Source organism: Pithys albifrons, chromosome 8 (assembly GCF_047495875.1).
Source record: "Pithys albifrons albifrons isolate INPA30051 chromosome 8, PitAlb_v1, whole genome shotgun sequence".
In the NCBI taxonomy this organism is placed as follows: domain Eukaryota; kingdom Metazoa; phylum Chordata; class Aves; order Passeriformes; family Thamnophilidae; genus Pithys; species Pithys albifrons.
The window spans coordinates 22,318,353-22,605,337 of record NC_092465.1 but is presented as its reverse complement, the minus strand read 5'-3'; the positions used below and the strand labels follow the sequence as shown (position 1 = coordinate 22,605,337).

At 41.0% G+C, this 286,985-nt stretch overlaps 7 protein-coding genes and 1 long non-coding RNA gene across 23 annotated transcripts; 5 read left to right on the top strand and 3 right to left on the bottom strand.

Moving 5' to 3' along the window:
• Positions 1–560: 560 nt before the first annotated feature.
• On the top strand, positions 561–97,624 carry CHN1 (chimerin 1). 3 transcript variants are annotated; one of them, XM_071561985.1, is made up of 14 exons: positions 561–603; positions 806–933; positions 22,417–22,455; positions 25,861–25,920; positions 33,099–33,126; positions 33,985–34,098; positions 47,645–47,933; positions 67,984–68,061; positions 80,725–80,809; positions 91,647–91,820; positions 92,526–92,603; positions 93,768–93,905; positions 95,029–95,134; positions 96,701–97,624. In XM_071561985.1, the coding sequence occupies exons 2-14, from the start codon at positions 822–824 to the stop codon at positions 96,870–96,872; spliced, it is 1,473 nt and encodes a 490-aa protein (XP_071418086.1). In that variant the 5' UTR covers positions 561–603; positions 806–821; the 3' UTR covers positions 96,873–97,624. The 3 variants fall into 3 exon arrangements, with proteins under 3 accessions (XP_071418086.1, XP_071418088.1, XP_071418089.1); XM_071561987.1 differs by lacking the exon at positions 561–603 and having other exon boundaries at positions 727–933; XM_071561988.1 differs by lacking the exons at positions 561–603; positions 806–933; positions 22,417–22,455; positions 33,099–33,126 and having other exon boundaries at positions 25,895–25,916.
• A 9,190-nt stretch (positions 97,625–106,814) lies between these two features.
• On the bottom strand, positions 106,815–125,016 carry LOC139674839 (uncharacterized). Of its 2 annotated transcripts, none has more exons than XR_011698364.1 (3): positions 124,807–125,016; positions 123,640–123,740; positions 106,815–106,942 (listed from the first exon to the last, which is right to left on the bottom strand). It is a non-coding gene; the product is annotated as an uncharacterized lncRNA (long non-coding RNA). The 2 variants fall into 2 exon arrangements; XR_011698363.1 differs by lacking the exon at positions 106,815–106,942 and adding an exon at positions 122,096–122,399.
• On the top strand, positions 109,998–118,914 carry CHRNA1 (cholinergic receptor nicotinic alpha 1 subunit). Its single transcript, XM_071561671.1, has 9 exons — positions 109,998–110,037; positions 111,924–112,069; positions 112,217–112,261; positions 112,702–112,811; positions 113,054–113,249; positions 113,852–114,089; positions 115,161–115,384; positions 116,690–116,929; positions 118,759–118,914. The coding sequence occupies exons 1-9, from the start codon at positions 109,998–110,000 to the stop codon at positions 118,888–118,890; spliced, it is 1,371 nt and encodes a 456-aa protein (XP_071417772.1). The 3' UTR covers positions 118,891–118,914.
• WIPF1 (WAS/WASL interacting protein family member 1) lies at positions 125,005–180,851 on the top strand. 6 transcript variants are annotated; one of them, XM_071561668.1, is made up of 11 exons: positions 141,964–142,155; positions 145,486–145,599; positions 146,522–146,827; positions 162,550–162,666; positions 164,172–164,260; positions 165,745–165,874; positions 168,061–168,237; positions 169,465–170,226; positions 172,719–172,931; positions 174,591–174,704; positions 176,013–180,851. In XM_071561668.1, exons 5-11 carry the CDS (start codon positions 164,210–164,212, stop codon positions 176,066–176,068), a joined length of 1,503 nt encoding a protein of 500 aa, XP_071417769.1. In that variant the 5' UTR covers positions 141,964–142,155; positions 145,486–145,599; positions 146,522–146,827; positions 162,550–162,666; positions 164,172–164,209; the 3' UTR covers positions 176,069–180,851. The 6 variants fall into 6 exon arrangements, with proteins under 6 accessions (XP_071417771.1, XP_071417770.1, XP_071417767.1 ...); XM_071561669.1 differs by lacking the exons at positions 141,964–142,155; positions 146,522–146,827; positions 162,550–162,666 and adding exons at positions 125,006–125,184; positions 127,571–127,706; XM_071561667.1 differs by lacking the exon at positions 146,522–146,827.
• A 2,170-nt stretch (positions 180,852–183,021) lies between these two features.
• GPR155 (G protein-coupled receptor 155) lies at positions 183,022–218,967 on the top strand. 8 transcript variants are annotated; one of them, XM_071561889.1, is made up of 16 exons: positions 183,022–183,296; positions 196,320–196,825; positions 200,431–200,830; positions 202,124–202,289; positions 203,513–203,668; positions 204,714–204,797; positions 205,950–206,070; positions 207,241–207,325; positions 207,407–207,497; positions 208,562–208,835; positions 209,471–209,575; positions 211,254–211,387; positions 212,960–213,055; positions 214,018–214,082; positions 214,755–214,892; positions 216,947–218,967. In XM_071561889.1, exons 2-16 carry the CDS (start codon positions 196,366–196,368, stop codon positions 217,167–217,169), a joined length of 2,598 nt encoding a protein of 865 aa, XP_071417990.1. In that variant the 5' UTR covers positions 183,022–183,296; positions 196,320–196,365; the 3' UTR covers positions 217,170–218,967. The 8 variants fall into 8 exon arrangements, with proteins under 8 accessions (XP_071417990.1, XP_071417988.1, XP_071417987.1 ...); XM_071561887.1 differs by lacking the exon at positions 183,022–183,296 and adding an exon at positions 184,213–184,375; XM_071561886.1 differs by lacking the exon at positions 183,022–183,296 and adding an exon at positions 184,545–184,642.
• A 1,655-nt stretch (positions 218,968–220,622) lies between these two features.
• Positions 220,623–229,017, bottom strand: SCRN3 (secernin 3). The gene is made up of 7 exons (XM_071561894.1): positions 228,727–229,017; positions 228,446–228,627; positions 227,505–227,704; positions 226,619–226,831; positions 223,822–223,984; positions 223,297–223,477; positions 220,623–222,527 (listed from the first exon to the last, which is right to left on the bottom strand). Exons 1-7 carry the CDS (start codon positions 228,892–228,894, stop codon positions 222,372–222,374), a joined length of 1,263 nt encoding a protein of 420 aa, XP_071417995.1. The 5' UTR covers positions 228,895–229,017; the 3' UTR covers positions 220,623–222,371.
• An 18-nt stretch (positions 229,018–229,035) lies between these two features.
• CIR1 (corepressor interacting with RBPJ, CIR1) lies at positions 229,036–251,973 on the top strand. The gene is made up of 10 exons (XM_071561892.1): positions 229,036–229,218; positions 230,500–230,594; positions 231,126–231,199; positions 232,372–232,385; positions 232,480–232,535; positions 232,884–232,932; positions 233,141–233,258; positions 246,429–246,535; positions 247,977–248,059; positions 249,678–251,973. Exons 1-10 carry the CDS (start codon positions 229,147–229,149, stop codon positions 250,402–250,404), a joined length of 1,395 nt encoding a protein of 464 aa, XP_071417993.1. The 5' UTR covers positions 229,036–229,146; the 3' UTR covers positions 250,405–251,973.
• A 4,764-nt stretch (positions 251,974–256,737) lies between these two features.
• SP9 (Sp9 transcription factor) lies at positions 256,738–259,546 on the bottom strand. The gene is made up of 2 exons (XM_071562268.1): positions 259,437–259,546; positions 256,738–258,686 (listed from the first exon to the last, which is right to left on the bottom strand). Exons 1-2 carry the CDS (start codon positions 259,455–259,457, stop codon positions 257,334–257,336), a joined length of 1,374 nt encoding a protein of 457 aa, XP_071418369.1. The 5' UTR covers positions 259,458–259,546; the 3' UTR covers positions 256,738–257,333.
• Between the last annotated feature and the right edge of the window lie 27,439 nt (positions 259,547–286,985).

Below are 286,985 nucleotides of genomic sequence, written 5' to 3'. Positions count from 1 at the left end.
CCAAGTTAGAAACGGAAACTGCGCAAGTGAGTCAGCCAGGCACGATGCTGTCTTTTCAGTTAAATGCTTTTAGCTGTAAAATTTACAGTCCTAGGCAGAGAAAAATGATGGCACAGCTCGGCGGGCTGAAATTTCTCGCGCCAAGTATTTTGAGACGAAATCTATGGTTTGGCTCCATGCGAGCTGGTATTTCGGTGGAAATTTTCACCTCGCTTTCAAATGAGTCATGTTTTTCTGCTGCCGGACCAGGCTGGCAAAGCCCTCCCAGGGCTGGGGAGGCACCGGCCGCGGGCAGCGCCCCTTCCACGGGGCATCTCCTCACAGCAGCAGAGGCGTGGGGGGCGGCTCCGGCGGTGCCCAGGGAAGGAGCCGGGGCCCCGGTGGTGTGTGGAGCAGTGCCCCGGGGGACAAGCCGGCGCCCCGGCGGTGTGCGGGGCGGTCCCCGCAGTGCCCGGGGGAGGAGCCGGGCCCCGCCGGTGTGAGGTGCGGGTCGGGACGCGCCTCCCTTTGTGCCCCGGCGGCGGGGGTTGCCATGGGAACGGCGCCGGCGGGCGGGGCGGGCCGTGCGGCGCAAGATGGCTCCCCGAGGCGGCGGGACGCAGCGTGAGCAGCGGGCGGGGGGCGGGCGCGGGCTGTCCCCGGTGCCGCCCCCGGTGCCGCGTCCCCGGCCGCCCTCCCGCGGCACCCCCGGCCCTGCCCTTCCGTCCCGTTCCCTGCGGGCCGCACCTGCCCCGCCGCAGCAAGTGGCAGCGGCCGCTGGTGCCGCGGGGCGCCCTGACAGCCCCGCGCCCAACTTGTGTTGCAGGCGCGCCCCGCCGCTGATGCGAGAGCTGCCGCCGCGCCAATGCCCGCGCCGCGCCGCCCGGCCAGCCCCCACCGCCCCCCGGGCCCGCCCCGCCGCCGCCGCCGCCGCGATGGCTCTGACCTTGTTCGGTGAGTGAAGCGCCGCCGCCTCGGCCCGGCGGGCGCGGGGCTGCCGCCCCCATTGTCTCGGCGCGGCAGCGACTGGGCGTGGGCGCCGCCCCGCAGGGCCGGGCCGGGGCCGCGGGGAGCGCGCCCCGAGGGGCAGCCCCGCTGTCCGCCCGGCGGGGGCTCGGCTGCCGCAGCAGGGTGAAAGTTGCAGTGCCTCAAAAGCGAGGGAGGCTGTGGGCTCGGGAGGGACTCCGGGAGTGCTCCGGCCGAGGGGTTCAGGAGCAGAGGTCCGGGAAAAGAGGTTTGGGGAGGCTGGGAGCGCTGCTGTGGATGTGCTTTACAGCCCGGGACGGCGTGGTGGGAACCGGCGTGTGAGAACTGTAGTGTAAACTGTTGAACATGTGGATGCTCCTAAAGTAAGGTTATTAAATTAAGCTTGCTTATGTTTAACGTGCTTAATTTTACAGAGAGAGGAAATAGAGCTACAAACTGTGTCTAGCAACATTAGGTAAATGCAGCAATGCGAAGGAAAGCAGAAATGAGTATCATTAACGTTAATAGAGAGTTAAAAGGATAATCGGGATGGTTTCTCCTAAGAAACTCGTGCACCAGAAGTGATTTCCAGTTAACAGATTTAAGTGAGGATATGAAGTCTATTTGTAACGTTTAAACTGTGGTTTTTATTTCATGTGTAAACAAAAGGATTACTTTCATTCATCTACTGATTCTTGAGCTGATACAATTTCTTAAAAGAATAAAAACGGTTTCATGGATTTTCTTAAAATTTGACACCTCTTATGTTATTGTGGCGTGTTGAGCCCCATCTAAAAAGAAGTTTAGCACATGTTGCAAGAGAGCTTTCTGTAGCTAAAATCTCTGCAAGCATTGGACTTAGCTACAGTGCTTACATTTTTATTTCCTGCTGGAGTTTTTCAGGATGCAAAAGGTCATAGATCATAGGTCACAGTAGAGTAAAATTGTCATTATAGGCCTCATCTTGTCACTTGAGTTCAGGTGAGCCCCACATTTCAGGAGATGCAGGTACGGGGGCCCTTCACTTTGTCAGGTGCAGGGTGAGTGAGCATCGAGCTCTTCAGCTTAGGAGCGAAAGTGAACACAGGGATCAAGTGGCTGATCGGCTCCTGTAAACAACCGCTGCACTTGTTACATTGCATCGTTGTAAATTATATTGCTAAGAAAATACGTGGGTTTGTAGGCATCAGAAGTAAATATTGTAGTTGTCCTTAACAGAAAAAATAAAAGTGAAGCTTTTGAAAATACATGTTTTCTATACTGAGTGTCATTATAATCTTTTCCTAGAAAAATTAAGCATATTTTAATTTTAGCTTTTAAAGAACATGGCATTCCTACATCAGTTACCTTTATTTTTCAAACTCATGTGATTCGTTTCTAATTCTCATGTGTTTGGTCTACTGAATGACATTTTCTATTAGTATACATTTGCATTACAAAGTAAATTGATGTTTTTGTGTTAACACATCTGTTGTTACAGTAAATGACATTGATACACATAAAAGACGGTGAGTCAAGAGAAGATAGAGTGGGGTACTCTGCTATGTCTGGGTTTTGAACATTATCTAGGGTAAAACCTCAGGATTAGGAAAACACAAAGTGACAATAAAACAGTGCAACAAATATGGTTAATGTGTGTCAACAAATGAATGTGTTGTCTTTCACAAATGTAAAAGCTTCAGAGTATGTCTTAAACTATGAATGCAAGAGTGTGAGTTGTGTAAATGCAGAAATGTGTGTAAGTGCAGTATGTTTGCAGGTGCAGTTGTGATTAACTTGTGATTGAGCTGGTACAGCTTACTGAGTTGCCATGTATTCTCTGAGCTGAGGTAGTTGCCACACTTTGTCTCTTAGTATATAACAAAGATGGACCACAACATGCTTGCTTTGAGCTTCAGGAACAGCATTCAGCCTTTATTTCAAATTTTGGCTGCCTGTGGATAGTTACATTTTCAGTTACTGCACTACAGCTGACCCACAGCAACTCGTTAAAAATATAACCCACAAAAGGTTTAGTTTGTTTCAAAAGCAACATCAGCAAATCTGAGGATAAGCAAAATAAATGTGTCTGAATTAATGTATATATTTTGAGGGACTAAGCATCTCTAATTGTACGATTTTCAAGTCACACCTATCTTATACCAGTAAAATTGTCCTGAGCAAAACAGGTCCCAAAGGAATTGTTTCTTTGGTTCTGCTCTTTCACATAAATTCTAGGCTCAATATTGCATTTTTATTTCCCCTAGCCCATAATGATATATCACATTGTTATTGATTTGCTTCTAGTAAGTTGTGCTCCAAAAGCATATAAAATTTGAGATAAATTGCCATGTCAGCTTGGGTGGGGGAGAAAACTCACCAAGTTTTCTGGGTCCCTTTCAATTAGTGTGTATATGTGTGAGCACAGCAAGGGAGAGGAGAGGAAAGGATGGGAAATGTCATGATGTGCTTTCTTCGTGTTAGAATCATAGAATCATAGAATCGATTGTGTTGGAAAAGACCTCCGAGATCATCGAGTACAACCCTTGGTCCAACTCTAGTCCATTTACTAGATCATGGCACTCAGCGCCACGTCCAATCTGCGTTTAAAAATCTCTAGGGATGGTGAATCCACCACCTCTCTGGGCAGCCCATTCCAATGCCTGATTACTCTCTCTGTGTTCTTGACACTCTTTCATGACTATCTCAGTGCATAGTCCAAAGACTGCACTAAAAGGGGATAGTCTAGAGATCAGGGTGACATTGCAGATTCTGGATTAAAAAGGACATGCAATTATCAGGCAGTTGAAAGGTCAGGTGTACCTTATTTTGTACCTTACTGTACCTGTGTAGCCACAGGAGCACTAACTGTGGTTCAAACCTTTGAGGTGGCACCTTGAAACTGTTTGGAAAGCTGTTTGGAGAAAAAAGCTCCTAGTGCATCAACAGCATTTTTCTGTGACATAAAAGGGCTGTTACCCTTGGGCTGTACGTGTCTCCTGGCTTATCCCTTTTTGTTTACTGCTTATTGGCGAGATTATGATGCAACATTAAAGTACTAAGGAAGAAAACGCTAAGACCCTTCATTTTATCAGTTTTAGTTATTTTAAAATTCTTTTCTTCATTTTGTCATGTCCTCTCAGTCATGACCTTTCAAGATATCCTGTGCTGACAGTTGACTGTATGGAAGATCAGTTAGGAGTTGCCCATGTTCCCATGGTGCAGTGGCACAGATGATGGATCTGTTTGAGTGGGGGTTATGGGGATGAGGAGTTCAGCTATTCCATAGACATGGAGAGGAAAAGCAGCCCCTGTTGGAAGCAATCACTGATGGGAGACCACAGAAGGTGCTAGCTGAAAACATACCTCAGTTACCTATCAATGACACTGGCTACTTCAGGCAAAAGTGTCACCCCAGCAGGGCTTCTAGTTACAGGAAGTTAATACTCAAAGGCATATGGTGTAATTTTGGGTATTGTCCTATGCAGGGCCAGGAGCTGGACTCTGATTCTTTAAGGTCCCTCCTTCCAGCTCAGGATATTCAGTGATTCTGTGATAAAATTATGGTGGTAGAAATGGCCTGTTGTCACCATAAGTGGTCACCCATATGTGACATGGGTTTGTGTGGTACTAGCAGAGGTAGGGCGTTAGCACTACATTCAGTTTGTGTTCTAATGGCCAAGCACTTGGTATGCAGGTTTGACAGGGGAAAGCAGGTCCTGTACAAGGACCACATCAGCAAAAGACTGGCAGAAAGTCAATTTCCTGGAAAAGTGGGGAAAAAAATGCTGTCTGATCCTTTTGGGTTTTGTAAACAACAGACATAATGGATTTCATATCCATGTGCATTGCTTATTAAGAGTTGGTGGGGACACGCAGTGTGTGTGTAAATGTCTGGAACCGGAGCAGATGTCCAGTTCTAGTGCTGGTTTTCATCCTAAAGCAGATTCATGTTCCCTTATAGAAGGCTGTTGTGATTACAGCCTTTTTGTTGCTGACCATTTCCTCCTGCCTGCTGCAGCAGCTGGAATGGCATATATGCTGGTGTCCTCTGCTGTTTCAGCATGAAGTCCAGTGGCTTCATGCCCAGCCTTCATGGAGCTGGGCTGAGGCACTTTCCTGGTTTACCAGGGAAGTGTCTGAAGAATACCTGCGGGTTCTGCTCCGATGAATCCCTGCAAGGGGTAGCAGCTCCCTAGAGACAGGAAGAGCAATCAGTCACGTTTCTATGGCTGAACTTCCTAAAGCCCATCTGTTAATAGCCTAAGCTGTGAGATCGCACAGTGACAGGGCTGAGGTGTGTGCTGTCATTCTACTTGGATGACTCATGTATGGGAAAGATAACAAACAATGTAGAGGGGAAAGGAGGCAACTATTAAGTTATCCCATTGCTACCGCTGTTTGCTTGTCTTTGAGTGTCCTGAGAAGTGTTTAACGAAAGTCAACATTGTACTTTGCAAGAAAAACAGTTTTGTTATGTTTTAGTGCCTACAAGTTGCCCTTGTGTTTTATGAGTTTCCTTACTGTTCATTTGTTTGCTCATCAACTCTCTTGTGTGAACAAAGGAACACATTTCAAAACAACCAGGAGAGCTCTTCATGGACATATTTGTCATTAGTTATTCATGCTCTGCCTTCTTGCTCAGAGACTGCCAATGGATGAAAACTCATCCCTGAATATTGGTGGTTAAGAAATGAAAAGTGAAGCAATTCTCTTTTAATCTTTGAAGTGCTTGTACTCTGATGAATGGGATTGGAGACAGAGCTGTAGTCAGCGTGACAGCTATAGTTATATAAGGAGATGATGAACAAGGGCAGTTCTTAGAAAAATCTATAGGGAAAATACCAGATTAAAAGGAACAAGCAACACACTTCTACAGGCAGGAAAGGCAGGGACAAAAAAGCCAATTATACCTCCATTTCAGGTGTCCATACATTTCTGAAAGATCACGTAAATATTAATTTGCTCACTAATAGAATTGCTTCCACAGCTGTGAGCTCTGGTATCACACTGCACAGAATTAATTTTCTATGAATCTTTTTACTACTATAGGTATGAAGTGAACCTTTTGAAGTAATTTCTTCCATACTTGAAATACTAATTAACAAATTACCATTTTAAGTTCTATGCATCTGTGATTACTGTTCTCCATGCAAACTGTGCTTACTGACTCATGGCTGCTTCAAAAGGTAGGGTGTGCTTATGTTAGTACAAGCACATATTTTCTAATGTATCAGTCTTAAAGAGAGAAATTGCTCTCTAAAGAAATGTTTTGCTTGCTTGGGAAAGGATGTTAAGAGTGTTTAGTTAGCACGGGTACATAGAAACTAAATGTTCCTCTAAAAAATGGCTCACAACAGGTAATGCCTGTAGATTTTCTGTAGGGTAAGAAACCCTAAAAAATTAATCTGCTTATTTCTTGTCTTGTCTGCAGAGCCTTCTAAGAACAGAAAATAACCAGACCACCTACAATTCAAGTTCTCTGTATTTGTACTTGTGGCTCTGAACTATGCTTAAAACTTTTGGCTACTTGTGATGGTAAAGTTTACTGACAGAGCCCCTTAATAAAGAGTCAGGTTGTACCAGAAAAGTGTTCTTTCAATATATTCCTTAACTAAAGTAGGTGATGGAAGCTTGTTCGTGGAATTGGGGCATTTATAGTAGGGCTTTTGTCACTACAGAAAATGTACATATGGGATGCTGTAGGAATGGTACCTATCAGGGACACTTCTAGGCTAAAAAAAATGTGTAAAGAACTTTGAGAACCGTTTCAAGAGCATAAGATAAGCAACAAAGTGAATACACATCACATGTGGCGCTGCCTATGCTAGATCTTTTTAACCAGAAAAACAGTGAATTCAAACTGATCTTTATAACCTGGTTGCAGTAGATACTTTTGAAGTGTTTAACCCTTGCTTAAAAATATCTGTGCTTCATTTAATACTAACTGACAGGCTAATTTTAGAGAAGATTTAAGCAGTTCAACATCTAATCACAATGGGAACTACAAATAGTCTAATTAGACAAAACAATTTAGGGACATCAGTACAATGTTTGGGTGGAGTGACGTGTTTGGTTTTTTAACAGCATATAAAAAGTAATTTGTTAAAAATTGAAATTATTGTAGAGAGAAACTAGACCTTCCAACTCCTGCTAGTGTGTCTGGGAGGGTAAGTGTCCAAGTGCTGAGAATCATAAGAATATCTTTTCCTAGGTGCTGTGCTACTCTTTCTTGATTTATAGAACCTAGTGAAGCAAATAAGGAGAGCAGCCTTGAAAAGGTTTTGCTGGCAATGCAATCGAAAGGAAAACCTGCATAGGATCTGGGAAAAAAAGATTGATCTATTAACTAGTACATTGGTATCAATTGGTAAATATCAGAGAAGTGACACTAACACTTGTAAACAAGAATGAAAAAAATTTCAGTCATGGCTTCTCAGCTTAGTGCCTAGAAGTGTCTTCATGCAGTGGCTGGTGTCAAATTGCATTCCTATTAATTGTGAATATTGTATAAGAGTCTTAAGAAATCAGAAGTTTGAAGATTGTTGCTGAAACTGGAAAGGGTAGGTCCAGTTGTGTGCTCAAGTAATGAATTAAGATGAGATTTTGGAATTTTCCTCAAGGAGATTCTCTTGTACTATCATCAGCTCAGGCACATTGAACAATTGCATCCCTTTCCTCCTTGGCATCTAGTGATCCACTAAGAAGTGGAGATAGTCTGCGTTACACAGAATCTCATCTGATGATGTTGAAGTGAATTACACTCTGGATTTGAGAATTCAGGAAGAGTTCCCAAGCTTTGCTGTTGTATACTTCATGTCAGTGAAGGACTGATGTTTCAGGTGTAAATCTAGGTTTCTTCTATTTGTTTTCGGCTCGGCTGATTCTTTCTTCCTTGTGGGCTTTGGGGACTTTGTTCTCTTACTAATTCTTTTCAAGAGTTCTTAGCTGGTTTTTTAGGTGTATGAAAAGATTTCCATTGATAGTCTGAGCTGACTATGCATTGTTAGGCGATTCTTATTTTTTCCTGTGTGGGGCTCGGCATCAGCAGCTCAGGCTGTTGCGCTGCTCCACCCTGTGGACAGAGATCGTACAGCTCTGCACAAACATGTCTTCATAATGAAACAAAACAGTTCCAAGACCTGGCCCAAGGGCACTTTTGTAGTTATTAAAAGGATATGGGATGCTTCCTTCTCTCTCGTAAAATCATAAACTGGCTTGGTTGTTCTTTCAGTGGAGTGTATTGTGTCTGGCTTGTCCCTCTTCACAAATGACAAAAAATTAAAAACCCTCTAGATGTTGCTTTTTTGAGTCTGTATTGAAACAAGGAAAAATATCATTTAAAGTCTCAGAAATATTCTAAACCATTCAACAGTACATCTAGGACTTTGTAATTGCATGACATCTGGGCCTCCAGCATCCTCACTTGCCATGCCTGAAAGATGCTGAGAAGAGTTCCTGCACTTCTCCACACTGTTCCTGAGAGTTTGGCGGTGGTGGAGTGAGTGGTTGGTCAGTGTCCTGATACTAGTCAGGGGGAGGGAGGAGGTTGGTCACACCCAGCTGGGAAGCCAGTGCTATTCACTGTGTGTGTAGCAGCCTCTGTGAATGTGTAAGAATTGACTGACATTTGGCAGTTCTAGCATTCTATCAGAATGAATGAGATGATGTACCTGAAGTGATTTCATAGTTACTAGAAATTGTGCTCATAAAATCATAATTATTCCTCTGGAAGTCTAATTTCCATGATATATTTTGATATATTCATCCTCAAATTTATTTTTGTGACTTTATTAGCAGTTCTGTGATAAGCTGAAGTTGGAAGACTGATCATGTCAACACTGGTTAGCTTTGGGTTAAAATTTTGTTTAATTCTAATAGGATGTGATAAAGTCTGTTTTTCATGTGACCAAATCTTCCTTCCTTGGGAAAACAGTAGAAAAACTGCATCCTCTGGTTGTGGACCACTGAAGAAGTTGCAAGCAAGACTTTCCTGCTCACAGTGAGCAGGTAACTCGTTTTGGTCTCTGTCAGCTCTGTGAGGAAGTCCACTGTCACATCCATCTTTGGTGCGGGTGGTGGGATCTGGCTCTGTTGAAAACATCAGCAGCTGGATATTCCTGGTGCTGGTGGGAGGTGGTGACTTCCTTTCTGCTACAGTCCTCCTCCCCATCTCCACCTCCTTCCTGCTTCCTTTGTTCTGAGAGCAGCTGCTTAGAGGTAGCCTTGCCATTCGAGAAGCTGAAATTAAAATATATTCTCTGATCTTGATCAGAAGCTGAATGTCCCAAGATAGTTTGCTTGTGGGAAATTTCATTCTAAAAGTAAGGGTAAAGCTCTGCTGCCTAAATACTGGAATTGTTTTGTTGCCCACTGCGTTGTGGTGTGATACTGCAGCTACAGAGCCACAACAGCAACCATTTAAATTATGCAGCAAGTACAACAAGAGCATCACCCAGAGATTTTGGTTAGAAGGGACCTTGAAGATCATCCCATTCCAACCTCTCTGCTATGGGCAAGGACACGTTCCATGAGATCACGTTGCTCAAAGCCCTTTCCAACCTGGCCTTGAACACTCCCGGGGATGGGGCCTCCACAATTTCTTTGGGCAACCTGTTCCAGTGCCTCTCCGCCCTCAGAGCGAAGAGTTTCATGTAGCAAAGTCTTAGAGTACTGCTGCAGTAATGGGTAGGGAGGTCAGAAATTATTTCTTGTGCAGTGTAAATAGGGGACTGTGAAAAAGGGAGTAATAGTACAGTTCTGGAAAGCAAACCCAGTGCACTAGTGCAGTACCTGACCATTCCTTGCTCTCACACTGGCAAGATACAAGTCAGGCTTCTCAGTGCCGAATTAGTATCTGATACATATACAATCCAATAATTATTTGATAGTGCCAGTCTTCCAGAGTTTTTCAGCTGCACTTTGCAGTTTCCATATGAATCTAGACTCCATGTTTCAGTGCAACCCTGGGTCACTTTTCATTCAGAAACAACAACAAAACCCAAACAGCCCACAAAAAAAACCCCAAACAAACAGGATGTACTTCTTCCTCACCTCTGCCTTACAGGCTGAATGTGCACAAATTGCTATATCCTTCCCATAAAGGAAGCATGATTTTACACAGCAATTCATTTTACCGGTTTCCTTTTCATTATTTTTTTCTTAGGTGTATATTTATAAATGGAACTTGCAAGTGTTGAAAACAATCTTCACTGGTTTAATAGAAGCAGAGAAGTATTTAAAATGAAATAGTGATTCTTCTTCCCGGTGAGAAAACATTCAGAAACTTTTGTTGAATATTGTTTCAATGCCAAAATTTACATGGTAAAGGATTTATGTCAGTTACTTCATTGTTGAGAAATAACATTTTTAGTATAGCAAGGTAAATATTTACAAGTATGTGAGAGAAAATTACCAACCTGAAAAAAGCACAAGAGGAGAGGAGACCTAATCCCAGCATTCATTTCCCATGGTGAGCTCTTGTGGGTAAAGCTGTGGTGTTGCTTTAGTGTGGTTCTCGGGGAACTCCTGGCTGACCTGTGTATCTGCCCAATTCCACATCATGTCAAAGCAAGCTGTGGTCACAGCCCCCTCCCAGCACCCTTGTGTGCCCCGCCTTGATGGCAGAGCTGCGAGCTCATCAGTAACTGGATGGAGCATCTCTTATTCCTGAGCTTTTATTGAAACCCCAATCCACCTCCATCTGCATCAGACCAAAGGTGATCATTTTGTCCTGGCTTGCTCTTTTGCAGGCTCAGAATTAACAGGAGCTGAAATGTAGCCCCTGTCACTGCTGTCCCAAAGCAGGGTGAGCTCCAGAGCAGGACAGAGCATGACACACTCCTGGGATGGTAATTTGGGGGATTCCTCCAGAGCAGCCTCTGAGATGGGAGAGTTGCAGACTGCTCTGTCAGAGGGAGAGCTCTGCTGCCCTACTCAGCTTGTTGGCTTTTTTGCCTGCTTACTAGAAAGATCTGGGAGAAGCAGAAGGAACTTCTTTTTTCTGCTTTGTTGGTGGGGTGGTGTTGATGCCTCCATTAGTCACGACTCTTAATGTAAAATACTGGCATCTTCCTTCTCCCATTGCTGTGCAAGAGCAGCTGTGTAAGACACAGGCAGGGCTTGCTGTGTCTCAGTGCTGCATCTGCCCTTATTTCTGAAAGAAAATCCTGTGTATCACAGTCTGACAATTGCTTGCAACATTCTGCCTCCAGCAGTTCCCACCAAGCCATGTAGTCAGGCCAGGACCAATTTTAAACTATAAAGTGGATTTTTGATCTGTCACATCCTATCGCTATCCCTGTGTTTGTCTGTATGTGTTTTCCTGTGCTGTCAATTGCCAGGATAAGCTTCTTTTTGTAAAGTCAAAGTGGAGCTGCAGACACCAAAAGAGCTGTTATCCAGAGAGACAATGCTGGCTGGGGGAATATTGGCTTAGCAAGACTTGGGAATAGAGATACTGATCTTTCTTTGATCTATAGGATGATCTCATCTACAAGGGCCTCTGCTTCTCTCACCAGCTGCTGTTCCTATTTTCTGTTTAGATGTCTTGTTCTGTAGGACAAAGTATGCTTTTCACTTGTGGACTTTTCCATGGGATCTCAGTTCCAATAAGGATACATCGGTATCCCAGGAATGCAGCTAATAGTTGTTGAAAACCTGTTTAACACAGTGCCATGATAGCATGAGAGCCTAATAGCCCAAGTGTCTGTTATTTGTGGACCAAATTGTCTTTCTTCTAATTAGCAGAATAAAGGAGAAAGAACATCAAAACAGAGACAAGAAAACCATCTGAATTAATTTCCTGTAGATGGAAAGAAATATATGGAGTTACCTGGAAAAGGACTTGGAGGTTATCTACGAGCATCGATCATATCAAGCTTTCTAGCCAGTTCTCCCATTCCCCCAAGGCAATGACAAACCTTTGTGTTCAGCTCTCCTTCCAGCAGCCTGTTCCCAGCTCCCCTCATCTACTTTTTTCTCCTCCTAAACACCGAAGGAACTGAGGACAAATGGGGAGCCCATGCAGGAAACCTCTCAGTGCTTGCAGAATTACTAAGGCACCTCCAAGACAGTTGTTTGGCTCTTGCTCCAGCCCCAGAATGTGCTGGGAGGTGCAGGAGTCGACCCAGAGTGCAGCTTCTTTGTGGACTGGCCCTCACACCTGCTCTTTCTCCTTTCTCTGTTTCCTGTCTGGTACAGCAGCTGAGCCTGCTGAGGGACAGAATAGTTATGAAAAAGATGAATGTAGTGCTATAAATGTTGGGTAAATATCTTTTGCCATAGTTCTTTGACTGCAATTGTAACAGTGAACTATGGAATTGCCAAAAAGGAATGTGAGGTTTTCAGCTTTTCTACCTGGAACATCCTACTTTGTGCCATTGGAAGCCTCTTGAATGTTTTATATGAGAACCGAAAGAGGTGAGGAGTGGCACAGCTTTCAGACTGGAGAGAAGCTCACAGCAATTGGAGAATGCCTTTTGGAATAAAAACTTAAATTCCAATTCAGGTAAAGGTATCCCACCACATTGTGTCCATTTCCCTTTCTCAGACCCTGCCAATAATGTGTTTTAGGACTTTCCTTCATTACATTAAAAAAACAATCATGATCCCAGGCAAGGGTGCTTGGTAGTTGCATCTGCTCTGGTAATAAGAACATAAATACAAGCCATATTTTTGCCTGAGCAATGATGTGTGTTATTGACGACTGTTTTAGAAAATGAAAAATCTGTTTGTAATAAGAATCAGAATAGATTTGTTATAACCTGATGGTCTAGGAGTTGAAATAGGTCAAGTTTGGGAAAGCAGAGGCAACAGAATCTATTAGACCATCTGACACAGAGAGATGTGCTTTGGAACACGTGGGTCTGTCTTGGGCCAGTTATAACAGCAGTCAGAAATCAGATCTGCTCTTAATTTTCTCTGGATGATGCTGATTTTTGCCTGGGCTGTTAATGGATGGTTTGATTTCGGTTGGGGTTATTTTTTCCCCCAGGAGGCCAATGAATGCACAGCAGCTCTCTGGGTCTAAAGTGCAAGGGCAGACAAGTTCTCAGCAGTTATTTAACAATGGATAGGGAGGCAGAGTCAGTGTTGTGCTCTTGTTGTGCTTCAGCTTTTGGTAAAGCCACAACACTCTACCTAAAAGTGGATTTTAGAGCAGGAAAGTGAACTTAGGTTCATTATCTCTATGTTATGTGTAGGAAAAAAATTCAAAGGAACCAAGCAAACAGTGATAAAGCATATCTCCCCATTCAGAAAATTAGGGCATTATGCAGTGGATGGAGGGGTTGTATTAATTTAGGATTAATTTAGAGCTAGAAGACACTGTATACTGTATCATATTGTTCTTTTTCACTATTAGGGCAGCTATTCAGAATATTTTTGTAATCAAGCTCCAATCAATATTCCCTGTTAGATGTGTTAGAGAATTGAAGACAGAAATATTTTGGTGAAAGTCTTGAGGCTGTGGCTGTAACAGTTGTCACTGGCTTGAAGTTATAGTAAAATTGATGTGCCCTGTTAGTATTACTAATGTTTGGAAGAAGTGAAGCAAAGTGATGGAAAATGAGCTCAGTCTCTGTGCAGGTAGGCTTTTAAAATAGGAGACAAAGAAGGATTTGTGGAAGAAAAAAAGAGAAAAGGAAATGTCGAAGGTTAAATGTTTTTTCCTGCGTTATCCATTGCCATGGTTGGAATGAGGGAGTGTAAGAGCAACAGCCTCAGCAGGTATTTCTCCAGCCTTCCAAGCAAACTCCATTGGCCACGGTCAAAACAGTCTCTCTGAAAAGTAGTCTGGATTTAAAACAGAAATTTTGATTACAGTGTTCAAGCTTGTGTTTTCTGACATTACTCTGTATTTACAAGAGTAAACAAGAGTATTTACAGTAAACAAGAGTTTGATGTACTGATCTAAAAGATATTTGAACAAACTTCTAGTTAAATCTAAAAGATGAGATTTGCCCAGTAAAGGCATATCTCTGTCAATCTTGAACTTGCAAAATTAGTTTGCAACAGACCTTTCAAATATCCCTTAGGGAGGACGGGAAACTGCCTAACTCATTGATCCTGCACTTCAGGGCTGCAGCCAGACAGAGTCAGTTTTGTCACAATGAGTTTAAAAGGAAATAAGTTGACAGGTTGTTTTTCTTTGAAATAGATACATTAGAGGCATGTTTGATTTTGACATCCTCAGTTGGAAGTTGTTTACTGTGTAAACTAGACATTTCAGGATACCTGTGAGTCTGTAGAGCTATTTTAACTCCTGTGGTGCTGTAAAGCAGAGGGTTACAGGTAGCTGGTGGACTCACTCCGTTGTTGCACCTGCTGCAGAGCCATGTCAGGTGACAGTTCCCATCGTGTCTGTCTTTCCTTAGGGAGCAAAGGTGGTGTTCCCAGGAATACTGAAAATCAGCTGCAGCCTCTTTGGAGACTGAGATACCCCACTGGAAACAGAAAGCAACATGAAATTCTGTCGTTGTTATATGCCCACAAGGTGGCACTTGTCATCTTTTTACCTCTCTGAGATCTAAATTTTTATACTTTCAACAACACTAGGAAGTAATACTTGAGGTTTTGAAACTTACCTTACAGTAAGCTACCTATGCTTTCATGGGAGGGATATTTCTCTGCCCATCCATTAAACTACAATCAAGACAAAGAGAACAACAGCCGTGTTTTGCTTCTTATTGTTGCATATATGAAAATTCCAGGTTAAAAATTTAAAATTAATTTTTTTATTGTAAAGGATTTAAAAAAAATTTATTTCTCATCATTCATGCAGTCATATGCCAATATTTATCTGACAAAGAGGAGGAAAAATGAATACTCACTTCCCTTCCTTAGGGAATGAAAATCTAGAAACAGATAATTTGAAGCCTGGTCTAATCACTTAGACGATGAGTTCGTTTAACAGCAGCAGTGCTTCTGATGGGCAGAGTATTACTTATTAAATTTCCCATAATTCATAAAGAGGCAATAATACTAGATCTGCTAATAAAAGGCATTGAACTTTGGCTGTTTTCAGTGGGCCTCTCATTCAAACCCATTAGAACCACAGAATTTATTGTTGCCATATCAGATGTTTGTAGAAACCAGGATGGCAGTGTGATCTGTTTTCTCTTTCCCCCTCAAGACTGATGCAAATATATTCAGAGCATGCCTTTTAAGCCCCTTCACTTTTGCTGAGCATGCTTTCTTGTCTCCCACTTGGTCTCATCAGAGAAATGGCATTAGCCCTTGTAGCTTTCTGGGGCATTGTTCACAATGGCTTTCACTTAATCATTTTTACTCCAGTAATAATTAGAAACCTAATTGTACTTGCTTGGAGTGGTAAAAGCAAAAACATATGAGGATGAAAGAGCAAATAAAAATCAGTTTAGTCCTGTTAAAAATTCCTGGGGCACAGTGTGTGTTATGTAGTGCCATCATCTTGTAGCTGATGGGAATCTTTTGTTATCTGTGCCTATTTTCACTGGTTTATATCTTTCACTTTGATTGTATTGTACTCTTGTTCTCCTCCCAGATGGGAATGCCTTTGAGAAAGAGAAGAAAATACATTCAAACTATTTTCTTGCTTAGATAACTCAAGCATCATTTAATTTTAAAAGCCCAGAGCTGAATGCATGCATGGGAATTTATGAACATTAAGGAGTGTAGCTGCCTGTGCCAAAGGACAGGGCAAAGAAGTAGAACTTTGTGTAAGGAGAGTTGTTCCTAGTGACTGTCCCTGCTACCCACAGACTTGGACACATCCCTTTGAGTGAATGGCTTTAGTGGTGGAGAGCCTTTCTTGTGTGCCAGCTTTCCCAGGAAAGAGGTGTTTGAACCGGCTACCTGTGACATCTGCCTGCAAGTTGCCATCTCCTGGCAAAAGGTGAGCCATGTAGGCTTGTCATAGCTCCTTTTTGGACCTTGGAGGCAGTTTGTGATCAGACTGGGGTTTAAGTTTAACACTTAACAGTTACCCCACTGCAGCTCCCCACCAGAGTGGGCTGTGTCGGCAGCACGGTGGGATTAGAGCAGGGGATCCTCCACTGGGAGGGTTACCTGTCTGCACATTGCCAGGGTGCGTGCCAGGCTCTCACATCTGCCCACGTGTTAAAGTGGATACCTGTCTGATGTCTCTTCTCTGCCTGGAGAAGGTGGAGAAAATAGATAGTGGTTTATTTGGAAGCTTTTGCACTGAAGCTCCTGGTGTCTGACTGCCTTAGGAAGAGCCTTGATGTGTCTAAAAGTTTTCAAAGCTTTTTTTCTTAATTCAAAGGAAATTGTGTGCCAAGGATAACATTAAAGTAACATCGAAGACTCAGTAAGAGTCTAGAAGTATCAATCATCATTGCCGAGTATTATACAGTATATTGTATATTTGGAAATCGATAGAAAATGTGGCTCTTAACTGCCTGGGGTGTTCTCGGCCCTGTGGGGATCTTCCCAGAAACAAAGGAAATTCTGTGATATCCTAGTTGTGAAACCCTAAGTGCTTTCCACATGGCTCCAGGCCCTGTGTGCCACTAGGTTCTTGTCATTAATGTCTTTGTTTTAAGGGAGTAATAGAGCAGCATTACCTTTGGATTGACATTATTTATTCAGGGACTTTTAAACCTCACCTATTTTTGGAAATTAACAACATAAAGGCTTTTGTTTAAGAGAAAGGGAATATTCCAAAAAGTTGCCTGACCTCTCTCAAAAAGCATGCTGTAAGCCTCTGCAAGGTATTTTTGGTCAGAAATGGTTTGTTATCCCTGTGCTATGGAAAGGTGAAGACAAGATGAGAGTGAGGCAGAGGATCATTTCTCTTTTTGTATTCATGTAATGGACTTGAATGCTGCAAAAGTACTTGTTTGTAAGAAAACATTTCATGCCAGGCAAGAAACCCTGATCACAGCTTTCTCTATTGATCACTGATTGAAATGAACTTCTCTGCAGCCTTTGGTAGCCGTGTGTGTGGCATCCTGAAGCCAGGCCAGGGGTGGGTTGGTTTCTGCAGGACCTCATTGATGTGTGTGTAGCCACACGTGGCAGTTGCTCTTTGCACCGGGTCGCTGCTCCTGCCACCACCCCATTACAGACTGTCCTTTAACTGGCTGGCCCTGGTAGCAGAGGCGTGGGAAGAGGCTTTGTGGAAAGAGATGCACATCCTAAGGTCTCGTCTAGGAGTGACAGAGGGCGTTTCATGTGTGCCTCTTCCTTCTTCAGTACACATGCAATAGACAGGGATATTTTGGCCATTCTCTGCACCCTCCATGGACCCTGTTGCCCCCTCCCAGAATCTCCTGCCATCACCTTCCCCTCCTCCTGCTGCCGGCTGCACAGGGACTTGGGCAGAGCACTGCCAGTGCTGCTGCAGCCAACGATCAGCTTCTCATATTTACCCTGAAACCACGGAGCTGAAGCCCATCTGTTTTAGTGCCGCTGCCTGGGGCAGTGGCTGTATTCATCCTTTAATTACCTCAATGCTGTTTGCGTTTTATTTTGGTTGGAGTGTGTAAAAGCTCCAACTGCTAGGACCTGCTTGGCTGCTGCTGAAAACATTTTGTGATGGCTTCAGCTTAGTTTCTAAAATGCTGTTGGCATTTGTACTCTGAAAAACAGAGATGGAATGACATTTTCTGTTCAACTGTGCTGTTTTTTGTGGCTTGAGAATCTCAGCAGCCAATAAATTACGGCTTTGTTTGTCTAGGTCAAGTGGGGGTTTTTAATGTGCTTCCTTTGGGTGTAGAGAAGGTGCTAATAAGGAAGATTTTGGGGTGGAGGAGGAACTTTCTAGAAGTTGTTTTTCAGGCACAAAAAGGAGTCTGTTGTATGGGTCAGCAAATGGCCATGTCTGCTGGTGGTGCATCTCTCCAGGAGTTAATTTTTGACAGATGCTGCTGCCAAACAAAGCAAGATTAGCATTTTACAGCACATGCTAATGCTTTCTGGTTAGTGCCTAGGCTGTAGCTTACAGAAGAATGTTTATACTTTCTTTTATCTTTTCATATTTGTGACTTGCACCATTCTTTGGCCCTAGTTCAGTTCAGAACATGAAATCAGCCATTTTTCACTCCTGATCATACTGGTGTTTGGTCTACATGGCTGAGAACTGGCCTCTTACACAAGGTTCACCACTTGAGGCCTGACCTGTGTTCAATAAGGATATTATCAAAGAAAATCAAAGTTTGGAGCAAGAGCTTCTGTGTTAGCCGATAGCTGATTGTTTTCTCCCAACCAGCATTACTCTGTGATGTTAGAGATGACCATGCTGCAGGGAATGACACCCTGTAAAAGAAGAATAAAACTGAATTCTCTACAGGAGATCTCTCTCTGAGTCCTGCATTGCCTTATTGGGGTTACCATGCAGAGTTAAACTGTTACTGCTCCTCTAGAGCTGGCTGATCTTTGGTGGGTTGAAAGAACCATTTCAAGCAGAGGTAAACATTTTTGTTCTTTCTATAAAAGGCATACACAAAGACAAGGACTCTAAACAGTTTGAGGCAATACTAACAGTTTTCATATTTGCAGTTAAAATGTACGCTCTGAAGTACTGCAGTTGTCCAGATTTATATAGTGGATAAAATAGGAGTGGGTAAGAAAGAAGGAAAATAAGGAAGCAAAATGCTACATTGTAATGTCACAATTAGCCACACTGCGTTTATGGAAAATCTGAGATGCTCTCCTAGTGTTTGCTTCTGTGTGTGACCTTCTAAATGGCTGTATGATTGTGTATTGGCCGAAGCCCTGTTCTGTGGAAGTATTTGATGGTCACTCTGTGCTTTTCCATTCTTAATTGCAGGTAGTTCATGTCCAAGATGCAGTTTCCTTTTTTATTTAATGAATTGATGTGTTCAAAGAAGGGCATGCTGGGCCTAGAAAGCAGTGCTCCTGCCCAGTGTGATGTTTCTGGCTCTTGCCAGAAGCTGCCTGTTGTACTATTCTGGGCTTTCAGTCTCTATTTTCTCTGCATTTAAGCAAATGTCAAGGAACCTTTGAGTAGAGATGAGATGAGAAAAAAGATGACTTGAGAATGAGAGGTTGAGCAGATAGAGTGGGCTGGGCAGGGGAGTCCTAAGAGGACAACAGGGCGAAGCAAACCAAAGCACTGCTCATGGATGAGGGGAGAGGTCTTTTGTGCAGATAAAGAGTGCTAAGGCTGGGGGAAGGCAAAGCCCTGGAAAAGAGGAGGGGAGAGTGTGTTTGTGAGGCAGAACAATGATTGCAACAAAGTGCTGAGTATCCAGAACTTCTCCTGTGGCTAAAATACAGGAAAACCAAAGGCAGGCCTTCACTGCACTGCTGAATGGCTTGAAATGGAGTGAGAAAGGATGAGCCACTTGTCATGCTCAGGACTCTGCATATACACCCTGATGGCATTAAATATTGCTTGTATAAGCTGCCAACATAAGAACAAAAGCTATGTCCAAGTTTCTGGGAGAACAGTTGGTGCAACAATGCTTGTCGGAAGCTTTATAGAAAGCTGGAGAACATGTTTACTGTCCTACATGGTAAATTTGGCTTACAGAGAATCTGTGTGGGTTTTTAAGCGCACACAAACTGTACTGTGTATGTAGCCCAGCTAATTCTGAGTGAAAGTACCTGTCACCTTGAAACTGGTCTCAGTTTGAAATTGCAATTTATGTATGTGAACAGTATCCCTGATCTAAAATGGCCTTGCTTATGAGAGTGCCTTTCATACTGGCAAAAATCTCACTAATGCTGGTAGGATCACATCTGGACAGAGCTGGCAGCATCAGTTTATGTATTTATTTTCTGTAGTGCTCTAGGCCTTTGGAGAAGAGTAACTTTAAGCTGAATTGCATCTCACTTAAGGCAGAAAATGCAGTTAAGATAAAACATGATGCACGGCTTGTAGAAAATTATTTTATCATGGAAATACTTAGCAGAGCTGAGCTACTGTGAAAAAATCTAAGCACTGACAGCACAGAGTTGATCGTGTTAATTAGAAAGTGGTGCAGCATCAGTGAGAAAATATATTTTAGGTTCCACATTTTCTGTGCGTTTTTCATCATGCCTTATCGGTTGCCTAATTAGAGAGGCTAAACATGGAAGCCTGCACTACTGAAAATCAAACCCTTTTCCTGACAGCACATTTCAAAATACTGAAGATGTGTTTAATGGGTCCACATCAGTTAATCTTTTAAAAGGGCTAACTAATAGACTGGGCTGGTGTTCACACATAACCTGTTTCATCTTTGTGTAGTGGGAAAGGTTTAGTAACAGAAACATTCTTGCACAGAAACAGGCACTACAAACCTTTTAGCTCCCTGTTGTTGCTGTGCTGTACTTGCTACTATAGTATTTTATATTAGATAGCTTTACATTTTAAATCACAATAGAAATGACCTTTTGTTTTTTCATTGCCTCGTGTGGGATGGCCAGAGGGTATTCTCAGACTGTAAAGGCAATAAAGCTCACCGTCAGATTCATTTCTAACAAAATCCTTGTGCACAGCTGCATAACATAAATCATTCCTTCCCATTTCTGAATGTGAAATGTTTGTTGTATTAAAGTTACTGCCATTCTTGCCTGACTTTAACAAGATTTGGGTTTTTTTGTTTGGCACAAATATTGTTGCTTTTTAGTTTTATAACCATGCTGCCCGTAGTTGTAACAATTATGTGGCTTGAGTGTGAGCAAGTACAGGTTAGACTGCCAAGATATTTTCATAACAGTCAGCTCCTATTTTACAAATATAGTGTGTGTTGTCCTTTACTTAAATTATCTATTTGTAAATTCAGTGGGTGCATATATTGCCAAAAAACAGAGTACAACAGAAGCAAATTCAGCTAGCTGGGTAAGAGTTTTGTCTTCTGGGACTAAAGCCATTATTTTTACTTACAAATTTTGCTCCTTTTCCATGTGACATTGCATTGCTGAGGAATCACATTACAATGCTTCTGGAATGAATCGACTTGCACTGCCTTAATTAAAGGTATCAAAATAGGAATGAATAACCATGGCTGCATCTGTTGCTGCTGATTTGCTTTTACTGCCATAGTGCAGTGCAAGCTGCTTAAGGTCTCTCTGCAGATTTAAGGTGTTCTGGCCAATCTGCAGGACATGGTAGAGCATCTGCAGGAGCTTCCAAAGGTGGAAACCCATCATATTCTGGGGGATGGCTGTTTAACTGAGTGCTGCCTTAATAATAAAGTCATAATGTGTTTCTAAAACCCACTGCCACCAAGGTAGTCTGCAAGGACTGCATCTTCTTCATGTGTAGAGCTAAAATACAAGATAAAAGATTGAAAAAATTATAGTGCAGGGAAGGCAGAGAGTGTACTGAGAGGGTTTGAGCAAGTCTTTGTCAACTAAACTGGAAAATATCTTGTTCCACTAAGCCTTAGTTTAGAGATTTTTGGCATGACTGTGTGGGGGAGAAATAGACTACAGCACGTATCTGAAGAAGACAGATTGCTTGTCCTAAGGGGACGCAAAGCAAAATCCTTTCCCAGCTTCGTGCTGAGTTTTGCAGGCCTTAAGGACTCTCAAGTGTAGATGCCACTCAGGCTAAAATTCAGGCAACAGGTTCCCAGATTGCTTGATCTTTACATAACCTTATAATAAAAACTAGAAATTTGTGGTTTGTTGGATGCAGCAGGTACTTGTGGTGAGCAGAGCATTGCAAACAGACATGAATGCTACGTTCAGAAGAGGTTTCAGACAGCAAGACTGGCTGCACGGTTGGCTCAGCTTGTGGTCCTGTGGTGTGGAGTAACTCTCACCAGCTCCAGGGCAGAGAAACACAGAAAGCCTCACTGACCTGTAGCATCAGAACTGGAGCTGGTCAGAGCAGTAAAACAGTGGCTCAAGGTTTGCATCATAGCCCTGAACTCAAAATATCAGACTCGTTGTCAGCAAGTCATAAGGGTGGCAAAAGCTTAGAATATACTGGGATTTTTTTCTTTTTAATATGGTTTTAGAATTAAAATTTGGGATCAGAATTATGTTGGTACTTTTAAAACATACTCATTAGTTCCAAATAGAGCTTGTATTCAGTATGAAAAAACCCCTGCTTTTTTATCAAAATATTTCACAGTACTTTCATACTCTAATTTTATTTTAAGTGTTCATAATTGCTGTCCAGAAGAGGAAAAAGCTAATGTCAGAAATAAGTTACATGGAAACCCATTTATTTGAATATAAATTAAGATTAAAAAAATCTTTCTGGTGTAGTTTAAAATGGAATTTATAGATATATACATAGTAAAATAATATGCATTCCCCTTCCCCCTCACAGTATGTTGGCTTCTAATCTGCATGTTTGCCATTTTGCAAATGTATTTCTATGACTTTTCTAGCTGGATAAAGAAAATACCTTTTCATGGTTTTAGTTTAAGTGAGGAGGGTAAACTTTTAACAGGTTGTTCTGTACTTTAATAGTAAAAAAAACTTTAGTGCAATATTCATCTTAATAATTCTGCAGGTGCTTCTGCAGGGTTATTTCTGTTTAAAATGTTTCCAACACAACACTAAGATTTTTTTGTTTTCTTTCAGATACTGATGAATACAGACCACCTGTTTGGAAATCTTACTGTAAGTATCTCAATGGAGTTTTTTTCCAAGTCAGAGCTGAAAATGTTTCGCTTGGATGCTTTAAAAGACTTACTTTTCTCTTCATCAGAATGTGAGTTTAAGAAGCACCAGGGGGTTCATTGCTGTTGCAGTGAGGTGCAGTTGTGTCTTCCCATGGGCAAGTGAGCATAGATTATTTGGAGGAGTAGATTCTCTGCACCTTATTAACATAACTTGTCCCACTCCTGGTTGGTCTGGCTTGTATTGGTTTGGCTGCTTAGACCAGGGCTTACATAAACTCTACTCATGTCTTAAAATTGGTATCCTTACGAGCTTTTAAGGGCTCCTGTAATCTAGTACATTGCCTCACTAGAGCTGAGACTTGAGCTGGTTAGAAAAAAAATCAAAATAAATTGTTTTTCTCCAGAATTTGCTGATGTAATATTGTTGCTTTTTAGTGTTATAACCATGCTGCCCTTAGCTGTAACAATTATATGGCTTGAGTGTGAGCAAGTATAATGCTGCTCACTCTGTGCATAAAGTGGTGGAGTAAAACAAGAGTGTTTGTTTGGCCTGGCGTGACAAATCACAAACAGGTTTTTTGAAGCCCTGACTAGAAGGGCCTGGTTTGCTCCCAGACTGCTAGTCTGGGCTGTGCAGCTCTTCAGTGTGTGTGCCCACGCCCCAGCCCAGGGGATGTGGCCTTGCAGCTGCCTCAGTCAGGTTGGCAGGGCAGCAGCTACAGGTGCATTGCCCTGAGATCAGAGTGCCACTATCTTGGGAACTTCACAGCTTGCTGGGGTTTATTTCAAATTGAAAAAACAAACAAACAAATAAACAAAAACATTAACCAAAACAAAAACCAAATCAAATAAACAACAACAACGACACCAAAAAAGCCAAGCCACCCCCACAAACCAAAAAAGCAAAACCCATAACAAAGCAAACAGCCAACATTCTATTTTTAATGCAGAAGAATTCCATGTAAAGGAATGACCTGTTGTTTGGCCAGGCTAATGGAGGTTCAGGGACATGGAAGAGAACATGAGACAAGTGGCACTGTAAAAGAGCATCATAGCTTCCCATGGTGTCTCGCCTATAAATTCTAGTTCTTCGTACATAGAAAAGCCAAGATGCAAGACATTTTGAGACTCAAGGAACCACAGCAAGAAATAATAGTCTTCTGTGAGAAGCAGATTTTGAAAGCAGAATGTTTGTGTGTATAACACACTTAACAGTTTAGGGATGTCAGACTTACATTTGCATTACTTGGTATATATTTGGCTTGGTGTCTTCAGGCTGGATAAAGGGTTTTGCTCAAGCAGCATTTCACACCATGAAAATGTTTGCTTTCTAAAGGTGGGGGAGATTCAGCACCTGAGAAAATGTAGTTATTTTAAAAGACTCCCATCCTGCTGTGGGAGACTGTTTTCAGTCAGATATGTGGGAGTGGTCTTAAAGGTTTGATGAGAACCATGGTTAGAAAAAGAGTAAGTGTAAGAGAGCAATTTAAAGTATTCTTTTCAGGTTTGTACCTGCTGTGAACTCAGGGAACACTGCATTCTGTAACAGGGAGATTCAAACTCTCTGGTACCAAATCTTCATTAGCAGCTTGCCAGGAGCTGAAGGTGTGGGCACGTGCAAATGTGTGTGCACCCACTCTCCTACAACACTGTCGTTTGCCTGCCATGGTGAACCCTTCATGTGGTTCAGAAGTGAGCTCAGAACCATCGGGTTTGATTGTATTTCTGTCTCCAGACAGATGAAGAGGAATGTCTTGTTCAACTTCCCTGGCAATAATTACAGCAAGGAAACTGGTATTGAACAGTTTGAATTACATACATCAATGAGAGGAAGAAGGATAGGCAACTTAGTCAACCTGCTGTACTTACTTACGGAAAGAGAAGAAAGGTGGAAAAGAATTTCCTTTCAGATCATTTTTTCTGCCTGGATTTTGAAGTAAGGTGGAAAACAGTCTCAGTTTTCAGCCAGTTTCTGTAGAGCATGCCCATTGTGAGTCTCCACTGCTCTTCTGTGAAATTCAGAAAAATCCATACGTGATCTGTGATTTTTTTTCTTTTAACTTGGCTCTGCAGTTCTCAGAATTAGGTATGGGCAAGGCCTGGTGCCATCAAATACAACTTTTACAACAGAAGCTAGGGGGAATTTGTGCTGGCAAAATAAATGGTCATGCAATGTTTAAAATGCTACTTGCAGTTTTATATACCAGTGTGCTGTTCTTCTTCATTGCTTGCAAAAATCATTTTTGTATTACCAATACAGAATGGTAAAGATAGATTTTAGTAACAGCAGGAAAAACATTAGCTTTTTTTGTTTGGAACAAAGAGAATAGTTTTTTTCCAGTTTATCTTACGATTCTGTGATCATTGGGCATCTTGCCATTTTCTCCATCCCCATGTAACTTAGCACATATAAATACAGCATTTGCCAGTGGAAAAAACTTGTTATCAAATGAGAAGTGTAATGAAGTCAAATCGTATTTGTTAAATTAATGTATGGCCTTATTACCTGAAGAAGGTGATAGCACTTGTTATTAGACTTTCATATTAGTACTAGTGACTGAAACATAATTTAATTTTAAAAGAATACAATTTCAAATGTCAATTCTTCCAGTTCTAGAGTACTCTTTAAATGCTAACTTAGTATTGACAGCCTCATTTTGAAGGTGACTTGCCAAACCAGACTCAGTTGGGATAGAAGTTGAAAGTTGCTCCTTTGGTATTATATTGTACTAGTACCACTAAATTCACATGTGGTTCCTAAGTTCTGTTCTGGCTTGATAAGGCTTATTTTAGAAACAGAGAAAAAGGAGGAGGGAAGATGTAAATGTAAGTAAGTGTGTATCATAATTTGGGCCTTAACTGTTCTACTCTGCTACTCAACTAATGTCTTCTGATCTGCAAATGCAAAGGCCATCTGTCTCTTTCTTCAGAAGGGTCATCTCTGAGCAGTGGCAAAAGCAGAGGGTTTGATACTGCACAGTTCTGTGTGATTCTTGTAAAGTCTTGACATATGAATGAGTGTGTTCCCAGCATAATAAGATGGGGCTCCACCTGCTTACTGAAGAAAGTCTGACAGCAGCCTGATTCGACATATAGTAAACTTTATTTGTTTTTATTGTGGTTCTTTTTCTGATCTGCTTGTTGGAAACTTCACTGGTCTCACCTAGGTGTTCTGTATTACTTGATCCATTAATTGTAAAGAAAATGAATACCTTGTTTTGGCTAGCAACATTCTTTTTTCTGACCACTTGTTGGTAAGTTTTGAAATTTTGATATCCTTAGTATCCTTGCATTAAACTTTGCAGAAAGTCTCCTTTACTTAAGCAGCAATATTTAATGTTAAAATGCCTAACTTATACAATGATCCTGTATTAATTAGAATTTAACTTCTGCCTCCTCCCAGTGTATCAGTTGCAACAGGAAGCTCCTCATCCTAGAAGAATAACATGCACTCGTGAGGTAGGTATTATGGCATTGTTTATTACAGAGTCCAGTAATTCCATATCAATACTTGATTGTGTCCAACCCAAACAGTTGTTCCTTGGGACACTTTGTGCTGTGATTAGAGTGAATAGCCTTGGGGCACTGGTACTTGAAAATCCATTTGGTCTAAACTTGGAATTGAAAGCATTTTGAATATGATGTGTATACCTGAGAATCATTTACTACTTTTTGATTCTTAGATACATGGAAACACACCTTTTCTCCTCCTTTATGGGTCAGAAATTCACAGAAGCAAGAGCAGAGCTGTAGAGGGAAACTATGCACCTGTTTGTATGGACATCACTGCTACTTGTGCAAAATAAATCAGCAGAGGAAAGGCTGAACCTGGTGCTGCTATTCAAGTCCTAGTATTTAAGGCTCATTAATAGCAGGAGCTAAGCCATGCAGAGCCACAGGTTCTGAGGACTGAGCTGGTAACAATGGGATCTGGTTGACAGACAGTGATACAGAAGCACCTGCTCATGGGGTCAGCTGTTGAGGCAGACCCTGAATTGCTGGTGTGCTCTGAGCTGCCATTCAGCAGAGCAGCACCTCTCCAGAGCTGTGGTGCTGAGGGTTCAAGTGGCACCAAACATTGGTGACAGCAAGAGTTACTCATAGTTACATCTGTGTTGGAGCTCCAGCTGGGAACCTGGGAAACACTCATTTCAGTTTCAAAAATTCTGAAATGTTAGGCAGTATTACAAAGCACAGCACTTACTGAATAACTGGAAGTTATTAAATTGAGTAATTTAATAATTACTCAAAAGAAAAAAATTAATCTTGGAGATATGCTAGTTGCTTCAACCTAGTATTAAATACAGAGAGATCGAGCACTGTCCGGAACATTAACAGCTTATAGTTTAGATCACAAGGAGGATTACTTGACAGAATTAAATAGGCATTTCTCTGTAATCTTTTCAAATGTACAGTTGTGATTTTATGAAGTAGTTTGTCCATTTTTAAAATAAAACAGAGATTTAACAGAAGTGAAATACTGCATTTAGTGGAAGCACTCTTGTTTTCTTTTGTTAATTTGATAGATTTGTATTTTTTAAAAAGGTACAGCTATAACTTATTGCACTTACGGATAATAATAACTATGCTACTAACTATTAATAACTAGCTATTAACTACAGATATAGCTGTAGAAAAGAACAACACATGACTTTTACAAGAATTGTAGCAAAAAATATTGTTTTGTCAAGGGTTTCTACTGTTCATGAGCTTCCAAGCAGAGGTCTTCTTGTTAAAATTGTTGTGCTGTTATCTTATGTGTGTCAAAGAAGTTTGTGTGGAGGTTTGAAGGAAAGATAACTGCAGAAGATCAGATCTAAGCTGTGGAAAAAATGGAAGATTTTTCCAGTTTTTATTCACATTGCAACATTACTAAAAAGGTTCTCATCTATTTTGTGTGTTCTTTATGATACATGTTTTTCATTATGCTAATATACAGAGTATCTGAAGTCTCATAAAACCTTAGTCTTTCTGTGCAGGTTTATGATTGTTCAGAGGGTGCACCTGGATAGAATAAAGCATTTTAATCCTTGCCTCCAGTGGATTTTGTTTACTGTTGTAAAATGCTGTTGGACAGTTGCTTTTTCCTTCCTTTCCTCAGCAGGAGGGAGTGGAAGGAGTGATAGTATGTGTGTAGGTATATGTATATCTGCATATTGTAAAACATTTCAGGGGTTTTTGGTAGCCTGACGCTGTTCATTGAGGTGACATTACAACCGTACAACAATCACTGTAGTCTTTTATTTTTTGAGTCTTACCTTAGAGTCCTGCTGTTGTTTACCGCCACAGTGACAGACTTACAGTGAAATGATCATAAAGTTGCCTGATTCTTGTGGTGATGTGTGACAATGTTCATTTTCTTCACTTAGATGCTTTGAGAACCTCATTTGTTAATGTTGTGACTTATACCAAATCAGAACCTTATTTTTCTGTATCTTTTGATTTCTTTAAAAGAAAAAAAAAAGAAAAACAAAAACCCCCAGCAATCAAATATTCCAACACTCAAAGAAATATAAAAAACATAATAGAGAATATCAGCACAACTAAGGAAATCTTACAGCACTTAACATTACAATTGTAATTATTTGTACTGATAAAGGAGTCAGGTATGTTAAATAAGATCTATTGTCGTTATATCCCATGGTAGTTTGACTGCACAGAAGCACTTGGGGGTCTTTTTGCCCTAGGCAATAAGAAGTCACAAGCAAATTTTATACTAAGTTCTCCTTCACAGTATTTCTTAGAATACTATTAGCCTATCCAATCAAATAAGCAGAGACATAAAAGTGTATTCAGTATCCGAAAATTAAAAATGTCTCCTGCCTCTAGAGTGCTGGAAATCTTTCACCTATTGATCAGATACAGATTCTCTCCTTTTTGGAACCAAACAAGAGTCTTACTCTTACCGGCCAAATATAGAAGCATCTGTGTAAAACTCGTTAAATACAAATCACACAAACTACTACAACTTTGTCATCCTCATTATCACTTAATTTATTAAATTCTGTTAATTAGAAATTTTTATTAGCTATACTACAGGTAGCAAGTTGAGAAGTTGGATTGGTTTACTAAGGAAAATTTGCCATGGGTGAGTGGTGTCCTGCATGAACTAAGCACTCAAGCTCTTTTGAGGGTGCCTGAGCTTACTGGATCCCTACACAGAGAGGTCCTCCTGGTCTAATTCTTTGAACTGGTAGCCTGTTAAAGTCAAGTGTGGGACTGGCAAAAGTACACAAACAGTCAAAACACTCTGCTAAGTCTTGTCATCACTGAAGAAAGAAATTCAACACTTTAGTGTCTATAATGTCATATTTCTGTGAATTTATTCTAAAACAAGATTATAACATATGACAAACTTTAAGTAAAACTATCCCTGTTTCTGAGTAAACAGAAGAATGAGACATTTTGTGTTTTAAAATAGTGTCTTGAACTCTGCAGAGTAAACCTGTGTCTGCACCAGGAACACTGTGAAAACTAAGAAATAAAAGCTGGAGATATAGAAACTAGTGAGAATTAATAAAACAGAACTATGAAAGAATCAGTCAGTTGCAGGTATTTAGCTGCAGAGCAGAGCATGTTAAATACACATTTTATCATTAAAGAATCAGTTTATTTTAAACAAACATTCTTTGAAGCTTTTTTTACGTAACAAAGGGAAAATTGAAGGAATATAGTATCAGTGTGTATTTTCCAACTTCTGCATTAATTCTTTATAATGCAGATAACTGTTTTTCATTATGAGTGTTGCACAATTTATGCAGCTGAGCTGATTTGAAGTGAAAATACATTCAGCGAGCAGTAACTTGTTTAACCTTTCTCTGCTCTCAGCCTCTCCTGCTTGTGTTGAGCTTTGTGATCTGTTCCTTCTCAGCTGGGTTTCTATTAGCAGCCATGCATGAGTCAGTGGGGAGCAGAATCTTTTCCTAAGTGGTTGAATTATTCAGCTGTATAAACAAATTCAGAAATACTAGGAAGAGGATCTTGGTCCTGAGAACATCAAAGAGGTCAGTGGGAGGGAACAATAAGTAATTTGGTGAGGTATTAGCACAAAAATTACTCTTCTTGCCTTACTGTAATCCACTTGTTGACATAAGCAAAAGTGATGTTTAAGGGAAAAAGCACTTGTTAAAGAATAATTGGAAATCACACCATGAAAAACTCCAACCTTTTTTTTAGTGTGCAAAGGCACATGTTGTGAAGGCGCTGATACTGAGAGGTGTATTCAACAGAATGACCTACTTAACATGAAATGCTTCTCAAATACAAAGATTTCAAGTTTCTGCTCTGCTACAGCAGTTTCATATCAGAGCTACACACAAGATCAGTGGAGGGACACAGAAGTAAAAAGAGTATTGCATTCATTTATGATTTCTTTTATTGTGAAGGTGCAGCAGAGCAAAGACTTTTAACATCCACTGAGCTTAAAGTTGATGATTCCATAACATTCTGAGGATATCTGATTTCTGTATGAGGCTTGCATCCAAATTACAATGTTGTTTGCCCATTTAATATTTTATTTCCTCCGTGAAATTTGTATTTGTTGTGGATATAATTCTTTATATATGCACGTGCAGGCATATTTAAGGCATCCTTGACTGCTATATGAAAGCATTCCATGCTAAATTTTAAATAACTATATGAAAAAATAGATATTATGGAGATAATTAAAAATAATGGCCTCCTATTGGGAGGCTTCATCCTAATTCAGTGCTAGTAGTTAACAAGCCTGTTAAAGAGCATCTCTGTGTAGTATCATGGAAATGGCCTTCCTTAGTAGTCAAGAAACATATAGATGGGCATATAGAATTCACATCCTTGTTAGAACTGTTTGTAAAGGTGGCTTTTTCTGTAGGATGTTCAGCCAGGATGACTTCCCAAATTTCATGGTAACTAAGCTCTTTTCCAAAGGAATATCTACTGTAAGATATTTGCCCAGTCTGCTCCCGTATCTGTTTATAAATTTGGTTTCATCTGCTTCACACCTTAGTTTGAAAAAATCAAAAATTAAACAATGGTGAATATCTCGTTGACCAAAGTTTGGAGAAGTCAAAAGAGGGCATTCAGCTGATCTTTGCTGGATACAGAGAAATTGAAGTACCTAAGGTTGTCTTTACTCATGCTCAATGATACTTTAGTCCAAAAATACTGCCAAATCAGAAAGAAACTGCAGAGGATAATTACATGGTATTTTCAGCTAACAGTTTTAGCTAAAATGACTGATTTCTTGCTGCTGCTTTGATCTTATTTTAAAATATATTTCCTTTCTTAGATGGGTTTTATTTCCAGTCCAGATGGATGTTATGGTTTTGTCTTCTTAACTTAAGGGTGGCTGACTGTGAAAGTGAGACTAATAAAGCTTCTGAACGAAACTTTTGGCTTCCAGTGCTCATGCGCAATGGGAGGATATATGGATGTCTGTGATAGTAATTTGTGGAATTAATTTTGTAGAATGCTACACAAAAGACCAAGAAAGGTGCATGTTGCTTCTTGTTCTGGTGCAGCTAAGGATACCTAAAGTAAGAACAAAAACTATGTTTAAGTTGCTGGGAGTATAGTTGGTGTAACAAAACTTGTCAGAAGCTTTATAGAAAGCTGGTGAACAGTGTGTGCTGTCTTACATGGTAAATTTGGCTTACAGGGAATCTGTGTGGTTTAAGTACACACAAACTGTACTGTCCGTGTAGTCCAGCTAATTCTGAGTGAATTAGAAGACTCCTGCTGAGTTCTGGTGGAATTTTCTTAAACTCTTGATATATGTATTCAATCTAGGTATCAAAAACCCTCTAATATTATAATAAATTTTAAAAGTTATGAAAAAAAACAAAACACAAACAGGCAATAAAACTCAGTGAATTGAGGTTCTAGCTGCACTGTTTTATATAAGCAAAAACTGCTGCACAACAACATTTATACTGAAGTTTTTGCAAGTTGGTCAAACTGATTAGTAGAGATTCAGTGTTAACAGAAGTGGTTATTTTTCTCTTTAACTCATCATCCACTGAGATGAACTGTAAGCCCAGCTACAATTGCCTTGAAGTTTGGTGGAGCTTTGTTTCTCATCCTTTGCTCCAATCTTTTGCCAGTTCACATTTTCAAATGTTTGCACACAGAGTATATTATAAATTATCTTAGGATTTGCAAGTACTCTGAATATGCCCTGTCACATTACTAATCCACTTCTGAAAAGGAATGGTTTTGCATATATAAATTTTCCAGTTCTGTCGTATAAATTCACTGAGATAAATATAAAATCTCAGTAGACAGACAATGAAATCTTATTCATGACAGGTTTCTTCTTTAAATAACTGTCTGAAACTAGTGTCTTGGCTTAAGGGTTTTAGTTAGGAATTGTTGCAAGTTTCTATAATATCAATAACAAAATGCTTTCACTTTTTTCTGTTCATGCTGCTATCTTCTTATTGAAGAAATAGCCTACTTCTAACAAAATATATCTAAGACCTTTTCTTCTTTTTTTCAATGATCCAGTCTCTTCAGGCCCTTTGAAGACAATTATCACACCAGTCAGCTCTTGTTTGCTGTTATAAAGGAAAAGGAAATCATTTAGAACAAGATAAATCTTTCCAGTGATGGATTGTTTTTTCAAAAGTGATGAACCGTCACAATAGTTTTTCATTTCTGGGAATGTGGAAGAATTACTATTAGACTGTACATCAGGATGTATAAAATCTTTATACTGCACTGAAATAACTGGAGAGAAGTGCTAATATTAATAGGGTTTTTGTTGAGAAGATGGAAAAAAGAAACTGAAATGGCAGTTTACTGTATTTTGTTTTTCCGTATAGCTGGATCATTTTATACTTCTGTAACTCAGACTGTATAACTGTTGAATTTTACTCCCCAAGGTGTTTACTCCTTTAAATTTACCAAGGAAGGATAATCTGGTCATTTAGATTATTGAGCTGATTTCTGGGAGATCTGCTGTTCCTCAGTTGGCTTTGAACTTCCTGGAAAAATGCAGGTGCATTACTTCATTTAAAATAATTATCAGGCAAATTGTATTCTGACACCTTTGCATGCTGTGTGCATTTACACGGTGTAGTCTCTAGAGCATGGACAAGATGGGACATAACACAGGCATACCTATTGTTGAGACCTTTTAGGTGATATTGCAGATCACACAGTTTAATGAAGTCAAGAAGTACAAGTCTTAGGCACTTGATCATTTCATTAACCATTCGCTCTCACTCTGAGAGGATATGGTAGTGGCTTTATTTCTCTGAGCAGTGGTATCAACAGCTCTATGATGGAAGGTAACGTGTAAATTTAAGCATTTTATAGATGTTTCACTGTATTAGTGCACTCAAGAATACAGTGCACTTACATGCATGAAATTCAAACTTTTGTTGCCCCTTTTTGGCAGTTTGTACAAGCAATGTTTAATGCCATCCATTTGTATATGCAGAGTCCCTGAGCATGACATGATCCAAGTGGCTCATCATTTCTCTACCTTTGGTTTCCTTGTATTCTAATCACAGGGGGAATTCTGGATGGTTGATGGGTTTTGTCTGTACTTTCACATTATACCCTTTCTTATTTTTAATACTATGTTGTAGACAATATGCCTTCTGTATAGGTTCTCTTATTATGAACATTACAATTTCTGTTGTTTCTTCTAGGTAGAGAACAGACCCAAATATTATGGAAGAGAGTAAGTAGCATACATCTCTGAAAGTAGTTTATCTGGTTCTAGTTACAGAGGCTGGCAGGTGTTTCCTGTGTGCCCTTTGTTTCTTCTGTGTGTTTTAGAGCAGTGTGTCCTTGCTCACCATCAGATTATTATTACAGTACCATCACTTCTTTCTGCCTAAAACTACAGCTGCAGTTTCTGATGGATATAGGTATCACTGAGTGCTATTTTAAAATAGAAAAACATACATATGTTTCTGTACTTTGAAAGGATTGTCTTTTTCTACCTCTCTCTCCAGCTGACTTTGCAAAAAGGTGTTTCTGTGTAGGAAGAAAAGATATTTGGATCACAAATGCAATATGTGTACAGTCTTTATGTGTTTTCTGTTTTAGTTTGCCAAGGCAAAGATGATTAGATTTAGTGTGGAGAAACAAAGCAGATCTTACTTATATTTATTTTGGTAAAAGATGTGTAGTGTTGCTAGATTATTACACCAGTAATTACTGAGATTATGGCAAGTTGCTAAGAACTTGGGGATTGCATGTAATATCCTTGAATGCTTCAAAATGTTTGATTGCATGCCACTGGCACAAAACATGTGAAGCCAGCAGGAGGAAAAGGATTTATTTCTACAAATTAAATTGATAGATGCAGATTTAAAAAGCAATATAGTTGTTTCATAGATATTGTTTCCTAGAAGCCGTTCTAAACCGTTTAAAGTGACTTCAAATACAGGCAGAAAGGGAGATTAATTTAAGCTGTAGATTTCTGCAAATCAGTTTCTTTTTTAATTACTGTGGCTGGTGCTTTTTAAAAGAAGAGTGAAAGGAAATTTAAAAGAGAAAAGGCCTAAGTTTCAAAAAAATTTTTGTTCCTTAGATTCCATGGGATGATCTCAAGGGAGGAAGCTGACCAATTATTAAGTGTTGCAGAGGGAAGTTATCTCATTCGTGAAAGCCAAAGGCAACCTGGAACCTACACTTTGGCATTAAGGTCAGTAATTAATATTTAATTTTTAAATTTATAAAATATTCAAAGGGTTTTACTGCGTTGTTGACCTCAGATCTAAAACTTCCTTGTGATTTTTTTTTTTAAATCATGGTACTTTTTTGCCCTAATTACAGATTCCGTTTCTTTGACCTTCCCTATCCCTTTCTAAAGTGCTGGCATTCCTGATTGTTTGTAGATCGGGATAACAGCAATTGTGGGTTTGCTGGTGATGCTTCACTTTGCCCTTTTCCCACTACATAATGATGTGACCCCATGCAGATGTTGTGAGAGCAGGTGGTCAAGAAATAAAAGGCATCTTATGAGTTCCCCCAACTAGTCTGCCATGTGGGTTGCTTTCTGGCTAGCAGTGGCTCAAGAGCACTTAGTTCTCCCTCTGTGGGATGGCAATAAATCAGCAGAGGTTTTTGTCTGAACACCTGCTGGCCAACAATGTCTGCAGATCTGCTTCCACACTCTGCAAAATCCTAGCAAGTGGATTAGATAAAAATATAAAACTGAAATAAACGCTCAAATAAATGTAAGTTTAAAATAGTTTAATTACTTACATGAAAATGAAGGTTATTCTGGCCTGTGCGATACACCTAAATACTCAGATGGAAAATGGTGATTATTAGCAATGTTTTAGATCTAAGTGGGGTAGAAGAATATTGAGGGAGAAGATGCACTTACTGAAAGTTTTTATGGATAAAATAAGAGTACAATTAAAATGTGATATCTTGAAATAATAGATTGTGATGAATTAATTTTCTTTTTCAGGGAAAAAAAGGAATATATTTTAATGAGATATTTGTTTCTGTAATAATAAGATTCCAAAGAGGAACATTATTGACACACTGATTTTCATTAACAGTGTAAATTTGGTGTTTCTTTAATACTCAATTTTATCTTCTGCTTTTGCAATATTCCTTTAAAGCTAGAAAGAAAACAGTTGTTGTAACACCTGGGTTGAAAACAGAGCTCCTGCCCCTTGCTTCTGATGGTGCAGAAGGCACGGACCTATAGACTGTCAAAGACAAAGCTGTTGAGCATCTTGTAGGATCTATTGCTACAGCTTGTTTTTCAAATGCACCTCCAGTTCAGCAGGTCAAAAGATGGGTTTTTTTCCAGGTTTGATGATATATCTTTCAAACTGGAAAACCTCTTTGAAAGCAATAAACTAAATTTTTATACCAAATAGAAAAAAGAATGGATAAATGTTAGTGATCAGTTTGGGAAAAGGTTTCAAATGGTAGGAAAGCTGTTATCATGGATTTAGTTTGAGGAAATTCAGAATTTGGGAAAACACATCAGAATCTGAATCACCTTGCAGCCATTTCATTATGTTTAAGTACTACCTGAATGCCTTGTGTATTAAGGTCAGTGGGTGTAGGTGGCTGCTTTCCGTCCCACAGCAGGTAATGGTTTGTTATCTTGCTGTTGGCCTTCAAAGTTATGAAAGAGGGTCTTTACTGTCATACCTTAGTTGGGGCTCTGTGAACTGCAGCCTTTCACATGTGGGAATTTTACCACTAGGATTTCTTTTTCATTCTAGTGGAAAGTGTAGCAGGAGTCTGCGTTTCCATTGACTGGAGGGAGAGTTTTGCTCAGTTTCTCTTTTTCCTCTCCTTGGAATTACATATGCAGAATATACCCATTATCCAGTGTGCTCATTGCCTGCATTGCTGGCACTGTAGCCTCTTTTAAAGACTAGGTCCTTTCTGCAATCTGTTCATCCTAACTGTGAGAAGTTTGCTGTGATTGCCATCATGAGTTTATATAATGTTACCTGTAATTTATAGCATTTTTTGAGACCATCATTTGTGTTTGTGTCAGTACACTGCCAGATGGCAAAAGTAGCCCTTTTTGCTGTAGAAATTTAAGAATATAATTTCCATGGCCACAAACGGATCTTGACAGCAGGGTGGTATGTATGAGCAAAACCTTTCCAAGTTCAACAGAAGACTTTGATTGAGTTCAAGGCCTCTGATTTCTCCCTTTCTCTTCTAGCTGTGTTAATCTATTTCATATTTTCATACTAGGTTTAAGTGCCACTCTGTCCTTCAAGCAGTCATGTTGATTTTCAGATCACTTCAGTATGTTTTTTGCTTTTCCTTCCTTCCCTTTTTTTACCCTTAAGAAGGTGTGGGAGGAAAGAAAACTTGGTCAGCTGTTAGTTTTATATAAAGAAACAGACACAGAAGAGGTTTCATGGAATTTTATGAAGTTAACCCAGTAATTCTCTAGAGGTGCTCTAATTCTGCAACAAATAACATAGTGACAAAACATAAAATAAAAATCCATATTTTCTGATTGTTTTTCAGCATGTTTTGGAAAAAATGGATAAAGGTAAAGAAAAATTTAGATTCTTGAGGGCACCCATTGATTCTGGACATAAATACTTGGTTCCTCTTGTATGTCTGTGTATCTGTTCAGTCTCTCACTGTGTTTGTTGCCTGATTTGTTGGTTTTTGACAGTCACTCAATTCTGATTAGGGCAAATTGGAAGCTGCCTATGAAGTGTGATTGCATCATGACATCCCAGTTCATCAGGAAATACAAGTGTTGTGGTAGCTTTGGGTAGGAGCAGCTGATGTTGAGACTGAGACAGGTTTGTCTCGGGGTTTGTAGTTACTAGTTCTTCTGCTGGGGAGGGAGGCAATTCCGTGAATACAGACAGCTCAGCACATCCAGCTCTGGCAGATTTCTTCCTGTGTTTGTGTCAGCATGCCTGGGAATCCTGAAAAACCCAGTGCATCCAGTCGTGAAGAGCAGTTTAGTGAAACAGGATCATATCCCTTCCTGTGGCAAGGTATGATGTCTTTGTAATGAAATATTTCCAGTTGTCTTTTCTTCAGTGGAAAGGGGTTTTTGTGCTTTGTCCTGAGGAGCAAAGCAAGACAACTCCTCAAATCATCGTGGAACACTTTGATTCCATCAGCTATTGTAGCTGATGTCTAAAGTCTCAACGTCGTGTTTGTACCAGCCAGGACAGCTCATCCTGTTCAAGATTAAATGGGCCACAGTGCTTTAGTTCTTTGTTCTCTAAACCTTTCTAAATGAATTTTGACCACCGTGAAGCATTGGGCTGTGCATTTTTATAGAACTAGCTTTAGTATATTTAAAGATCTTGTTCCTGAGCTGCAATAGCTACAGACATAGCCTAGCACTGCTTAAATGACCAAATATAGGACAGGAAAAAATAATATTTTTGCAGGCTTAAGCGAGGCAGTCAAGTATTCTTACTGCCATACTGTGGAATAGTTAACTGAGTTCAAAGGGAAGATTTTTAATGTTTCTTCTTTTTCAATAAGGTAGGGAAAATGACTCTTACCCAGAAAAACTTCTCAGTTTTTAAAGTTGCTGTTGAGTTACTGTAAAATCTGCTTTCCACTTATATAAGAAGCTGCATCTTGATCATCTTCTGATGAGCTATTTTTGTCTACTTTCATCCATTATTGTGCAGTGAATTTGCACCATGAACTTTTTTTAAGGCAGACTACTTTTTAAATTTAAATTTGAAACAAAAGAGGGTGGGTTTTTTCCAAAAAACAAATTTCTCAGAATTTGTAACAGAGGTAGAAGTATGTTGTTAAGGAAAAAGAAAATGATAATTTACATTTTGCTTTAAGTGTTTAACTTTGACTAAATATTCAGAGCTGTCCTTCAAATAAAATTGATGTCCAGAGCCTAAGGAGGCCTGTAAAATCGTATCAGCTCAGACACCAGATAAGAGACCGAAGCATAAACACAAACGAGAGCAGCAAATCAGCACCCTGCTATAATTAATGCTGGTACTTAATCATGGATTCATTCACCAATGTTTACTAATTACTTAAGCAGAGAATGCCACTGAAAATGTTTTGCAATCCTGAGGTTTAAAAAAAATTACTAACATGAGAAATTATTTTTTATATATATATATGTACGTGTGTGTGTGTCCATACGTATCAGCAACTTTATGTTACAATAAAAATATATAAAATATAAAATATAAAAATTGTAATGTTAATTCAGTGTTCCAAACAGATTAATAGAATGAAAATTCCTAATTGGCTTCTGGAGCTATTAGATCTGCTTTTAAATTTGGCAAAAGAGTAGTACATTGCTTAATGTTAGGACCTACAGCAAATGACAGTAACAGTAAGATAGGGGTTGCAGTGGAGCCTTTTGTGGTGGGGAGCTTGTTTAATAATTAAGAGGAGGATAAAGAGGAAATGGGTAGAGATTGTACTAGTGGGTAGGCGTTGAAGTGTGATGGTACTGCATGTTCTTTTGAGCAGATATCTGCTGTAGCACATTTAATTGGTTACCATGGTTTCCCTTCCTGCAAATTCTATTGTTGTGATACTGAGAATGAATCGAAATAAGGTTTTGCAGCATGATTTGAAAAAAAAAAGGTAATAATATGATCCGTGATTATGAGTCATGTTTTCTTTGTGTTTGGGGGTTAGGGCACATTCAAGACCATGTAGCACCAGGAAAGAATTCTTGAGTTGAAATAAATGTCAAAAATTAGTAATCTTTCTTTTAGCTGACCAACTACATGTGTTGTGCAAGAAATTCATACTCATGTTCTGTGTCCCTAAATTATGAAATTGTGTTAAGAAACTAACCACTGGCATTTTAAAAGGAGACCTAATTGGTATGCTATTAAAGCACAAAGCTGCAGATGAACCGTTTAAATTTCAGAGGACAACTGCCGTGGTAGCTAGATGCTGTTTATTTTCTATGGGCTCCTTAGGGACACGTGTGTAGTGCTGTTCCAGAACATGTGATAATTGCTGTGGGGTTACTTACACATGTAGAATTCAACATCTGCAAAAGGCTGCTTGAATTCAGAGGTTAGAACTGTGCATCTGCATTCTGCTGAAAAGCCTCGTTGTACAGACTGGGACATGGGAGAGCAATTGGGGAAAAAACAATTGTTTGCAACTACTTTCTATGTGATAAATAGCTGAACTATGTTTCTTGAATGATGGAGGTATCAAAATTTGGTCTAGTTTATCCTGAATCCACAGCTGATCTATAAGTAGTCAGAAGGTGCCCAGCAAAACAGTAGCTGACTGCATCCCTCCACTTTACCATGGTAACAGTATTCTGACATCATGCTAGTTGGTAGGAAAAAAATATAAAGACCATTTTAAAGACTAAACTTTGCATATCTTTCTGCGTATTTTTTTACCTGATTTGCAAATGCAGTGATTGGCAGTAGCAAGGGCTGAATTCAGTTTCTAGAAACCTTTCTAAAATATTCACGCAACATGCCTTGGTTGCTAGCTGAAAAACCCAGGGAAAAATGTGGTGATAAATTTTGGAGCTTGCTTTTCTCCTCTCAAGTAAACCAGTTGGCCCTATATATAAATGATCTTCCATGTAAAAAATTTCTTTCCCTTTATAAAATTTCACACTAAATAATATACTCTGTTAATTTATCAGTAACTTGGAAAGTTCAGCTACCAGTAAACAGCATAAATGTCCAGCATGTCATCTGCCTTATGTATGCACACCTGGACACTACCTGGATGGGTTCACTTAAGTATTTATAACAATAATAAATAGCTACTAACTTTAATGAGTAATTAACTGGCTACTTAGGTCCTCCCACAGATTAGAATGCTTTTTTCCTTATGGTTCATGTCTTCTTGCTGTGTTCCTGTTCTCCTCCTCTCCTCTTCCCATCTGTTGTTGTTGTCAGCTCTATTTTCTTTTGGCTAGAGTGTCTAATTTATCTTTGGCGGTTGTTTACTGCAGTCTTTCTCCTGCTTGTGTAAGTTCAGCACTTCTCAGAGGAATGTGCTTTGGTGGTGGCGTGAACTTTTTTGGTAGTACTTGTCCAGAAGTCTGTGCTCGGTGCAGATAGCTCATGTTCATTTTATGCCATGCCCTTCATCCTGACTGCAGCTCCTGCTGTGCCACAGAGATCTGCTGTGACCTGGTGCACAGTGGGGGCATTGGGCTTGTGGTGAGGTGCTGTGGTGGAGCTCAGAAGATCTGGGCTCACTTCTTGGCTTCATATGTGACTTGGCTTGAAGCTCTTAGGTTTTGCATGCCCCATTTCTCTGTCAGAGAGGATATTTTCTCTCCCCTATTGTCTGACCTGCCTGTTCAGTACAGAAGCCCAGGCTCTCTTAAAAATGGCCCAGGCAGACTGAAAGTCAGACCCCGTGTCTCAGACTACCCCCACTCAGTTCCTGAGCAGGACTCTGTGTTGTACTGTGCTATTTTTATGGTGTGTAATGTCTGCCAGGTTTGAAGCTTCTAGGCATTGTTGGAGTTGAAATAGTAAAAAGTCAAGCTGTAATGCAATCAGTTGATAATTAATTTGTGTACACAAGTACATGGCATACATTGCACTCTCCTCCCTGTCAGAAGTACACGTATCTCTTCTGTCTTCTGCGGGTTCTACTGGAATGCCTCTTCTTTTCTACTGCTTTTAGAAAGTGCTAGTTAGAAATATTCTTCAAGTTAGTAATTTTGATTGGTCTACTCTTTTGTATGTTTTTGGAATACATATTTAGAATTTTTTGTATTTGGAGAAACATCTTGATTCCTGTGGTTCATCAATAAGCAACAAAGTCCTTCAGCTCTAGATGCTATTGATGCTTTTAGAAACATGTTATCAAGGCAGCACACAATAGCCTTCTATTGTTGTTTAATCTCATAATTGTTTTCATCAAAACATTTATGAATTATTCAAACACTAAAACAACTGACAGCGATAAATGTTATCTGGCCCATTTTCCTCTTCCTTCTCCCTTCTTTATTCTTGATGTAGCTCAGCTGATGTAACTATGGTTCCTCTTGATCTGATAGGTGATAGGAAGAGAATCAAGCTATTTTTTTTCTTTTATGTCTTGAGATGAGTAGATGAATTCCAACAGTTTCAGTAATAAATCTGCCCCAGCTATTGTTGCACTTGTATGACAGAAGAAATGGTATTCTAGAAAAACAGAATATAATAATACAAAAGCTATTAATCTTCATTGATGAACTGTTAGTAACCCCAAAAATTCTAACAATGCCTGTCATACATGCAGGAACCATGTCATTTTACATTATTATGCTTATTTATTGTTAAGGAATGCAGCATTGAGGAAAAAAACATCTTAGAGAACTGGGTGAGTGTATTGGTGAATCTCACGGCTTGTGAAAATTGATGAATGAGTACCAGAAGATCAGAAGTAGAATACACTGAGAAAACAAGTTAAATGAGTAGCAAATGCTGTAATAGCTTTAAGTAAATTAAGTGAACCTGCACTGTAAGGTTGAAATTAACAGTGGGTTAAGGCAAGCCTGATTTGACAAAATCTCTGTGAAACAGAAATCTTACTGTAGTTATTTTTAATCTAAAGGGGGTTTTTTGAGACCTTAAACAACAACCTGCTGCATACATTAGGAAAAAAAAACCAAATCACAGAACAGAAACAATAAAAGCAATGTTTTTCCACTCTGCTCTCCAAAAACCCTTTTTGCACTTGCAAAGCTATTTTATGATAAGGACATTTATTTAGGTTTGGACTTGATATCTTCCACTCAGTTTTCCTTGATATGCTGAATTACAATATGCATATTGTTTTAGTAAATAAATTCAGAGCAAGCTCCTTTTAGTGTGAGAAAGTCTATAGAAACAAAACAGAAATACAACAGTCATGAATAACTTTTAAATTAGAAGAGGGAAGATTTAACATAGATACAGAAATTTTTTATGATGAAGGTGGTAATACACTGGAACAGATTGCCCAGATGAGGTGGTAGATGCCCATCCCTGGAAAAATTCATTGGACAGTGCTCTGAACATCCTGGTGTAGGTTAAGATATCTCTGCTTATTGTAGGGTGATTGGACTAGATGACCTTTGAGGGTCCCTTCCAACCCAAACCATTCTGTGCCTCTATGACCTTAAGCATTTGTAGGAAAAGCTGCTCTAAGTGAAATAAAAATGAACATTTGAGTGTCATGCTATGGCAGTTCTCTCTCCATAGTACACAGTTGCAGGAAAGTTTCCGTTACATTTCCGATGTTGTTCTACCTATAAATATACCAGAAAAACAATATCATAAATGACCTAAAAGGAAAACATTATATGTCAAGTAAAATTTGCAGGCACATTTTGAAGTTTGCTGAGCAGGCACTGGTGAGAGTTGGACTTGATGATCCTTATGGGTCCCTTCCAACTCAGAATAGTCTGTGATTCTGAAGTTGATACCTTAATTTAGAAGAACTGAAACACAGTTCTATTTTAAAGTAATAGGAAAGCTCTTAGTAGCATGAGGTCACACTGTAAAATTAACTCTTGAAGAACCTTTCTTAAAGAATTTTGGTAAAGAAATACAATTCTTTATTTAATATGAAACTGTGAAAGTTTACTAACTTTCCTGCTAGTAGCATTTTCAGAAGGTGTTTATTCCAAACAAGTTGGCATAGGTTTCCAAATATTTTCAAATAAAGAAAAGATATCAGGCTTTTACTACCTTCCCACGTGTTTACAGAATTCAAATGTGTCTCAACCTCTAACCACAGTGAGTCTTTTTGCAGGAAGCACAGAACTTCCATCAGGTAGAAAAGGCATTAAAACATTGTCCAAACATTGGTATTGATTCTAATGCAATCATCAATTCAATCCTAGCAATTGATATCAAGTTAAAATGGAATAGAGCATGTAAGCACAGTACTGAGGAGAGGTAATGCATCTGTTCGAACCAAACAGGTTATTTTCAAATGCTTATCATTGATCAAGAACAGTAAGAGGTAAGTGATCTTACTTCATATTAAGGAGTATACATACTCCTTGATCAGCTGACATTCAGAGTTTGAGATGGTGAAAATCAGCTATTAATAGTAAAATAAGAGATTGAGACAAAAGAATACATTTCTTATTTTGTTAGATTTATTAGTGAAACACTCCATTACAGGTACCAAGGGCTGATAACACTTTGTCTTCATTGTTTTCAGCAGCTGTTGCCTACTGCTGATGCCCTAGAGCAGTTGGTTTGTCCCTGACAGTGCTTATGATCCACAGGGAAGTGCCATTGCTCTGGTCTCCACTGCCTGCTGTTTGCAGCTCACTATTTGCACAGTATTGTTTTCCCTCATAGACAAGGAAGTGTTGGCAGTGATGCAGGTAAAAGTCTTCAGTCTCAACTGAGAGAAATTGCTGGGAAGCTGCTGTCAGTGATAGAGAACAAGCTCTGAATGTTTTTATTTGATCCTGATTAGATAGAGGGAATTGAGGGTTGTGTCTGCATTGGCATGGGATAGACATGTTGCAGTTCCAGCTCTGGGTTTTGTTTGCTGCTCTGAAGGATGCCATACATTTTCCATGCTGAACTGAAATATCAAGCATTGAGCCAGCGTGTGGATCTTACTGGGCTTTAGGTATAACTTTATACTTAACATTCATAACCAACAGTTGGACAGACAACCAGTGCTCCCCTTCCAAACGGCACTGGAAAGCTATCCATAGTAACTGTACTCTGCCACCCTTCCCAGCCATATCAGACAATGAGGATTTTTCGTCACCACTTGTATAAAATGCACCTTTACTTCCAATCCCTAATGCATTTTATTTCATTTATACGTATTGTGTTCTCGTAAAATACTGCTAAGATTTTGAAAACTATGTTATTTGTCAGGCAGGTACTCTGGAAATTTGGCAAGTTCCACAATTCCCTGGCCATCCTCAGAAATGTTGTTGCCAATAAATATTAAAAATTAGCTACTCTCAGAAGTTGGAGACCTTCAGGCATAACTATGTAAAAGAGGTATTGGCTGCATGCAAGGCTTGTGTTTGTTTGACAAGGAAATGGGCCAAAAGACGATCTGTGGAATAGTTTATTTTCACTTCCAAGAACACAGCATGATTAGGAGACATTCCTGATTGCAAAATTGCTTATGTTCCTGTGGCTTCTTACAGAGTGTCAAGACTCTAGTCATAAGTGTTGGTTGAGAGTTTTCAGAAGTTACAACTGAAATTCTGGCACCTAATTTTAGTTAAGACTTCTGAGTTCTGGCCACAAAGCACAGTAAGACACTCTTTCTCCAAGGGAAGATTTAAGTCCAAGTGACCTTTAGGCTTAGATTTATGATTTCCCAGTTCAGTGTATGAAGTTGCTGGAAAGTAAGGAGGACACAGGTAGTCCTGAAGGGCCTTAACTCTGTGGTCTGGTTACAGCTAAACATTTTAAATAATGCCTTGGTCTAAAAAGTCTTACCATAAAATAGTGAAAATGGTGAACAGCTACTGTATAATTCTGTATGTGGACTGTAAAATCCATCTTTTCAGATGGTAAGAAAGTGCGTATGGGCTCTCAGTCCTTTGCTTTTCCCTTTTGTTTCTTCGGTGAATGCTGCATAGAGGTGGGTGGCTGGTTCCACAGCCTGTCTCTCTCATGGTACGATACCTAATTCAGCTCCTCAGTCCTTTATTAATGGCCACATTTGCTCTACCGTTTAATACATTTTCCCACGTTGTTATCCGCTCTGCCCCACTGGCAACCAAAGGAACTAGACAAAGTCATTGCTTTTCAGACAACTTGGAATAAAAAAAGTCTTTTATCTGTAGTCCTGCTGCTTGCAAACTAATGCACAGTGGACACAATGAGTCTGTTTGACATGTCAGAAGCCTTTTTATTTTCTTGGAAAAGCATCTGATGTTCCCCTCTTTAAACCAAAAGAGAACATACTTTATCTGTGTCCTGCTTTCTACTTAAACAAAAACCAGCTGGTACTAGTGCTTGCCTTTAGGAAGAGACCATCAGGAAGTTGAAATATCAAATCTTGGCTCTACTTAGTTGCCACAGTGATACATAATTCCAACTTAAGGAATGCTATAAAAAGTAAACATAAGGAAATAGTCTTGTAAAATTAAACCATAGTTTTAAGTAATACTGAAGGGACTGAAGACTTTGTTTTGATTAATAATTTTCAATTGGACATGTCTATTTGTTTTATATTGCAATTTGATCAAAATCATTTCATTGTGTGGTCAGGAAAAATTTAAATGAGTTTGAAAGAAATTCTGAGGATTCTGAGACACACTGTTGATGACAGTTTTTGTAAGAGATTGTTGTTTCATTGATTGGTAGGGATTTTGGGGATTTATCTCTGTGTTACTAATAGGATACGATTTGAAAAACAGTACATTTCTTCACAATGTATCCAATAAGAAAGCAATGGAGAAAAAAGTTTGATTTGTAACAAATGGGAAATTAGATAAAGGCAAACCCTTCATCTCTTCGAAAACCTATTCCTTATAGTATCTCTCAAAGACACACTTTATGTGCAGCAGTCTGAACAGATGTACAGCATAGGGGTTGCTCAGTAAAACATACCTGGGGTAGGAGGGCGCACCTTCTGACACTGATGGAAAGAGGACTAATCCTCTAGGAACATCTGTTTCTGCTCTGTATTTGTCCATCTTGTTCTTCAGAACTGATTTTAGACTTTGAAGGGTGTTGCAAAATCAAGACACTGTGCATACTTAGTAATAGGCCTTTTCTGTGCCTTACATTCTCTTGATAAGATTAGCGTAATAGTTTTTCTTCTAGAAAGCTGAGAGCAGGAAGTGACTTTCAGCTTGTTTAAAACTCTGCTCTAAATACTGTCAGAGCAGATGTTACTGATTAGAGCAGCAGTTCACTTGTATCTCTCAAAGTAATTCTAATGTATGTTGTCATTTAAGGCCCCTTATTCTTCACCTTCAAACTTATTTGGTTCTCCTGATGAAGTTTAACATCAAGGTGCTTGTATGTGCTTAATGTGCATTATTCCCACTGACCTGAGCAGATGACAGTGAAGGTTGCTCATTTTAGCACTGCTAAGTGCTGAGCACTCTTGGCTCACATTGACTTCTCTGACAGTCAAGGGTATAGAAGGAGGATGTCTCATGGTCAGAGCTTGTTTGCCACACACCGTTTTGAGTAAAAAGAGGCGCTGAAGAGTGAGCCTGAACACATCTACCCCTTCTGCTGTAACTTAGAACATTATCTTTCTACTTTTTAAATTACTTGTATTCACTCAGAATTGCATCTTGTGATGAAATTAGCATTGGGTAAAAATGTGTTTCTGTCATTTTGTAATTTCTTGCATTTCAGTTTGATTCAATGAACTTCTAGTTTGTGTGGTATAAAATGTGTATGAAAGTACCAATTAATTTGCCCACATAGTTCTACACATCGTGTTCTCTTTCCTTACTGAGCAGGATGCAGATTCCTGAGAGCCCCCTCACACTTGAGTGTAATGTAGAAATAGCAGCTTCTGAAATTGCAGTCACTGTCAGACTATTGATAGGGGAATGGGAAGGTTTGGCATTTTGATTTAGAACACATTAAAAATACAGATCCCAGAAACATGTGGGTTTGCCCATATTTGCAAGAAGAGTACAATATTTTACCTGAGGCAAGGTCTAAAATTATGCTTTCCTGTTTGGCAAGGCCTCACTGAAAAGAGGAGCCACTTCAGCAAAGTACCAATGTTTACTGTGTTCCTTAACATCTCCTATGAAGTGTTTGATTGTAAAGTGAAAGCAATCCATCCTTTCAAAATTAGTTTTTAATACTTTATTGGTAGATCTGACCTAGTAAGGGGGCCCAGTACCCTTCCTGCTATCTGACTAAGGAACAACACTGGAGTGAGCTGTGAAAGCAGCTTCTTGCCTTCATCTTCTCCCCAGGAAATGCGTTGATTGTTGCTAAGTGCAAACGCTGGTGTGTTTTCACATGTTTAGACTGCTTAGAGGCAGCAAATGGCTGCAGATTCTATGTGCAGTTTGGGAAAATATGCCACTATTCCAGTAAAATTTGCATTCTTATGGTTGCTAAGAACCTGTGTCTAAATCCTGTTCCACTCTGCTGCAGAATGGCCAGTGTTGGATAAGCTTTCGTGTTATATATCCTGTATATTACAAAGATTTGCTTGAAGCTTGGGACTTAACAAGCATAACACAGAAGGCATTTTGTACAAAGCTTAAAGAGTTAGTCCTGGGCCTTTGGCCAGGAATAAAGAATGCTTGCCCTTGTGCCATTTTGTCCTGTGCTACTCCGGTTCTGGCAGCAGTTCTGCTTCAGTGTAATTGTTGGCACTGAGGCTGAGCTGAACCCTGAATGGCCTCTTCCTGCAAGCAAGCAGGGGCGCTGAGGTCCGAGACAGCATCAAAACTCCATATTGATCAACTCTAATACAGGACTCTATTATATCTTCATATCAGAGCCAAGCAAATTGGCTATGGTGATGTAGTAGTAAAGTACTAAAAAATGCCATAAAGAGTGTGAAGTAATTTTTCAGTTTTTCCATGGGATAATGGAGAGGTTAAAAGAATAAGAGAACAAACAGATCCTTCTTGGACAGTCACTGTTTTGGCTATCTATCTGCAGTTGTTGTTGATTTCTGCTTCCTATCTGTGCTAATTCTCCAGCTTGGCTGAGCCAGACACAGAGCATAGTCACAGTTTTAAGTGATAAAGTGTTTTTAATTGTTTGCAAAGGCTTGCTTACTCTTATTTATTCTGCTTACTTTTCTTTAAAAAACAAAACTTTCCCATTTCATTGAGGCAGATTTGGAAGTCAAACCAGAAACTTCAGACTCTACTACGATGGAAAACACTTTGTTGGGGAGAAACGTTTTGAGTCCATCCATGACCTGGTGACAGATGGATTGATTACTCTTTATATTGAAACGAAGGCAGCTGAATACATTTCCAAGATGACAATAAATCCAATTTATGAACACATAGGATATACAACTTTAAACAGAGAGCCAGCATACAAAAAGCATATGCCAGCCCTGAGAGATGAACATGATGGCAAAGAGTCTACAGGAGAGGATGAGGTAGCAGAAAAGAGGGTAAGCAATTGTTAACCCACCCTTTTTTTTTCTGTTAGATTTTTTATTTTCCACTTTTAACCTTCCCCTTCTACTATAAAGTACTAAAAGTACCTGCAGATATTTAGTCTACATATTTATTTCCATTGTTACATTAATAGTAATATTTAAACTGGTCATAGAATTTTGTAGTGGTACTTTTTGCATATAGCAAATTTTCATGATTTGGAAGTTAGTTATTTGTCCTTGTGAGATTCCTTTCTTCGGGTATTTTTACAATTGTAGATGTTACCACTAAGACACTTTATTTCAAATGGGCGAAGGATATTTAAATTGCTTAGTGTATAAGGCCACTTCATTTTGGTAAAAAATTTTATTTTCTATTCGGCATTTCCCAAACAAATGCATTCCATAATCTGTTCAGTAGTCTGCATACAATGACAGTGAAATTGTCCACATTATAAATACGCCTGTTCATTAAGTTGATAAAATGTTAAAACATTTCACTTGGCTAAGTTCAGCCTGTCAGAAGCTGACAGAGTTATTTTTGGCCTCAGCCAGACTTACGAAGAAGGATTGCTCTCTTCAGAGAGTTGCAGTATCAGCTGAGAAGTAATTGCAAGATTGGATTATAAAAGAAAAACGAACAAGAAAGAAATCTTAGAATCAGTGAACACAGAAATATTAAAGGAGGTTGGGAAGGTAATGGGCAAACAAAACAGCTGCCTGAATTTCAATTTGTTTGTCAGTGACTAAAGTTTAAAAGAAAACTTTATGTAAATTCCATTATGTTTAATTAAATACTTTGTTTATTGAAAGTCTGACATACGAAAGTCCTTTTTAAAGTTATTTTTACACATGTGTAGGAGTTAATGCATGTATAATAGTCTGACATGTTCCCCTATTTCATAAACTTCAGAATGACATTAGGAGTATCTAACATGCTCATAGCACTTAGAAAAAATTATAACCTTAATTGAGATCATTTGTCTTTCCAATCAGAAATATAGCTGTCATTTTAGTTTTTCCTGAGGTGGAGGAAAAGTCTGACTGACATTTTCCAACATACATGACTATTGCAGTGAATCTAAGCTCTGTACAGAGTCCACAGAGAGAAGAGGCTCATAGCTGTGGTCCTTCAAATCCTTCTTCAGCAAGATCTGTCATTCTGCACTGAATTTGCTGAGAGATGAAGCATCTAACTTAGCTCAAAGTATGAATCTTCACCGTTATCAGATCATTCTGACAAAAGAAATACTGGTAGGGATATTGAAGCTAGCTGGCCATGTTAAATATCCAATTTCTTGCCTGTTGGGTACGAGTAGTGGGGGGTGAGTTATCACTTACAGTTCCTGACAGCTGCTGCTTTCAGCGTACTGTTTCAAAAGGAACTTTTTTTGCATATTATCATAGACAGTTTATTGTAATGCAAAGCCTGGATAAAAATCTTCTGTAAGACTTCTGGAAGTCACTGCTTTGGGTTTCTTTGGTAAAATTAACTCTTCCTGCATTTAGAAATTTTCAAGTGACAACTGAACTGTCTTCTGTTACAACATGTTTGTAGATTGATGAAAAAATGTTCATAGTAAAGGGATTTCAGTGATTAGTATTGAAGAATTCTGTTTTTTTCATTGATTACATTGTGTTGTGTCACTCATCAACAAGGTATACATACTCTTTTGAAACAGTTTTTCATTAAATAGCTCAAGGACTATTGAATATTTCTCAAAGGTTGACATTTTAGGTGAAAAACCTTTAGACAGGTTAGTCATGTAATCACAACATCCCACCCTCTTTGCCACAAACTTATAAGCAACTTCATCCATAACATAGTTCAACAGCAGTGGGGTTTTCTGCCCTGAAGCCCAGCTCTTGAGCCTTTTCTCTTTGTCATGGAATCATGTTGATGTGAACACAATGAGGCAGACAGACATCACAGTATAGTTAAATGTAGAGATTTTTAGAGTCATTATCCAGTTGGAGTTGCTACCCATGGCTGCATGGGGAAGGTACAGTGTGATCTTTCTCACCATGAAGTGGTGCAGAGGTGACATCTTTGCTGCCTTTGCACCATTCAGGGTTTTGGTGGGAAGATGACACAGCTTGTCCCACATGTCACTGCACCCAGCACATATCCAAGGGGAGTAAGGCATTCAGCCCCATGACCAACACCCAATCCCACTAGCAACCTCAGCATTTGCAACAGGCAGACATTTATAAATAGGTCAAGTAGTTTTCCTTTCTTTTTGGTGGGAGGGATGGCAGAATGATTCCCAATGTCCAGTGTAAAGAGAATATGATTGAATTGCAGTGAATGCAAAGAAAATTGTTTGAAGTCCAACAAGAAAAAGCCATTGTCCTATGATCCAAACAGCAAGATCTGTGTGTCCATTAGTCCTGTAGTGAGGATGAAAATTTCTGCAAGGTGTACAGTATTTGGCAATTAATGCATCTTTGTCAGCTCTATACTGTAGCTGCACAGCTTCTCCCTGCACAGTGTGCATCCTTCTCTGGAAAGAGAGAAAGAAACCTGGGTCTTTAACACATCATCCTGAGCCAAAATACATTCCCAGATTTGCAGACTCTGTCTATTGAGATACAAATCTAAACTTTGTCCCTGTGTTTGTTGCCCAATCATATGTGGATGGTGTATGAAATATAAGTAAGCCCTTCAGAAGAAGGAAAGGAGAGACACAAAGACACAGTCAGAGCCTGGGGAACAGCTGGTGGGAATGGAGTTTCACTTTCTGCCACAGAAACTGAGCAGCTAGAGAACACACCCTGTGCTTGAGAATGAAATATTAAAGAGCACTCACCTAGTCTTCTGTTTGGTGTGGGGCAGTAGCAGGACATGCCTCATATTTGTGTTAGATGACTCCCAGCATGTACTAGTAATACTTTATTTGTTTCTCACTCTTTTCTGCGATTAACATTTAGCAGAAGAATTCAGCATGTGTTGGGTGACACTTCTCATGTGCAATACATGAGCCTTAGGAAAGGGGAAAGATTAAAGACCATGTGAGATGAAAAGACAACGAATATGTAATCATTAGATAAGGATGGTAGGATGCAAATCACAATACTCCTCAGTCCTCCAAGAGACCATATTGTGGTGTGATTTAAGATGCAGTTTTTAATATGGAAAGTATGAGAATATAATCCACAGCACAGCTTGTGCTTCACTGATTATGAGAAGGAATATGACTTCATACCATATACTAAAAATTAAAATTCCTTGTTAATGATTTAATGCTTTTCATAACCTATGAAGGAATTAATAAATAGTCAGAGATAACTGGAGGAGTGGCATTTGAAAACAGGAGAGTATTTATCATGCTCCAATGCCCTGAATAGATATTTTAGCTGCTGTGCTAAAAAAGTAATGCTGATTTCCAAAACAGTCTGCACATTATTCAGAACTCAATTGTGGAGCCATCATGGTCTGTGTATTAAGAAAGAGCTAAGATTAATTTGGAAGAGGACTTCCCATGTGGTTCAATCTGTATGGCCTAGTGTGGAAGTAGAAATAATACCCAGTATCATAAGATTTAGCATTCCTCCTGTGCCCTCAATACTGATGGATCTCTGAACATTCTCCACTCTCAAAAGTAATTATGGCCTTAGAGCAGATAACTTGATTCAGTTAAATAGCTTATAAGAATGGTAGCTCTCAGAAATTAGTAAATATCTAGATACATATATCAAAGTCTTTCTTTAAAGCTCTGCAAAACATGTGATTTTTTTATTTTGACATGCTTTTGATTTCTCTCTATAATGTAAGAAGTTATATGAGTGATTGATTCAAGATTTAATACTTGTTATGAGAAAATAAAATCATTAATTATGACTTATCCTGTCTTTCAGAAGGAAATGCTAAGGTTAATGTTAGGGCAGCAACTGAATCGCATTTATTCATGTTTACTTTGGTGATATCTGCTATTTCTTCAAGAAACTTCAGTGGCTGAAAATTAATTACAGACCCTTTCTAGACTGTACTAAACTCAGTTCAATTCCTATAGATGGAAAGACTGAGAGAAGGTTGTTGCACCAGTCACCCAACAAAAGCACTCTTTTTTCTGTTTTCAATTACCTTAGTGGTGGTGATGCCATTTATTCCTCCATAGTAATGAAGGCTAATTTTCTGCAGCCTTGTACAAGGAGATCTGGAAAAGTAAATATCATTATACCAGAAAACATGTTTTTACTCCTGCCTCCAAAAATAATCCAGATTACAAAGTTAAGTGCAATTTCTGCGTACATTTCTAGTGGATTCCTAGTAGATTCCACATACAAAATCCAGGGTCATACTTACGGCTGTTTGCAGAGGGATCAGTCTCACTTTCCAGCCTTGAAATGACACTGATATTTTCATTAATGACACTACTACTTTCTACTTTTGCTCTTAGTCAAATCTGTTGGTAAGGTCTGCTTAAACCCTTCCTTCTCCAAAGTTTTTTATTTTATCTTCAGTGAAAGGACCTGAGAAACTGTAGCTGAGCAAGTTACAACAGGCTGTCATAGAAGCATAGGCACCCTTGCAGAGTTCTGTGATGGAGGAAGACAGCTTTGAACAGCACTGTCTGGGGCCCAGCAATGCCAGTTCTGGAACTGATAGGAGCTAAAATAATACGGTCTTAATAATCAGGGAGGAGAGTGTGACTTGAGACTTGAAGCAACCTTCATGCTGGAAGTTGTTTGAAATATTTCCATTTATGTGAATTAAGTTATAAGATGGGTGTATAATGTATACAACATCTAAACAAGCCATAGCTATAACAAGCAACAATGTTTTAAAAAGCACAGCTAAGAAATGTTTAACTTAAAGTACATTTAAAGATGCGGGAGACTGAGCAGTGAAGAATCCTATGGGTTAACTTGGGGAGATTGTCAACTCTTTTCTCACAAATGTTCCTTTCCAGTCCCTGTGCGGGTGTCCATGACAATCACTCTCTAAGTTTAATGTAATTTATAAATAAAACATAACTCTGTGGAAGGCAGAAATTTCTATTTATTTCTTCTGGGTTTAGCCCATCTTTCAGCAGAGACTTCAAAGCACAGACAATTTTGTCAATACCAAGAAAGTTCTTTGCAGGATGAAAGACAAGCCTACTTTTTAGGTAGCTGCTCCTGCATATCAGCAACATTGCACTCAGAAGAGAATGCCCCAGCCTCGGTCTTCCTCATCTTTCTTTTCCATGCATTAGCATTTATGGCAGTGGGGAACTAGTGTCATATTTGTTATTATATATGGCACATGCAGTTCAAGCTAAGACTGCAAATGGTTACAATGCCTTTTTATAAGCCTATATGTCTTTAACTTAACCCTATGTTTATTGATACCCTAGAAACAAGAGTTAAGTGCACGTTGCCCAGTGTGCAGACATCAGCACAAAGAAAATTCTTCTCTCCAAAGTGCAGAGTGCTTTTTCTCCCCATAATCACCAAGAGTAACCTAAGCCATTATTCATGTTCATTATGGCAGTAAAATTGATTCACTAAAAAAGATTATATAAACTGATCTTGTTTTAAGATTCAGAGCTTCCAAATGAAGCATACACTTTGTTAATTTAAACCCCAGGTCACACAATATATCTAGTTTACTGTTATCAGTATCTTGTGCTTATAAAGGATAAATTAGCAAGCGAGACTTGTTTTTTAAGGGATTCTAACTGGACCTGTAGCTCAGCTCCAGTGCTCAACACTGTCCCAAAGCTCTCTTGTTTTTCTCAGGCCAAATTCTTTATTCTTCTAGTAGTGCCAGCTCTTCTCGGTGCTCAGCTATGCTCTATTAGTTCCTGCAGGTTACAAATGGCATCCTAGCTAATTCCAGTAAGCCTTGCAGGACCTTGTTTGCCTGTATGCTTCTGTGTGTCTGTGTGTGCATGCAACACGTCTGCATGCGTGTGTGTGTGCACACATCCACAGCACATTAATGTAATGCTTACACAATAATGTGTGGTATTAATGTGAGGTAAAAGTCACGTGCTTCTGTTGGTAGCCTGATTGTGTGTTGCTGATCTAGTATAGCAAGGTTCAAAACAAAGAAGGCTCTACAAACTTGGGACACTGAGGAGTACTTTAGGTCAGGTTGCATTTCAAGCACAGACTGCACCACTTGTAGCTATGTGACTCCTGTAGAGGTGTTTGCTGCACTCTGTAGGTAAGCACAGTTGAGGATGAGCATCTTTCTTCAGCCTTGTGTCATGAGTGCAAGTCACTTCACTGCTTGCTGGGATGACCTTTGAAGTTACTTTCTGTTTTTTCAGCTAAGTTTGGCTCTTTTCTGAGATATGTACACAAAGATACAGTCTTCAGAAAGTTTGATTTCTAATTATACTGGGGCAGTCAGCTGCCTTGTGAAATCAGAGAGGGGATGCTGGTTTCAGGCTCACACATCAGACCCTCAGCAAAACTGTGGTGAGTAATTACCCTCAGCACATGCCTTGTGCCTTACTGAGCCTTTGTAAGATGAATAGTGTACATAACTGTTAAAAAGGCTGTAAAGCAATACAATTGCTGTGCAATTAATTCTGAAGAATAATGCTTGTGTTGATACAGATAAAATGAAACCATTACCAGTGAATAAACTACTCTTTTCCATGTTGTAAGGTCAGTCAGTGTGAAGCCCTCACCACAGTTCTTTTCAAGGTTTCTTAATGCTTGGTGGTTTGGATCTGGTTACATTTTTAATGCCGTTCAAAAATGACTGTATAGCTCTAGCCTCTCTTCTCTTACATATACTGGCAGAAGTTTCATTCCTTTTTAACTGGGGTAGGCTAGTTCAAGTAGATGTACAGGGAGGGAGAAAGACTCTCCCTTTGCTCTTGAAGAGCCAAAGAAGATAACTTTCCTTGAGTGTTCTTTTGGGTGAGAAAGAGTTTTCCCATCCTGGTGGACCTCAGTAGATGGGACATAGAAATACAGAGGTGCAGCTCAACTCCAACAAGCAATGGAGAGCCATCGTGGCTTCGGTCTTAGCACACCGTAGGAGTCTGTGAGCCTTATACTTGAGGTTTCTGGAAAGGCTGCCTAGATATACAGTGGGGAAGCCACATGGATATCTATAAGGAAATTATAATTTTCTTTCCCACTTATTTTTTTAGCCCCTGTGTTTACCCTTGACTTTTTATGTTTTTTCACAACTGAATAATCCAAAGTGGCCAAAGAAGGGAGAAGGTGGGTCCCCTTCAGAGCAGCCTCTAAAGCAGGTGTGTGGTTCTCATTTATTGCTTATGCAAAGGGCTTTCTGGACGGTGAGGCACTGCAGTGGGTTGCTAGCTGGCAGCTCCCTCGTTTGTTGTTCTCATTCCTTAGCTGTATGAGTTTTGGGTCTTTTTTTTTTACCTCCTCCTCCCATCTGGCATCTCCTAATTATTTTCTATTACTAACCACTTCTACAGGAAACAGACTGCACTGTTGAATTAAGAGCCCTATAAAAGGATAATTTTGTTATTTACAAGTTTCTTACCTTGCTTAGACTTTATAACGTGACACTGTATAGCTGGTGATAATCACCTTGGACTATGAGTGTGTCCAATCTCATAAACTGGGCAGGGTCAGGTCTGGTCAGTAGTAGAATCTGAGAGGCCCAAGGAAAAGCTGGGGCTGTAGGAAGTGCAGTTGGTAACACCTTTGGCTGTGAACTAATATCTGACATGTCTTGTGTTTTATGCCTTCTGCAGCAATGTGTAGCTTGTTCAAACCTGTGATGAGTTTGACTACCAGGGATTTTCTCTGCTTGTATCTCTCTCTATTCAGATAAACTCCTTTCTTTCCTTACTGTTTGCTCTGTCTGTATGTGTGTGTGTTTCTAGATGGAAGCAGGGAAAGCGTTTTACACGGGTCACTGTTTACATGCTCACAAGTACAAATACACATCATTTGGCTTCTGTACAAAGATGGAAAGGTTGTGGAGCTGTGGCGGTCTGGTGTGTCGCCCCCCCATCCAGTTAGAGAATCCCCTGATTAGCAGGCACATCTGCTCTACTAATAATTGCCCATTCATAAGTGGTTACCAAATCCTTAAGACCCATGAAGAGTGAAATGTTTGTTTTAGAAGTGGTGGCAGAAAGAAAAGTAGTTAGAGGTGCCTAAATGAAGTATGTGAAAATAAAAAACAACCATTTATCTTGTGGTTAATGCCACAGAAGGAGATCTGTTCTAGCTCTTGGTTCTTTCCTTTTAATCTTCCACAAGAAAAAAAATATTTTCAGCTAAAACTTCTCATGCTTAATTTTAGTCTCCAGCTGAATGTTTTCTGACTTTGAACAAAGTAAGGAGAGCATTTTTGTTACTGAGCTCAATAAACTACTTACTCCTATTATTTCAAACCTGTCACACTTGTCATCAGCAAAGACAGCAACTCTTGACAGTTTTGCAAAGTCTTCCTTTGATCATTAACTTTTAGAACATGAAACTTTCCTGCATTTAGCCTTTCTTCTGCATGGCATCAGCAGTTAGAAACAGTGTTGCTTTTGGCATTTACTGTTCCTACAGTCCTCATGTTTAAGCAAGGTAAGAATCACCACAATGAAAAATCTGGTTCTCAGTTATGAACATTTGTTGCTCTAATCTTCATCATCTTAGTACTGATATTCCTCCCTTCCTTACGACTTCCAAGATAACTATAGGGTGATTTGTTTCTTACAGTGAAGTTGATATTATAATGCTCTTCGATTATATTGCTGTTCAGTGGGGATTATTATTGCATTTTCTTAGAGCTTAAGCAGTTTGTAAAAGATTGCCTAAGGAACATTAGAGGTAGTATCACAGAGTGTAATGTCCTCTATTAAGCCTTAGTCATATGTGTATGTGATTTAATAAATTTTTTTCATGTCTTCCAATTTGTGAATTAGATTAGTAGAACTTAGAGGGAAACAGCTTTTACCCTTTCTGAGAGAGGATTGGAGGAATTCTGTGAAAATGTGAAACACTGTGTTTCTAATTTCCATTTTGCATGTAATGATGAAATATTTTAAAAGCTCTGTGCTTTGTATCATGTATCAATTAGTTTATTGGTAGAAGATTTCTGATGATTTTACATTGCTGAAAAAGTCTTTAAGCCATTTCCCAGAGTTAATATGGTAGCGAATTACATTTGCATTAAGGCATTTCTGTGAATTGGCTGATGATTAGAGTAGCGATGTGTTTAATGCAAATGCACAAAAATTGCAAGAAGTATTCTGCGCTGTTATGTTTCACAGAATTTCAAGTGTTCGGTCTCCTACGTGACAGCTTCTCATTCCCTCCAGCCTCCATCCAAATCCTTGCTCGCGTTCGTCGCAGTGCTGCAGTCGGGCGCCTGGGAGCTTCCAGTCGCCTCTGTCACACTGAGGTTTGCAAGGCAGACTCACTGCTCAGCAAGCTGATCATGCTGAGAGCATACTGGATAATTATTCTTTTTTTATGGGCCTTATGGGTTAATTCTCTTGGGCTATTTTTATTGTTTTAAATTCAAACAACCTTAGTGTTAGGAATCTTTTAAGCAGTGTCATTTTAGTTGACAGTGGCAGTACAAGTGAAAAATTGCCCTATAAGATGAGATGAAAAGCATGAAAACCAGCAGATGTGCTGGTTTAACATTTTGTTCATTTCCAATGAATTTAAGTAATGGAAATATACCCCAAACTTAGTTTTTTAGCTTCGGTGTGACCTATACTCACAATAAAAGCTGCTGTTCAAAAATCACACACATCTGAAATTCTACGTGTACTGATTGGGACCTGGGACTAGGATATTTCAACTGAAAATAGACATCAACTAAACATTATGTTCTAAAAACCACAGACTTGCTGGAGGAGGCAGGGAAATAAAATCCCCCACAGTCTCTCCCGTGTGACAAAGGTTGCATAACCCGTTCACAAGCCAATGCTTCTCCCTCAAAAGGTAAATATTCTGCATAGCCCAAATTTATAATGGGGAGTTGCATTGTCAGCCCCATTTTGAATCATTAAAAACCATTCCATTTTCAAATCAAGTCATTGTTTAAATTTGTTTCAAAGGTACTGTGTTTGACCATTTAACATGATGGTGGTTTCTTGAGTGCCTGTCTCAAGGACCTTTTAACAGTCATAGTTTTCTATAGGGAAATGGGATGTTTCCTGCCCTTACATGAAATTTTTCATGACACAGGCATTTTAAAATGTCAATTAGCAAACAGAGGGAGTAAATAGGAAAGATGAACCATATGTGAAGAAGGAGACAGCAGAAAATTGGAACAATGGTTAAAAGAAGTAAAATGGGACTTTTCTAAGAATGTGATCAGGGATTAGAAGACTTTGTGCATGGAAATAAACTGATAATTTGTTAATATCTGGTAATTTGACTTTGGGAGCAAAGTATAATGCCACTGCCAGTGCCACTCTGGTTTTGTTCATTGCAGATTTCAAAGCAGTCTTGATTTAAATAGAGATTTATTCAAGGATAGTGGGAGCCCACATGAGACTCATCGGAAGGATGAGCCTACCTCATTCTCCAAGTCTGCCTAATTGCATTGTATAAAATGAGTAGACCCCGACCCACAGCACTGGGGCAGCTATGCCCATGGACTCACAGGGACCTAGAAAACTGGTGTTTAGGGTTCACGAGGAGTGCTGGTGAGCACTGGGGGTTACCCCATTTTTCAGTTGTTCTGCAGTGAGGTGGTCCATAACCAGCCATTATAAATTTTGCAAGAACGTTGCGTGTATCCATGTGACAACTCCAGTATTCCTCCAGGTTAAAAATTGTTTTTACCTTGACTCGTGGGTTTGAACCAAATGATAACTGAGGAAGGATTAGGAGCCTTTGCATTCATAGCCTTATTTATGCTAAATGAGTATGACTATGGACTGAAAGAATGTTTAAGAAAGAAACTGTGACAGCACATGTATCATAGCAACATGGCTTATTCAGGACAAAGCGGATGGATTCAAAATACAGGATATGCCAAAGGAGCAGGTGTAGTCTGAAATACAAAGAGTGTTTAGAAATTAATGAGCTGCAGTTTTCAATTATAACATACATTGAATTAGCCTAAATTGAATTACTGTGTAGAACAGAAAAGGCTAATATTAGATGCATTAGACTGCCAGACAAGACTAATGTGAGATGAGTATTATACATCAGGTAAGAAAATATTAATGAGACATAAAAAGAAATTTCCATGCCACTTGCCTACATTATACCAGTAGCCAAAGCTCCTATTCCATGAGGAATAAATTCAAAACCCCCTAACAAATACAATAATAGAAAGACTTCATGGATTACATGGTTGTCATTATCCCTAAGTGTATATGGTTTCAGTTACAAAAAGATACAGAGGTTGATTGTAAAATCTGCTTTTCTCAATATGATTCTTAAATGGATATCGTAAAGGAAGCATTGTAACTTACTTAGTCCTCATCAGAGGGTATGGTTAAACTTTTTGATGTGCCTTCTCCTTTATTTTTATTTTTCCTTTTATTTTAGGAAATCCTTATAACAGTATGGGTCAGATGGGGAATAAATTATCACCAGTCCCTTGTGGTTTCAGGAGATTAGTCTTAACAGCCTGTTTTCTCTTATGCTACTTTAATGTAGTATATCAGTAAATGAGAACATTTGCCAAAAGAATGGCATTCATGCAGCTGCCAATTTGCATTACATTTTGACTGTTATCACTACTACAGAGCACATGGCATTTATAAATTTCTTTTAAGATCTTTTAGGAATACAATCTGCCTTGACATGTCACGAGTCAAGAGGCTGTTGCTGGAGTGACCCCTCATTGCAATGAACATCAGTTGTGCCCTGGTCACAGCAGCACAGCTCTCTGCAGGCCACCCAGGAGACACACCACAAAGGGATGGGAAGGAAAGACTATGCTGTTAGCTGAAATAGAAAATGCTGACTCAGTGGGAGCAGGATGGAGAAGCTGCTGAGGAACAGGCTCTGTGTTGCTTGCTGACCAGTTTGAGGGTTCCTCCCTTAGGCAGAGTTCCTTGTTTCATCAACTTCTCTTCCCGAAGGTCTCATAGCTGCAAGACAGATCTCTCTAGCCCCAGTTTGGTGATGCATAATGGAGTAATAGCTTAAAAAGTGTGAGTAGTCCTCCCAGTCTCTCTGCTTCTGCCTTTCCTAGTACCTGGCACATGCATGTGCTTTAACTGTTTTAATTCACTGTTTAGCTCACCACCTCCATGGCCCAGGCTTCTGGCACAAGGGGAGGAAGACAGGATGGAACAAAAACCAAAACTAGGAAGGATGAAAGGGTGGATGGAAAGGATGGAAAGCAAAACTGTAAAGGACAGTCTTTGTCTGAAGGATTAACTGGAGACAAATTCTGGTGTTAAATGATGCTTCTCTTCTTGTTCACGAATCATCTTGAACATTTTGCCTGGGGAACAGTGATGCTGCCAGCCCCCTGAGGCAGAGAAGTGGTATCTTTTTTGCTTTACCACTTCTTGGTCATCTTCAGTACTTTCCAAGTTTGGCTGCAGTTGGCCCCTTTTATTGCAGTTTGTTTTCCCAGTGGAAGAATTGGATTGTGGTAACATGCTGCTACAAAGCAAGGAGACAATCGCTGAGGCTGATACCTCAGCTTGAACTTGTGGTCATGGGGAACTGCTTTCCTCATCACAGTCAGTTAAAAGTGAAAAGAGCTCGTGTCAGCTTTCTGTGTGGCTTTTATCACGGTGTTTGATTGGCATCTCCGGCCTCAGTGTCACACAACTTGGTAGCAGTTCTGCTTTTGTCAAGCAGTCACATCCTGTCTCTTGCAAGCAGGCTGGTAGTCTCTATCTTTAAGGAAAGGGCTAGAGCAGTTGCTTATTTTAACAGCTGGGGCCATGAGGGCATCTTGCATTGGTGTCCGCAGGGAAGAGCTTTATGGCTTCGGCTGGCTCAGGACAAGGCAGGAGCCCCAGGAAAAGGGCAGGACTGCACTTTCTCATTCAGAGCAAAACGCTGTTGGAGCAGGAGCATATTATTATTTATACGGCATAAAGGAAGTTGCAGCTATAGCTTATAAAACCCAGCTTAGCACTGTTATTGATTGCAACATCCACACCCCTACCTGTGCACAATCTCACATGCCCATGTACAGCCCTAAGTGGGATTTGTACCTGTGGACTGTGGAGGAAATCTCTGGAATTACCCACCTCTGTCAGTGTTATGCAGTGGGACAGTTGCTGACCTTCCTAAAAACTAAGTGGCTTGATATTAGCCAAGTCCCCAAGAAATAGACCAAAAGCAGAACTTCTTAGTGGGGGTACTGTGAAATTTTTATTTTATTTTTGCATGACTAGATCCATAGTTATGTACCAAAATAGCCCTCTCCCTAAGGAAAAAATGGATTATATTTCCCACTGAAAAGTGTCTTGCTTTTGTGCCACTATCCAGAACAGTAAGTGTTCATTGGTTTTGTCTTGCCAGTCACTGATGGAGAGGAATAGTCACATGGGTACTTTTTGCCAGTGCACCGTTTTGAAAGGTCCATATCAGTAACTGCTGGGAGCAAATCTACAACCCATCATGCCACTAGGAACAAAATAAACCAGCTGACCCAGATACCAGTCAACTGCAGTGACCAGTAGATTACAGGACTAAAGCTACAGGAAAACATTTCTGTTGGCTTCCCTTAAGATCTGCTTTTTTATGAGTATGCTCCCTTGTTATGAAAACATGGCAAGCACACAAGTGTGAACATACAATCTTCCCAAATAGTGCCAATACACTTATATTGTATTGCACAATACAGTACTGAATGAACTCACTGGCAGTGCAGTAATTTCTAGCAGCAATATTAGGCAACATGTTTTCCGTAATTTAAACTAAATTTAGATTAAACTAAATTTATTATTTTTAATTTGGCAGCCATACTTTAAATCAGGACAGCATTTTGGCTAAATTTGTTTAATTAAATTTTCAATTAAAACATTTTTAGTCTGATTTTAATGTTATATATGTAAAAATGCTCATTACTTGCTGTGGAAATCATATACACTTATACCAAAAATATAAATAGCCATTTCTTTGTATTTTGCAAGAAATATTTCACTGGAGGGGGTATAGGAAGGTCTGATTTCACTAGAAGTCAGTCCATTTGGAAAATTTTGTTATAAAACCCAGAACTTCGCTCAACATTAAGTTTTCATCATTTAACCATATCTTAAACCCCAACTCCCCTGTGTGTAACTGTGGACTGAAAGCAGTGTACTGTATTGCCTAAGGATTCCATTATACTTTGAGCACTGTGGGAGCCTGATGGTGTCCATGTGCCAGGTAAATGTGACTGTGTTGGAATGGCAGCAAGAGAAATTCAGTCCTGATGGTCCTTCACAGCTTCTGAGATGTCAGCTTTCAGGCTGAACTCTTCTTTAAATAGCATTCCTACCCTCTGCTCATGCCATGTGTCTGTGGGCAGAGGTTATGCCTGGCATTAGTATGTCTACAAGTGAAGAAAATTAATTGAAAGCAGCTTATCACCACTTTTATTTAAAAAGTAACATTTTAGGCTTCCCTTTCCTCCTTGGAACAATCCTATGAAAGATATTACTGGGAAAATTATATTTAGCATGGAACAAGCTTCCACTAAGAATAGCATTGAGGAAATTGGGCTCAGTTTCACAATCTGACTGATTAGCTTTTGAAAATCATGTACTAAGCGTATAAAATATGCTCATAAAGTGTTCAGGCAAGGAAGGATTTTCTGAGCATATGCATTTGACTAAGCTATACAATGAAACTGAATACTGCAAAATGCACAGTGGCTCACTGCATAGCAAGCCAAATGTCTTGTTTCTTGATATTTGTCCAATAGGGCATCATCTTGGATGTTTTTTAAAAATGCGTGCAATATAACTGCTGGCTAATATTATTATTAAAATACATTCCTTAGAGGGAAGGGATCATATTGTATATAAAGTCTGAAACAATAAAGGCATATTTAGTCATAACAACATGAAAATACCATATGAGAATGGAAAGCTTGCTGTGCACTGCACATACATTCCCAAGACTGAAGAAAACATGATAATGTGTTTGAGAGCAGAGCCAGGTGCTCATGAAACTAAACTCCATTGTATCGGAAAGGCACACGGACTTTAATCTGGTTATTTTAGGACTTGTGAGCTTAACCTTACTTGAATTTTTCTGTTTGGGTTTGCCTTGAGGTTGCTTTGGGTTTTTTTCCAGAGTAATTTTAGTTTATTACTCAACAAATGGTAACGCATCGATTTCCCTTTTTAGAAAGATAATTTGTACAATGTTGACTGAATTGTGTGACTGGATTAAGCTTCCATAATGTGTCTTTCAGAGAGTGACTAATTGGAATTTACTGCAAGTCGGGGATGACTTTTAAATCAATTCTGTGGAGGCTTTATAATAAGACTTACTGATTGGGAGATTAGTATCAGAACATACATTATCCAGCTAATACTGAGAGCAAATAGTGCTCAAGAAAACAGCTGTTTCTCCCGCACCCTGAAGGACTACTCCAGGGACAAGTAAGGAAAGTGGAGTCCCAACAGGATCTAGACTGAATCACTCTTACAAATGAGAATATTCGAAATAGCGGTTACAGTATTTTATTTCTTTTTTTTTTCCTTTCAGTTCAAATGTACAATGTAGAACCTCTAAGCTGATGTCTTGGTTTAAGGGCTGTTGTGTTGCTGGGTTTGGGGTTTTAGTACTTAAGTCACTGCAATGTATTGAACTGAGAGGTTGCTCTGGTTGTGTGTTCTGCTGACAGGTTGCTTGCCTATTGCTTCCAGTTGTTCCATTTTATTTCACCTCAATCCCATGAAATCACATCCTGAAATTAAATTTAAGAATGACAGCCCTGCAGTTTCCTTCCTCCTGGAGTCTGCACAGCATATTGCTCCCTACACATGTAATGATTGCAAATGTCTGTTTCAAACAATTAATAAAAAATGAAAATCAAGACTTAGAAAAGTGAAAGGGATATTACTTTCCTCCCTGGATTTCTACCTCATTTTCATCCAGTATGTAGCAGGCAGTATCTGTGCCTGTTAAGGTAGAATTCAGGCAGAGCAAGTTATAAAGATAACTTGTTGGAAAATGAAAGGGCTCTAGAGAGAGGTTTTTCTGGCAGGTGGGAGTGCAGGAGCCACTGGTGAAGAGCAGGCATTGAATCAAAAGCCAGCCAAGGGTGTAAGAAGAGCAGGACCTGCAGGCTGCAGGCAATAGAGACAGCCTGGAGCACCTGGAGCAGGAGAGTGTAGTGTCTTGGGAGGTGATAACTTCCTGCAGGATTTGAGTTGAAGCCTCAGGTCTGTAACTTTACTTGTTTGGTCTCAGGAATGATGACTCATATCTGCAGTGACTACGTGAGGACAGTAGCTTGTTCTGTCTTACTTTATTATCTCACATACTGGTAAGTTAAAGATCTAGGCCTGCCTGATGACCCAGACTATGGTCACGAAGGTGTGTACAACAGGAATTTCGTTCTTCATTTTGGTTTTTGAAAGAAAGGAACTGGTCTGTGTTAAGAAGAGCACTACCTTGCAAAGCCAAACTCCCAAAGTTAGATAATGGCAGAAGAATGAGTGTACAAATAAAAAAATTATGTCATCTGAAAGCTATTGTATAAATTTTAGTTATAACACTGCTTTATGTTGGGGGAAACTTCTGTAAGAAATAGATAGCAACTATGTATTCTTTCGTAATTTTTCAGTTGCTAGCTTTATGGCTTTAACTCACTGCAATATAAGAAAGATATTGAGCCATTAGAGAGTGTTCAAAGGAGGCCAATGAAGATGGTGAAGGGCCTTGAGGGGAAGCTGTGTGAGGAGTAACTGAGGGCACTGGGTCTGTTCAGCCTGGAGAAGAGGAGACTGAGGAGAGACCTCATTGCAGTTACAACTCCCTTGTGAGGCGAAGAGGAGGGGCAGGCACTGATCTCTTCTCTGCGGTGACCACTGACAGGACCCAAGGAAATGGCCTGAAGTTGTCTTGGGGGGGGTTAGGTTGGATATTAGAAAAAGGTTTTTCACACAGAGGGGTTGGGCTCTGAACAGGCTCCCCAGGGAAGTGGTCACAGCACCAAGCCTGACAGAGTTCAAGAGGCATTTGGATGATACTCAAAGACACATGGTGTGACTCTTGGGATGGCCCTCTGCAGGGGCATGAGTTAGACTCAATGATCCTTGTGGGTCCCATCCAACTCAGCATATTCTATGATTCTGTGAACTTTCTTTTAATCTAGGTTTCTGATGAACATGACTGTAATGCATAGAGCACAGGTGAATGTCTGTAAGTGCAGGTGAGCCCAGTATTCCTTTATTTGCAAACAGCAGAAAATGCTTTTCACTGAACAATGGGGAGCTGATTTCTGTAAAACCAATAAGCAGTCTGAGTTAGATTACTGTAACAAAAAAGCAGTGTTAAAATTCATAATCATATAACTACTTTCCAGATTATAATGCCTTTTCATAATTACAGCCATGAGATAGGACATTTCCCTGTTGGGTAGTCTCACTTACCTTTTTATTGGCATTCTTAAATTTAATTTTCCAGGATCCAGAGATCTGTTTCTACCAGCATGACTCTAAAGTGCAATTGAAAATAACTCACTTCTTCAGAATTAGGGAAAGGGATGCTGACAATTAAGGAGTAAGTATGTCAAAAAACAGATATGCGCTCTACCAATGACTGAAAGGAAAGTTGAGCATGCTTTATATTGCTTCTTAGGTGGAAGTACACCACATAATAAGGGCTGATTCTGATAGTAAATGTATTGTTGAAAATCGCTAGATTGGTTATTTCCAACTAATTCAACTTTCAAACAGTTTGTTTCCTAATATGAAGTTCAGTTGTTGTATTTTTTTCCCTTTAAAAAATAAGAGACATTTGGAGTTCCAAGGGAAATTGTAATGAAATGTTTCTAGAATTCATAATTTGCTTCCTGAGCCTGTTGTCACTCAAAACTGTTTGGAGAGGATGATGACTCTGGGGCAGGTGTAGGTCCACCTTGTTCTATAGGAACTTTCACTTGATGTAGTTCTTGGGAATGAAACTGAAGTGATTTTAGCTAGAAGGAAAGGAAAGAATAAGCTCAAAAGTCTGCCTGCTTCTTCCTCCCCTAAGTTCCTACTGTTCTCACACTTCATTTCAATGAAATGGCAGTTTTTGCTCTTTCTTACTGCTCTGCTTTTCCTGATCTCCTATAGCCATGGAGTGTTACATTTGCAAGGATGGTCAGAAAAAGGCCAGAGTAGCATTTATTCACCTGCAGCAGAAAGGAGTGGTTACAAGCAAGACAGGGACATTGGGGTAGTCTTTGGAAAAGTATTTCTCAACTAGATGGATCAACCAGCCCTGTGTATTGAATCTGGTCAATATGAAGTCAGGTGCTCCTAAGGCCACTAATGCCCAATTTTCATCCTGTATAATCTGTAGCCAGTGTTTCAATTATTAGTTATTAACTTGTATTGCAGATTAGTATTTGATGAAGCACCAGACTTGATCCTTAATCTCTGCCCCCTGACCTGATGCTGAAACCTAGCAGATTTTTAAAACCTGTTGAGAAGGTATAGGTGGCCATACAAGGGAACAGAAGAGGGGCTTCCAGGGAGCATTGCTCTCAGCTGTACTGGCAGGACTGAGCTAAACTGTAACACTGTGATCTAGCTGCAAAGCACATACCAATTCCATCCAGAAGCTTGTGACAAACTGTGCTTGTCTTTGGTTACTGAGTCAGGAGAGATAAAAATACCTTTGCTGCAGAAGGGAGAGTGGTTGCAGTGCTGCAGCCCGTGGCAGCGGGAGGGAGGGCTGTGTTGTGGCTGCACAGGCAGGCTGTGCACAGGGAGAGGTCCCCGGCCACCCTGAATGTCAGGGTGCTGGGCAGCCCCCAGGGTAGAGCCTGGCTGTAGCAGGTCAGATCAAGGGTCCATTTTTGCTGTTTCTGACAGAGACTGTTCGCACATGCTTGGAGAGCACTAGGAAAAAAAAGGGCAGGAGTCAAGTGGCCATCGTGGTGTCCCTTCCCGGCCGTCAGTGCTCACCTGCAGCGGGGCTCGCTGTGCTGGGCTGCCCTGCTCAGCAGCTCCGGCGGGGTATGACGTGAGCTGCCCTTGTCCTTTGGGAGCCCCGTTGATTTTTGCTCCTATGGCAACAAGTTCAAGGCTTTAATGGTTGTGTGAAATACTGTTTCATTTAGTTTGTGTGAGTGCTAGCCAGGACCCGACTGCTCTGGCCACGTTTCATCGTCAGTTGCACCCGTCAAAACTTCAGGTTTCAGTCCAGCTGGACACTGTGGTCATTCACCTTCTATTAGTGTCTGTAAATTCATAAAGAGAAGCACCCCCTGCAATTCGAGGTGCGGGTCATTGATGGATGGAGTTGTGCAATGAACTTTGGGTGGCGTGGCATTTGTGTTCACATCCCTACATAATGTAATTTTAGGGGAAGAGTGGTGAGAGTCAGCGGTCACATTATCCGCTCCCGGCCGTACCTCCTGGTGCACAGGCCGTGTCAGACGGGAGGGTCGGGGACAGCCGCTTCCAGCCGTGCCCCCTGGGGCTGCCGGTCGCTGCCTTGCCTCCCCCCGCACCCCCGACGGGCGCGACTCATCCCGCGGGTGACTCTCCCGCTCAGTTGGCTGCGGCCGCCCCGGGGCGGTGCCGCTGCCGCTCCCGCTGCGCGCGGAGCCGCGACGCTCCCGCGCCGGGAGCGGGGCGCGCGCAGGGAGCGAGGCGTGCGCGTTCCCGCGCCCCCGCACCGGCCGCCGCCGATGGAGGGAGCGGCCGCGGGTTGCGCGTCCCCGCCGCCGGCCGCCCGCGGGCCGCGCCGAGCCCCCCGCGCCGCGGAGCCCGTGCCCTCCATGGCCGCGCCGCCCGCCCCTGCAGCCTGAGCTCCACCATGGGCCGCGCCGCGCCAGCCCGAGTGTGACACAGCCGCGGCGCGGGCGGGCCCGGGTGCGCCGCCTCCCCACGCAGCGATGCCGGCCGGGGAGCCCTGGGCAGCGCACCGCGCCGGGCAGCACAGCCGGCAGCGCGATCTGCTGCTCGCAGCCTTGGGCATGAAACTGGGCGCTCGGAAGTCGTCTGTGACAATCTGGCAACCTCTTAAACTCTTTGCTTATTCACAGTTGACATCGCTTGTCCGAAGAGCAACTCTGAAAGAAAATGAACATGTTCCAAAATACGAGAAGGTTCATAATTTCAAGGTAAGACATTTTCCTTCATTTCTTTTTGAGGCACAGGAGCTATTACAGCTTGGGTGTTTTAAAATCGTCCAGTATTGCAAGGAAATGATATTGTATGCAGACTATTACTTTCTGGGAACTTAAAAGCTGTAATTAAACCTCATTGCCGGTTAAATCAATTAGGTATCTTTAGAACATATGAGCAGGAGAATGAGGACTTTGTTCTTGTCAGCTTATGTACATGTGTTTGTTTCATTAATATTTGCCTTGTCTAGGTTGCCTCTTTTATTTAGTATTGGTTTATACAGAGAGAGATACTAAAGCTGAGAGGAACTTGCTAAGTTTTCTTTCAATGCAAATGAACATTGTTAGTTTTACTTATGATGCTGAAAAATCTTAGATCTGTGGTTAGATGATTAAACTAATCTTATCTCACTTTGTCACCGGTAAATAGCTTTGGAGGTAAGAACTGTGTTCTACTGCATCTGGCTTGGGCAGGTGGTCTGCATTTCCCTTAGTTTCTGGCTTTTCTCCTATGTCAATGAATTGAGTGTATTGGTACCAGCATGGTTTATACCATAAGGCTATTGAAACTGCTAACATGAGCAACTACCTTGTGTTTTATTACTTAGTCTTCTATGTAGGTTCTAATTATTGTTTTAATTAAACAATGCTTTTTGGCAAGAGAGATACATGTCAGTGCACTACACACGTTTTGTGTCTGTATCTGTGATAAGTGTCCAGTAAGGATTTAGTAATTTAACCTTTTGGCAGTCGAATGCCTTTGATGATAGGCAGTTTTAATTGTAAGACAAAGGAAATTGATGCTGTACTGAATTCCTGTAGATGACATTCTAAACTTCATATATAGTATCTGAAGCCCAAATTTTATCTGTAATGTAAAAAAAAAAGCTTCAGGTTTTATTTCCTTTAAGAAAAGGGGAGATTTTTAATATGATACAGGCATCTGATGATATAAGGATCTGTTAAATGTCTCCTATTTGCAGTTTTGATTTCCATCACCTGCACAGACATATGTAAATGTCCACATGCATGTACATATGTAAATTTACCTGTCCTCCATTTGATTTTATTTAAATCACTTTTTGGCTTTTGAGTTCAGATACTAACTGAAAGTGGAGATTTTCTGTGATCAGGATGTTTTGTTTGATTGAGTTCTTCCATAAAACATGCATTTGAAACCCGTGTACAAAATGGTATGTGAGAAGTGTTTAATATGAACGCTTGGCATAAAATTATCCTGGCTGTCAGTTAAATGCAGAGCATTTCTTCACAGGCTCCTGAGGTGTCTTAAAAAGATATGCAATGTCTTGCAGCTCTTATTTGTTGCTTAGAGTTTGAACATAATTCTTGCAGATTGCAGCAGGTAGTGATTTTCCATCTACTACAGTGTATGTAGGATAACACGTATTTAATTTTGTGCACATCTGTATTCCCTTGTTGCTTTTCTTTAACAGCCTGAAACACATCTGTTTTGAAATTTATCCCATAACTTGATTCTCATTCATTTGAGTTTGTTTTTCTTCTAGAAATTGTTTATGGAAAGTTTGGAAGCTGTGAGTTTTCCAGTCTTTTTCAAAAACAGACTGTAGATCTGCTCAAACGTTATACCTACAACATAAACTTTCCACATATTTTTTTGTACTGTAGTTCCTCTATATGTATAGTTGCCAGAAAAATATACCTTGAGAAGTAACCCTTTTATCAAGTCAGTGGAATGGAGTCACACAGATATTTTTTTTTTTGTAAAAAAGTAGAAGGGTACACAAGCTCCTTACCACCCTAAGGGGTGTGCTGCAATGCACCTACCTGCTAAAGGAGTGCTGCTGGTGTTCGTGAACTCTAAATATGGCCACTCTCCCATTAAAAACAAAAAAATAAGCTCATAGTCATTACTGTGTTAAGGATCTAAAATGAATGGCCATCGTTAGCTCATGTCCTTCTCTCCTTCATCATTCCTTGAATCTGTCAAATTTTTCTTCTCACATGTATAGAGGTCATCATTTAAAATGTCTCCACACATCTCCTAGGTTACCTGCCAAGTAGCAAATGTGCCACCCATGTGAGAGGGTAGGAAATGTCAGGCCCAGAGTCATCAACCTAGACTTTTGAAACAAAACAAGGAAAAACAACCCAGAAACAAAATGAACTTATCTAGTTCAGCTAACCAACAGTGACTGCTGTCCCCTGAGGCCCCATGGCAAGCGGGAGGCCTCCCACTGCTTTGTACCTCTGCGGCTGATCTGCTTCTCATTTTGCAGGGACAAGGCAACAGACAGGGACCCCCCACCCTTTCCCAGCTGCTCCTTTGATCAGTCACAGAAATCCTTTTATACTGAAAATGTTGTAGCATCCTAGCGGGGGGGACAGGTGGAGAATCATTAATGCACAAGCACTGTTGTCTTGGAGAAGGGAAGATGACAACAAGCAGCCACTCCAGAGGCAGGCTGGGTTAGCAAACATCTGAGAGACTTGGCCACAGGCTGGGGGACCTCAGTTCCCCGTGCACCTCCTGTCTCTGGGGGCTGGGTAGGTGGGGTCACAGGTGGACTTTGAACCCTTAGACCCTGTTGCCTGCAGCAAAGCTCAGGTAGAGGAACACCTTGGCAAAGGAGCAGTGTAGTGATGGTCATCGCAGGAGTGCAGATGCCTGGGGGAGGGATGAACATGAAAGCTGCTTCTAAATCATCAAGAGATCTCCTGAATAAATCCATTAACCTATGCTTTGCTCCAAGGGTTGTTTGAAAGAAGAATGTAAAGACTATTTTGCTAGGAGTGCTGACACAGCTGGGGTTTTGAGAGGTTTTAATCTTATTTAAGTCTCCTGTAATGTGAGTTGTCTTCTGCCTGAAGGGAGCAGAATGACTCGCTGGGGTGACAGGGAGCTCTGTGGGCAGAGGTGGTCAGTAATGATCTCCAGCTCTGTAATATTCTCCTGACTGCAGAGGTCTGGTCTCTCATCAGCACATCTGAAATGCAAATATAGAGTGGTTGAATTCTCTTAAATTGATCATGGATGATGATTTATAAATGTCTGTTTTTAATGCCTGTCCCTCAGGATGAGAACTAGGTATTAAAAATATTTTAAGCATATTTGTGCCTTTTCTAATTTATAAAAAAGTTATACTATCATTTCTATGTTCTCCTCTGTAAATCTAATATGAAAGATTCCTTTTATGTTAATTTAAAACATGAGCTAAAAGAGATTTACAATGTTTGACACGGCATTTTGTTTAACTCTAATTGAATAATGGGATTTGAAGGTGAGCTAGAACTGAGTGTGACTTGATTGGGTCTGTCTATTTGCATATTTGATTACTTTTGCTTTCCTTCCATTTAATTTGCTCTTCTGAAATCCAGCACACCGAATGAGATCTCTGGTAAAATTAATCACTAGACCAAATCAGGACAGTCACTTCACCATCCTCGAAATTTCAGCCTCACCGTCTCTCACAGAAAGGCTTTTTCTTTCTTTCTGTCAGTTGCTTACCCATTGTTGGGAATAAATTTCCCCACACTCTGTCATACAAACGTATCTATATGGATATGTGTGTGCTCCTTCCACCCAATGTAGATGAACAAGCGCATCTTCTCTTTAGAAGCTCTGGGAGATCTGGGGTGTGCTCTCTGAGGTGCTGACGAGGAGCACAGATATAGCCAGTGGTGTTACTTTCTTACCAAAAGAAGTTCTATCACAGGGGAAAGTTCTGTAACAGAAGAGTTACTTCACAGAAGTGGACAGATTAGATTCCTACCTAATCATTCCCAAAAATTTATTCTACAGCTCAACCCAATAAGAATGCTTTTTACTGTTCCTTGTGAATCTCATATTTGTTTATCTTGTTCCCGAAAGACAGTAACTGTGATAGCTTGTAGATTTCTTAACCAAGCTGATATCTAGTCTATTCAATAACTGTAAGGGGAGGAAGCAGCTGGGCACCTCCTGGACAGGAAGGTGAAAGAGAAGCTTCAGGCAACAGCAGGAACCACAAATTTGAGGGTAAAAGGGGCCTATGGCAAGGTGCCATGTGGGATGAAATGTTCAAGATTAGTTACTGAGAGGACTCAGTGGAGCTTTGGGTTGGGATATGTGAGGTGGGCTCTAGACCAACGGACTTACACAGCAGGGTAATCCAAGTTTGGTTTAAGGTTTTCTTCGTCTTCTCTCTCTGGTGAAGCAGTTTATTAGGGCAGGGAACACATGGGATTCGTCTTGCTCAGTCCTCTGCACTTTCCCACTCTGCATCTCCTCCTCTCCATCTCCTCTCTACATCCCATAGTTTTTGGCTAATAAAGCAGAAGATACTCCTGATGAAATACCTTCTGCCCTGAGTCCATCCCTACCTGACATAGAATGTCTTCTTCACCTCCTTGCCACCTGTTGCTGTGCTTTGGGCTTGGACACTGACCTTGCTCCTTTGCCTGCTGTTTGTGTAGGATTAGAGAAAACAGTAAAACTATGCTAAAAAATGTTAATGATAAGAAGGGTAGTCATGGAAGAGGCACATTAGCTGGGAGTTATGGCATGATGGCTTAAAAGGAAGAGGAAAGTGAAAATTTGAGATCAACAGCAAGAAATTCCCTGGATAGTGAAACTTGTTAGTCAGTGCAATAACCTCCTCATCACCTGGCAAATATAAAATAAGCCTGGACCAAACACCTTAAAGGTCTTCACTCCATTCCAGTTTTTGTGACTCATGGAACCTGGGGAATTTTTAGCTCCCTTGGCTGGTTATAGGTATTCCTTCAGACATCTCTGGCTCCAGCAGAACACCCTTCAGGTGTTTTCTAACTGTCAGTGATGCAAAGCACAAACCCACTCTGACTAGATTATTGCTGTGGTGCTTCACTGAGCTAGAAGGTGACTGTGCCTGTCAGAGCTGGACTGAAATCTGTGTTTCCATGCATCATTTTTTGTAGGATATTGTTTCATTTCTCTCTTGCACTTCAGAAAACAGATATATCTCCAGAAGACTTTTTTGCTATGTTTTTGTGCAGTACTTGGTACAGTCATGGTGTTTCCTAGTCACCATCTTACTGACACCTGACTGCACAGTCAATTCATTGTAGTAAATAACAGTTTCAGGTTGCTGCTTGCTGAATTGGTGAGCATAATTCCCTTTCAAACCAACACTTCTTCCAGAGAGAAGAGATGTTTTTCCACGGTTGCTTAAACTAATTTAGCCAACATATTGATGAGCCTTGTTTATTGAGATTCCTTTTCTCCCTTCTCAACTGTAGCAACATCCTGGCTTTCTCTTTGAGACTGACCCACTGCAAAGGCCAAGTGGGAGCTCCAGAGCAGAAACAGTGTGCTTTTCCAGAAGTAACTGGAGAATATAGCCTTAAATAATATGCAGAAGAAGTGAAGGCTTGGGTGAAGACCAGTCCCTACTGCAATTACTTTGCTAGTATAGACAGACTCGAGCATCACTTTAATGGAGAGACTGCTAATTTTTGCAAGAGTTACTCTGTCAGTGAAACTTGTACTGCTTCCTCGAAACACATAAGCTGCCCTGGCCCAGATTTTACCAGTGCAATTGCATCTGTGCTAGGTGCTTTGCTAGCTAAAAAGTCATGGCAAATCACTTCCATGCCACATGTTATTCTAACAAGAGCTACTCAGCAGAGCCATGCCTAAGCACCTGAAAACTGGGAGATGGAAAATGCAGAAGTGCTGCAGGAAGATCAGAAACTATAACAAACTGTTACTATATTAAGAACAGCCATTTTTCTGCGACTTCTAACATGAACTCATTTCTATTTCTGATGTTCTGAAAACTGGGGCAGATGCCGATTTGGGGTAAATTGATCTAGTTCTGCTCAAAAAAGGATGCTGGGTTTTTTATTAGGAATGGACCTGGCACTGAACGTATTTTCAAAACATCTTTAATTGAGCCACTGCACTCTAAATATTCAGAGAGAGAGATGGGTGCCTCTAGCTCTGTCCCTGGGGAGAGTCGCTGTGCATTCTCACAGATGAGAAAACCTCAGGAAATTTGATGTTTCTATTGCATTTCTCGTACTTGAGGGGAGAAAATTGTTCAAAGGCAGTGGAAATATCTGGAGAACATAACTGGAGAAAAACTTCCACAAAACTCCTGAGAAGACCTCATCATCTGTGTGTTGTTGCTTCTGATAATGTATTATAAGACAGTTTAAGCCAGAAAAGCTTTTAAGTGTTGATGGATTTTGGTCTCCTAGGCTATTTATTTAATGTTATTTTTACTTTTTTTTACTTCTTTTTTTTTTTTTTTTGAAAAGCCAGACCTTTTCCAGAGCAGATTCCAAATAGCCCAATATTACTTAACACTTACTAGTTTCCTAGTGCTAGTTCCTGTATTCAGGCTTTGCCTCTGTTAAAAAAAAATGGGAGAAAGAGAGAGATAAAGCCTTTTTTCTAAATCTTTAATTTATTTAAGCTGTAATTTCTTCCCACCACACCAGTAGTTTTATTAGTCCCCACATGTGGATCCTGAGAGTCTTCCATGTGCACAGCCCAAAAACAGAGCAGCTCATTTCTGTGGTGAAGCTACAAAGTGCTCTACTGGGGAGAACTGGGACTTTGCCCCTAGACGCTCACAGTGGTTCTCTCCTCATGAACAGCTTTTCCTCCAAATAAGCCTTAGCATCATTGCAAAAGCATTTATTGAGGAATCTCAGGGATTTATAGTCAGTTTACATCATTGCGTATATGATATTCACATCAGTACATATCACATATATGGTAATATATACAATTTTAATTCAAAGGATTTTATTCAATTTTCACCTAGTTTCAGAATGTTTTGCATGAAGACATGTGTCATGTAACGTGGACCTGGAACAAAATGCAAAATGTTTCAGTTTCCGTATATCAATTTAAAGAAAATCTGCCATTCCATCCTGAAAGAAGGGTGGCCATTTTCATTCAATTTTCAAGCAAAAAAGACAACAACCTGCTATTCTTGTTTTCCACTTTGGCTCTTGTAGAGCACAATCTAACCTCAATTCCCAATTGTTCCCGTCTCTACTGACACAGTCAGTGCAAACCAGAAAGTAAACAAGACATGACAGCACTTCTGGCTCCAAGTGGGAGAGGACCTGGAGGGAGGTTGGCCTGCTCTACATCCGTGTCAGTGCCCACTGGCGATAATGATGCTATTTATACTCCATGCTCTGAACAAACCTTCTGACAGCATCTGTCCTCTCAAGAGCTGGTGGACAAAGTGACTGGGGTGGTCCCAAGCTGGCTCCCCATGGTTAGCACCGCAGCTGGGCCAGGCAAAGTCAGCTCTAGTTTTGAAGATGTGTTCCAGTGGTCTCAGTTCCATTCATTCCTGTTACACCTTCACATGAAAGCAATTATCTTGCAGATACAGCTCTGCCATGTGGGTTGTCATGGCTGTCTTTTCGCTTTTTAGATTACTCAGTAGCAGCAATATTTTTCTCACAGGATAAATACCTTATGCTGGAGTATTTGGAGTGCTTGAGACCTTTGTTTTAGAGGCACTGTCTAATCCTCATAATATATAAAAGGATTAAATTGAAGTATTACCCAAACTGATGGTTGAGTTGATTGACTTTCTCACTCATCTCCTCTGTGCCCTTCACACCCAGGCACTCTCTGTCTGGACCAGGGATGGATGAAAAGGACGTGCCTATTGAATGCCAGCATGGTTGTGCTCAGTGCCTGATAAAATCAGCTGTGACAGGGAAGACAGACGTTAATAATGCAGGCTGAGTTCATCGTTTTAATTGGGATTTACAATGTCTCCCATATCCAATTAAAAGCTTGGTAGAGTCACAACAGGCAGAATTCAGTTTGTGGAATTGCACGTCATCTGGGACCACTGAGGTGACAGCCTCCATAAGCAGTGTCCCGTCATCCTTGGGAATTTGTCTGAAGGACAGTACAGCCAGTAGAACTGTACCTTTGGAGCACCATGTGGTGCAAATGCTGGGTGTATGCCATGTATTCAGTCCCTGGTCTACTTGGTCTCCTCTTGAGCACTGACAATGCAGCAGTTCAGTGTGGAGGGCCATGGAAGAGGAGCTCTGCAAGGAGCAGGGTCCTGGTGGAGCCAGCATTCAGGGAGACCATGGCAGGAGCCTCTCAACAAAGGAAGGCTTTTTTGTATATTATCACAAACACTTCTGTTTTCTGTGCTCAGTTGATTTTCCATAACCACAGTTTTTCAAATCCAGCCCTGCTTTCTTCTCATCAGTGGCTTTGCTAAAGCTCTGCTGATTTACTGTCTTCTCTCATACTGCGCTTGCACAGCACTTGGCTGATATTTCCTCTTCTCTTTCTCCCTGCTTTGACAAGTGATATAATGTAAGTCTCTTAGTTAAGAGTACAGATTATTTGCTGGCTCATTCTTGGTGTTCAGATAGCAATCAAGAGTAGCTGAATAACTGCCTAGGAAAAACAAAAAAAATGAAAAATAAATGGAGTTAGGAGATACATGGGTAACTTCAGCAGTGACCCTTATAGAGCCTGAGAAATAATGGTGAGAGATCTGCTTGAGGAGTTCACAGCTTGTGTTGTAATCTGTTGTCAGAGCCACTGGGTCATTTTTTATTTGATTCTCCTAAAAAATTTGTCTTTTCTAAGAAATATTTTAATTAAATACTAAACAAAAATAAGTGAAATTCTATAATTCGTATTAATCACAGGGGTTAAGCTATTTCCCCCCTGTGTATAAGAAAATATCTTTCAAGTCTAAGCAAAAAAAATGTTCTTCTACATAGATCACAGTTAAATGTTTATTATACCTTGCTGATATTGCAGGAAAGTTCAAAATGGAAATGCCTGGGTGTAAACCCAATGTGAGGCTTTCCTCTTACCACAGACTTGCAGGACAGCTTAGTAATCATGCCTTAGTATTTTATCAAGTTTTAGAAGCAAGTATTTTCCTTTCTTTTAAATTTACCTTTTTTTGCCCCAGAATTTTACAAATTAAGATTAAAAGCAGTTTAACTTACTCTCCCACTCACTCATTTTCAAGATTCTTTAAAAAAATCCTTCCCATTTGAAGCCTTATGGAAAGAGAAGAAAATTTTAGGGTGGGAGTGAGAATGGTAGGATTGGGAGATATAAAGCCGCAGTTGGCAATCCTACTCTCTCACATTTCATAAGACAGTGAAATCTGCATATGGCAGATGCTCTTTTTATAAGGGGAAAGAAACCCCTTGTAATTTAAGTCAGGATCTCTGGGACTCTGCTGGGTGTGTTTTTAGAAAAATTTCTGGAAAGCATCCTTAATTTTTGAAAGCAAGTAAGTGGCTTGGCAGGTTTTTGAATGGGGAATTAAATATAAAAATCAGAATGCTGTAATAAACAGTGTCATGTAATAAATGTAGTATTGTTTGCAGGTGCTGGCTCTTGAACTAGCAAAGGGATGCTAAGGTGTTTCTTTTCTCCATGTTGCCAGGCCCCACCCTCCAGGATGAACTATGATTAGAGGCTGTTCTGACCTCAGAAGATCAATTTTTCAGTATTTTCTGGCATCACTTACTGTGCCTGATTTAATTCCCAGAGATGGTGTGTATTCAGACCAGGGCAGGATTAGCCATCCAGTTCCACTCCATGGTAGTGGGAAGATTAATGTTCCAGCACCGCTGAGCTCTGGGAAAAGACAGCACTGCTTAGAAACCCTTAAAGAGGCATCAGGGCTGATCTTGCAGGGTTGTGTACACCAGGGGTGGAAGGACATTATGACCTTTGGGCATCCTAATTAATACTGCCAGAGAACCCCCCCATTGCATGTCAGATAAAAGATGAAGAAAGGCAGAGCACTGTGGGACACAGAAAAAACTACCCTCACCTTTTAATCTGTTTTGAGTTTGCAATCAGAATACTGGATGAGAAAGAGTAATTTGGATGGGGCAGCATAAAGCAGAGCAGACTTTGGATAAGTCTTCTAACTGATGATACGGTAAGGCATTTTGGTATTTGGATGAAGCCTGGCTGCATGGGATGAGAGAACAGTGCTAATGATGCTGAAACAGTGGTCCTGAAGGGCAAAGTTAATGCTGGTCTTATGAAGGACAGCCAATACATACAGTGTAGGGAACAGGAAAGTCTGCTTTGTTCTTGTCGTTTTTACGTGGATGATGAGTCATGTAAAACTCTTCTGAGGGGTGATCTGAGAGCCAGAGCAATGTGAGGGAAACTGGCTGCCATAGAAAGGTAATTTTTTTTGTATCTAGGTGGATCATAGTTATTAGATACATTAGAGAAACCAAGCTCATAAAAAAAGTTCATAATAGTAAAAATGGAGGCAAAAGGTTGGAGTGGCAGATTTGGGATGTGACAGACCTTGCAGAAGAGTTCCAAAGAAGAGTCAGGGGGAAGTGGAGGCATGCAGACCATGGTGGGGAGCAAGATGCCAAGGAGGAAGGATGTTCACTGCTAAAACAACAGCCAGTTAGAGATTGGACATTTTAAGTTTAACATCAGTGCTGGAAACATCTCTGGAGAAGCCAGGTTCAGACCCCAGCACCAAAGGATAGCATTAGGAATGTTTCAGCAAATAGCACGTGCGGTGAATTTGATGAATTGAGATCAGCAACCAGAGAGGCACAGGGTAGGGATAGTGGCATTGTTTTTATTTAGAAAGAAATACTGATGTGTCAGAATTTGCTTTTATTCTGCCTAAAGAAAGAAGTTAAAATGCCATCATTTCAAGGAACAAGAGAAAATTTCCCCTCCTTTGCAATCAGAGATACTAAAAAAAAAACTTATAAAACCAAGAAGTGTTCTGAAAATAAATTATTTATTGTCCAGACTTTTGAAATGTCATTTTTGTTTCAGTTTTCCTCAACAGATTTATTGAGAAATATTTTAAATAAGTGGGTTTGGGGGGGGACATGTTCCTTTGATCCCTCCCCTAAAAAAAGATGGTGACTGAAATTAGGCTTTTTTTGTCCTGGAAAAGTTCTGTGAGTCCTGCAGGCATTAAAGCACAGTGTTTTGCTTGAGGATATTAAAATGTTCTTATTCGGAGAAGGGAACACTGCCAACAACCTGGAAAAAAACCACAAGGCTGAGGAAGAAAGCCAAGAGGATGTGGGTAGTGCAGGTGGGTAACTGAGAGAAAGGTGTGAAAAATCTCTTTGTGGTGAGAGGAAAAAAGAAAATGGAGATTACAGCTGCCGACAATCTTGTCATCCTTTGCGCTGTAAAAGTCAGCTGAAGCTGCAGGGAGCTGGTGGAGCACATGGCACCTTCCCAGGGCAGGTGGGAGCGGGTGTGGACGCGGCAGGCAGGGCTGGGGGGAGCAGTCTCTGCCTTTTACACCATCACACTCGCCTAGAGGCAATCGGAAGCGCAGCTTAGCACAGACGTGCATGTGCGTTACTGGTGAATTCACGAGCAACTTTCCAGCCTGTCACAGCAACCTGCCTTGGTGCCGGTCTGGGGGCAGCAAATGCGCAGGAGGCTGCAGCCCTTCCTTTAGTCAGAACTGAAATGTGGTCTGAATTGTCGCGAGGCTGCCCTGGGTTGTCACTTGGTAGGAGCAAGTGTCATCTGGGATCCAGCTGCCTCTTACATCAGTGGGGCAGGGCACCTTTGCCACCTCAGTCAGGCCACCTCACCTTTCAGCATGTATAACCAGAGCCCTGTGCAGATGTGAGAACACACATTTCCACCAGCTCCATCTCTCCTCTGCTCCACACTGATCCAAAAGGGCAGTGCATGTGCAGCCTGCTCCAATACCCGCTCAGTAACTCTGGAGAACCGAGTGACTTAAGCCTAAAGTGTTTTTACTACTTTTCACTGCAAAATTTGTGCTCTTATGATCATCAGTTGCTGATTCTTTTTGTCAGCCTGTCTATTCTAAATAGCAGCTCCAAGCCTTTTACACTAGCTAAGGAAGTAATGATTTTCTCTAAAGAATCCTGTGGTTTCCTACAGCAGGAACTTTATCAAAATAAAATCAGAAGCAGTTAATTGTGGCTGCAGGATTTGTAACAAGCATGTGAGCCAGGAAGGAAAGTAGCATAGGGTTTTCTTCCTTCTTTAGCTTTGAATTTTTTCCTTGTTCAGTGGATTCTTTTTTCAATTTTGGATTTTCAATATATGGCATTAGTCTGAAGAGAATTAATTGCCTTTTGGAGTTATTCTAAACTGGAAAATCTCTGAGTGAATTTGCAGTATTTCTGTGTAGCACTGGTATTTGTGCCTGGCAGGACTCCCTCTACCTGAGGTGAAATCTTGCAGCCCCCTACGCAGCTCACACAGTACCTTATGGAGGGGAGGGCATAGCAGAAGACATTTTAAATTGAAAGATGAACTCTTGCATGGTTGCTGCAAGAGCCTTGCCTTGTGGCCAAAATCTTGTCCAGACAGAGGGATGCTGAGAGGTGGGAGAAGGGCTGTGCCCTGCCATTGCTGCTCTGCCCCATGTGGTCTTGGAGCAAACCCCCACAGACACAGTTCTGCTGCTCTAGACAGCTTGAGATGGAGAATTTCTGCTTTCCACAGGTCTGCAAGAATCTTGGTTGTTAAATCTTTCTTAGTTTCTTTCTTCCTTTCATGCAGTGATAAAGGGAAACTTCCAGCAACTGCAGGTGGTGCCTTCAAAGAATTCTGCCCTGTTTAGACACATTGATACTGATGTCTGTGAAATAATTGGGTCATTTTCTGTAATTTTTCTTTCTTCTGCTGTCTTCCAGGTGCACACGTTCAGGGGCCCGCACTGGTGTGAATACTGTGCCAATTTCATGTGGGGCCTCATTGCTCAGGGAGTAAAATGTGCAGGTAACAGTCATTCAGTCTTCTTTTCCTAAGACAAACCTCATGCTGTAACTATGCCATGTGCTGTCTGCTCCACCATAACACCATGGGGCAATGGTCCAACCAGGCCCCCGTTAAACGGAAGAAGGAAGTGTATCCACTGCTGCTGATGGTTTCAGGTACCTGTTTCAGTAACTCGATGGAGTGATGCAAAGCACCTCTTGAGAGCTCATAGAGATAAAACAATAATCATCATTATAGGAATTTTTTTCCCCACCCTTTTAGAATAGAGGATGAAATAGGTAGATGCACAGTTAGTTTTTTTCTATACCATTCTATGTATTGGTAGGTATGAGAAAGTCACTGAGGGTCTTGATATTTCAGGTTGCTCCTGTGAAACAGACATTCAGGTTAATTTTATATATAAACCAGCAGACTCCCACCCTGCCATAGACCATAAGTCTTGTCTCCTACTGGCAAACTGAAAAGAAAGTAAGAAAAGATGATAAATAAGGGATGCTTACTGAAACGTTGCATAAACATTCAGGTGCTGGTAGAAGAGTATTACATGCATGGGTGTCACTGCAGGCATTTCTGGGATAAAACCTCTCTGAAGGAGAGCAGTTTACAGTTTTATTGATAAGATTCTTCTAAAAAGAAAAGACAGCTTTTTTCAAAGGCCAAAAAAGAGGGATGAAAGTGATCAAAATAGTTTACTGTATTTAAAAAATATTTTATGATATTCTAGCAAGCAACCGTATTTATAAAATGGTGCAAAGAGATGTTGATGTATGAAGACCTGCATACGTTGCCCTGGAAACTGAATTTTCAAGCTAATTTAAGAAAATCTGCTCTGTCTAAGGTTTTCTTAAGTCTTGTCTCAAGCAAATAAGAAGGCTTTTTATCACACAACCACAAAATAATGTCAAATTTAAAATTATTTCTAACCAAATAGGATTGAAATATTTTTAAATTCTTCACCTATAAGTGTTTGAATGCAATATTTTGTTACTATCAATAGACTCTGCACTGTCCAGGAAACAGTACAGCTCTGTTTTAAGAAATTATTATTTAAAAATGGCATTTCCTTTCTCAGTATTTTCCCTCTACTAAGAGTATAGGGTTGCAGCCACATCCTTCACTTGTGAATGAAGATTGTTAGTACTTCTTACTGCTGTTGATTTTAAACAGGGTATACAGTACTAGAAGAGAAAGAGGAAGCTTAATTTTGGTTTTGAACAGTTTTCTAATTAGTAATTTTTTGATGACACATGAGTCAATAAATGTACCATATTCCTTCCTTCCTTGCTTCAGATTTGTGAGTCTGGGCATCAAGGAGGGATATCAGGTATTTTTCAGATCAATATTAGGTAACTTTGATCCAGAAAAAACAAAAAAAAATCAAGAGAAGGCTATGAAGGCTTGCAGTGCTGCCTGGCACCGTGGAATTATTTCTATTGCTTTTGCAATGAAACCCAGAGTGCTTATGATTTTGTATTGCCTTTTTGGTTGGGTTTTTTTTAAACTAAAGTAGAGCTGATTTTCTGGATTCATACAGATTTTCTGAATTGTGGATTTCCAAAAGCTTCCAAAGTCTGATTTTCTTTCCTCCTTGTGAGGATGGTTATAAGTAGTGCATGTGTCCTTTTTCCTCCTTGCAGTGTAGAGGAACATGTGTATTAGATGACTTCATAGGTTCAGAAACTATAATTAGGGCTTTCTGTCTTGTGTGAGCTTTCATGTCACTGTTGGTAGCTTCGAGTAACTTCTATTACATTATTTATAGTTTAAAATCACGGGGCTGAGGTTTTTGAGACGTCGTGCACAGCTGGCACAGCTGGACGAGCTGCTGATGTGCAGCATCCTGAGCTTGGGGATGCGATGCGGAGCCACGCGGTGGCGAGGCTGGAGCGGCGCTGGCGCAGCCCGGCAGGTCCCGGTGCTGCCGCGTGTCCTGCTTGGCTCTCCTGTGGTTGAGGAGCGGGTCAGTCGGGCTTTCCCAAGGGCATGGGTTGCAGCCGACCCGCCTGGCTTGTACTCGCCTCACCGCAAGGCTGGCTTTGAGCCACTGGCCATCCTCAGCCATAGCTTCCCAGAGGATTTTGTTCTCATCAATGTCATAGAAGTCAGCGGCTGAGCAGATCAGAGGACTCCGGACAGAGCCCCACGGCGAAGAGGGCAGGACAGGTTCAGGAGTTCCCCACGGTGCCTTGTCTGTGCCTCACCCCCAGCAGTGTCTGCCCGTGCCTGCCCGCTGAGGCTGTGCCAGCCAGAGAGCCAGAAGCTGTATAGACCTGGGCGTTTTGGAGGAGCATTGGGGCTGCACAGACCAGCGTTAATGTGCTAGTGTGGAAGAGCTGAGGCTTGAGTGCTGTGAGTTTGGCTGAGTTTACGTGGTCTCACAGTGCTTTAAAAACAAAAAAAAGTAATCGTTTTGCTACTGAACTGAGCTATTTTAAGATGGAGACAATGAGACACAGTAAACAAGGAGCCATGTGAGGCTGTTGCTTTTCAGAGTGGGTCTGTACTCCAAAAAATTTACTGCCTTGAGCAGGGCACAGCCCACTTGTAATCAAATGGGGTTCAATGCCACTCCAGGGGAATCCACAAAATTTGTTTGGTGGTCTGTACAATGATTTTATTGAAAATACCTATGAGCAAAACTGTATGGATTATATGTACTTTTTAAAGTGTTTGCTTTTTATAGCAAACAGTTGCATATCTCTAAAGGACTCTATCTGCTGTACAGAAGAGATAAATTTAACAAGTAGAAATGGATTTTACTGCATGGGCTACTCTCAACCATTTTAAAACCTTTTCTCTCCAGAAGCACAAAAACATGCATGACAATGTGACACAGCCCAAGACTGGACAACAAAGGTACATATGACCCATTTGAGAAAGGAGGAAGAGCTGGAAGAAAAAAATTGAGCTTATTTCTAATGGCTGATAGTTTATGTTACACAAACTAAGCCAATTCTTTGAAAAATAATAAACCAGAACTAAACATTTGTAACAATACACATGCCATAGCAACCAGCAAGGATGCCTTAGCAACTTCAGCTTGATTCATGCTTTATTCCGGTCTAGCATGGCTGAATGTATCCCTCTCTGTCCTGGCAGACTGCATTCAGTATCTTGTCAGGTACAGTCCTGTAATAACTCCTGGAAGGTGGATTCTTTCTAGCTTATCCTTGTTCAAATTTTATGGCAGACAATGGAGGAGGACTGTGTCTTTTCCTTTCCATAAAGACATGGTGCAAACACAGGCACCCTGTTGGACAGCTGGTGGATCATGATTGGTTGAAGTAAGAAGTTGGCTGTTATTTGAACTACTATGGTTTGGGGATTAATACAAGCCATCAAACATGGCAAGAATTTCATTGTCTTCCAAAATTAGGACTTGGATGATGTCCAGGATTTGGATCATGTAGGAAATTAATTGGTGGACATAGTATGTGGTCTGACTTCTGCTGTAAGTATATCTAGCAGAACAGGAATAGTTTGTTTTTCCTTAAATGCTATTCTTTCAAATTTGATCTTTATTTCATCAACTTCTTTTAAAGATGGATTTGCTTCCTTACAGTGCATCCTTATAATAAGCCTCTGCCCTACTGCCACAAAGGGTCATATTTCCAACTTTTGCATCCAAGCCACAGGCCCTTAACTATTTTGTGAGATGAAGGCTCATCTGTATGCAAGGAACCTGCCTTTTCTGATGGGATGCTCAGTCTCTGGCGTGCTTTCCTGCAGGCTTCTGCTGTAAGCAGAAATTACTGAAGAAGTATTTGAAATTATAATGCCACCAGCTTGTTTAAATATTGAAGTTCAGTAGAAGCTAATGAAGACATAAGAGTTTACCCCAGCTCAAAATCCAATGCGTGAACTTAGGAAAATGTATTCCTAATGACAGTCCTCCTATGTAATGCCCTCCTGTGCTCACAGGGCTTATCCCATTGCCCAGAACATGTTCAGAAAAGAAACTATAAAAATATTCAAAGAAAATTTGCACCAGGGAGTTTTGCATTCAAAGATATGTACCAGGGAGTTCATTCCGTGAATGATACAATCACGTAACACCCAGTAGCATTAACCAAGAATAGTGTGTGTTCTCAGGGACTAGAGCATTAATGGTGCTGTGAGTTTACTGCCCAAGTGAACTGGTACACAAGCAGCATAATAGAATTATTAAGCTGCTGCATGTGTCCAGCCCATCAGAACTCTCTAAGTCCTTCCTCTGTACCCTTTTGCTTGTTGTTCTTAATGAATAAGCAATTTAAAAAGAAGGGCTTTTTTAAACAGGCTGATTACAAAGCCTTAGTTAGCTGATCTTAAAGACAATTGTTTTAAAATCTATTTCATTGGGTGCTTTTGGTGGTGTTTTGGGCTGCTCCCTATAACACCAGGCAGCACAACCCTCTAAGGCTGTACATGAAGCACCATTTCTGCTGCCTTCATAGATTTGCTCCACACCATCTCAGTCTGCCACCCACCCATGTAGCACTTGCCTGTCTTTTACTTTCCTCAAAGCTGGTAGCTTCTTTCTGAGGAACTGATAGAAATAAACTTGCAGCAGAACTATTAGTGGGTAGGCAACCAGCTGCCCGTGGCTGAACCCAAACAGTACTGCTGCCAGCCCTGACCACAGTGAGCCCTCTGAGTTGGTTCTCAAAAATGTTAAACTACAGTCTCAAAGCAGGATTGTTTTGTGAATAACTGCTTAAGTGTTTAATTTTCCCATTTCATGCATTTACTTCTCCAGCAATTGAAAGATGTACAACTGCCCCATTTCCTCTGCTATTTTGTTTTGCCTTGCCATGAAATCCTTTGTGTTGGACAGCCCTGTGTTGCTCTATTGATGTGTAAGAAAGAAGAAGAGCACAAAGGAGCCTGTCCATCTTCAGACACTGGTTGTGTAGGCAGAGTGCTCAGCTTTAAGTGCCTGGAAGCATGGCTGACGGTCTTGTGACTTCAGTTAGCAAAGGGAAAGGCAGGATGTGCTCATCACGTTGCCCACTCAAGGTATTTTGCATGCCTCGGTCATGAAAAGTTCCCATTCTGCCCACACTTGCATCTAACAAACACATCCACACTCCTGAGATGTGCACACAGGTTCTGCTGTTTGTAGAATGCAGGGCACACACAGCCCAATATAGGCCCAAAAAGCAAAGCAAAGCCACAGGGGTCAGGGCTGTGGGAAGGTTACTGCTGGGGAGCAGTCCCTGTCCAACCCCGGCAGGTGGTGATGCTGTTGGAAATGTGAGCTGCCTGACAGGCTGTTCCACCAGCTCAGGATCAGGTGGTGTTCCTGTGAGGAATGAGCTCCAGAATTTTAAAATGCTAATCAGACAGCAGAGCCTTGCTTCAGAGCTGTTCTCATGGGGAAGCTATTCTGGAGCTATATATTCTTGAAACTGTAACTACTAAGAGCAACTTTATCTTCAAGCCCACGCACACCTGGAAACTTCGAGCAAGTCAGTGGCCCATCAGAGCAGCTGTGGAGTTAGGCAGGTGTCGTGGCAGGAAGACTGATCTTTCAAGACTTCCATAAAATCAGACCATTGTCACCAAAGGTGTTCAGCTTTTGGAAGCATAGACATTATTTATTCTCTTTTTATTTCAGATAAGGGGGAAATGCCTGATTTGATGGGCTTTTTTTCTTTTTGTTTCATAAGCTCTGATTTTTCAGTAGTTTTAGGTTATTTTGTTGCCAAGTAACTAGCTGCCTTATAGAAATTCCTTTCTTAGAATAATGTACCCTGTAGTGCATGATACAGTGGTGTGGTTGAAGGCAGGTTTTAGGGAGCTGTTTGGAAGTAGCTTTTGCCATGGGGCTGCTTAATGAGGTGGCTTAAGACTCTGGTGGGACCAAGGTTGCTTCCTGATGTTCATCATACATTATCAAATAGCACATACTCGAGGCAATGTGGCAGCTCCAGTGTGGCCACCCAGGTTGCAACATCTCTGCCAAGGAGAAGGAAAAGGACAACCTTCACAGCACCCCCCTGCATTGTGCTTGGAAGCACAAAGTGCAGCACATGGGGCCCGTGGGGTTGCTACATTCACTTGCTTGTTCCCTGCATGCTGCGAGGAAATTGCTTCCTCCACTACAGAAAAGACCATTAAATTATTAAAGCAAAGCTACTAGCTCATGAGTGATGTGTGAGAGCAAATTCATTTCTAACCTGTGCACCCTTGCAAAAGTAATGATGCCAATACGTTGTGCTTGTGTTGAGCCTGTCACCTCTGTGTGTCAGCTCACTAAATGTGAGGGTGTCACCCTGTCTGGCAGGTCCTGCAGTGGACCAGCCCAAGGCAACTCATGGTGCCAGCACCCCAGCTCCTCGCCTCCCACCCTCCTACACTTACCATAAACCTCTGAAGAGTCTTTCAGAACTTTTTGCAGATAATGTAAATCTATCTTGTAGCTCTTAAAGCTGTCCTTCTGCTGTGATAGAATGCATCAATTTTCTTTGGAATAATTCAGAAATATAATTAGAGTGATGTATGTAGCATACAGTATCATTCCGATGGAGCGTGAGCAGCAGCCATGTTAGCTACTAAATCATAAACCGAAGGAAATAAAGAACTGACTGAAGTCAGATCAACAATACAACAAAACATGACAGCTGAGTATATTTTAGTCTCTGCAAATATTTATAATGTGTGCTCATGGGGTGGTATTAACATATATATATCTTTTGGCTCTGCTTATGCATTAATATGAACGTGTTACTTGTTCTGCCAGCCCAGTGGACTAACATCAGTGTTAGCTGTTTCTAAAACATTACCAAACCTTTTTCTAGGCATCATAGGAAACTATTGTTAGGGTGGTTGTAAATTTAATACCTCTCCTAGAAATAATGTCACAGCCCACCTGAACTCCTAGATCAATATGCTATTAAAGCTAGGGCAGCTTATTCCAGACTTTTAAACCTGTCATCTAAAATTACTTTCTCCCCACCCCTCTTAAATTTCCAAACTTCCTATAACTTCTTGAATTTATGAATGCCTTGGTTTTGGTCACATGTGGTGTACTTGAAAGTTGGCCACAGTTTGATAGCATTGTAAAAAGGAATAGTAAGAGTGACTTACAATTCTAGTTTTGAGAAATCATCTCTGTATGAGGTGAAATTCTGATTAACCAAAGTCATCAGAAGTTTTACTATTGACCTGCAAGGGCTCATGACTGCATCTTTTACATCTATCCTATGTTATTATAGGATTTATCAGCAGATACAATGCTTTAGGGGAATTTTTCTGTAGCTTCTCACCAAGTTACATACCCAGCCAGCTCATAAGCACTGATGAACTTCTCTAAGAAGTGAGAAAGGCTCCTGGTTACTTTAGGTCTGAGGTAAAACTGCTGACATCAGTTCAGCTATTCTAGATTTATTTTGACGAAAAGTAAAAAGACCCTCAGCTTGAAATTAAATTAATCCTTTTGGTCTTAATGAACCCAGACAAATCATGAAGCTCATGGAACAAGGGAAGCAGTCCTTAGACATCACCATATTTTAGCATGCAGAGAAATTCAGGGCTTGGCTTTCTTGTTCCTTCCGAGTTTATTCTAAAATAGTGGGTTTTGAAGCTTTCAAAACATCTGCAATGAGAACAGAGGACATTTTTTATTTAATGCTATTTAATTTGCAGCATAATTCCTGTCTTTTAGTACTAACAAGTAAACTGATTATAGTTAAGTACAAAACTGACAAATTTCCAGTGCTCTGTGAAGGGTAGGACTGACCTCCTGCCGTTGCTTTTGACCTTGGTGGAGTTAGCAAGACATCATCCTTAGTTACCACCTGAACCGGGGACTGGTGGCCAAGACATGGATGTTCTGCTTTTCATGCAGTATTGTTAGTTGGGGATAGAGGCCCACTTTGTCGGAAGCACAGCATTGGTGAGTTTCAGCTTCTTTATTGGAAAAGAATACAATTTTTCTGATGCAAATTCACTGAAACTTCCTAGAAGTATTTACTGATGTGAAGTTGCTTAAGTAAGATTGTTTCCTACACTTACATAAGAGGCAAAAAGCCTTGGTTATTAGAACACCACACAGCCCAGTAATATTGAATATAATGCTCACACATTTTCTAAACATTAAGTATCTGAAATGTTTCTCAGGAGTGTTCGTAAGCCCTTAAGGAATGGGCTGCTACATAAAATCTAATCAAATGCAGAGGAAGAACAAAAGAAAGAGGAGAAAAGTTGACTTCTGCATTTGTAATTATTATTCTGGTATTAATGAGGTCAGATCCAAAGCCCGTCTGAATCTGTGGGATTAACAATAATACAATTATTGTCAGAAGCAAGGTTTTCACACTGAAAACATCTCTTTAATTTAGAGATATTAATGAATTGAAACTTTCTTGTATATAAATATAATTAGGATCATCTCAGTCAAAGAGATAATTGGTTTAAGTCAAGTGTAAGATTCTTGGGCATATGGAGTTTTTTCTTTTTCTTTTTTTTTTTTTGTATATTTTATTCTTAATGATCCTTGGATTCCCAGAAACACAACCCTGAGCTATATTGCTGTCTGTGTGAAGCAGCTAATTTGCACTCACAGAATCACTCATGAGTCCTCATAAGTGTGGTCCTGCCATTCCAGTCTTGTAGACATCATTTTTGGCAGACATACTAGGGAAGTTCATGCAGGTTGGAAAATGTGCTTCTTGCACCAATTTTAGGAATTCTATGTACAATAATTATATTTGCATTTTTCAAATTTCAGGCAAAATGTATCACAGGGCATAGATATTTAAAGTACAGGTGGAGCTCCCCTTACCTGCTCTGGCTGTTGTGCTCAGAGTTTCTTCATTCCATGCCCAAGAACCACAGGTAGGGAGATGTGGTAACACACCTTCCAATCTGGGGTTTTTGAATGCTGCATTAAATGTGGGATTTAGAGAAGTGCTCAAGTGAAAGCAAGGCTGTTAGTGTTTCCTCTCTGTCATGAATTACTTGACTTAGCAAACACTGAAGGAACCCAAGTGTCCAAACTGCACTTCTGCACACTTGGAGGGGCAGCAGCAGAACCTGTCCCTGCCTGGGGCTGTGGGCAGCCCACTGTGACGTGCATCAGCTGGGGTGAACCCAGAATAGGGATGTGGGTCAAGGCAAGCCACCAAGGCTGCCCAGGGTAAGCCCCCTTGGTCCCCCTGGGAGTAGCAACATATTGCATTGCATGGCTTTGCCCACAGAAGGGTTCATAGCCCAAAATCACAACCAGGAGGTAGATTCAGCATTCGTAGCTCCCTGTGTGTCATTACCTGCTCCTCACAAGAAAGGGAGTCACTCCTGCACAGAAATCCCTAAAGAGAATTCTAATCAGCCATTTCATCTGGATCGGGATCTATGCAAGTTTGGACTGATTGAAGGTGACACGCTGAACTTTAATTGCAACCAGAGGTTCCTAAGTGACAAATCTGGTTGCTTTACAAAGCCTTTTAAGTAAACAAAGTGCTTTTAACAGCAGGCTGCAACTGACATAGTGGAAATTAAACTTAGCCATGAATTCTAGGGTTGACAGTATTGGAAAGAATGAAATCAAATAATCTGGAGCTATAATGAAAATACAAGTATTGGTAAAATCAACAGGAATGAAATACGAAGGGAATCTCTATAGATAGATACCCAGTACTGTAGTAGGAGAAGAAAGTAAAGGTTCTCATCAAGGCATTGATCCTTCAAGCTCCTACGTCACTTAATTCTGCGGAAATCCAGGTCTCTCAGGATGGCAGTGCAGGGAGGTGCAGAAGTGCCTGCAGCACTGGAGTCCCGGTGTGTGCTGAGGGCACAACAGAGCGTGGCCACCACATGACTGCCAAGTGCTGCCGTTCCTGTTGGGTGCTGCTTCCTCACAAGCACCTGTGAGTCTGCAGTGCAGAACAGGAGAGATGCCAGTGAAACTGGAGTCACACAGGCCAGTGCCGGAGTCAGCTGCCACACGGTGCTGATCGCAGTGTGGGCTTAGCCTCAAGGGCGCTGTATTGCTCTTCCCGTCTTCTCTGTGTAATTGGTGGTGTTTTCCAAGATCATTCTTTTCTAAACCATGAACATTATGTTCTTGGCAGTTTTTAGGCAGAAAAAGTAATTTTCTATAACCTGACCTCAACTGAGTTTCGCTTTAGCTAAATCTCATTCTCCATGTGCTTACAATAAAGCTGTGAAGTTGTTCAGTTTTGGTAAAAAAAAAAAAAAAGACAAAATTTTCCTAAGTAATTTTAAAGTAAAAAGAATAATTTTGGTGCCTTACAAGACTGTTTCCGAAACAGTCTGTGAAATGGCATCAAAATTCCAGCCACTGTGACTTAGCAAAGCCCAAGCAGGAGAACAGGCAAGGACTGCCACACCTGGCCAGAGTGTAGGGGTCCCTGAAGGAGTTCAGGTCTCAGCATTGCCTTGCCAGCACACACTGCAGAGGGGTTGTAGCCTGGTTGTAACCCAGTCCCTCCCTTCATCTTCCCCAGGAAATGTCTAAATTTCCAGAGTCCAGGACTACATTGAAGATAGAAGTGTTAGGAAATCCCCAACAACTTGGAAATATTGTGATAGCAATGTATATTATAGCTGTGGGGAACATTGTTGACCTCTACCTCCATTTGAAAAACCATATGGAAAGTTTGTCACTTTGTGTTAGACCTTCTAGGGGTAGAAGAAATGTCTTGAGTAGGAAATCCCTCTTACTTCAGGGCCGTCCCTACCTCATTCATTTGATGGTTAAGGGCCCTCAACAGAAGTAACAGTTGTGAGCTCAGGTCAGATGCTGCAGGAGCCATTCATACTCCGCGGTCCTGACCCCAGGATACTTTTTCACCAAACACCAGCCTAATCATATTTTCCTTTTTTCCCTTAGATTGTGGTTTAAATGTGCACAAGCAGTGTTCCAAGATGGTCCCAAATGACTGCAAGCCAGACCTGAAGCATGTCAAAAAAGTGTACAGCTGTGACCTTACCACACTAGTAAAAGCACACTTCACTAAGAGACCAATGGTAGTAGACATGTGCATTAGGGAAATTGAATCTAGAGGTAAGGCATCATTAATGGACTTTTGTTGCTTTACTGATAATCCATTTAGATTGATCTGGGTCATCTGGGTTTCTGCTGAATGTATGATTGTTCAAAACAGATTTGCACAAGACATTTTATGACTGCCAATTACCCTACACAGCTAGTATTATACTATGCATTATTTCATGGTTCATACCCATTTATAATTTTTATAGATTCTGCTAGAAATTGCTTAATAGACAGTTACTGCTTTATAGTTATATATTGGCACCCAACTTTCCAGTAATATATTTATTTTAAAATTGAATGTGGTAAAACAAAGGCAGTTAGTATTATTGTGTTCCCTCTTGCTAGTTTCCCATGCCCACACTGAGTATCCTTTTCTAGAATTAGCATATTTGTTTTCATTCTGAAATAACGACTGATCATCAAGTATGTTCATCTCAGTTATTTTTAAATCCATTGTAATTGGTTTAATATCTTTCTTCAGCTCTGAAATCATTTGCATAAACATAGTTTAGTGCTAATATAACAAGACAGCTACTGCAAGAGTCAAGGCTAAAACCCAGGATAAGGCTTCATTCTAGAAATAAAACCTGATAAGGCTTTTAAAACGTGCCTGCTTTTTCTGTCTTAAATGAAAAACCTGGTAAGGGAAGAACTGGGCAGAAGGAAACTGTAAAATTAAGACTAATTTTAATCTTGTTAAAATGTTCATTGCAGGTCTTAATTCCGAAGGACTATACAGAGTCTCAGGATTTAGTGATCTTATCGAAGATGTCAAAATGGCATTTGACAGAGGTACAGTCTTTCCTGCATGCTGGAACTTTGTGCTGATGTATTAAATATACACAGTTTTTCTGCACAGCCTGTCTCATGCTCCACTGCATCAGTGGTCCGAAGGAATCCGATGGCTGTGCTGGCAGGGGAGATTTCCCGTCAGAAAGACATATCAGCTTCACTTTGGCCTTTATTACAAAAATCTACTTTTCTCCTTCCATCAGTATCTGTGCTCCAGTAACCATGTGTGTAGGAAAGGACAAAGCTTTCTGAACTACTGCCCTAGTTTGCAAGTGAAACTACGCTCGGAGGGGTGGGGGAGGGATAGAGGGTAAGTGGTGAGGTACCTTAAGAGAGCTGTTCAACTTAAATCCATCTTTCTGGATGAAAGCTCCAAAATAATAAGATTAATGCAACAGTGCAAATAAAGTTTGAATTATTACACACTAAAAAGAGGTCAGTGAGAATAAACTCTTCTCTCTGAGAAAAGGCAGTGGGAACATGAAAAGCTTTCCAGCTGCAGTCCTTCTATCCCCTTAGAAATCAAAGCCAAAATCTGTGCTGGAAACTCTGTTTCCTGTTTCTCTGGAGGACTGGACATTTTCAGACATCTGCCTCCTCTGCAGTGTTAGCAGGGTGGGGATGTGCTGGAGAAGCCAAGTTCTAGGTCTGTGTCCACTGCAGTCCAGAGTAGGTAGTGTGCTGTAGCCAAATGGTGAACACATGTTTTTCCCATAAAACAGGGAGGCTGTGGACAAAGTTGGTTTTCTGCTTTTTGCTTTTTCTCCCAGGCTCCTCTGATTTCTTATTCAGTGCTGACAGATGTGATGTTTTGCAACACAATGTGTTCAGAAATGGCTAAAAGTCCATGCTTTAATACAAGACAGATACTGCTAGATCAGGCAGGCAGGTTTCAAAAAAGAATCCAAAAAAACCCAATAAACTGTATTTTTTAGTCATTATCTGAAACAAAGAAAGGATGTGTTTCTTTATAAAATGCTTGAAGTTTTCACCCTAAAACAAAGAAATTCAAAATCCAGTAACTGCCTTACTTATAAAAGCCAAAATCTGTAGTCATATCTGTTTCAATAATGTTTGCTCAACCAAGTTATTATTTTTGTTTTGAATGCTGTTTACGTCTATGTACATTTTCAAGGCTTTAATGTCAGTGCCTTCTCCACACAGATGGGGAAAAAGCTGATATTTCTGTGAATATGTATGAAGATATCAATATTATCACTGGTGCACTTAAACTGTACTTCAGGGATTTGCCAATTCCACTCATCACATATGATGCCTACCCAAAGTTTATAGAGTCTGCAAGTAAGTATAACACATTTTGCTCCTGCATTTACACAGACTATTCCGAGCTGGAAGGGACCCACAAGGATCATTGAGTCCAACTCTTAAGTCAATGGCCCACACAGGGGATTGAACACATGACCTTGGCATTATTACAACCAGGTTTTAACCAACTGAGCTAACCTTTTCATCTGCTTTTTGTGCTGTACTGTCCTATTCGTTTAATAGCTGTCCCATCTTTTTTTACCCTGTATGCCCTATTTAGTAAGGATTGCAGGAGTAAATATGCACAGCACATTATGACCTAACCATGTGATGCTGCAAGATGATGGTTACATTCTTCTTTGCCTTTGTCACCTGGAATGCTTCCTTTTCATCACACATGAATTACATTGCTTGTGTACCTTGCATGAATCCCTGGTACTTGACAGTGATATTTAAAGTCTGTTTGGTTTATGTTGCCAAAAAGAAGCTGATTTATGGAAATGTTTAGAAATAAGATGATGTCACTTGTTTCTGTAGTTGTCCATTCTGAGTGTTTTCATAAGCTGATAAGCACTCCTCCTAAGGTCACCTTTGGGGCTGACCTTGCAGAAAGTGGGTCTGCAGGCACAGCAGTAAGGCCAGCTGGAATATCTCTCCCAAATATCCTGGCAGCCTGAAGCATCTCTGCAATGTAGTAGTCACACCAGCCCCATCTGGAAAGGCGTGAGGTAGCCACAGGTAGGAAAGCAGGGCTGGATTCTGGCCTTACAGCTCCTCTGGAGGAGGTTCTTTCCAAGTAGAAGAGAGACAGCCAAAGGCATGGATGGCAAAGTTCCCAGTACCTTCTGCTCTCCCGGAGTTACACCTGTGAATTATTTGTGCAAAACTAGTCCAGTCAGCAAGGATTGCTGGAGAAATTTTTTAATAGGCTTCAAGGAATCTTTCAGTGGAGCATAGTTTGCTTTAGGGAGTTCTCTTTATCCAAAACCAGTCACATCCTGGTGGTGCTCTGAGCACCTCTTTGGGCAGGCAAATGCTCTGCTGTGAGTCATCCAACAGGGCTGTGAGGCCCTGTCTTCTGTGGAGGTGATAAGCTGCTGCCTTTCTGTGTGTGAATTCTGGCTGTACCTGTGGTGACAGTTGAGCATCTCTGTTTCAGAAACCACCAATCCAGATGAACAGCTGGAAATTCTCCATGAGGCGCTGAAGCTGCTGCCGCCTGCACACTGTGAAACATTACGGTATCTCATGGCACATCTGAAGAGGTAGGTGGAATAGCTGGAAAGAACTCTAAGCCAAACTCATTTTTAGCACAGTCCATGTTAGCACCTGCAGAAAAGCCTGGGCAAGGCCCACCAAATCCTGGAGAGGGACTGTGGCAAGGAGTAGTAGCATTCACAACAGCAAATACTCAAATACATGGGTTTATCTGTCTCAAAGCACTTGAAGGAAATAAGTAAAAGAAGCCCACAGTTTTGAAACACGGAAGTCATCTGCATAACAAATTTGCTCTATGTTTAAGGTTACAGTGAATATTTATGGTAAAAAAGACATTCATACCTCTGGGAGTGATAAGTCACTCACAGGTCAAGGGACTAATACAGCCTAATGGTTGTAGACTGGTGTTCTTTTCTGCTAAGTCTCACCTACTCTGGTCACTCCTGACACCCTAAAAAGGATGTCCTGCACTATGCTTGAGCTAATTAGGCACTGTGTTAATTGGCCCTCCAGTCCACTGAGCTCTGCCTCAGCACTGTGCAGCCTCTTGTTCCACCTGCCACCTTCTCAAAACTGTAGGAACATAAGTTCTGCCTGAGATTTCTTGTGCTCCCCAAGACATGATTGAAGTTGGTTAGTAGACTGAAAAATTGCTCAAGAGAGTCTGGCAGATGAAATACCCAGTACAACAGCACAGGTTCCATTTCATTTGGGAGAGCAAGGGGGGGAAAATCGATGTGGAGTGTATGAGTATCCATTTTAGTAACATAAACTTATTGTCATTATATAAGAATCATTCCCTTTCCTTAGAAAAATATTTTAAGCTCCTTCTACTTTTTTCATTTTGTAGTTCTTCTACAAGTAGGAATATGTTGACTCTGCTGAGTGCCTCAGGCAAAATTCAGCTACAGCCTTTCTGCCTGATTTGTCCATTTATTTCAATGACATTTCTAGTGGATGTCTTAGAATGGACACAGAGATGGGAGACATGGGAACAAAAAACACATTTTACAGCTTGTGAAGTGTGAAGTTAATTTTTCCCCACCTTGTTCAGGAGTATCTGTTGCTGCTCTACTTAGCATGGTGCTTTTGCACCTCATTTTTTATTTTTCTGGTATAGGTGAATGATATTGTAGAAGGGTGAGAAAATTCACTCTTTTTAGACTTCTTTTTTAATACTTTTGGTAGAATGAGCTGTGGTGCTCGACATGCTGTTACCTTGCTGCTGAATTCAGGTAATCACACAGCTCCTTTATTTGGAATATTTACAGACTGGAGACACAGCAGCTTGGTAACATCAGCTGACTTCTCCTTAAATAAAATTAAGGCAGAAAGGGAAGAATGGAAGAAAAATCTTGAGGTTTTGTTTTTTGTATACCCAATGATTTGTTCATGCAATGCAAGTAAGCACAGTCTCTCACTCCCTTCTGAGTATTCCACCTGACACTCCCATATGTGACCTCTGGAAATGGCAGCCTCTCCTTGGCGAAAGGCACACATTCCTTTCCTTGGGAAAAGGCACACATTTCTGCCCAGTTTCCTTGGTTTTCAAGCATATACACGCATACTTTGGCACAGAAGAAATGTGAAAATGACTGTCTTTTTTTTAACAGAGTAACGCTCCATGAAAAAGAAAATCTGATGAGTGCAGAGAACCTGGGCATAGTTTTTGGACCAACTCTTATGAGAGCGCCAGAGCTGGATGCGATGGCTGCGTTGAATGACATCCGTTATCAGAGACTTGTGGTGGAGAATCTTATAAAAAATGAAGACATTTTATTTTGAATATTTTTGGGGTTTTGTAATAAAAAAGGAAGCAACAGTGTTCTATGGATGAAGGAATATTTTAAAGTAATTTAATGGCTGTTGTCATTGAATTCCATATTTGCTAGTGCTTTTGATGTATTCAGGATAAAAATGAAGGAACTCTCTGTCGTTTCTGTAGTGCCATTCAGCTGATGTTGACAAACGTTAACACATACTTTCCAGTACTAGTAATCCTGGGTGTTTATCATGGTAAAATAAAAAATAAAAAACCTAAAGCTATTGCATGATTTGCTCCCTGTTCTCCCTGTTCTGGTGAGACTCATTCCATGAAGAAAACAACTGAACTGGTGCAGCATCTTTGTTCTGGATAGTTTGTGATTGTAATTCAGCATGTTTCTCCGTGTAAACCTGTTGTGAATTTGCTTTTTTGTTCTATGTAATTGGTTTCTGATACTAAAAAGAAGACCAACTTATGTGAAATGGAGCCTCTGGCTATTTATTGACATTTTCTATTATTCTCTTCCACTTTTGGGGCTGATTTCTTCTTGGATTTCTTTCCATTTTTCATCATATAGTAATTTGTTTTTAACAAAGAAAGCTGTACTTTAAATGTTACTTTAAGTAATTCTCCATTATGTTTATGGTGGTTGCAGTGAAACCTGCAATGCTGAACAGTGTTCCTTTATTATTATTGCTATTTCGATTGTAATTTTGTATTTTTATCTGGCATGCATATATTAATTTATTAAATTTTGCTTTTAGAACTCTAACATTAAGCTATTTATTTTTACTTAATGAACATATTTCAGAAATACTGTTTGTTTCATTTTTTACATTGGGACTTAACCCCAAACAACCTCTGACCTTAGAGAACTGAGTTAGTGTTTTAACAGTTTTGACAAGATCATTCTCATCTAAATACTTTGGAGCCTGACACTTAGTGCTAAGGTTCACACAAATTCCTTGCTACTATGAAAATTCCTTTATTCATTGTCCAAGACGCCTTTGAAGAATGCTTCAAAACTCTTAAATAAACCTAAAAGGTATTGTCAAACCATCTACAACTTCACATTTTATATATAGTGTTATGATTACCTATATATGAACCAGAATTACAGTTTCCAATACACATTTGTAGCTGCCCAGAGTAGATAGATATACCACTGAATTTCAAATGCAAGTACATCCCAGAACACTTGTTTTGCACTTCAAACACTCAGCTCTGGTGCAAGCACTTTAACCTTCCCTGCAAATACCATCTGGAGCTGGAGGAGAAGGATGAGGAATAATCCCCTAGAGATCACAACCAGCTGTGCTCCCTCCTGTCAGCAATAAGGTGTCTCCCTGCAGCCCACGCTTTCCTTACAGGTCTGGCTAGGAGACGAAGGAGAGAAGGTGGCTCTTCTGCAGCTCCCCTGGAGGTGGGGAATGAAGGATCTCAGGAAGGACAGTGTGAAGCTGGGGATGTACACTGGTAAGCATGTGGAGAATGCTCTGGGCTGGAGGCTGCTGGAGAGGCAGAGTGGAGGAGATTTTCAGAGAATCTAAAGTATCTTTTTTGGTTTTTTTCAATCCTCTGTAGTGCTGAAAGTGACTTGTAGTTATAACTCCTGTATTAATTAGTGCATGTTATCACTTTATTTATCCCAATCAACTGACACAGGTGGAAGGCTATATGTGTCCAACCATACCATTGCCTCCCCCACAGCCCAAAGGAGTGGCCCATGTGCTTCTCAGGCCATTTGCTTTGCACTCTACAGCAGCCACACGTGTCCACCAATACCTTGTTCCAAGCCAACTTGTAAATGTACTGTATCGCCTCCTGTTGCCTTGACACACACACTTGTGTGATGTGTTTCCTCACGCCCGTGTTGCCCTCTGCATACCCTGCTCCTCAGACCCTCCACCACTCCTGCCTTCCCTTCAGCATACACTGCTGTGGTTCTGGCTGACCCTTTGCAATGTCCTGTCACTGCAATCAACTCTCAGTTCCTTGCCGTGGCAGCACTCAAATGTCATCGCGTCTGTGATCAGGAGACAGGGGTTTTTTCTAAATAATGCCGTTGGGGGTTTGCATGCATGGGTTCCACTGCAGTGTTTGCATTACCCATTATGGGCTTGTCCTGATGCTCAATGCCATCACAGCCAGCTGTGGCAGAAGCATCCTTTTTCCAAAGCACCCATGTGGCTCTGCCATAGCAGCTCTGGCTGTGCTGGTGGCACTTTGTGCCCTCGGCTTACCTGAGCAAAAGGCATCTGCTGTTTGCCAGCACTGTGCAAGCAAACCTGAATTGGGTATCTGTAGTCCTACTTCTAAAGCATATAGCAAGAAGCATGTAGTAAATAACAGTAATTAGGATAATTACCTTTTCTTCTGATGTGAAATATCTGGCTGCTCTATCTCACTGCAACAGCAGGCAGGTGTTGATGGTAACAGCTGCTCTGCTTGCTTTGCCACAGGTGCTTCCAACTGCATTTAGAAATAGCGATGGCTACTGAGAGGTGCAAAGCTGGATCAGTCAGAGAAAAAACACCCAAAATAGTAAGCCTAGATTGGCTCTGGGGACAGTCAATGCACATGGAGCAAACAAGGTTTGTTAGCTACTACCATGCACCACTTGTCTCCTGCTGGAGGTTACTTTCAAACAAGAGTTTAACAAGTGATTATAATTATGGACATTCCTGCTGAAAAAGAGAAAACCTAAATGGGGACCTACTGCTGAGAGAAAAAAAAACCACCAAAGCAAGCAATGATCCACAAGTCCCCCACCCCAAAAAAAACCCAGCTTAAGAAACATAAATGTTCCTTGATGCCTGCACACCCTTGCCCTAATGAACTGTAGGCAGAGGAGCTCAGGGTCAGGTGGCCAGTCCCTCCTGTGATTAGCACACTTATTTCCCTGAGTTTCACCTTCTGATGGGCTATGAAGGAAACTGCATGCCAGGTGATAATAAGGCCTTGGAATGCACTTGACACCAATTAATCTCAATATTCAACTAGTGAAGGCTGACAGTGTTTGCTAACCACCCTGTTCACCCTACGTGGAACAGAGCTGCCCACACAGTGCACGTCTCTTGGGTTCAAGTACATAGGTCATATGTTGTGTTAAGGAAAGGAATGTGGAATGGAGGACCCTAACAGTCAATGAAGCACTTGCTTCACTTGGAATCACAGGAATCTGTATCCAGTGGCTACTTTTTTTTATTCCCTTTTCATTAGGTGTGTAGACAAAGCCTCCATTTTGGTCTTGTTTTTATTAATATTGTAATGCAACTGATCTTTCCTGAATGGTAATCATTAGAGCAGGTATCACAGGAATAAATGTTGTCTTTGCAGTGAATTTGATACTTCGTTTTGCTAATCAGTAAGATTCTTTGCATGAGCATATAAAGAGTTAAATGATTCCATTTATTTGATTCTTTTTGTTAAACAGAAATCTGTTATTTTTTAGTATTTGTATTAGTTAAGTGACAATACAATACATAATCTTAGGTCTATAAGAAGCAAAGGCTAAGTTGATTTGTTCTCTGAAGGAACTGATTTCCATGACATATACATGTTGTCTCCAGCTGACCTTGTCTCCAGCCGTGGGGTAGTGTGGGCAGCTCAGGGTGGGGTGGGCAGAGGCACTGGAACCAACTCGCTGACAACAGCTTACCATAGGGCAGTTGAGCACAGTGAAAAAGATGGGAGAGAAAGGATTAAAATGAGATAAGCTCCTTCCTTGGATTTCTAAGGAAGAAATGAAGGGCACTGGCAAAATGCATGATTTGGCAGCAGTCAAGGAATTTGCACAGAACATGAGGCAAAACAAGTTTTCAACAAGGATAAAGAAGGCAAAATTATTAAAAACTATGAGGCAGTGAATATGTTAAAATGTATGTCTACCAAAAATTAAATATCAGGAATACTGGAGGTGGGTAAAGCTCTGTTGGACAGTGTTTGGGGGCATAATGAGGAGCTTCGGATAAAAAGGGAAAAAGGGAAGGAATCTTGCAGCAATTTCAGGAAAATATCCCAGCAGTGAATTAGCCCAGTGGCTCAGCACAAGGTTGACTGGGCCAGGCCTCTGCAACACCATGCAAAAGATGTCCCAGCTGGTAGCAGGCTGGGCACAGAGTGCCGTGGTCCTGGCCTCCCTCTCCGTGGGTCCGCAGAGAGCTCTGTGATGAAGGAAGCAAGATGCCTTTTGAAACATGAACATGAACTTCTGGAAATGTCAGTTTAGCTGGCAGGATGGAAAAGCCTGTTATTTATGATTGTATGCAATACCAAACTTTTCCTGTCCTTCCCCCTCCAATGGCAGAGGAAGGAAAAAAAGGCATATATTATATACTTGCTCTGTTCCTGACCTAATTTTTGCATGCTGAAGAATGTTCTGCCATGTTTTTATTATAGATATAATTATATTGTAAGAAGGAGAAAGACCATTTAGTCGACCTAGCAATCATGAGTTTCTTTTTTAGTCATGCAAAATTACTGCTTAGCAACTACACCTAAGCCCTGGAAAGCTTATGTAATGCACGAGGAGGAGAGTCAGGACATATGTTGTGGATTAAAGCGATTGCTGAGCAAACCATGTAAGGCAAGAATGCCTTCTGCTTCAGCCACGTGCTGGCAGGAGTGTAAGTAAAGGGCAGAGGCTGTTTGTCTGACAGTGGGGCATGAGAAGCTGGGTATGGGGCTTGGTACTGTACCTCCAGCAAACCTCCCCACAGTCCTCCCTGCAGCACTAGGCTGGTTGGCACTGTGAGCTCTGCCTCCAGCTGAATCCAAGGATCCAAGAATCCAAGGCTGATGTGCTGAGAGGAGGAAGCCTTACGTACACATTGAGGGGTCCTGCTCTTCTTCAGTCTTCAGCACACTTCTTTATCTGCCTTGGTCATGGACATTTAGGGTTATACTGTTCCTCAGAGTCCTTGCATAAACTGATCATTTTCTCATGGTGGCCTGATTGTCTCTCTCCATGACGGCTGCACCAGAGAGATACTCCTTGATGCTGCCTTCTATATTTCAGTTTGGACAGCATGGTTCAAAGAAATTATCTAATGTCTGTTGCTGGTTTCAGGGTCAGAATACCATTTTTATTTCTTTGATCTCTCCTAAGAGTGATGTCAGTAAGCTGCTCAAGGAACTATTTTAAGAGCTTTTAGTCAGGTGTCCTTTCCTATTTCTCATGTATTCCGTCTCAAGGACATATGTAGCTCCTTACATTACTCAGGTCTTTATCAGTGCTCTGCCTTGGTGGATTAGAGCAAACAGTTTTTAGGCCTCTGGGAGCCTTTGATTAATGTATTTCCTGAGGCAATTAGGTATTGTTTTGAAAAATACATTTGGCAGCCAACCAGTATTTATTTTCAAGCACTATGTTGCCTGTAATTTTTGTTTCTTACTATCAAGCCTAGAGATTGAATGCTAAGCTTTTTATCTTTGCCTTTTTTTAAGGTCTTATTACTAACTGTCACTAATGCAAATAGGATTGTCTAAACTATTAAAATTACTCATTTTGTAGATTAATATTCATAAGGTGGTATATCCTAAGGCTTGTTTGAAGGATCACTCAACAAACTCCAAAGAACTTAGCACAATGCTGTTGCTCACTGCTCATCTCCAGTACCCACTCAGTTCTCAAAAAAGGGAATGGTCAAGATTCCTTTAATTGTTTTTCTTTTATCCCCTCTCATATTTTCCAGCATTAGGATGCTGGACATATGCTGTTTGTACCATGCAATAACTGTCATGTGACATCTTCAACTAAACTACTGGAATTCAGATTCACTGAGATTGCTGCAAGCTAAGTTAGACACCACCGAAGTGGTGCAGGACAAGATATCTCACAAAAAGGGAGGTCCAAAGCTCAGCTGAGCACTTTTATTAAAAGTAGGCCAAGGCAAATAATGAAATACACATGGAGGAGGTGTAACATCTGTCACAAGCTGTTGCAAGGTGAATTGCATTGACACTTGCAAACCACTTCCTTACAGAAAACTGTGAACTTCTCCTGGAAGTACTTCCCCAACTCATGCCTAATGTTGCCTCTTGGAGAAAAGGCATCATTTCCAACTGTGTTACAGTACAGCGGATACATTGGTTTTAAATTTTGTTCAAAAAAACCCCAAACCCCAACAGTCCATGTGCAGCAATCCATGTGCTCACTCTTCTTAATCATTTCAAATATGGTGCAATGCTGAGTCTCTACAGCTCTTTTGTGCCCCCTCACTGGGGGAAGAGTTGTGATCTGCCCATGGCTTACTTTGAAGTTCTCTTTCCATAACATAAATCAGAAGGGTTGATCTACAGTTACAGCAAAGAAATGCCTTGGCATTGCCTGGTGAGGATATTGGCAGTGGAGGAGGCTAAAGAAGGAGTTGGAGGTACTGCCGTGGAAAGTGTGGACTGGCTTGTTCCAGTGTCCATGTTGATCCTTGGTTTTGAAGTCTCTCCCAATATTAGGAGGGATCTGGCGTTCTCCTTCTCTTGCACTAGTGGGAGGAAAACCCTCTCTAACATTTGTTTTCATCTGCAGCTCTGATGTCAGGGATAGACTCATTCCTAAGCGATTGTGTCAGTTTGCTAATAGTGTTAGTTAAGAATGAGGCTCTTGCTGCTGTCAAAACCTTCCTGGAGAGCCAGCCCTTGGTGAGCAGCCTTCCCAGTACCCTTCCCAGTGCATCACCAGTGACCTGCAAGTGCAGGGGGCACAGAAAGAGAAGAAAGATATTGTAAAGTTTTCAGAATTGATTATCTAGAGTAGCCAGGAAAACTGGGCAAGAAAAATGGTCACATGGAATATTCTCTTCTTAGCAAAGGCCGTATGGTAGGGCTGGATGCTGTATGGAATAGCATGTATGACCTGCACACTGCTAAGCTGGTCACACCATGAAACTTCTGGCTGTGCTGCACTTCAGGGCTGTAAGCTTTTGTGTGTGAATGCAGGCTGTGTGCAAACTCCAGAGCTGTGTTACAAGTCAGCGTAGATGTGGCTTTTGTGTGCTAGAAGGATGAATTACACAATTAGGCTAATCTGGAAACTAGGCTTTGTTAAGAATCGCTAAACTGGAACTCTGTTTCAATGCCAGTTTCTCTTATGTAGCTGTTCTCTGGCTCCTGCGTGGCTTGGGTTACACTCAAATTGCTCCCCTTGCTGTGCTGTGTGTTTACCAAGGTATTTCCCCAACTGCCTTGAATGTGGTGTTTCAAACTGCTGTCAAATCCCAAATATTGGTGAACAGGGAAATCTGGAATTTGGCTTCATGTGCAATTCTGAGTACAAAGTCCTGGAGCTGTCAGAGGAGTGGGAACCAGCCCCCAACTCCTGCCTGGTGTGCAGTCCCACCCACATGTGCCTCACCACTGCCAGCCCCTACCCCTCCTGCAGGGCCCAGTTATCACTTCAAAGGTGTTTCTGGAGTTTAGGGTATATTTTCCCCCCTGTTTTACCACTTATAAACACAAGCTTTTAAGTTCCCTGTTGTCCAACACAAGAGGAACATGGCAAAGGTCTTTCAGGCTGCCAAGGTGGCAAAATAAACTTTGTGTGACAGGTGAGAGCTTCACACCAGAAGTCAGTATTTTCCACTAATTACCCAGAAAATGTTGTATGTGCTGGCAAATATCCCACCATAAGCAATAAAAGTGAGTATTTGGCATGAGGTCAGTCCTGGGTAAGGCACAAACCAACAAATCCAAGTGTGTCATGTGCAGGAGTAGAAATCTGTCCCTGGGAGCTTTTGGACAGCATGGCTAGAGGGTGGCATTTCCTGCTTTAAAATGCTGTGGTGGCTCAGGTAGCACAGTGATGTAGATGTTGACTTTTTAAAGGCAAACACTGCAGCCCCAGGTGAGAGGGAAGCTTTGCAGAGATCTGTGTTAAGTGTTTTCTGGGATCAGCAAGAGTTTATGGAGGGGAAGCACCAAGTGTGAAGGGAGAGTGCTCTGCCATTGACCTACTGGCAGAATTCAAAATAAAACAAACTTGTTTCTGTGTGTTTATCCAGATAATACTAGCAATGACAGAACCTGTACCTTAAAGCTAGATGCCCTGTGGTTCTCAAAGGGTTGCAGAGGTGTTTTCAGGATCACAAAAGTTTATCCTAGTTGCACTTACTGCAGGTGTCATGTGGGGTGGTTTAGCATGCCTGCCTTTCACCATGGCACAGGCGCCCCATGGGGAGCAGATGACATACAAATGAATATTTGTGCCCTCATCCTGTACATGGAGTTATGTGGGGAATGTGCCATGGGGTGCTCCATGTTCCAGGAGTTAATTGCCTTTGTATCGGAGTGATGCCATTGAAAAAAAGTTGTCATCAATTATATCTTTCATGGCTGGTGATTGCAGAGGAAGTTCAGATCAGGTAGCAGTAATAGTCTGTGCTAGGCTGAGTGCATTTTTCAGCTTGTGCTGCTGGGAAAGGGCAGAGCCTTTAATAAATACAGATGTCCTGTAGCTGCATCTGAGAACAAGTGAGATTTTTCTGACCACAGAAGCAGCGTATCTCAGGAGTCCTGCGTGCAGGAAAGTCTTCCCAAGGGGATGGACCAGCAAAGCTGTTCCTTGTGGTTCACACAAGCTGCTATGCTGATAGAGTGGCCCACAGGAGCAGGGCAAAGCAAACCTCACAGCTAATGGACTTGTTCTCTTTCGTTGTCCTGTTTGGCTCTCCAGCACGACTTACCTAGGTCCCAAAGACAAGCCTTGTACTCAGATAAGGGCCCTAGAAGCAACCATGTCAGGGATGATAGCTGGAGTTGAATATGCCACTGCTCTTTCCAGCAACTTTATTCAGCTCAGGGACTGGTTGCCTGGAGTGTCCATAACAGAAAGACAGCGTGAAGCTGCAGCTTCCTTACCAATTCCTGAGAAATTTCATTGCTGCTCGGCTTGTGTCTGTCACCTCTCCTGTCTACAGGCAGGAGTAACTGTAAATTTTAAACACATTCTTGCTGCTGCACTTGCCCTGCCCAAAATGGTTAAATGAGTCTCTGTTGTCAGTGTCATTTTTGCCTGAGAAGCATGATCATGAGGACTGGCATGGGGAGCAGTGTTTGTTCTCACCTGCAATAGATTAACACTTGTGCTACTGATCTAACTACATCTTCTGTGATTATGGTTTCTCTATTTGACTGTGGATCTTTTTCTTACTTTTTTCTTTCTTTTTGAACTCAAGTCCTTTTTTTTCAGAAGCATCCTTCAGATTAGATGTGTGCACGATGTCTATGCTGTAATTTGCAAGGTCTGTAAGCACACAGGTTAAGATAACCATTTCTGAGCAAGTTTTTAGTATTTTCAATTCCTTGGGTGCTGTAACAGAAAACAAAGAAAATGCTTCCTGAAATGAAATTCTCTACAAACATCCATGGGGATAAAATATATTTGTGGGGTGGTGGGTTGTCTTAGTACAGAGAACTGCAACTTTGAAGTTCTTGATTTGAGGAATTTAATCCTATTTATGAATACGTACTGATATTAATGCTCAACATATTCTTATGGGCACTGGAATAAACGGGGAAAGTGCAGTCCTTCAGCATCTCAAGACTGTGGTTAATTTCTTGAATGAATTTCTTCTAGAAAATATTTACTCCTGCGATGGCGCTCCCAAGGCCGCCGTGTGCTCTCCCGTGCCCTCAGCCAGCTGTTGCCCCCTGGCGGCCACCGAGCCGAGCCGCAGGGCTCCTGCGAGGGCTTCCAGCCGGGAAGGTGTGCCCTGATGGCTGCCACCTGCGGCAGTCTGGGAACAAACACAAGGCAAACCCTCAGCTCCTTATCCAACCACCTGCCTTCTCTTACCCAGTGCTGCCATGATCTACTGTGACCAAGTGTCATTTTTCTGATACCAAAATTCATTGAAAAAAGGTACATACTGCATTTGAAAGCTAAAACCAAACAAATGAACAGTGCTATTATTTTTCAGCTTTTTTCCTTTAATTTCCCTGATGTTCTGTTTAGTCTTCTCTGTTCATATTATTACTTTTGCTTCTGCTTCACACCACCTCCACCCTTCCACAGGCCATGTTGTCCGTGTATCTATTGGAGCCTTTGGCGCTGTCTCTCTTCCATTCGGCATTGCCTTTATGCGTGTGATTCCTTGAACAAAATTTCAGTTAAAATCTTGTTATTCCTCACTCTGTCAAAAGCATTAGGTGTCTGTATGATATCACCCTGCCAAAGAGACTTGGTGCAGGAGCACTTGTTCCCAGCTGCCTTGCTCTGGGCAGGAGCCCATGCAGCACTTGTCCCTCATATATGGAAGGAAGGAGCAATGCCTGAAATTCAGCAAACAGTGAATTCTGCTGCTTTCCAGTCGATCTGAATGAGGCTGTTCTGCCATTAGCACGATGGGAAGTGGGTTTGTCTGAGGGCTGGGGAGAGGGCTCAAAAAAACAACCCAGAAAGCTTGGAATCAAGATGGACATAAAAAGGGGATTTTGTGTGGGAATAAAACATTTATCAAAACATGCACTGAATACTCTGAAGGCAAAAAAACCCAAACCCATTCTAGCAATCAAATTCAGACACTCAGTGTAGCCCATCCCCTCCTCTTTTTCACCTTGGTCATGATGGGTCACATTCCCTCACTAACAACAAACAGCATTCACTTCTCTGTCCATATTTAACTGCAGGAGGTCAGGTTGGCTTGATTTTTTTGGGAGGGAAGAGGCCTTGTGCCTCTGCCAGGGAACATTCCTTGCAGCCAAACTGTTGCTCCCCAGAGGCCTTCTCCAAATACCTACTTCTTCCTCTTCCAGCATGAGCTCTGACTCACAGCCAGCGAGGGGTGCCTGGCTCCCAGGCTGGGAGGGCTCAGCTCAGCTGCAAGAGAAATAAGCCCTTGCTAAGGCTGCAGATTTTCTGGGGCCCCTACAGATTCTGCACCCTGCTGACTCCAAGAGCTAGATGTTTTCTGGGGGAGGGGGACAGAAACTTATGTAAACCAAGAGCTATAATTTGCCAGTGTGGTAACACTCTCCTCCCTCTGTTTCAGTGCAAACCTGCCAACCCTGCCTGGGGCGGACAGGAATGCTTTGACAGACCCTGAGAGGATCCGGTGGACTATGGTTGGCATTCCCACAATGCCTCCATGCAGTTGTATCTCCGCTGTTCACGCCAGCTGCCTGGCCCGGGATAAAGGCTGGAAGCAGTCAGACGCTGGTTTGAAACAAGATACCTGCAACAATGGGAGCTGCTGGCAGGGAACTGGTCAGGAACAAGGCCAGAGTTATGTAGATGAAGAGTGTTTACTGGAGGATAAATGTAAATGCAGAGGCTGAATGTTGACTTAGTGGAGGGGGGTGGGTGAGGGAAGCTGATTAAAAGAATAAAATTTAAAATAATAATAAAGGCATCCAACATGAAATACCAAACCAGCTGGCAGACAGTACAAAGGCCACCCAGCAGAGATAGAAAATGCATCTGGTGTCACCCAGAGGCAAAGCTAAGAAAGGTTTTTGCAGGCAGTGCTTTCTGGAGAAGGGAATTTGAAACAGTGCATAAGAATGGTGGTGGCAGGTCACCCAGTACCTCTACGTGGCAGGTGTTGGGAAAATACAAGAACAGCATAAGCATTAGGCAATATATCCCCAGGACACTACCCCAGCCTCCTGGGACTTGTGACTTTGGGACTTCTGTGACAGACTTCTTAGAGAGAGAGGGGGTGAGTGCATTTAATAGTAGGAAATTAATTTGTCAAACTATTTTTTTGATTACAGACAAACCTCTGACAACCAGACATTCCTGTGGCCCCAAGCTCCACTGATGCGTGAAGTAGGATTTGATTAAGCTTGAGATCTCTGAGTTTCCCTCAATGCCTTCTACTTTTTGCATGGGGACAGTAAGCAAATCCAAATCTGCCTTCTCCAGACCATCTGGGATTTTATAGACCTATTAAAGTTTTCTCTCTGACTTCTCCTTCAGACTGACAGTTCATACTATCAATCTGTTCCAGGTCCAGAAGTCAGTTTGTACTGTGGATGTTGTTGTCACTTTCTCCTGGGCCTTTTCCAAGTCTTTTGAAACCAGAGGACCAGAACTGCAAAGAACATTCACATCATCATGGATTTATAGTGGTATCTCTAATGTTTGCTTCATCTCCTTTCCTAGGCCTTGCTTTTCTTACACTGCCGAACACACACTTCACAGGACTGTCTCCCTCAAAATTTTGTTCCCGAGTGATACGGGTGAGCTCAGAGTTGATAATCATATATATATATATGAGTGTGTGTGTGTGTGTATATATATATATATCACATATATATAAATATAAAAAATTCTTCACAGTTTCTTGTTTTCTTTGCTAGCCTGAATAAGTGATTGTTATTACCAAGCACATCACTTTTCACCCCTTTTCCAGGTGATTTATGGCAATAAAGAACAAGAAATTGAATGTACTATAGGAATCCACTGGATCTGCCTGCTATCAAAGAAAGTTGTGTTCCTACAATTTGCCTTTCTGAGTTCAGTAAGTATATAGGTGACAGGGGTGGGTAGGGAGAGTGTCCCTTCTTACTTCACTTACTAAGGTTAGTTAACAGCTTTCAAGGCATGGACTCTACGAGGTACCTTCTGATAATGCCAGTGGATTCAAGGAGATGGATCTCTCTTGAATATATTTGTTCCCTTCTTCAAAGAGTTTCCATTCCTCTGTAAAGCCAAGGGAACAGCTTCACCCCAGCATGTGGTCTATACACTTGTGAGGGTGGATCAGAAATAAATGTGATCTCTTTTGTCTCAAACAAAATCCTAAATTTGGCAAGTTGCTCTGTTCACAAATGATAGCACACAACTTTGGGTCTTCAGCTCAGAAAGTTTCTGAGATCTCACCAAGATCTTCAGTTACTTACAGACAATTCTTTCATAGCTTTATTTGTTTATTAAGCTACAGATCATATTACCACTTAGAAAAAAATGACCTTCTGTAAACTGCAGAAGATATTTGACTAGTGAAACACACTGTGCTCCCATTTCCAACCCAGTGGTGCAATGGCCCTCAGCTGTCATTCCCAAAACAGGTGCTGTAAATCAATACCCTGGTGGTTATATTTTGGCAGCACCCTGGAGGGAAGCAGCACAGCCGTGCTCTGAACAGACCATAAAGGTGCTTTGTGTGTCTCCATCTGTATGTCTGCAGCAAGAGGGAGTCAGAATGATGAAGGTCCATTGCGTACTCCTCCTCATCTCCGCAGGTAAAGGTTCCAGCCTTGAATGGGAGTTGTCTCCTTCCTGAGTGTGTGGGACCAGGGCTTTGCATATACATTGGTATGAGCAAGAGTGTGTTCTTCAAGCAGCCTATCCTGCTGATAAGGGTTTATGAACACACCAAATAATTTAAAAGAGTCCATTAGCAGCAGCTAATAGGTATTTCTAATTATGGGCACCAGATATTTTGAATTGAGAAGTTTTTGTGTTTAGTTGTTTTTCCAGTTTTGTGTTAATTTGCTCCCATTTACCCTAGTGCTACATGTATTTCAAAATATGTGAAGGGATCTAGTAAGCATGGCTTGGAATGTAAAAAATCATTACAAGAAATTTCATTAAGTTGTAGGATGACTGAAAAAGAGATAGAATTGATTTGCAGCTGCATGTATTGCACCAAGATAATTCTTTTTAAATTGTCCCTCAAAAGAATAAGCATTGTGTGATCCTAAAAATTTTTCACCAAATTCGAACAATATGCTAAATTTCTACCAAGCCATGCCAGAAGGGAGCAATGTGAAGGATTTCAATTGGATTAATAAAGCATAGCGGAGAGTTTGATTTAGGCATGATGCTGTGATCATAACTTAAAAATTGAAAGATGACTCCTGCCACTGTAGTCCAGCCTCCTGGCAAGAGGAGCAAGCAGTGTTTGTCTGTTACAGCTTTTCTCATTGGCATCCAAGTATTTTAATATAATATCATGATAGGATAAGGCCAAGACAGAATCCTTGGCAATCTCAGCTATACAAAAGGAAGTGATGAAAAATCAGTTAAGAAACAAAGGGAAATCTTGGCTTAGGTTGGAGTCAGCAGCAAAATTCTTGTTGACTTCAATGGCCCGGGATTCAACAGAGTAGGGAAGGCCAGGGTGGGATCTGCCAAAAATGCTTGCAGCAAGGCTCTACTGTTCTGTTCCCTCTCACTATCTCTGAGAGGGGATACACAAAAAAACATTCCCAAGCTCCCCTTGCCTTTGCTTTACTCCTTTGTAACAGTGAAGCAGCTACAATCTGAGCACATCATGTGCCTGCTTGTTCTGCCACAAGCTCTGTGGAAATGTGGTCCACCTGTTTTTCTGTGCCCTTGCTCCTTGGGAGTGCAATGCCCTGCACAGGCACTGTGAAGGCTCCACAGGAACAGAACTGCTCCCTGCCATTTTCGCTTGTGACATGTTTCTTACAAGGGCTCTTTGGCACAGCACTGCCAAGTCATGCTGAGCAGCCTGTGGGCAGAGCTGTCCATAGATATGTTGAGACTTCCCTTGAGGAGAGAGCCAGCCCACATAGCGCATGGTTTCCTTCTCTCATCACCTGCACAACCTGAGCAACTCCCATTGCAGAAAGGAGCTCTTGCTCTGTTTAGATTGCGGATGCAAGGAGACTGAGTGGTGATTTCATCTCAGTAACCAGTGTGTTTGGCCCTCTCCGTTAATGTTACTGTCACAGGCAAGTCTGCGGAATTGAAAGTGGAGAAGTCAACATTAGAAATCCTTGATAGTTTGTATTCTCTGTCTTTAACCATCCACAAGTACTGTGTGCTAACACTGTTGCAGGCTGGAAAATCCTGGAGGAGATTCCTAATGCTCAGTCTGATGTCCGCAGTCCCAGCTATTTGGTTTTGTCCATCACCTGGTTGGAGGTTGTTGTTGCTTCACTCCTAAGCTGTCCCCAGATCAGATAGGCAGATACCCCACTGGTGGCATTTGCAAGGCACATAGGTCTCGTGTGAAGTGAGGAGTCACACGGAGGACTTGGATCACTCCTCCAACAGAAGCTTGCTGTTGGCAGTGTTTCCTTCATGCCCACCTCAGACTGACGGTGCTGTAGCCTGTTCCCTGTCCCATCTGACTGGTGCCACTCCTGCTGTTCTGCAGCTGGGCTGGCCCTGTGCTATGAACATGAGACTCGCCTTGTTGAGGACTTGTTCAAGAACTACAACAAGGTGGTGCGCCCTGTGGAGGACCATCGGGACGCCGTCGTTGTCACCGTTGGGCTGCAGCTCATCCAGCTCATTAGTGTGGTACGGTATGAACACGTGGTACATGTTGATCAGCTGGCTCTTGTGACAGTGCCAAATGGTGTTGCTTTTCTAAGGCAACTATTTTCTCCTTTAATTCTGTTTGCTGCTACTGCCTTCTTTTTTTTTCCTCCCTTTCTTTTTTTTAAGGATGAAGTAAATCAGATTGTGACAACCAACGTGCGCCTGAAACAGGTAACTCTAAATCTTCTTAATGATTTCATCCAATTCAAGTAAATACACAGCTGAGAATTAACTACTCTGTCATAGTTTCAGGGGCAATTTGAACAGGTGGGATCAGCTAGCAGAGCATTTCTTCTTTCTGGGGTCTCAAGACTAGAATGTTCTAGACACTAAGGATCTTAAGAAAAAAATGTTTTGCACTGCATTTCAAATATTACGCTTCTGATATGTTTATCTTTAGCATTATTTTCTTTTTGGGTTGGTTTTTCTTTTAATAAACTTCTTAAATCAAAATTAAAATTAATGAAAGAATGAGCTGAGGGTCCCACTCCCATGTTTGTGTTTACCTGCATGTCCTGCAACACCATGGAGATGTTGTTTCTAGCTAGTCCTAAAACTATCCCCAGAAGAGCTAGAAGAAGCCCTCAGGGGTTGAAATCTTCCCTCTTTAGCAATGGACGGACGTCAACCTCAAGTGGAATCCAGATGACTATGGTGGTGTGAAAAAAATCCGCATCCCCTCGGATGATATCTGGCGGCCAGACCTTGTTCTTTACAACAAGTAAGGGGTGCCAGCTGCCTGGGGAAGGAGAGTGGGAGGGGGACCTCTGCCTCATGACACCACTCTGCTGTGACAGTTTTCCCAGAACAGCTGGTCCAGTGAGCAGTATTCCTCAGAACAAGCTTTTTCAGGAGCAGGCACAATGGCACTGGGGGTCCAACTGACCCAAAGTCTGAAAAATCCTTTTGTGACTGTTATTTATGCTGTCCACACTGCTGTTAATGTCCTTGTTTCTTTTGCAGTGCAGATGGTGATTTTGCCATTGTAAAATACACCAAGGTCCTTTTGGAGCACACAGGTCTGATCACCTGGACACCACCAGCTATTTTTAAGAGTTACTGTGAAATTATAGTCACTCACTTCCCATTTGACCAGCAGAACTGCAGTATGAAGTTGGGAACCTGGACATATGATGGGACAGTGGTTGTTATTAATCCGGTAAGCAGGAGTTTGTAATTGGGAAAAGCAGTAAAGACCTGGGTGTGTTTCTAGGGAAATCTCTGATTCAGAATGGAATATCACCTAGTTTTGTCTGGAGAAACAAGCAGGCACTACCTGTAAAATAGAAAAGCCCTTTTTGCAGATCTAGCACAAAATTTCCTGGTTTGGCTTCTAAAACTCTGCATATGTATAATTTGTGTGCCCTAACAGTCTCCTACCTGTCTGTCCTCCTTCAGCTTCACACTGTTCCTTATGGTGCTGCCTGTTCTGCTTCTGTTTGTTTTTTTGGGTTTTTTGGAGGGCTTCATTTTCTCTGATCATGACTTTCCATTGCCAAGGACTCTTGTTCTGGCCCCTCAGGTATGCCTCCTATCTGTTATTCAGTCTACTGTCCCTGAATGTTTTCTGTAAAATATTTAGTTGAATGCTGCATAGAGGCTGATATTCTAAAGGAAAATAACACAGACAAGAGTCATTTGCTCACAAAAATCATGAAGTGCTTGAGTTATTTAGAATCTTCTTTCTGAGGCAAACAGGCCAAATTTTGATTTGATTCAGAACACCTGGCATTAAGAGTTTGTTTGGTATTTTGCTGCCAGGAGAGTGATCGTCCAGATCTGAGTAACTTCATGGAGAGTGGGGAGTGGGTGATGAAGGACTACCGTGGCTGGAAGCACTGGGTTTACTACGCTTGCTGCCCTGACACCCCTTACCTGGACATCACCTACCACTTCCTCATGCAGCGCCTGCCTCTCTACTTCATTGTGAATGTCATCATCCCATGCCTGCTCTTCTCCTTTTTAACAGGGTTAGTTTTTTACCTACCCACAGATTCAGGTATGTAAATTTACTCATTCTACTCTCATAGAAATTGTTCTTCTAACAAGTTCCCAAGAAATTCATAGTATTTGAAGTCACCAACCAACTTGAAGGCCAGTGCACACTAAAACTGGACATTTCCATGGAAAGTAATGGCTCTAAAGATTCTGCAAAGAAAGGATAAGTGCTGAAAGCTGAAACTATTAATATAAATAATTTGGGGTGCTTTCCCACTGAAATTTCTGATTAACTATCCAGTTAACTTCTGTAAACCAAAGATTTAGCTGGTTAATTTTAGGTTTTGCCATAGATAGATAGCTCCTGTGTTAGTACATCATGCAGGAAGTGAGAATATAAGGGTGATTGAGGTCCTTTTGCATCATGTTAGAGCAGAGATCTTGTTATCTTCACATGCACATTACCCCATGTGACACAGAGAGTAATCCTGGCCTAATCTAGCCTCCTTTGTCACTGCTGAGAACCTTGTGCTCCTTGCAACCATTTCCTCTGCTTTATTCATTTTGCCTTTTGTCAGATTTTCATAGTGCTTCATTTCAGTAAGACCCTTCTTATGAAATATTTGATGCATTTTTTTTCAGTGGAAAACTTTCTAGGAAGTTGAACTGGATAAAAAAAATGTGTGAATAATGTTTTGTGGTTCATTTTTGACACCCTGCATACTGAAAGATCTCAAATTGCAACTGACTTCTAGTGTCAGATGTGATTTTTTGTCAGCCCTCTTAGCACTAATCTTGTGGAGCAAGCACTAATCAGGTGCATGTACTTCATTGTTCAAAATATATAACCCATGAAATGCTCCTGGCGAGTAAGTTTTCTGTATCCATCACTCACACCTCAGCCCAACCATACCTGGTGATTTCCACCTTAGTGCTCAAGCTGATGCTCTGTTAGGCCCTCAGGTTTGCCCAGCCTAGTTACTGCTTCGGATGCTGAGGGAGACAATAGCACTCCAAATGCATGTTCAGGGTTTGTGTGAACAGTTACCATCTACATCCTCTCTGTACTGGATAATAGGAGCAGCAATGGTATCATACGTATCTTTTTTTTTTCCTATTTTTCTAATGGCAGGTGAGAAAATGACTCTCAGCATCTCTGTCCTGCTGTCTTTGACTGTGTTTCTTCTGGTCATTGTGGAGCTGATCCCCTCCACCTCCAGTGCAGTGCCTCTGATAGGCAAATACATGCTGTTTACTATGGTGTTTGTCATTGCTTCAATCATCATCACAGTCATCGTCATCAACACCCACCACCGCTCTCCCAGCACTCACACCATGCCACACTGGGTCAGGAAGGTGAGCTCTATGGCCTGACATGTTTGCTGGTTTCCACTGAACGCTCCATATTTTATTGGCAGGCTTTCTAATAAATGTGAACAAGAATTGGGAAATTAAATTCATCCTGTAAAATGTCTCTAGGCACAAGAGCCAATGTTTACTGCTTAGCTATGCATACAGTCAGCAAGACTGCTGAAGTGCTCCTGTAAGTAACAGAATTTCCCACTGTGGTAGAGTGTTGCAGGGAACAGATGAGGCAGAACATGGGCAGCTGAAGGTACAGGGAAAAGAAAATGTCCATGCGGACTCAAATTTCTTTTTCTGGTCTAATTCTCCCTCTGACTGCAAGGCACTGCTGCCTGCCAGTGGCCAAGTCCCCCAGCCCACATGAGTGCAGATCTCAAAGGCCATTGGGAATACCTGAGCTGAGCACCATATTTTGCGAAAGATGGTTTAGCAAAAGCTAAATAATCTTCTCTGTACTTTTCCAGTATACAGGTGCTCTGCAGCCCTTGGGAAGAGAGGAGATCCTTGCACATGAGTCTAAATTGTGACCACAAAACACAGAAAAAATTCTTTGTCATTACAAGTTCTTTGCCAGGGAGACAGTACCAAAAGAGAATCTGATCCATTCAGTAATTTTTGCCTTTCTGAAGCCTGCCTTAGTTTGTACTAACCCATGACATGAAAGGAAATTGCTCTGTGTAATTCTAATTATACTTTTAAGGCTACAGCTTTTATCACATCCTTCTGCAGAACAAACAATCCCTACAGAAGTGAAATTACAACAGGCAAACACTGCATGTGCCTAACATTGCTCTGTCAGCAAGTCTCTGCCACTCCAAAGGAATTTATTGTAAGGTTTATATGCATGTATAGCAAATATTCGTATTAGGAAAGTCAAATCTAAGTAGCCAGAAGAGGTTCTTTGCAGTCCATTCTTCAAGTCAGACTTGTAGGCAATATGTTTCAAATTAGATGAGATGGATGGAGTTCTGTTAGCACATGTTAGCTGAGGTTTTGCTCTGGAACATTGCTCCTCGCTTCATGTGTAGATGTTGAGTGTATGGCAGAGGGAAATGGTTTAAAGAAAACGTGTGGCAGGCCTGTGGGTGACTCCCTTTGCCCCAGGGCATGAGGCTGACAAAAGCCCCAATGTAACTGAAGCCTGGACTGTGACTTACTCCAAGAGGGAATCTGTAGCAGATCCAGCAGGGGAAGTGATCTGGGAGCAGAGAGACTTGTCTTTGTTCAGCACACAGCTGCATCTGTAACAGAGCCCCACAGACCCGCAACTGTCATCTTCTCCCCCTTTCTTTTCAGATCTTTATTGACACAATCCCAAACATCATGTTTTTCTCTACAATGAAACGACCATCCAGGGACAAACAAGACAAAAATATTTTTGGAGAAGATATTGATATTTCTGACATTTCTGGGAAGTCAGGCTCTGTGCCTGTCAACTTCTACTCCCCGCTTACCAAAAATCCAGATGTGAAAAATGCTATAGAGGGAATCAAATACATTGCAGAAACGATGAAATCGGACCAAGAAGCCAGTAATGTAAGGCATTTTTTGTGCATGATTCATTTCTAGCTTTCAAATTACTACATCTTATTTTTTGGCAAAATATCCTTGCCTTACAAAAAGACTCCAAGCCCTGTTTTGGCTTTAGTGGTGGACAGTCTTCTCCCCCTGATGTAGTCAACAGAGACAGATAATTGTCACAGATGGTAATTGAACACTGACACCCCAAAATAATAGGAAAGAAAAAAGTGTCAGTACTAAGGTTTTCTAAATGTGTTATGTGAAGCAGTAGAGATGTAGTGTCTGTGAGTAGGAAAGCAGTTTCAAGAACTGTAAGCAAGTTCCAAAACACATTTGTCCTGTCTCCCACTCAGATGTCTTGTCCCTGCAGTAAGCAAGATCCTATTGTTTTTGAAAAGCCAGGAAGCAAGACAAACTCCAAAAGACTAGTAGTTTTATCTGAGAAGTGTTAAACACAATGTACAAGTAGTAATCCCAATTTTATTCCTGTATCTTGCATAGTCCCTCCAAATTAAGTATGTCATGAGCTACTCTGATTACTGATTTTTTCCACATTGCAAGCCAAAGGAAGGATAAAAGCATAGAGTCACACATGGCAGTGTTCCCCAGGAAAATCTAGCTCTGCCTCCTTCTACCACATTCATCGCAACTACCAACTCTTTTATTTCAGTTTTTACTGCTGACACAGCTTTTGCAGGAGTAATTCAGCCTTGGTATTTCACTTTTCTAAATGCTCACAGTGCTTTCCTGTTGGGCTGTAGGCTAGCCTGAAGAGAGTTCTGTGAGAAAATAACTTGGCCTATGCTCTTGAAAAGAAGGCGCTTCCTTCCCACGGACAGGATTTACACCATGGTGTTTGTTCCTGTGACCAAATTCCTGGAGCATGTGGAATGTCTCTGGCTGTAGTCTCATGTTCCCCATGACTCCTATGCCCCTCTGCAGATAAAGTGTTACTCTCAACAGGGCTGGCTCATCATCTCTGGGTTTCACTTCCTCCTAGGCTTACAGGGAGGATCTTCAGGTTACCAGCAAGTGCTCTCTTTGGAACTGGAGCCTGGTGCTTGTGTCATCTGGGCACCATTGATATCGCTTTCAGGGGCTTTCAGAAGTCATGTTCCCCAAATAAACTGAAAGTTGTGGCTTCTGAAGACTTGCATTCATTGCCAGTGTTCCCTAGATAAATTACAACAGCCTCTTCTACTTCTGGGACAACCAAGGCAAAAGTAGAAGATGCTTTAGGCCAGCATGTGTCACTCCTTAAAGCACAGTTAGAGGGGGGAAATCCTGAGCACTGCTGTACTTGGTGCCTTTCACTCTGCTCAGTCTTACCATGCCGGGTTCCCACCAAATGCAGGCAGTGAAGAGGCAGTCACAGAGCCAGCGGTTCACAGTGTCCCACAACTGGAAAAAAGACTAAGGGAGTTACCAAGAAGATTTTACCTGATCTTAGCAAGTATATTAGGCATGGAAAGCAAGGATTAAAGTTAAATTAATGGAAATTGCCTAGATAATCCCTTGAGAAGGGAAAACACAATGGAAAAACCAAAGTCAGTTGGGTCAAAATAAATGTTTTGCTTTCAACATTTTAAACTCTCTTTCAAAAGCAACCACTGGCCTAAAAATTAAGCTTTTCAACATTTTTAAAATGAAATTGTTCAGAAAATTGCTGGGGTTTCTGATCAGTTTAGTGTTGAAACTTGTATTTCTAGGTTGCTTAGGCTTTCTTAACCACTGACCTGCTTTCAAGAAGAGCCTTCCCATTATTCAAGACAGTAGATTAAAAGAATGCTCATAAAAAACATGGCTCTGCAGAGATTTTACCATCTCCTTTGTTTCTTTCCCAGGCTGCGGAAGAATGGAAGTTTGTTGCGATGGTGCTTGATCATCTTCTCCTTGGCATATTTATGCTAGTTTGTTTTATAGGAACATTAGCTGTATTTGCCGGTCGCCTTATTGAATTAAATCAGCAAGGATGAATGTGAGCTGGAAACTATTTGCTACCCTGAACATCTGAAAACATCATAACCATCAAAATCTGGGCAGCCTCTGAAAGTTTTGCTGACAGGAATCAGTCCCTACTGGGAAAGAGCAGGGATAACAAAACGTAAGGCTGCTACTCAGTGGCATTTCATTGCTAAAAGAAACGCTGGCATTACTGGTAAACTTGAATGGCTGTCAGTCAGGTTTAGGTCCATATTACCATTTATTAAAAACGTATTAATAAGACTATCTGACTTTGTAAGCAACAGATACAATTCCAGTGAAGTCAATAGCAATGTAATAAGCTTCACCTGAGCTGTAAATCTGTTTCCAACTTTAGCATTCAAGCTGGTTTCAGTAGCTACTCTGTGGCTTTTGCAGTGGCAAGGTCACAAATAATGTGTCTCATAACACTAGATGTAACCATCAGAAATATCTCAAACTCCATGCTTAAACACCTGATTTTCATTCACAAATCTGAACTGAAAGTCCTATATGATTTTACATGTAGAAACTCTTGCCACAGCAAAGAGGAGAGACTTACTTGTTCCTTACTGTGGGAAGGATCCAACTTATTCCTAGGATAATCTATACATTTAACCTTTTCTGTTCTTGGAAGGCTGATTTCCACTCCTCATTTTGAGTGATGACTTATGTGGGGGCACCTTCAGACTTGGGTGTGTTTATCTTAAATTCAATTCTCTCTGTTCCTTGAAAACTGTCCCCTGCCGTGTTGAAATAGATTGTGAGCATTACAGCACCACAGGCCATAACTCGGGCAGGTGTAGATCTCAGCTCTGCTGACAGGACACCTCCTCTTCCGAGCAATACAAATATTTGCCCAAACTCTAATCAAAAGTTGAGCAACAGCTCACTCTGGTGGCTAAAGCAAAGTAGTGCTGCTTTTAGCAAAACACCGCTGGGGTTTAGTCGGTATTCGACGTAAGCAAGAAGCCTCTGTGTATTTCAATAATACAGTGTGGTAATACTAGCAGTGCTGCCTATTTTTCTCAAAAATAAAAAGGAGAGGTGGGACAACTGCGGCAAATTACTCATCATTCCCAGCTGCTTGTCCAAGCCAAGAGGACTACTTTGCTAACAGCTGTAAATAATTTGATGTGAGTTTAAGAAAATAATTTGTATTATGTTAATACTCTACAGGAATGTGTCATGCCTGCTGAGGACAGGCATTAGAAAGACTACAGGGAAAATTAGGCACTTGTGCAACACTCCCATCATTGCGTAGTGTTTGCTGGACAATGTTTTGGTGAGCTACAGTCCTAAGCAAACAATTTGTCTGGGGCAATCGATCACTCGTAGCACTCTGCTCAGCTCTTATGGTTTAAAGGATGGTAATCTTTGCCTCCCTGGATGATCATTAATGCTGTAAATGACTGCCGAAGATGTATGCTGGGCGAAACCTCTGCTGACAGAGAGAGTGTTTGCTGCACCTCAGTTTATCTTCAGTGTGACTTCCCAGCTCTCGGCTCTTGTGGGGAGTCATGCAGGTCCCTGCTCACGATGAGCTAAGCTGCAGCATAATGGTGCCTGAACTTAATTTGGGAGCCTGTGATGGGCACTAAAATTGACAGAACAATCCTCTTAGAGCAGCATGTGATTGAATCTTAGCACTAAAAGTAAACATAAAGTAATAAGATTCACGGTGAGCATCCACAGTATCTTTGCTCAGCTTCCCCAAGGCAGATCTGGGTCTCGGCCTCCCGATTTGTTTGTGTGCCAGGCTGTGTGTGTGCTCGCTTGAGCCTGCCTGCTTGCTTCTCCAGCTCTCTTCATACACAGCTAGCTACCAATGTTTTCCTTCCACTTCCTCAGAACACACTTTGAAATTATTTACTCAAAAAATTTTGTGATGGCTTGATTTGTCTTATAGGCACAACAAATCTTCTGCCTTCCTGTCACTCTGAGTCTTGATGAACTACTTGTGTCTCAAAAGACGTGACTCCAGGCAAAAATAAATGCTAATAACTTCCCTTCTTAGATTACACATTCTGGGCATTGTACTCTGACTCTCCAAACAGAGGGTTCTCCAAGCATCAGCAAGCACAGGGTTTGGGGGTTTTTTACTTTGCTTTGAATACTCAGACTGTACTAACTTCTATTTTCTGTTCCTAGATCACTTTTGTGATACATTATAAATACCACTAACTTCCCCTGTTACTAGTATCCATCTAATGAAAGAGTATCCATATTTACATGCAGTGTCCACATCTACATTCTTCTTGGCTACTACTGACCTTTTAACAGGTCAGTACCTGCTAAAATAATAGCGTTGGAGGTTTTAAATGTTCTGTCTCAGTCACAGATAATTTGCTGTCAATGTATAGGCATGTATTGTCTAATGGTTTCTCATTTACATCACTGTAGTCTCTCCCTGCGATCTTAATACTAAACTCTTCTCTCTCCTACATGGGCAGAACCGGCAGAACCCGGTAATACTTGTACAGATCACACATGCATCTCTGCTGCCTCATTGCCTTAAACAGGCACGTTTCAGCTCTAAACTTCAACTAACGAGTCTCATGATAAGCAAAAGAAGAAGCATGACTCACGCACTTACTGTTATATTTCTCTAATATGTGTAAAAAATAATGACATGCAAACACAATGGTGCTGAAGTAAGCAAACTTAATTTAAATGAAGGCAGACCAGGGGCCTCTGGGTGAGAAGGTGGTGCTTTTACAGTGATAGTACTCTAATCAGTTAACTCATCCTTCTTTTCACTGCCATCTTCTTGCTACTAAAGCTGCTTTTGTTCACTTTTTGTTCACTTTGAACTTGTTGATAACGCCCTATTTATGTCCTTACTAGAATATCTCCATCTTTTTCAGTCTGATTCTCTTTCCAATTTTTAAACCATTTTGCCATTAACTTTCCCCTTCCTGTGCCTTAATCCAACCTTCAGCTTCTCTTTACTGTTCCACGGATATGCTGCTCTCAGATATGCAGTCACCTTTAAATCTTTCCCCTTTAGTACCTGTGCTCTTCAAGAGACCTGGCCCTTCTGAGGAGGTTGAGTCATTAAAGTCCATTACCTTGTACCACCTCCAAGGGAGCAGTTTCACCTCTGTGTCAGTCTGTAATCAGAACAGGCTGCTGCTCTTCATTGTCACCAGACAGCTAAGTTGAACTTGATGTTCTTACTCTGTCTATTCAGCCAGTTGGATCTTGGCTTTGTAAAATGCGGTTGAGCCGATCAGGAGACAGAAGAGAGAAACTATACCCACTGAAGTTCAAATGCTTGTCTTTGAGCTTGTGTTTGCCAGATGTGATCATTCACTTGCCACTAGTGCTTGGGTCCTGTAGACTCCTTCAGTTTGAGCTTTTGAAAAGTCAGTTTATTTTATCAGGGAATTGTAAGACAATTTAAGTACTCATCTTTTTCTCCAGGATATAAGTTGCTGCCAACCTCCTTGCTGTGGCCATCTCTCCGGAGACGTGTGAAAGTGTGAGTTTCACGCAGACTCAGCAGTTCTTGTTTCCACAGCTGAAGCAAACCACAGTGGGGCAAGGAGAGTACGTGTAACACAGGACTTACAAAGTGCAAGAACACTGTGCTGCTAGTGGAGAAAGGGAGCACATTACCCCCCTGAAAGGTTTGGGGTTTGGTATGGTGACATGCAAGATGCCAACATTAAAGTCACTGATAGGCTAGCACATCAGAAATGCTTTTGACTTTGGGCACTTTTAGAAGTTTGCTGTCCTTGGATCCAGTCACAAGACCTCACATTTTCATATGTTGACTAGTGCTAGATAAAGTTTAGCACAGACTTCAGGCCGCCAGGCATGCTCCTGGGTAAAAATTTCCTGCCTTTCTCTTTCTCTTCTTAAAAACTGTGAAACCAATATGAAGTCTCCCAAGCTTCCCTCAGCTGAATATTGCACAGACTTTGACTTCTAACAAAGCTCTGGAATATTTTCTCTCTTCCTGGAAATCAAATCCCAATCACAGAAAGGGCAATTATGCACTACTTTGCAAAAGATTCTCTAAAATAATTGTACTTCAATCCCTGATAAAGTGTAAAAGACTGACATAGCTATGGTAAACAGTCAATCTGCAGGCAAGCAGTTCCCTGCTCACAGGGAGAGCCCTGCTGAGTCCCCCTGGCTCTAGATGGGTTATCTACAGCAAGGACAGAACAGTTTCCCTTGTTTCCATGCAACAGACCAGCTTGACCAGCATGCAAGAGTCCAAAGGAGTCCAAAGGAGGCTACTGTAGCACAGTCATGATGGGCCACTCGTAGATTGCCCATAAAGCGTCAACTGTTTCCTAGCAAGAGTTGTCACTATTTCCCATTAACACAGATTTCCCATTGCAGTACACCTTCCCAACTTCTAACAGCCGAGAGATCTCTATCAGTGTTTGCTTCTTATCCCATACAGAGCCTGGAATAAACACATCACATGGTATTTCCCCAGTATATAGACAAGAGGAAGCTGTTTGCCTCTACGTGACTTTTCAGCTAACCAATGACCTAAATGCAGCATGCCCTACTTAGGAACCTCATGTGGATTTGTGACCCTCTTTAGAAAGCATTGGGACTGTAAAGAGAGTAAACACACCTGCAGTTTTACTATTTGCGAGCACCATAATTTTTGCTTGCAAGCTAATCTACATTGTATGCGTGGGTCAGAAAAAGGTAGACATAAAAAATTGTACCAGTTTTTGTGTTCATCTTGTCATGCTCCAACCATGAAATGACACAGAAACAGAGAAATTACCTACCTAAAAGCCTGGTGAGGTTTCCAACCTTACACTGTAATGCCATTGCTCTTATGACAGCATGTCTCACGATAATGCTGTGCCTCTAGGCAACTGCTCATCTCCTGGTGAAAACATGAAAGTTGCAGCAGGTTAGCTTAGCACACAGGTTACTCAGTCTTTGACCTTGCTGGGACATGTTGCGACAAGTGAATCAAGCACATATTTAAGTTCTTCAGGACACCTGTCCCTAACATTCATTTATTTTAGATAACAGTGTTACACAGCTGCTGGACTGGACCAGCCCATGCATGAAGTATACAAAACACATTCAAACACCTTCAAAATGTGAAATCCTACAGAAACAAAAGATGCGAGATTAATGTATTGGCTAAAATAGACACTCAGGACACAGCTCTTGTTCTTCAACCCTTGCTCTTATCCGCGCAAATGTCTCCATTACATATACTTCAGGCATTTTTCCATTCAAAACTTCAGTGCTGAGCCTAAAAGCATTAATAGAATTTTGTTTCTAGAAAACTTAGTCAAGCTGAGAGGGAAAAGGGAGCAGACTAGTGCTTGTCTGGCAAAGCAATCTTTGCGTGAGTTAATTGAGGAATGAAGCACAAATACCTTCTGGGGCATCATGTAGAGAGGGGTAATTGATCTTCTCACACCTCGGTATACTGCAAACCTTAACAGGGAAAAAGCAAGTACCTCTTTCCCACTGTTTAATTACATTTCTACTCTACCGTGTGTGTCTCTGCCTGCTGCCTTGCCATTCCCCAGGCTCCGCTACCCCTTCCCTGCTGGCTGCCATCAAGGCCGTCGCAGACAGGTGGGGAAAACGAAGAGTTTTGAGAGCGCTGTGGCCGACTGGAGCAGGGGTGAGAGGAGTCCTGTGCCCAGCCTGCGGGCGGGCGGCTGTTCCACGGGGCAGGACAGCGCGGGGCAGTGCAGGGCAGTGCGGGGCAGTGCCAGGTAGCGTGGGACAGTGCGGGACAGAGCGGGACAGTGTCCCCAGCGTTTCCGGCCCGCGGGGCTGCGGCGGTCGAGGGGGCACGGAAAGCAGAGCTGCCCCAGCGGGTGAGGCCACGGCCGGGGCACCGGTGGAGGCTGAACTGGATGAATCCCCGGAAGAGTTACCGAAGTCCCGGTTCAGGCCGTTGGCACTTGGGGACCTGAACTCACCAGTACGGGAGCTACCTCTGTATCTCTGGCAGGTGTGATCTCCCCTGAGCACACGAGGACCGCGAGTGCGGGCACGGCTACCACCAGACCCCCGCGCTACCCGGGCAGGAGCACCCCAGGGGAGCATCTCTGGGCCGAGGGGTACAGCCCCGGTGCCGGGGGCAGGGGTCGGACCGCCCCGCAGCGGCCCGGCCGGGGGTGCGCCCGCCCCGCGGGGCCGGGGCATTGCGGCGGCGCGGGAGCAGCGCCCGGAGCCGCGCGGCGCCGCTTCCTGCCGCTATAAATAGAGCCCGGCCCAACATGTCCCGGCCGCCGCCGCAGCTGCAGCGCCCGGGGGATCCGCCGTGCCCTCCCGCCGTCTGGCCCGCACGGAGCGCGGTAAGGGGGTGCGGGGCGGGGAAAGCCCCGCGGGGCTCCGCTTCCCGCAGCCGCGGGCGGCGGGGTTCTGGGGCGGCTCGGCTGCCCCGGCCCCGCGGGACGAGCGCCCTCCGGGTACAAGGGTCGGGGGCTGAGTCTCGCTTCGTGCCTGTCTGCTCTTTCTCTCTTTTCTTCCAGACTGCTCTGTCTTGGGCTGGACGCGTTCTTTCTGCCCCCCGAAGCTGTGCTGGCAGGCGGGGATGCCGCCCCGGGCTTGGGCGCGTGCCCGGGGGGCGGGGGGGGCAGCCCCGGCCCCGCCGGGCAGCTCGTACCGTGTCCCTACCCGCGCCGGCGGGGAGGTGGCTCCTGGCACCCTCGTCCATTCCTGCAGTGGTACAGCCACGGCTGTGGAATCCCGGCCGACACGGCAGGGAGGGGAGAGCCACACAGGGACTGTGGCACACGCTGGAGCCGCGACACACACTGCTGCCCACAGTGTGTCACCCACGCAGGGCATCGTTGTGTTTGGTCACACACTCACACAGGTGTTTGTGTTGCAGCCTTCCTCGCTCAAGTGCTTGCATCTGCACCAAATGCTGAGGTGGACCTTGTATTTAGGCTTTTTGGTGTGGTAAACAAAGCAGGTCTCTGCCCTCTGAGCTGGGTCTTGGGGCCTTTTTGGAAAGAATCTATTTTGTGAACCTCAGGTAAACATTCCTCGAGTTTTAGCTTGTCTCCCTCTTTATTTGCTTCTGTTACTCAAAGGGCTGTGTTTCATCTTCTAATGAACACCTCCTGCAGAGCAGGACTATATGTTCTTGCAGAATAGGTGCTCCTCAGCAGCTACCATGAATCCTGTTTGAGCCCTTTCTTTAAAACAGAAGTGATACAGCACTTGTATCTGGCACTAAGGTGTGCTTGTCCAGGAACCCACCATGAGATCCTTCTAAATTGTTCTTTACTCTTGAAGTGCCTTCTCGAAGACACAGCTGTTATAAGCAGCTGTTCTGAGTTGTCTTGACCTCCAGAGAGTGGGCAGTGTGGCTTGCTCCTTGTTCACACCCTTTTTAACTCTGTGTTTCTACTTTTCCCTCTGTTTCATCTGTCTATTAGCTCTCCCAAGCCCAGTTTGGGAGGACAGTGCAGAGACCCAAGAGGCCATCTGGAAAAGAAGAGGTCCTCACAGATTCTATTTTGCCTCTGTATGTTACTCACAGTGTGCCCTGCTTTGGATCCTTGCCTTCAGTGAAGGCAAGAGGGATGGGAGTGCTGCCCTGGAGGGACCTGTTCTGGCAGTGTACCTTTTCAAGTGCTGTGAAGCACGAGGCAAGCTGAGCTGGCATGTACTTTCCCCCCTGCTGTGAGGGGAAGGAGCATACCAGGAGGAAATACAGCTGTTCCAGAGCACTTCTGCCCCATGTGCAGCAGGAGCACGTGAGAGGACGACAGACTCAGAAAGGGAGATTCAGCAAGAGAGTATGAGAGAGTCGGGAAGGAGGGCGGGGTGGGCGGGGAGTAGGGGAAAGCTAGAAACAGAAAGGAAAAGCTTTTTATATGTGCACAAATGTTATTTAAAGATCTGTTTAGCTAGGGCGAGAGCAAATAGCCTAAAACTGAGATTGTGCCCTGTTATTGTTCCTCCAGAAAGCACTGCATTTTGTTGCACAAGTATTATGTGTGTCTTTCTGCCTCACCCTTCTAGGCTCTTCAGCATCCTCTGACCTCAAGCTGAGCAGGATGTTGCCCTTAGCATCTGCCTGTCAAATGTGTAGTTCTCTGTGATGTACATGAAATGATTATTTCCATAGTTGGTTTTAAGGCAAGTTTCCAAGGAATGTGAGGCAAGAGGCATGCCAGTTCCTCTGACTGGCCTGCACTGGAGTGTGAGCTTTTTGGGGCAGAGGACTGTGCCCTGGAGGCTGTACTTACGCTGGGCAGCTTAGGGATTCCTGCCTCTGCTCCTGTCCCTCCCACCCTTCTCTTAGGTCTTACTGCTGCTGACCCCTTCCTTCCACTGTGCTGCAGCTGCTTCAGCCTCTCCCAGTTAGTTGTGGGGTTGTGCTGTAAACTGAATTGCTGAAAAGTTTAGAAATCTGGGTAAAAAGAGAGCAGCTACTGCTCTGCCTGTATAGAATTCCCCTCTCACCCCTGTGCTGACTCTTCCTTGCCTCCTGTTTTGAGATCCCTCACCCCAACTAATGGGAATTTAAACAGTTGAAGTTCTCTAGCTGAGTCCTAACTAGTGTTTCTGCCTTGTTATTTCTACTGAGATTACATGTTTAACTTTCTCCAGCATTAGTTTACTCCCTGAATGGCATCAGGTAGCAAGGGACTGTATTTGGGGACTACATTGCTACAAGACTACTAAACCTTTCTCTTTTTTTATTCTCTTTTTTTTTTTCTTAAGAAAACCCCAGAATTATCACAAAAAGCTGCAGCAAGGCTTCAGTGCTCTTACCTGTGTAGCACAGTCAGAACTGAAAGTGTGCATCTAAACCAATCTATTGGTTATAGAAGGAGCAATTTCCCACCTGTGACAACAGGTATGATTATTACATCTGATGACCTCCAGACCCTGAAAAGGCCCCTGAGGAGGACAAGCAATGCTAATGCACTTGTGAAGGGAGCATGCTGTAGTATTGCTCTCTATCACCTGCAGCACATAAAGTTCTAAAAGCTATTTAGCTTTCTGCCCTGTTTGTATAAGCACCAAGCTGCTTTGGAGGGAGAAAAGGGTGTATGTTGGTGTTGTCTGACAATTGTGACATGAGGACAGGAATACATAGGCTTCCTTTGGAGGCATGTATATTGGTTTTAGTGTACATGTACAATTTAGTAAAGCGACTTTGTGCAGCAGCCTTGAGGAATGTTCTGTGCTTCTAACTGCATTGAATCTCTATCTGGTTAATGGACTTATGTATAGAAAGTATAAGAAATATTGATGCAACAGAGGGGAGGATTTCTTTAAAGTTTATGCTTTTGTCAAGGTAAACATGTTAATTGTGGCTTCTTCACAACAATGAAGTATTATTAAATGCTCGTATGTTCTTTCTACTGATTTCTCTATTCTTGGCTCCAGTGTGAACATTTTCTCCTTTTCTTCTTGTGGTGTACTCTAACACTTGGTCTATGTGACCCCTTATAAAATGGGACTGTTGACTGTCTTGGTTCAAAATTGTTGGTGCTAGCTATATTTGAGTAGGGCTGGGGAGACCAGTCTTTATATGGGGAGATAGTTAAGGTCTGGGATAATAAAAGGGACTTTGGTAGTACCAAAGAGGATACTGGAAGTAGCCACAAATCATCAAAGCAGCTGCCTGTCCTGTGTGCAGTTAACACCTACTTGTTTAGCTCCTTACTTCAAAGATATATGTGAAAATCTGCTATTGAAAAATAACTGCTGAACTGCTAGTTGGCAAATAGCCCAGAAAAGGCATTATTAAAAACAAAATTTAATAAAGATGTCTAGAATCATGCTTTAGTAGAAGGCTTCATTTAAAGTGTTTTGTGTGCTTGTGGTGTCCACTATGATAGTGTAGTGCTGTCACATAGCACCAGCTACACGTGTGCATGTGTCTGGCTATCTGAAGAGCAGGAAGAAGAAAGTAATGAAGTGTTTACTATGTTAGTACTCTCTGTGAGGACTGTGTCACTGCTGCTGAGCCGAGAGTGAAATTTGAATAGTGAAAAGATTATTTTTTTTTCAGTGGAAGTAACCCTGAACATCAAGGCCCTGAAAGATACTGGAGTCACTCTTCAGCCTTGCAAGCAGGCAAGTCTGCAAGAGCAGCTGTCCTTGGGCCTCATCCAACACAGTTCACAAAGATCAGTCAAGAGCGTTTCTAAGGCTGGAGACACAAGTGGCGGGGGAGCAGTTTCGTCTAAATCTGAGAGATGAAAGGAGTTCAGAATAGAAAGTTTTTCCTAATTCCTGGAAGGAGATAGATGAGAAACACAAGGAGTAGTTGAAAGTCTGTTTTGTAACACTTAACTTGGCCGTAACCTCATTAGTGTTCTTTTCGATCTAATTGCACACAAGTACCCTGGAGTTAAAATGTATAGTTTTGTAACTCCTTAAACTACTAATGTAGCAGAAGCAAAAGTTTCTAAAATTTAATCTGTTTGTGTGGCACCCCTCATCTTTAATCTCCTCAGTGTGTATGTGTGTGAAGCTCCTGCTCTCCCACCCACCAGTGCATGCTTTGGTGAGAGAGCACTTTCTCACTTGAGCTAAACTGGAGTATATAACTCATGCTGAAGAAACTACAGGATATTCTTTAACGGGAAGTAATAGAGAGGTTAAATAAATGCTCTTGGCAGTTCGGTAAGCCTGAAACAGCTTGTGCATGTTTCTCTTGTGATAACTTCAGGAAGTGGGGTGATTCCCTCATCCTCCCTCTCTTTAATGTTTTGGGTGAGCGCTGTGCTTGAGTGCTGAAATCCTCTTACATGAAGAGCAGGTAATATGGAACAGGCTTCTCTGTATTTTCCTGGACCCTGACTTAACAGGACCAAAATTGAGCTCTAAGAAGAAATTGCATTCCTCAGCATATTGTCCTGCTTCCTACAAAAATTGCCAGTAAAGTCCTTGGTAGTGAGGGTGGCTAATGACTGCGACTTGTTGTCCAGAGAGATTGTGGAGTCTGTTGTTGGAGATGGTCTGAAAACTGGTCTGGATAAGGGTTGAGCAATCTACTTTAAGCCAGGTTAGCCTTGCTGTAAACTAGATGAGATCTAGCAGTTTGTTCCAGTTAGCTGTATGCTATGTTTTTGCATCACCAGAAAAGCATGGCTGCTTTTGTCTGTTCCCAGAACATGTGGGAATAAAAGTGGTCTCAAAACATCTGAAAATGGCCTTGAGAAGCCTGAATAAAGACTTCAAAAATTGGAGTACATAGAGAAGCATAGTATAAGAAAGTAGTTTTCCCTAAGTCTCATAGCAGCAGGTCAGTAATAGTGCTGGGAGAGGATCATAAATCTCCTGACTGGCAGACTAGTGGCTTAGAAGCTAAGAGATTTTGTCTTTAAACACAAAACTATCTCCTTTCCCTACTCAACGATTTTCAGATCACTTTGCCACAGAGACTACTCTTACCTGCTGATATATCATATTCTTTTTTTCTTTTCTTGCTTTTTCTGTCATATTCACAGGCAGCTTTACTAGAAAAGAACAATTTAGTGCATTGATTTTTTTTCTTATTTTTGGAAACCTAGAAATTCAGATCTGGAAAAGAATTTGGTGAAATAAAAACAAGAGCTGTAAAGGAAATTTTTAGAAAGTGATGTTATTCCCAGTTATTTGCAAAATTAATCTCTTATTTTTTAAGAGAGGAAAAGAGCAGAGAAAGTTGTACACTGAATCTAAGTTTGAATCTCTCTTGGTTTAAAAAAGAAAAAATCACTTGAAAACTTTTAAAAATCTGAAGCTGAGAACAACACAGATCAGCATTTTGTAGAGTATCACGGAAGGAGTTAAGCTGTTAGTTAACTGTGTCTGTGTTTCAAGTCCAAATGCTATGAACAAGGCACCATTCAGATCTTCAGTAATAAGTTATGCTGAATTTGTTATGCTGTGTTTGCTTGAATTCTGTTGAGAGAAGAAAAAGAAAATCCTGTCAGATGAAAAAAAATCATTGCTCTTGTGTTGGTAGCTTGTTTTTTAAGTGATAGAGTAGGATTCTCCTTTTTTTTTTATAATGCGGGGTCATCTGCTAATTATTAGCAGCTGTGGAACTATGGAGTTGCATAACATAACTAAAAGTCCGTGAAGCCTTGCATCACTCAGCAGAGCTATCCATTGCTTATTCTCCACAGTAACAGATCACTTTTGTAGCTCCCTTGACACAAGTCCCTAAATGCTAAGAGGGCATCAGCAGGCAAGGGAAGTTGGGAAATCCTTTAAGTCATAGCAACTAGATAAGATAATGTGTTATTTTATTGTTGCCACAGCCTGTTGTCCAATTATACACATGCATAGCTGCTCTGTGAAGAGAGCTGTGTGTCAGAATAATGCCCTGTAACAGCTGAGCATGCCAGCTACATAAAACTAATTTGTCTAGGCAGCTTTGCTTGGAAGACAGGTATGGGTGCTATGCCCAGCTGCAGTGGAAGCAAGACAAGTGTGAGTGCTAACAAATATATCCCAAATTAGCCATGCTCAGTGATATGGCTGAATATAACAGTCTCTTTTAAGCATTAGAAATGGCCTCTTTACATTGGGAACATGTGTAGAGCCAAGAACTTGGAATTTCTTGGGAAGGGAAACACCCACAGTGCACATGTGAGTGTGCTGACAGGGGCAGCCCAAGGCTGGCAGCTCCAGCCTCTGTCCCCAGGTTTATGGTGCTGGCTCAACATACCAGAAGATTTGGTTAGCAGTGTGAGTTTCTTCCTACTGAACCTGAGGGTATAGAGAACTTAATCTCCTGTGATTCTGACTTCTAAATTATAGACTATGTAATGAATTTTCTAATCCAGACCCTGCTTCTCTGGTTTTATTTTATGGCTATTTTTTTCATCCTGTCTCCTCATTTGCTGGTTTAAAGATCCCCATAGGCAAGAGAGACAATGAAAGGGTGAGTGCAGCGTTATCAAATGTGCAAAATATGATCCTTAAAGTACTTGTTCTTGAGAATTAAGAAAGTAAAATGAGTTTCAGCAGATAGTGTCCCTCTAGACCAGTCCATGCACCCAGTGGCTCTAAGCTGTGCTCCGACCTCTTTTGAACTGAAAGAGAAGTCTGCCTCAGCTTCCATTTTTTCCCCCAACATTTTTTTTTCTCTTTCTTCCTTTGTTTCTTTTCCCCTTTCCTCCCTGCCCTTTCTCCCTTCCACCCCTCCATTTTTAGAGCAATGATATAAACAGTTAAGTGGGAGCTGCTGTATTCAATTATGTTAGTGGTGTCTCTGCTATTTCTGCTGGGAACAAGAGACAGTACCTCATTAGCTCACCTCACTGTAAGGCTCTGAAAATGGTGGGGCTTTTAGCTGCCCTCAAATTGCCCTGGTCCCTGAGGAAAGCTCTAGGTGCTTGGAGGCAGCTTGCAGCTCCAGTTCAAGTAGCACTCTAGAGCTGTAAATGTGGGATTAATCAGAAACCTTCCTTTTTGAGTAGTTTAAACTTTTTGAGTAGTCTAAACTGTGTAAGTAGCATCAACCCGTTAGCTGTTCAACAGAAAGATATGGAGAACAAAAAGCATTTGGTGGGGAAGAAAAGGAAAGATTGCTTATTCTTCCGCTCACTTTCTACCCAAGGAAAGGTTCCTCAGCTATTAATTCAAAGGTACTTACTTTGGTAATGCTTTTTTGGATCACTTTGATTTGTAGTATGGCAAACCAGGACAGCATCAGCCATGCAGTACCAAGGTCTACTTTCCTCTCTTCAATTTACCCCAACTCATCAGTCCTCCTATGACCATCACATCAATCACTGCTCTCATGTCCTGATTTACGCAACATTGACTGACCTACTTTGTGTAACATATTTCCTGAAGTGTTTTTCTGGCATGGAAATGCAAAACAGAATTTTCACTCTTTCTTTCACATTTGAAGCTACTGAAAACAGTTTCTAAAGGAAATATTAAATGTAAACTATAAAAGGTGCTGTGTTGTATATATTGAAAGTAAAGAAACCACTTGCTCACCATTACTGAGTTTGCATGACTCAATGTAATGGTCTCTTTAATGTATTTCTGTTTGGTCAGGTGCTCCTTTGTGTTTTTCATATGGTCATATGTCTTGTCTTTGGTTTTAAGACCACTGAGAAAGGGAATGCATTTGAGCAATGCACAGTAGAATGCATTTTCTATTCCAGTGAGATGAAATGAAAAATCAAATTATAGCAATGTGGTGGTAAGGAAGGTATGCAAGTATGACCATTTCAGTTTTAGGGAGAATGCCATTCACCTGAGGCCACAAAGGCAACACCTACCAGTATATCATAATTTCTGTCTCCAAGCTGCAGTTTTAAACCACTCCAGGCTAATACTATTTTGAAACAGAGAAAAAGATAATCCTTAAAAGTACAGCTTTTCCTGTTAATAGTTCTGAAGGCATCTTGGAACCTGAAACTCTCAAATGGCAGCAGACTGCCCCCAAACTTTTTCTTAATAGTAGGCAGAAGCAAACAATAAAGAAATCCTTCTCCCTTGGAACTTCCTCCTATACTTTCAAATAGAAGTTCTGCATTTGATCTTAATATGTGGCTTAGGAAGAGACAGAAAAAAATATTTCATGGCCCAATTTACTTTCAATAGATTATTCTCAATTGAATTGATTAGTGTGCCTTGGGTGTAAATGCATAGTTCATATTCTTATCTCATTTGAAATTAAAACTAAAAACAATGATGCTTTTCAGAGTGAACCAGCTTACTCTGAGGAATTGCTGCATACTAATACTTACTTGTACCCTTAGGTGGAACTAGAGCAATATTTTATTTCCTCATTTATTGGTTATCTTTTTCATAGCAGCTCTCCACAGGATCAGTGTCTCTAAATTTTATTATAGCTTTTTCAGTTTTTATTTGTGCATCCTTAAAAAAGTGTGCATGCTGACTGGTGTCAAGATGAAGACAAATTAACTTGAGCTGCTATAGGGAACTAGAAAATGAAGTGTTCCATAACTGAAAAACAGCTTGAGATGACTGGACAGTTCACTCTTTATTCATCTAAAATGTGCCTGTTTTTCAGCAGAACATCCCTGATAATGTGAGTGAATTGCAGGGTAAAACCCAGTTGGATGTCAGCATATGCAGTACTTAAATGAGAACACTGAGGGATTTTGTGCTTCCAAGGGAAAGAATTGTCATTGTTGTCTTCTGGTTTGTGTTACTTTAGAAGTTCCCCAAGAAAGTTTCCTCTTAGGAAGAATAATTGTAAGGAAGAATAGTCGTTTATAGTAAAAGTGGTATATGACTTCTCTTTTTTGTTTAGACTGAAAGCTTTTTTTTTCTCAGAAATTTGTTCACTGTGCTCTCACTAATGGTGAAGACTGAGGAGGCATTAAGGAAACCATGGTAATTACCGCACATGATATAGAATACAACAGCATTTACACATTCCAAGGCCTTTGCTCCAGGCCATCCACTATGAGAGATGGATAGAATCAAATAAAAACAGAATCAAAAGACCTCCAAGAAGGGAAAGTATATTTAAAAAGTGTGTTTTCATTTTCTTCTCTTTATATAGAGATAAAGAGATGTCTCACTGCTATTTCACATTGAGGCTTTATGCCCTAGGAAGTGAGAACAGAGATAGACCAAAAGAAATCACTCTGGACTAGCAAAATGTCTGGTAGGTGCCACCCCAGCTCCAGTCCTGCCCTTGATGTAAGGCTGCTGAGATGAGACCAGTGGAGTAGGATTGCTCCAGATAAGGTCAGGACAGCATTTCCCAGGGCTTTCCCCTTGGCTATTTTCTGTTAGGCTTCTGGAGGCGATCCCTCTGTTCCCTGGTAGACCCTGCTGGTTATTTTTGGAAATCAGCATCCTGAAGGCAGGATCACTCATTTTTCTGCTCTAAAGCTCCAGTGCCCATGACATCTTTCTTTTAAAGATTTCCTGGGTCACTCTGATGTGATTGTGTTGGGAAGGAAAAGATGCAGATTGTCTGCAGGCATGTTTGATGTATAAACTTTCAGTTTTTTCCAGTGACATTGTTGCAAATTGCACTCTCAATTTCTGTATTTCACTCTGGCATGTCCAGGTTTCTTCATTTCTCAATGGAGCATGTGACCTCTGGTATCACTGTAATGTGCATTGGTTCAGGATCTCAGACTCTGTCACTAAGGAATACTGCCTGGTATAGGGCAAGTATAACATGAGGGAATTTTTAAATAGTTCTTCAGGGAAATAACCTCATGGACAATCAAGGGTCTTCAAAACCAAAATTTCCTAAAGTGATGTGAGGTGCTGGCTTTGGCATTAGCAGTTGAGAGAGCAGTCCTTGTCTTATTTAACACCAAAAAGCCCAAAGTTAAATGTCACAAAGTTTACTTAAATCCCATCTAGCAACATCGTGAAACTTCAGGTAGCCATTACAGCCTGTCTCACAGCTGGTGCAGCCAAGCCCCTGCTGGTACCATGTAGTGACAGGGAAGCAGGTGAAGAAACACCTTTAGACTCCTGCAGTGTGTGGGGATGCTTTGAGGCATTGCTGATGAGAGCTGGGGAGTATCAACTGCAATTCATCCTCTGTAAGGAACTGTGCTGGGTCTGCTGGGACTTGGCCCACAGACCAGCTGGAACTGTTGGGCTCTACCAAAATGCCTGTGACTAATCTGTCCTACCCCAAGGGGCCCATGCTTTTAGTCTCTCCCTCACTCTGGGGCAGCTGTAATTTATCAGGCCAAGCAGGAGAGTTTTCAGAGGTCCTTGCTGTTTCCTTCTGTGCTGTTCTCTTAGGTCACTGCTGTGGTACAGCCTCTCAAGAGAGCCAGCCAGTTTTGCTGAATAGTCTAGAAGTTGGACTGCAAGGTATTTCTGCTCTGTTAGCAGCACTTGCTTCAAACTACACAGTTGGGAGTTTCTGTTGTGCACAGGTAATGCACTCGGAGCCATTAGCCATATACTTTAATTTTTCTGTTCTCTGCTGGGTACTTGGCCTTTTGCTAGTGGGAGAGGAAAAAAGAAACAAAATACATGTAGAGTGGGATGCAGACAGATGATTCCAAGTTCAGTCATGTGACAAACTTTGCTAATGAGGGAGACCTGTTGCCAAGCTGTTTTGAGCTCCAGTATCATACCACTGCCTCGACTTTCAAACTCAACCTGTACCTTTGGGTTATCCTGATTGACAGTTCCCAAGCATGTTATGGGAACTTGCATACCCAAGGCATGAGAAGGCCAGGTCCTTTTGTTTTTCTAGCTGTGTGAACAGCCGGGTATTCCCATAGCCTTTTGAGATGGAGGTATTTCTTTGTCTTGAGTGCAGTCTCCTGATAACTGACTCAGTTTCAACAGTGGATGATACCAGGTTTTGATGAATGGTAATATAGGACATTTTATTTCCAAATCAGCAATTTGTCTAACCCAGGTGAGCTGTTACTAAACATTGCTTTCTGTCAAGCTTAGAATGGTCTAAGTGCAATGAATTGGTAATGCTAAGTCTGCAAGACAGAAGTTCCTTCTCAAAGTGACATTGAATGACTTTCATGCTGAAAGCCATCATGAAGTAGTCAGATTGTCAACAAGGTCGGAAACTGTTCCTGATGGCTAATGAGTGATCCTTTCAGACTAGGGCCAGCACTTGGCACAGTGCTGTTAGCAGTCTCACTGGGATGTGTCCCATGTAGCTACTCCTCATGTGCGAGTGAGATCTAGGATTTCACAACAGGGAAGAGGTTTTTTTTACTGTCTAAGGAAACAACAACATTAATTTCGAAGGCTGATCCAGGTGCTTTTCATGGTCTCTACAATTCTCTGTCACTTTTTTTAACTACTGGTTTCCTAAGTCATAGTAATTGCATAGATAATTGAGAATGTGGTATGCGGTCTATATACATATTCATATACTGAGCCTCCCTTTCTCCTGTATATTCTTGGGAGAATATGGTTGTCAGTAAGTATTAATGAAACAAAAGCACATGATCTGATCTTGCACTTGACCTGACCTTGCTCGCCTTACTTGGGCATAGTTCAAATCAGTATGGGATTGCTGACACTTGTACGTAAGCAAAGATTAAAAGGTCTCATCCATTATACAACAGAGAAGCTGATTCTGTTTTATAATCACCCAGTAAGTATACACAGACTCCCATCTGTGGCAATATTTGGCATCCAGTTATTCCTGATGTGAACTCTGCCACCCATGGGAAGAATGAAAGAAATGGACTAAAGTTCCCAAAGATTGGGACCTGCTTTCCCTTTGAAAAAAATTTAAAAGGACATGAACTTTGGATAGGAGATTGAGAATGTAAAGGGGAAATAAACTAGGCAGCAGTAACAGCTTGAAATTGTGTCGCCTATGACAGGTGAAAAATTGCCCTTGGCAATGAATATCTTTTAATTTTGCCGTCATAGCAGGCTCATGTATTGAAAAAAGGCACTTGAAGCCTAGGCATGACATTAGCAAAGTATAACAAACACTGGTCTAGAAAAACAGCTAGGCAGATTTTACTGGGCAAAGAATATTGAAAATACTTTTTGTAAAGATATCAAACGTTGTTTCTTGTGTTGGTGGACTTGCTGAGTAATCTCATATTCTTTGATGGGGTCAAAGACAAACTGTGTCTCAAGCTCATTGTATTAAAAAAAGCAACAAACTAAGAAATTAGGTTTTATGTGAAAATAAGTATTGGAAACAACAACCAGTGCTGTTCCTTTTATTAAAACTTCCTTTTTGGGGTTCTAAGAACATATTAAGGTTATTAGAAATATCTATAATGATGTGAAGGGACTTCCACAAAGATGGAATTCTCCTTTTAGAAATCTATTTTACTATATATATTATAATAATATGTATGCAGCACAGAACTCTTCTTCAGGAGTCTATTAATGTCTGTATTATAGGAGCAGGGAGGACAACTAACTTTGAGAGCAAGGTTTATCAGTTCAGTGGTTTTCACTCAAGTCATGAAATAGGCATTTCTAGGCATAGTGCATTGTCTTAGAAATGGCTTTTATTTATGTGGCTGTCTTCTTAAAGGATAATCTGTGGCCAAAACCAAGTGTGATAGCTGAAAATGTAATGTCCCATACACACGTAGCTGTATAAAGGGTTTTGTCTCAGAATTTTTGGGGGTTTGATTTTCTTTTTTTTTTCCACTGGTTTCAGACAGGACAGGAACAGTGTGAAAATTCTTCATTTTCCACATGTACATGACTACAGAGGGAAAATCTGCTAGAAAATTTTTATTCATCAGATTTTGTTCACCTCCTGGATGAAGGACAAAATAGATTCTCTGTTTTATCTGGTGTGATTCTCCCATCCCTGAGGAATGTGTTAATATTTCATCATTTTGAAGAAATGTAGTGGGCAACATTAAATATTTCCATCACTCCGAAGTCACACAGATGCCACCAGGATATCTAGCTCTACATCACACATGCTCTAATTCACCCCAAACACCCACTGTTTGCTAATCTTCAGCCCCCGTCTGTGCTGATAATGAGAAAGAGGAAATGGAAACAGCAGGGATTATATGCTATTGAGAAGTCCCAGTTTCCATGCCTGGTTGTAATTCTTTCAACAAACTTGCCGACTGTGCTCCTGCTTTGAAGTTTGAACACCTCTGTATTAATGCTTGGCTCTGGTGATTTGGCTAACAGATTTGGGGTTGGTTGGTTTATTTGTAGTTGCACATTAGCAGTTCAACATGATGGCTTACTCTTGCACTCACCTGTGTCTGCTCAAAGGCAGGAGCAGTACAGATTGTTTTTGCCTGAGCACTGACATATTAGTTTTTCATATTTGACGTTGACAGGTACCAGACAGAAAACAGTCCCCATCATATCCATTACTCTGTGTGTGCATGTGTGTATGGTCATAACCATATTGGTGAAGGGTGTGAGTTTCCATATAACAAATAAATAGGACCTATTTTTATAAGACAAGGGGTGTATTGAATGCTGGATTTTAGCTTCATCTGTTAGCCTGGATCACCATGTCTGGTATATTCAGATGTGTGAATGTAGGGTAGTGCAAGTTTCTAATCTAAACCAAAAACCTCAGAGCCCGTGATTGCCTTTTTATCCCTGTAGCACTGGACAAGCTTATCATTTGTGTAAATAGCTTTATAGCACTGGCTATTAACATCCTTGTGTAGCTTATCTGTTAGGCCACAGTGCAACTTCTTATTGCTGCTGGGGCGCTCCTTTATTCATAAATCAAACACTATTTGATCTCATGGCAAATGAGGGGAAGTCAATTTATGGTTTCTGAAACAACTTGTGCTTACTAGCGCATGCTTCCATTAAGTACCCAGATGTACATAAAGAGCAGCTTCAGTTATGCTTTCCACTTAGAAGCCAAAGAAAGGGTTTTGTCTTTTGTACGTATGAGGTGAGACAGCATTAGTTTCAAGTTGTTGGCTTACATAAGATTACTGCCAAAAGTCTCTGTTAAAACTTTGCTTCTCTGGAAGGTGCTGGCCAACAGATTCCTCATCTATGACAAGGATGGAGAAATAAGTCGTTTGTTCACAGAGGATAGAATTTATCAGGCTTCAGATGTTTCTCTTCATGTCTTAATGGTCCATAGTCAGAGTTGACAGATGACTCAGCAAACCCTGTTGTGAGACCTCTGTGGACACAGCGGGTCCCCTGGTGTCATACAGTTGCCTCTGCTGTCCCTGCAGTGTCTTCTCCATGGCTCCACTGACAGGCATGGTGCGGTGCTGCTGCACTCTGAACTTGGCTGAAGCAGTACCTTGGGAGGCTGTTTTCCTTGGGCACAGATTAAAAGTGACTGGGAAACTGCTACATGTTACCTGCTGGGCAAATGAATTCACCCCATCTTGAACAACCCTGAGTACCTGGGGAAGGATATAAAGGTACATTTGCCCTACCAGCAACTCCAAGTATCGCTCTGGCACAGTCCAGTATATATCACTGGATCCTCATACAGAGAGGTTGACACATTAGAATTGACTTTGTAAACGTAGCCCCTTCTTAAAACAGAGAGAAAAAACCCTTCTCTTGTGAGGGATCCTGGCTGTGTGAAGCTGCTGTGGAAGCAGCTGGGGGAGGACAAAGAGGCAGTGTGCTGAGAGCAAACATGGCCACTTCCTGAACTCTTCAACTTCCCCTCAGTGCCTCTGAAGCTCAGGGTCCGGCATATCGTGTCTCTGCACGCTTACTGAGGGGAAAATGCTTAAGCTGCATGAGCCTCACAGTCCTCTCAAGTGTCTTCCAGTGTAAATAATACCTTGGCAATTTGTCCCAAAACCTTCAGTGGGGGCAGAGCAGGTGCATCTGCAGACATGTGTTTGCACATGCACTCTTACTACAGCTGCAGGAGCTCAGATGTGTGTGCACAAGTAGGGGGTATGTGTGTGCTCTAAAAGTGTCTCATGCAAATCCATTTTGTGGATTAGTTTTTCTGAGTCATGCATGTATTTCTTTTTGTGTGGATAGATATCCTTTGCACGTTTACACATAAAATACATCTCTTACTAACTGGATGTGATTTGTTCAATACTTAACTGCTGCTCCTTGAAATCCTGTTGTTGCTGCCTCTTTGCTGAAGATCACTGCTGCCACATCTCTGTGGGATCCTCAAAACCATTGCCACACCATTTCCAGTGGGATTAGGCAGATTATTTTAACCCACTGATAAAAATTACTGTAGCTAGGTTGGTTTGTTTGGTAGTAGTAAATTAACAGGCAGTGGTAGGAAGCTGCCAGGTTGGCTTGTTTGGTAGTAGTCAATTATCAAGCAGTGGTAGGAAGCTCTGAGGCAGCAGATGGGAATGTAATCCCTGGCTATTGGTCACCGGGAGGCTGCTCACAACACCAATGTCTTCATCTGGCACAGTTTAATTTAAAAGATGACATTTTAGTGGAAACCTCTTAATTTATGTAAAATTACATAGAATGCATCAATTTGTGGGCAAAGAAGCAGCTTCCATTGACTTTCTCTGGATCTGTCGTTGTATCTGTGGTTTGGTGTTACAGCCTGGGTAGTGGCTTCCTGCTAACACTTGTGCCCTCTCACCTCAGAGTGAGAAAAAGAAAAAAAATCACCCTTTGACAACGAGATCAGTTCCTCAATGTGATCCATGGCACAGGCTGTGGAACCACTGTGCCAATACACCTGAGACAGCTGTGGAGTGCAGTGGGAGAACTGAATGGTGGTGGCAAGACAGCCATGAATAAGTGTTGTTGCCAAAAAATTTGTATCCCACTGTCTGTTTGTTCACTCTCCTCCTACCTTCGAGGTCTTCCTGTTCACACTTAGGTGCAGCTAAGACCAATCTGTGCCCCAGCATAGATATTTGCAGTCAGTCTGTAAGGAAACTCCTCTGGCTTTGTAACCCACGGCCTTCACACAGTTCTTGCCAGGCTGATCAGTGCCCCAGGCATTGGCTGTAGTTATTTCAGCTCTCACTAAATAAAGGGATGTTTATCTCCACCCCTTCCATTAGCCTAATTGAAGAGTGTTTACCATGTTCCACAAGGAGCATCTTCCAGCAGAGCTGTATGTCCTTACTGACCCTGGTCAGACCATTCTGCCTCTCCTCTGGTGTGGTAGTCTTCAAACTTTATCTCCAGGCTGTCAGTATTTTTGGTGTTGGCACTACTTAGGATTAGATTGCCTTTCCAAAATTGATGTGACTTTTAAAAAAATTGTGATGAAGCAACACCTATTGACTAGTCTTGTAAAGATACTACTCTAATCCAGGACTTCACTGTCCTTCCTTTTATGACATATATTCAGGCCTGTTAATCCCATCACTAGATAACAGTATATGGATGAACACTCCTTCAACTGAGAAAACCCCTACTCTTCTGAAGACATAAACTACTTTTCATGGGACTCAAACTTCTGTTTGCCATATTCAAAGGAAAATATTTCTGAAAATTACTGATAAATGCATCTGTTTCAATTCGTCAGTTCATTACACTGAAAATTTGATAAACAAATATCCCTTAACTGAAATTTCCCACGCCTGCAGTCTAATTACATTCTCCACTACTGCATTTGTTTCCTCTTTAAAAGAAGGAGGGGGACACTGAGCATACTGTAACAGAATCATATTCAGCATTTGGTATTAATGCAAAGAAATAGTACCATTGACTCATGGAATGATTCAGAAGGCAGTAGAGGAGGGCTCTCTGTGTAGGCAAAAATGTCAATGGTTCAGTATTAGATCAGAAATTTCTTAAACATGTTCAGGGAGACTTAGTTGTTTCATCTGATTTTAAAACATAAGCGAAATGAGTCTAGCAAGGTGCAGTGAGGAAGTGTGGTGTCACATGGCACTCTACAGGAAACGAGACCGAAGCTGCTGGGGAAGTTAGAACTGGGTGACCTCCAACGGATTCAAATAGCACAGGTTAGTTTTCTTAAAACATCTTTTTAACTGTCCTACAGGGGTTCTGCCTGTATATTTTCACTGATTTTTGGCAGCAGAGGATAAGGAGTGCCCGTATGGCAGTTGTGAGCAGGCAGTAAGCAACATGGGCTTTCAGAGCAGAACTGTACAGGGCAAAAATAGGAAGCTCATCTGTAAGTTAGCTTGGTTTGTGGGAAGCTTGGAGCCTGCCCTGCAGTACAATGGCAGTGTGGACCTGGCTAATGTTAGAAGTACAGATGAAATCCTCTCTATCTTGTTAAGAATTTTCGTACAATAAGTAGAAGATCTGTATTTTTAATGGAAGTGTTCAGTGTTAATAAATACCGGAAAGCACTTTTACAAGCACAAGTTAAAACCATTGAGTATAGTGAAAACCTCCCTTTGTTTGCTTTGGCTGTACTGAGTAGCTCTTCTTTTTGATTTTACTGGTGTAGCCTCTTGTTAAGGTTTTCTCTGGTTCCTAGTGATTTCTGTTGAGGAATTCCATCACAGCTTTTCCGTGCTGGAGGGTTTTGCCTTGGGAGCACACTGTATTGGGAATCAAATGGCACTAGGTTGGTTTTAGAGAACTTGGGAGCTCTCAGAGGCAGACAGTTTAACAGGATGTACCTTTGTACTCCTGTGCTAAAATGTAATTCTTACTTTTAAATTACTAGGTGATTTTGTTTAATTCAAAATCTTAAATGCAAAGTTGGAATGAAAGTTACAAAGAAAACAACCTTTGTGATGATAAAATATGGTAGTGACACTGCACAAAATCTGAACTAAAACTAAATCCCAGCATGGGCCCATGTGTGGTGGTGGTGGGAGAGCATGGGGGGAAGAGGAGGAGCCACACGGGGCTCGGGCAGTGGTGGCTGGAGGTGAAGGTTCTGAGGTCTCCCCGGCTCACCAGGCAAGGTCACATCCTATGGGGCAGCGGGGCTGGGACAGTGGTAGTAGCAACAATCTGGCATGTAGTGCAGGTGCTGGGGATGACAGCACCATAACAAGGGCATGACAGACATTAAAATCACAGTTCTGAGTGTCAGGAAAGCATTCCTAAAACTGCCCGTACTTCTTGCCAATAACGTAGAAATAATGTAGAAAAGCAGACTAAGCTGCACATCTCTCTCACCCTCCTCGTACCACCTAGCACGTTCATCCTGTTCTCGGCGTGGAAACATCTGTGTAAGATGGACGCAGTAGCTCAAGATGCACCACCCTGCATGAGCAGGGTATTACTCAGCTCCTCCTGCACGTGGAGGTGGATGCTCTGTCTGGCTTTGCTGCAGGGCACTGAGGGTCTTGGCGAGTTTGGAATGAATAGCAGAGCTCTGTTTCTGGGCAGTTAACAAGTCTGTGGCTCAGCCTTGCAGAGATTGCTCTCATGTTTCAAGCTTTGGGGTTTTACACATAGAGAAGTCTTAGCTGGGCTCCTCTGCTTCTGTAAAACCAGAAAGTTTCCAGAGGGCCAAGTTCTGCCCCACATCAGCCTTTCTGATGTATTAGGATTTATAGTACTGCTTAACTAGGAATGTGATTTTAAAACAATTTAGTGAAATCCCACTGCAGACATTTTCATTTCAGGCTAATCCTGTTTTATAGTGGTTCATCTCAAATAGATTAAGCGTTGTTTTAAGCTAAATATAATGGCTTGTAAATAATATATTTGAGCTTCTGCAGTGGATTCTGCCAGGCATTTGAAATTGAATTAAAAATAAACTAATACACTTTCCTAAATAAATAAACCCTATCACTTCTACTCTGCTACCAGGAATGAACACAGGCAACCAGGATTGAAAAAGCAGGAGTGGTTGGTGAAGAGGGGGGATTTCTGAGTGGGTCCTTTCCACCAACTTGTATTATGAAAACCAGGGAAAGAACGTTTCTTCCTCTAACAAATTAAAATGGAAATCTGCAAAATAAGGAAAGGGAATAAAGACTACAGACTAAACAAAATGAAATAAATATGCATTGGAATGAGAGAGAAGGAAACAAAAAAAGAAAATAGTAAAAAATAGAACCAGATGGGGACAAATTCTGTGCTCAGGAAAAAAAATTATACTCTTCCGTTGAATTTCAGAAGGAGGAAAGACTGTGTGCCTGTGTTTGTGTGTATTCATAGCATCTATGGAAGAAAAATACATTTTTCTGTATGACTTTTTTAAATTGTTTGTTTGTTTCTTTCCCTTGGGAAGTGTTGGTATAGAAGTTTGTAGGTTTTAGAGAAATTCAAAGTTAGATGAAAGCAACAATGAAGAATCCTTAATTCTGCAAATTAAGAGAATTAACCAGTCACTGCCACCTTAGTCAGTGGCCAGTTTTGCTCCTCAAAAACCACTTGGCTGCATTACTCTGTTGACCTTGTGTCCACTGTGCACTTAGATCCACATCCACAGCCTCTTACTGTCTGCAAGGGGAAAAAGTAGGAGTTAAGATGTGCCACAGCAACTACTGCAAGCCTGAACCACATAGGCCAGTGTCAAAGTGTTTACAGCAGGATCCCCTTGTGGATTTCATTTCATCACACAGTGTATTGCAAAGGTTTCATGGTAGTGAGGGACTGGGTGAAGTCTTGGGACAGATTTCTAAATAGAAGTAAATCTGGAAAATGCTGAATAGTTACTCTTCTTATACTTTATTTTAAAATTACTGGATTGTTAATGACATTTGGTTGTTCTAATACTAAATAGATCAAATGGACAAGTGTATCTTTTGCTGGAACATTACTTGCTGCACATCTGTCACATCTTTCTGGCTGTTCCCTCTGCCTTCCTTCCCCCAACACATGAAAGCAAGCTCTGTAATTAGCTGTTAAAAGCATCTGCACATTGAAGGAGGTTAATTTTACTTTTGTTTAATTTATTTGTTTCAGCTTTTGCATGCATTTTTCTCTAGCCTAAACTACAGAAACCTCCTTATTACAAAACTAGTCATTGAACCATTCTCTTATGAGGAGCAACTGTAGTAGTGGATAACTGTTCGGTTTTACCATCACATCCATCTACGGATTTTTTATGCTCTTCTGTTTTCCCTCCACCTTTTACACTGGCTTTTGCTATGCTATGCTGAAGTTAGGGGAATTATCTTAAATTTCTTTGAGAACAAATTGGGTCCTTTGACCTCAGGGACTGATAGGGAGAGCACAGCCAGTGTGTTTTCCTGTTCTGAATCGTCTTTAGAAGAAGGGAGAACTCTTCTTTACATGCTCCCAGTTTCTCATGCAGAACTTCAACTCATGCAAGGAAATACAGAGTAGATATGTACTCAGGCTCTGTGATCCCTAATGGTTCACAATTAATAATTCTTTTCTTTTCTTCCTTGCAGGAGTGTGCAACCTGGGAAATGTTATTGCAATATAATTAACTTCAAAAAGTGTATTCTGGACTGAATTGACCAGGCCTTCCCTTCTATGAAAGCATCTCTCCTGCTGGTGACCAGGTACAGAACCTGTGGGATTTGCACCAAGAGAGGAATGGAAGGGGGTAGAAGTCATGGTGTGAGCAGCAGCTTAGGGAAACATCTATGGTGTGTGTCATTCCTGGCCTGTAAGAGTTGGAAGGCATAGAGCCATCTCTGTGTCTTAGATTGCAGTGTGACAATTTAGGAGTCATTCTTCTCTGGGGCAGGATTAATGGCAGTACCAATTTACTGGCATGCTCTGATGTGGCACACCTTTCCTAATGACAAATTTTGGTGCTTTATGTTACATCAAATTTTATGCCAAACCCACAAGCTTTTAACATTTGCGGAGGGTTGTTTTTTTGGGTGTTTTTGGTTTTTGGTTTTTTTTAATTCCAGTAGCACAATGCTAACAGTGAAGAGATTTAACACATGGCAAGTAGGTCAGGAGACCCGAGGTATTTATTATATGACCAGGCACTGTTAATTTGTAGTTGTTCTGACTTAGAGCAGATGACATTACACTTGAAAACTGCACGGTGAAGCCTGCAATGTTTATGGTGTGATGCTAATGAACAGTAATAGTATGAAAAGGTTCCCTGAGACATACAGTTAGTAAGAAAGAAAGAACTTAATTTGTGGATCCACAACTCTCCTCAGGCCTGATGGACTGCTACCAGATAAGGATTGGTGAAAGACTATTATTTGGAGAGTTATTTCCACAGGACTGAAAAAGAGGGTACTACTGTGTGATCAGTAGTCAAACACACCTGTTTGGACATCACTGGTAGTAAAGGATGGCCTGTTTGGAGGAAGGACACATGCAGATAGGGAAAATATGAGTATTTTTAAATTGACATTTATATTTTATTTCAAATTAGTAAACTGTATGCTGCAAAAAAACCCTAAAATGCAATACTGAGATAAAGATGGTGAATTATGTCACCCTCACCTATTTTAGGTATGATATGGGCTTATGGGACGTCCCAGGAACAGCAGTAATGATGAAAGACAGCACAAATACAGCCTGTGAAGAAAGACTGGAGGAAATATGATGGCTTAGCCTAAAGAGGAGAAGATCAAAGAGACATGTAAACAATTTTCAGATAGCCATGAAGAGGAAAGGAATAAATTCTATGCACCAGTCATAAATAGGATGAGAAACTGTAAATGAAATCACAGTAAAGGAGGTCTAAATGAGATATGAGAAAGATGACTGAGGAATATTGAAGAATTTCCATAAGTGGAGATTTTCAGAGAAAAAGAGGTAAATACCTGCCAGGAATGATATAAGCCATAGTGACTCAGTGGAAGAGTAGATGCCTTCTTCCAGCCCTTCTGTCTTTTAGTCAGTATTTCAGTCTCCTTGTTGACAGCAATTCAGAATTTTTCTGGTTGTTGATGAGAGCTGATCAGTTACTTAAAATTAACATTTCCATATGTACAGTACAGTAAATCATATACTCCACTTTTCAGGGAGGGAAGGTAAAATTCTGTTCTGGAGTTTCCTGGGGAGATTTTGTTCTTGTAATTTGGGAGTGAACAGGTAATATACTCAGCACTGTGGGAAAGTATTGAGTTAGCAGCTGGCACATAACAGAGGTCTGCTCCTGCTGTAAGAGGGAGACCTGAAAAGGCAGGCCCTGCTGCTTTCTCAGGTGAACAGTTGCGTGAAACTGCTCATTTTTAGCACAGACCTCAGGGTACTAAAGGCAAACTTCAAACTCATGCTGTCTGCACAAAACCAGCTTGGTCTGCATTGAACAGCATGTCCTAATAGCAAGTGTTGATGGATCAGGGCTCACCTGGAGAAGCATTTGGCTGGAAAGTTCATGCTTTGTTCGCACAGCAGCGCTGGTGCCACCATACCCTTTCTGTCTAGAAGTGAGGCTTCCATGTGGTGGTACCTGGACTGGCACTTCCTGCAACCCAGTCTCCTGTGAGTCTGCCTGCTCACAGGGGTCTTGGCAGATACAGAAGAAAACAATGATCCTTTGCGAGTCATTAGAACTGCAGTTTAAGACAGGAAGTAGACTTCATGAGAGTAATAATGTCTTATGACCCAATAAATCAATCCAAAGCTTCCTTGCAGCTGTGGGTTTGATCCAGCTATTACAGTGCTCTGAGTTTGGAAAAAGTTTTCTTTTTATCTGGAAGCTTGTAGCCTCAGATTTGAAATGGCTCCTAACTCCATTTAATTACAAATTCTGGTTTTGAAAGCACAGAGTTTAGAGTCATATTTCAGTCTCCTAAATGCTAAGCTTAGCCTTCAGATTTTCTTAAAACAAACCCAGTCTGGTTTTGCCCATGCAAGCTAACCAAATCATTCAGCCAGTCTAACCAGGGGTTTGGCCATATTTACAGGATTTTGCAGATGTGATGCTAACTTTAGCTAGGGCTTAACAACTGTGACAGCCACTCCTATTACAAATAAATTAAAGGGGAAATTGCTTGCCACCCTTCAGTACCTGCTGTTTCAGGGCATCTGCACTGAGCACTTCAGCCTGCTGTGACCAATTTGTTTTCTCCTCTGAGCTTCTGGTAGACTGGCATTAGCAAGGACAAATTTGAGCAGTCCTATGGAGTAAGAACATTCTAAAGAAGAAATGCTAGTGTAGAATTATGGTACGTGGGTACTTTTGGTTTTGTGAGTATATGTTTTTGTGGCAGCAGTATGTCATACATACTTTTTTTTTAGCTTAAACTACACCAACTATAACTTTTTATGCCAAAGGCTGTATTTGGAATACCAGCAGAAGCTCAGCTAGTCCTTGCCTGGAGGCAAATAACCTCCAAACCCAGCTGCTTTCTGGGCACCCCCTGAGGTCCTGCACGGCCTGTGTGCCAGTCTGCCTCAGAGCAGCCAGATAACACAAAGGTGTGATGCTGGCTGGGCACGGCTTCCAAAAATCTGACAAGAACAGGAGGTGCTGCTGACCCCAGAGCAGCTGGCTGGGGCACCTTGTCTCTTCTCAAGCAATGGTTTGCAGCACCTGCCGAGTGGAGGCAAGATGTGGGTTTGTCCCTCTTGTCATATTCAGCTGCCTGGTACATCCTCCTGGCTCTGACCTGTGCAGTCAGCTGGATGTGACCTTATGGCATATGTCACTACAGTAGCCTGGACCCCCTTGTAAACCCAAGCTCTCCAGACCTGGCACCCACATGGCACACTGACTACATTTGCTGCATGGAAACCTTTGGTTGTTGAAAGTTGTAGGAAACAATTAGATATATAAATATTTAAAATACAATGCAAATAACAGAGTGGAACTGCTTGGTTTTCCCTTGGGCAAATGCTGTCTTTTAGTGTGTGTTGACTCAAACAGCTTCACCAGTAGAAAGTGGAGGGTGCTGTGTGTTTCCAGCTGCATTGTGATTGTGCTATTTTCCTTCTCGGGAAGGCAGCACAGGACACGCCTCCTCTTTGCTTAGGGGAAGATCGACACGCTCTTGCCCTAAGCTGTGAAAGACTTTGCTCTGCCTATTTTTTTGGCAGAATCCATTAATAATCATTCTTTCCATCTTCTCTTCTTTGCTCACTGGCTAAGTACTTGCCATGTGCAGCTGTAAAAAGTTGTTTCCAAAGAGAAATAAATTGGAGCAAAAACTTCTGTAATCGGAGATGTGGAGGAAAGCAGAAGGGCGTTTTCAGTTTGGTGTCCTTGATTGCTTTTTGTTTCACTTGTGCCATGCTTTAAACTAGAGCCCTTTACAAGATTGTGGGCCATCTTGCTTGTCTGCATCTGTGTCCTCCTAGTCTTAGCTCTATAGCACTGACTTGCCTCATGTTCCTCCTGGGACCAGGGATAATCAAGGCACCAGGAGTCAGTAAGGTAGCCCTGTGCTAGGATGGCAGTGGCATGTCAATGCATTAAGGAAGCTAAGAAAGTATAAACATCTAGCAATTGGATTTAGATGTCTAAGTTGTAAAATTTAGTTTGAATATCAAGGTTACTGATTGTAGTTATAGTTTTTTGGGATGTTTTTCCTAAAAATATTTTTTGATTAAAGCCATCAGTTTATCAAAACCTATCAAAACTTTTATTTTTCCCCTGAGATCTAGGTGAATTTGGCACTAAATTTAAATTTTACAAATTAGAAAATTCTAAAATGAGGTTCAAAAAGAAAATTTAGAACACCAGAAGTGAAATATAGGATATGCTGAAATTTGTGCTTCTAACAAAAAAAAAAATTGGTTGCTTTTTAATTCCTGATTACGACAGAAATTCCTTATGTCTCAAACTTTGACAGGACATAAAATTTATTTTCCACTCTATCTTTTTTTTTCCCCCTAAACTGCTCATTATTAAACCCACACAGACTTTACTGCTTCTCCAGGTAGATCAGGGAATCCAAATTCCTACACTGGGTTTCATGTAACATTAGAATTGCTCTGAGTTTGAAAGAACCACAGGCTGATGCAAAACAGAACTTGGACCTTGCCATCTATTAGATAACTGCCAAAAGAAGTAGATAAGCACATTTCTTAAATGGAACCTTCAAAAGCTATCTTTACCTATAGGGCTTCCAGCTGGACAATGAAGAACTCAGAATAGGTACGGACAACTTAACTATGTGCCCTTTCTGTAGGTGTTTCAACCAGCATCATCTGCAGCAGGTGTATGTGCAAATTTTATGGTCCCAGTATCAGTGCTTGAGTCTTCAGCTAAAGGCCCAGGTGTATAACTGAATCCTCTGATTCAATTTTACCTTACCTATATGTCTTAAATACCTGTATTAGATAAATATCAAGTCCTGCTGCAAAAGCAGATGAAATGGTTTATGTAAAAATGGCTTTATAAAGCTATTTTGAGTTGAATTTTTATTGTAGCTCTACTCTAGTAAGTGAAACAAAGTGTAATTGTGATTGGTCAATAGTCTGATCTCCACTTGGCTTCAAGTTGTACAAATATGAGGAATATTAGTATTGCCTGGATTTTGCTCTTTGCATTTTGGCAGCTTATTTATGAAATAATTGAAACCTCTCTTAGCTGTACCTTTCTTTTCCAAGTGCCTTTTGACATTTTTTTCTTGCCAAAAGGCAGTGTTGGAAATACTTAACAGAAAAACTCATCCTTGTATTACTCAGGATGTTTTCCAGATTGGACCAAATGGAAATTGCTGGTGATAGGAACAGCGCATGAGTATTGCCGTTGATTTGCACACATGCAAACTCTGATGCTGAAGGCCAAGGTCTCTCTTATTACATATGGAGAGGTATTCAATGCTCTGTGGGTTAGATTTTGACTGCTTTGCAAAGAGCCAAACTAAAGTCAAACAGAGGAAGAAGAATTTCAGGTTTGTCCTTCCACTGCTCCAGCTGTTAATGGGAGTCTGCAGCCACAAGGGTGTTAGGCTCCTTGCTTGGGGATCTCGAAACACCAGTCCACCCGTTCCACAAGCCCCTGGCTTGGAGGTGGCCTTCTGCAGGGCAGTCACCAAACCAGTAACTTGCTCTGAAGCTGCTCTTCCCAAGAACTGAGTCAAGAGCAAATCCTCTGTGCGTTTTCTGTACACATTTTCATTAAGTAGCAGTTTGTTTTGTCCAGTAACTGCTATTGGAGGCAGGGAAGTGCTGGTCAGCTCAGAATAAGGCATGGTATGGATTCAGTGGTTTGGTATTGCAAGAGGAAAAGACAACTCTTTTTCTTCCCTGCTAATAATCTGCTTTAGCCTTAGAGCTTCCACTGGCAGCCCTCATCATTTATCATACAGATTCACATTACTACTTTTGGATCATATCCTCCTCTGGTAGAAGACTTCTTAGGTCTGAAGTGAACCCAGAGCAGTTCCTATCAAGTAAGGATAGCTGATAGGGTTTTTTTGTTTTACCTTTATTAAAATTTAGACTTTTGAAATTAAGCTTTTTTTGCTGTAATAATAAAAGTGGTGGTGCCAACACAGTTAATATGGGTATGTTATAAAATCTATGCTTTTTAAAATAGAGGAAAAGATGGTCAGATTTTGTAGATTTTATATATCATACAAAGAACCAAACAATATAGAGATAATGGCAACCTTTACTCCACTTTACTCAGTGGTTGTTTAATGGTTATCTGGTGTGTTAGTTTTGTACAAGCCATCTAAAGATAGTTTTTGAGTTGTCTTATTGGATAATTTTTAATAGAAATAATGTATTGCTTCCTCTGTCTGTATCACTGAAGCAAGTTGCAGGAGAGCTTTACTGCTGGATTCCAACCAGGCAAATAATCTGGTGGTGCAGGAACAAAACATTTTGGATTTGTTTTTAATATGGATTAGAACAAGACATCATTTGCCAGTACAGGATATTAGGTGATCATGTAATTTCACATGTGCAATAATGTGTTTTCACTATTATTGCTTGTCTTTGTTGTTTTTAAATTAATACATTTCAAACCAAAGTATATATGGTAAAATATTTAAGATTAAAATTAATCCCTTATCCTTAACTTACCTTGGGGTTTGGTTGGGTTTTTTAATTGCTTTAGATGCCATTTCTGAAGTTTTGTAGACCCTTTAGAACAGATGATCAACTTTTGGCCAAGCTGTCTGAGTAATTCTGGGAGAGCTAAGGTTGACTCCAATGTGAAGAAGGGGAGATTGAAGTCCCAGAGTTTGGGGAGGGATTGTTTGCTCAAGCAAACCCTCTCCTTGTTTCAGATTACTTTTTGCTTCCTCTTTTCCCTCCCACTTATTATTTCCATCCTGAATTTCAAGACTCTTCCACGGATTTGTTTTTATATTGTTGAGAACCCTTAAAAATAATTACTGAAACCATGGCAGCCCATCTGAAAGCTTTCTGACACACAGTATGAACTACAGAGCAGGCCAAACCACAGAGGGCAGAGGCTCTCTTCCAAGCAAGCAAGAACGGATCCTGTGAGTTTCTTTGAATGCTTGTGCGAATGGTTGCTTTGTCATCCAGTTCTCAGTGAGTGCAGATGCCCAGCCTCACACACATCAGCATTTTGGGGGGTTGAAAGTGATACTAATTTTTAATTACTGTAAGCTAGTCATATAAAATTTGTAAAAGAGTTTTATTTTGTAGCTGCTCTCAGAGGATGGGATCTAGGATAAAATACCAATCATAGTAAATACTAAAAACTCCTAAGTATGCAAAGTAGTGGTATCTTGTGTATATTCACTTATACCTCAGTAAACTGAAAATTTTCAATTGCTTTATTTGCAAACTTGCATTAATTCCTTTGGGAATGTGAATCATAAAAAAGTAACTTTTTGTATCAGCCCAGCAGAGCCTACAAAGAACTTAACTTTTCCTGGCTGCGTTACTGAAATAAGTATTTAAATGGCAGATCAAATACTATTTTATAGCTTTTTGGGCTGTAGGTTAGAGATGCTTTGCGAGCACAGAGGATACAAGTCATATACAGAATAAGCCCTCATTTAGTATCTAGTCAGTTTGTAAGATGTGACACGAGTTTCTGTTCAGTTTGTGGCCTGTGAGCAGGGAACAGAGGGTAATTTATGGGGAGTTTTTCAATAGGTCATGGTCCTTTGGGACAGATGACAGTATACAGTGCTGGTTGCCCTCCCCAAGTTATGAGGCAAGATGCCAGCAGTGCTGAACACAAGTGATGGCACCTCTGCAGACTGTGGCTGCGTTCCCATCAGCCTCTGCATTCAAAGTAGGAGCCAATGTTGTAGGAGCCAAGGCCAGCCTTGTTGCTGACTATGGCACTTCTCAAATACATTACTTATGTGCAAATATGATTTGGTGCCTCAAAATTATCTGGTTTAATGACTAACCTCAGGGATGCACTCTCCTCTATCTCTGTCTGATCTCAAATAATTCAAATGCTTTCAGCAAAATCAGAAGGTACAGTGGGTCTCATCCAGCCTCCTGAAAACTGGCCTGAGCCTTTCCATGAACCCTAATGACAGTAAAATCAGACTCTCCAACTCCACCCTGTTTGGTGAAGGTTTGTGGTGTCTGCACTTTGCAGTCTCAAATCATTCAAAACTAACTTTCAGAATGGAAAATTAGATTTTTTTTTTTTAATTAAAATCTTTTTCAAATCTGGTTGCCTGTTTCTCACAAAACTTGTTTATGGGGCTTGCTGCACTGAACTGAGACTTTTATTGACAGTAACCTGGCTCTGAGGTGGTATTTGTTTTTCTCCACTGTCTGTGGCAGAGCAAGCTACCTTACATTATGCAGATCTGGGGCTGAGTTTTGTTTTGTTTTTCCCACACTCTGGGCAGATCAGTCTTTGATTGTTCTTCTAATGACAGGTATTCAAGTTACTCTAATTTATGTCAACACCTGGGCTGTAAAAACTAATGCACTCTTGCTTGTGTAATTGCTCTTTGCCTGCTGACTGCTCAGGTCATTTACCTTTTTGTTTGGGCTTTTAATGTGAGATCTGAACTAATCTCTGTACACTGTAGTTTTTCAACATTCTTATAGGAATATAACAATATTTATAAGAGCCAGGGATAGGAAAACAGTGCTTTAAATTCATTCCACATATCTGGCCCTTATATGGCTCAGATTTCCCCTTTAGAGGCAGTTGCTATTTCAATATTTTATAGATGCTGCCTTTAGTAGACCAGTCACAGTTCACTGCACATTTAGTAAGATATAGTTGATTGTGATGAAGAAAATGCTTTATGTTAAAAGAAGCCTGTTTGAATGCTGAAGTCAATTGAATCCTAAACCTATACCTACTGAGAAGTAAAATAATCTGACAGTGTGAGAGATCCTTGATCCTTTTCTGTAAGTATTCATTATAGTAAAATATTTTCAACTACAGCTTCCTATCATCCTATTGATAAGACAAAAGTGAACAAAGACACAGCTTCAGAAATGATGTTATGCCAGTCACAGCATTATTAATTTAGTACCCTGGGCATGGAGAGGATGTGGTGTGGGGTGTCCCAGAGCTCCCACAATGTAACCTATGGCTCCAAGCAGGCTCTTTTCATCCCAGCCTCAGGACTGTGAAGAGAAGGCCCTTTCCTTATAATTGCTGCTGCAAAGGGAACTGCAGTACACCTGCTATGGGCAGCAGAAGTCCACCAGTAAAATCCCAGGGCTCACTCTCCACATTTGATTGCTTTTTTGACTTCTTTCCCTGCTGACTGAAAGTTGCAACAGCTCAGGTGTCCAGAACAAAAAGAAAATCATGCTAATATCTGGTGCTTTTGGCCTGTTATGTCACAAAACAGTGGAGAGAAGGGAAAAAATCCTCCAGATTCCTGTCCATTTGATTCAAATAGAATTGCTTTTATGTTACACAAAGCAAACAAGTGTCAGAGCTGTAACATCCTAAAAGTAGAAGTGGTTTAATAGGTGGAAAGGCAAAAGGCTGGTATGCTAGTGTGAACAAAAGTTTTTTTCCCATGGTAACAAGCTGGGGATTCCAAGGGCCAGGTCATGCTTTTCCACCTCTGGGTCACCAGGTGTGGGCTGTGGAAGACATCCTTTCCTTCCTCTCTCTGCGGGCTGCCTGCCACCATCAGGTCATGAATAACCCTGTCCAGTCAGAGAGATAAGCAGTGCCATGTTGAAAGGATAAGCTGGTGGGAAAAGTCGTGTTCTTAAGGACTTTTTCTAACTTAATGTAATTATTTTTGTTCTGATTTAGGATTCAATAAGCTGGAGGCAATACTTGAAAATCTTTAATTTCTGAACTAGCCTGTTCACCCTACCAACAAGCTGCTACAGCATAAGCTCAGGTTTGGGGGAGAAAGCTGTGCAGTGCTGAACAGCCACATGACACTGAGTGATCACTACTACAGTAATGAGACACTGGAAAAAGAAGCCCCGTTGGAGAAAAGCTCTTGGGCTACGTGTTAGGAATAGTATTTTGTAAGCACAAAATGTTCAAAAGGAGGAACAGACAAAGAACTAAGCTGGAGAGAGACATGAGGTCCATATTGCCCAGGAGTCAAGTGTTCCTTTCCTTAGGTCTGTGTGCTGAGGTCACCTCCAGCCTGGGTGAATCCTTGTTGGCTGCCTTGGGATAACACAGTGTTGTGTGTTGTTTCAAACACTGAGCCTGACGAGAGGCTGCTGTGGATGGTGGAGTGTTGCAGGCAGCTCCACTATGGACAGCTGAAGAAGAGCTCAGGCCCAAACAGCTGAGTCCTTAACCATTCATCACTTCTGCCTGGGAGAGAAAGAAGGTGAAGCCTTTTGACGTAAGGGTTTTTAGCAGAGTGCTGGACATAGGGTTTTTACCCAGAGTGCTGGGTATATTTTGCTTTTGCAAGCAGGTGTTCTCCCCCAAAATGCCAAAGCAGTGGAAAGGATTCAAAAAGGTTTATTTCAGTGGTGAGGACACTAAAAACTCACAAATCCTCACAATGCTGTACAGCAGCACCAGGCCCCAGGGAAAAAGCAAACCTTTTGTGCATTTCCTGGTCCTTGTGATTGCTTCCCCCACCTCTGCTCCCCTGCTTGCTGCTGAGGCCTTGTGGCATGTCTGTGAGTGTTACCTCTCTTGTACCCACGGGGTCAACTTCTGTGGAATGCAGGCAGAGGAACAGCTAACACTGTCCCTGGGAAGGAGGGCTCATTCCAGGCAGGAAGCCTTCCTTGAGCGAAAATAACTGCCTCCTCGGTAGCGCTACCTTCCAGAAAAGAGTTATTTACCCCTGCAAAGGTTCTTCATTTTTTGACATGGAGGCAGGAGGAGCGGTGGAGATGTAGGAGGTCACAGTGTTGCAAGATGTGTCCTGTCCTGAGGACAGCAACTGTAGATTTTTCTGCTGGCTTTGGCCCTGGCCTCCTGCTGAGGAATGACACACATATGCCTGTTTTAAAAAGCTGTGGAGATTCCCTCCCATGGTGCCCAGTGCAGGGGCTTTGCTCCAAGCATCATATGTAGGGCTGAGGTGCTGCTCCCCAGTGCCAGGTCACTGTGGCAGGAGATGTGAACTGACTCTTGGAGTCTGAGCAGACAGGAATATTTTTGTACATCTCCTCTGAAAGCACTGGCTGAAAGAAATTACAGGAGTATGGATTGAATGGAAGCAATTTCTGTTTTCAGTGAGTCAGATGCTTTGTGCTATAGTGTATTTGCTCTTACATTATCAGCTTTTCTCAACTCACCATCCAAATACTTAAACTGACCAAAAGCTTTGCTGTATCTTCCAAATAGGGAATATACTGGTGACTAGGAGCAGTCCTCCAAAGCTAGCCACTGCCTATGATCCAGTGCATATCTGGAAAAATATGTCACTGAAAAGAAAAATATTTTTAAAATACTTGGATTAAACAACATTCTGACACCATAGCAGCCTGTTTCTTAGCTGTAATTTTCCATGGATGCAGCAACACTGGATTTTTGCCATAGAACTCTTGACTGCATTTGACAGATGAAGTTGCTGGATGCAGCTTGCCATGGGCCACAGGCACACCTGGCTATTACCACTTGGCACCCAGCAGTCATGTGTTTGCTCAGTGGTGTGTTGGCTCACTTGTCATTGACACCCCACAGTAACCTGTTTTGTTACTGTATTGCTGTGATGGTAAGAAGTAGATGGAACGTGTTTGGGGAGGTTTAGTTCTCTGAGGAATAGCCCAGTATGAGCTGCAGACAGTGCTGCCTGGAAGATCAGTGCACTTCCCTGGATGCTCTGAGAGGTAAGCATGAGGGATGTGGAGGAAGATGAAGATACTGTATGGTTGACAGAGCACAGGTGCCTGGGCTAAGATGCACAGAGATGTGAAAGCACCTCACAGCATTCTCTCTTTTTTCCCCCTAACTAGCCATGTCCTATGTTTGCTATTGCTGTTATTTATCTTTACTACTCATCACTGACTCCCCAGAACCTTCACAGAGCTCAGTCATGCTGTTGTACGCAGTAAAAGAACTCTGCAATTTATTAAGAAGGATATGTCCAAACCAAAACAAAAAATATATCATCTCTCTGCAGTCTCAGTAAGGCTGAAAAAATGCTCACTGTAACACTGACTTGACATCTGTTTCTCCCCAAGAACTATCCCATGCACTTCTGCCGAAGACCTCCAGGCTCTTGCTTTCCTCTTCTCTCCTTTTTGTTCCCTGCCTGCAGCAGGGTGGTATTGCATCCCCCCTGCTGATCACTGATAAGTTTGTAAAGGTGCAGTTCTCCATAGGAGATCCTCCTGTGTGTCCTTCAACTTGGATCAAATCCTATTTTGAGGCCACATAGACCTCATCCACTTTATACATGTGCCTGTGCATAAAGCCTATCATCCATCCGATGGCAGTTTATGGAAAGAGACAGGAAGCTCTGGCTCAGTGTTTAGGCAAGAGCTCTCCATCAATGGTATACCTACTGTGCCCTGGCATTTTGTGTAAGGGGTGGCAATTGCAGTCTAGTGGAAAGTCATACTTAAACCACTCATTTCAGGTACTGTGAAGAGTTTCTTTGAAATGCAAAAAGTCCCCCATAAAGTAGGCTTCCTCTCTGGCAGTGGCAACTCCCCAGAATTTCCTGGGTTCTCACACATCCAAAGTAACTTCTCCTCTGTTGGTCTCTCTTTTGGCTGTCCAGTTCCCTGCAAGTGGTGTTAAGGGTGAAAAGTTTCGCTACCACAGCTTCCTCCAGACAGCATAGGACAATCTGCATTCTCGCACCTTCGTAATGTCATTTCTCAGGCCACGGAGTCTTGTTATCCCTGCACAAGAAGGACTATTGTTTCATGCAGCAACTGTCCTCAAAAGATCAGTCACTGATGTTAAAGGACCCAAAAATACTGATAAGTAGCATGTTAGGTATTCCTTTAGACCTCCTTAGCTTCAAAAGGTTTATCCCAATTAGGAGAATGAAAATTCAGGCTCCACTGGTGAGTTCTACTGGTGAGTATAGGGTTGTTAACACAGCAGTTTCCTGTGTCTCAATTAAAACTTGTATCTGGTTACTTGAGTGCCTGACTCCTCTATTTGTGAGTGATTGAGGCCAGAGAGGCTCCTAAATATTCTTTCTTTCCACCTTGTAAGGGAATTCTTTATCAGAGTATTCCAGTAGCTTCAGGCTCTACTGAATTCATTTTAGAGCCCTTGTTGAACTCTTTAGGGGCTTAAAACCATCTATCTGTATATCTATCTATGGATTGCTGTATATTTAGAAACTTTAATAAAAAGAGAAGAAGAAAAGTATCTGTTTTTTTCAGGTGGGATTTATTGGCATGGTGTTCCATGGAAGGAACATCTTCAGCATCCTCTAAAGTTCTCATTCACACCATGCCACACGTCCGCACTGACTCTTAGTGCAGGGAGCCCCTCTGGCCTTGGGAGAATATGGTGGTGGAATGTTGGACATGTAAACTTACTAATGACTCAAGTCTGCCAAGAAAGGTGGGAGCAGGGGGTTTCTAGTTCTGTGACATCACTGTAACATTTTTTTATCAAAAAGATTTATAGCTCTGTACTCTGCTAAAAATTACTCATGAAAAAAAATGTGGTCTGTATAAAAACTGATTTTAAGTGGTTTTCCAGCTACTTTGTAATGTGTTTACAGTTAGTTGTCCTTTTTGTTTTGAGAGCTGTCTTATTAAAGTACTTGGTAACATAGCCCAATTTCCTTAAATTCAGATTTTATTTTTTTAAAGATTTTCCCTTCTTTCATTAGGAGAAAGTAATACATTTTCAAAGAATCAAATTAATGCTAGCTTGGAAGTTGGGCCCTTTTGCATAGGGGAGTAATCAGCATTTTAATTGGCAACTTTAGGGGGTTTTCCCCTTAAATTTATCAATGCTATTTTATTTCTACAGTTGTTTGTTCCTTCCTCTTTTTTGTGCTTGGAAACTAATCATGCAGGAAATGATTAACCACAGTGAGCTGTCTGTCTGACTCCATATATTTGAGAGGGAGGGCCTTCAAGCATCTCTGAATGACTGACCGGATGCAAACTGTGCACTTGCAGTCTGGTTGTTTGCACTGTCCATCCCACGTTAAAGGTCACATTTCTTTTTAGCATTTGTAATGCTTCTACAATGAATTCTGAAATACCAAATTAAATCTGAAATGCCTAGAATTGGTTTCACGAAGTTCAGTGTAGTGATAGTTTTGCTTTTCATGGATTACTCTGTGGAGCAAGGGGCTCTTTGCAGAATGCAACGTATGCTTTCTCTCTCTTCTGTTTTTGTTTTAAAATTAAATTAGTTCTATCATAATATTTTTATATCGTTCCTGATAGTGACTGACGGATTTGCCTGGTAGTTTGCAAAAATTTAGATCTTTCTTATGGCAGATATTTTTTCCTCAGGCAGCTTTGGAGCATCTCGATTGCTAGCGGCTGGGGTGGCTTTCTTCAAGGGCAGCAGGCGCGGGGTCTGTGCACAGCCCTCTCGAGAAGGCTGCCCGAGGTGAGCAGGGAGGCTGCTCCGGCCCCGGGGCTGTGCCGGGGGCGGTGGGTGCCTGCCCGCGGTGATGGCAGCCCAGGGCGATCTGGGCTGTCTCTCCCGAGGAGCCGGCGGTGTGCATGGCGCTGCTGCGCTGCAGGAGAGCAGCTGCTGTCACTGCTGCCAGCTGTGGAAATCCTTCGCTTCTTCTCTCTTACTGACAATACAGACCTTTGTGTTTGGGGCTCAGTGGCCGATGCTGCCGTGTACGTACGCAGGTTAAGTACCAAAATCCTTTCTGTTGCACCAACGATGCTCATATAGATACAACATCAACATTCATCTTCTTAAAAGCTGTGGTGGCCTACATCGCTGCCTGGAAAATAAGCTAGGACATGTGTGCTGGGTTTTCAAGTACCAACACACCTTCAGCCTTAGTCTTTTGAAACTGGTTCCTTTTTAACACCCTGCAACACTGAGTGTTACAATCAACTGGTTGCTAACACGTTTGGTGGGTAAATTTTTTACTGGGTTGGATGGGTTAGCATTTCAGGTATTTTACATAGTGTCAGCTGTTAACAACTGGACATCATGTCTGTTTCTTAAATTCAGCTCTTTCCCACTGACCTGAGTGGAAAATAGTGATCTGAGTCCATTGCTGAAATGTAGGACAGTAACCAAAGCTTTCCCCTAATTGCAGTTACGCTTAACATCTTAGGACATCTCTATGCTCCTATGAATTAGTGATGAACAAAGCAGCTGCAGAATTCGAGTTCAGCATTGTGCTGACTCAGCTGCTGTGGTTCTGCAGCCCAGGAGGTGCTGCTCATCCCTCTGTGCTGTGTGGGCAAGTCCCCAGGTTGCTGCATCTCTTCAGAACATTATTGTTCTTCCTACAGACTTATAGGGTTTGAATTTTAAAATCCAGAGAGTGCCCTTTTCTTTGCTTACAAGAAGTCAGACAAAGAAATAGATTGTACAAAATCTAACAACTGAACAGCAAGGGTGAGTTGGAGCTTCAAAGAGAGAGGTGCTGTTTCTTCCTGAGAAGTTTCAGCTTGATTTTCTGACATTCTCCTTTTCATCAGCAGAAGGGAAGTCAGAGTAACAAAAGGAAGAGTGAAGCAGGTTGTAACTTTGGTTTTAAACTAAAATTTGGCAATATAGGGTCTTTTACTGGCTGTGTAAGTGTATGCAGTATTCATTTTTGCATGGGCATGCAGGTTTCTGCATCACGCTGTGTTCTGTTTTCTGATGGCTCCTAAAGGAAGTGTGTGCTCTAAAACATCATGAACAAACAACCCCACAGGATGCTTGCATTAAACTGCGATCCAGTTCTGCCTGAGTTTGGCTTATTATAGGAGCTTGTTCTGTGCTTCCAAAGTGCCCTTTTCCATACTACCTCTGAGGGCTATCGGGCTTGTTCAGCAGTGGCTAAATGCTAAGCTCTCCATTGTGCAGCTGTGTGTACCTAATTTCCACTCCAGTCCTGTTGAGAAAGCCCTTCAGTATCAGAAATACTAGCTACTGTGCAGCTAGTGACTACAGGTACATGTAAGATAGGACAGGGAAAGAGGGAACACCTAGTGCCTTTCTCCCCACTACGTCTTTGCAAATGGTCTGTGAAGGGAGGGCTTTGGAGAAGCTGGATGCATTCATGGGTAGTGGCATCCGCTTAGAGAACTCAGGCTTTAAGGATCACCGTACTTCCTTTCTATCCCCACCAGTTCCTTAAGAAGCTCATCTAAAACAAGTTAAAAGGCAAAAGAAACAAAAGGTAGAGCAGAGCAGCACAAGCATGCAGGAAGCAATCTCTAAACTGACAGGGAGGTAGACAAGTTATGGTGTTTTACAGTAAGCACTTCATGGACCCCCTGGTTCACTCGCTGCATTCAGGTCTGACCTGCCTTAAGGGATTCATTTAAAAGTCTGATACCAAACTAGACCGCATTCTGCCTGTTCCAGAAACCTTCCTGTGACACATGGAGTGCCAAGGAGACTCACAGTACATTATCCAGACTGCTTTGGCCTCTTGGCAAAAAAGTGCAGAGAGCAGACTTTCTCTTTTTAATCAGCTGAAGCAGTTAAAAGCTTGGTGAAATACCCTCATGGCACAGTTAAGCTAGAGACAACTGCAGCTGTGAAAAGACTGTGTTAAGAAACAGGATGGTTGTGGTCTACTGTAAGAAATAATTTTCCTGTTGACTATTTTTTTAAACAGGAAGTTGAAGAACAAAGCAGCATTAGTCTTGGTGCTTTTAATAGGCTTCAGATTTCAAACATTGCATTTAGAATATGCAGATTGGGAAAGGATAGAGCTTTGTGCAGAGTTTTATGTAACAACTGAGAGACAGCGATACGGAAGACAGGAACATAACTGAATTCAAGCAGATCCTTGGAAAGTCAAACTGTTGTTTCTCTGGAAAAGCCCTAAGGTGCTCAGTAATGCATCAGAGGACTGATGAGAGCAGGCTGCTCTATTTGCAGGACTTTGTGAACACATACATTTGCACAGCAGTGCGTAGGCTTGGCTTCACAGAGTTTCCTCTTTGACAGTCAGGCTGTCCATCTGCCAGCTTCCTCTCTGCTCTGCTTGCTCTTTTGCAGTAACCGGAATGAGAAACAGTTTCTGCAGCATGGGAGAGAAACCTGCAAACACTAGAGACAGTAGAAGTGCCTCACGCCACTTTGAACTCCATGTTTTTTCTAGATATTCAGCCAGAGCCAGGGGTGATGTGTCTGACTCCTTTCCAAGGACCTTCCTCCCTAAAGATTTTACATGAAATCCATTAAAGTTTTATTTCAGAAAAGCTTTCTTCTGAGGAAGGTAGGTCAGCAATTATTTTTTAGTGAGGGGGTTATATCTGTGTTCTAATTATTTTGAAGCAAAAACATCTGATGAGATAAATCTGTACTTCTAAACACTTTTTTCTGTGACACACATCATGGATCATGTCAGAGCCATTACAGACATTTTAGATGGTGACTCACCTCAAGCTCTCCTGCAAATGCAATTTTGTTTCACTCAGAACTTTCTCCTAATGTTCATTTAAACTGTAAAGTGTACTGTACCTAGCATGATGTTGATTTGGCAGATACTATGCTATTACACTTCCCCTTGATTTCACAAAAAAATAAATAAGTTAATTTAAAAAGTAAAAGCTGTGCATTCTTGTAAATAACCGCCCTGGGGACCTCAGCCATCAGCCTGGGGTTGTCTGGAGAATAACCGTTATTCCTGTTCCCACTGTGTTTTACCTGCTTTGTGCAAACATTATATAAATGGTAGCAAATCATTGTTACTAAAGCTGGCTCAGATGAATGGGCCAGCAGAAGGTGAAAGCTCAGGTGAAAGAGCAAAGCACAAGCTGAAATGCCATAGCACCATCAGAAAAGCCCCGAAGTCCCCGAGAGGCACAGTTCCTGTGGGCTGTGTGCCAAAATGCCACAAAAAGCCCGTGTGACTTGAAAAAAAATGACACTTAGCCTTTCTTTTTTTGTTGATTCATATTTTTGTTACAAATCAGTTCTACATCTCAGGTGTGACTCTCCTAGGATTGTCTTAGGTTGAAAGTTCTGCTTAGGGTCTGGAAGAGCGGGAGCCTGGTCTCCAGCAGGGAATCCTGTGAAAGGCTCAGCTTCAGCAGCCAGGCTTTTCCCTCTGCAGCAGTCTGCAGCTGAGAGGCAGGGCTGCCTGCTTGCTCTTCCTCCTCAGGGAAAACACCCAGAGTGTGACTGTGTGTGTTGCTTCTGAGGAGGATGAAGGTACATTCAGACATGATGATGGAGCTTGGAATCTTCAGAGCAAGCAGGGAGAAAGGAGAAGCATGAGTCTGTCCCTGTTACACCCTACCCATAACAGTGTATGTGTGGAAATATTTTAGCAACTGAAGGGATTTAACAGGTCAGCTATCTCTTTCTGAATATGATCTTAAAGTATGATGCTTTCTTAAGCAAGGGTTGATGGTGTGGCTATAGAACTATCATGAAGCACTTCCACGAAAACAAGATCATTCAATTTGATGAAGTTCAATTCTATTATTACTGCATTCGTGCATTGCCATAGCAATGCATGGATTGCATAAGTGTGCAAAACTGGATGTGTATGTCTATAAATTTGTATGGCAATAGGAATTATGTAGAGAGCCCCTCTTTAAAGATGCAGCTGGTTTTCACACAATTAAATATGAATTGCTTTTTACAGATTATTTAAACTTAGAAAATGTAGAAGATAAATGTGTTAGCTGGAAAGATGTTTGCTAGCTGAGTAGGAATGTATTTACTAAGATGTATTAATCCCTGGGCCTTGTGTTTTTGTGTTTTGCTGTGCAGGTTTCTTAGTAAGAACAGACAGAGCTCAGCCTTCCACCATGCCCGTGCCTCCCCCTCCAGCTCCCCCTCCACCCCCAACACTGGCCTTGGTAAGTTTTACAGGAGGTGAATATACCATATGCACTGTTCTCTACTGCTGCTTGTCACATTGAATAGGATGTCCAGAGGTATTGAGGTGGGAAAGAGGGTATGCCCTGTTACTTGGAGAAAGCTCTCCAACATTTTCGTGTTGGTTGATCATTGATCCTACAAAAAGGACCATTACTTCCACTCCCTTCCAGTTCTCATATGGATGTCACAATCTACTCTGACTCTCCATCTTTCTCTAGCTCTCACACTGGTGGTTTGATCTGGTGGAGAGACAATAGCTTGTCTAAGTCAGCAGAAGTCTTGGTATTCTCTTGCCTTTCTCCAGACATGTACTCCCACCTTCTCCCTGGTTTTATTCTAGTAGTTATGTGACCTGAGCTGGAAAAAAATCAATCCTATTGTTTAAATTTGGTTAGCATAGCTCTTAGCTAGCACAGCTCCCTCAGCCTGGATCCACTGCTGACACAGTGGGTGAAAATACATTGGACTTGACTTATGTTTAAGCCTAAGCTGAAACAGATCTTGTGCTGTGTTTGCCCTGCCAACAGTCAGTCATCTCAGTGACAAGAGGAAAAAGGCTCCTTGAAATGCCATTTTCAAGTACTCAGATACTTTCAGAGCAAAACCCTAGCTAGTTACACAAATAGAATAGGCTGTGCCTCTGAAGAGTCTTTCCCTCATTTTCTATCACAAACAAGATATAGACTCTGTGCTTGGTCCCATACGGACTCTTCTTCATCCCAACTCTGTTCTTGGTCCCTCCATGGCAACTCTCTCTTTCTTTCTGGAAATCTCCATAACACTGATCTGATAAGTTAGAAAGTTTAGCAGGAACCACCATTTCCTGTAAGAAAGACGCATATATATATATATATATATATATATATATATATATATATATATATATATATATATATCTGTGTGTGTGTGTGTGTATGTGCATATATCCTGAAAAGAGAGGACCATGGAGACAAACCTCATGCATCTGAAGGTCTTACTTGATCTAGATTAAGAGGTCTGTATTGTTGAAGTGTCAGTTGCCATTTTGAAGTATTTCTATTGAAGATGAAATAGTATATAAAGGTCCATTTTTCTTCTGATTAGTCTAGAATTTGTATTTTGCTACAACATCTAAGAATACTCACCTTCTTGGGTAATCACATGTGTGTAGTCTGTTCTTGTTCAGTCTCCAAAAAGGCAATTTGCCTTGGCTTTAAAAAATTAGAGACTCTAAATCTTAAGTTTACAAAATGTGAATTCACATGTAAGTATTCAGTTTCCAGTGATTAGTGTGGGTTAGCATAGCAGCACTGAGTCCTTGAGTCAGTAACCTTTAACACCATTCACTAAAACAGGCATGCCATGCTGTTAAAGTGTTGTTAAAACAACAACTAAAGTCTCAAGTAACTGTCATAATTGAGCAGAACTTTTATCTAGAAGTTGAGGTTTATTTTGACTCCATATTTTTAATTTTATTTTGCAGGCAAATACTGAAAAGCCATCCCTAAGCAGGTCAGAACAAGCAGGGCGAAATGCTCTATTATCTGATATTACTAAAGGAAAAAAGCTTAAGAAGACTGTTACTAATGACAGAAGTGCCCCAATTCTAGACAGTAAGTATGATTTTACATGTTGGAGTTTCTGTAGGTGTGAATGGTTCTACATATCTGAATGCTGAAAGTTATTATCAGATGAACTGCCATGAGAGAAGTACACATAAAACATCGTGCCAGGAACTGGCATGCATAAAAATAAATTCTGTTCATCATGGGTGAACTGTCAGCTGAGAAATCAAGTACTACTTATGAAATGTGAATGTTAATTTGTTTGGTTATTCTTATAAAGCAGTTTATTTTCTCATTTGCTTATATGAGAAAACTATGTAAGCCCTACTAGGAATTCTGCTGAGGACCTGCAGGAGATGAGGCTAAAAAAAAAACATCCGGGCTGAGAAAAGCATGGAGAAAAAAGCAGAATTTCAGACTCTATTTTTGCATAAACAATATAAGAATAAGAGCATGTCTGGCATGACACCATTGGCTCATTAATGGCCCGAGTACCACTTAAAGCCAGAGCCAGAAGCCTCAGCTCTACCTGTGTGTCACTGCTGCACACCATTTCTGGAGTGACTCAGGGGTGTTCTTTTTGGCTGAGCCTTGTTGCCCAGCCTGCCCAGCAGTACTGTAGCACAAGGCAGTGGCTCCATTCAGCTGAATGGAAATCAGGTCTCCATCCAGCTGCGCTGCTGTGTCTCGCAGAACATCTTGGTGGGTGCTGAGAGGAGGCTGGAAAAGCACATGTAGCAAAAGTATTGAGAAGACAGAACAGAAACAGGAGAAGAGTGACAAACATAGTCCCAGTCTGACAAAGCAACAGGATTTATTGTCTAAGGAGAGAAGACACTTCTACAGACTGATAAGCAAATGTGGTACACCTCAGTCTGGGTCTGGCCATGCAATTAAAGGCTGGACTGTGTTAGGAAGATGATGAGGAAAGCAGGAAATGCCCAGAGGAGTGTGACCAAATAAAAATAATTTTAAAAAGTAGATACAGTCCTGCAATCAGCCAGGTACAGTTTTTAAACACTTATTATCTCTGAATGAGAAGTTACACATTCTAGTTATTGTAGTGAGCTGGAGGGGATTAAAGGAGGGGGTAAATAGTAAGATAAAAATGATGCAGCCTATTATCTTGTTTACATGAATTAACAAATCATGATGAAAGACTAAATCATAGTAGCAACATTTCTCCAGAGGTTGACACCCTGTATGAGTCAGAGCTGAACTGACATGAAAGAGGAGAATAGTGTGAAACATGCCCCCATGGACACACTCTTCCTACTTTTTTCTTGGGAGGATTTTTAGAAGTGGTTTTCTTCCACAAGTTTAATTAGTTTAAAGTCAGTGAAATTATTACCGACCCAGAGCTGGGGAAATCAAGATTCCAACAGATCAAACAGTTGATCCTCACCCATGTAGCCCATCATCTGAGAGCTGATCTCCACAGATATCCCAGCCTGTGGGCCTGCTCATTTGGTAGTGATGGTCTGAATAGAGCTCTTCTCTGTATTTGTAGTTGTGGAAATACTTTTATTTCTGGGAACTCAGAGTTGTCACAGCAGAAATACTGACACTAGAGAGAAACAGGAGAGAAAGGGGAGGAACTGAAAATAATTCCTATGTGTTGGAAACATTAACACCTGATGATCCTGTCACTGCATTTCTGAATCTACAGAAAAGTAATCAGAAATGGGATCTCTTTCCTTACTAGGCTTTGTTTAGATAAGTAGATATGTTGCAACATCATCAATAATGAGAGATGTGTTCCCAAAAGTGATCACCAGATACATCTTCAAGAGGAAGGGCCCTCTGTCTTTCTCCTTCCTTCCTTATTTCCCCTGAGATTGCCCTATCTCTGCTTATGGAGAAGTGGAGGGCAAGAATAAGAGAGCAAAGGTACAAAGAAACAGAAAGAAGCTACTAAGATGATAACAAAGACAACATATTCTCAGAGGTCCCATCCATGCTCAGTTCAAAATTCTGCACAGCAATTTTCTCTGCTTTCTAATACAGAGCAGACTAAAGGAAAGTGATGGTTTAATGAAACACACGGGCTGTAGTTATTGCACCACTTCTTCCATGGTGCAATAGTGGTGGTGATGGTAGCAGTGATGATCCAAACTCTGTGTTTTGAAAGCTCATCCATGTTTCCCCAGCTACAAGCACTGCTCGAATGAAAGAAATGACTTTCCAGTATCAGTCTTGCTTCACTAACATGGAGGATTTTTTTTTTCCAACAGAACCCAAAGGACCTGGTGGAGGTGGCGGCGGTGGTTTTGGAGGAGGTGGCGGTGGCAGCAGTGGGGGTTTTGGTGGTGGCAGCAGTGGCAGCTTTGGTGGCGGTGGACCTCCTGGCCTTGGAGGCCTTTTTCAAGCAGGAATGCCAAAGCTCAGATCTGCTGCAAGTCGAGATGCTGGTAAGAAAGACCTTGCAGTTCCCATGTGAAAAAATAAATGACATTGCTTAAAATCTCCATAGCACTGCAATATATTACCTGCTGGGATTGAAAAAGCCATGAAATATCTTAGGAAATGTAATTTTCAGCTTGAATCTTGTTTTATTCTTACTCTTAGGTTTTATGAGGTAGAAGTCAGACTCCCTTTCCACCCATCCTCCTAGTTATTGATGAAAACTAAAGATCTTGGCAGTGTTGAAATGCTACCTGCAACATACAGTCAGGCAGACCAGGTTTTTCCTTAGCTGTTGGGATGTACGACCAGAGGGGAACATAGGAGGATCCAGACTAATTCTTTCTTGCTCACCAGGAAAAATGATCTATTTTCCAAATGGAAAGTACATCTGTGCCAGCTCCGCAACAGTGTGATTGCTGCGTCGGGAGTGCACAAGGCATCCCAGCTGGCTGGTACACACTGCAGTTGGAGGCTTGGTTGGGGCAGGAACTGTACTTCTGGCTGACAAAACAGCTGCCCAGAGCCGCATGACCCTTGAAAAGAAGGACATCTGGGGCCAGTGAGTTTTGCAAGTTTAAGAACAGAGGAGTTCATACTTGCTAAAGGAGGACTGTGCAATGGGGGTTGCAGAGTGTTACAAACATTACATATTTTATAGCCTAGTATAATTTTTCAGCACATGTGAACAAAACAGTCTCTCAGAGCTGGTATTTTCTATTGTGTCACAGTCTATTTTGGGAACATGTATTAACACAAAAGTTCCTGGCATCATAGAACAGTACTTCTTCAACTGCAGGTCCTGCTGCCATCTTCCTGATGTGCATAACTACGTCCTTAGATAACAGCTACTAGAAAGGGCTACAAAGACCTTTTGCCAGGCTGTCGTTGTTAAATATCATTTAAAAGCTAACACTTCTTTGCTCTCAGGTTGATGGTATCCCATACTTGTTTTTCACCATTTCTTCCCTCCCTGTGTCATTGCTTGCTGTGTGATTGTTGCATCCCTTGCGTTACTTTGCAGACACTTAAGCCGTCCCTGCTAAGCAAGGTGGGGATGTCACCCTCTATTTGCAGTGGCTCTCCGATGCTCCCGGAGTTGGTGCTGAGCTGCCGGGCTGGTTGCCCCGTGCCGGGCTGCCCCCCGGCCGCTGCAGTGCCTGGGGACACACACGGCCCGCTCGGCACTGCAGCCCCGCTCCGGCGGTGCTCATGTCCCTGTCCTGTGCCCGCAGAGCCCGGGGGAAGCCGCCCGCCCGTCCTGCCGCCCGGAGGCCGCTCCGCCGCCAAGCCGTTCTCGCCACCGAGCGGCCCTCCGCGCTTCCCGGGGCCGCCGTCGGGGCCCAGGACAGCGGGCCCCGACCCGCAGCGGAGCCGCCTGCCGCCGCCGAGGCCCGATGCCGGCTCCAAGCCCGAGGCGGCGCCGCCGCCGGTGCCCAGCACGCCGCGGCCCATCGCCTCCAGCCTGCACAACCGGGGGTCGCCGCCGGCGCCGGCCGTGAGCCGCCAGCCCAGCCTGGGGCCCTCGCCCCCGCCGTTCCCGGGCAGCCGGGGCGGGGGGTCGGCCGGGCCCCTCCGGCATCCCGGCCCCGGCGCGACGCCCCCGTTCTCGGGCCGGCCGCCGCTGCCGCCCACCCCGGGCCGGCCGGCCGAGGACAAGCCGCCCCCGCCGCCGCCGCCCCCCGCGGGGCATCGCCCGCCCGCGGCCCGGGAGGGGCCGCTGCCGCCGCCGCCACCGCAGAACAGCAAGCCGCCCGTGCCCGCCGTCCCCCGGCCCGCCCTCGGTGCCCCAGCGCCCCCGCCGCCGCCCCCCAGCCGGCCGGGGCCGCCCCCCGTGCCGCCCGCCCCCGCCGGCGGCGACGAGATGCCACGACTGCCGCAGAGGAACATCTCGCTGGGGTCGTGCCCGGCGCCCGGCGGGGGCCGCTCCGGACCGCTGCCCCCGCCGCCCGGCGAGAGGCCGCCCCCGCCCGTCCGAGACCCGCCCGGCCGCGCAGGTAGGACAGGGACAGGGACCGGGGCAGGGACCGGCGCCGCCCCGCGGGAAGACAGCCGGGCGCGGCCGAGGGCGAGGGGTCTGGGGCCGTGCACACTCCAGCTTTACATGAGTGACAAACATCTCGGGATGACAGCGGGGTCAGGCACTAGGGATTCTGCAGCTGGAAGCAAGGGTTTATGGGCATCTCAATGGCTTAAGTCAAGAGTGCATCACCAGCATGCTCACAATTTACTTTTGCAGATCTTGGTAACTTTCGTTATAATTACTGTAATTGAGAAGGGTTGCCAATGGGGTTTCCCCATTAAGTTCTTTGATGCAAAGAAGCTGTTTTACTTGGCTTCTGGTAGGTGACAGCATTTGCCTTCCTGAGTCAACCAGCGTTAGTTAATGGTGGCATTCTCATGAGTGAAGGTTTGTTGAACCTGACCTTCTACGTGTTGGGAGGCACGAACACAGCCAAATACAAATTATGTTAATAAAAGACCCAGCCAACAGTTGTTAAATGTAATAGCAGTTGTTACAGTGTGAATAACTGTTGTTACTTACCATATGTAGATATCAAATTAGACTAAAAGTAGAGTTTGTTCTCTATGACAACTGTTGTTCATAACTTTTAAGACTTGCATCTCATTACTCAGCTAATACCTGATGGTTCTCCCTTTGGAGACAAGAGAATTTAGGCACAGCCAGGCCCTATAACATTGGGAGGAGAAAAGCATTGCATGGAAGATAATGCTGGGGAGCTCTGTAGAGTTGCCTTTCATTTCATCCTTTGAAGTAAAAGTCTGAAATAATCTCAAACCCACCAAGTCCTAGACAACAGAAGTGAATGTCATGGGACATGACACAGGAGATAGACATCTATGTTGCTTTCCATCTTCTTGAACCAGCCTGGATCTCCAGTAGCACAGTACCTGCAGCAGCTGTGAAGCTACAGAAAATACTGGCCCCGAAACCATGTTTTGTGGAACTGGTTGCCAACCCAAAGGATGGCACAATGTTAGTGAAGCCTGCAGTAAAAAATGAGAGAAATCCTGTCACAACTGACCAGGAGGATGGAAAGTTGCACAGAATGTCTGCAATTATTCCATTGCTTCCAAGAGCTTGTTCTGTGATACCTCAGCTTCCACTGGTGCTTTCCTGGTTGACTCTTTTCTGAGGCAAATGGTTTTAGCAAACCTGCCCTACCTTTCTGCTGCTTTAATAAGTAGAAGGAAGTTGTAGCGATAACTTATAAATACAGCTACTCTGCAGTGGTTCAATACAGATGATGGAATTTAGGTTTAGGGAGAGAGCAAGGAAAACTTTCTGAAAGTTGCTAACTGCTTCTCAGTCTCAGCAACCATTTCCTAAAGGAAAACTTGAGTAATTTGTAAAATAAAGGGGGGAAAAAAAATCCATGAAATGCAGCATGTTTATCGAAACATGTTTCAATGCTTGTTGCTGAGGCACAGAATCTGCTGCGCTCTTTCAAAATGTATGTCTGTAGATAGGTTTCATCAGGATAGGAAAGCTTTCCATAAAAAAGAACATAATTGTCAGTTGCCCAACTGTGCTAAACAGAGGTAGCAAGACCTTTGAACATGCATAGCCCTCCACACCCTCTGCTTCACCCCTTGTGTCCTAAGCATGGGTACCTCTCTTCCTGGCAGCAGCAGCTTTCTTGTCTTTATGTATTTTTCTCATAGAAGCACCCTTGCCCTGCCCTCAGGACAGCCCTGGTCCTGTGTTACCTGGGCTGTGCCTTCATATTTGGCCTGTCATATCGCTGTGCCAGTTACTCAGATACACAAACACTGGAAGTTCCAGTCTATGTGTGAGGTCTGTTTCCAGTCTAGAGGGAGATGGATATGCTCCAACTAATAAAAAACCTGTCATGCAGCTCATTTGTTTATAAATGAGTGCACTGATATTATGCAGTTTAATGCTGCCATTCCTGGACTGAAATTCCCTGTGTGCCACCACAGACCTTGGCTGTGACACTCAGAGGGGACCACCCCTATGGACAGAGCCTCCAAAGGTAGCAGATATCTTCTGCTACACCTGCTCTTGCCTTGCAATGGTACACAGAAAGGAAATGGGTTATGGTTTGGACCTCCACAGTACCCTGAATTACAGTCAGAATTTCTGTTTGTTGTGGCCGCCATTAAGTTAGAGTTGTTTAAAAGTAGCTTCAAGGATAAGCACCACTACAGAGGCCTCTGTAGCTGAAGGAGATGGGAATATGGACACTGCGGTGTATTTATGTTTGGATAGACCCTACTTCCCTAAGCTGTACTCTACAAATCAGCACTAACTCCCTAGGGAGCCCTGGAGTAGCAGGGAAGTGGGTGCTGAGGGCCATTATCTCTTGTGACCAAGGGTCCTAAGACAGCCCTCCCTCTCTGTTTTGTTAGCAGGAGGCCTTGGGATGCAGGCAGTGGCTTGCCAGGGGCAGAATAACCCCTGATGCTAACAGCATTTGTGTGCTTGCCTCTTGTCTTGCTCTAGGCCCCCTCCCACCACCTCCTCCCATAAGCAGGAATGGAAGCACTTCAAGGGCTTTGCCTGCTATTCCCCAGCTGCCTTCCCGGGCTGGGCTGGACAGCCAGCGAGGTGGACCACGACCGCCACTTCCGCCAGACCGGCCGGGCTCAGCCGCACCGCCGCCACCACCGCCACCATCATCAGCAGTTAGAAACGGCTTCCAGGATCCGGGTGATGGTGAGATACCCTCCCAGCTGTTTGCCTTTCATAGAGATGGTGTAGTATTTTTGCCTTAATATGTCAGAAGAGGTTTGGGATACAGACTTTGTTTCCAGTGGCAGTCTCTGATTTCTGACCAACAGAAGTATCATTGGGGTCTCAATCAACCCTGCCAAGTAAGAACCGAGTAAAGATGCCATACATAGAGCAGAACTGCAAAATCATCAATACAGTCTCCAAAATAAACCTTTGAAAAATACCCTGAAAAAAAGAAGGGGATTTTTTCAACTCTAGTATGAATTCAAAACGTAGCTACACTGAGACTTTGGAAGTCAGAATAAGTTAGATGACTCAAAGCTGAAAGCTGAAAAGCAGATGAGGGAAGAGATTGTCAAAATGTTGCTGAAAATGTCAAGTATCTATTTCTGCTAGTGCTTATTGAAAATATGATGTCCAAGACTGCTGTGTTTTCAAGATTCATCCTGCTTTTCTATTTGATTGTTTTCTATTTGCATAGAACAGATAAATCCTTCAGCTAATTACAGGATGCCAAAATTGGTATTTGACATTTATAAGGTTAGAAAAATCGAATAGAAAATAAAACTGTAACTCACACTTTTGAAACATCTTCCCACATCAGATAAGGCAGGTGGGTCACAGACATTTTTTCCTACACAAGTCATTTGCAGGGTTCAGAAACTGCAGCTCCTTTACACACTGGTTTATGACTGCAACCATTGGGAGTAGACATAGAAAAACTGGATCCCAGCAAATAATCACATGTACAAATGCCAGGTGAGACTTACTCAGCTGTTCATTACATTATGCAATAAAATATAACAATATTGCAAGAAAGTTATGGTTGCAAAGTCCTGAAGCAAGCAAGTGAAGAAATTTTGAAGTGTAAGATAGCCTACATTTTCTTCCTTAGATCTTCAAATTCAGATGCAGAACAGAGCTCTGTGAACATTTCCTATTATATCAATGAAAAAACTGGTCAGGTTGCTTTACTCTTTAGAGTCCTATAGACTCAGTAAGTACAGCAGCAGGGCCTCAGTAGTCTAAAGAGATATAGTTTCAGCTGATGTGTTTTTCCGGTTTTGACACTAGTTGCATACAGGATCTGTGTCATAAATTTTATCAAAATGGCCCCAGATTTTCTTTTTCCAGTATAAATATTAAGAAAGAAAAACCACTGCTTATAGGAATGTTTTTAGTGATGCTTTTGAGCTCTGTATATCAATGACATATGAATATCAGAAAATTCTATACCAGGAACAATGTACTGTTCTGAAGTAGAAGACTCTATGCAGTTCTGGTAGCGTGTGCGTGCATGCATGTGTGTGTGTGTGTGTGTGTGTGTTAAAAAAGCAGATCTATTACATATGGAAGGGAACATAGGACTTATTTCATTATAAGCAGAACCATGGCAATTTTTCTGATCTGTGATTTTGCGTTACACTGGCTACATGATCAGTTGCAGTTGATACAAATTTTCACTCTCAAACTAACCAAAAGCACCTTTTTCCGTGACTTTCTAACAAAATGTTGGTTTGATACTCAGTTGTGTAAGCATTTTGCAATATAAAACATGCATTAAACATGATATTAATGTCAATTTACTTTTCTAAGCTGTGTCAGAAAACTAATGAGTAAATTCCATGGGATTTTTTGCAGATGAATGGGAAAGCAGATTTTCTTTTCATCCTCTATCTGATTTGCCACCTCCAGAGCCATATGTACCCATGAACAGAAGTTACCCCAGTAAACTAGCAAGAAATGAAAGTAGAGGTAAGTGTATTTCATCTCTGCAATTGGAATTTCAGTGTATTGTCCTAAAAACAGTGTGGATGGAGAAGAGACTGAATGCTGAGGTTTCGGAACTTCTCAGACCAACAACCTTGTCCCCCTTCCTCATCATACAAGAAAAGCTAAATGCAGGTTCGCAGGCAAAAGCCCTCTTAAACTTGTATTTGAGTAGGGAATTGTCTTTTAAGTTGGAACATGTACTGTAAGCAACCAGCCTTGCCATTATTGTCAGCCCTTTTGCTAGAGGCAGCCAGAACCACAAAACTCCCTAAGACTTCCTTCTCATTTCCCATCTAAATTTATGCACATTCATTTATTCTTGTGCCAGCATCATCCCTGAGTTTAGTTTTTCTCCCTTCTTGTGTGTTAAACCCCTAGTATTTTTCAAGACAGAAGTCATATTCTCCTCTCAATTTTTGTTTTGCTGGTCTGATTAAATCTGGATGTACTACACGCTGCTTCCAAGTTCTCTGATCATCAGGGCTGCTTATGTATACATTTCAGTTTCATTTTTCTTTTCCAATCAGTATTACATGCTGTTCCAGTTCAGGCATCAAACATGTCCTCTACGGCAGCATGACTGTTTCCTGCCTTAATTAGTGGTATTTTGCCTGATACACCCAAGGATCAATTTACTTCTTTCACAACCAGTGACATTGGTGGCTCATAGTTATCCTGTAATCATCTGCACACTCAGATGTTTCTCTCCTGTTTCCAAATGATGAGGCTGTGGTTTGAAGCAGAAATTCCTCTTAGTCTCTGACCCTTCACAATGCCCTGTTAGCTTTCATCCTGTTTGTATTAGTCAACGAAGAAAGGCAGGGTAACATATGCATTTTTTTGTGATTCCTTTCATGAGTTTGCTATGAAAATCTTCATATAGGGAAAAACATTCAAAGCTTTGAAATGTTATGTGTTTAGAGCTTGCCACTTTTTGTTGAAATTTGCATGTGTTGCAAGTAGCACTGAGAAAGAATGTGCTTGCATAAATTAGTAAGGCTAACAAGAGTTATCTGGCTAAGGAAGGAGAAAAAGGACTGAAATACATGTGCTTTCCAGGAATTTGGGCTTAGCATTAGTTAAAAACTTCATTCTGGTTAAAAACTTCAAGTGTTGTTTAATAAACTAACCAGAAACTCTACAAAGAGTTGTTTGGGTTTTTTTAATGGCTAGGCAACTAAACTAGTAGATCATCACCAGTTACTGAATTAATTGCTTGGATGTAAACTCCCACTTCAAAAGGAGTATTCTAGGAGGAGTAACACAAAAAAACCCTTCTTTCTCTTGTAGGTGGCTCTGTCCGAAAAGAAAGAGGTGCCCCCCCACTCCCGCCTATACCAAGGTGAAATGGGTTCTGGCCCATCTTTGGGCAACATCTGTTCTCAAGTTTCCTTCAAGTCAGCTCTCCTGTCCACATCATTGGAAAGTTGTCTGTCTTGATTATTTCCACTTTTGGCTTGTCAGCTGGAACAGACTTCAGTCTCTATTACAGAAGTAATAGATGCAGCTTATGAACTATAGTTGCTCAAAGCTATGAATTTTATTTGCTTATACTGCAGGCATTTTGTGGACCATACACAACATATGTGCATCATGCTCACTGTGTCCAACCCAGTCCCCCTGAGAGCTCCACGGGAGGTCTGACTTTGAATTTCATAGAGCTTGAACAAAGCTGTTGCATTCCCTTTGGGTGCAGTGGCTGTATTATTTGAATCATAAAGTATTTTATGTTTAAAGAAACAGTTGCTGGGGAAAAATGTGTAGCCAACAGTCTCTTGGATCCTTCTTTGCATGCCTAACCTGGCCCATCTGCTTCTGCAAGCCATAGACCTATTGCAAGGTGACCCAGAGTTCATCCTTAACTTTTTCACTTCAGCTTAGCTGAGGAAGTCTTAAACAATGCTTAAACAACGAGGAGCACATGCTCCTCAAATGTGGAGTGTGTCTGGCCTTGTTTTTATCTGCAGAGACTCTTCCAAAGAAAAGCACAAGTGAAGCATTCATCAGCATAAAAATATATATTTTTTTATCCCTCTTTCCTAGTTTTTTAATAGTGTTATGCTTCCAGTGACTGAATTCTTTCCTACTCTGATGTGGACCAACCCAGAGTCATCCATGCCCTGGATTGCTGTAATGCCCTCTGCCTGATACTGCATGTGGAGAGTCCTCAGAAAGTAGTCTTGCTGCAAATGCAGCAATTATTGTCCTTGCAGGCTCCTCCTGTGAAGTATCATTAATGCCAGTGCTCCACAGACTGCTTTCCAGTTGTTTCTTTGGTACAATTAAATGATGGGGTTTGACTTAAAAAGCATCCTGGGACTTGGGTCACAAGTCTCAGAGAGATTGTATTTGACTTGCATTACGGCAGAGCAGCTGAGGTCAAAAAGGTGCCCTTTGATGTAGTGAGGGGGTTCTGAGATTTGTGCGTTCATGTGGGAGCATCCAAAATTTGCTGTCTGCACTGGTTCAACAGAAATGGGAAGATTTGGTCTTCTGAATTTGCCATGAAGCCTGTCCTTTCAACCTATGCTGAGAGGATTCTTCACAGAGAGCTGCAAGGCTTATATTATCAGCAAGAGAGAGTGAAGTATTCAAACATTGTGACAAGTGGTTAATGTGTTTAATGGCTTTTGAATTTTGTATATAAGAGAAGAGTTCATCGTATGAGTGAATTTTACAAGTGGATCTAAATGCATATAAAATGCCTTTGGAAATTAGAGGAAGATTATAATTCTGAATTTGATATATTGCTGAATGAAATATTGCTCTTTGTTAATTGGACCTCTGAAGGTTAGCTGTGAAAAAATTCTCCTCAGTCTCATCAACAGTATGTTTCTTTGAAGTGCTCCTCAGGATCCCTACCAAGCCTGTGTCAGCAGCCATGCTTCACAGGGTGTTGCTCCAAAAAAATCCCCAAACCATAAAACTACTCATGTAGGTTAAGAAAATGTTTCTCTAGAATAGGAGACACGATCCTTATTATGCTCTGGGGCTAGAATGAGGTCAGTCCTTGAAAACCTAAGAATTTAGCCAAAGAGAGTCTGGATCCCACTGAATTGTCAGTGCATAGGGCTTTTTGCTCTTTCTGTGATTGTGGAGGGGCAGATCCCCTTCTGCCTGACAGCCTGGACAGACACATTGAAGGGAATGAGACCAAGCTGCATTACACCAGATCAAAGTTAATTTGGTCTTTTCAGTGTTTACAAAATCTTGTTAGCTGTGATAGCGTTTGTACCTGTTTTTTACATTTTTATATCTGATGACCTATTTTAAGTTACTGTTTATGGTCTTGAACCAGCAATTAACTGCGCAGGCGCAGGGATGTGTCCACATCTAATTGCAGGATCGTGGCTGTAGGAGTTTCTTAAACAGGTACTAGTGGGACCTCCATGTGACAGGTGCACCTTGGGATCAAACCTAGCGCAATATTGAATTTGTATATGTATTTTATGGATGTCACTTAAACAAAGTGCCTGTCTCTTTGGGATACTATTATGTGAATAGAAGTCCAAATAAGATTTTTAGGATAATAACTTAAAGGATAAATTATTGTAGTCATGTTTTTAAACTGAAGCACTTAAAACTTTTTAAGGAACAACATTTTGAATTTAAGAATACAATATTTTCAGTGCCTTGACCTGCCAAATCTTTATTAATATCCAAATAGCTATGCAGCCAAAATAACCCCTCAACCCTCCAGAAACTATACCTTCTTTGTAAGTTACCTGCTTCCAACATGATTGTTTTACTTTGATAAGTAAATGAAAATGCTGCCCATTGTTCTGCCAGCTCTCTCTGTAATTCAAAATATATTATATTTGATCTTTTCAGAAAGGTTTTCTGACCAGAATTATGGATCACTACCAAACGCTTGGAAAACCAGCTTCAGTTTCACTTTAAAATGTGCTGTGTAAAAGGCCCTCAGTTAACAAGCAAGAAACCTGAGCTGCCTAGGTTTTAGCAATTCTTTTTACTCTAGAAACCTCTTCAGACTGAATGTTTGGCATACATGTAAAATAGCTTAACACTGCAGAAAGATACATTTTTGTTCACCTAACAACAACTTTTCCACTTATATCTTTTGCTATAAATGTCCCTAGTTATATTCCAGAACAATGCAGCATTTTATTATTCAATATATTGCTTCATATATCAGTAGCTATTTACAATATGATCAGTATTAAAGTATTTATTTCACTATGAAGTGTTAAAAAAGAATAATACAAAACAGATTGAATCAATGGTGCCTTATGACTTTTTTAGTTGACATTTCTGGTCTCACTAGAAAAATTAATAGATGTTGCTCTTCCTTCCAAGTCCTAACATGAATAGTGCCGACAGTAGTGTTACACAGTGTTTGAGCCAAGCACTGATATTGTTATGTGCCCAATGTGCTCACTTCAGGTGGAGCTCAGTGTGTGGAGAGACCACTGGATCGGTGTGTAGGTGAGGTGTGGGCACTGGTAAGCTTCACAATCACTTGTTGGTATTGCTCTGAAAACCTGACTCTTTCCCAAAACCAGCGTCTGAGGCTGCAGTCCACACAGCCCAACTGACTTCAGTGTGGTTGCATAGGTTATTACAGGACTAAATTTGATTCACTGCTTGCATATAAGATTTCCTGGATTTGTTTCAATGGCATTGCATTATAAACCTTCACATATCAAACTTACATTATCACGAAGGCTCACACTGTGTTACAATGGCCACAGATGTTCATTTTTGTTTAATTCAACTCAGTAAATAAAATAACTTTTGTACCATGTAAAAATAATTTCCCCTCTGTATTTTTGGAAGAAAAGCACATTATGTTTGTTACGACTTTCTGCACCAGCCACTGGAAGAAGAGGTCTCACACTGATTAATGTTCGGAGTTGGTAAAGAAAACTTATCTTGTGATTCAGGAAGCATGTATTTCTGTAGATGAAATAAATAAGGTTGAGAAGTTCTTGTTTAAAAGCCAGCATTTCCCAACACAAAAGAATCATAAAAATTACTTTTTTTTCCTGCAAGATGGAACTGTTAAAGAAGTTCCTTAAATTGTCATTTAAAAAAATGGACAGTAGTTTCTCCTAGCAGCAACAACTGTTTATATGACTCTTGTAGAAGTAGGTCTGCCTTGGATCACAGGATGAAGGAACTAAACTGTTTTACATATATTGTAACACAACAATTTTCTGTGCAGAAGTATGGAGATAGAAGGGGTACTTTTTGCCTTGGAAGCCAACAATGGAGCTGAATGATCAAACTGAGATTATTTTAAGCAGAATGTCAAACTTTGAGAAACCTAGAGAGAGCCCCTCAGCCACAGGGCACTTGAAAAGAGAAGATTGCTCAAAGAAACAAAAAACAATTGGCTGAATGTTGCTATCAATACTAGAGGGAAAATTACAATATAAAATGTGCATGTGTGTAGCACCATATCACCATAGTGTGAACATCCTTGTCTACCAGTCAGGTGCAAAAAACTCGTTATGGCGGTACGTTGAGTGTCTATAACATATATTGTATGATCTTTAGTCTTTCAAACAGTATTCACCAGAAAATAATGAGAATTTCTCACCTAAGATATCCAGGAGTACATTAAGTTAAGTTTATGGAGTGGTTATTCACATACATTGAGAGAAAATGGAAATCTCGTAGCCTGTAAGATGGATGTGTCTGGACCATTCGGTTAAAATGTAAACCTGGATCACTGGCAAAAAGAGGAATGTTGGAGTAACTCAGCCAGAAGCAGGGCACGTGTATGTGGGCTCAGTGAGTGAGTATGCAGCAGGTAGGTACGCAGACTAAAAGCAAAAAAGGGAAACCGCAAGTCTTAAAAAAGGGAGTAACCCTTCAGAGTATGCTGCTGTTTTGAAATACAGTTTGTCTGTGATAATGTTCCTTAGTGTAAACTAATGCATGCAGAGGAAAACATCTAAATTTGGACTTCCAATTCCACACAAGAGAAACATAAAACCTTGGCTGAGCAGAAAGTAACATGTTTTTATCAGATGCTTAAAGTTTGAGCTTTTTATAAATATTAATCTAGTTCGGTGAATTTTTTTGCTTAACATTTATTTTGTAAGTGATTTTCTTCTCCCAATTTTTCTGTTCTATACCAAATAAATTTTACTTTTATTTTAATTGGTGGTGCAGACTGTTACATTGAGAATGACCACAGTTGCTTCTTTGACAAAAGCACACATTGGCTTTAGCAGTGAGCCTGGCAGGAGCTGGGGTGAGCTGTTCTCCCCTCCTGCCTGCCATTGCACAGCAATAATGCTCAGAGGACTTTGGTCCTGCATACAGTGAAGCTTAGACAACTGCAGATAAGGAGAAATAATGAGTTTACTTTAGGATAAAGAGTGATTGAAAATCAGGGGTCAGTTATGCTGTACTGGTAGGTGGCTCTTGGGTGAGCTGTGGGCATTGGCTCTTGGCCAGGCAAGCCAGACACTTGCTGTGGGGAGATGACATGGAAAATCACTCTCGTTAGGCACAGATTTTTGTTTGTCGTGTCTCCACTCACTAGGCAGAAAGCTGCCAGAGAATGTCAAACAAATGGAACTGTCTCTTTAACTTTGGAGACCTGTACTTGATCGTGGGTGTTAACATTTTCATATAATTTGGACCATGTTCACCAGAGAAAGACCCTTTGATATAAAAGTCCAAAGGAGGCTCAAATTTAGTCTGCACTTCCAGCTTCTCCTTGGAAATGAGAAACATCATTTAAAATCCTGAGCTAAAAAGCTCTGTGCTGTAATGCATCTATCTTGCAAAGACTTAAGCATTAGATTTACTCTTACAGAGGTGGTGGATCCCTTGACATCTCTGGGTACTGCTTGTTGATACTTTCATTTTACAGACTGATTGGGACAGAGACAACTCATGTAGCCTAGAAGCCCAGCGGTCCCAGTGCCTGGGCTGTATAAACAGAGAAACTGTGATGGAGGGCAGAGGGTGGAAACTGGTGAGCTGTAAAGGAGCTGGCTCAGCAGGCTGAGACCTTTGTTTTCAGATCTCAGTGGCAGTAGCCTTGAACGAGAACATGGAGGTATGAACCTAATGAACAGTTCGTAGGACTGTCTATCTCATGTTTTACCAAAGGAAACATGATTCTTTCTTGTTTTCAAGAAATGAAATTATGTGCTTGACTTCAGGAAGAGGGAACTGAACTAAGCATGCTGTGACCTTGTCGTAACCACAATATAGTCCTTCCTCCATGTAACTCAAAAAACGCTGTTGATTTAAAAGAAACCCAGAGACTACACTGTAAAAGATTTGTTTCTGCTCCCTGCAGTTGCAGGAAGATTCATGTGTTGCGCACAGCACACATAGAAATATGCAACTTCTTTGATCATGGTTCAACAATTTCCAATGACTTTCCTGCCTTCTATGCACAGACTGTGCCCTTCTGCCCTCTCACCCAGTCTGACTCCATTTTTTTTAGGTTATTATTTAGGTTAACTAATGAAGCACATCAAGAGCTGCATCAGCAATTAGGCTCTTAACCTATCTGAAAATGTCAACAGCAGTCCAGGTACAGAAGCAATCCTGAAGAAAGGATGACTAACACAAAAATATTTGATTAAACACAGAGAATAAATTGTGTGGCTGCTGCTAACGCTAACTTGTGTCCAACATCTATCTGTCTCCTGAACAATAGCATCAGATAATCTCTTCTTTAATCCTAAAACACATTTATGACTTAAGATATATGACTTCTGCAAAAGCTACATTCAAAATATAAAATAAAAATCTATCATTAATGCAGTCTATATGATATTGCCAAGGTTTCTACTCCACTGCAATGGGGCTTTTCTCATTCCCATATTTTTCCTTCTGTTTTTACCACTCTTTTTTTCCCCTGCAAATAAATAAGTTATTTCTTCAAGAGTGCTGGGATTTAGCCTCCATAAACACCTTTCCCATTTTTACTCTCTTGGGGTTTTTTTGGTGTAGTTTTTTGGTTTGGTTGGTTGGTTGATTGTTGTGGTTTTTTTTTTTGTTTTGTTTTGGGTTTGTGGGGTTTTTTTTGTTATTGTTTTTTTTCCAGAATACAGGAGAAATCTCTGCCTAAGCACCTCTACCTTAAAGGTAGGCAGAAAGACTGAGGACAGAGAGGCTGTTGGCTGCTGTCCATCCTTTTTCTCTCCACAACAGGAACAAGTGATCTTTCCCTTCTTTATCACTGTCCAACTCCGTTTCCAAAGGGGACCACTTTGGCTACCTTTTGCATTTACCTGTGTGCAGAAATTGTTTGTCTCCAAACTTGTGTGCACACGGTGTGCAATAAGGCATGTAACCAGTTCCCTTCTGAAAATGTTTCTGTGTTCCCGTAAAGATGGGTGTTTAAGCTGTGCATGTTGGGTGTTACCCAACGTGAAGGAAGCATTCGTGTATAAAGGGCTGTGAAAATGAGTCATTCCTGTCCTTCTCCATTCCAGCAGAAATTTTAGTAAATTCAGGGTTCCTGGTAAGCCCTCGTGTGTCCTGTGGAGCAGCAGAGCCCCTGATGTGTTTCTGAAGGCTGAGCACTCTGAAAGCAAAACTCAGCTGAATGGTCAGCGCACCTGAGGAAAAAGGAAGGTAAAGGCTGTGAGTGAAAGTTCCACCTTAAACCCCAGGCTCTGTCGTATGTGTGTTGATACTGGAACTAGTGTACCTTGTAAATGTTTTCCCCCTTCCTACTTAAAACAGAAACTTTCACTTCTGCTATTTAACAAGGAGATTGGATTACTTATGAAATCTGGGAGCCTTTGTTTAAAAACATAATGATATCTGTTTCTTTCCTCTAAATGTATAGTTTCATCTCCTGAACTGTGCCTGCAGGACTGCTGCTGTGTCTTCATCCAGCTGTCGCACAACTGTGGGGCTGGTGTGGTCACTCCAGATTATCCCTGATTTGAAAGTAAACATCCTGCAGCATGCTTTAAGAGAATTACCACGTTCCTTCTTGTGCCAGAACCTTCATTCCTTCTCATACATAAGGCCACTTGGGAGCAAGGGGAGTAATTGAAATATATGTTTTAGCTGCAAACATGTGTAAGTGAAACCCTAGTACAAGCATGCATCAGAAAATGAGAAGCGTTGGCTGTTTGTGTTTGTTTGTAACCAAGGAGGAGGGAATCTGCATCCACAGCCTGGGAATTCTCTTTGGGCGGCAGGTGCTCATTCCCAAACGGTCTGTGCTGCTGCAGGTGCGGCGCGGAGGTGAGCCCCGGGCGTGGCCGCTCAGCCCCTGCTGCCCTGCCCGGCTGCTCCCTCCTGGGGGTACCCTCTCGGATGCTCCCTCCCCGGCGGGACCCTCCCAGCTGCTCCCTCCTGGGGGGCCCCTCCCGCATGGTCCCTCCCTGATGATCCCTCCCAGCTGGTCCCTCCCAGCTGCTCCCTGCGGCGCCCCCCAAGCCGTGTGCGGCTCCGGCCGCCAGGTGGCGCCCCGGCCGCGCTGCCACCCCCGCGCGGTCCCGCCGGGAGGGTCCCTGGGGACGGCGATTCCGTCGGGAATGTTCACCGCCGTTCCACAGCTCAGCAGCTCTGCCACTCGTGCTTAGCTACGCACAGCGGAGCAGCCTGGCCCAGTGGCACGTGTCCCTGCCCATGGCAGGGGCCTTGGAACAGATGGTGTTTAAGAAGCCTTCCAACCCAAAGCGTTCTGTGACCCCGAGGTAAGGCAACGCACAATGCGGCGTTTTAGGAACACTACACGCTGTTGCACTGCTGGCACAGTGGCGATTTCTCTCCAGATGCATCCGGCCCGACTCTCTGTGCAGTTACGCAGCTCTTAAGCAAGTCATACTCTAGTATTGGCATAAAAATGATGCAACAGGAAAGCACACCTGACTCTACGTTCAGTTCAGCTGAAACTGCGCGCTATTAGACCTCAACAAATAAAGTCTTTATCTAATTAAGTTTAACTGCAGTTGGAGAAGAAGGTAAGAATTAAAACAAAATACCTTTTTTTGTCTGAAAATGCCAAGATGAAGTAATGGCTGTAAGAAAGCTACTCTGACAATACTGCAGTCTTAAAAGCAGTACATATTCAAATATTTAACAGAAATTTCTTTGTATTGTGAGGGAAAGAAATAGAAAACAGTCTGAAGACACATAGGAGTTAAAATATTGGCCACGAATTTAAATGAAATGGTAAATTGCTGAGCACAATGAGGAAAGGGTACAGTAGCTTTCTGCATAAGAATTCAGGAAGAAAGGAGTTGGTTAACACAGTAGTGGGAAGGCTTGAGTCCTACAGCAGTGGTGAAATGACTGAGAAACAAATAAACAAAAAACTCTTGGATGTCTACCACAGGAGACAATACACTGCAATCAATATGTTTGTTGGATAACATTTTAACTAATTATGTGTAAGTTATAAATTGTGTCTTGAAAATGGTGGGATATGGTGTGATCACAAATGAAAACTTAGTAAGTGGAGAAAGTTTATGGAGATTTGGGTCATATCCTGAGAATATTTCTAAAGTTTTTGATTTTTGATACCAAAATTGGGTTCGTGGTTTGTTTGTTTGTTTGGTGGGGCAAGGGGGGTAGGATTCTTTGATGGGGTTTCTTTACTAATCAGTTGCTTGCTGAATAACCTTCTGCAGCTGTTGCACATCAGAAGCAGCTTATTTAAGCACTGCAGCTTGCTTTATCTTGGTTTTCCTGAGCAAAGCAGCATCTGCTAACTTGTGTATAACACTGATAGCTCTTCTAGGTCTGTTGTTTTTCGGAGGGTGGGGTGTGTGTGTGTGTGTATTTTGTTTTGTTGTTGTTATTGTTGCTTTGTTTGGGGGTTTGGTGGGATTCTTCTGAGGAATTAAACAAAATTTGACGAGTCTTAGTGACTGAGCACTAAGAGTGCTGAGAACATTTAAGTAATGAGCTGCCTATGTCAAAATGAATGAATAGGGGGTTTTAGGTCAAGCAAGTGCAGTAACTCTTATGCCCTGTTCTTAATAAATTCACCACATACTGGTAGCCATGTCAGTATGTGAAAATGCAAAAAAAACCCAAAACCATTTCAAGTGTCTACATTCAGTAGTTACAGCTCTAACCATAATATGAGACAAACAGACAAGACTTATAGTGATTTTCCAGATAAAGCAATGGTAGCTAAGCTAAAATACTGATTTTTTTATGCGACTTTTGCATACTTTTTTCCCCCCAGTCAGACTGGTTAACTACATAACTTATTTTTGAGTACTTGCATTTGACTTCAGCAGACTACCTTCTTGCTGAGCCAAGTAACAGCCTCGCACCAGTTATGGAATTTGTACATTTAGGAGATCTCTTCAACATCACTTTGTCTACCTTGAAAGCAATTTCAGAAAAATCTTCTGGTATTGAAATCACGTGAGGTTATTCTGAAATTTACTGATTTCAGTGGAATCTAATTTGAACTTCTTTCTTTACTTTTTGCTTTAGAGAGGTGAATTTCACCATGCCTATGGTTACTGTGCTTTATTACTAGAGCAATCTATTTCAACAGACCTGAATGTACATAATTATTGCTGAAGTCTGACTTTCTGTGAGCTGATTGCACCAGCTTCATGTATTTTCTTTTGGCAAATACAGTATTTTGAAGACTGTAATTGCACCTACAACTCTGTGACATACCAGTAATATGCCCTCATCTCAGCAACAAAACAAAGTGGAAGTGAGTACAGTAAACGTGGTTTCAAAACCAGCCTGAACGTACACATTGTATTACAAAAGATACTATATGGAAAAATACCAATTAAGTTCTTGCAACCAGCGTAGATAATGAGGCATACTACTGCGAAATTGTAGATAAGTAGATATATAGCTTTCCTGAGAAGGAAAAATGTTTTGCAAAAGTGTTCCAAGGTAACTGAGGTGAATGTAAACATCCAGTGCATCCCCCATAATTTCTGTGTTAATAAGCTTTGAGCTTATGGGTAACAGTATCTGGCTTGGCATATTCCTGGTCTCTGTATTAGATTGCTCTCAGGTGTTGAATATTTTTATGGTGTTTAAGCCTCAAAAGTTTGGGAAATTCTTTCATGGGACAAGTGCTTTGCATTTCACAAAATCCTCCAGAGACAAAATCCAAGGGCCTATTTCCTGTTTACAGGTTAATTTTCCTCAGGTTTCCCTTGTTGTTTAACTGCCTCACCAAACATATGTATATAGTAAGCTATAGTTTCTTTTCCAGTAACCATGTGAGTCAGTGTAAGTGACCAGACACATCTAGATATAGATAAGCACTTTGTGTTCTTCCTGAACATCTTACGCACAACTGCAAGAGAACAGATGTTACAAATGAACAAACTTTCTGAGACCTGAACTATATGTTTAGATAATCAAAGTTAGACATGGTGAACAAGTTTGTAGATGGAGGCAGCTAACAAAATTTAACAGAGGTTGAGCATGGGTCCCTGCCCTGTGCATTATATCATCCATTTACTTGTTAAGCAGTGAGCAATACAAGAACAGTACTTCTTCCAGAACTGGAGTTACAAGGCCATTCTTGTCTGTGGCTATAACTCTAATTTTCACATAAAATTTGGCTCATTGTCAATAACCCAAGAGCAGTGAGGAAGTGTTTTTCCTGTAATTGAATATAAGGAGATTACCTAAGAGGTGTTAGTCTCTCTTACCCATTGTTGTAATTACTGTGTTAGTAAAATACTTGGATTTTTCCATGCTGTTGAAAAGTAGGTACACGGCTGTTTGGAAATTGCACCCAGACTATACCTGTAAATTTCCAGACAGATTTCATCCTGATGCATTGGCTAACCTTCTTCTTGTCTGCTCATATTCTATATTCTGATTTTTGTCTATTCTTGGAAAAGTCTCTTTTTTGTAATATCCTACTGAGAGATTATTTAGTGAGATGTTCCACATTTTCAGTCAATAATGCTGCTTTGAAGCTCACCGCACTCTTCCTATTGTAAGGCAACCTTGCTTTTCAGTTATCACCATGCTCTAACAATTTGACTGCAACTTGCATGCTAGCTTTCTAGGGGAAAAAAAAACAAAAAACCAAAAAACAAAAAACATGCTTACTTTTAGTATTTTCAGAGACAAACTGGAGAAATGTACTTGCTTACAGTAAATTCTTAAGGCTTTTCCTCAAATACTGCAGCATTTCAGGTTTTGCAACAAGTGCTTGCAGTCTACCAGTAAAGTACTCTTTACACCTAGTGCAAAGATACATTTGTGATCCCCCCAAAAATCTGTCCAAACTGGCTCAGTATTATGCCTGTCATCACTGCCAGTTCTTAAAAGCCAAATTATGTGAAACCTGTTCTTATTGAGAGAGTAAGACTCTTGCAGTTCCTGTGTGGGACCAGCCTGTGTATGTAATGGTTGCAGGTAAATGAGTATGATGAAAGCCACAGGGAAGCAGGATGGCTCATGTAATGGTTGCTTCAGCTGCTTTTCATTGGTTGAGCTGCTGCCCAGATCAAAAAGCAGAAATTGTCTCCCATACATTCTGTAGATTACGTAGGTGACACATAAGTGGATGGAAACGTCCAATTTGAGTGAAAACAGAATAAAAATCAAGGGGGAGAGCAGCTCACGATTCTGAAGTATTATGTAGTGTTATGGGAATGCTCAAGAGGATTGAGTTAAGATTTTGGGGACAATTTTCCATTTTGTGTTTGTTTAGTAACTATTGGAAAGTTTGGCTTTGCAGTGCCAGTCAATGGTGTTTTCTGTGATCTGCAGTTAAACTGCCAAAGCTGAGTTGCCAGTGGTGGAGAACTGTGATTAAGAGCTGAAGGACTGTATAAACCTGTCCTCTCAGGAGTTCATAGACAAAACACTTCTATTGTTTGGGTGAAACTCCATAAGAACTTGTGGTCATGACTGTCGCTCTTAGTTTACAAGATCTCTATTATAAAGCCAGGGTGTTGGAACACAGAGGTTTCATGGAAAACAAGGGTACTTTCAAGGCCAGAGAACATGTGGCTCACAGAAAGAGTCCACAGAGCTTCGATTAAGTGATGAGGGAGTGGGGAGAAGGTGTCAAACAGTGAGAAAATATTATCCTTTGCTGTTTCAGGAAACAGGACTTTATACGGTCTTTGGGAAAATGCAGGAATATCCTGTGTATTCAGAACTGCATTAGAAAGGCTTCTTGGCTCCAACATTAAGTTATTGCTATTAGTTATCCAGGCTGAAAGATCCAGAAAACTGTGTTCCTAACATTTTCCAGCCAAGTGGAACACTGGTCCTGTAATCCACTGTTTCAGTTATTCACAGTGCAGTTTCGGTGGCACAGTCTGGTTAATAACGATTTCGTGGTTCTAAACAAGGTAAGAGGTCAGACTCCTTTGCTGTTCTCTGTTCATCTCAGATGAGGCTGCATGTGACTGACAGATAGTTGCAAGACTGCTGATAATATGTTTAAGAAGATTAAAATTTTGAAGAGGAAATATGCCATATTAAGTCCTCTTTATCTTCATGTATATAATTTCCCCTTAATTTATTTAGCTAGAATAATTTTATGGTATTTTTTGTTATATCATTCCATTCCTTTGGTACTACATTTCCATACTTTTGAGTATTTTACTTTTTTGAAGTTTGGAGTTTTTTACTATTTACCTTTTTTGAGTATTATACTTCTTAATCCTGGGTGTTCCCCATAAGAAAACACAGGACTTGGGTCAAGTGTACTTGCCTGATTTGCTACACTGTATATGTTACAGCTGAGATAGAAATCCATCCCTGACCTGTTAGTGCTGATTCCCTGGGAAATCACGCTGGCGGTTGGTGGTTCAATAGCAGTCAATGAGCAGCCTGTCCAGTCAAACTGATGCTATTTTAAAATAATGCACTGAAGGTTTCTTGTATTTTAAATACCTGAATTAATGTTGAATCACTAGTGATCTTTTCAAGAGGAAGAAATTAATTCAAGAGAAGGCAAGCCATACATTTTTACCAAGAATTCTTAGTACATCTGGTATGCGTCTTGCTACTCTCCAGAGCATGTCCCTCTAAGGTGTCATTTCTATAGGAAAGAATGAAAGGCAGAAAGCCAATAAAATCTGAAAGACTTCATTATACTGTATTTCCAAAAACTAATTCAAATCTGCCTCAAAGTGGTCTTTGTCAGGTGCCAAACAGAGAAACTTTAACAATGAATAAATTAACAAAAGAGTCTTCTTTATTCGTGTTTGTATCAAAACAAAGTCTCACCTTAACCTTACAGTGTTACCCAAGAGGCTACGCCACCTTCCAGCAATAAATGTCCATAATGAACATTGACAGAGCTTGGGAACAATCTCTTGCTGATCTTTTGGTTGGACTGTGTTGGCCCAAGGTAGGGACAGGATACAGCCAGGAATGAGAGGGAGCAAGGGGGCAGGCACTGACACTGCTGCTGCCTGTCAGCTGAGGTTCTATTAGGGTATACCCTCCTAGTGCAGCAACATAAAAGCTAAGCATCAGTACCTTTAAATTAAAAATAGACAGTACCTTCTAAAAGTTTCTGACAGTCATGTTTATCCCGACAAGTTTTTATCCCTGTCCACATTCTTTGTGGGATTTTCTTAACCCTTTTCTGGCCTCTCAATGAATTCCCTTAAGTGTTATTTTTGTTATATTGCTGGTCTTTATATATAATACCCGTTTTGTTTCTGGTAAGATTCCTGTAAGCAGACTTGCAAACTGAATGGACTGTGGGCAAAATTATTAGATCATACCTGACACAATGCTTTGTAAGTTGTCAATCACATACAGCTTTTTTGGTTGAGATAGTTCTCACTTCTGCTCTATTTTGGTCTTCTCTGGGTGTTACGTGAAAGGGGAAAAGTTCTTTCTTTGCCTGAAGGTTCCAGTTTGGAGGGAGAGACTACTGAGCACATGGACTTGGGATGACATCCCACCTGCCAGGGAAACAGCCCCAGTCCAACTGGGACATCTATTGCCATAGGTCTGCCAAACAACAAAGGCAAGTGGTTTGAGTCAAATCAGCTATGAAAGAAGAATACAGTACTCTGAATCCACACCTGCTCTCTCTGCAGCAGCAATATCTGTCTCGGTTCTTAGAAAAGGGCAGCTGGAACTGCTATGACCGCAATTGCTTTGCAAACGGGGAGCCTCAAGAAAGCTGTGCCCTCGTTTGCCGCAAGAAAATCTTTGGCCATTACCAGCTTTTAACTTTTACTGGGGAAATCACTGGCCGGCCAAGGTTGTGGCGCCGCTGCCATGAGTGAAACACAGCGGTGTGTTCCTAGGGGCCCTGAGAGCTGGAAGAGTAGGAATTGGCACAGGAGGCTGAGGATGGGCTGCTGCGGGCAGGGAGCCCCGCCATGGGCAGCGCCGGCTCGGGAGTGACTGCGGGCGGCCGGGCCGGCCTCCGCTCCCGCGGGGCGCTGCCGCAGGCGGCAGGAGCGGGTTCCGCTCGCTATTCCCGGGAAGGCGCCTCCGATTGCGGGGGAAGCCCTCGGGGCACAGGCGGCAGCAGAGACACACGGCCGGCGGAGCTGCCATCTTGCCCCTCGTCCCTCCCCGCCGCCCAGAGCCCGCCCTCCCTCCTTCTCGCAGCCCTGCCCGCCCGCTGCCCGCACAGAGCCCGCCCTCCCTCCTTCTCGCAGCCCTGCCCGCCCGCTGCCCGCACAGAGCGCTGTCCTCCCCCCCGCAGCCCTGCCCGCCCAGAGCCCGCCCAGGATCCGCCCGCCGCCGCGGCCCGCCCGAGGCCGGCCCGCCCGAGGCCTGCCCACCCTCCCGGGGCTCTGAGCCGCCTGCGAGTGCGGGGCTGTCGCTGCCGGGGCGGGTCAGCCCTTCCCTCCCCTCTCGTCCCCTCCCCTTCTTGGCCTCGGCACCGGCGGCCTCGGCCTTGGAGAGGTTCTCAATTTGGCAGAGCACAAACCCTCCCGCGCACTCCGTGCGGAGGCGCCTGCCGAAGGCCGCGTAGGTAGGTAAGCTGCCCGCTCGTCCTTGCCCCGGTGTGTGGCTGCACTTGCTGCTGAGGCAGCTGTCGGACAGGGCAGCGCTGCTGTGCCTCTGCCTGTGCGCGAAACGCGGTGTGCTCGGAGCAGGGTGACCGCGGCAAGGAGGGCAGGAAGGGGCAGGAGAGAGGCTTTCGTTTTGTTGTGGCTTTCTCGCTGCGAGTCAAAGGATTTTGCATCCCAATTTGGCAAGTGGTGCAAGTAAGGTGATTTTTAAGGGGTTCTGCAAGGAAATATAGTCTGCCTTTTGAAAAATATTTTGCTGTTTGCTTCAGAAGTATGAATGTATCTGTTGACAAACCCAAAGATGAGCCTAATTGAAACTTAAGGGGAGGTATGTTTCCCGCTTGTTTCCTGGGTTGATATTCTGTGCTGCTGGCAACTGTTGCTTCCTTTGGGCTTGTCTGAACTCCCGCACTGCCAAATTTGATGTAGCTGAAGCGTTGCCGTGGGAGCTGTGCCCGCGGGGCCGGGGCAGGCGCTGCTGTCGCGGTTTCCATCGCACGTGGCTCGCCCGCTCCGCGCAGGTGCCTTCCTGTCGCATCGCCGGAGAATGGAAAGGAAATGTGGTCTTGAATAGCAGCTGCTCAGAGACAACTAAGGTCTGACATTTCTTGTGGTATTGTCTAGATTTCCAGACAGGGGTTGCCCACTTCTTGGGTTAATTGGTGTTGTAATTCTTAGCCCAGTTAAGAGAAAAGTAAAAATCGTTGTTAACTTGCAAGAATAAGAACTGCAGTAATCACTTCTTGCCACAATTTTATCATTGTATCTCCCTGAAGTTGCTTCTTCTTTGACCCACTGTACAAATTTTTACACTAAAATGCATGCAGTAGATGCTTATCTGTGCTGAGGTGAGGTTCTAGAGCTGCCACGAATGGTAACTCTTCCTGCTCTGATTCTACTTTCAGCTTCCCGAGTAAAATAATGTGTCATCCTTGGGTTGTTTCCACATTGCATTAAAGTAGAAAAGTTTCTGCATTGTATTAAAGTAGGTCATGTTGTGGGATATAATTTATGAACAATGTGCACAGCCTTACCAGTGTCACCACATTATCCTAAGAGTGATTATTGGTTGAAAGTTTAAGAGTAAGTGGCCAAAGGGCAGGTGTACATTTATGTTATCTCTTTTATTCTCTCATACTGTCTTTGACTTTCATTAAAAAATAAGATTAAAGGGATTTTTCTAGTGGTAAAGAAGGCAACTTCTCTATTTCTGTACTCAGAGGAACCTGATGTTGCCTAACTCACAGCTGCTGGAAAATTGAGCTTCTAGTCTGGTGAATTTTAACACTTCACAAACATTGACAACCTACAAGAGAAATGGGCAAATGTCAGTACTCCAGTTTGTTTCATAGGAAGTGTAAACTGTTCTTACTCTTTGCTCTCTGTCTGTTGTTGGTCTTCATACAAGGCTTCCTCTCATGCTGGCTGTGCTGTCCTTCCTTAAAAGTGCAAGCTGACATCTGGCTGACAGCAGATAAGGCAGCATTATTCCTAAAAGCTTTGTCTGTATTGGCCTGCTGTTCCCAACAATGCAGCTGTGGCTGAGTTTTCAAGGATTCAAATCTCAATCTTCAATCCCTGAAGGGTAAACCACAACTCATGTCCTATGGAGTCAAAGCTAAGTGTTTTCCCTTGGAACTGTGTTATATTTCCTTATTTTAGTGTCGTTTGAGTCATTATTTTGTTACATCTACTATAAGGACAGATTCTTTTCTGTGTAGAATATGTCAGGTTTTGGTTTTGCATCAGATCATTAACTTTAATTTCATTAAGAACTGTGAATTGGAGATAATTTCACTCTTATGAGGTGCTAGTTTGAGTTAAGCTGGAGATGTAATAAGGCTGTATATTAAATCTGTGATTAGTCATTGCATAATCTCACAACAGTTATATAAATGCCTGTATCCTGTAGAGCAAAAGGCATTGAGACATGCATTGACTGTGTTAAGCAGCATGCTGTGCAAGAGCATTTCTGCAAAATACTGATCTGCAATAGATAATCTTTTAAATGTGAAGATTTTGGTATGTGCACTTCTCAGCAGCTGAAGAGATGGTTCACTCTCAAAGCCCTCTGAAGAGTGCCAGTAACAGCTTTTACTGTGATGCAGTTTCTCCCTTTGAAACTCATGTGGTTTACCAAAAATTGAACTTGTGTGACTTCACAGGGTCCCTTGTAATGAAGTTCAAGGTGAAGGTAGCCTGAAGGAAGGCTGCAGGAATGTTTGTGGAGCCTCACAAAAGATGGTTGTGGGTGTATAACCGTGTCAGTTTTGATCTAGGGAGGAAGATACAGGATTTAGTGTGTGCTATTGACCAATGCAGCATAAGTCAGTGCTATGAATAGTTGTTTAGGTCCTGAATTATGAGATAGGGATAAGGGCACTTCTATATTTTGTATCAAGTTTATGAGGAGAAGTAATGAGAGAAAAGATGTGATTAATTAATTTAGGCACAATTTTAGTTTAAAAATCTGGGCTTGTGTAGCAGTATTGACAGGCTCATTTTGTGCAAGCAAAAAGCCTGGATAGGTCAAACCACTTCTCAAGAGAGAAAAAGAGGAAGGAGATATTGTAGTGCTGATAGTCCTTCCACTATACAACTGTACGTAGTGTGTGCGCTTTTGTGAGTAAGCATAAATTTTATCATTAGCCTTGGATAGGAAGGCACAGCAGATGAGAAGGAATGCTAGAATTCATGGATAGATACAGCTGGAATACATTTCCACCACAGATCAAATGTTACATTTGTTTAAAAAAAGCTTCATCTTTACCTTATTGCTGAAAAACAGTACCTCAGGAGAGCAGCGAGTAGGTTGAACATGTTGCATTGCCAGAAGCTTTACCTTTATGCAGTGCTGTAAGCTTGAAGAATTTGACTTGGGGCTGTGCCAAAACCCTGCTTTTCAATTTACAGCTGGTGTGAAATGTGGCTGATTTCTTTCAAGAATTCAGTGCTGGAAACCTACTGATTCTCTTTTGGGCATTTTGTGAATTTCAACAACATCCTTAAGTTTTTCTAGTAGAAGAAATGGTTTGTCTGCTTCATTTATGATGAGTTTTTCCATTGTTCTATAGTACATAATGATTTGAGCTGTTGGTCCGAATACATCTAAGTGAACATATCATCTATAACATAAGAAAAAGCCTTTAAAATAAGCCCTACTTGGGTAAGATTCATTTTCCTTGGGAGAAGAGATAGCAAAGGCTACTGAACAGATTTGGATGATGCAGCTACTCAGTCCAGATGAACTCCAACAGCATTGTAGAAGTGCTTACTAAAAGCCTCAGGCATAAATAAAAGTCTTGAGTCCAAGAGTTTATGCTGCATGTGAATATGTATGTGCTGGATGCCAGGGTGTGAAACAGAGCATACAAGATCTTGCCTTTGTGCCAACTTGATTTACTTGCTTATTTACCTGGCTATTATGAGTTCTGCATTCCTTATGCATAGGATACAAAGAGACTGGAAAGACTCTTAAACCAGTTGATAATTTGTGCAGATTGTGCTGTACAAAACACTGTTTAGGAATTGGCAATCTCAGCTTTGCCACTGTTATGTTAAATGGCTTAGAGCAAATAATTTTGCAATTGCCTTACTTTCCTTCCCTACAAAGTGGGGTAAGTTATCTTGACTTCCTATACAGAGTACTTCAGGATTTAGTCATGTCAGAATTTTACATCTGGAGTTACAGCTGATGGAATGCACACTTTGCAGAGCTGGATCGGCAAAGGCGTGTCTCGTTCTCGGAAGGCCTTGATATTGAGCAATGAATATTTGGGTTTGATGTCCACTCTCTTCTTCTGGTTTGCAGACTGTACATGTCTGCTGGCATATAGAACCTGCAGTGCTCTAGGCAGCCCTTTCAAAGGGCATCGCTGCTAACAAGAGGGGAACAGGAGTAATGAGACATTTCTGTTGTACCTAAGTACTAATTTAACACATACTTCAATCTCACTGCTACAGGCCTGAATAATTGTATACAGAAATACAGGCAGGCACTAGTGTAGTGAATTAGATCATTGGCAGCTCTGTCATATGTGGATTCTTTGCTAACTGGAAAGTGTATCATTAGTACATGATACTGATATTTCGGGTAGTTGCATAAAGTAAGGTACAAACTTAAAGGATGATGGGATGTTTTGATTGCTGAGTCTTTCTGGAAGGTAGAGAGGACCTTGAAAAATGTTTTTGTGCCAGAGTGGAGAGGCTGTGATTCTTGGTCATATTTGTCTTCCATGCCTGGTGCTCAGTTCTTGTAAGGCTATTCCTATTGTCTATTCTGTAATAAGTTAAGAGGGCTTAAACTTGTACTTAATAAGAAAGCATAGGGAAGTGGGATGTTACAGGCTCCTAACAAGAAGGTAAAAAGACTTGTGCTTTAGCATTACAGACTTAACTAGGCTTGTAATGGTAGTCTGGAAATGAGAAATATACACTGAGAATGTAGCAATTCTTGTTTCCAGTTGTCTTGTTGAATTGTATGGAGTTGTGAGATGATGTCTGAAGGTCATGTGTGTATGAAAATTTTCTCAGAGTTGTTTCTCTTTAGCTATTTATCATTTGTCTCATTATTTGTTTGTAATGCACTTGTAAGTGTAAACTCTTCTGTTAACAAGCCTAGTACCATAAATATTCAAACCCACAGTCTTCAAAGTTAATAAATGTACTTTTGTTTCTTTTACAGATGAGATCATTTCATACTCCTCTTTTGGAAGAAGTGGTCAAAGGAAATGGATAGCTATTCAGACTTCACTGCAAAGAACCTCTCATCTTCAGGAAATATGTCTATTTCTTTGTCTGGACAAGCTGGACTCAATGCCACCAGTGGTACTCCTTCCATGTCAATAAGCAGGCTTTTCCCAGCCCTGTTGGAGTGCTTTGGAATAATTCTTTGTGGCTACATAGCTGGAAGAGCCAACATTATCACGTCAACTCAGGCCAAAGGACTGGGAAATTTTGTGTCCCGTTTTGCACTCCCAGCTTTACTGTTCAAAAACATGGTGGTACTTAACTTTTCTAATGTGAATTGGTCCTTCCTGTACAGTGTTTTAGTTGCCAAAGCTGCTGTGTTTTTTTTAGTCTGCGTTTTAACATTGTTGGTAGCCAGTCCCGAGAATCGATTTAGCAAAGCAGGTTTGTTCCCTATTTTTGCTACACAAAGCAATGACTTTGCACTGGGATATCCAATAGGTAAGTATGCTTTCTTCTTTTAGTTGTCACTGTTCTAGGCATGTTTGCTTTTATTTTTCTGTAATTTGAAAGTGACTTCTGAACCGAAGTTCCATGCTATCAAAGTAATTTCTGAAGTGCCTCTCAAAATTCTCTTTTAGATCACTCATCATCTAGGCAAGGTTAAGAACAAAAAAAGAAAGCAAGTTTGTTCTAGAAAAACCAAAATCAGGACATTTGATTACAGAATTGAAAATACAATTACAAAAAAGAAGCTCAACTGTGCAATTCCAGATTATACATAACAAAAAGTACCTCCATATTTTAGATTACTGTAGGAGTTAGCAGGTTTTTTCTCGCTATTCCAGGGCAGCATGCTCAGGAGAATCTTCAGTCTTTCTTACTCTCTTCAAATTTGCTAGATATGTATAAAATGTAGACAAATGCAACTACAAGCTTTTTCTTCTTTTGCTGAAAAAACTGTGTTTCCCTCAGTTGTGTCTCCTGAGATTTATTCCTCTTGAGTGAAATAAGAAGTACGTCACAAATAGGGCTGTGATTACATCGTTGTTTCTTGGTATACCTTTAAAATGCCAACTGGGACTTCTTTTATATATACATATACATACAGACAGACAAATAAATAAATGTACACACAGACATATATTTATATATATACACATATATTTATATATTTAAAATTTATGTGTGTGTGTATATATATATTTAGGAGTTGTCTAAATGTATTTTCATTGTATCCTAGTTAAAAAATTCTTTCAATTTTGACTTTCATGTCAGACTATGTATTTCTTCTGATATTTTGTGATTTATAAGGTATTAGTCTTATTTTTCTGTGCCAGAATCTACACCATTTAGTTCATTAAGAGCTCTGCTGGAATACTTACTGCAACAGTACTGCTGTAGGCTCTGGAGGTTTATTTCTTTTTTACAGCTGTTTGCTTCCTCTGCTGTCCTTTCCCTTCTCCCAGTCCCAAACTTTCACCAGTGTTTGGTCCATGCAAACTTATACAAAACCTATACAAAATTTTTAGTGTTAATGCCTCTTCTGAGGTGTCTGCAGGACTGGACAATAAAGAATTCCTTGCTTCTTTTTAAGTATGGTGACAGGTAGTGTTTTGAACAAAACCTCATCATTTAATGTAAATATATTTTTAAAGGCAGTAGCAGTTGAAGTTTGTAAGGGAAAAAATCAGTATTGACAAATCAGTGTACTAAAAGAACACTATTTAAAAAGGCAGTTTGAACACTTAAATCAGTAACTTCCTGAATCTTCATCCCATGTAATTTCTTTAATATATTACTATTTTTATTTATTATTATTTCTTTACTGTGCTATTTTTTGCTGTTTAACAAACATTTGCAAGTATGAAAATCAAAATGCAGGTTAAATTTTCAAAGGTCATCTCTGTGTTTTTTCTACTATTGTCATTGTGACAGTTCTATATTGCCAAGTGATGTTGGGGTGAAAAAACCTGCCACAGAGGTTTGCAAGAACCCCCTGACACAGATAAAACTGGTATGACACAAAACTTTGGTTTTTGTTACTGGGTGAGATGGTGCAACTCTGACAGAACAACTTCACCTTTTCTATAGTGCTCTATTGTTAAAGCACAGGGGTAGCAGAACTGTTATGTGGATGATGGCTCAGTTACCATAACTTTAATGATACTAATTGTATTTAGCATGGACAACTAATGAGTGATTTGTATGTAATTTTGAGCATCTGAGACGTGGAGAACTGAATTTTAAAAATGTATCTTTGATTTAAATTTTTTGTAAAGATCAACAAGCAGACACCTTGATTTAAATGATTTCTTTAGAGTAATTTCTATTTTTTCTTTTATCCACTGACTCAGCAATCTAGTTCCAGTTTTTGTACCCAGGAAAATGCATTGTGACTTCATACATCAGTTTAAATACTTATAGACCTTAATATATTGTATTAAGTGTGAAGTTTCACTTTGCCAGAAAGTAATGATTTTTTAAATTTTTGACTCAGGCACTACTTACATGTGACTTGTGTTGAGTTGTATTTGTGTGTGTGTGTGTGTGTGTGTGTGTATGTATGTATACACACACACACACACAAAAATACAACTCAACACAAGTCGCATGTATATATATATATGTATAAAGCGATGTAAAACATCACTCTAAAGTTTGAGGTTTTAGAAAAAATGTGTTTACATGAAAATGTTCAGCATGTTTTTATTTATCAAAATGTGTTTAGTCCTTAAAACTGGTTTGTTAAATGCAGTAACTAACCACAAACTTGGCAGTTCTGTTCAGCAGTTTATTCAGCATTTTAGTACAGGTAGTTCTTGTATACATACTTTAATCATGTCCTGTAAGAGGAAAAACACCTTTAGTGCCTTTTCTTATATATATTGGGCATCAACTAACTGAGAATGTCAGTTTATTCAATCTAAAGAGGAGACTGCTCATACAGAGCGCTGATTTAGTATTCAAAAGTTTCAGAAGAAATAATATGAAGACAAAATTATTTTGGATTTTGAAAAACTTAGTCAAAAGGGAAAACCTTTTCAGAAAAATAACAGGTTAATAATGTTATCAATATTATGGATATAAAGTATATTATAATATATAAAATATACATTATATATCTATATAGCATATAGTATATATAATTATTATTATAGTAGTGATATTAACTACATATTAATATACTATAATTGGGATTCTGTTAACACTTGTGCTATTGATAACTATTAATAACAAGAAAATTATTCAATATATTAACATTATGAGGCAGGTAAATGATAACATTGTACTTTTAATGCATTGAGGTTTTTTAATTCACCCTAGAATTGAATCTTGTGTATCTTTCCAAAGTAATTTCATTGGTTTTGAAGTGCTGTTAGTACAAACTTGAAATAAGAAGCAATTCTACTTTGACTCAGAAGTATGTAATGGAAATGAAAACAAATGCACATGATTTAAAGTTCCTTGAGGGCCCATAACTACAGCAATAACTCTTGCCCTTAGTAGTCCCAGAAAATGAACTAATAAGATATTTTTTATTTGGTTGTTGCTTTTTTGTGTTCTATTGAATCAATGTGGAATGATCACACCTAACTTACCCTCTGAAAACTGATTAAATTTCGGAGATGTGAGACTCCCCTAAGATGGGAAGCAATTTGTGTCCTGCAAAGTGTGTTTAATTCTCCACACCTGTCATGTCTTTGGGGTTAAAAAGCAAGTCAGGAATAAAGGCAAAATTTTTCCAGCATTTGGGGTGACTCAAATGAAACATAGGATTGTTGAATTGTTTTCTTTCTTTTTTTTTCTGTAAATGTTGACTATTTGTATAGCCATTAAATAATATTGGATAGTTAATCTTTGGTCTTTAATGTGTTCATTAGACGACTGTGGCCTGATGTGATTTGGCATTCTTCTCTTAGTGCATCAAATAGTTAGTTTAATTAATTTAATTAAATATTAATTGAATTAATACAATTCAGTTGCTTCTGAAGCAAAATTAAATAATGTTCTTTACTTTTCATACAGCAATATTTAATTTCAATATTAAAGTATTTTTGTACTGAAATGTTGTCACTCATGACTCTTCATTTCCTGTCTTCTAGTTGAAGCTTTATATCAAACCACTTACCCCGAGTATCTCCAGTACATTTACCTTGTGGCTCCAATATCTCTAATGATGCTGAACCCCCTGGGGTTTATCTTCTGTGAAATCCAGAAGTGGAGGGATAATCGCACTGTGCCACACAGCAAAATCAAAATAATGGGCCTAGCACTCCTTCGAGTTTTGCAGAACCCGATTGTATTTATGGTCTTCGTAGGAATTGCCTCAAACTTCATTCTTGGCCAGAAAATTCCTGGATACCTTGAAAACTTTCTCGATGGACTGGGCAGTTCATTTTCTGGCTCTGCACTTTTCTACCTTGGACTGACTATGGTGGGACAAACAAAAAAACTGACAAAGGGTATGTTTGTTGCACTGATCCTTCTCATCACAGCTAAACTGTAAGTTTGATTTCTATATTTTTAAAATTTTGTTCTCTAGATGCTTTAAGCTCTCAATACCCTGGTCAGGTGGCTTTTCTCTCAAAAGCATTATAATGACAGTATGTTTTGCTTCCCGTATTTTGAGTGAGTGCTTCCCAAACTCTTTGACAGTGTATGACTGGTGACTTCTAAGGGAAATTAAGCACACTAGAAACCCATTGTCAGGCTCTGCAGAGAAAAAAAAATCAGGGGTTCTGTGGCTGTGGCTTCATCAACTGCCTGCAGACGATCTGTCATGAATTGGGTGTTTGGGAAATTACTAGCTTAAATTAAAATTTACTGATTAAGTAGTTAGATAGTAGTGATTTAGAGTATATTTGATTAGTATTTGTATTTTATTTGGCTTAAACAATGCATCTCTAAATGAGTTATTTTTCCTTACTTTATCAATAAATCTTTGAAACTGCTATATTGGAACAGCTTAAAAATGGTCACTTAATGCTCTTAAACTGCCTGACTTCTAGACATGAGTAAATGGCAAGTTGTATTTTGAACTTACGCCATCATTATCGTCCCTTGACTATATCTGAGTTACTGGTGAATTAAATAGTTTATTTTCTACAGAGCAACAATCAACATAATGGAATTGTTGTTTGGTTAAGTTCATATTGTAAAATTTGAAGGGGTATTTGAGTATCAGTACAACTAACTGGCAAACTTAAAGACCTAGTGTGTAAACCAGCTCGATGACAGATTTTGTAAGAATGTAAAAGAAATCAGGTTTTAATGTTACCACTTTGGTTTACTGGTGATCCTGTGCAAGAGTGACATGGAGTCTGTGGGAGATCTGGGCTGTTGCTGAAGGTCAACAAAATAGCATTGGTGTAGGGGGTTTGTGGCCAAAAGGTTTGGAGTAGGATACTTATTATACTTGTTATATTTCAGGCAGCTTGTAGAATGGTGGTCTGGGTTTCACAGCTACTGACTGCTTATAGCTACTATTTAACAGTTGAAAAATGATGGGGGTTTTATGTTTAAATCAAGGTTTATACAAAGAATGTGTCTGCACAACCAGTGAGTCTGATTATATCCCAGAGTTTCTTGTCTCTTTAGCGTTTTGGGGTTTTTTTGTAACTTGGGCATAAGATTTTTAAAGAGCTGGTCAGTGCCTTGGTCACAGTAAAGGCAATGATTCAAAATTATGTCAGTATTCAAACAAGCCTTAAATTTCCTTTTGGTCATTTTCTGAATGAAGAGTCTATTGCTATAGCTTCAGTAATATTTTTTCAATTTTTTCTCCTCTCTTTTCAGACTTATGATGCCGTTTCTCTGTAGAGAAATGGTGGAGCTCTTGGACAGGAGTGACAATGTTGTCAACCACACCAGTTTATCAAACTATGCATTTCTTTATGGAGTTTTTCCAGCAGCACCCGGAGTTGCAATATTTGCAAGTCAATTTAATATGGAAGTAGGAATTGTATGTAGTTAGACTTTTCCAAATATGTACTAATTTTGAGGTTAACTTTGTTGATTAAATACTTAAATAAATAAGCAGACTTGGAGAATTTGCTTTCCTGTAGTATAGATGTCTTAGCCTTACTTGTACTCCCTGGGTCCTTCCTGATGTCTCAAGTGTCCTAATAGTAACTGTTCATAAATAAGTCCTCGTAATTATTTTGTTCATGACTCTAGTGGTAAGAACTAGAATAACTTTAAATATAATGAATTTGTATCTTTGTTGGGTTTTGTTTAGGGTTTTTTTTCAATGACCTTATCTTTTATTTTTGTGGGAAAGAGAAATTGTGTTACCAACTTCAGTAAGAATAGTGTTAGTTTAGTGCTGAAAATTTATGGATACTTTTGTGCTTTAACTGATTCAGTTGTGTTCCCTTCAGTTAAATCTTGTGATAGAAATGCATTTTGTGTGTGTGTGTATAGCAGAGGGTACCAATTACCTTTTCAACTTAAAATACAAGTTTTAGAACTGTTTCTTCCACTTGAAGTGACATTAAAACATCCCTGTTAATTTCCACTGTTTGCCATGTTTTCTGTTTTGGGCTTGTTTAGGTGTTTGTTATTTTGTTGGGGTTTGGGTTTTTTTTAACAAAAAGAGGGGGTGGGAAAGGATACTAAAATTAAATCTTGAAAGATAGAATTTTGTGCCCTACAAACTCAGGAAATCTGTTTAAAGCAATCTGTAATATGAGTGACAATTCAGTCTTGCATCACTGTGCAAATTCTAGAAAGCAGAAAGACAGTGAGAAGCCAAACTAAAAATCACTTAAATATAAATATATATGGTTTCTTCTGATGAACTGGTGCATATTAGTATATGCATAACTGTATGTTTTCTTATTTATTTATGATGTGAATATTTGCATCCAAAAGTAAATTGTGGCAGTGTAAATTCAGCCCTAGTCTGCAGCTGTTAGTATATTTGACTCCTGCAAAAAAGCTCTGTAAGAATTTGCAGTAGGGAACTGTATTCCTGCTATTTCAGAAGCTTGTTAAAATTTTCAGTTTAGCTGCACATATAAGCCAAACTACTTTGTTCTAGAAGCAAATAATTTGTTCTAGAAGCAACTGACAGATTTGTTAAAGGTCTGTGTATGTTTAATTCAAAGGTTTTGTTCCTGAAAGCAGATTATTTAGCTTGAGATCTGATTAACTGTGTTCTTGTTTCTCTGATTCTTTTTGCAGATTACCTCAGGCATGGTGATAAGCACTTTTGTGTCTGCCCCTATCATGTATGTGTCTGCCTGGCTGCTGACCATTCCCTCCATGGACCCCAACCCACTGGCATCTGCCCTCCAAAACGTCAGCTTTGACATCAGTATTGTCAGCCTCATTTCTCTGGTAGGTAGTGGTACAAAAGCACATGTTGTGTCTGGGTAGTACAGAAGCAGCAAACTGTGTCACAATAAGACATATTTCCTCATCTCGTCGTATCCTGTTGCAGAAGGATAAGGAAGGAGTTAAAATCTTAATTTAGCAGTGGGGCTGCTGGAAATTTGCGCTGTAGAGAAAGATGGGTGACTGAATTAGAACTCTTAGTGCAGGGCTTGTGAGCTTCTTTTTTCTTTGTGTTTGTTTTTGTTTTTTAATAACAGGGTGTGAGGGAATTACAGCACTAGCTTATACCACAGGGACTAATTACATCAGGCCAAGTGAGGTACTTGGATATCACAGTAATGAAGGCTGTGTACAAACTTTAGCTCCAAAAATGTCACTGAATATTTATTTAATCTTAATGAGTATTAATAAAAATGTTTAACCTGAAAGATTTAATTTGTTTATCAAGTTCCTTTCCTAGAAATTCTTTTCTTAAAAAGTGAGTTGATAATCCATAAATCGAAAGTGAATTGTGTTTTGGCTTTATAAAAAAATCCCTGCAGGTAATGTCATTACTCTATTTACTTTTTTTTAAATAAAAACATCCATGTTGAAAGGAGTTGGAATTTTCTGAAGTTGTATCTGTGAAGTCCTCTTGTCTTGAAACTGTGCCTTAAGGAAGGCCAGAAGTCAATGCTGACACTTGCTGTCAGATTGTTTTGGGAGATTCAGGGGGGTGTGGATTTTAAATTCTAAATTGCCAGGCCACTCTGTGGTCATGTATGTCCTGAGGAACAAACAGGCTTCTGCACACTAGAGGTAAATTCTTGGTGCTTCCTGGGAATTGCCATCATGAGAATACCAAGGTGTGTTGCTTTTTCTGGTTGCAGCTGCTGAGGCTCAGGGACTGGCAGCAGTGGGGATGGAGCTGCCCAGAGCAGGCATGTTGATAGGAAACTTTTCCAGAAGATTTGTTATATGTTTAATTTCACCATAGTCTGCCAGAATGTTCTTTGTTCTTTTGGGGTTTGTTTTATTCTTAAATTCATTTTTTTCTTGTATGTTACAGACCTGGTCTCTTATTGTTGTTCTTCTGAGTAAGAAATACAAACAGCTTCCTCATATGATTACGACAAATCTACTTGTTGCTCAGGTCAGTAGTAAGAAGAATGTTGTTGAGTGAGTTTGAGGGTTTAAGTCTTTTTTAACATTTTTACGTGTTTGGTTTCTACAGTGATATCTTTATAGCCATCTATGGAGGGCAGGGGAATCTAATGTGTGACTTGTCTAAACAATTTCTGTGCCTTAAAATACATCCTTGAAGAAAATTATAGTTAATGCTGGTACAGAACATAAGCACTCAGAATGGAGAGTGGTTTCTGAAGAGCATTTTTACCTACTGCTCAATACTGTTGAGTGCACTTCTGTATCAATTTATACTGATTTGAACTCAGCAATACCAAGAACAGCAGCGTATGTTTGACTCTATAGTGCCTCAATCCAAGGTGCTAAATAGAAAAATAATCCCTGTGGTGGTTTATCTCCCTGAAGTGGTTTGCTGAGGGATCAGACAGGTGCAAGAGCTGGTGAAAGGAAGGAGTGTGGGAATGCATAGCTGGTGGCTAGGGAAGGCCAAAGCCAAATGGCTCTGGATTAATTTTAATTGTTAGTTAATGTGAGAGAGAACTACGGAGTGTACATGCTCCTCTAATCATGGAGTCACATAAGAAAGATGACATATACAAGAACTGCAGGTGCTTCTGTTCTGTAACAGCAAAGTTAGTTTTCATCTTAAAAGAAAAAAACCTAAACTATTGTTTTACTGTATTAGTAGTATTTCACCATACTTTTTCAGATTCCTTCAGTACTGAAATTATCATATATGCAGTATCACTGGGTGAAAACTGTTCAAATTCTTGGCTGAACAAACATCTGTTGACTTCAGCTTCATTCATTTCAGATAAATGGTTTGTACTTATCAAAAGCATCAGCTTTTACTTATTATAAGGTACATAAACTTGGGGGTTTTTTCTAACTGACCCTACTCCCAGTTTATATGAAATACATAATTCCTGTTCAAAAAACCTGTCCTGAAAATAGGGTACCATAGTCAAGTGACGCAACTGTAATACTGAATTTACTGTGGCAGTGCTTTACTGCTAAGAGAAGCATCCAATTCATAAAATCACACTCCAATCTGGCAGTGGAGTTTTGGAGTTTATTGTAGGTATATGGCAGTGTGTTTAGTTTTTCTTGTCATCCAGCTTTTCCAATTTAAATGATGTCATCTTACCTTTCTTTCCAGTTTATTGCTTGCATTGGAATGGTGGCATGGAATTTCATTGTTAAACAGAAAGACATCACCATGCAGATCCTAGTATTTATATTCCTCTACAGCTCACTTTACAGCACCTACCTGTGGACAGGTATGATTTTTCTAGACAGAACCTAGGTACTGTAATAAAAGAGTAATATACTGAAATAAGGTTGTTATATTCTTCAGAGTAATTGTTCCTTTCACTTGTCTGTAGTTCTATACATTTGGATGCTTGTAAGTTGTGCCAAGCTGCAGCACTGGCAGCACAGGGCTCAGTGTCAGGCACTGCTGCTGCTGCTGGAAGCTCATGCCTAGGGCAGGTCTTGTTTGTCTGTGCTGGGTACAGCAACCTGCTCTGTGACAGGACCCAAGAACCTGCTCTCGAGGCAGAAGCAATTACAGAGTGAATATGATGGGTTGCCCTTCAGCTAGTTAAAGTTTTAGTGAAGATTTTTAATTAATGTAGAATTCAAGATTTTAACTATATATCATCAAATAGATTTAAAAACTTGATGGCTCAAAAAGTAGAAAAGTCAGAATGAAGGGAAATACCAAAGTGTCTTCAACATCTCTTTACACTGGCAATTGTAATTTCTAAAAACAATATGTGTGTGTATGATTAAGAGGGGTTTAAAATAAGACAGAGTTAAAAGATGCATCAAGGAGCCTGGAGAACCTTACACATATGATTAATAAAAGAGACTTTTTGTACCAATCTTGAGTCCAGAAGTAAGTTAGGCAGTTCCAGAAGATACTCCCAAATATAGTTATATATGCAAAAATATGTAAAACATTTTTGTTAAGTTTATCATTGGCTTTACAAAGGACTAGTCAGTTTTTAAAGAAGTGTTGCAAAAGAATACAACATTATTTGTTGGTTACTAAAGAATGTCAGAATGGAACAACTGCTGTCAATACCTTAAGAAATTAGTTACTTGTGTCTTAAATGTTCCTATGACATCTTTTATACTCTTGTGAACCTCTCTTAACATTTAGAAGCTGATGTTTAATATAAAATGTCTTGGAATTTCTTCAGTGTTTCTCTGTAACGTGGTTTTTAAGACAATGGGTATTTCTAATTTACTATATCAGAATACAACTAGAAAACCAATTTTGGACTATTTCAAGGTCTGAGAAAATTGTAAATTACCAAGTAGGTTACCAAGTAGGTCACATCATGCAGTTTCAACTCTGTACTTTCCAGTTCCCTTTTTAATAATAAACAAAGCATTTATTTTGGTTTTGTTTTGGTGGGGGTTTTGTTTGTTGTTTTTTTTAGGTTTTCTATCTTTCTCTTTGTTTCTGTTGAAGAAGAGAGAAACAGTAAAGCTTCCCATTGGGTTTATCATCATAGCTGGATGGGGGTAAGTTAATTCAAATGCTTCCCTGCAGAATTAGTGGGTGCATGCTACATATATTACAGACTTCCTGTTTTGCTCTTTCAGAGTCCCAACAGTTCTGGTGGGAGTCTTGCTAATTGTTGGTGAACGTAACAGTGCTAGTATTGACTCTGCCTTTTTCTATGGAAAATATCAGGTATGAATATATTCTGTCCTCATCACTTCAGAATTCTGCCATGTCCAACATATTATTGAGAAATTGTATTCTCTGTTTGCTTCTAATGCAAGTAGCTTTCAGTTGAAGTACAGGCTACCATAATAAACATATCATTGTAGAGTGCTTATAGATTGATACAAAAATGTATTTCTGTAATGAACCATTAGGAAAACTTGTTTGAACAAGGACCTTCATGTTTAGTTAGCTCTGACCAAGAAAAAGAGGAAGTAGGCTTCCCAAAGAAAAGACTTAGGAATGAATTAGGTAATGAATTGCAGAGCCCTTGTCCTGGTGACTAATTTGTAGTCTCAATTGATAATTATCTAAAATTATTATTATCCAGTAGCTAATTAATGGCTTCTGGTCTGTAGTAGATAGGATCTACTTTACCTGTGTAGAGGTAACTGCTTGTACTGTGTAGGCATCTGCACAGTCATGGGTTCAAAGGCCCTGAGCCTGAACTACATTTTTACCAATAAATTATTGCTCTTATCAGAGGATGTAAAGTGTATGAGCACAGATACTTGACACGTTTTGTCTGTCTTTCTTATGGATAGAGAGTCAATGAGTGACTTGGTATTGTTCATGTGGCACTTTCACAAGTGTTAAATAGCCTCAGAGCGAACTCTGGGTATCAGTGGCAGATGATTAGAAGAAAAAGTTAATGAATAGGGTGCTCCTGATGGGCAAAGCATGGAAATTAGAGCACATTTTCCTCTTCAGAATTAACAAGTACCCAAGCAGAACTTAACCTAGTGATCCTGAGAGGAAAGGTGACAATGATGAGGGGAGGTGTTTGGATTGCATGGGAAATAGGGGTCCACACTTAAAAAAAATCCCAACAAAACCAAAATGCTGTAAGACAAATTAGTTTTATGTACTGATTGCTCTTTCAGTGCCACAAGGTGCAAGAGCAGTTAATATAGAAAACTGTCTTATTCAGAGGCATTTCTAAGTATATTTAGAAAAGTACAGAAGTTAGAAAGACAGATATATGCCATTATTTTCCTGTATTTAAGTGTATTTTCTTTGTTTCTTAACAGATAATTACCACAGCAGTGATCCTGTTCATCAGTATATTGATGTCAGGCATCTCACTTATGTGCATGAACAGAAATAGGCAAGAGTCAAGCTATGAAGTGTTGAACCCATACTCACCACGTGGCCAAGTGGAGGAGGTTGAAGTGGGAGGAAGTGAGCAGAAAGACAGCTCAGCCATTGTGCCTCAGCCTTCTCCAGAATCTTCTGCACAGCCTTCTCCAGAATCTTCTGCACAGTCTTCTCCGGGATCTTCTGCACAGACATCTGCAGAAAGGGGTAGAGAATTATTTGCAAAAAGAATAAATGGCTTGGGGTACTATAAACTAGTATTCTAAATTTGATTCTGACCTGGTAAAGACAGTTTACACTTTCAGGTGTTACACTGGACAGAAGAAAATCTGGATGCAACTGTAGGTTTATATTTCTCAGAAAAGTTTTATTGTTATCATTGGAAGGGTTGGGGAAGTGGACAAGAAAAATAAAACAAGTGTACTGTTTTTATGTAAGTAGTGGTATCTTGATAGAATTGTGATAAGTGCAATCCACTTGGCGTCTGAGATTGCTTACTCACTAAACTGTCTTTCTGAGAATGAATTATATGCCAGCAGAAACACTCAGTGTGTTTCTAACACTTCTTTTTTGTATGTAGCCTTGTTGATCACTTCCCATTTTTTTTTGCTTCTAGCTAAAAGTACCTGTCTTTCTTCCATGGTGGTAGTGTAATGTTCAACAGTTCCTATATATATTAGTACTGTAACCCATTTATCCTCTCAGAAAACTGGAAAAGTTTGTCTTCTCTTTTTGGGTTATCTTAAGACCATTATAGTTAAATCTCCATAGAATATGTGGTTATGCTTGGAGACTAACTTAAATAGGGAAGGAAACTAACTCCTGTTACTGTATGTGCTTAGTAGGTTGCTGTTCTTGTCAAGCAACAAATGGTGAATTATCCTGTGCTAAAGAGAGCAAAGCAGTGTCAAATGCCATTGAATGCAAAGTTCCTCCAATTGAGACAGGTAAAGCAGTAGTATCTCCTTGTTTTAATAGTACAAGCTCTTCCTCAACATTTATGTGTGTTGTTCTCACAAAGAAACTGTTTGGGTTGTTGTGCTCTCAGCTCTACCTGGATAACTTACATTTCATACTGGATTCAATTATTAGGCAATATTGTAGGTGTTTGTTCTCTTCTGCTCATAGTTACGTTGGATGTTATTAACACCAAGCTACTTTAACATGTTCTTCTGAGCATTCAGACTTTACCTCTTCACTGTTGTCTTGTTTGGATGCTGGGAAGTTGAATGTGTAACCCTACTTTACATCAAGCTTTTAACATAAACATGCTCTTTCAGATTCTTTTATTCACATCTTACATATTTTTTAAAAGACTGTTGCGTTTTGATCACTGAATGAGATGTAGAGGGATGTAGTGCTTATTGCAAATTAGATTAAATGTCCATGCTGCTGTACTATTCATGTCTAGGGGAGAGAGAGGGTGAGAATTGACTAAGAGGGCCTCAGGAGTCACTCAGAAAAACATTTCTCACACTGACTGTTCAGCACCTGATGGAGAACTGCATGCCCAGTGCATTCCCATTGTACACCACATTCAGTAATCAAAGCCAGCAGCAGCATAAACTTGCTCTTTTTCCTATTTCTTGGTTTTGCATTAACAAGACAGTTCATATCCTTATGCTTTGTTTTCATGCAACATAATTTTCAAATACTTTCAAATAATCTAAATATTTCACACTGAAGTGTACCTCAGTTATATCTCCACTTACAAAAATCTAGGTTTCTACCTATTGCCAACTGTTTTATCTACTAAGTGATTTAAACAAGCATCATAAGAATGTCTTCAGTGATAGAGGAAGGCCAGTTTAATTTTCTTATCCTGAAAGATAATGCAGAAAATACCTTATGATTGAGTGGAAATTATTTCAGCCTCCTGAGTGAACACTTAAACACTATAAATGAGTAAACGCAATTTGTAATGCATACCCTTGTGTAACTTTGGGTGCAGTAATTACTAATTCTTCTACTATCCCACTGAACTGCCGTGACTGGTATCTGGTGCAAATTCTTAGGTATGCCGTTGCCAGGAAGTTTTTCACTGCCATCTAGAGGAAGATTCTCAGAATTCCTTAGAACTCTCTGGAGGACAAGCATCCGTTCTCTTTGTGTTTAGCTCTTTTGATTGATAGAATTATGATGGTGTTCCGATATACTATGTTAAAAATACAGTCACAGACCTGAAATAAATATGGTTGTCTGTCTGATCTAGAGATCAGCAACAAAGAGATGCTGAGTAAAAACATTAGAGTTGACAGTATATTTGGTTTTTTTTCTTTCCAGAAATTAATTTAAAATTTAAAAACTGTTCAGATAAATGGGAGGAGGAGTGTGTTTAATGATTTCTAGTAGTGCTTTTGAAATGTTAACCACAACTTCAGTTTGAATTAAATCTTTTAAAGAAGAATTCTTTTGCAAAATGTTTCTTCATTTTGAGTAGCACTTGTATATTACTGTTTCATTTGAGTAGGTGTCTGAAAAGATTGTCAAAGCCAGTATTAAATTTTGTGTGTCACTTCAGTACAGATCTTACAGGGTCATTTGACTCAGCAAGTTACCTTAAAAGTTTGCTCAGGGAGCTCACAAGATAGAAGCCTAATGAAAAATTTCTTATTTGTTTTTCAGTGGATCAGTGTGTGAGTCATTGCAGTGCTCAAACGTGTGTGTTGGCTCAGGAAGAACAGCTTCTACAGACTGGAGACAAACAGCTGGCCAGACATGTGCTGCTGTGCTTACTTCTTGTTGTTGGCCTGTTTGCTGTAAGTATTTTTTCTCCCCATGTTGTTTAACTCATTGAGGTAGAAAGATTTTTAGGAAAGCTATGTAGACTGTCAGGTAAAAATCTTCCAGTTACTCATGTAACAATTCATTAAATAAATGGAGATTATATTTTGGTCCCTTACTGGAAGAGGGATGTCATAAATTAATTTTTCTGTACCAGATCATAAATTAGAGGCAAGTTAAGACTGATGATGATGATAGTAAGCAAGCCACAGAAGAGAACCCTAAAGGGAAAAAAAATGGAATTATATAATTTGATAGTTAATTTGTCACTACTGTCCCTCTTCCCATTTTTCCCAAGTTAGTCTTCTCTAGACAATAATTAATTAAAAGTATAAACTGAATTGTACTTCTGAAGGAGACTACAAAAATCGGTCTATCTGAGCAGGATTATATTGGAACTGGGATTTCTCTGAGGTGTTTTAGCCATGAAGAATAATTTTAAGATTATTTTAAATAGGACAGAGCAACTTTGTAGCTTTTTATGGCTGTTGGGAGTCAACGTAGCTAAGTTAGTGTTGCCACTCATTGTTACTGATGCACTCCCAGCTGTGGTGGTGGTGGTTGCTCCCACGTACAATGTAAAATACCAGAATGTAATGCACTGGGGATATAATTTCAATTTTTAACTCCGAGAAAGATGACAAATAGCTCTCTCTGTTTGAATGTAATGCTCAGAGCTGAGTTTCTTGTGGATTACAGTTGAGAGGAATACTTTTATCTGAAATGCAAAAGAGTGGGGCACAAATATGTAATACTGCAAAGCAGGACAGTGCAGCTCAACTGTGTGGGTAAATAGCTACTGCTGTTGCTTTTCAGGTTCTGTTAAATTACAAAATGGAAGCTTTTCCTCTCTCAGATTCTCTCTATCAAATATTCCATGCTAGTATATTTTTTTAATGTTCTCTCTATTTAAGAGGTATAGCAAATGTTAGCCTATAATTTAGTTCTATCTGAATGATTACATAGACATTATGAAAGAAGACCAGTTACATTAAAGAATAGAGCCTTTACACCCAAATGAGTTAACTTTGGAGGGTTTTTTACCCTCTGTCAGGCATCTAAAATAGCTGAAGTGGTATGTGCTTCATCTTAAGCTAATCTTAACTATGCAGGAAATATGTAGAAAACTCTGGTCTCAGCTAAGTAGGGCTGAAGACAAACACTGCAAATCTTCCAGGGCTAATATTGTCTGTGTTAAGTTGAATACTAAAGTAGGCTTAAGGCAAGTCCCTTTTGTAATCATGTGAAGAGGCAGGACCTCTACACTGGTATGTTTTGCATTATTACATTTAAAACAACCAAGCTTCCCCCTCCCACCTTGTTACTAAGCCTAACTCAAGTGATGTTTTAAGGTGTTTTTACTCCCTCTGATTTGTCTTTATCTGGATCATTCATTAAATAGAGACCATGAAAATTGTGCAAGAATTTATTAGCATGTGAAGAGTAAGAAAGTGCTTTTGATTATTATTATGTCAGGTTTGATTTGTGGTTTTGTTTGGTTGGTTTGGGGGGTTATTTTAATTATTTTTATTTTATTTTCTTTACAGAATCTCTCCAGTTGTTTGTGGTGGCTGTTCAACCAAGAGCCTGGGAGGCTGTATGTGGAATTGCAGTTCTTCTGTGCTGTCTTTAATTTTGGTCAGGTATTTAGCAATTTTTGTTCTGAATATGACTCTGTTGCTGGGTGTTGCAGCAGGTGCTGTTAACAAGCACTGTAGGTTGATGTTTTCAAACAATGCCAAAGTCACCAGCTCTTTAGGCTGTCTTTTTTCCTCAAGCTTTTCCTTTTGCTTTGATAGCTTTCTTTCATAATGCACGTCTTCTATGACCATGAACACTATCAAAGGTGCAGTGACAGCTGAATGCCAAAAGTCCATGGAAACCGAGTAGGAATTTAGCCTCATTTTTATCAGAAGGCTTCACCAGTGTCCCTTCTGTGGAGTTACATGGGCATAACAGTTGCAAGATGACTACATGGATATTGTGGCTACAAGCCTGAAGTCACTCTCCAGTTTCAGTGGCAGCACCATTAGTTAGGGGTTGACTGAGGCTGGTTCTGGCCGCACACGGCCCATTCCGGTGCAAACTGACACCGTGTAGCTTCGTTTCCTATGAAGGTGGAAACAAGGCAGTGTTAATACACATAACTAGAGGAATGTTTTACAGATTTATGGGCAGGTGTACCTACAAGATGCACTGCAGTATCAAATAGTGATAGTTTCATATAAAAGCACAGAAAAAGGAATAAAGTAGAGAGTATTCTAGTACTTGAATTACAGCAAGTCTGTTCTTGGCATGAGCAAGGAAATTTAATAACTAGCTGTGTAAGGATAGCCAGCTATCCCAAAGTGTCAAGTGTCATGTCACAACATCAGTTTTACCCAGCTGCTTCTTGCAAGGTTTATTTAGTGGACTGTTATGTATTAATCTGTCTTTTTAAGGTCCAAATGAAAAATCAAAGCAGAAACAAAATGCATTCTGAATGCTATCTAGAGAAAAGGAATACTTTTCCTGTATGTTTGGCACTGAGTTTTTAACATTTCTGTTCTGTAGGAACTAAAGGTTTTGCCTAATTTTGCTTTTTTTGTATTTTTCTTTTCTCCAGGGCTTTATTTGCTTTGGTATTTTTGGCTTAGATAAGCATTTAATCATTCTACCATGCAAGCGAAGGTAAATAGAATCTTTACACTTTTATAAATGCAATTGTTACTGATAATTATATTTGAAGGGTATTGAGTGTTCAGTGCTATAGAATTCCATTTCCTATTTGTTCTATCTTCCAAAGTTCTTTTCTCTCCCACTCGTGGAGAGGTAATTGCAGTTCACTGTGCATGAGGTTTTTCTGCTGTCCTATTGACAATTTCAAAGACAAAAATCCTGCAGGCTCCCTAGAGACAAGATTTTTGCCAAATGATAGATCTTGAGAAATAATTTCATCTGATAAATTAAAACTTATATATGGATGCTGAATAATCAGATTATAGTATTGCTGTTTGAAACTCCTGTATTCAGAACCTCATGCATGTGCTTTGTGTGGATGGGCACTTTCACTGTGGAGGAGTAAGTTGTACAAAACCATCTTTAACTTAGAGCTAACTGCCTGCCATATGAATCCAGCAGCTAAAGCTGGCCCCAAACTACTCTAACTTTCCCTCTGTCTGAGCCTAGAATAACACTTTTCAATGTTCAAAAGCCATACCAGTGTATTGGGAAGATTATATGTAAAGTATTGGGCACAAGGAGTAAAACAGTTGTGGTAACCTTCCTGGGAGTTCTATTCTGTTATTTCCAGTTTTCAAAAAAGGTCCCTCATGGTTTTGGTTGTTTTAATTTTTTTTTTAGACTTGCATTTTTCTGGGGTGGAAGAGAAGCAGCAGGACATACAGACCCCTCTGTACCTGAGGAAATCAGGATGACCTGTCAACAGTTTGTTCGTTATCACAGAGATCACTGTGTCAAAAGTATTGTCAGAGGCAGAAGGTAAGGTTCTTCCCTGCACATAGAACCTGTTACAAAGCTCACAACTCACCTTTTGGAAATAATGAAATGCAATTTAATCTGTGACCAATTCCTGTTGTGGTGTATTTATTCAAACCCCAAGGTGAGGATTAAAAATGTAACTGTAACAGAGAAACGTTTCTGGTCACTGAAACATTGAGGTGCAAGTTATCACAATATCCCCTCTAGGTTTTCAATAAATTATAAAAAGTTTTATATCATTAAGGGTTTGCCCCAGTTTTTGCATTTAACTGGAGTTCAGGAGATAAAATAGTTCTGAAAAAATGTAGATGATAAATGTAATAGTTTGTCTAAGTTTTCTCAAAGTTTGGAGCCTTCATTTGTTTTATTTTGAGATTAAGAAGCTGTCCATGTGTATGTGACTGAATGTTTACTAATAAACAGCTTTTACAGGATGTAAAACTCTTGCAACTGATTCCACTGAGGCCACTCAATATGTGAGATTATAATAATCTCGCTAAATATGAGATTATAGTGATTTTAGGACTTTTACAGCTTTTGAGTTCATAAAATTTATTTTGCTCATACCTCTAATGAGACCTAAACCTCAATTTATGAGGTCAGCAGAGCTTTCAGAAGCAAATTATGATACCTAAATCAAGGATTATGTCTTCAGGTATGTGTAGGTGGATGAGAAGAAAAATGCAAACAGAAGCAGCAGGAACAAGAAAAAGATTCTGCCTTTATTTAAATACAAGAAATGGAGACATGAAGAATTGTTCCAACAGGACACTTTGACTTTTCTTGTTACATGTACTTTTAAGTAGGGCTAATTTGGCAGGGTGGGGTGGTCTTTTAATGGTCACGTAGTCCAAAATCACATTCCAGAACTGTTTTAGACAGTATCAAGATTTTGTTCAGTCTCCTCAGAAGTCAGTTATGTTCCATAAGAAAGATGCATCAGAAAATGCCTGTTGTGAAATAGAACAGGTTTTACAGCAATGTTTCCTGTGTCTCAGCTGCTATTGTGGTTTCTTGGGCTTCAGGCTCTTCATTTAGTTGGATTTTGTGGGTTTTGTTAATCATATATCCACCTGAGAATACCTGAAAATATTTATTGCTTCATTTTTGTAATATTATGTTTGTGCAGAACTTGTTTCATGTCTTATTTCTCCATGTGAATTAAAACAAAGCATTTATCTTCTCATTTTAAATATTCATCTAACTTGATTCTATCTTCTTTGATTTAAACATACTGTAACTGAGACCTTTTAACCATGGATTTTAATTTAATTTTTGCATTTCTGCTAATAGACATTAACACTTGCTCAGCATTGCTGCTTTTAACTTAAAAAAAAAAGTCAGGGGAAGTTTGGTTTATGTTGTCTTGTAGTTTTAATCACCTTCAGAAACCCTGTGCTTGGTTTCCATAGAGTAGATTTTAGATAACCAGAAACATTCATTGCTGCAGGTAAATTTTTGCATGGTATTTTTACTAGGTACATGCTTGTGGCATGGCCTCATAAACATGGAGAAGAACATTAGTCTTGTTGTAAAGGTTTTGTTTATTCTTAGTACTGCCTGTGTGGTAAATATTTAACAGGATATGCAAGTTATAAATGGTTTTGTTTACAATATATGTAAGCAGTTAGTGTCTGTTTAAAGCTATTCATAAATTATAAAAAGAAATTAAAGTTCAGACTGAGTCCCTGTTGCTGGGGTCATGCTCCTCTCAGATCAGATAAGTTTTTACAGAATGGTCATGGTAACAAGTACATGGGAAGTAAGTATACAAGAAGTAGAATTACATTGTGTTGTGTCCACTAAAGTTTATTTCCACAAGCATAAACCAAATTTTTATGTCCATATTGCTTCTCATTGAAATGTCTGTAGGAAAAGGTAGTGAACATTGGCATGTCCCTAATATACAAAACTTACAAATTCTCTTCTAACATGCTCTTAACTATCATGATGTCTTTCCTTGTTTCCTGCTATTTTTCCTTGCCTTTCCCCATCGTGCAGTGGTGATACCAGATTTACAGAACATGTGGGTGAATCATTCCTTTGACATACAGGTGTGGTGCAAAGATCTCCACTGGCATCTTCTTTGGCTGTGACCTGGTAAACTGGCTCTTGCAAGTTGGCCTTGCCTCGGACCGTGGCGAAGCTGTGGTGTATGGGGACAGACTGCTGAAAGGAGGTGTCGTCCAGCATATCACAAATGAGTTTGAATTTCGGGATGAATACTTGTATTATCGCTTTATTCCCAAGAGATCAGTTGCAGTTGAGAGCCATTGACTTGAGTGTGTAGACAAAGGACAGGTAGGTAGGGGTTAGTGTGACCACCCTCTGCCTTCACCACTGGAATTGGAAGAACTTCTTTCTCAGGGCTCTCAGGGAACTGTGCTATTCTCTCTTACAAAGTTGAGAGATGTGATTCTGCTTGTGTGTATTCTGAAGGAAATGGTAGCAAGTGGTATTTAGTGAGCATTCCAACGAGAATGCAACTAAACAAAAGCAGATGCTCTGGATTTAGAGCATTTTTTTCCATTTTTAGCAAAACAAATAGTAAAATTATATGTGCCACTGTTGTATTTTAGAGACAGTATAACAGCAGCTTTAGTGACTGATGCCACAAGGAGAAAAAAAACAAACATGAAAGGTATTTTTCATGTTGCTGAATATTTTCCATATTTTAGTGTGATGAAATACTGATGCCTGTTTACAGTCAGGCTTCCCCCTGCCTTCACAGAAGTAGGGTTTCTTCTGTCATACCCCAGTTTTGACTACTCTGCTCTTGTCTAACACCAGGAACTTTTTCTAGCTCTTTACACCTCAGATCAGGTGGGGTTTTTCTCCCTTAAAGATAAAATCCTCCATCTATAAAAGCAGAATTGTTGTGACAGTGTTTCCAATGTCAGAGGATTAAAGCTGAGAGAATACTGAGTGAAATAATGTTTTTTGTACAAACTACCATATCTCAAAACCATAAAAATACCCAGCACTCTCCCAAATATAAAATTCTATATTGGAATAAAAAAATTGTTCTGAAATTTTGCCTTATGATGGTAGTAATAGCTCTGTCAAGAGTAGATTTTTATGTTCTGAAATTAGCCTTTACAGTTTAATTCAGAAGTGCCAGCCTCAAATCAAGATTTTATGGAAACCTTGGATACATGTGCAACTCAAGACAAAATTCTTTTTCAAAATGTGAAACTTCTTGAATTAAATACAATAGTTTTTAAAAGTTGTATAAAGAATCCTAACTGAACATCCAAATTGGGGTTTAGAGTACCTAAAGAGCCTAATTTTAGTTGGTTGCCTAACCCAGGTTTCTAATAAACCTCAGTATCCTTCTGTGATGTCTAAATGGTTACATGTCATTGAGATTCCTGTGTGGTGAAGGGAGAATCTGAGAACCTGTGTGTCTTCTGCAGTATTCTGAAAAGGTTGAAGACAAAGTGTTGTATCTCATAACCATGATGCTGCCTTTTAAAACTGCAAGAACAGCATTTATATGTCTATATAAAAATTTTATATACTGAGGGAAAGGAACCCAGGTATTAAAAAATTATTTGCTCAAGCATATAATTCCTCTCTTATTTGTTTTAAAAAGTCTTTCCCTTCTTTTTTTTTCTTTTAGTACCCAGATTTTTATTCTGTCTACTTTTGCATCCACTTTGTATTATGAATTAAAAGTAATTTTAGCAGCATAACCTCCTGTTCAAGTAGCAGTTATTTTATGGTTGCTATAACTCGATGCAAAACTTACATTCAAAAAATAATTCTGTTTACTGTCAGTCCTACTGCACTGTTGCAGTGTGCACAGAAACATAACTGCATCCTACTGCGTATATATGCTCTGGAAACTGACATATTTTGATGTTTTTCAGCAACAAAATAATTGACATTTGTATCAGGCTGTGGCCACAAAGGAAAACAGTAGTATATTTCTATTGCAACTGCTGAAGACAACTGCATCAAATATTTTTGAATAATTAGATATGTAATTTAAGAGCAGAAGCTGTATGTCTGGCTTCTAAATACTGTAACTTGTCAATAAATCTGTTACTTGATTTCAGAGTTCTGAGCTGTGTTGTGATGTGAGGTGTGAAAGGGTTATGTGTGCATGTCAAGGTTTACTACAAATGTGTTTTTTCTGAGAGATTTATAAAGTGGCTGTTGGGTTTCAGTTCTGGTATTTCTTAAATCCACTCTTGATCCTCTGTAAGTAGACAGAGAACTTGTTAATGGGTGCCCTCACAAAGATATGTCCATACCAGGAACATTTCACATTATCATCTAATTATCAATACAATGAATTTTTTTATATTCTTCATGCATTCAAGAATTTGATCTTAGGGCAGTTTTACAGTCCTATTCATAGTCATTGTTCTTGCACTCTTGTCTTTCTCATTTCCTTCATGAAAGTGCTGCTTCTCTTTTTTATAATGTAAGAAATTGCTCAAAATTTCTGCTTAGAAAAGGCTCCCTGTTACAAATCTAATACAGAGAACACCTTTAACAACTGACACCATATTCTGTTAGATTTACTGTTACCACATTGTGACTGCTGACATCGTAGCCATTAGTCTGCTGAGAATCTGTGATGGTTAATAGACTAAAGAAACTAGGAATGAAATACAGGATATAATCTGTTTCTAAATCACTAGGTACTTCTGGAACCTAAGAATAGACTGAATAGCTTTAGAAAGCTAAGCAAGTCTTTTATCTGGTAATTATTTACTCCCACCAAGGAGCACTGACAAGTTTTAGAATAGCTGACAATTTGATGTTATGTCAATAGTTGATCTACTGATGTGTGGATTTCTGGTGGTTAGAAATAGCTTTGCTTTAAAGATGTGGTCAGTGATGCAATGATTTTTTTTATTTTGAAGGTGAATTAGTTTGGGATAAATCTCAGTTAACTTTCAAGTTAAGTTCCATGAAAACATCTACTGATCAAGTTAGTCCAGAGGAGTATCTAGTGCAACACTGGATCTTTTTTCTAGGACTAGTCTCAAAATAATTGTGATAATGGACAGTGATGGATATAACACTTCTCTTGGTAGAAATTCTAGTATTTTTTTATAATGATCCTTCATAACCTTTAGGCCTTTTAAAATCAATTGTAAGATACATTCCTAGCTGAAATCCATGCAAAGATTGCCCTCTAGAGGACACTCTGATTTTTAGTTTTGGGGTTTTTTTAATATATGGTTATGGGAGGGAGGATTATTTATTCCTCCTTATCTCATCTTCATTTTCTGTTTTCACACTGCATGTATTTCTACGAGGATGAAATCCCAAGGAAAAAAGGTACTGAAATAGCCTTACTCTGCCATCATTTGAACTGTCTCAACACATTACATTGTTTTTACTTTGTATCCTGTAGACCAGTAAAAAAGAAAGCAACACATAAACAAGAGGAACAGTTGGACTGCACTAGCCTGTATTACAGGTGGACCAATATGTTTAAGCTACTGAATTTGCACCCCATGATTAAGTGGCCTGTTCACTTAAAGGCCTGATTCACTGACTTCACTACTGTGCTTCCTCTGTAACCTCAATATTTGCATTGTAGCATAAAATTCTTTCACTTGTTTTGCTATGCTGCCTGTAAACTACATTCAGACCTTGGTTTCCAGCACAGTCTTACATGACATTTACTGATGCTCTGAAGCTATGAAAGAGCTAGTGTGGAAAATATGATATACACATGATTGTTAGATATGGACATCCATAAGGAAAACAGGTAAATACAGCAAAATTTATTAAATCTATCTTCCATTTAACAAACATCCACTGTACTATTGCACTTCTAAGAAATTTTGTTGTGAACAAACACAGGCACAAAAGGATCAGTCAACTCAAACATACCTTACCTGCTACTCAGTCCTGCTTGCTACTGAGTGGCACACACACACATTGAGTTGCTAGAATTAGAACGTTCAAGAGCTCTTCCTGGCTCATTACTTTTTTGCTGTGGATCTGAACACAACATGCCAAATTAATTTCTACTTTCATTTTAGGATCAGAAAGAATAAATTGTGCCAAGTTCTTACTTTTCATATTCTGCAAACTTCATTGTACGATTTGTTTGCAGTTTACAAAATGAGGAAACTGCATGTTCATAGTGCCATCTTGAGCATCTGAGCTTATTCAAGAAACTAACTAAATACAGAAAAATCATCCAAGAATGGCCTTTCTGTGGTCTGCTGTGTCTGTAGGGATGCTGTGTTATGTCACATATTGCTGCTGCAGCTCTAATGCTCCATTTCATGTTACATGCTCTCTTCTGAAGGTTGGCAGACATGTTGGCTTTTGAGTGGTTTTTTTAATTTTCCTTACAGTCATCCTTTTTATCCTGCTTGATCATGTGGTAAAGTCAGGATCTTCTTTCTTTGGTACTTGTTCAGTTTGTCCCTTGCCACAGATAATAAAAATAGCGTCACGTATTGATCATTACTTTTTAACAGGATCAAGAAGGAAGAGTTCCTGGCAGGGCAAAAAGCTTGATCAAATTAACTCCATAGTCTAGTAATTTTGGCAAAACAAGCCAGGGTTAAAAGGCTTTATATGAAGTAAAAAAATATTATTAGTACTTTTAAGTGTCCTGCTAAGTACATGTATATACTTGTGTACCCTAAACAGTTCCTTCCAGGTTCCCCACTTTAAAAAGTAACAATTCAAGAAACATTTTTAAACTCACACACGATGTTATAAAGTGCATTGCAGAATTAATGTGACAGTAGTAATAATATTGTATATAAATAAGTTTACTTTTCAGTATCAGGGTGGAGAAAATAGACAGGGAAGTGAAAACTGTGTGGTAACTTACAGGATGCTTGCATTATTGAATTCTATAATCAGATTTCAGAACCAGTCATGCTAAAATTATAACTGATTTGTTTTTAATATACCTTGAACTCTTAGTCTCATTTTACATTGAAGCACTGTAAGGCTCATATATAAAATGTATGGTTAGAATGGTTTTATCAAACAACTGAATATCAATCTTAATTGATGTGCATATCACTTTCCTTTTTATTCAGTGCTTATCATAGTTTCTACATTTTACAAAGTCTTCAGCATGGCCATTGTACTTCAGGTAGTCTGAAATTCTACAGTTCTCTTCACTATAAAAGCTACATGTGTGTCCACGGGAACTGAATTCCCCAAAGCTGAGTTAGTGTTCTTCATCCAGAGATGGGGTTGTTCCACAATTTAGTCAAGCTACTGCATTCTAATTGCATCTGTCTGTTGGCGAAATCAGTCTCTGCTGACAGCTTTGTGCCATGTACAAAGCCCCTGCCTGGCTCTGAGGAGCCTTTTCAGCATTGCTTCCTTCAATCAAAGGCCATTTGTCCTGAATATGAACCCACAATTTTACAACTGTTCATATTAAGTGCTATACTGAAAATAAGATGTAATCTATATAGCCTCTTCATTAGAAAACCTAATTGTAATGCAGAATTGTACCACATTCAAATAATATTCTTAGCTATATATTTTGAGTTCTTCTTCTACACACTGTGAAAAAAGGTTAACTACTTGGTTAACGTCAAGACATCCATTTTGCAGGACTGACTCCATTTGACTTATCTTCTGTTTCTCCAGCTCCTTTATCTCTTTGAGCAGTTCTTTACCTTTGCCCTGCAAAAAGAAATGTTTATTTCACTAAAAGCTAAACAGAGCAGGTAATGATCACCCTTAAAAAATTCTATTCTACCATCCTTATTTTAATCTTTTAAAAGCTTCTAGGGTGCATATTTGTGTTGGTATAAGTCAGCACCCTGACAGGTTTTCTTAGAGTTCTCTCCTAATATCTAGCACTCACTTCATCTCCTTACAACCTTCTAGAGGACTGAAAATAAAATTAAAGCTGCTTCAGATATTTATGTTACCAAAACTTAAGTGGGCATATGACTTATTTTTAAGAACACATATCTGTAAATAGGAGAGACGCTACTGTTCAAAGTAAGCAACTCCCTTCCTGCTTCACCTTTTTGTCCAGCTATCGTTGTCATGTTGTTTCCTTTTCTGTCCACACTAAGCAGTAATGAAAGGCAAGCCCCCCTTTCTGCCTGAGACCTGAAGAGTTTTAAGTACCCTGTATAGTCCCTTTGGCTGCCCAAGCATTTCCTCCTTATCTGACTGGTGCAGGAGTCTGTGCTGGGCAGCTTTGCAAGGTGAGCCGGACAGATACTTACCTGGGGCTTGGCCTGGGAGTACAGCACAGTGCTGGCTGCAGTTTTCAGTTTGAAACATATGTCTGCCAGATGCCAACATAATGGGCTTCTGGGGCACTACACTGTTCTTTGCAGTCCATCAAAGGGCATTAAAGGTATTGCATTAACAAAATGTGAGCAAAGAGCTTATATAAACCACCTGCTTGCATTGAAATCTAATCTAATCAACATACCTGGTTAGTTTCCATAACTACAGCAGCACTTTCATGTTTTTTATAGAGCTCATGTCTTCGATCTGGCTTACTCTGGAAACGTGGTTGCTTCTTAACTGGATCATCATGACCAAATGTAGGGGAGCTAGTTTTTAATAACTGAGGAATATCAGGCACAAAAATGAAAGGTTTGAATACAGACCTAAAAGGAGAAAATAGAACAGAGATCCTTTACCAACACAGTTTTGTTAAAATCATTGAGTCAGTAGATTGCTGTATTTTTCCCCATTCTTCTACTTGTTTCTTTTAAGAAAGACATGTTGAAAAAAAAACCTATATTTAAGTCAGTGTCACAGCAGTATTTCACTAAGTAGGTTGGTAAATAGCATTAGTATACATAATGTACATTATGTTCCTCCTACATTTGATTGTGCTTTTTCAGGGGGACAAAAATCAAAGCAAAAAGGAATATAATTAGACAAACTGCAGCACTTTTTCATTTAAATATTTGCAATTTTTTATCCTATTTGCTTGCTGCTATATCACCTTGCTGGATCTGGAGTTCCAGTAAAGAAGTGAATACAGGGCAGGTTAGGCTGCTGAGGCAGTACAGACACCATGCTGCCAGTTGTCATAAATCCACCTTCCATGTTAATGCCACTCTCCTTGTCACGAAGAATTTCCATCATTATTTCAGAAGTGATAGATCCTATTAAAGATACAATACAATTATTTAGACACAGAGCTATAATACTAACTAAATGGCACATTCACTACAACAGGCTGCTTTTTCCTTTAATAGGCAATACCAATTTTAGTTTGTCTGTGTTGGCAGAAAAAAAAATCATCCTAATGGCATACCTTAATATGTAAAACACTTATAGATGTTACTGCTTTCCCCAAAGTGGTTATTTCAAAGAACTGGTGATAGTGAGCTATAATATGACTTAAGAAAGGGGAAGGACAAAGACTGGTGTTTCCAGTAGGATATTTCCCAGAAAGGTAAAATACATATGACTAGCAAATGGTCATTCACAAAGTAACTTTTCAGATGAAAATTAGTAGGTTGGATTAAATGCTGAACTCTGAGCACTTGTGTGGAAGTGAAGATAAATAATTGTAATACTGTTTGGTATTTGAACAGAGATAATACCACTATGTTGCTTTGAAAATATAAAAATAACTATGCATGGATTTTGTCTGACACTTTGAAAGCAAAACAGCATGACTGTCACTTGTTTTTTGGAGTAGCTTTTTTTTGGTGTTTTGTTGTGTTTATTTTTTAATTTTCATCCTCTGACTTTAAAAATAACTTAGGCTTCAAGTTGACAATCTAAAGGATGCACTGGAATAACACCATGTTCTGTACTCAGAATCAACAGAAACTGAACTCAGACATCCATTTGTAAAGAAGTCTTAATCAACGACCTGTGTGAGGTACAGTGGCAAGTGTCTCTATGAAAATAACTCTTTCTTCTCAGGTGAAACAAAGCCCTTTCCACATATGCCTCTGCATCCTGTGTTCAAATGATATTGCTGTTCATGTATGGAATACAATGAAGCTCAGATATTGGCCTGGTATCCCCGAGCCATCCAATATTCTAACAGGCAGCACTTGCAGCTTTCTTTTCACATTTGATGTACCATCTTATGGCAGGAAAACATTAGTTCGTTCACTTTTTTTATTTGAAAGTATCGCCTTCCTTTTCAATATTTTAGTAAATATTAAATTAGTAAATAGTAACTATTACACTCAGTGAGTTCTAACTGCATAAAAATTCTACTTTTAAACTTCCTTGCTGTTTCCTTTTAAAATAATTGCTGCTAAGTCAGATGTCTCTGATACTGTTTTTCCACATGCGATCCAAATTGCCTGTGGACAGGCATGCAGCACTACATTTCAGCACAGAAACACTCTTAAGGATTCCCACAGTTGCCTGGGAAAGTCAGAGAATGAAAGAAATCAGCAAGTTAGGCAAATCAAAGATATTAAAAGAAGCAATGGCCAGTTTGTCAGCTGCAACTTGGCAACCCATCCAGCAGGAGAGAAGGCACTGCACATTTTTCATAAGACTTTATTATAATTTTGTATGCCTGAAATTCATTCCCTATTTCTTGAAATATAAATAGTGTTTATCTAAAAATGGTCTTCCCATGGTAGGCAGCCTGAAAAAAAGCCACAACTATAATGCCACTGAGTGAAAAAGCAGGGAAGAGTAGATGAAGAAACCAATGATTTTACTGATGCTGTAAACCAAATAGCTTTTAGTTAGGGCACCTATTTAAAATAAATCTAAACAAAGGGAGCCATATGAGGCTGATAACCTGAACACCTCGGAGGATTTTTAAAATGGCTCTGGTAAATGCCTGAAAATGAGGATTTAGAATGAAAATGGAGATAGAATCTCAGCATTGTTATAATACAAGTAAATACAGGTATTATGAAAATGCTTTCAGCATTCAGAACCTGCAATTCCCAAAATGAATGAAGGATTTACATGATTACTACAGCAAGATTGCAAAAGGTAATTCACTGTGACACATTAGGTAAATGCTAAACCTGGTCTGGTGGAGTTCAGCTAAATAGGTAAGAAAAAACAAAGGGGTGCAATTTAATCTTGGTTCAGATTAATTACTTCAAATGAGCAAGTGAATACAGATGCAGCAAAAACCTGCCAGATGGATCCAGTTAAAGAGAAGTAATAGCTTCTTTTTCTAGAGGTCTAAATAATGTTTGGTGATTAGGAGCACCTGCTTAGAGTCCAGAATATTTTTTTCTACTCCCAGTGTGTTTTAATAGACTACACAAGGTTAGAGTAGCAGTTACAGCAAAACTATAAAATGTTAAAAACATCAAAAATAAATGCAAGATATGTACTTGAGCGCTGTGCTGTTGTCTTAGGCCTGTGTAAATGGTACCAGACTGAAGTAGTTCACAAGGTTCTTTGTGGCTGCAAACCACTGGAAGTGTTTTAGCCTCCAGGTTTTTTTCCTTAGAAGTAGAGTTATAATACATAGCAGCCTATCAAAATGTTTCAGAACAGGTCTTACAAAGTATGAAGAAATACGGTCGTAATGTGACCTCTCAGTGTTGTTGCTGTAGCTGTGTTTGATATTTGACCCTTGTTTTAATTTTTTCCTCATCAAAAAATTGTCAAAAATCGATAGAAGATTTCAAGTGCAGCACTTCTCCTTTAGGCAAAAAGTTGTTCTACCAAGTTTGGTTCACCAAGTCACATGAAAATTGCCTGCATCAGCTGTATAGTCATTTATGATTTGAATTAACGTAACTCACTAAGTACTTCGCATATCTTAAAAAAATAAATATATATAAAAATTATACCTTTATGTCTGTTCAGAAGTTTATAGCCTTCACAATATCGGCTTCTGGTCTTGGTCATTCTGGCAGTATCGACATAAGAATATGTGGCAGCAAAATCAAATTCCTTTTCCCCATCCCACCAGCCATTGCTTTTAGCATATTCCTTTAATTCTGGGTGTTCTCTGTCAATCTTGGTTGTGATAGAGAACTGGTTGGAAATATTGCGTACACCTCCTGTTTGTAAGTTGAGGAGAGAATTGGTTTAATACATTGAATGATTTCTCTTGGTATTTTGTTTACAATTACCTTACTAAAGCAAATTAGCAATGAGTTTCCTCTAAGATCTTTTGAGTCCCGTGGTTTATTTTTGGCCCCCTCTCCTCAGCTATATGTATCTTTCTCATTGAAATTCCACTGCCACTCAGTTCTGACTCATTTGCTTGTATTGCTAACATTGTACTTCAGGTTCTGTCCTGATTATTCTCATCTTTACATTCCCTCCTCTTAAACCTCCAAATAGATAGCTTGTTCTTTTAAGTCTACTGGAAGAATCAGCCTCTTCAGGGCCCAATACAGCAATCCTGTCACCAAATGAAATTGCCATTGATTGCCACCATCCTTAAGACCAAAGATACTGCTGTCGTTCTCATGCTGACTTTGTTTCTGTCCTCTCTATTCCAAGTGCAGGAGTGGTTATCTCTGACTCTGGAAATGCCCCATCACTCAGCTCCAGCAAACTGCTCACCAACCACTCTACACTCACACCCTACAAAGCAAATGCTGTTTACAGGCACATGTATGGAGCTGGAAGTTAGTTTGGTGTCTCAATGAAATGATAAATGAAAAGTGGACAACTGCCAATTGTCATTGCATCTGAAACGTTTAAAAAAAAGAGCATCATCCATACCTTCTACTTTTTCTGCTGCCCAGTATTTTCCTGATGTCTCCAGCACCCATGCTTCCTTCCTGTCAGCTATCAGGAAACTGTTATGGTATGCAAATGTCATCTGGCTCTCCATACAGTTTCCTCCCTGTCCGTATTTTTCCAGCAAATCAATTATGACACTAAGAGCCTTTTCAGCTGTGTCTGCTCTCTCGAGTCCAAGCCTGAAAAAAAAGGAAGATGTTATCTTTAGAACTGTAAACGCCACAAAAAACTATTCAGCTTGAGTATTCAAATTGACCTGGAATGCTATTTCTGTATGTACCTGACACTTGTATGACCTGGTAAGAGAAATGAGCAAGTCACTTAATTGAACTGGGTCCTCTATGTACTTGATGTGGGGAAAAACACCAAATGGAAATGCAAAAAAGCAGGGAGAAGGCTCCTACAAAATGCCTGCAAGTCCTGTGTGGGTATTGGACTGGGAGGAAAAGTACCAAGAGGAGCTGACTGACAGGTGTAGGTTAATGAGTTACACTGGCACCCAGGGCGGTAGGCACATCAAGCTGTTGTTATTTACAGAGATGTGCAACTAAGACTGAAACTTAGAAATATGTGTATGTAAGAGGGGGGAAATAGGAAATGACTACAGACCCTAGAAAAAGGCCCAAACACTAGTTCCTAAAGTCTACCTGTACTCTTGTAAGTCTTGTTTCAGTTTAGTATAAACTTTAAAGAGAGAAGAACGTTTGGTTATTTTCCTGACACGTTCTGGTCTAATGCCTGATACCTCTCCTGGGCTCCTGGCAGAGATCTAATGCCTGTGCCAGGAAATACTTATTTTTAACCATGGCTAGAACAGTGGCAGTATCTTCTGAAAGTGAACGACATATCTCCCCACATAACTCTAACCAGATGTTGAATTCCAAATGCAATATCATTTACCAAAAGAGGCCTGTGCAAACCTTACGAGGTCCATGCCGAGGAGAGCCTCTCCAGCGCGGACGTCGTCCTTGCCCCACACGGCCTCGTTGCCGATGCACACGCCGTGCTCGTTGGCGCCCATCTCCGCGCCCCAGAGCCAGGCGGGCCGGCTCAGCACCACGGCGTGGGTGCGCTCCGCCTGCGCGATGCTGATGTAGGTGCACTGCAAGAGCCGGGAGCACACAGCGCGTCACGGCCCGGCCCCCCGCGGGCCCCGCGCCGCCCTCCCGACCCCGCGGGGCCCGTCCTGCCCCGGCCTCACCTCCAGCGCGGCGCCGGCCGGGTGCGTCGCGGCCGGGAAGTGCACGACCTCCTGCACCTCGTCGGCCGGCCGGTCCGAGTTCTTCCCGAACACCACGCGCCCCCCGGCCGCGGCGGGCGGCAGCGCCACGAAGGTGTCACAGGAGCGGGGCGGCAGCTGCGGGGGCATCGCGGCTGTGCCTGTGCCTGTGCCTGTGCCTGTGCCTGTGCCTGTGCCTGTGCCTGTGTCTGTGCCTGTGTCTGTGACAGCGGCCGCCCCGCGGGGCCAGCCGGGCAAGGGGCGGGGCCGGGGCCGCCCCGCGGAAGGGCCTCCCGCTGCCCCGGAAGGCCCGGGCGAGGCGGCCCCGCGGCGTCCCCCGACCCGCCCGGTCCGTGTCTGTGGCGGGGCTCGGGGCCCCCTCACTCCCTCCCCGCCGTCGCCATGGGCAAGTCATTCGCCAACTTCATGTGCAAGAAGGATTTCCACCCCGCCTCCAAGTCCAACATCAAAAAGGTGAGGGGGTCTGGGGGCAATCCCGGGGTGTGACGGGCTCCCGGCACCGCAGTGGCACGAGTAGGGCTCGTCGGCATCCTGTGATGGGACTGGGACCGGGGCTCGGACAGAGAGGAAGGAGGGAGCCCGAAAAATAGGAAATACTTGAACCTTCGGGTTTTCCTGCCCATAGGTGTGTGTGACTGTCGTGTTTTCCTGGCTCCAGCTTCTCAGGACCTGATTAGCAGGCACGGCATGTCGTCCAAGAAAGCCCCCACCTGTAATGGTGTGCCCATATGTGCCTCGTGTGTCGTACCTGGCTGTCACGATGTGCCCATGTGTGCCCCGTGTGTCACACCTGTCGCGGTGTGCCCATGTCTGCCCCGTGTGTCACACCTGTCGCGGTGTGCCCATGTGTGCCCCGTGTGTCACACCTGTCGCGGTGTGCCCATATGTGCCCCGTGTGTCACACCTGTCGCGGTGTGCCCATGTGTGCCCCGTGTGTCACCTGTCACGGTGTGCCCATATATGCCCCGTGTGTCACCTGTCACGGTGTGCCCATATATGCCCCGTGTGTCACACCTGTCGCGGTGTGCCCGTATATGCCCCGTGTGTCACACCTGTCGCGGTGTGCCCACGTGTGCCCCGTGTGTCACCTGTCGCGGTGTGCCCACGTGTGCCCCGTGTGTCACCTGTCGCGGTGTGCCCACGTGTGCCCCGTGTGTCACCTGTCACGGTGTGCCCATATATGCCCCGTGTGTCACCTGTCGCGGTGTGCCCCTGTGTGCCCCGTGTGTCACCTGTCACAGTGTGCCCATATATGCCCCGTGTGTCACCTGTCACGGTGTGCCCCTGTGTGCCCTGTGTGTCACACCTGTCGCAGTGTGCCCCGTGTGTCACACCTTCCTGGCCAGGCTGCAGGTCTCTCCTCCCCAGCACTGCCTGCTCTGCTGGGAGCTCTCGAGGGAACCTGGGCCTTGGGATCTGGTGGGAAAGGGACACTCCAGGGAAGACAGGGACACGCTCAGGGGCTTTGCTGAGCCAACTTTCCCCTTTGAGTTACCAAATTTTCTCCTGTCTTTTTAGTTTGTAAGTGTTGTTGGGAGTTGTAGTTTCTCAAAATTATTATTTGTGGGAAGTTCACTTGCTGAAATACTGGATAAAAATAATTTATTTTATGTGATTAGAATGGCAGTCTTCCCTTGTTAAGTATAGATTAAGCCCATTAGGGTTTTGTACATGAACGTGTTTTGTGGTAGATTTTGTGTTTGTTTTAAGTAGAAACTTAATTACTTTAACTAGGTATGGATGGCAGAACAGAAAATATCATATGATAAGAAGAAACAAGAAGAATTAATGCAACAGTATCTGAAAGAGCAGGAATCCTATGATAATAGGTGAGAATTGGCATAAGATCACACACTTCTACCTACTGTTTCTTATTTTTGTGGTAATGAAGGACATATTACTGTAAACAATTTGAACTACTGTCTCCTCTTGGCTGTAGTAGAAGAGAACAGTGACTCATAAGGTGTTCTCTGATAAAGCAGAGGTCACAAGAACTTTAAAGTGGTTTGTGTGTGTCTTCTAATTAATTTCAAAATACATTATGTTGCACAAACCAGCAGGTAACTTTGTCTAGCAATACATTTGTATCACATAAAAGTCTGTCTTTAATAATTCTGTGTACACAGAGTTACATTTCAGTTGTAATTGGAATGTGTGATTTTTGGTACATAATAGAACATGCAAAAGCATTGACTGGTCTCTCAGGGGTTTTTTGATACTCAATTTTTGTTACTTACATCAACAAATGAAAAATGCCAATTACAATGATTTCATACTGCATGTTTCTTTCTTTTTTTTTTAATAAGTGATACCAGTATGACTGTTTTGTGTATAACACTCCAGACTGCCTTTTTGTTTAGGTTGCTTATGGGTGATGAGCGTGTGAAGAATGGTCTTAATTTCATGTATGAGGCCCCACCTGGAGCAAAGAAAGGTACTGTGGTTTCCTGGTTGTGAATAGACAGTACTGAAGAAATAAACACAATGTCTTTTATTTTAAAATAATGTGTTCATAGTGAGGGGATGCTAGGAGGTAGGATTTTTTAGTTCTTCCTGTGGAAATATGTAGACATATATATATATAGTATGTGTAGTATTATATATAGTAGGTTTTTTTATCTCATAATACTTTTATTTCTTTCAACAAGAAGGTTGGGGGTTTTTTAAGCAACAGTTCAATGTGAAAGGAAAACCAGGTAAAAGATCATGCCAGGAAAGAGCAGAAATTCTGTCCTTGAGCAAGGGTATTTCTTCAGCCAATTATAAAGCCATTGGATGAGGAATACTATCCTTACCAAGGCAGTGACTCAGACAACACAAACCTGTGTTTTGTCTTGCTCTTCTCTGTAGAAATGGGGGATTGCTTTTGTTTAAAATTTATACCCATAGTTCAGCTTGTTACTTGTCAAACATAGGAAATACCAGAGCAAGAAGTTAATTAGCAGAAGTTGTATAAATGATAAATACTGAGATTCTGTAGTTGAAAGGGCAGCTTGACCTGTCTCTGGTGGGTCTGACTATGGCTATTTAGTAGTGTCATAAACAGAAGTTACTAAGTACCTGCATACTCATATCAATGACTGAATTTTAGCAAGATCTGAATGTAAGTGCAGAACTAAGATAATGTATTCCCTCTAAAAGAAAAGATGTTCCCTTTAAAATGTATCTTTTCCATCTCCACGAATTTCCTTGGTAATGCTTGGACAGGCTCATTCTTGTAGAGCAAGTTTTGCCAATTATTTAACTTTGGAAGCTCTAGAAGTCATCTCAAAGGAAATGCAATTTTAGAGTAGTGATTATTACTAAACTTTTAAAAAGTATTTTAAAAGTGAGTATTATTGGAAAAATATGTTTCAAGTTTTTTATTTGTCTGACAAATCAGTATAATTTTAGAAGATGATGCTGGGTTTACAAGATTTATAACTATACTGAGGACTGGTTATTTGTAAGTGTGCTCTATTTAAATAAAGCTGCTTTCTGAGTATTTGCACTATTGATTAGTATAAACCATAAAATGTTTTGTATTCAGCTTAGACACCTCCTGTATTTTACATATATAATTAACATATCATTTCTTTTCTTTGCATGATTTCTGAAAATTGAAAGAGGAAACAAAAGAGGTATTTCATTATTTCATTTTGTTAAGTTTTCTTCCTACTTACTTACACCATATTCTAAAAAAAATTCAAACTTACCACGTTTTCTGTTTTGTAGCAAGAAGGAGAGACTGAATACAAATTTGAATGGCAAAAAGTTGCCCCTCGAGAAAAGTAAGATGTCTGGATTTTATCTGAATAATTGTTTCTTATTATTATTTATCTTTCATATCTTTTTCCTTTTTTCTTCCTGTTTTATTTTTGAACAGGTCACTTGTGTAATCTTTTCATGTCCTGACATTTAACTAGTAAAACCTACAAACCTGGAACTGTTTCCTTGTTCAGCTTTGGTTTGGTTTGACTTCTCCTTCCATATTTGAAAACACATTAAAAACAACATTTACAAGAGTTATATCTGTGAAAGGGATGAACACTTAAAAACAGAAGTTAGTTTTGTATATGATGTGTTCATTGAAATTATAGTGAATTGAGTATTTGTTTTCTTTTGTGTTTGTGTAACAGATATGCTAAGGATGATATGAATATCAGAGATCAGCCATTTGGTATCCAGGCAAGTTACATAAATTTCACTCTGTGGATGTCTTGAATATATTTCAAATGTTATCTAGCTGCAGAACACTCACATGAACTCTTTTAATTTTATCATCTGTTTCTCAGTGAGTTCAAAAGGTTCTCTTAAGCCTAATAACACAGATATTTCTGTAAATGTTTGGCTGTATCGGTAGTTAAATTGTGTCAATTGTTTGTTTTCCCTTTAGGTGCGGAATGTGAGGTGTATTAAATGCCACAAGTGGGGTCATATAAACACTGATCGAGAATGTCCCTTATTTGGCCTCTCTGGAATTAATGCAAGTTCAGTCTCCAGTGATGGTTCAGGTAGGCAGAGAATGTCTTTTAAAGGTGCTGGTTATATATTTGGGAGGAACTCATTACATTTAATTTTAGAAGGTTTAATTTTATCATATTTTAAAGAGTTGGTAAAGTGGGGAAAGCAGTTAATTCCAAATGTAGGATGCAATTATTCAAATTGCAGGGACCTATTTTTCTGATTAATAACACATTTAAAAAGGATTCATTAATGACTGTTGCTTTGATCCTATCTGTGGCAAAAATTGAGAAGCTGCAACAAGGCTGTTTATATCAGAATGACAAATATTGTGTCACCAAAAAAGTGAATGGATTGTTAAGGACTGACTCAGTTCAAATTCTAGCAAATGGCTTGGAAAAGTTGAAATATATCACTATATCTTGATTAATCACTTGCTAAAAAGAAGAGGTTTGGGGTTTTTTTTATATGTAATTGTGCTTCTATACATGAACAGGCAGTTGAAACCAGGATTTCCAAATCCTAGCCTCCTTTTAGCTGACTTCTTGTTGCCTCTTGAACTATGTTTTTATTTCTATTAGTTTTCCTATTACCTGAAGGTACACAGCATTTAGTTTTAGATTAGGTTTAAAGAAGTGGATATAAACATTCAAATTGAGTAATTTTTTTGGCTACAGTACTTTGTTTTCTGTGAGTTGACCCAAGTCTGTAACACTTTTAAGATTCTTAAAATTGTGGCATGTTAAAGAGACATCAGATAGCATGGGTGAGTCTTCAGCCTTTCTGTACTGTGTGTTGAGGTCATGTGTTGTATCTTGAATTTTGCAGGGAGACCATTACAGTTGCACACTTGATAGCATCTGGGGTTTTTCTGCCTTTCCTGAGGTTATAACTATTTTATGTAGTAGCTCTTAGTTTTATTATGTGTTTAGCCTACTATCAATCTTGCTTTTCAGAATTAGGTCACTTAGATATATCATTTCTTTGAGATGAGGCCTGGAAGACTTGAGTTAAAGGAAACGTTGCTTCTAACTCCCTTTCCTTTTAGGCACTGTCCGGTGATCATGCCACTGTATTACTTACCCTTTCTATTCAGTATGTTGCAACATTAAATAATTTTCTTGCCTGTGGAAAGAATTGTACATAGAGCATTTGCTGGTGGTAGGATTATATTTTGCAGCTCTTACATGTCAGATGCACTTTTGTGCTACAGAACTCACTCCCCACCCCTCAGTTCAAATGGTGTGGGTAAATTTTGGGAGTGTTTGGTTGAGAAGGTGGAAGGTGGTTGTACATGCTTGCACAAACCTGAGTATGGACTCCTTATTATTCATTACAGTGTAATACAGACACTTTGCAGTGCCTGTAGAAGATAAACTACTGGTTTCAAACCTTACTGAAGTAACTGTGTAGGTGTAGACAACGTTGAACTGCTGTGGGTGTTTCCCACTTGGAGAGTTGTCCCCCAGAAGGCTTTTCAAACTGTCGTTCTGAGCCCAAAGAGAGGATTTAGCATATATGGTGAATTTTGCACAAGGGAAAGTGCTGTGAAACTACTTGGATGTTCTCAGGCTGCACCACTGCCCTCTCATTTTCAACTCTTTTAGAAGACAACAATTTCTGCAATTTTAGAAGACAGTGTGCTATGCAGATTGTAGGCTGAGGAAGGATTTCAGGGAGCAGGGGTGGGCGACAGATCAGGATTTGTATATATAATTTGTAAGACACTGTTCTTGGATTTGAATAGTCAGCTGTAATGATACTGCTACTTTCTCTTTCTTTCAGGGAGACTATGTAAAAACATTTTAGGTAAAGTTCAAAACAATTTAAAATTCTTGATTTAATATCAAATACAAAGCTTAGAGAAAGTGGTAATATTAATTACATCATCAGATGAAAGGTTGTCTGCTTTTTATAACCTCGGGAATACAATCCTTTCATCAACTTTTCTGAAACTTCATCTGATTTAATAACAAGTTAACTTACACTCCTTTGACTTCTGGAAATTCTGTGTGTGTAAATGAAGCACTATAGTTAAGTGAGAACATAGTTCTTGAATTCACTGCTTCTCTTAAGACTTTTAATTCATCCATGTGGCATATTAAAACTTACGTCACACATTTTAAAAAAGTGGTGGTTTTTTTAAATCAAAAGCCTGACAGAAGCCCTATGTTGGCTGGGTTGGGAGTAAGTCATTATCTTTGTATTGCTGAGAGCTCTCCCTGGGTATTATGGTGCTGCAGATCTGCAGCGAGCTTTGCTGCATCTCCTTCCACCTCCAAGAACCACCTTCTATTCCTCTCTGCAACACGTCTGCTCGAGCTCTGCTTCTTTCTGCTTCTGGCAGTCATTCCATGCACTCCTAAGCTGCTTTTTTGTCTCTAGTCTAAATTACTGATTATTATTTTATAGTGCTGCAAGAATGTCTGTTGCGACACTGTTCTTCAGACTGGCTAGAACTCCAGAAAATAGAACTTTGTAAGGGACAGGGACTCTTTGGGATCATATTTTTATGTAACCATTATGTGTTTTGTGAATTGATGCTTATGTTTGAAAAACTCCTTGTACTTGAAACAAGTTGAATTGCTCGTGAATTGCTTCCCACTTACACCTTCCTTCCATGTGTCACAAGAAAGTGTCTCCTCTTGCTTAGAAAACTGGTAAAAAGCATGTAAATATTACAAAGCTACTTTGTTTCTAAGGTCTGATAATATTAGCAAAGTTTTCTGAAGTTGTTTGTTCACTTCTAAAATGTAGGGAGAACACATGCCTCTGAACAGAACAATGAACAGGGACTTCAAGGATAGGGAGTGATTGCTTGTAGTACACAGCAGGTCTGGAATGCCCGTTAAACTTATTTGCCTGGGCTTTTCAATAGCTAACTGTGTCAAAATACGCTTGCAATGAACTCTCAAAGAGTTGAAAAATGTGCTAAATTATTGGAGCATATCATACTTTCAAAGGTCAGGAAGTATTTCCATATTTAGACAATAATTGAAAACTTGTTTCTGGCTTGTTTTTCAGGAAATTTAAATATAATTATTGTCTCATAAATGAAAGGGTACAGCTGAAAAATATACATCTAATGAGAATAAAAGTGAAACCAGAAAAAAAACTTTATTACAATGGTCAATATATGAGGACTCCAATTAGTTTATGAAATTAATTGCATTACAAGAACCAAATTTAGGTTATAAATCATTTTAACTTTTTTTTAAGAGAAAATCTTTGAAATTTTTTATAAAGTCAGTCGAAAAAGCTCTATGCTTTGAAGTTAGTTACTTGGTAGCAGTTTATTTCTTCTGATTTATGTTCTTTTCATCCTAATAGAAGTCATTCTTGCATCCTTTTCATGCAAACTGAACAGAATAATTTTTTTAGGCAGTGTGTGGTAGTTACAGTACCTAAGTTTAGGTTAGAATTCTTAAAACTTTGAGAATGCTCTCCCTTGTTAGAGCACACCAAGCATCAGCACAGTGTTGGATGTCTGTGGGCTGCAAAGCATCCTGGCTGGTAAGGAGTCTGTAAGCCATCAGTGCTTGGGAATACTTGGCCTCATGGATCTGGATTTTATAATCTGAGGACATTGGCATCACTAATTTCTGCAGGAGCAGGTTTTAAGAAATGGTCTGGCTTCCCTGTCAGAGGCTTTTAGCAGGTCTTGACTCAAGTTCAGTTTGTGTTTTGTTCTAATTTTTTCCTGCTTCAGAAAGAGTGAAACAAGGTGTCTTATTTGGACTCAGACTGTTTTTTCAGCATTAGAGGAAATGTTTGAATAGAAATAAATTAAAGTGAAACTTCTATGAGTAATTTAGTTGCCTTATCTGTAGTTCTTCCTCTATTTGTCTTTAAGGAAAAAGAAGAGTTACTGATTGACTAGATTTTTATTTTTTCCCCCCATCGTAACCCATATAGGCTTTCCCTCCCCATAAGTTCTATAGGCTGCGATTCTCTCATTTCACCAGGATAGTTTCCTTTGACTCTTGTGTGAACACTGCATTCTAATCTTCCTCTTGCCACGTAAAATTGATTGGCAATTGCTGTTTTGGATTCAGTGTTGAATATCTCATGTGCAAAGACCAGTCACAGACTTCACTTTCCGCTGGTGGAACTGCTGCAGGGCAAATGTGTCTGTGGCACAGAACTGTGTTCTGCTGTTTTTCAAGATCTGACATACATTGCAGTGCTCCAGAAAACAAAAATAATTACAATCAGTACCTTAACTTAGGCATGGTGGCTTGGTTGTTTTGCTTCTGGGACCATTTTACTAATCTAGCTGGTAATTCATACAAAAAAATAATAATCTTACCATTAAAAAAAACACCTATTGAATAATATCTCACCAGTGAATAGAGATTATTTTTGCAATAAGGCAATTTCAGTGGATGTGGTTATCATGGGATAATCACACCCCTGGGGTACAGCCTTGTCTGTAATCTCCCAGGAGTGTAATTATTTCATGATAACTGCACTCCCTGGTGTTGCGTTATTTCCATTATGAAATTCTTAGTTTTAGATATAAAGTAACTTACTTTGATCACTGGAAACTGCAAAGTAGTGTTAGGATGTTCCAGCTGTGAGGCTTACAGAGACCAACTTAGAAGATTTGCTTCTCCTTTACAAAGCTAAATTAGGCAATCAAAATGCTTCTTTGAGCTAAACTGATTTACAGGGTGTTTTACTGATAAAATCCCAACTTTCAAAGTTCAGACAAGATGCAAATACCAGTTGTGCTTCTGACTTTACATGCCACTGTGTATATATGCATGTATAAAATATGTAATGCATGCCAGCAAAAATACCAGATAACTACCATCTCAAAGTTTGCCTGTTTTTACAATATTATTGTCATTAAACAGCAGCATCTGTTGGTTTTGGTGGTTTTCAGTGCTCTTATTGTGGATTCTGAAAAGCCTTTGACTTGATTAGAACAGAGTTTATGAGGTGTTCTGTGCAAAATGTTTTGAAATAATACTGTTACTTTACTTCAAAATTGCCTCCAGTGTTCTTGGTTAGGTACACTTAGAACAAACTGAATACTTTTTGGTTTTGTTTTTTTCTTTCCCTTCTTGCCTGCAAGCAACCTGTCTTCTTCAGTGATGGTTTGGGCAGATGTTGGCGGGGTGGGATTGCTAAAAAGCTGTGAAAGCTTGAATGCTTACAACTCTTATTATATAATAGATGTTTTTTAGAAAAAAGAGCCCACTATGAATCTATTACTTTCTTATGAAGAAAGGCATTACTATCTTAGGAAGTAAGGCTGGTGTCTCAAAAGGGGAGATAATTGTGTGAATAGCATAGATAGAAGTGGGATGGTAAGATGAAATGTTCCTGGGCTCTTGGCCTATGAAAGCTAAGCCTGGAGAGTGCTGAGCATCCTTTTCTGCTATGGACTGCTTTGAGTGTTTATTGCTTCACATGTGACCCATGCAATGGAATTACTGGAAGGTAGTACTGTAAAGTGCTTAGCATTTTGTGGAGAATTCAGGCACACAATGGTAAAAGTGTAATGGAGCAACATGTATATTTATCTGGTGTCTTATAGTCTACCAAGTTATAAAAACTCCAGGTATGTCTATACAGGTTTAGCCTTCTAAGGACTCATTAGCAGTTCCTCCTACAGTTTGTGCCCTCTCTATTCATCACCTGAGTGCCCCTAAACTAATTGTGGTTGTGGTTTCGATCCATCTATCACTTAGTGTGTTTAACTAATCTTAAGCTTTGGGGTAAAATATCTTTCCATGGTGATGATTTAAATTATCACTCATGCAGAGAGAGCCAAAAAAGGAATTTAGGTCTATTTTGTATTATGTCTAGATCTCACTGCAGTTTTCTGGTGACAAATATTTTTGTTTCCCAACAGGTAAAGGTCTGCATTGTATTGGGAATGCAGGAATGTATTTAAACATTATCTTAAATCTATAGTAACAAACAAAAGGTATTTGAATACATTAACTGTGGATATTTGTATAAATGGTCATCTGTAGAAACATACAGTGTGTGAAACCTTCCTTTATGATCTGCAGCTGAGACCTTTGATTGTGAACAGTAGGAACCTTAACTAAATCTTCACATAGTTTAAGAACTGTCACATTTTAGAATAATCCTCCATTTATGTTTCAGAAGCCTCAGTACTTGGAGTGAATGCATAAAATATGGATTTCTATTAGAAGTCTTGTGCTTAGCATTTAAACAATAAATATGGATTCCTATAGCAGTTGGTCATGTTAATGGTTTTTACTACTCCGAAAAAGTAGAAAGGAAATTCAGGTTTCTCTGAAATACTGTGTGACAAAAACATGGCAAATTACACTGAAATTCTGTGCTAAATTGTTAAATACAGTGAAACTGCAGGCCCTCCCTGACACCCGATCCGGTCAGATCTCGGAAGCCAAGCAGGGTCAGGCCTGGTTAGTGCTTGGATGGGAGCTCACCTGGAAATACCGGGTGCTGTAGACAGTCCCGAGGACTTCCCTGTCACCGTCCAAGCTCACTCGGCCATGGCAGATGAACCTGAGGAGTTAAGGGTGGGGCCAGTTCTGTGCACGCTGTGCCTCACCTAAAACATCCACTGAGCAGGCTGGAAGGGCACACCCACGTGGGTAGAGCCCTGCCCAAATCTGCATTCCCGAGGCCTAGCCATGATGATAGCAGGCCCTCTGAAGAGGAGATAATTAAAAGTCAGATATTTCAGTGATTGATTTCTCTCAATGCCAACTGCAGCAGTTGCTTTGAAGTGTAAATATGGTCTGAATGCAGTCATCTCTGAAATAGATGGGAAAATTATCAGTAAAAGATGATCGATTCTGTATTAGTGGAAGCAGCATAAATGTACTATGTGTCATGATCACATAATTTTGATAATAGTTCTTTGTCCTTTAGTTAAAATAAGTGTCTAGTCTTATCTCTGTTACAACCACAATAAAAGTTCACAGACTATGCAGTGTGATTAACGTCATTTTTGTTCAATTTCCTTTTGAGCCATATAAAAATTACCATATGAAACTCTTGTGGACAGAACAAAATAGTATGTGGATGTATTGACAAAACTGTCTATGCTAATTTTAAAGTTAGTTTCTCTTTTAATACAAAACCTGAAAAGCATTCTGTCATATATTATGTCTTTGCTACCACTTAGAGAAGGCAATATTCTGAATTCAGAGTAAATTCATCCTTCGTGTGATTAGGTGCTAGACTAAACCCCACCAGCAGAATGGTTTTCTAAAACCTAGTTAATGTGAAATACTCTCTGAGTATTTGTTTATTTATTTTCCTCAGCAAAGTGTGGCTTTAGAATCACTGTTATGTACAAAATCAAATTTCAGTTTGGAAGAGTTACAGCCTCATGTGGTCCAATCTGCGTACTAGAAAAGATGAAGACAACGTGCTTTAGGCCTATTTTGTTAACAAAAAATATGTAGGAGTAAAGGAGAAGTCTTGAGAGTATCTTGTCCTTGATTCATTAATTAATTATAAAACATGGTAGTGTGGAGTACACCGAGTGTGACGTGTAGTGGCTCATTGGTAGCAGATACACAAGTGTAGTAAGTTCACATTTACGTTCATGTAAATTGTCTCTCTACTACCAAGTCAGGAGAAGTCTGATGGTGTAATGATGGTGACAATTTTAGATTAAAATTATCACATCTGTAAACTAAAAGATGTCACATGCCAGAACAGATTCTCAAGAAGGGGAAGCTCTGGAGAAGCCCCATTCTAAATATTCTGTTTTGATGGTGTACAAAATGAGCATTAGTTAAAACACAGGTAAAGAGCTGTGATTAAAATGACACCATGAAGAATCTACTACCTTTTTCACTAACCTTTATATAGAGTAGTAACAGTACATCGAATGGCCTGGGTTGGAAAGGACCTTAAATATCATATAGTTTCATAACTGCAGCTACTACGTAAGTACAACTTACTGTAATTTCCCCTGACACAAGTGGGAATAATGGTTATGGCAGTACTATTTCTTATGTCTTTGCTTTCCTTATATATTCCATGATAAAAATCCATTTAAAACTGGATTGCAAAGAGCAGTTCAGTTTGCTCATCTGTGCTGGTGACAGTAGTGAAAGTTTTTGTCAATAAATTGGGCAAATGCTGTCAAGACTATGCATCATGAGTAGATGGAAGTAAAACTGCTATTTTTGGTGATACTGGCAATCATACCATAATGGTCTGTCCTTACTGCCACGGAAACTGTAGCAGAAAATGTGGTATTTAATCACAATTGTTATGAAAAGATGTTTTAGCATACTGTTCCCTCATATTGGATAATTTGAAAAATGTACTTTACACACCCTGATGGAGTCCTGCTGGATGGTGTGTTACAGCTGGCATTGCTCTCCCAAAGGGCAGGCCTGTGCCTGTGCCACCTGGGGGAGGCACTCAGACAACATCACAGCGTTACATACACTCTGCATTTGTAGCTTCAAGAGAGGTACAGGCAGCATAGAAAATCAATTGCAGCTATAGCTTTCCCTTGTTTCTGGGACAGGAATGGGAGTAGTATGTGGAGTGGGAGAACTTGCTGCAAGGTAGGCACTTAAGTAATTGAAATCCAGAATTGTATTCCCTTCCTGGTTGCTTAGTAGAAGCAGAACTGATTCTCTTAAATGGATCTGAGTTGTGTGATGAGAAATTGGAGTGCTCTTTGTTCTAATATTATAGAAATCCTAGTACAACATCCTTCTGCAATCCAGTATAATTGATGCTTATGTAGGCCTGATAAAAAAATTTATTTGCATCTCTTCTGTTTATTTAATTGTACAAATATTATAAAGACGCACCAACAGCTGTCGAGCTAAGGCTGCACTTGGGTTGTACTTTGTGAAGACTCAAATCCTTCTTTTCATACTTCAGTGAATGATTTGAGTTTGTAGATTTTGTGCTTCAACTCTTAGAGTCAACTAAGCTCTCTGAATTTTATCCTTAGACAGTATTTTAAGCAGAAGATAAAGAGAGAATTAATGCAACAAGAACTTCCATGGGAAGTAAGAAGCAGGAAGAAACTTTAACCTATTTGCTTGACAACAGTGTTTCTTGAGAATTATACTAGCCATGAAAAAATATTTAAAAAATCCTTTGGTGGGTCTTCAGCTATGAAACCTTTGTTGTGCAAGTCCTTAATATAATTTCAAGTACCTGTAACTCCAGAAAATGTAACAAGTTGTGAGTTGTCTTAAGGCATAAAAGTAAGTATCATATTTGCAAGCAATTAATTACATTACATGGCAAATTACTTCCAGGACTATGAGTTTTTTTAAGCAGATAAATATATTCACTTTAACTAAGTGTCATGTGGAAAAGTGTTGAAGATTTTTTTTCCTTCTCTCTTTTTTCCTATCGAAATTCAGATTTCAGAAAATAAGTTTGACAGTCATATTCAAAAATAGCAAGGTACTGTATTTGACTTGTTTCAGAAAGAATAAGAAACAGGATGTAACTTTGAACTTATTTTTAGTTTGCTGATGAAAGAATGCTGAGAGACTAGTTGTCAGAAGTTGTAGCAATCAGCTATTTTTACAGGATTCCTATGTCTAAAGTTCTGCCAGCTCATGGCGTAATATCATCTCTAGGTGATTTCACCTGCATGAAATCACACAGGTAGCTTCTTCACAGGTTTTCTCACTGGACAATAAGGAATGTGTATATGAGGACATTGATTTTCATTGTATGTAAAGTAGCCTTGTGCCCAATATGGGATTGATTCTTTGCAAGTTGATGGGTACTGTTCAAGATTAAGTAGGTGTCATCACAGCCAGAGTTTAGCCTCTTGAGAGCCTCTCAGCTCAGTCTGTCTGTTTTACAGATGATGACTTAATTGTTAAATACAGCTGCCAGATACACCTAGTACTATTTTGGATTACCAGGCAAACCAAGTTTGCTCACACTGGGCATAGTCACGTCTCCCCAAGCAGGTCTCCACAATGAGTGCTCACCAAACAAAGGAAAAAGGCCCTCTGCCAGCCAATGTACTGGTGGCTAAAAGGTTTAAACTTTAACTGCTTAGTAGGGAAGCCAAAGACACTTCTGAGCAGTTGAGGTTTTCAAACCTTTGTTAAGTGAGATTCGGTGTTTTGGATTTTTTACAGTTTTTGTCTCTCTCATTAGCCAGGAGAAACCCCCTGTTTAATTTTATGGTGTGGAAGTGGGAATGTGCTTGTTTGCTCACAGATTAGGCATCTCTATCTTTTAAGACTCTGTGAAGAAGCATCCCAAAAAGAAGTACATTACACGCCTCAAGGCTGGCACATAAAATAGAATCCGAGGACCTCAAACTGTCACTGATATTTCAAAGAAAATTGGATCTGTGTATCAACATCGTTAAAGTATAAATCAAAAGCAGTCTGTTGAGGTATGGATGGGAGAAGAAAGTCACCAAGCATTTGATTCCAAGCAAAGGAGTTTAATTATGAGAATAAATGTTTTCTTGATTCTCGTGTTGCCGAAAGCAGATTGTAGTAGATGTTTGCTATTAAGCTGTGCAGCCATTGTCAAATATAGTGTCTTAACTGAACTTCTCTGCCTGGACTTGCAACCAAGTAGAGAACAGTCTCTTTAGACTTCCCAGATCAGAGATTGTTTTCTCCCTACTGTGTCCCTACAGCTGTCTTGCTGTCCTTGCTCGGTAGAACTTCTAAGACTCTCAGTGGCATCAGCTGTTAAAAAAACCCAAGTGTGAGCAGGTTCACCTGTGTCATCCTCTCAAAAATGTTAATGTTTTTAAAACTCCAAAGATGCTATGGTGCAAAAGAGTGTCCTCCATAGTTAACCATTGTGGACAGCTGCTTGTGTCATGCCTGGCTGGGGTCTGCACACAGAAGGGTTGTGAAATGGGACTGCATTTTGGCTCTGCTTCCATTTATGAAGTTGCTTTATTTTCTGAATCTCATTTCCTAGTGTTTTCTAAACCCTTTAGTTACAGTCAAATTAGTGTACTTAGAAAAGCTTCATGGAGATTCTTCCATCTTCTCACAAGACAGGCTGAACCTAAGTTACTATTTCCCTTGCAAGTGTGAGGGAGACCCAAACAGGAATCATTTATTTCATAAACCATTTTAGTCTCAAGTTTGTGTAGGTGCATTGGATGTGCATTCATCCACCAATAGTGATGTGCATTCATTACAAGCTTTTAGTGTAAAAGAGGAACTTATTTTGCTTGCCTTTTTCCAGTGCTATGCACAAGGAATGCTAGAAAGGTTTGTTTCTAGAAAATAATTTTTGAATTGCCCTTTGGAAGGCCGATATGCCTTCATGCCTCTCTGGTCTCAATTCTGCCTGTAGTCCTCATATGGAAACACATGGTGAGGGCTTCTGTCTTAGTGCTTTTTCAAACCTCCTGTATAGATGTGGACAAGTTATATTTCTCTATCTAATCACACTGAAGAGAATAATTAGGTATCAAATACACTCAAAATGTGTAAAATGCTGAGACACTGGAGGGGAACACCTAAGGAGTTAAGTTACTGCATTAGGCAGTGGGTGTTACTGCCTTTGAATAATAGGGGTATTCCAGGCTGGTCAAGTGTTTTGATTTCTTTGGTATGGTGAAATCTTTTTTATAACTCTATGCTTTGTCCCCCTTTGGCTTCCTCATGCAAGGCATTTGACTGACTTGTATGGCTGGTTTATGTGAACTTTTCAAATCAAGGTATCTTCTGGTACCAAATTCTATTGTTAAGTGTCTGTCTAATGTGGGTTTTTGTTTCAGCCAGAGTAGATTTGGGCAAGCAGAGCAAGGTTTTAAATTTGAAATACACAAAAATGTCGACACTGGAGCCTAAATACATTCATTAATTGTGAATTTACAATTACACTATAACCTGTAAAAAGAAAAAGCATATTTGGTAAAGTATCTGGGGGGATGGGAAATACCACCCTACTTACAAAGATGTAAGCTCAAGGAAAAACTAAAAGGTATCTCATTCCAAAATTCTTTTGCCTTGCAAAATTAAAGAACTTGTGAAAAGAAAGTAAGTAAGTAAAGTAAGTAATGCAAGGACTCCTTGTGAACACTGTCAGAGTTTTATCTTCTTCCTTCCTGCTTTACATGTAGGCCTGCTTGTTTCTGCAAGGTAGTGTATCATATGGGAAAACCAAGAAAAAGTTGACTTTTTTTTTGAGAAAGTGCTATATTACTTTACATATATTTTCCATAGTGAAAATCTCCATTTACTTTCTATACTTGTCTGTGTTAACAAGCTAAGAGTTTTGTCAATCTTCACAACTAAGAAACTCTTAAAGCCACAAAGCAGGATCAGCACATTTCATAAGACTAGTTCATCTTATCATTTACAGTAGTTTACTTTAGCAGTAATGATTTGCTCCATGCTCTGTTATATGTTCCTTCTAATGTAGATTTACCTTGCAAGGGAGGGCTGGTTCACTGACAGGAGGGTTCACAGGGAACTGTGAAGGAAATTTACTGAAAGTGACCTAACAAGAGTGAATGTTCAGAGTGAAGAAAAAATACCTAATTAGACAAGTACATGACATTTCGGTGATCATGGGGATTCAATTAAAGCATAAGAGTGAATTACAGTGTTTATAAATTGTGCACTCAAGTCTGAATGATACATAATATATCCTGCATTGTACTCCTTGTTAGATGTTTGCGAAGAAAGAAATCATGTGATTTTTAAGCTAATAAAAACAGAAATCTCTTAGGAGGTAACAGTCTAGAGACTTGGAATATTTTGCAGTGCCTAGAATAAGCAAGGACATAGATACTTTTTCAGGTATTTATATTCCATGTGTATACTGAGCTTTTAATGTTACTTTTTACATTGGAGTTTAAACATTTGTGTCATGAAAAATGTGTTACCAGTGACATACTAGAAGTGTATGTTCCTGTTGTTTGGAGGGAAAGGAAGCACCTAAAAGTCTTACTTAATGTGCTTTATTTAGGTTTCCTGTGCTTTTTTACTATAATAAAAATACATTACTAGACTTACCTAATATATTGTTTTCAACATGACAAAGTTACATAAGAGAATCCCCATGTACTTAAAGAAAAATGCAATTATTTTCCATTCTGAATCTTCAGACTGCTGTTTTAGAAAATCATATCTGATTATTTACTCAGCAGAAGATTATTGAGTTGATTTAGCTGTGATTTTACTTAACAAAGCTTCAACTGAATTCCCACTGTGGAGTCCAAAAAAGGTAGAGAGATATAAATGGTACATTCAAACTGTGATTTTTGTGAACAGGGCCATCAATGCACCCCTCGGAGCTAATAGCGGAGATGAGAAACAGTGGGTTTGCACTGAAACAAAATGTACTGGGGAGAAACTTGACCGCAAATGATCCATCACAGGTAATACCTTTTTACCAGTAAGCTGAAAATGTCTATAAATCTAAATGTGATTGCTTGTGAGTTGTTACTTAATGTTTTCAAATATGCATATCCATAGGAAAGCTGAATAGCTGTACCAGTAGAAAAATGTCCAAAAACTTACAGTTTTCCAGCTTTGTTTCTGTCGGAATGGTGAACCATAAATTACTTCTTTTAAAACCACATATAATAAATCAAATCCCTCTTCAGGGTGAATAGAAATTGAATTTTCATAAAGGGATGGTTAGGGGCTTTGCTGCATCCTTCTGATGCAGTGCTAGCTTTTGGATGAAGTTTGAGGCAGCAGGCACAAATAATTACTGCCAGTGATGCTGTATCTGAAGATTTTTTTCCTTGATTCACTGTTATTTCAGTTATTAATTCTGGGAGTGAAAATGTTCAATTGCCTTTACTTAGACTGCACAAAGTATATTTCTAATTGAGGTACTTCAATCAAAATGTAAAGTGAAAAATTAATGTATATTCCTTGAAATAACCCTTGTTCATATGGCAGGATAATCAAACCACTAGTGAAGAGGAGATGACCACAAGCTGGTCTTGAACTCTTCAGTAAATCAACAATTCATGTCTCCAGAGATGAATGTACCTTTGTCTTTAAAAAAGCTACATACCCCAAAAACTGCAGCATATGGGCACTGTTAAATGAATCATGGTGATAGCAGTATGTTTGCTTTATGTTAGGTGTGCTGGGGTTTCTTTGGAAAAGCTTTTTAATCTTAATTTCTTCTTTCCTCCTCTGAATGTGGCTAAAATTAAAAACATCACTGTGGAGAACTGTAGTGTACCAGATGCACATAATTCGAGGAATTCAGGGCCTTCAAAGTAGTTGTGCTTTGCTGATTGCGTTACTGTATGTAGATTGTATGATTACAGTATTTTGCATTGCTAGAACACTTTATGAACATTTAAAGACTAATAACACAACAGTGAAGTAGATGTGTTAATATCCATTTTCCTAATGACTAAACCGAGACAGAAAAGTAATTTGCTTAAATTACTCTGAGTTCGAGCAGGACTAGCATCTTACCTATTCATCCAAGCATGGTAACAATGGAGTGACTTATCCTGGGGAATCGTGGGCTCCAAAATTGGCTCATTTTTATTAACTGTTTCAGAAATGTTTCCTTCCCTAGCAGTGCTTTTTTCATATGTTACTAATAACTCCTGTTGTATAACCCCCACATTATAACACCTACTCAGCTCTGAGACAGAATGTCAAGGTTTTTCACATTGCAGCAGGTATGCTGCTCTTTCCAAAGAGTCTTAAGCTCACTTAGTAATACAAGTATATTTATGTCTGTGCAAAAAGAAGGTGCATAGAAGCATCACTTTTAAAACAGAAATCTGAATGAAGATATCATTTTTATATATAATAACTTAATGTCTTACGGCATTTGTGTAGGAGTTTGTTGCAAGTGAAGATGATGATCCAGAAGTTGAATTTTTAAAATCACTGTCAACCAAACAAAAACAGAAACTTCTAAGGTAGGTGTGGAGAGAATCTGTATCGCCTGTAGTTCTGACTCCATGAATGCCACTGTAACTCTTTGGTGCCATTCAGCACCATCAATACAGAAGGAAATCACTTAGTTTAACATACACTTGACCACAAATGGCATTATGCATCATGATTTTTTTTAAATCTGTTTGTTTTCTTTTAATCTAGTTTTGATGCCTCTGTAAGGAGACTTGTTTCCAATTTAACTGGGATACTGAAATAAGAATTGGCTCACTGAACATGTTGTCAGTTGCTATTTCAAAATACTATTCTACACTCCATTGCTTGTGCCCTCTTCTGTGATTCTGTGTACTTGTTTACCAGTTTACAACTTGACAACGTTTATCTCCTGTGTGGCTGAACTGACTCTGACCTGGCACCCCAGGGCTGAGGTTGGCCCATCTCCACCCTGTGTGTGGGTCAGGGTTTGCAGCTCTCTGCTCCCTGAGGTTTCCATGCTTTGCTTTTATCTGACTGGTTTTGTGTGTCAGGTGATGCATGTTTTTTTCTTCTGTTAATTTGCAATGTTATCTTGAAATAACCTGAAAATTATTAAAATCTAAAGCACTGCCTGGTAGATCCCAAACAGGCATACAGCTAAAATAGTCTTTTAATGTTCAAAGATGTCATGTATGCGGGGAGTGGGAGGAGTGGAGGAAGGGGAATGGCTAAGCAGGTACATGAGTAGGTACCTACCTGTGGTATTCACATATGTAATGAATAATTCTCTGAAAATGGTTGGCATATTTTGTATTCCTTTTAAGTAAGCAATGTATATATAGTTTGAGTAATTTAAAATGGTATTTTGTTTGAACTTCGGCAGGCCCAACATGTTGAAATTTTCATAATCCTTTATATTTTGAAAGTTGAAGTTTAGTAAATATTTGGGTCCTTTAGATTTTACTAGGCTGAAGGGATTTTTTTAACACACTGAAAGCAGCTTCACTATTCAGTCACTGATTTTTTGAGAATAAACACAGAAAGCAAAATAAAAACTATGTGAAAGTAATCAAATAGCAGTGAATGCATGTGCATGATGTAATACTGTATTCACAGATAGAAAATGTAAACTTCATTTTGACAGAACAGGTTACTGAAAATATCTGTATTATTTGCCTGGAGAACTCAGAGATACAGGCTTTAGAGTCTCAGTTTTCGTCATTAATAGAAACTGCATACTAAATGCATTTTTTCATTTTCAAAATCTCTTTAAAATGCACAAACAAAACCAACTATGATTTTCTAAAGCCTCCAGAGCAGCTAGACAAGGAAAAAAAAAAGCACTACTGAATGTATTTATTCCTAGTTACAAGGCCAAATTTGACATACCTTACTTATCTTTTTGAAACTAAAGAATTAAAAAGTCATATTACTCCTGTTTTGAGGGAGCAGCTGTGGATTACAGGAGAATTTTTACTATGGGTAATGTCAGGTTAGAAGTTTTAAAATAATACTTTGCTGAAAGACCAAAGGAATTCAACGTGTTTATATGGAAAAGAGTGTATTTGGGTAGGTCATTAGAAGTAGCAAACTTTAAAAGACAACTTTGTAATTCAGGGTATCTTGACATACCTGATTGTGCCACTCTTATTTTGAAAATAAAAGGAAGTTGGATCGTCTAGAGAAGAAAAAGAAAAAGAAAGACAGAAAGAAGAAAAAGCAGCCAAAGAAAAAAAGCAAAAGTAAACACAAGAAACATAAGACGAGATCCTCTTCCTCATCCTCCAGTGAGACTTCAGGAAGCAGCAGTGATAGCGAGACTGACAGCAGAGATAAAGCAGCACAAAAGAAGATGGATTCTAAGAAAAGAAAAAAAGACAAGTTTTCAGAGGCTAGCAGCAGCAGCGATTCAGAAGGAAAGGCAAAGACGAGGAAGGAAAAACTTTATGAAGATCTCTCCAATAGTCACAGTAACAAGGACAAAGACAGGGAGAAGTACAGGCTTTTAAAGCAAGATAGTTCTGCAGAGAACAACAAATGGAACTCCTGTGAGGGGGAAAGAAAGTCCAAAAGCAGATACCATAGCACCAACACGAGAGAGACTGAAAGAAAGGAGAGGGATAGTAGAAGCCAAAGCATGAATGAGGGGAGCAGGAGAAGCCCTTGCACAAGTCACAGCAGTTCCAGGCAAAGGCACAAAAGAAAAAGTCCAAGTCAAAGCCCTGGTGAAGAGCGGCACAGGAGAAATGAAACCAGAAGCCCCAGCACAGATGTACACAGAGAAAAGAAAAAATGTAGAGAAGGCTATGGGGACAAGTGCAGTAAAGTGGAACACAGAGAAAGGAGCAGACGCAGTAGAAGCAGAAGCAGAGAGAGGAAAAAGCCCAGATAGTATAGAGGACAAGTGTAAACAAGAATGTCTCTAGGTTTTGATGAATACCTTTAACAAGGGCTCAATTACAGCCTGCTGTTCATTTTCCAACCTCTGTGACTACCATTTCCTACATAAAGCCAACACCATCAGTTCTATCACGTTGGAGTATTTGTAAATTAGGTGTAAATGTTATGGTATTTTTCATACCATCAAAATATACTTATTGGTAAATAACTCTTGTATTACTGCATACAGTAATTCATAGACCTGATTTTAGGGTTTTAAAATATTTCAAAGCAGTATGTGATATTCTTGGATTGTCAGTGGTGATTTCTGTTTAGACACAACTGTGCAGGGAAGCAGAGAATACATCAGGAAGGGCCCTAAGATATGCTAAATGCTAACAAACATTTGAGATAGTTCTGGACAAATCACTGCTTCTAATATAAAAGCATTGTCTTGTAAAGAGTTTTGGGGTTTTTTCATACTGAAGCATTTTTCCTAAAGTTCCCTGTAAGAGATCAATTTTATGAGTTAAAACAGCAGAGAGACATAGTTCATGTAAGTGTGTAGCCAACATTTTTTGGCCTCCTGCAGTGTACAGCTTGGTCAGGGCTATCTAAACATCTTGAACCCCTGTTGGTATGTGTCAGTACAATGTCACGTTATTGTTCAATAATCTCTCAAGACATGAAAAGAATATTTACTGCCACAACTGTTTCAGGTATTTTATTGTTTGTGGTAGAAAGTTCATGTAAATAGTCATCCTTTTGTTTTCATGAAACAAACTTTCTGTGTTTTTAATGATTGTCAGTCATTTTTTCTGCATATATTGTTATGAATTTCCATAATAAAACGTCTTATTCTTTAAAACCAGTAATAACTGCCACGTTTTTCAGAGTTCTGAATCAGTACAAGTGCACAAGGCAACATTTCCCAAGGTTTTTGTTGCAAACGAAAGGCTTCTCTACCCTTCTGGATGACAGATGGAAGTACAATCATTAGTGGACATGTGACAAGGAGTCACTGTGCTTGTATTCCAGCAACTTTCTTAGTCTCCTCACTCACAGGACAAATGGGACTATCTTTTATTACCAGTCCATTTCTACTTCTTAAAATGGTCACTCAAAAGATTTTCAGCATCGCACAAAGTATAATAATAAGTGGTGAAAGTGACCTGACTTATTGCTTAAGTGCATGTGAAGAGTTTGAAAGGGTGAACCATTAAGGGATGTCACCTTTTCAGAGTGGTGCATTAGGTTGCTCCAGGGTTCTTGCTGAAGGAGCTGGGAGTTAAAGAGCATGCACAGCAGTGGCGACTCCCCCGCAGTAGAATCAGTCCCCCTATATGGCTGTGTGTGTGTAAGCTCTGATGTAGAAAGGAGACTGCCAAAACACCTGTTTCAGCAATCTAAACAAAGCCTCTTGCAAAGGATTTATCCTGTGGAAGAGAGGATGGAGTAATGTGACAGAGGAAAAAGCATATTCTGGTAGAACAGTTTTGTGTTAAGTACAGCATGAAAGAGAGGAGGAATAACTAAACAGTGGAAGATGCCACTGCTCCAAAGAACGGTCTCTTGGTTACAGGTCTTTCTGGTGGTTTTTTTGTTAGGCACAGGAATCTGCCAACCATAATGCAACTACTCCCACCTGAGGAAGGATGGACAGCTCGACATCAACAGCTCTAGACTTTTCTGTGGGCTCTGCATTCCTTTCCATGTAGTTAAACTGTGGGCTGTGTGCATCCTGCCTTTTGGCAGGGAAAAAGACTGGCAGAAGAATGAAGACATTTTGAATGTATTAAAGGCTATGTGCAGAAAAGCTTTGTACCAAACCATTGATCCTGCCGGGGGAAGGCTGGTGCGGCTGTAGAGGAAGGGGCTCACTGCTCTCAGTACCTTCCCTAGGCCGGTTTGTGTCCCCCCGCCCTGGGCGCCGAGAGGGCGGTTGCAGGGGGGACGGACCGCTTTCTCCACCCTGGGGCCTGGCCGGGGTGCGCGGGGCAGCGACGGTGGGTTGGAGCCCTGGTAGGAAGCGGAAGGGTCGGGGCCGCGTTTGGCCGCTGTGCCCGGACGGCCCCGCCCGCGGTGCGGGGTTGGCTGCGGGCCCGGCCCGGCGGGAACGGGGAACGCGCCGCCGCCCCGGGCCGAGCGCGGCAGAGCAGGCGGGGCCCGGCAGGCGGTGCTGTCGAGCCGCGGATGGCGGTAAGAGCAGCTCTAGCTGTAGAGTTACTTATTTTCTCAAAAGCGGCGGGTTAGGGTTAACCCTCCGCGGGGCCGGGCGGCGGGGACGGGAAGTGTTCCCCCGGCCCGCGGGGAGCGCAGGGGCCGTGGCCGGCACTGCCCGGGGCCGGCACTGTCCGGGGCCGGCACTGTCCGGGGCCGGCACTGCCCGGGGCCGTAGCGCGGACCGGCGGCGCCCCCGGGGCGGGAGGGAGGGACGGGGGGCGCCTCTGCTGGGGCCCCTCCTGCTGCTTGGCCCCGCGGGCTCGGGTCGGGGCCGGGGCCGGGGCTGGGGCTGAGACGGGCGCGGCTCTCGCCCCCGCCGGCTCCGCCGGGCGGCTCTCGGGGCGGGCAGGGCCGGCGAGCAGCCTCGGGCCGGGGTTCCCGGGCCGCGCCTCGGCTCTGCTGCCCCGCCGGACACACGGCTTGGAAGTAACGCAGTGCAGTAAATTATTCCGGCTCCGAAAGTAAATAAACGGGTGGCTCCCAGTTCGGGCTCCCGCTCGGATCGGTACAATAAATATCCCTGAAGGAAGCTCTCTATTTATGTTGTCATTGATTAATTCTCGCTACCTCATTTGCTTTCGATTTAGAACGATTTGATTCTAATTTAATTAGCATGTAATTTGGATGTACATAATTACTGTAATTATGACATTCAGGTAAGGCAGCTTTAGGCTGAAAGGCAATTTCAAATTTTCTAGCAGCCTACTTTACGCCGGGGAGCGGACAGGGACCCCGCGCCCCGCCGCCAGGTACCAATTAGCACATCTCGGGAGCGGCGCTGCCGCGCCTTGGGCGGTGGCGGCGGCGGCGGCGGCGGAGCCGCGCCCGGCCACAGGTGCGGGGCCGCCCCGCGGGGAGCGGCGGCCGCGGAGGGCCCGCCCGGCTCGCCGGGTGCCGGCCCCGGGGGAGCGGCGGAGCCGCGCCGGGCGCCCTCGGGGGTGGGTGTGAGCGTGGCCGCGACGGGCCCGTCCCGCCCCACCGCCTCCCAGCGAAGTTCGCGCCCGCACGCTCCCGGGGCCCGGCCCGGCCCCGCCGCGCCCCCGGCCCGCCCCAGCCGCAGCGGCCCCTCCGCGTTCCCGCCGCGGCCCCTCGGGCCGGCCTGGCCCGCGCGCAGCGCCGGGAGGTGGCGCTCGGCAGCCGCGGTGCGGGCCCGCGCCGGGCGCGTCCCGGTGTGCGTCTCCGGAGTGCGCCTCCCGGTCTTTTTGTAATGTGTGGAGGATGTTATTCCTTGAGGAAATTTGTAGCTAAATTATTATCACTTAAAATAAACACTTAGCGCACCAATTACCCAAAGGGGCGGGCTGTCTGTTAGCTTCCCTTCATCTGCGTTTTGGAAGGGTGGGAGCGGATCCTGGCGAACAGATAATGGCTGCAAATAAATTACAGCTCCCGCAGATAAAGTTTCCATTTGAATTGAAAGACGCAATTAAGAAGCTGTCCAGGCACGGGATCGGGTGTTTATATATATCTCATTAGAACAAAAATATTAATTTTACCTTTAAAGTGTAAAACGAGCCGTTGGGGCTGTAACTCGCCGCGGGGGGCAAGGGACACGCTTCCTGCGAACGGGTACTCGGCGATCGAATGATATTTTCTAGACAGTTTTTCCTGGCATTTTACCTTCTCCCGTCGGTGGTGGTTGGTGTCACTGGCTGGTCTTTTGCCGTGTGTTAAGGGGCTCGCGGAGCAAGGCTGAAGGTGCTGTCCGCGAGGTGTAGGGATGGGCAGCAATAGCTGGAGCGGGATGTAAATGGGAGCGAGGCTCAGGTCACGGGCGAGCGGGGCCAAGGCGGCGGGGAGCCCGGCTTCCCCTATGCCTCGCTTCCCGCCGGAGCCCGACAGGGCATTCCTCCCGTTCCCAGTGCTTTCCCGCTCTCGGGTTAGCATCCTCTCACTAAAGTGGTAATGCTGAACTACGGATTCAAAGACTGAAATTCAGATTTATTTTTCGGTTCTCAGACCGCTTGTTCTTCAGGGGGTTTTTTGTGGAGAAGTTCCCCAGACCATATAATTATCGTTAACGCTTACCAAAGAATGGTGTCATTTATTTTTAAAAAGGTGACATGCTTTCTATTTTCCCCGTTAAACGAACCGGCTCTGCGGCCCAGAGCTTCTCCCTTCCTCGTTTCTGGGGAGTCTGTAAGTGATGGACGTTTTCTGACCCGAAGGGGCAAAGGCAATGCAAAGAGGTCCTTGATCACTGAGCTGAGAATTGTAACCCCGGTCTAGCAGAAACTGGACCTGGATGGTGTCCTTTGATGTGTTTTATTATAAATCGAAAACAAAGCTGACTTCTGCCCAGTACCCCGCGCGGGTGCATTCCTGCACAGCCCCCAGACCGCCCGGCAGGAAGGAGAGCTGGGTCCCGCCGCCCGGCCCGCTCTGTGTGTTACCGCCGCCCGAGCGCGTCCCCCTCGCCCGCTCCCCTCCCCTGCCCCCCGGGAAACCTGCCGGCACCCGGCCGGAAGGGAAGACACCTTGCCGGGATGCTTTTGGCCAGGAAAATTTCGGAGCGGCTCTCGGGGAAGGTGCTGTCGGCAGCGGGGATGCGAGGTGCCTCTCCCTGGCGGGTCCCTTCCCCCGGCCCGCGGAACGGCCCGCGGGGCTCCCGCCGCCGCCCCAGGGCACAGGCGCTGTCGGCGTTGCCCGGCCGCTTTTGTGCAACAGTGGCGCGGAGGAGCTGGGACGTTGTTATTAGTATTCACGGCAGATGTATTTTCTTTAATGCAACGTCTTTATTCCGGTTGGTGGCCGACAGCAGAATCCGTTTCTTGATGTTATTTGCATTCCCTGTTTTATGGAGGATTAAAATATTTGTATTCATCCAATCTGTACTGGGAAGAGTAAATTAACTTTTTTCCCTCCCCCCTTCTTTTTTTTTAATAACACAATTATCTCATTTAACAATTTGCCTTTAAAAAAATACTGTGGATGTTAGGTTGGTGGTCAGGAGACAAAGGGAGTGAAAATAATTTTCATTTCAATAATTGCCTTCTGGTCAATTTAACTGTGCCTTATTTTGAAAGAGCCTGTCTAAATGAGATTCCTGTCCCAAATGTGTTCCCAGGCCTTAGCCCAGCCTTTAATTATTCCTGAGGTTTTTTTCTTCAGAATAAGACGCTGCACTGAGTAATCACAAAGAAGTCAGAGAGCATCCTTGAACCTTTTCAATAGCAGAGCCACTGATATTCAAATAACATGCAAGGACCATTTGACTGCATGGGGACATAAGCATTTCCAATTCACTATTTGCATAGATCAACTGTCTTTGAAAAGGAAAGGAGCAGTTGTCTTCCCTAACATTAAAAAGCCTAGTTATCAAATCAAGTGCTTAGTTTGGGGCTTTTAAAACGTTTACATTTTATCTTAGGTTGCCCTTTACCGTTTGACATGCAAATTTGGTGCAGTTAATTTGGACAATTAAAAGGATCTTCAAGGGAGCTTTGTCACCGAGAATATTCGGAGTTTTCCCCGTGGACCAGCTGAGATAAAGTTGGCCAGAACAAATGATGTCTAGGAGATTAATTAGATATTTGATAAGACATGAATCCCTAATAAGGGAATACAAGGCACAGGGGGCTGCTGTGTGCTCTAAGTCAAAATTAATAACATTTAACAAGATTTTCATTTAGGCATGAAATGTCTTTTCCGGAGTATTGACTCTAGCGATTTATTCCCCCGAGATCACCTCCCAGCCTAGGCAGCCTTGTGGCGCTAAAGGTTTTTGAAATTAAATAAATAGTTCCTTAGCACAGTTCGCCTTCATTCGATTTTGGGGATGGTTTCGCCAAAGACGATTAGGTCTCGGCGTGGCTCCCGGCTGATGCCGTGGGACCCGGACTCCGTTTAAATGTTGTGGGGTTTTTTTGGTTTGTGCCTTTTTTTTTTTTAATAGACCAAACCTAAGGAGGTTTGAAAAGAGCGAGCGGAGCGGTTCAGCGCGCCTGGCTCGGGGGCCGGTCCCTTACCCTCCTGGCTGTCGTCGCTGGCTGCATTTTTGATCATAGTGACTGTAAAGAGGACGGGAAGGGGGTGCGAGGGCTCCCACTAAAAATCTGACCCCTGCAAGGACTGGGCGGGGAGGGGGCACGAAGAAGAACAAACCCGTGAGTATATTGTTCAGAGTCCTTTAATAATACCAAAATGAAAATATGTCAAGATTTTTTCCATACAGATAAACGCATTTAATTTCTTTAAGAGACCTTAACTTACGTGTGTTTGAGTGAAGTGTTAACTCAACATTTTAAATATTTTTACATATATACTGACTTCCACAAAGTGCATCAGAAATTTAAAATTAAAAAAAAAATTAATCAAACCCCCAAAACCTCCCTGAATTTCAGGAATTCACCAATTTAAAAAAAATCCCCAAACCTCTTATCAGATCAACATTTACAAGAAAAATAAGGGAACACAATCTGGTTTTCTTTTTTTTTTCTTTTTTGAACCCTATTTATACAGATATTTATGAGATACAGAGGGATCGTCTCGGAGCTGCAGCTGGATTTCTCACCTTAAGCTTCTCATAGGATGCTTGCCTTCCAACAGAAAAAGGGAAACGGAAGAAAGTGTCATTCGGTACCTACTGGCCGGGCGGGAGGGGGGCCGCACCTCTCCGGCCCCGCTGTCCTCCGGCCCGCCCCCGCTGCGGCCCGGGGCGGCTCGTGTCCCTCCGGCCGGTGCGGGGCACAGTCCGGGCGCCTCCGGCGGCGCTGCCCCCTAGGAGTCGCCGGGCCCCGCGGTAGGTTCTTTGCCCGGTCCGCGGGCGGCGGCGCCCACCCCCTCGTGCAGGATGAGGTCGGGGGACTCGGAGCGCGGCGTTTCCAGGTTGCTGGCGTCCGTGTCGCTGTCACTGCCCTTTTTGCCCCCGCCGCCCCCGTTGTGCGTTTTGATGTGTTTGCTCAGGTGGTCGCTGCGCATGAAGCGCTTGTTGCAGACGGGGCAGGCAAAGCGCTTTTCGCCCGTGTGAGTCCGCAGGTGCCGCTGTAGCTCGTCGGAGCGGGTGAAGCGCTTCCCGCAGAAGAGCCAGTTGCAGACGAAGGGCCGCTCGCCCGTGTGCCAGCGCAGGTGCGCCTTCAGGTGCGAAGTCTTGCCGTACACCTTTCCGCAGCCGGGGATGTGGCAGCTGTGCAGCCCCTTGCGCCGCAGGCTGGCCCCCGCCGGCCCGAGCCGCTCGGCCTCCTGGCAATTGGGGCAGTCGCAGGTGGCGCGGCCTGAGTAGCGCCGGGCGGAGCGGGCAGAGCCGCCCCCGGCGGCGGCGGCGGCTGCGCCCGAGATCATGGCGCTGGCTGCTGCTACCGCCGCGCTGGAGTCCGTGTAGGAGGGCAGCACGGGCTTGAAGCCCTCCTGAGTGAGCAGGTGCTGGCTGGTGGAGAGCAGGTGAGAGGCAGCCGTGGAGCCCAGACCGGTGGAGCTGAAGGCAGAGTGGGTGAGGGAGCTGAAATCGGGGTTGTAGGTGCCCAGTTGGGAGTGCAGCGAGGCCTGGGGGGCGCCCGAGTGCAGCGAGCTCTGCAGCCCCCCCGCCGGGTTTTGCACCTCCAGCCAGGAGCCCGGGTTGGTGTGCACATCCCACCAGGAGGAGGCCGCCCCGTTGGCCACTTCTCCCGCCGAGAGTGTGGAGTGGAAGCCCGACTTGTACCAGGACTCGTAGGGGTGCGCCATGCCCACCCGCGGGTAGAGGCTCTCGGCGGCCGAGCTGTGCACTTTGGAGATGAAGGCCGACTGCCCGCCGGGCTCCTGCGGGGACACGCCCGCCGCCGCCGAGTTGGAGAAGAGGCCGCCGTAGTCGCTGCTGAAGGCCGAGGAAGTGGGTGAGGTGGAAGCCAGGCAGAAGGCGCTGTTGGCGGTGCCTGTGCCGCTGGCCAGTCCGTTGGAGCCCCTGCTCGTGGCCACCGTGAAGCCCGAGAGGCTGGAGCCCAGGTTACAGCTGGAAGTGGAGCGTTTCCAGGGGTGGAAGCCCCCTTTGGCGAAGGCGCTGGACTCGGGCAGGGTGGTCAGGGGACTGGTGTTGCCGATCTTGTTGCAGGTGGCGGCCAGCATGGCCAGGGGAGTCGTTCCAAATCTCGGCTCTTCCTGCGGGAGAGACAAAGCCGACCCATCAGCCTAACCCCCTGCCGCCTCGCCAGGCTCCCGCGGGGACGCGGCAGCGCGGGTAGAACTGCGGCACAACGACCGGTACCGCGGAAAAGTTTTCTTATTTTGGAGGAAGGCTCAGCCCTGCCGCGCTTGGCACAACTCGGTTTCCGCCGGGGACCGATCTCGGCGCCCGAGGATTTACATCGGAAGCGGATCCCGACGGGCACGAGCGACACGCGTGTTCCGAGAGGGCTGCTCGAGCGTATCACCGTTAAACCAAAAATCCCGTGGGAACGAAATGCGGCGTCTCCTCGAGCAACCGTACAGAAGCGACGGAAAACCGATATGGCAGCAAGGCGACCGGGGTGCGGAGCCTTCCGACCGTCGCCATGCGCAACGCCGGGCTGGAGAAAATCTTTGGAAATCAACCGTAGTCCAAGTTAAAAAAAAAACCAACAACATAAAAACAAACAAACAAAACCAAAATAAAACCAACCAAACGAAAAACTAACACCAAAACAAAAGAGAGCAGAAGCAGCACGGCTTCCCTCTGTCCCAGTGAGTTTCCAGACTAAACTCTTTGGGAACGACTCAATGGGCAGCCCGCAGTGAAATCCCCCGAGGCGGGCCGGGATCACCTCCCATCCGCGGGTCCGCGCGATTTGCGCGAGGGGCAGCCCCAACGCGGCGGCGGCAAGGACAGTTTTTCCAGGGGGAAGCCGCGAGGAAGCGCGCGGTGCGACTTACCCCGAGGATAGACGTAGCCATAGCACGTCCGTGGGCTGGGCGGTGGGGCGGAGGGGACGGCGCTCGGTGTGCGCCCCGCGCTGCCCGGCGGCACTAAGGACACTCCGGCGCGGCGGGGCCAAACTCTGCCTAAGTGCGGGCAGCGCCCGCTTTGAAGTACCGCTGGCGGCGGCGCTCGCCCAATGAGGGCGCGGGCGGAGCGGCCCGGAGCGGCCCGGCAGCCAATCAGGCTGCGCGGAGGTGCCGGCGCCGGGGCGCGGGGCGCGTGCCAGTCAGAGCGCGGGGAGAAAACTCCGCGCTCGGCCCGCGGCGGCCGCGCCGCAATTCCCGCGGGGCCGGACCCGGGGCCCGCACCGCCCGCACCGCCCGCCGGGCGCGCAGGGATACCCGCACAGGGCAGCGGTCGAGAGCGGGGTCAGCGCCGGCCGAAGGCTGGTGTCACGCCTGACGCTGCTCCACCGTCGCCTGTAAACTGTGCAGGCGGTGTCACATCCACCGCTGCTGGTGCAGTCACCTGCGATCCTCGCGGCCAGTAAACCATACCTGAGTCGCTTTTATTCAACAAGCCCTTTGCCTCCTTTTCAGGCCATTTAAGAACCGTCCGTGTTGGATACAAGTAACCTAACAGCGCCTTATGACATTTTGTGAAAACACATTAATTTTTTGTTTTTCTTTGCTAAATGCTAGAAGTGATTTCGGGCACAATGTATTTCTTACTTTCTTTGCAAAAGGAACTGAGTAGGCTTTTTAGTTATATAAAACGCAAAAAAAAATCCAAAGGCAGGGAACCGACAGGCATCCCTTTGCTCTTGTACCGGGGCGGGAGAGAGGACAAGGGACATATGACATCCTGTCGCTTAAGTGGGAAGATATTATTTTACAGAGTAATCGCCAACATAACACTTTGAAAGTCCAATTCGCAGCCTGCAGCACGTTTTTCAAGCCTCATATATTCCCGTGGAAGCAGTGCTGCTAATGGCAGAAGGCTTGCTCCCTCCTAGCAGTGCTAGGGCGCTGCTGGAATAAGCCTCCCCAGCACATGCCTGTGGCCTCTGCACTGTGCACACTCCATACGCCCAGTGAGCGACAGAGACTTTACCTGCTCTCTGCATGTGCGAAATGTAAGTCCAAACCTCGGCTCCTCAATGTCTTGCAAGCTAGTCCCTTTGATTTGTAATTATCGGAGGCTTCTTAAGTAATTGGCTAGAACTTGCCCGTACTGTGCCCGCGGAAGATCAATAGGTAGGCAACTTTTCATCATTGTAGTCGTCTCTGTGAGGATGGGAATAAGTTTTTTTCCTCTCCTTTCTGCCGTCCCCAGTGCAGCTGGGTACAAATCTGAACCAGGAATATGATGACTGTGTTCAAGCAACGCCGGGCCCTTGCTCTGCATTTGAGTCAATATTTCCTTCTTCTCGGTGTTGCTTCAGCCATCCAGTATAATGTTTTTATGTATTTTTGTGTATATGTGCTTAAATAAGGTGGGCATTGCGTTTTCTTTTACGTTGTGTTATGCAATCTGCAGGACGCCTGCCACGCTAGGGAAGGATGCCCCTGGAGATTATCTTTTATTTAAACGTCTAAGGCTATTTTCAAAGGGCGCTCGCCGTTTTTATCGCCGCGTATTAAACAGAGTCAGGGCAGTAGGAGGAAATACTGTTCTGCGGTTAATTCTTTCCACATTGTCTCGCAGCCGGCGCAGGGGACCGGGGAGTACATGGCAAACCCTTCCTCCGAAAGGTCTGCCTGGAGCAGATCCTGAGCGGCGGCGGTACCCAGGGGGGCTGTAGCGCTCGGCGGGTGGAGGCGGCGGAAAGGCGGTGGCGGGGGGAGCGACATAACCCCCGCGGGCGAGGCGAGGAGTCCGACAGGGGCACCCGGGAGCCATCGCCCAACAGGTGACTCCTTTCCTTCCTCCTTCCTCCTTTCCTTCCTCCCTCCTTTTCTCCGGGGGAAACCCGCTTCTTCCCTTCCCAGGAGCCTGCCGTGGTGGCCGTCAAGTGGCAGCGCGGTGCTTCTGGCCAACCCCAGGGCGGCGGGGGGAGAGGGTCTTTCCTCTTTTCTTGGGGAAAGTCATCAATAAAACACGTCTGGAAGGCAGATCGAGAGCGTGACGTTTAAAAATGTTGCCTCTACATCGGCAAGTAAAGGCATCCGCTGCCCGCTTGCGCTCCCACAGCAAAGTAGGGATTCTGCTGTGCCTGGAGGCAGGCGGGCGGCTCTGCCTGCCGCACATCCATCTCCTCGCCCCTTTGTAGTCGGAAAAGTAACTAAAACCCGCAGGAACGAGGCAGGCGGTGGAAAGGCTGAGCGAATGGCGGCGGAAGGGGGAACGCTGCTAAAATCTTTAGGGGGTCAAGTATTTTCTGACAGATTTTTTCATACTCCAAAAATCGAGTTTTTAAACAAAGATCAATGTGTTATGCTAAAGTGTTGAGCTGACTGTTAAAACATTTGGGGGGATAATGACAATGTAACAAAGGCCTGGTTTGGAGTGAATCATCACCCTTTTAAAAGTTAAAGCAATTTTCAGGAGAATAGCTTTCAGCAAATGCTTTACATTATTCAAAACGGCCAAATAATGCTCTATTATAGAGCCTGAATGCTGCCAGTCAGCCCATAAGTGCAATTTGTGCAAAGGCTCGGTGCCTTATCTCCACTTCTTTATAAAGAGGTGAATATAAAACAATTTCTTCCAAACCCAGACAGAGAGCACGAAAATTGCTTCCCTTTCTGCAATCAGGGCAATTTAACTGGAGTGCAATTAGCACTATTAAATGTCGATTCTGCATAAACAAATCTGACTAAGAAGCGAAAGTGGGGTGAGAACCTCACATAAACTGAAACTGATTTTTTAAAATTATGTATCCGGGTCCTTTACAATTGATCCGTGACGTTTTCATTTCGGAATATATTTACATCATAAATACATTACAGTTAAATCAACACAAATCTTTTAAAAAAATCTCAATATGAATACTAATAAAGAATAGCCTAGTTAAATGCAACAGTTCACTTCCTTTGAACAATATTGTTTCCCATCTTCCCTCTACGCGTGTCCTTTGATCTGTGCAACTACTAAAGTTGCTGTCTTTAGGAGGTAGAGCTGGGAAACAATTCGTTCATTAAAGATGGCTGGGAAGCTTCTGGGTTTATATTCAAGAGCATCAGATGAAATGGCACTTCTGCTCAAACAGAGCTCTGGGAAAGAGCTGCCAAATATTTTCCAAATAAATCGATTTAACAGCAGTTAAATGTAAGGTTGCTGTACAATTTCCCCTCGATCCTAGAAGGGGCACGGAGTTTTATTAGTGGATGTTACGGTTGGGAAAGGGGCAAACCCTTCGAAGTTCAAGAAAGCAGCCTCTTTTCTGCCAAACAGAAGGGACGTGGGCAGGAAACAGGCATTGCCGAGATAAATAATTGCGTCCTGCCAGATTTTTTTTTTTAAGCAACAGGACTTCCGTGCGAGACCCCCTCCCCCCCTCTCAATTACACTCTTCATTTACGTGATCTAGAAACAACCACTGATTATCAGAACAACGCAGAGGGGTACCTGGTGATAAATTAATAACTTCACTTAGGAAAAGGCTTCCCTACTATTCTGCCCAAGGCTAGATATTAAAAGGAGGAAGGATATATAGAGAGAGTGTTAAAATACAGACCTTGGTGCCTGTTGAGTCCACTGAATTCCTTCTGCTATAGAGTTTTTCATTTGTGGGTAAAGATGAGATGCAGCTTTTGATTAGAAGGAAATCTTTTATAGTTAATAAAAAGGGCATGCCACTGGAATCAAATAGATCATGGAAATGAAATTAAAATTATGGCACTCTCCCATAATTTCTGCTTGATATTTCATATGATGTTTGTTACATGGTGCACTCCCCTCTCCTCCTGCCCCCAGCACACCGAGCCCCGAGGTGGAGCACCAGGCTGGGCTTTCATCCTTTCCTCGATCTTTAAGGTGACACTAAGAGTAGCAGGGAGACCCATATTACCCTGCATTTAAAAAAAAATCTGCACGATAGTTTTAGAAATCCTGTCGCCTACTGAATGCAGTCAAAAGCATGTCTGTGGAACTAATTCTCTTCCGCTAAATTTATTTGGACCGTGTATTTTAAAGCTCCCTTGTTCTGTTTATCTCAGCCGGAGACACGTTAACAATTCAAGGGAAGACTAGTGTCAAAGGAAGGAAGGTGACTGCAGACTGGATGATGATTTTAATTACTACAATTATTGGGAGATTATTCAACAGCATCATAGATTTGTTTCTGCCTTGGTAGGAAAGTCTGAGGAACGCTGTGCGAGGAGCATTGTACGAGGATTTTATCTCTTGGTTCACATGCTTTCCAGTGCTGTTATGATATATAGGTTAGGCATGACAAGCTCAGACTGTAGCAAGTTGGACAGTCAGCCAGTGCTAGCGTTCAGAAAGCTTTCTTAAAATGCAGGCCTTTCTAAATAGAAGGAGTTTAATTAGTAAACGCTTGGACCCAACGTTTATAGAGCGTAAAACCGCCTTTCCACACAAGTCCATTAAAGCAGCTCTGCTGACTCGGTAATGAGGTGTGTGCGGTGAGCAGGGTACCGGCGGCCGGGACAGCGGGCTCGGCGGTCCCGGCCAGCGCCTGGCCCACCCCGGCCGATCCCGGTCCGGGTCCCGGTCCCGACCCGCCCGGCTGTTCTGGCCCGCGGCTCTCCCGGCGGTGCCGGTCGCGGCGAGGGGAAGCAGCAGCACCGGGTGGGCTGGCGGGGGAATGGGCGGCTGCCTCACCGGAGCAGCCTCATCACGGAGGAGTCCTGTCCCCGATTTCTCCTGGCTTTCCGCTTTTGGTACCCTCATAGCTTTTTATATCACGTTTTTAGCCAGACATGACTCAGAACGTTGGTTGTGATTAAGCAAGCTGTCTCTCTGCAGATAGAGATATGTGGCAGCGTAATAGGCAGGATGATTGACATTACAAAGTTCTCTTCGGTCCACAATGACCAATAAATCCTCCTGCAGCTTTTGCCCGTTAATGAATTGCTGGTTTGGTAGAGGAAAATATGCTGGATCCCCCATTCAGATGTTCCTTTCTCCCCCCTCACCCTGTCCTGGGATTAGGGCGAGGAAAGACGGGCAACCGTTCATTGTGCTCTTTCTGTGTTCTGTAATTACTAGAACTCAGGCTTAAGGTGAATTTCAGCTCAGATCATGAACCATTTCACGTTCAAATGCAAGCTTGCAATACTTTCCTAGTGGCAATTAGGAGCCTATTACAAGCCATTAGATTGATCAATGTACCTTAAACAATGTGAATGATTTATATGACAAAGAAAAAAACCTCCTTACATCCACTGTAGTGTTCCAGCGACCAACCTGGCCCTGTGTCTCCATTCATCACAGCTTTAAACAACAAAGGAGATTTATTTAGAAAACTTACATGAAAAGAAACAGGCTCAGTTCCTTCCTCTGGTAGGGCATCTGAGCTTTATCTGTTTTTATTGTCAAGAGATGTAGGGTGGAAGAATTCAGGCTTGTGGGAGAGGAAGGGAGGGGTAGGTTTGCTGTTCTGCAAATGGATTAATTCACCTTGCACCTGAAAGAAGGAAACAAAGAGATCCCTGACTGCTTCCTAAACAAGACACTAATCTGCTGTGCATATGCAATGCAAGGAGCAAAACTGTGGCTTACACATGTGTTCAACAAAGTGTTTGGTTAGCTTTTTGTAGCCTTTTAATGACATCGTGGACACAGAACCATAAGCCCCTGGAAATTCCAAGGCAGCTATGGATCGGAGAGCTGGCTGGGATGTGCCAGCTGATGGAGGAACAGGCTATGTGCAGTCTTCTATATCATGGATGATTATTCTAACCACTGTACAATGAAGAAACTACAAAATATCAGCTGCCGTGAATGCCAGAGCTACTACCCTGTAGGCCCTGTCTTTATTTGCCTCCTTTCAGAAGACCGAGAGAACTTCTCATGCCTGAGAAATTCCTCATAGACCCTGGCAACCCACCCCGAAGTAAAGGTCTGGAGAGGTTGGTAACTGTTCTTGCCAACAACTTATTAGGGATACAGAGATTCAGATCAGAAGGAATAGGACCATGATTTGCCATTCATTCAATGGACAGCCTCTTTTTTTTGCGTTTTCCGTACCTTTTTTATAACCTTACTCACCTTGCTACTTAGCAGTGCAAAATTAGTCTTTTCTATAGCAACCAAGTGACTGAATGAATCTTTGGCTTTGTGTTAAACAGTTGTGACATGCTCCAAACTAAAACTGCTGAGAAACAAAACCTCACTCATGTGAACTAACCAGGTCATTCTTTAAAATGTGACTTGGATGGGACCAGTGTAAATGATGACAGTGTTTGTTAGAAAAAAAGCCAAAACATTTGTAAGTCTTGGTCCAACTGGAAATTTATTTTGGAATATCACACAAGAGAGAATGTTAATAATTTAAGATCCCAATAATCATTTGTGTTTCAGTGTCAAACTGATCTCTGGAAATTGCTGCAGTGCTTGCAAAAAGTCACCATTTTATCACATAATTTTCTGCAAGGAGGTAAGCACTCAGTGCATCAATCTTGACACAAAGAAAAGAAACAAGAGATGGGTGTCAAGTCCTGGTTATCACCTTTCTATTACAAAACATGGATACAGCCGTAGCTGCTTTTCCAAGTTGTTCATATGGAATTGATACTATTCACTCCTTTAGTTATCAGCTGCTTCCTTTCTTGATAGAAAGGAATTAGCAAAACACAATGTCTACCATGTAAAGCCAAAGGTAGTTGTAAGAGAAATAAGAGCTGTCCACCCTCTTCCCTATAGAAGATCCCACAACGAGAAGAGTTTCTATTGAGTCTGTCACATACTAAACCCAGTTCTTCCCTTTCTTGTAGACCCTACGCCATCAAGAGCTTAACCCACAGAATCAGCAGTATGTCCTGCTTGCCTTAAACTTGCTCTTTGTCATGGAGGAGACATCAAAGAAAAATAAAAGATGTGGAGGCCTCTTTCAAAGGTTTTGTAGAGATTTTCTGTTTAGTCACATTGTGCTTTAAAGTCTTTTTCCTTTTCCAGAGCTTTGTATTTGTTGCTTTGCCCAGGAGAATTGCTGGGCCAACCTGCTCAGGACACGTTCTGGTTTTCCTAATTGAAGGGATTTCTGCAATCCCTAACCTACACATGTACAAGAGCAACCTATGCTTCCTAATGTGCTGTGTCAATACCTTACATTCCAGCTGGGTTGCATTGCCCTTTCATTATGTGTCTTATTGTGATCAAGTGAACTTTTACTGATCTCCGCATTTACTGTTAAGGTAAATAGATGCTGCTTTTAATCAGTATGGAGGACCACACCAATGTGGTTTGAAGTAACTTAAGTCAGCTGTAAAGGGTTCAATGTGTGTATAATTACAGAGGACATCAACTATTCACTCCAGTCTAATCCAGTGCCTCTTTAGAGACAGACCTCTTCCTTCTCCCTGGTCCCACTCTCACCTGGTTTGCTCCCTGCTGCTCTACAAAGCCAGCAAGAAGAATACAGGGGAAGCCAAGCAAGGAGCAGCCCTCCTGAACTTCAGCCTGGATTAATTTAGTGGATTGAAACTCCTAGGTGAGTGTAAGCATACGGGTACAGTGTAACACCTTCTTCCAACAAAAAAGATTGATTGCATTTTAGCCTTGGTATTAAATGTGCTATTATCAGAAGAAGCTGGAATAATGCATACAGTCACTTTAAAAGAAAGCAGGTTTCCTTTGCGAGCATACTTATTATTTCAATGGTACTTGAGAACTATTTTAATCGTGGCCAGGTTGTTGCTTACTAAAATATATCTGAATTGCATATACATGTATCAAGGTATTTTTTCTTAATTTTAGTTTGAATTATATCTGAAGTTCTCATTAAATTTACCATTTATAAAGGACAGATTAAATGAAAATGGCTTTTAGAAAAATAGAGATGGAAATTATTTTGGCCTTTGTGACCTGGAAGAGATGATAATTTGCAGCAGCACTAGATACTGGACATGTCTGACATTTTAGGTATTCCCTCACAGTTTCAGACCTTTGCACAGATGAACTCCACCTGGGACAACTCAGGAGTCAACTTCTTGTTACCTTAATGTAAATGAGAAGACTACAGCTGTCTTAAGCAATCCAAGTGGACACCACTAATGGAAAATGAAACTTTGGCAAAGGCAATGCTAAGAAAGGCATGTCTATTACCCACAATAATGCTCCTAACATTTTCTAAACAGCTATTACATACGTCTGTCCATAATTGTTATAGTAACAGTGCAGTCTTTCTTTCTGGACAGTTACAGAAATCTCTCTCCACTGACTTTTCTGTATAAACAACCTATACAGCATTTTGTAATGTAAAACAAATAGGGTAAGTAGGTCCCACATTAAAGAATCACTTGGAGTGGAATGTCTGAAATGCTCAAGGGTTTTTTGGGGGGTTTTAGAAAATACCACTGCTTGCATTCAGTTTCTAAATGCCTTCCCATATATGCAGATGAGCATCAGTGGGACCTATACAGCACATTGTTACTGAATTTGGATTGCCACTGAGAACAGATAACTCACTTTCTCTTTTGCAAAATGATACTAAATAAGCTGTAGTGGATTTTTGTTATCTAGTATTTCTCATGGCTTTTACTGCACATGAACATAACTAAATTTTAATATTGACACTAAAAATGTTTGTCTATTTGGAAAACGACATGACTGCAAAATTCCCAGTTAGAGCAAAACAACTAGAAGCCAACATCTGTATGGCCCCACCCCTCCATTTGTAATCTTTTTAGGTAAACCATGAATAGATGAAAAGGGCAGACTGTTGAACACCTCAAGGGGATTGAAAGCAGTGAAACAAAATGCATGTCTCACATTTCTAAAATCTCATCTCCATATTAAGAAATAGGATGTTCACAATTCCTATGCAGTACTTAACACAGTGTAACTTGATCCTCCATTATGCATTTTGGAGAAAATTTAGCAAAGCTCCAAGGTTTGTTCAACCTGGGAAAAGTACCACAAAAACGTGTGCTGTTTGTCTAGTTTTTTGTAAACATCATGGCTGAAAGCACTGTTCTAAGAGGAAGAGCTGGTGGTACATGTGATGTATAAGATTAAGTAGCCAGACCTTTCAGTCATTACCCAAGTTGTTATGCAGTAACTTCAAAAGAAGCTTTACCTGAGTGAGGACCACATGCTCCTATTCAAAGTAAGATGTAGAAGTTCATGCACATAAAAACTTGTGCTTGTTCAGAGAAAGTGTTCTATAAAGGTGTAAAGTGTGAAATACAATTGCAGGCTTTGGAAAGGTATGTTGCACGTTGCTTTAACTCTTAAGACTGTTTTGGAATCCTGTGTTCCCAGCAGCTGGGAGGGTGCTGATTTCCAAACCACAGAGATGAGATACTGCATTTTTCCAGGCAGTAGCTGTGGTACCCACAAATTGACTAACCACGTTCCGTGAAGCACCAGAGGCACAGGAACACCTCTTTGTGCCAGGAGTGCATACTGGAAATGCCACAAAATCTGGTTTATTGCCATTTGAGGGAGGGACTGAGTCCATATAACACTGGATGTTCTAGTGATGTGCAAAAATCTTCAGTATCTGGAATTTTGCAGCTCCAAGACTGAAATTTTACAAACAACAGTTATTTGCAGATGGTGTCTTACCTAAGCATGCACACTCACACTTGTGACTGCATAAGGAAGAGGGAGGGGATCTCTGTAAATAAACTGCTTAACAAGAAAACCCAATAGTCAAACTAACAGCTTGGTAGTTTGGTATTAGATTGCCTTTTGTTACAGTATTTTTCAAATAGCTGTTACCATAACAACATAATGTATTTTTTCTTTAATTTTTTTTAGCTGTTTGGAAAAAAAAATTCTTGCCAGAATTTTTCCATAATAGCTTCCATTAATAGCAGTGTCTTCTGTTGAGGAGGCTGGTGCTGATGTCTCCTGCTGTCACAAGTCACTTACAAATCTAGCAGATGTTTTGTTTGATAAGGCAAATTTGAGCTCTATAGAACATGTTGTGATTTTTTATCCATCTCCAAAGAATAAATATCAGTTAGGACAAGATTCCACACTGATCATTTGCCAGGAAACCAGGAGCATGATACCTGTCAACAGAATGTGACCCATCCTTGGAAAACTATCTGAGACTGAACTGTAAAGATTCTCCTTTAATGTAGTGATAGTGTGCCAGGCACCAAGAGACAGACCTTGGAGATGCAGATATTTTTTATAATAAGAACAAAAAAAAAAGGAGAAGGAGGGAGAAAGGAGGTGCAAATTCTTTAAGAGGTCAGTATTTTTCTCCTATTCTATAGCACATAGTTGACTAAACTCTTAAGGTAAATGCTATAGATGAGAGTGTTTTATCACTATCAAATAAAAGTTACTGTAAAAATGATTGGAAAAAGGGAAAGAAAAGGAATTCACTTTAAACATTGATGCTGCCCCAGAAACACTGGCAATTTTATTTTGGATTCAAGTAATTTGCATGGCTAAGAAATAATCACTTTTCCAGATCTTCCACACACTTGAATGTGGCAAACATGTCCAAGCTATTATATTTAATAATTTGTCTGCTCATACCATCTTGTTTCTGGAAACAGAGATAAAACTACTTATTTTTGCAAGGTTTATTTTATAATCAGATTTTATAATTTTATAATCAGTGAGAACCATGTTTTAGTGTAAGTTGATTTTTTTTAAGCGCTTAATGCAAAGTAAGAGGTTTCATGAAATACTTGCATATTATATAAAACTTCTCAAAGGAGAAGAAAATGTTACTATCTGTTATTTCCATGTTGATTACCTAGATGAAAATGAGTAGCAGCCAGCCCACACAGCACGCTGCTTTGCTAGGGGAGGTTGTAACTGCAACATTCATATGTGTGCCCATGTGTGCCCATGTGTTCAATGTAGTGACTGAAAAGAATATTTAAAAATCTTTAAAAGTAAAAAGTATTGCTAACAATGTATTTTAATTGCCATACTCTTTTATGTAAATTTACATTCACTAGAGCAGTTTAAATTAATTCCACAGAAGATATTCCACATTTGTACAAGAGTAAATGACACTGTAAAATCAAGTGGTTATCTGGTCAGTGAGACTTCTGGTTGCAGTGAGACTACTGCCACAAGATCAAATCTTCTGTTTAGTTTGTGAAGTCATCAAACATTTCAGTGAACCTGAAAACAGCAGTGTTGAAAACAGCATCACAAACCCTATTGCTCTACTTAAAATTCAAAATAGATGGCAATTTTTTCCTAGGTAGTTCAGACTTTTTTTTCCAATGTGTAGCTCAAAATACTTCTGTAAGCAAATTAATTTCCCCCAGATTTTGGTGTATTTGAAAGCGTACGTACATGGATGTATTTCCACTGTTAAAAATGTTAATTCCACTTTTAAGAATGCAGCAGGTCCAGCATTAGTCTGCCTGTTGAAATTTCTCTTTTGGGTTTCGCAACAGAGGTGTGTCAGGGTTTATCTAACACCTTGATCACACATCAGTTGATATAAAAAGGTGAAAGTGGTACTACAGATGCCTGCAGTTTGATTGATAATGTTAAGAATGCTCATCCACACACTGTCCACTACATTTTGTTTGCTGCATGAAGTTACTCAGCTTGAAATAATTTCATACAGGCAACAAATCTGAAGTTTTGAAATCAAGTGACAAATGCTACATGCTTGTCTTTCATGTTCCATACTGGTTGTATGTCCATGTAAAAAGTGTTAAAGAGATGCATTTAATTTAATAACTAGAATCTCTTGCATTCACACCCCTCTGCTGTAACTAGGATTGAGAAGATAAGCTTTAAACAAAAAGGGCTTTCATACCCTGCTCTGAGAGCATGACCAGTCATGGTAGGTTGCTCTTGGACTCATAACTACTGAGGGGACTTTTGAAATGGGCACTATTTGAACTTCTGAGCATGGCCTATAATCTTGCTTAATAGTTACATCAACTGTGACAGTTTAATTCACTGTAGGTATCCAAAATTATTCCTGAAATTAATAATAGGCATGCGTTATAGCTTATGCATGTCAAAAGTTATAAGAGAAGTCTCATCATGGAACGTAACTATTGTAACATGACTTTTTAAATAGTCCAACAATTTAAAACAATTACATAGCATTTTTTCTTTCCAATTTTTAAAACAAAAAATGTTACTTTGCATTTATAGGGTTGAATATAGTTGTGACCTCTACAAAAAACTTCCTTTTTGAAGTGTTCTCTGAAGAGAGCTTCAAGGCAGCTGAGTGTCTCAGATTGTGATTTTGTAAGGTTTTGATGCTAGAAAATTGTTTAACAAACAGCTCCAAAATATTGAGATTTTGATTAATAACACACAGTGCCATGGTATTTAAATAATATAGTTTTAAATCTAACATGTGGCAGGAGCGTATGTGTTCCACATGGTTAGGAGAAGAGGAATGGGGGCATACCAATATCTGAGCAGGAGGGGCACAGTTTTACAAAGCCAACTAAGCTATTGTTTAGGAATATATTAAACTGTTGTCTCTACTTGTGCCAAAACTTTTCCTCTAAATTCATGGTTGAAAAGGATGCTCCTTCAGCAGCAGAGGGATTTGGGGTTGCTGTCGCTTTGTTCTTCAAACGTCCACATTGTGTATGACTCTGCAGAACCCTGGATTTGTCTTCTCAGCAGAGAACAGTTTGGGGGTATTAGCCAAATTTCTTCATGCAGTAATCTATGAATAAACCTAAGGTAACTCCGGGAAGCTGGTTGAGTATAACTGTTCTAAGTGTGAGCAATGCTCACACAGAAATCACTCATAGCACCTCAAAACTTTTGACTGTCATTAGATTCCTATATAGATTCACAATCTTCTCAAATGTTGAAACTTTACTCATAAAACAGTACCCTGCCAAAAGTTTTACGTTGTCTAAAAAAGCAGAATACTCCTGTATTTGGAGTCTTTTCAATGACAGGACTTGAGCTGACATTGGGAGATATTGTACTGGCCTACACTAAAGGGTTAATTTAAAAATCCCACCTAATTTATACCCTAATTACTGCTAGATTAGGATTGCATCTACTCCCATGGTAATTATATATTAGCTGTATATATTAGCTTTAGGGTGAGAGATCCAATGTTTGCATACAAGTGTTTAATTTATTAAGGGAAAAGAAGAAAAACCTACGCAACTATAGCATTATACATCTATACCTCATTTGCATGTATGTATTTTAAATTACAAAGCAGAAAATACTTGTAACTTTAATTTCTATTTTGGGAAAAGACAAAGGGCCAAACCAAAAAGCAAACCCAGTAATTAAAAAAAAATGACAGAGGCAAAATGCAAACTAATGATTTATTTGATATGAATACATTAATATGTGAATGTGTAAGTTGCCATTTAACATGCCAATGAAATGCTGCAACTGTCCAGACATTAACACTGTCAGAAGATGAAGTCTACCTGTAATTCTTACCACTGTCAACATTTTTTATGGTTGTTTATAATGACTGGAAGTAGTATGTAGCCACAGAAATGTGTGCAATGGAAAAGATTCATAACTTGCATTTCTAAGCAGTTTCATATTTGATGTATCAGTTCGAAGAAAATACTTCTAAGTCCAGTTCTCTATTAGTGATGGGATGTGGTTGCAATATGAATATGCTCTCAGCGGTGCACTGTCTAAAATGGACATTGAAACTAAAGTTATTCTGTCTTCAGATCAATGTGGCGATGAATCTTAAAAACGTGAAGAAAAGAGCTCATTCAGCAAGCCCTACTAATTATATGTAGCCTGCATTTGCAAAATGTTTAATTGTGGATCTGTATTACTAAATCTCTAGGATTATTTTGCAGTCGTTGGAATCAACATTAAAAATAGTCTCTATTTAATCTATTTCAAAAGAGTTGAAGCTACAAAACCAAAATGTAAATAATGACTAAAAGCCTTATAATCACATGCCTTGATACCTACCCAAATTATTATCTAATGACTGAAATCTAACTTAAAAATCAATTACAGAACTTCTTTTTTAGTATTCATTCACCCCACCACAGGGATAATTTAATAAAGATTGTAAAAGAGCATTTTTACAAGCAGGAATGTGACAAATTTTTGTGATTTAGGCTTTTGAAACTGTAGATTACCATCTTCAATCTCAGCTAAAGAAAATTCTCTCAAGCTTCTTAAGGACAAATACATTTTAGTCTGTATCCACAAGAAAAAGTATTTAGGGCTTTTTAAATTAGGGGATTTTTTTTTCCCAGATAGTTTCCCTGAGTGAATTTCCCATTTGTAGATGTACACACAGCTTACAGTCTACTGCAATTTCAAATTTCAGAGCTAAGTAGGCTGGTATTTCTTCAGAAAATAATGCTGAAAGGTACATACTGAAAAATGGGGAAAGACCTCAAAATATTAAAATATGAAGTGTTTTCAAAGTGCTTAACTGTTGCAGTCTCCAGGAATTACAGAAGTTTAAAACTGCGGTACTGAAGTTGCTGACACAATGCTTTTTACTACTGAGCTCTTTGTCAGGGATAGGAAGGCTCATTGAAGTTTGAGGTGGCCTTGTTGTTGTTGTTATAATTTCATTTTCCAGAAGGCTGGTCTCTGAGACACTGCAGTATCAGTTTGTCACCTGATGGATTGTTGATTTAACTGAGGAGGCTTCACAACCAAATCCTCACGGTGTGTGAGTTACAGAGCTGGCTCTAGGGCAGGTTCAAGTTAAGCTATTTGTATCCATGTCACTTTGGACGTGTCTTGTTTTGTGAGCAATTAAAAAAAATAGGTCATGTTTTGTATTCTGGAAATATTGTTGTCTGTGGTTCTCTCAAAATTTAAACATTTTGCATGCCTCAGACCACTTGCAGGGTAAATGGAGTCCCCTACTGAGCAGCTAATAGGGGAACTCACACTTTCAAGAAAAGTGTGTCTAATAGCAGGGGATTACTATAAATCTCCTGGTTTGATGTACACCCTCGCTTAAATGTTATGGGAGTGGCTCCAGGATCGTGCAGCTGCTGCATCCCACTTGTACCTGCAGCCAGGCATATTTATAAATTTATTGAAGACTGACGTTTTAAAGAGGAGTTATCATCTTTTCTTAGAGATGCAAAATAAAAAATTAAGTAATCAGTTTACCTTTCTTCCCTCCTTCAAAATGCTACATGTTCTTATTTCTTTCATGTTGAAGTCACAACTTTGGGGGGGATTTTTGAGTTCTGTGATGGTTGTACATCGACTGCCTATACATTAATTCAACCTTAAGTGAAGAAAATAAAGGAAATAAAATTATTTTTGCAATTATTTTATAAACTATCTCAGTGCATTGCATATAACACTATGCTGTGTACTAGATAGTATCAATATGAAATTAACCTCTGAAGTATGAAAAAGTCCAATCAGAAAATATTTATTTTGTAAATACAGTGATTGCACTTGTACTCTTGGATATAGCATCTCCTAGGCAGTGTTTGTGATTCACAAGCTGGTAGGAACTTTGGATTATTTCTAAAGGAATCCGGACAAATTTTCTGAAAAACCAAGTTCATCTGCAGAACATCATTTGCGCAATTAATGGTTTTCAGTAATTTTGTTATTTCCTTAAACACTAGAGAAGCCTTCTAGATTTTCTTTTCTAGGCTACACACACCTTGAGCTTTGGCTGTTTCCCAAAAAACCGTTACTTGGGTGTTTCTAAGACAGCTTGATGTTGCTCATCTGGGCAGAAGCCATTCAAGCACATGTTAAGTGTAACAAGGCTTAGATAAGTGGCCAGTTCACGTTGTTAATTGCCTTATTCCTCTCCTGGCTTTGGGAAGTGGATGCTGCATTATGGCTACTCTGTTGTTGATACTTCCAGGTACAGACGGGGGAGGTGGCTGAGATTTGTATATGATCAATACAGACAATGTGTTCTTTTTACCAAACCTGGCTCTTAACGGTATTTTTGTGGCTAGCAGAGCTGTTAGTCAGACAGCAGATGTAACTTCAGCCTCAGTGCTGTGGGGATCATCTACCCCCTCACACCATCACGGCAGTGAGGTGAATACTGGCACTAGTGACCATCATCTCTTTCCTGACCCAATGCTGTTCTGAGGTACTTCGTGCTTTACAGTACACCTCTCCAGAGAAGTGGGAATATTAAGCTCAAAAGAATTCTGAGGCAAATGGTATTTCAGCCTCATCTAATTCCAGTGATGCACCAAGTACTGAGCAAAAAGACTCCCACAAATTACAGAAGAAATAACAGGAGAAACTTGAGATCACCTTTGACCTGAATCAATAGGAGTTCTTACTCTGTCTTGCAGATAACGTGAGTTTGCAAATGCTGCTGCTGCTGTTGCTAATTCCCCTGAATATGTGACCCGTGAGATTGAAAGTGAACTGATACGATTTTTCCTGTGTTGCCACATGTGAACAACTCAAAAATATGCAGAAGATAGAATGTCATTACTGGTTTCCTACAAGGAAATATGAGTTGGTAAGTGTATTGAGGTTTTTGTTGGGTGGACTTTCAATGACTCAGAATCTTCATTGATTTTTGAGGGCCTTTAAAAGTCGCCTGTGTTTCTGCTGGGATCATGCAGAAGATAATGGCCAACATGAAAAGTATCACAGATAATTTTTGTGAAAATGGTTAACTTTATCTCAGATTTTTATCCAGTGAAACAAGCAATGAATGTGTGAACTCCAGTTTTTGTTCTAAAGTACATTTTCTTTGTTTCTAACTGGTATTTTTTAATACAGTCAGTATTTTTATTTTCTGTGCATTTTAATAATTGTTTTGCTTTGAAAACAAGACATAGCTTGACTCTTTGCATAACAAAATTAAGAACATCCTGAGTTTGTTGAATTAGGGAAAACAGCATGGATACATTGAAACCTTTTACAACTTTGTTCTGTAATATGTATTGAGGTTGATAGGGACAGTAGCCATATACTGGTTTTGTGAGTACTGCTCTGAAACAAAGAATGATTAGGACTGGAACTTGCAGATTCAGAATGTGCAAGTGTGTTTCCAGTCTCAAGGCTAAGAAAAGAGGAGCAATCATTCAAGTTATTATTTAATGATGGACTAAAACTTGCATTTGAGAAATGATTTCATAAGTTATCCCAGATAAGATGAAAAGAGAAATAACTTTACCTGGAAGATAAAAAAATAGTCATATTGTTCTTAACCATCTACTTGAAAAAAAATAGGTATAAATTGACAGAAATTGGTTATTGAAGCAGAGGTACCACTAAAACTGTGATGATTCTATTAACTCTTCTCCCACTTTGTGCTGCAAACCATCTCATCTTCTCATTAGAATGGTTGGACCCAGCCCTGTACGTGACTGTAGATTTCTTTTTCAGAGCTTGTAAATGTTTCAGATGTGTTTGTCAGGACACACACCAGTTACATTTTAACATTAGCCCAAAATAATGACACTTCATCGTTACTGAACTAAAATAACACAGCTATTCAAACTTGGCCACCTACCTATGCATTCCAAACTACAAAACACTGTGAGGGAAGAAAATTGGAGTGGGATCATCACTTGGCAGATACATATCATAAATTAGCGATCTTTCCAAGGCTTTTCACTGAACCAGCAGTGCAGCTAAAACAGCTGTCACTGAGGCACCGAGCTCACATTGTAAGGGAATGTAGCAAGAAGAAATAATTAATACAAACACTATTAAACAGTCATTGATTCTTTGGAAGATAAACTGAATGGGATGTAAAGGCATTCTCAGCTGTATGTTTCAGGCTAAATTAAGGCACCAAGGTAAGGAGTATCAGTTACTGAAAGCTGCCTGAGTCAGGACCCCAAGTGAAACGTAACAGCCTGACAACCTTTTCCTGCTCGCCCAGGAGTTTTGCTGCTGGTGCTCTGGGCATGGCTGTCACCTGGGACCAGATACTCGCAGTATCCGTGTGAGAGAGAGTCTCACTGGGGGCTTGTTTTCTGCGCTTGAGAGCTGTGTTTATCCCCAGGTGTGCGGTTGTAGGTGTGCCTGCCTCTAGTTCTGTGACCTTTGGTGATGATCATGTGATCCAATATATTTTTACTTGGCTATCTGGCCTGACCACTGACATGTCTTCTCACTATTGACTTTTCTGGCCATTAATGAATGGACTTCTGGCTAATCCTGGTTACTGTTGCCAAGCCTGTTTTGCTGTATCATGGGGAAGTGGTTCCCACTGGCCTTGCTGCCACGCTGTGTGCGTGGTTGGAGTGTTGTGGTGGGTGTCTCACCTGCTCCAGGCCATCAGCTGCCCTGGTGTGGAGGGACAGCATCTCCAGCCCCTGGGCAGCGCCTCCAGCCCCCAGGCAGTGAGCTGGAGCCACCAACTGACACATTTCACTTCCTTAAAGAACTTCGAGGAATTTGGATACTTGTCATTCAAATGGAAAAAAACAGGACACAAATTAATCAGGTTTTATCTAATTAAAAGAACAAGACCAATTTATTTTGGTGGGAAACTGTAGCCAATTGTAAGTATCATTATAAATAGTGTTGGAAACATTAGATATATAGTTGTGCAAGCGGCTCCAAATCTTTAAGGCCCTTGAGCTTGCCATCTGTCATTCACAATGAAACACTAATGAACAGAAGTTGACTATGTTAAAAAAATGTTAATGCTGAAGTTATTGACATACTGTGTGTTTTGTAATTAACGGCCCCCCTCCCCCCCACCCCCAACCACTAAAGCACTTTGTGGACAAAGTTACTGTGCTGCTACTATCAGAAAAGGCAGGAAATATTTTAATCCTATTTTTACCCCAAATTATATTATGGCCTATTAAAGATTTTCATTGTTCAAATTGGTGAACTGATGTTATTAATTGAGATTTTAACTTTAAATGTTTCTATGCTTTTAGTTTCCATCATGTATTTGGCATGAATCAAATGCAATTAATTAGTACTGGAGTATAACTTTTCATTTATCACATTTTTGCAGATAGATTTTTAAAGCATTTATTCTGATTACTTGTTTAGTATGATATGCTGCTTCAAACTAAAATATTGACTTGTTTTAATAAGTATTCTGGAATCTATTCATACATCCTGCATGTGAAAGGCCTAACAAGAATCCTGTTAGTTCCATAATATAGTGGTATTGCTTTAAACATCACAAAATGATTATGTTTTCACCATTTTATACAAAGATGTGCAGTACTCATACTTATTCCTCAAATTAAATATCTTTTGGGAACTGCTATTCTGAAAAGCAGATAATGTTAGAAAGAAGGTGAATTATTAATGCAGAGCAGCATAGTCATGAATATACACTTTAAAAATCATGCTTTTACAAACATGGCATAGACTCTGCTGTAGCCCTCTATGCTCTAAAAGCTGTAGATGTATTTTAGAAAACACGATGAAGCCATTACTGCTTCATCCATTTGTTCATAGTATATATCATTATTCAAGAAATTTAAGAACAGTAATGATGGAAAATCACACAGAAAGAAAAGGAACATGGACTTTGTCAGAAACAAGGGCTACATTTTTATTCAAGAGGCCCATAATGATGGAAAATCACAATGAAAAGCAGAGAGGAAACAGGGATCCCATAAAGGACTGACACACCACAGTGGCACAAGTAGTAGAACTGTCATAGCAAGTGGATAAAAATAAAGAAAACAAAATTAAGTAGAGAAGATCTGGACTCAGGGATGAAGCAGAAAACAGAAACAAATCACAGTAAATGCTGAAGCTTAATTTCAAAGAATCTGCTGAGAATGAGTGCAGAGACAAGTTCCATCAATATTAATGAAGCTGAAATAGAACTCCAAATGACCATGAGTATAAAATGGCACACAAAGCATTTTCTTTTAAATAGGTTGGAGATTAGATCATAAGACCTTCCCAAAAATGAACAGAGTACGCAAAAGATGTTATTATGGGAAAAAAAATGATAAACAATCACAACATAATTAATATTTCTATGGTTCTTTTTTAAGATTTATAAGCATGCACATTTATTATAAAAGGATGGTTCATAGATGAGATAGTCAGGAAAGTAAAAGCAGAGGAGTATTTTCTCATGTTCAATGTCCTACAAATGTCTTAAAGGGATCTTATATAACTTCAGGTACCAGTCTTTGACTTGTTTTTTAAGCAGTCTAAAAGAAAGAGATACCTCAAATCTTTAGTAATATGTTCTACTCTAAGTTCATATAGTGTGCAAGGAAATGTTATTGCCCACCTTGAAGTTAAAAAAGAATAAATGTTATCTATAAGTTGGCAGTCAGAGCTCTGTGCAGTGAGAAAATAAACTTTTCTTCCCAAATTACTTAAGCTACCCACTCATATTAGACAGACATGACTACAGGTTATGGTGCTTTCAGAAATTCTTTTATTCTTGACATTAAAAATTTTTGCCCCACGAGCTGACAACTGTATTCACTTCTTGTCAGATAGCCTATGGTTAGAAACGAGGTGTCACACTTTAAGAACTTGATTTCTATAAAAGATCAACACAAATGTGTAATTTCTCAGATGATGTTGTCAGGAGTCCTGGAAATTGTAACTGGCATGTCAAACATCTTAAGACCTCCCTTACTGAGAAAGCAGAGTGAGTGAGTACCTTTTCCAGTAAAGATTGCTCTTTGAAAGTTTGTTGTGATGGGCAAAATTTCAGTGTCACAAAGGAGATACAATCAATCTGTTTCACTTACGTATAAAAATTAAACTCATAAAGGTTTTTTCATCTGACATGAGAGTAGCCACATGTCTTTCTTCTCATAGCAGGTCACTGATGTTATTTCAGTGATTTCCCACAGCTGGTCAGCAGTGGTTCTTCTCCCCTTCAGGGTTCTCAATGCTCTTGCTGCAAATGCAGTAATCTTTCTTTTACATTGTAGTAAAGATGTGACAATCTAAGTAAAGCTATTGAGAGGAATAAAAATACTGTGCAAGCCAAAGCTTTGGTTTAAAAGGGAGTTTGGGATATCAAATATTGGCACAAGTGTATAAAAAGATGTAGATTAGGTTTGTCAGAAAAACACGTATTTGCGATAGGCCACGCTCTCTATTTCTTCAGCAGGGCAGGAATTTTACATAGTGGCAATCAACAGTGAAGCTCTGGCTGAAGATTCCTCTGCAGAATTTATTTGGGTTTTGAAATCCCTGTTAGTGAAATCTGTATCGAAGCGTTCATGCTGTTAAGTCAAACTTTGGTTGTACTCACAAAAATATTAGGATTTTGAGGCAACAGAATTTGTTTTATTTCTGAACATGGTGTTATAGTTTCAAAACCTTTCATGGAATTTTTTCTCTCCCTTATCAACACAGCGGTTTGGGAGTTGAAGAGCCAGGACCAGATGGTTTGCTGAAGCCCAGCCCCCATTACCTGCTCCCAGAATCAGCTGTCTAAAAGCCTGAAGAAAGGGATGGCTGATAGCTTTGCATTCCACCTTGATGGCTGGGGGAGGATTGGGGGAAATGAGGGGGAGAGGGAGAGAAGTTTTTCCCGGTGCTGGCCACACTTTGCTCCTCAGTCTGCGTGGGTGCCAGCTGCCGTTTGCTGGGCTGGTGGAAGCACTGGGAGGGGTTCTTTTTTCTGGCTTGCCCCCCAACTCCGTGTGCCCTGTGCTGTTCTTTGTAGGGAGCAGCTGCCACTTCCTGCATTCACTGTGGACTGCTCGAGGGGTAACACCATCTGCAGAGCAGTTGCTGGCCCGTCCCCTGCCCCCACAAAGCTTTCTTTAATATTTTTTTGGACAAAGGATGGTAGGAGAGAGTCTTTGCACTTCCCATGGGAAAGGTTTCATCCCGTCCCTGTGGCTGCCATTCCCACGTATGTTTTGGAGTTTCGGAGCCAGTGCCTCTCCCTGGGCCCTGTCTTTGCCTCGCTAGAGCCCATAAGCGACTTTGACAGCCTCTGCCTCCTGAGGTGTGGCATCATCTCTTGCTGTCTGTAAATACAACTGCACTGAAGGGGCAGAGATGGGACTTGATTTGTTTGAATGTTTTGATTGCAGTGTTACTGTTTGTTCAGTTCTGATTTTGGTTATATATGCATATATTAGTAGTAAAGAACTGTTATCCTCTTCTATACATTTTCAGATTAAAATCTCTTAATTTCAAAGGTTGTGGTGTTTTTGGGGAAGAGGCCTCCTTCCTAGTCCAGATAGACATCTTAGTTTCTTTTAAACTGAGACACATGGTCATAGTAATCTTTACCACTTGATAAGTAACTTCTCAGTGTTTGGTAATAGGATTTTGTTCTTTCCAGAATTCCTCTGCAGAGCATGCCCAGTACTGTCCTGCTGTGTGCATCCTGCAGCCCAGCAACCAGCAGGGCAGGACAGTGATCTCTGCCTGTTACTGACAAGAATGCAAGTCTCCTTTAGGAAAACGGGGCATGGAATACAATGGGAAGCTGGCTGCAAAACATAGGTTTGTATCAGCTGCTCTGGCACCAGAACAGTTGTCGTCAGATGATGGTGGGTGCAAGACAACTGTGATGAGGCACCTGTAGAGATGAAGACTGTCAGGGCCTCTGGAACTGCTGGGAACTCTTGGTTTATGCTGGCACATATACACATGCACATATGCTGGTGCATATACAAGTTGTTCCTTCAGTGACAATATGGCAAATCCCACGATTACAAATAAGAGTACTGCACAGTCAAGAATAGATAGTTATGAATTGTAAGTTAATTACGGGGAAAACACTGGTGTTGAGTAAAGCTTTGTAGAGCTTCTAAGCTTTTCTGAATAGAAAATTACAAAGTTACAGAGCAGTTCAGAGGTCCTCTCCTGAATGTACAAGTGAAGCATAATTGCATTGTGACTTCTTCTTATATATAAGAACACTACCGTGAAATTAAAGAAAAATAATGTATATATGATCCAAGTTTTAAATCGACTTTTTTATTGGATTTTTATAATATAGTAGCTGAATTATGAGGAAGAAAAGATTGAATGCTTATTAAACCCACAAGAATAGTGGTTTTAATATCAGCCATATCAGCAGTATGCCATTAGTATTTATGTGTAAACTGAAGCATTCTACAAAATAAATCTCCATTATATTTACAGAGGTCACTGCAATCTTAATGTAGAAGAGAAACTGTTATCCCACCTTCTCTAGGGGTGTGGTGCTACCACAGTGTTTCTGAATTGGACTGATGTATAGCCCGATCTGTTCATCCTAAACAATGTTCCTTCATGAGGCAAAACTAGTTGATTGCTGTTGTAAGCTCTTGAAATTTTTATATGCAATTCCATCTAGCAGGTGCAGTCTGTATCCCCATTACCTCCCTTGTACCCATGCAGGTGGGACGTGCTTTGGGGCTTTAATGAATAAGCCCCGAGGAACATGTCACAGCCCCTTTCTGTGTCCTGCACCAGTCTCTGCATCCAGCCATACATGCAATGTTTGTGAGAACTTTGGATAACCTGGTAAAGGTTACAGACTTTCCAGGGTGAAAAGAATTCTTTGCTATTTTGCAAATGGTGTCCTAACTGTTTCCCACGAGTAACATTTTTGCAGCCTCTAGAAATGTAGGTGAGTATTATTAATCTGTTTTATCTGAACTCTTCATGTTATAAAATACATTACAACCTGATATAAATATAATATAGATGAAATTTAAAACAAGTCCAGAATTGCTGCGTGATGTACTTCAATATTTTGTTTGGTTTTCATTTTACAGTCATTTTGCAAATATGTAGTGTACAAAACTTACTGTTATGACTTTACTTTTGTAGTATATTAGGGAGCTCATCTTGTTCTTCCATCAAAACAGAATGTATTTTATCAGGCTAGAATATAACTGCTCAATCTGCATTAGGCCCAGAATGAGGTTTGTGGCTCTTTTCCTTAGCTGTGATGTTTTTGAGTTCAGTTATCCAGATCTCTCAGTACATTTTTCTGCTGTGTTCAATAGATGAAGTCATTGCATGTATCCTAAAAATGTTACATCACAAATATTTTTGTGCCCTAGAAGAGAAGGATGAAATTGTCTTTGAAAGCTAGCAAGGGTCTACTATTCTTGCACAGACCTAAATGGCAAATATTATATTATTTCAGCTTTCTGTGTTGCAATTTCAAACTTGCACCTCACACAAAATGTAGAGGTTAGAGATAGTTATGTAAAAGGAAGTTTATTTTCCCTGAGGTTTCTTTCTTGCAGGTATCTTCCAGGCTGCAGAATATGCCCAAAGACTGTAGAAAACTGATCCCAGAATAGGTCCTTCTGTGGGTTTATTCCTAGTCAGCAATCTTGCAGGGTGGGCTATGGTGCCTTTTTTTTGTATGTGTGTGTTTTGTTTGTTTTTTTGTGGGGATGTTGGATTTTTTTTTAATAAGTATACAGGATAGCCCAAATTCAGAGACAGAAGTCTCCTACTTGTACATTATCAGATCTTCCATGTTCAGTAATATCCTTAAAGGCACAGGAAGTATTTAGTACTTATGTTCCTCTCTTACTTAGTTGTTCAACTATCAAGAATTTTGATTAATCCACAATTCAGTGCTACCATCCATAGAACTAAATAAAATGAAATCTAAACCTTTTTCTTTGATTACTACCATTTATTTTCTTTTTAACAGACCTTTCATGTCTTACAGTTTAATTTGTAGAAAAAGAAATGGTCATGCTAGAATGGTCATGCTAACTGCTTGGAAGCCTAGAAAAAGCCTAGTATTGCTCACCTCATGATTAGTCACAATTGTTTTTATTAGTATTAATCATAACAATATTTTTATTTTATATTGGTACTGTCATTTTGCTAGGCAACTGAAATGTTCAAAGGAGATCTGTCATTTTTGAACTAAAATTTTATTAATTCACAGGTAATTTCTCCTGGTATAGAAAACTGTCTCTTCTTGTCTTTCTCTCTCTTCCTATGAGTGAATCTCCTTCACTATTCTCACTATGAACATCACAAAATACATTTTGCCTCTTAGTGACATTGTCCACATTAAAGTTATGAAATTCAGCTGACATTTCCAGACTCATGATCTAGAAAGAGTAATAACATGTGGCAGGTCAGACTGTTCCACACTATGTGCTTCTAGACAGACAAAGCCTGGGCTATTGCAGAAAGGGGTGAGAGATGCTTTGTCAGCACAGCAATCCTGACGGATTTTGGGCAACACTAACGTCATTAACAACCTGTTACCAGTCCTAAAATAAGGACAACTATCAGAATACCCAAGCATGAAAATGAGTAAATAAAAAAATGCAAAATATAGTAGAAATTTAAGTCTAAAGAATGGAATAATATTAGATTCTCTGTGAAACTGGCTGAATCCACAGTTAAAAGAACAAACACTATTGAACCCTACCTAACATAATGTTTAAAAATATTGTATTCAAGCACAGTTCAGCTGGGTGATGACTACCTTTAAACTTCACAGAACTCTATGAACACCGTTTAGTTTAAACTGTGCCCTTGAGGAGTGTTTCTTTATAGCACTGAGTGTATTTATTACTGGGAGCCATCCAGCTCCCTCCCAGTGGCAGGACCCAGGTAATTCGGAGTGGTGCTGTGCAAAAGCAGCTCTGTTCTTCCCACCCCCTGGGTTGCACTGAACATTGCCTGGTCACAGCAAGGACCAGAGGCTCTGTCTTTATTCTTTCAGTTCTACAAAACCACTTATTTTTGCAGTTAACAGTGACTTTGCTGTAAATATATGTTCTGGGCAGGAAGAAGTAAAGAGTATGTTGGTGGCAGAAACAACAAAGTGTTTGTTTTATTACTGTCCCTTAAACATTGTTTTTAATCAGGTAGAGTTGCTCCAGGGCTCTTTGGCTTTTGCACATGTTCCAGCTGTACAAAAAGCTGTATTTTTGCAGTACTTCAGTGTTGGAGAGTTGACATTGAGATGATTGCTCTCTAGATGGTTGGTTTTTTTTTTCCCCATTAAGCTTATAAAACACATTTTGAATGTAATATGGTCAAGATTATTATGGTTTTAAACTATGCATGCCAGTTTAAAATGGGGTTTTTACCCTTATGATAGATTTGGATAGAAACATTCAGCCAGGTAAGGCAGACCTTGAGTTTAAAAGCAACTCAAAATCAAAAGCATGTAAGATGAAGTGTTACATTGCCAAGAATCAATTTCTACCTGAAGGAATCAAATGCTTTGAAGTCCTCTATCTGTATTTAGTGAAGTGGCCATGCTGACAGTAAATTGGATATACAGATTATAGGGGGAAACGGTGGGCAATGTTACAGTATGTTGTATGAAAGGCATAAATTAAAAACTTACATTCAAACTTGCACATTTTTGCACATACAGCATTGACTTTGGTACCATATGTAGCCACATTGAAGTACATCAACAAAAGTAGTCAGAATCTTAATTTCTTTTTCTCTTCAAGTTCAGATATTTTCCCTGATAGCTAAAATCAGAATTATACCTATTGTAGGCTCTATTATTTGTGTGTGTGTATATATATACTCACACATACATACAGGCATATATACACATACTTCTTAATGTATTGAACTGCTTATGTCTGTCTTGTGCTTATGAACTGGTAAGCAAAAAAAATTAGACTGATTAGCTGCTAGATAAATAGCAACTTTCTAGTCACACAAAAATATTAAGCAGAGTTAAATATTTTTATTTTAAGAAGACAGTCAAAAAGTTTATCTTCTGAGAGGTATTGTGCCTAGGCTGGACAACAGAACTGTCTGACAAAATGTTAAGATGGTGAAAAAAATTAATAAACAGGAAAGCTCCCCCAGAGTAGTCTTTCAGAAAGGTTGTGGTCTTATTCATAGAGCTAGGCAAATCCTTCCCTTACTGATGCTGTGAAATAGCCTTGCACAACTGTGCTTTCAGGACAAGTATGGATAAAAGTATCTTGAACTTTAAAAGGGTGGAAGACTATGATGTGTTTATTCCATTCCTGAAAAGGAAACTATATTTGATTGTTGAAGTTTGTCATTTAGGGATGTGAAGGATGTAGGGGCTGCTCTGCATTTATTTATAAATGCTTTTTGTTAATTTCAGTATTTCTGAATATTTGATGTAGTAATACATTAGCTTTCTTCAACAGCTAAGGTACCTAAGGTATCTGAACTAGATGGTTGTTATTCTTTTTTTCCCCTCTTAAATGTGTACTGATTTTAAGACAACAGAAAGACCACAGAAGCATATTACCAGCAAGAACTGACTTACTGATTATCACTATGCTAATTGAAAGACTGAACAGATACAACCTTCTCTTCCTCAACAATTTGTTACAAGAGTCTCATGAGCCTGAATAATAAAGTTGTAACAGCCATTTTTTATGTATAATATTGAATTAGGGTTAGTAAAAGTGTCCTTTCTTAAAAAAAAAAAAAGATTTAAAAAATGTTGAAGATTATATTACTTTTATTGTGGTAGAGATGATATATAATCTGATGATACTCTCGCCTTGACTCCTTCATTGTGGTGTTTTTCAAGTTTTGAGAATTTTATCTTATGGACTTAAAATAGGACATACCATAAGAACAGTTTTTACTGCCTTCTCTCCTACAATTTTCTTAGCAGGCAACACTTGATGGTGGCTGTCTAATGGTTC

What these genes read in the sequence shown, in the direction of transcription:
- SP9 (XM_071562268.1), bottom strand. Translation starts at nt 259,457, where the DNA reads ATGGCTACGTCTATCCTCGGG. An exon ending in TGGCTACGTCTATCCTCGGG is followed by an intron (nt 258,687 to 259,436) that starts GTAAGTCGCACC and finishes TCTCTCCCGCAG; the next exon opens with GAAGAGCCGAGATTTGGAAC.
- GPR155 (XM_071561889.1), top strand. Translation starts at nt 196,366, where the DNA reads ATGGATAGCTATTCAGACTTCACTGCAAAGAACCTCTCATCTTCAGGA. An exon ending in ATTCTACCATGCAAGCGAAG is followed by an intron (nt 214,083 to 214,754) that starts GTAAATAGAATC and finishes TTTTTTTTTTAG; the next exon opens with ACTTGCATTTTTCTGGGGTG. An exon ending in AGTATTGTCAGAGGCAGAAG is followed by an intron (nt 214,893 to 216,946) that starts GTAAGGTTCTTC and finishes TTTGACATACAG; the next exon opens with GTGTGGTGCAAAGATCTCCA.
- CHN1 (XM_071561985.1), top strand. Translation starts at nt 822, where the DNA reads ATGCGAGAGCTGCCGCCGCGCCAATGCCCGCGCCGCGCCGCCCGGCCA. An exon ending in ACCTACACTTTGGCATTAAG is followed by an intron (nt 34,099 to 47,644) that starts GTCAGTAATTAA and finishes TCATTGAGGCAG; the next exon opens with ATTTGGAAGTCAAACCAGAA. An exon ending in CTCATGGCACATCTGAAGAG is followed by an intron (nt 95,135 to 96,700) that starts GTAGGTGGAATA and finishes TTTTTTTAACAG; the next exon opens with AGTAACGCTCCATGAAAAAG.
- CHRNA1 (XM_071561671.1), top strand. Translation starts at nt 109,998, where the DNA reads ATGATGAAGGTCCATTGCGTACTCCTCCTCATCTCCGCAG. An exon ending in GACCTTGTTCTTTACAACAA is followed by an intron (nt 112,812 to 113,053) that starts GTAAGGGGTGCC and finishes TTTCTTTTGCAG; the next exon opens with TGCAGATGGTGATTTTGCCA. An exon ending in CGGACCAAGAAGCCAGTAAT is followed by an intron (nt 116,930 to 118,758) that starts GTAAGGCATTTT and finishes TTTCTTTCCCAG; the next exon opens with GCTGCGGAAGAATGGAAGTT.
- CIR1 (XM_071561892.1), top strand. Translation starts at nt 229,147, where the DNA reads ATGGGCAAGTCATTCGCCAACTTCATGTGCAAGAAGGATTTCCACCCC. An exon ending in ATCAGCCATTTGGTATCCAG is followed by an intron (nt 232,933 to 233,140) that starts GCAAGTTACATA and finishes TTTTCCCTTTAG; the next exon opens with GTGCGGAATGTGAGGTGTAT. An exon ending in CCGCAAATGATCCATCACAG is followed by an intron (nt 246,536 to 247,976) that starts GTAATACCTTTT and finishes GCATTTGTGTAG; the next exon opens with GAGTTTGTTGCAAGTGAAGA.
- WIPF1 (XM_071561670.1), top strand. Translation starts at nt 164,210, where the DNA reads ATGCCCGTGCCTCCCCCTCCAGCTCCCCCTCCACCCCCAACACTGGCC. An exon ending in CACCCCCAACACTGGCCTTG is followed by an intron (nt 164,261 to 165,744) that starts GTAAGTTTTACA and finishes TTTATTTTGCAG; the next exon opens with GCAAATACTGAAAAGCCATC. An exon ending in AGACCCGCCCGGCCGCGCAG is followed by an intron (nt 170,227 to 172,718) that starts GTAGGACAGGGA and finishes GTCTTGCTCTAG; the next exon opens with GCCCCCTCCCACCACCTCCT.
- SCRN3 (XM_071561894.1), bottom strand. Translation starts at nt 228,894, where the DNA reads ATGCCCCCGCAGCTGCCGCCCCGCTCCTGTGACACCTTCGTGGCGCTG. An exon ending in CTCGGCATGGACCTCGTAAG is followed by an intron (nt 227,705 to 228,445) that starts GTTTGCACAGGC and finishes CTTTTTTTTCAG; the next exon opens with GCTTGGACTCGAGAGAGCAG. An exon ending in GGCAGCAGAAAAAGTAGAAG is followed by an intron (nt 226,832 to 227,504) that starts GTATGGATGATG and finishes ACTTACAAACAG; the next exon opens with GAGGTGTACGCAATATTTCC.